General features: G+C 45.0%; 8 protein-coding genes across 14 annotated transcripts; 4 read left to right on the top strand and 4 right to left on the bottom strand.

Moving 5' to 3' along the window:
- Positions 1 to 15,404: 15,404 nt before the first annotated feature.
- On the bottom strand, positions 15,405 to 16,366 carry LOC120044743 (repetitive proline-rich cell wall protein 2-like). Its single transcript, XM_038989423.1, has 2 exons — positions 16,357 to 16,366; positions 15,405 to 16,051 (listed from the first exon to the last, which is right to left on the bottom strand). The coding sequence occupies exons 1-2, from the start codon at positions 16,364 to 16,366 to the stop codon at positions 15,405 to 15,407; spliced, it is 657 nt and encodes a 218-aa protein (XP_038845351.1).
- Positions 16,367 to 43,532: 27,166 nt separating this feature from the next.
- Positions 43,533 to 112,646, bottom strand: LOC120044168 (coronin-7-like). Its single transcript, XM_038988753.1, has 9 exons — positions 112,289 to 112,646; positions 108,304 to 108,400; positions 107,757 to 107,837; positions 106,182 to 106,252; positions 102,536 to 102,722; positions 100,230 to 100,306; positions 88,843 to 88,893; positions 43,771 to 43,857; positions 43,533 to 43,627 (listed from the first exon to the last, which is right to left on the bottom strand). Exons 1-9 carry the CDS (start codon positions 112,346 to 112,348, stop codon positions 43,541 to 43,543), a joined length of 798 nt encoding a protein of 265 aa, XP_038844681.1. The 5' UTR covers positions 112,349 to 112,646; the 3' UTR covers positions 43,533 to 43,540.
- Positions 112,647 to 112,772: 126 nt separating this feature from the next.
- On the top strand, positions 112,773 to 121,028 carry LOC120044831 (dnaJ homolog subfamily A member 3, mitochondrial-like). 5 transcript variants are annotated; one of them, XM_038989504.1, is made up of 11 exons: positions 112,773 to 112,998; positions 113,637 to 113,773; positions 113,878 to 113,961; positions 114,233 to 114,445; positions 114,702 to 114,854; positions 114,935 to 115,082; positions 117,153 to 117,346; positions 117,450 to 117,565; positions 118,164 to 118,261; positions 118,422 to 118,554; positions 120,054 to 121,028. In XM_038989504.1, the coding sequence occupies exons 1-10, from the start codon at positions 112,791 to 112,793 to the stop codon at positions 118,538 to 118,540; spliced, it is 1,470 nt and encodes a 489-aa protein (XP_038845432.1). In that variant the 5' UTR covers positions 112,773 to 112,790; the 3' UTR covers positions 118,541 to 118,554; positions 120,054 to 121,028. The 5 variants fall into 5 exon arrangements, with proteins under 5 accessions (XP_038845432.1, XP_038845433.1, XP_038845431.1 ...); XM_038989505.1 differs by having other exon boundaries at positions 113,631 to 113,773; positions 118,422 to 118,474; XM_038989503.1 differs by having other exon boundaries at positions 113,631 to 113,773.
- Positions 121,029 to 122,024: 996 nt separating this feature from the next.
- LOC120044830 (heme oxygenase 2-like) lies at positions 122,025 to 132,370 on the bottom strand. 2 transcript variants are annotated; one of them, XM_038989501.1, is made up of 8 exons: positions 132,253 to 132,370; positions 131,385 to 131,476; positions 128,645 to 128,779; positions 128,128 to 128,245; positions 127,470 to 127,682; positions 126,898 to 127,173; positions 125,166 to 125,295; positions 122,025 to 124,850 (listed from the first exon to the last, which is right to left on the bottom strand). In XM_038989501.1, exons 3-8 carry the CDS (start codon positions 128,725 to 128,727, stop codon positions 124,723 to 124,725), a joined length of 948 nt encoding a protein of 315 aa, XP_038845429.1. In that variant the 5' UTR covers positions 128,728 to 128,779; positions 131,385 to 131,476; positions 132,253 to 132,370; the 3' UTR covers positions 122,025 to 124,722. The 2 variants fall into 2 exon arrangements, with proteins under 2 accessions (XP_038845429.1, XP_038845430.1); XM_038989502.1 differs by lacking the exon at positions 131,385 to 131,476 and having other exon boundaries at positions 132,253 to 132,318.
- A 5,042-nt stretch (positions 132,371 to 137,412) lies between these two features.
- LOC120044828 (cilia- and flagella-associated protein 70-like) lies at positions 137,413 to 153,207 on the bottom strand. 2 transcript variants are annotated; one of them, XM_038989498.1, is made up of 27 exons: positions 153,081 to 153,179; positions 152,428 to 152,500; positions 151,896 to 152,079; positions 151,612 to 151,710; positions 151,402 to 151,487; positions 150,904 to 151,089; positions 150,372 to 150,554; positions 150,054 to 150,148; positions 149,692 to 149,794; positions 149,438 to 149,572; positions 147,720 to 147,881; positions 146,536 to 146,628; positions 146,135 to 146,226; positions 145,831 to 145,891; positions 145,208 to 145,402; positions 143,268 to 143,399; positions 142,508 to 142,633; positions 142,077 to 142,210; positions 141,687 to 141,802; positions 141,106 to 141,291; positions 140,713 to 140,906; positions 140,106 to 140,258; positions 139,055 to 139,216; positions 138,663 to 138,752; positions 138,355 to 138,456; positions 137,935 to 137,982; positions 137,413 to 137,852 (listed from the first exon to the last, which is right to left on the bottom strand). In XM_038989498.1, exons 2-27 carry the CDS (start codon positions 152,497 to 152,499, stop codon positions 137,772 to 137,774), a joined length of 3,270 nt encoding a protein of 1,089 aa, XP_038845426.1. In that variant the 5' UTR covers position 152,500; positions 153,081 to 153,179; the 3' UTR covers positions 137,413 to 137,771. The 2 variants fall into 2 exon arrangements, with proteins under 2 accessions (XP_038845426.1, XP_038845427.1); XM_038989499.1 differs by lacking the exon at positions 152,428 to 152,500 and having other exon boundaries at positions 153,081 to 153,207.
- Positions 152,644 to 163,045, top strand: LOC120044829. The gene is made up of 10 exons (XM_038989500.1): positions 152,644 to 152,686; positions 153,228 to 153,349; positions 153,475 to 153,530; positions 153,650 to 154,268; positions 154,514 to 154,567; positions 155,181 to 155,259; positions 155,658 to 155,865; positions 157,851 to 157,949; positions 160,863 to 161,071; positions 161,935 to 163,045. Exons 2-10 carry the CDS (start codon positions 153,246 to 153,248, stop codon positions 162,067 to 162,069), a joined length of 1,563 nt encoding a protein of 520 aa, XP_038845428.1. The 5' UTR covers positions 152,644 to 152,686; positions 153,228 to 153,245; the 3' UTR covers positions 162,070 to 163,045.
- Positions 163,046 to 174,392: 11,347 nt separating this feature from the next.
- LOC120044742 (transmembrane protein 100-like) lies at positions 174,393 to 174,818 on the top strand. The gene has a single exon (XM_038989422.1). It carries the CDS (start codon positions 174,393 to 174,395, stop codon positions 174,816 to 174,818), a length of 426 nt encoding a protein of 141 aa, XP_038845350.1.
- Positions 174,819 to 202,304: 27,486 nt separating this feature from the next.
- Positions 202,305 to 222,492, top strand: LOC120044826 (cyclin-F-like). Its single transcript, XM_038989496.1, has 17 exons — positions 202,305 to 202,507; positions 203,489 to 203,643; positions 204,122 to 204,228; positions 206,134 to 206,201; positions 206,328 to 206,524; positions 207,368 to 207,421; positions 209,498 to 209,602; positions 209,770 to 209,847; positions 213,131 to 213,285; positions 213,642 to 213,806; positions 214,216 to 214,339; positions 214,563 to 214,743; positions 215,363 to 215,450; positions 217,926 to 218,025; positions 218,567 to 218,700; positions 219,617 to 219,798; positions 220,772 to 222,492. The coding sequence occupies exons 1-17, from the start codon at positions 202,495 to 202,497 to the stop codon at positions 221,254 to 221,256; spliced, it is 2,391 nt and encodes a 796-aa protein (XP_038845424.1). The 5' UTR covers positions 202,305 to 202,494; the 3' UTR covers positions 221,257 to 222,492.
- Positions 222,493 to 222,500: the final 8 nt, after the last annotated feature.

The raw sequence follows: 222,500 nt of genomic DNA, 5'->3' as shown, positions 1-222,500 counted from the left end.
GTTAACCTTCAACATGGTAATGGCAGCTCTGCAGTCGCATGCTGGAGCACAAACAGAAACACCTCTTCTCTTCTCTTCTCTTCTCTTCTCTTCTCTTCTCTTCTCTTCTCTTCCCTTCCCTTCCCTCCCTCCCTCCCTCCCTCCCTCCCTCCTCCTCTCCCTCCCTCCTCCTCTCCGCTCCCTCCTTCTTCCCTCCCTCCCTCCCTCCCTCCCTCCTTCCTTCCCTCACTCTCTCCCTCTCTCTTTCAACCTTTTCTCCCTCCCTCTCTCCCAGCCGCTGAACATAGGGGCTGCAATAACCCCTCTACCTCTCTCTCTCTCCTTCCTTCCTTCCCTCACTCTCTCCCTCCCTCTCTCTTTCAACCTTTTCTCCCTCCCAGCTGATGAACATGGGGGCTGCCATAAACCCTCCACCTCCCTCACTCTTTCTACCATCCTTTTCTTTTAAATTGTTAACCTTCAACATGGTAATGGCAGCTCTGCAGTCGCATGCTGGAGCACAAACAGAAACACACATCACCGTAACCTCTGTCTGTACCCTCCTTCTCTTCTCTTCTCTTCTCTTCTCTTCTCTTCTCTTCTCTTCTCTTCTCTTCTCTTCTCTTCTCTCCTCTCCCTCCCTCCTCTCCCTCCCTCCTCCTCTCCGCTCCCTCCTTCTTCCCTCCCTCCCTCCCTCCCTCCCTCCCTCCCTCTTAAAAATGTTCATATTCAACATAGCAACAGCAGTAACTCTCCAGTCACACCATACAGCACAAACAGAAAAACATGGCCGGCACAGCTTCCATAACTCTCCGGCAGCACGCCGCCCTGGGGTCAAGCTGCGAGGGCCCTGATTCGTCCCCCCGAGACGACGGTCGCCATCTATCACGCAGCGCTGTATACACAGTCTGAACAGGCTTTCAAGCTAGCAGTGCATCATGAACGCCGGTTCTGTATACCCATCTGTAGATTCCACAGCAGAGAACAGCTTTGATGCTGTGCTGAGATTTGCTGGGCCTGTTCTCGGCTGTGGCGCTCTGTGAGTGATACTATGAACTGGTACCTGTCTGAGATGTAGGCCTAGTGGTTCAGCTGTTCCCTGCATGGTTTGGGGCTGATATTACAAACATATAGCTTAACTCAGGTGTAAAGCTGTTAAGTTAGCTCTGTAGTGTGTGCAGCAAGACTGGGTTGAAATAGTATTGTTTTCCTTCAAATACATGGAGCGTCTGATCAAACCTGCCTGGAGCGATAGGTGGCAGATGGGAGCGGTTTGCACTTTTGTGACAACTCTATTGGGTTCATTGCACCCGGCAAGCGCAATCGAGCACAGTTAAATTATTTGGAAAGAAAACAAATACTATTTAAACCCATGTCTATGGTAGTGTGGGTGCTCAGAGCAGAGCTGGGTTTGTGAGGGTGTGTGTTTACTTATATTTACACTGAGCAGAGGGTGGTGACAGGCACGGATTAGTACCCATAATCCTTTTTATCACAATACTGCTCTCACGATGTGTCGAGGCTGGCCAGCTGGTTTTATGGCCAACAGTGGACATGGCATACCTCTGAAAATGGACGTGTGTCTGCAAATAGTGATGCTAAAACCAATGGATAAGTAATATAGAATGAGTGATCTTACTCTTAACCTGTCTAAGATGTAGATGTGGGATGTTTCTGTGTGTGTCTGTGTGTAGTCCAGTGTGTCAATGTGTGTGTGTGTCAGTGTGTGTGTGTGTGTCAGTGTGTGTGTGTGTGTCAGTGTGTGTGTGTGTGTGTGTCAGTGTGTGTGTGTGTGTGTGTGTGTGTGTGTGTGTGTGTGTGTGTGTGTGTGTCAGTGTGTGTGTGTGTGTGTCAGTGTGTGTGTGTGTGTGTGTGTGTGTGTGTGTGTGTCAGTGTGTGTGTGTGTGTCAGTGTGTGTGTGTGTCAGTGTGTGTGTGTGTGTGTGTCAGTGTGTGTGTGTGTGTGTGTGTGTCAGTGTGTGTGTGTGCTGCGCCTTTCCAAAGAGGCCTGGCTGGCACACAGCTTGCTTAGGAATGGACCTTGATCACAGATCAGACTTACATCCCTCTACCCTCATTAGTCATTTTAACTCCAAACACACACGTCTACTCACACACTACCCTAATCTCAGAGAATAAAGAGTTTCAAACATCCTGTTGCTATGGGGCTCATTCCCCCTGACCTCTGACCCCTGGCTGTGAACCCTGACCCTGCAGGAATGAGACGACCGCCTCGTCCAACAAACACCTGTTTATTCCCTCCTTCAATTTACCAAACAGAGAAAAGAGGAGGTTGGACGGGGTAACAAGGAGAGCAAGTAATTAACATGGAGTTAGCCTTACACACGTGTGTGTTTGAAGGCAGGCACACAGGCAGACAAAGCTGGCACACACACGAGCGCATACGTGAACTCAAAGCCACACACACTTCAATCCTCTAATCCAGGCCCACAGGAAAAGCCTGGCAATCCACACACGTCTGCAGCGTGATTACTTCTGAGCTTCTGAAAGAGTGGCAGATTTAGGATGTGTGTGTGTGTGGGGGGGGGGGGGGGGGGCAGACTCAGGATGTGGGTAATTTCTATGGCTTGTCGTCAGGCCAATTAGGGCCGGTTTACACGTCCTGACCAGTCAGCCCAGAGAGAGAGAGATTGTTTGTTTTTAGTAGTGTGGAGGGACTGGGGAGGGGAGTTGGAGGCCTGTATAATTCTCATGGTGGTCTAATCTAGGATAGAATGACTCAACCATTTATTTCAATCAGAATTCATTTCAACAAAACTATCATTTGAGAACATTCACATCCATCTTTCATCGGGTCACAAAAATGTTGATGACGCTGACTAAAATACCGCAGCAATGCACTTTTCACACTGCTGAGCTGACCTGAGCCCAACTGTGATGGCTCTGATAGTTGGTTCCAACAACTATGGTGGATGTGTGACCAAATTCATGTAAAAACCCTATATAGTGTCCCTTCAGTGGGCAATGATGCTGCTTTGACCAGAGTCCTGGTTCTTCTTACCAGAACATGGAACCAACCACACAGTGGGACGGCAGCTGGAAATTAGAGTGCAGGATGAATCTGGCACATTTACAGACATGTTGATTGAACAATTCCACTGTCAAATACATTTTAAATAAGAAAGTGAGTAAGTGTGATATGAGCAGACTGGACAGGGCTCTTGGTCAGGGCTCTCTCTCTGCCCAGTGACAAGACGCTGACTCCTCTGTACTGGACTGGTTTATCTAAACTAGTCTGGTCTGACTGGAGGCTCCAAACTGCCCATGTAGGGTGGCGCTCTACTGAGCTACAGGGCACAGCCAGGCATGGCCAGGCCGGCTCTCAACATCACCGCACAACACAAACAAAAACAATGCCCGCTGGGGCCGCTTGACGCCACGTGTGTGTGTGTGCCCGCCTGCCGCCATCCTTTCTGAGCTGTGGCTGTGGCCAGGACTGCTGATGCTCAGCTGAGCTCCAGGGACAGTTATGGTCCAGCCCAGTGGAAAGTGAACATCAGCCCGATTTGGGCTCACTGCGGCTGGGGAAGGTAGGAGCCAGGCCCCTCCTCCCTCCCTCTCATGACTTCCCCCATCAACCACAGACCTAGGATAAATGCATCCACCATCCACCAACAGCAGAGAGCACAGCACAGAACAGCACGCTGGGCTGAGGGGAGAGAGGATTGATACAGAGATAGAGGGAGAAGACAAAGACTAGGGGAGATAGAGGGAAGCATAAATGATGAATAGAATAGAAAGGATAATGGGGGGGGGGAAAGAGAGAGAGAGAGAGAGAGAGAGAGAGAGAAAAAGAGAGAGAAAAAGAGAGAGAGAGAGAGAGAAAAAGAGAGAGAGAGAGAGAGAGAGAGAGAGAGAGAGAGAGAGAGAGAGAGAGAGAGAGAGAGAGAGAGAGAGAGAGAGAGAGAGAGGTGGGGGTCTCCAACTCTGAGCTCAGCTCAACCACCACATATTTTCCCCCATGAGAGATATAATTTAGAGCAAACCACTAAAGGGCAGGAGGCGAGCAACCGATGCCAACTCCTAACTCCAGCCTCCAACGCTCTCTCTCCTCCCCTCCCTGACAACGGTAGAGCTATTTATTTATTCAGGGACGTCTCCAAAAAGGTGGTTAGTTGAGACGTATGGTTTGAGATACTTGTGTGTGTGTGTGTGTGTGTGTGTGTGTGTGTGTGTGTGTGTGTGTGTGTGTGTGTGTGTGTGTGTGTGTGTGTGTGTGTGTGTGTGTGTGTGTGTGTTTTTCGAGGGCTTGGATCCGTCTTTTAAAGGAGAGTGTTTTTTGTTGCCACGTGTGGTTGGGGAAGCAGTGGGGTTCCGTGCCACAGCGGTTCCAGCTTCCAGCTTCAGGCTGGTTTCCTTTTCTCTCCCTCCATCTCCGGAGCAGAGCAGAGTGGAGGGATAATTTTAGATGAAAAAAGGCAGGCAGGCAGAGGGAGCAGCATGGTCTGTGGATGACCCCTGTGGATGACCCCTGTGGATGACCCCTGTGGATGACCCCTGTGGATGACCCCTGGTAGATCCTTGGCTCAGCAGAAAGCTGAATACTGCTGTTTCAGGAGGAGGAACAAAGACCAGCAGACAGACCAGGACTGGAACTTAACAAACTTCCATGGAATTACAATAGACTTCAAGAGCATCCTCACTCTCTCAGAGTCCAGTGAGTCGGACAGTGAGGTCAGTGTGTCCACCCACACATGATCAAACCCTGTGAGGCAGGCAGGCAGCGTACAGTAGACCATGACTACAACTGACTTCCAGGAAACTGGAATAGCCTCCTCACTATCTCAGAGATTGACAGTGAGGTCAGTGTGTCCACCCACACACTGGACCCAGTTAACACAAACTCTGAGGTGGAGTACTAACCACAGAGCCTGTAGAGATTCCTACAGGACACTCACACAAGAGAAGTGTGTGTTTGTATTTGCTGCTACTGTGTGTCTGCATGTCTATGTGTGTGTTTGAGCGTAAACAGTCTGTATGTATGTGAGAGGGAGGGAGCAGGTAAAGAGGCTGAACAGGTCCTCCTCTCCCCTGGATATCCCTGACCCCTCGAGCCCGTCAGCGGTCCAGACACTCTGGCCCAGTAGCTATGGTCCAGTACAGGGTTTCCGTTATGTCCTCTCCCACTCTGTTCTGGCCTCAGCCTCTCTCCCACTCTGATCTGGCCTCAGCCTCTCTCCCACTCTGTTCTGGCCTCAGCCTCTCTCCCACTCTGTTCTGGCCTCAGCCTCTCTCCCACTCTGTTCTGGCCTCAGCCTCTCTCCCACTCTGTTCTGGCCTCAGCCTCTCTCCCACTCTGTTCTGGCCTCAGCCTCTCTCCCACTCTGTTCTGGCCTCAGCCTCTCTCCCACTCTGTTCTGGCCTCAGCCTCTCTCCCACTCTGTTCTGGCCTCAGCCTCTCTCCCACTCTGATCTGGCCTCAGCCTCTCTCCCACTCTGATCTGGCCTCAGCCTCTCTCCCACTCTGATCTGGCCTCAGCCTCTCTCCCACTCTGATCTGGCCTCAGCCTCTCTCCCACTCTGTTCTGGCCTCAGCCTCTCTCCCACTCTGTTCTGGCCTCAGCCTCTCTCCCACTCTGTTCTGGCCTCAGCCTCTCTCCCACTCTGTTCTGGACTCAGCCTCTCTCCCACTCCGTTCTGGACTCAGCCTCTCTCCCACTCTGTTCTGGCCTCAGCCTCTCTCCCACTCTGTTCTGGCCTCACCCTCTCTCTGTCTCTGTGGCCCACTACTCAAACACCAGCTCTGTGAGCTCACAACTTTTAACCAGGCAGCACTGCTCAGCTGAAGTCTGTGTGTCCTCCACCATCCGTTAATTAATTGTGGTTTCACTCCAGTGCTACTAAAAGACAACCCCCCTCTTCTCCCCCACCCCCCCTCCCTTCCCCTCTTCTCCCCCTTCCCCCCCTTCCCCTCTCGCCCCTCTTCTCCCCCTCTCCCTTCCCCTCTTCTCCCCTCCCTCCTCCCTTCCCCTCTTCTCCCCCGTCACACCACCCAAGACTGTCTGGCTGAAAGACCCAACAGCACACCAGCTTTGTCCCTATGCCCTCTGAGAACAAACTGGCCCCTCAAATATGTTCCTGAACCGGGGCCCCTTTCTTTTCTCTCTAGCTGTTCCTCTGGTCAAACATGTCTGTCTAAGTCTCTTTGTCTAAGCTGTTGGTCTTTTCATGCTGTCTGCCCTCTATGTTGTTAAGGTCCCATTCACATAGAGGATGGAGAGAGACAGGAGAATGGAGATGAGAGAGGACGGTTCAGGTACATGCATTGGAATAGAAGGGAATTGATTGGAAGAGGAGTTTTATTCAAGTATTTCTCCTTTATTTAACTAATGAAGTCACAATAAGTGAGCCATGAAAACAATAGAATAGCACTGAGCATGTTTTCCTACGACTGAGAAACACACAGAGAAACCACTATTATAAGCATCAAGCGGTGAGCCACACCATAGAAATACAACCAGACTGTTGAATACGGGCCATGACAACGTCAGCATTAAGAAGACAGAGCCTTAAGAAGGTAATCAAATAAATCAGCCACGCTGGGAGAAGCAATGGATGAGAAAACGTCCTACCTATAGAGACACATACCTCACTGGCTGACTGATATAGTGATCCCTGGCCCCGGCAGAGCCCGCCAGATGAAAGAGAAGAAGAGAGGGAGAGGGGGATTACAGAGAGATGTCCTGTTTGGCTGTATGAATTATGGTAAAAGAGACACTTGTAAAACCTGTGAGACTATTCCAGTGGGGTGACACCCTGTCAAAAACACCCTGTCCAATACAGCCTGTCTATATAGTCAAATAGAGCCTGTCCATACTGTCAAATACAGCCTGTCAATACTGTCAAATACAGCCTGTCAAAAACACCCTGTCCAATACAGCCTGTCTATATAGTCAAATAGAGCCTGTCCATACTGTCAAATACAGCCTGTCCATACTGTCAAATACAGCCTGTCAAATACAAATACAACCTGTCCATACTGTCAAATACAACCTGTCCATACTGTCAAATACAGCATGTCAAAAACAAATACAGCCTGTCAAATACAACCTGTCTATATTGTCAAACACAGCCTGTCATTACTGTCAAATACAGCCTGTCAAAAACAAATACAGCCTGTCCATACTGTCAAATACAACCTGTCTATATTGTCAAACACAGCCTGTCCATACTGTCAAATACAGCCTGTCAAATACAGCCTGTCAAAAGCAAATACAGCCTGTCCATACTGTCAAATACAGCCTGTCAAATACAAATAGGGCCTGTCCATACTGTCAAATACAGCCTGTCTATACTGTCAAATACAGCCTGTCTATACCGTATTTTTTTTTATTTGACAGTGTGGACAGGCTGCATTTGACAGGCTGCATTTGACAGTATAGACAGGCTGTATTTGACCGTATGGAAAGGCTGTATTTGACAGGATGGACAGGCTGTATTTGACAATATAGACAGGCTGTATTTGACAATATAGACAGGCTGTATTTGACAATATAGACAGGCTGTATTTGACAATATAATAAAAAATAAAATAAAAAATAATAATAATGCAGGCGAGTGCACAAACACACCATAACACACTATGCCATTATGAGTAAAACCGTGGTAAAATGGACATTCTTGTTAGCTCATCTCATACAAGAACACATACAGTAGTGTACACACACACACACACACACGAACCACACTCACACACACACATGAACCACACTCACACACACACATGAACCACACTCACGTACACACACACACGAACCACACTCACGCACATACACATACACACACACGAACCACACTCACGCACACATGAACCACACTCACGCACACACACACACACGAGCCACACTCACGCACATACACACACACACACACACACACACACACGAACCACACTCACGCACATACACACACGAACCACACACACACACGAACACAAACACAAAAAAATGATGAACCTTTCTGTGAACTTTCAATAAATTCCCTGGTTTTCCAGAAATCCTGGTTGGAAAATACCGGATTTACAGCTAATTCCCTCCTGATTCCGGGAATCCTCCAACCGGGATTTCAGGAAAACCAGGGAATTATTTGAAAATTCCTGAAATGTTGCAACTCCTAGCCCTGTAACCGGTCCTTCTACTGTTATATGATGATGTATGTTGTTGTGACATGGTCTGTGTGTTCTGAATGTGTGTTCTGAAACACTGACAGATGATAGACCGGTTGAGACACGGTCACATTGTTAGTGTGTCTGTGAGTACACTGTTTGATGAGTTCGTGTGTGTGCATGACAGCAATATGTGTATTTCAGGAAGAAGCATAGCACAATTACAGCAGCCATGAAGGTTTTCAATGATATCACTGAAGCCCTTGACAAAAAACAGCACTGTGTCTCACTTTTTATTGATCTCTCTAAGGCTTTTGATACAGTTGATCATGCTATACTAAGGCAGAGATTGTCGAGTGTAGGTCTTTCAGAGCATGCAGTTGCATGGTTTGCTAACTATCTGTCTGATAGAACTCAGTGCACTCAATTTGATGGGCTTATGTCTGTTAAATTGTCTGTCTTTAATGGTGTGCCCCAAGGCTCTGTACTTGGTCCTCTCTTATTCACTATTTATATAAATTATTTAGACAAAAATGTCCAAAATGCGCAACTTCATTTTTATGCTGATGATACTGTTATTTACTGTTGTGCCTCATCTCTTACAAAAGCTTTCCAGAACTTGCAAACTGCTTTTTATACTGTACAACATACCTTGTGTCAATTGAAGCTTATCCTCAATACTGACAAAACTAAACTAATGGTGTTTTCTAAAGCAAGAAATAGACCTTTGAACCTTTCACCTATTACTACCTGTCAGGGCAAGGAGATTGAGACTGTAACCTCATATAAATATCTTGGAATTTTAATTGATGACGGCCTCTCTTTTAAATTGCATATTCAACAACTTACAAAAAAATTGAAGCTGAAATTGAGATTTTATTTTAGGAATAAGGCCTGTTTTTCTTTTGAAGCCAGAAGGAGGCTAGTATCAGCTACATTTATGCCTTTACTAGACTATGGGGATATTTTATATATGAATGCTTCCGCTCAGTGTTTGAGATCAATTGACACCCTTTACCATGGCACTTTGAGATTTATTTTAAACTGCAAAACCCTTACGCACCACTGCACTTTGTATACCAGGGTTGGCTGGCCTTCTCTAGTCACTCGTAGGCTCAGTCACTGGTATACTTTTATTTACAAAGCCATTTTGGGTTTACTACCTTTTTATTTAGGCATTTTTATTGTTCAGAAATGTGGTGGGTACTCTCTTCGTTCACTGGACTTTATCCTGCTAACTGTTCCAAATGTCCGAACTGAATTTGGTAAATGGGCTTTTATGTACTCTGCGCCATCGTCTTGGAACACCTTACAAAATACTTTTAAACTGGAAGAACTTGTCCCGATTGGTGTTTTTAAATCACTGATGAATGATCTTGAGACTGATTCCCTGACCTGTCAATGTTTTTCATTTGCTGTTTTTGATTTTTGTTATACTCTTGTGAATTCTATGGTTTTTACTAGATTACTTGTAGTTTTTCATGTTGTTTGTCTGTAATTTTTGTAATGACTTGGTGCTGCCTATCTTGGCCAGGACGCTCTTGAAAAAGAGATTTTAAATCTCAATGAGTCCTTCCTGGTTAAATAAAGGTAAAAAAATGTTTAATTTTTTAAATAAATGTGTGTGTATGCTGGTCGCTCTACCAGTTTGTGTGACAGTGAGTGAACCATCATAGCTTGCCTGCAGGAATGCAGACCCCTCCAGCTGAGCCACGCTTGGGCTGCTGTGTGAGGGACACCTGTGCCCTATGATAGAGAGGTCTCAGCCTTGGCTACACAGACAACGTACTGGAAGAGTGACCCCAGTTAGTGTGGAGGGCTGAGAAAGGAGGACGAGATGAGCTGGGAGGTAAGGGTCTAGTACACAGGCTACATGGGAGAGAAAGGAGAACGAGATGAGCTGGGAGGTAAGGGTCTAGTACACAGGCTACATGGGAGAGAAAGGAGAACGAGATGAGCTGGGAGGTAAGGGTCTAGTACACAGGCTACATGGGAGAGAAAGGAGAACGGGATGAGATGAGCTGGGAGGTAAGGGTCTAGTACACAGGCTACATGGGAGAGAATAAACCACCCCCGCAGGTCTGTTGGACAGCAGTCAAGCTGGTCACTCTTCCAGCGTGTGTGTATGTGTGTGCGTGTGTGGACAGTGAGTGAACCATCATAGCTTGCCTGCAGGAATGCGGCCCCCCAGCTGAGCCACGCTCGGGCTGCTGTGTGAGGGACACCTGTGCCCTATGCGCCCTCTGGGTCTGTTTACCATAGGTCTGTGCCATGTCAAAGTGGATGCTAATTTGGGTGGTAATTAGCTCCCCACATTTAGTTTTAAAGGGTAGGAAGCATACGTTTTCACTCAAAGTAACAACAAAGTGTGGCCAAAGACTTAGTAACTTAGTTGTACGATCTGGTTAACTTTAAGTACAAACATAAATATGTAATAACCCAAAACATAACTATTAACTTATTTCCGGATATCTTCTAAACTACCGATATTTCTGCCTCTCTCTCGCTTTGGTAGCTAACTCAGCCTGCACTCTTAAAAGTTTAACCATCGGCTGGGCCCCAGTCATACATCTGGAAGTCTCTGATGTCTTTGATCTGCAGTTATGTTTTAGTTGTGTTCTAACCGTGGTGGTTGGCTTTCTAGGATAATAGCTAGCTGGCTAAATAGCTAATGTTAGCTGGCTGGCTAGCTCACTGGCTAAGATAACTGCATATAGCTAGCTAAGCTAGCTAAAATGATTTGATAACTGGTGAGATGGCGTTATGTATTTCCAAAACTTTGGTTGACTTTAATGTAGCTGTAAGCTAGGTGTTCATAGGAACTGGCAGACTCGTGCTTAATGTTAGCCGGCTAGTAGGGATAACATTAGCATGCTAGTTCCTTAGCAACCTTGCAAGTTGATTTGTAACAATAAATAAATTCATAAAATATATTAGCTTTTAAGTTGGCAAAAAGGTTTTTAGCCAGTAGTCATCAGTGCAAGCGATTTGGTTTTATTTGAAGTTAAACATTTGAAGTTATTTCTGTTAGAGGTTACATTATAGTGAATGGGCTGGCTGCTGGGTCCTCCATATTACATCACACCCAGTAAAACATTTTCAGACGTGACTTTGGCGTTCTTCAGAATTCTGATCGGTTTTATGCAATAACTCGAAAAATAGAAAAGTGAGGTGTAACTTTGCATTGGGACTTTGATGCGTATACTAACCATATGTTACATGTGGTTATGTTTATGTTACCTACTTTTAAAGTTATTTAAAATGGTAAATTACTTTTCTAAATGTGTTTAGTGTGCTTTGTGTTGAAAATAACAAGTCACGTGCTAAAATGAACATGTTTTACTCTGAATCAACAAGCATTACTGTTTCCATTCTGCTTTCCTCATCCTCTTGTTATTCACCTTGGGTAATGTCTCACACGTAATGACATCTGGAGGTTAAACGGGACCACAGAGCATACCACTGACTGACTGACTGCTGTAATAACCTGACTCGTGCTGTAATAAGGGTTGACTGAGGCGTGTTCAACCCCCAGACTGACACAGCGACCCTAACAACAACACTGACTATCCTGAATGCAAACAGCCATGCAGGGACTTCATTTCAATCCATCTGAAGCAACAGGAAAGCCCCTGGAGATCTTCAAGCTGCCTCTAGTGCAGGCCAGACCCAAAGCAGCTGCTGGTTGTTCCTCTACCTTTTCTTCCCTTTTCATTCTCTTCCTTTCATCCCACAATGAGGGAGTTATTTCCTGTCCCCATCCAGCTCCTGCCAAAAACATTTTGATGAACTTTTTCATCCTGGTCCAAGCCAACCTGTGACCCCCTCCATGGCTGCAGTGCAATAAGGAGTCAAAGCAGGTGCAGAGCTACTATGTTGTCATGACATTTCCATGGAGACCAGCCAGATAGTAACTGTTGTCTTACTATTGCCTTTCTCTTATATACCATCACACCCCCGCTCGTTAATGAACAGTTTCCCCTATTGCACATCGAGCAACGAATAGATGGAGAGACCAGCTCTGGGTCAATAGTTTGGAAAAGATGAAGAGGGGAACAAAAGAGAGAAACAGAGGGATGAGGCAGTCGGTCTATCTGTGTGTCTGTGCTCTTTATTAGAAGAGCCAGTCGGAAAACTGTGCTCAGCCTCTTCACTTAGAAAGAGGGGAAAGTTGGGCCGTTCACACAGAGCTGGAGGAAACCTGATGTGGATGAGTGCTCTGGACGTTACACAGACCGTGGATGCGTCCCAAATTATCCCTAGTAAAAAAGTGTTGTGCACTTCATAGGGAATAGGGTTCCATTTGGGACAGCCACCGATTATACAAATAGGAGAAAAGCAGACCTTGGAACGGTTATAGTAATAATAGCAGGGCACCACTATTGGTTGGATCTAAAGGACAGAGGGTGGTTACCACATTATCAAATGTCTTATCAAGCTGGATCTAAAGGACAGAGGATGGTTACTACATTATCAAATGTCTATCAAGCTGGATCTAAAGGACAGAGGGTGGTTACCACATTATCAAATGTCTTATCAAGCTGGATCTAAAGGACAGAGGGTGGTTACCACATTATCAAATGTCTTATCAAGCTGGATCTAAAGGACAGAGGGTGGTTACCACATTATCAAATGTCTTATCAAGCTGGATCTAAAGGACAGAGGGTGGTTACTACATTATCAAAAGTCTTATCAAGCTGGATCTAAAGGACAGAGGATGGTTACTACATTATCAAATGTCTATCAAGCTGGATCTAAAGGACAGAGGGTGGTTACCACATTATCAAATGTCCTATCAAGCTGGATCTAAAGGACAGAGGGTGGTTACCACATTATCAAATGTCTTATCAAGCTGGATCTAAAGGACAGATGGAGGTTACTACATTATCAAATGTCCTATCAAGCTGGATCTAAAGGACAGAGGGTGGTTACCACATTATCAAATGTCTTATCAAGCTGGATCTAAAGGACAGATGGAGGTTACTACATTATCAAATGTCTTATCAAGCTGGATCTAAAGGACAGATGGAGGTTACTACATTATCAAATGTCTTATCAAGCTGGATCTAAAGGACAGAGGGTGGTTACTACATTATCAAATGTCTTATCAAGCTGGATCTAAAGGACAGAGGGTGGTTACTACATTATCAAATGTCTTATCAAGCTGGATCTAAAGGACAGAGGGTGGTTACCACATTATCAAATGTCTTATCAAGCTGGATCTAAAGGACAGAGGGTGGTTACTACATTATCAAATGTCTTATCAAGCTGGATCTAAAGGACAGAGGGTGGTTACTACATTATCAAATGTCTTATCAAGCTGGATCTAAAGGACAGAGGGTGGTTACTACATTATCAAATGTCTTATCAAGCTGGATCTAAAGGACAGAGGGTGGTTACTAGAGGGCGACCGACTAATCGGAATGGCCGATTAATTAGGGCCGATTTCAAGTTTTCATAACAATCGGTAAACAATGGACACAAATTTGCCAATTTTTTAAATATTTTTTTTACACCTTTATTTAACTAGGCAAGTCAGTTAAGAACACATTCTTATTTTCAATGACGGCCTAGGAACGGTGGGTTAACTGCCTAGTTCAGGGGCAGAACGACAGATTTTTACCTTGTTAGCTCGGGGATTCGTTTTTGCAACCTTCCGGTTACTAGTCCAACGCTCTAACCACCTGCCTTACATTGCACTCCACAAGGAGTCTGCGTGGCAGGCTGACTACCTGTTACGCGAGGGCAGCAAGAAGCCAAGGTAAGTTGCTAGCTAGCATTAAACTCATCTTATAAAAAACAATCAATCTTAACATAATCACTAGTTAACAACACATGGTTGATGATATTACTAGTTTATCTAGCGTGTCCTGCGTTGCATATAATCGATGCGCCTACTTCGACAAACGGTGATGATTTAACAAGCGCATTCGCGAAAAAGGACTGTCGTTGCACCAATGTACCTAACCATAAACATCAATGCCTTTCTTTAAAATCAATACACAAGTATATATTTTGAAACCTGCATATTTAGTTAATATTGCCTGCTAACATGAATTTCTTATAATTAGGGAAATTGTGACACTTCTCTTGCGTTCCGTGCAAGCAGAGTCAGGGTATATGCAGCAGTTTGGGCCGCCTGGCTCATTTCGAACTGTGTGAAGTCCATTTATCCCTAACAAAGACTGTAATTAATTTGCCAGAATTGTACATAATTATGACATAACATTGAAGGTTGAACAGCAATATTTAGACTACGGAACGGTTCCGTATTTCACTGAAAGAATAAACATTTTGTTTTCAAAATGATAGTTTCCGGATTCAACCATTATAATGACCTAAGGCTCGTATTTCTGTGTGTTATAATTAAGTCTATGATTTGATAGAGCAGTCTGACTGAGCGATGGTAGGCAGCAGCAGGCTCGTAGGCATTCATTCAAACAGCACTTTCGTGGGTTTGCCAGCAGCTCGTCGCTGTGCTTCAAGCATCGCACTGTTTATAACTTCAAGCCTATCATCTCCCGAGATTAGACTGGTGTAACCGATGTGAAATGGCTAGCTAGTTAGCGGGGTGCGCGCTAATAGCGTTTCAAACGTCACTCACTCAGACTTGGAGTAGTTGTTCTCCTTGCTATGCATGGGTAACGCTGCTTCGAGGGTGGCTGTTGTCGATGTGTTCCTGGTTCGAGCCCAGGTAGCGGCGAGGAGAGGGATGGAAGCTATACTGTTACACTGGCAATACTAAAGTGCCTATAAGAACATCCAATAGTCAAAGGTATATGAAATACAAATCGTATAGAAAGAAATAGTCCTATAATTCCTATAATAACTACAACCTAAAACTTCTTACCTGGGAATATTGAAGACTCATGTTAAAAGGAACCACCAGCTTTCATATGTCCTCATGTTCTGAGCAAGGAACTTAAACATTAGCTTTTTTTACATGGCACATATTGCACTTTTACTTTCTTCTCCAACATTTTGTTTTTGCATTATTTAAACCAAATTGAACCTGTTTCATTATTTATTTGAATCTAAATTGATTTTATTGATGTATTATATTAAGTTAAAATAAGTGTTCATTCAGTATTGTTGTAATTGTCATTATTACAAATAAATTTTTATTTTTATTTTTTTTAAATCGTCCGATTAATCGGTATCGGCTTTTTTGGTCCTCCAATAATCAGCATCGGTATCGGCGTTGAAAAATCATAATCGGTCGACCTCTAGTGGTTACCACATTATCAAATGTCTGGCTAGTCTCTTGTTGAAAGGGGGCTTGGTGAAGCACGAGCGGTTGGCTAGTCTCTTGTTGAAAGGGGCTTGGTGAAGCACGAGCGGTTGGCTAGTCTCTTGTTGAAAGGGGGCTTGGTGAAGCACGAGCGGTTGGCTAGTCTCTTGTTGAAAGGGGGCTTGGTGAAGCACGAGCGGTTGGCTAGTCTCTTGTTGAAAGGGGGCTTGGTGAAGCACGAGCGGTTGGCTAGTCTCTTGTTGAAAGGGGGCTTGGTGAAGCACGAGCGGTTGGCTAGTCTCTTGTTGAAAGGGGGCTTGGTGAAGCACGAGCGGTTGGCTAGTCTCTTGTTGAAAGGGGGCTTGGTGAAGCACGAGCGGTTGGCTAGTCTCTTGTTGAAAGGGGGCTTGGTGAAGCACGAGCGGTTGGCTAGTCTCTTGTTGAAAGGGGGCTTGGTGAAGCACGAGCGGTTGGCTAGTCTCTTGTTGAAAGGGGGCTTGGTGAAGCACGAGCGGTTGGCTAGTCTCTTGTTGAAAGGGGGCTTGGTGAAGCACGAGCGGTTGGCTAGTCTCTTGTTGAAAGGGGGCTTGGTGAAGCACGAGCGGTTGGCTAGTCTCTTGTTGAAAGGGGGCTTGGTGAAGCACGAGCGGTTGGCTAGTCTCTTGTTGAAAGGGGGCTTGGTGAAGCACGAGCGGTTGGTTGGATTTGGTTTGTTGTCTTAATACAGAGCAGCATCCATGTAAGTCAGTACAGCTGCTCTGTATTCTCAGTGTCCCACCAACCCTATAACCCTCAAACACACTGTGCCTGTCTCTCTCTCGCCCTGCCTGTGTGTATCTGTGTGTGCATTTGAATTCCTTACTTATGTGTGTGAGTGTTTGCGTGAGTCTGTATTATTGCAGATGAGTCTATGAAGTTCACACTGACAACCTGTCACTCAGCATCAGCTCCAGACTGCAGTATGGCCCAAGCTGCAGGGGAGCAGGGCAGAAGAGGAAACCCTATGGTAATGGGAAACACACGTCCCTCCATTCCCTTTTTACAGAGACCGCAGAGAGAGTGTCCATTCAACAGGCGACTGGCGTCCAAAAGGCATCATTTATAACAGGAGCTCTTCGCCACCACAGTTCCACACGCACAGACACCACGGTTGCAGCCAGTTATGACTACAACACAGTGAGGCATTGAGAAGTAAGAAAGGGGGAGGGGGGAAGAGCGGGAAGGAGGTGTATAGACAGAAAGAAGGGAAAGGGAGGAGTGAAAGAGAACCTAATTTGGTACAGATTATACTTTGGACTTCTAAAACTAGGGTTTAATGCTTTAGCAACATTTACCCAATCTACCTGTTGCTGTCTTCCATACACAGTACCTACGTTGAATGAACTGACTAAGTCACTCTGGATAAGACTGTCTGATAAATGACTAAAATGTAAAACATGTCCAAGTAAATTCAATAGAGAGAGAGTAGATAGAGTATGGAGAGAGGGAGTATAGAGAGAGGGGGTATATAGAGTATATATATATATATACACACAGTGGGGAGAACAAGTATTTGATACACTGCCGATTTTGCAGGTCTTCCTACTTACAAAGCATGTAGAGGTCTGTCATTTTTATCATAGGTACACTTCAACTGTGAGAGACGGAATCTAAAACAAAAATCCAGAAAATCACATTGTATGATTTTTAAGTAATTAATTTGCATGACATAAGTATTTGATCACCTACCAACCAGTAAGAATTCCGGCTCTCACAGACCTGTTAGTTTTTCTTTAAGAAGCCCTCCTGTTCTCCACTCATTACCTGTATTAACTGCACCTGTTTGAACTCGTTACCTGTATAAAAGACACCTGTCCACACACTCAATCAAACAGACTCCAACCTCTCCACAATGGCCAAGACCAGAGAGCTGTGTAAGGACATCAGGGATAAAATTGTAGACCTGCACAAGGCTGGGATGGGCTACAGGACAATAAGCAAGCAGCTTGGTGAGAAGGCAACAACTGTTGGCGCAATTATTAGAAAATGGAAGAAGTTCAAGATGACGGTCAATCACCCTTGGTCTGGGGCTCCATGCAAGATCTCACCTCGTGGGGCATCAATGATCATGAGGAAGGTGAGGGATCAGCCCAGAACTACACGGCAGGACCTGGTCAATAACCTGAAGAGAGCTGGGACCACAGTCTCAAAGAAAACCATTAGTAACACACTACGCCGTCATGGCGTTGTGTGGTTAGCGGTTTGCTGATGTCAACATTGTGAACAGAGTGCCCCATGGTGGCGGTGGGGTAAAGGTATGGGCAGACATAAGTTAGGGACAACAAACATCAATTGCATTTTATCGATGGCATTTTGGGAATGCATATCTGTCTTCCCAATCATGTGAAATCCATAGAATAGGACCTAATTCATTTATTCCAATTGACTGTAAAATCAATAAAATTGTTGCATGTTGCATTTATATTTTTGTTCAGTATATACAGAGAGAGAGAGAGAGGGAAAGAGAGACACACATCGACAGAGAGGGAAGGAAAAAGAGACTGAATGATAAGGCAGGGAAAGAAAAAGAGACCGAATGACGATAAGGCAGGGAAAGAAAAAGAGACCGAATGAGGATAAGGCAGGGAAAGAAAAAGAGACTGAATGATGATAAGGCAGGAAGGAAAAAGAGACTGAATGATGATAAGGCAGGGAAGGAAAAAAGAGACTGAATGATGATAAGGCAGGGAAGGAAAAAAGAGACTGAATGATGATAAGGCAGGGAAAGAAAAAGAGACAACGATGATAAGGCAGGGAAAGAAAAAGAGACTGAATGATGATAAGGCAGGAAGGAAAAAGAGACTGAATGATGATAAGGCAGAGAAAGAAAAAGAGACTGAACGATGATAAGGCAGGAAGGAAAAAGCTACAGGCCTACACACACTCTCTTTGCACTGATACATCATTGGGCTGGCCTGTTTGCCTGTTTAATGGTATCGCCTTGCATTGCCTCCATGTGTTGTGAATAAGTGTGTGTGTGTCGTGACCATGTGTTGTGAATAAGTGTGTGTGTGTCTGTGTGTGTGTGTGTGTGTGTGTGTGTGTGTGTGTCGTGACCATGTGATGTGAATAAGTGTGTGTGTTTGTGTGTGTGTGTGTGTGCGTATATATATATATAAGGACCTGGTGCTGATTTCACTTCAGAACTTCTCTGCCAACCCTCCTATTCACACCTATCTCACAGATCAGCTACTAAATACACACTCAGGGGAGAGAATAGGAGAGAGCGAGGAAAGAGGAGAGAGAGAGGGAGGAAAGAGGAGAGAGAGAGGGAGGAAAGAGGAGAGAGAGAGGGAGGAAAGAGGAGAGAGAGAGGGAGGAAAGAGGAGAGAGAGAGGGAGGAAAGAGGAGAGAGAGAGGAAAGAGGAGAGAGAGAGGAAAGAGGAGAGAGGGAGGAGAGAGGGAGGAGAGAGGGAGAGTGCTGAAAGGGACTAGGGATGGAGCAGAGGAGAGGATAGAAAATACCTATTCCATAAGTATGGCACGGTGCGTGAAAGTGATTGTGAGTTTAAAGGTTAATTTATATTGGAGAGACGTGGGATGACTAAGTACAATCGCTTATATGTGAATTAGAGTATGGAGCAGTCTGACTGCTTTTATCCTATTCCCCTGGTGAAGTGTTGCGCGTCACGGTGACCATCAATAATTACGTCAGCCATGTTGGGGAAAGTCTGAGGAGTCGGCAGCTAGAAATACAATCACTAGATAAGAAAGAAACAGACCTACCAGGAGAGCCCAGAGCAGCCTCCCAGATCCAGACAGTAAGAGACAGACACAGACCTACTAGGAGAGCCCAGAGCAGCCTCCCAGATCCAGACAGTAAGAGACAGACACAGACCTACTAGGAGAGCCCAGAGCAGCCTCCCAGATCCAGACAGTAAGAAACAGATACAGACCTACTAGGAGAGCCCAGAGCAGCCTCCCAGATCCAGACAGTAAGAAACAGACACAGACCTGCTAGGAGAGCCCAGAGCAGCCTCCCAGATCCAGACAGTAAGAAACAGACACAGACCTGCTAGGAGAGCCCAGAGCAGCCTCCCAGATCCAGACAGTAAAAAAGACACAGACCTGCTAGGAGAGCCCAGAGCAGCCTTCCAGATACAGACAGTAAGAAACAGACACAGACCTGCTAGGAGAGCCCAGAGCAGCCTCCCAGATCCAGACAGTAAGAAACAGACACAGACCTGCTAGGAGAGCCCAGAGCAGCCTTCCAGATACAGACAGTAAGAAACAGACACAGACCTGCTAGGAGAGCCCAGAGCAGCCTCCCAGATCCAGACAGTAAGAAACAGACACAGACCTGCTAGGAGAGCCCAGAGCAGCCTCCCAGATCCAGGCAGTAAGAAACAGACACAGACCTACTAGGAGAGCCCAGAGCAGCCTCCCAGATCCAGCCAGTAAGAGAGACACAGACCTGCTAGGAGAGCCCAGAGCAGCCTTCCAGATCCAGACAGTAAGAAACAGACACAGACCTACTAGGAGAGCCCAGAGCAGCCTCCCAGATCCAGACAGTAAGAAACAGACACAGACCTGCTAGGAGAGCCCAGAGCAGCCTTCCAGATCCAGACAGTAAGAAACAGACACAGACCTGCTAGGAGAGCCCAGAGCAGCCTTCCAGATCCAGCCAGTGTGTGAGTCATTTATAACCAATTACCTTCACAGCATTAAGCCATTTTAACCTGCCACGTCAGGATAATAGCTGCCATGAGACCAATGCTTCCAACTGCACCATCTGTGAGGAATCATCATCCAAACCATCAAATACAATATAGCCTCAAAGGTAAAGGAGGGAGGGAGGGAGGGAGGGAGGGAGGGAGGGAGGGAGGGAGGGAGGGATGTGGGGAGGAGGGACTTTTTCTTATTTTTCCTTCTGTGGCAAGTTCACACAAAAGAGCTCCTTCTTTATCCTAGGGACGCTGCGCAAATACCTGCGGGATAAAATCAAACCCCTGGGAGAATTATATTAGCGATTTAACCCTGCCAGCCGCCCGGTCGCATATTTCCCCTTTATTTTTATAACGGCGGTGAAAGACTCCATTACACTGTTTCTCTAAAAGAGACTTGATTTAAATCCCAGACAGAAGCTGAATTCAGGAGGAGGGAGAGAGGGAGTTAGGGAGGAAGAGATGGCCAGGTAAAAGAGAAGGGGGGCATTTTTGAAGGCTTACTCATGCTCTGGAATAATAATGGGACTTTTCACTCTCCTGCTCCAGCACATGGGGAGAGGAGGAAGGCCGAGGGGGGAGGACACTGCAGGGGGAGGTTGGGGTAGTTTGGGGATCGGCACACGAGTTTCCACTGAAAAGCCCATAAACCCACACCGAGTCGACGTCTCTATTCCTGTCCTAAACCCCCACCCATCCAGCCGACCGTATGCTAAAATCCCAAATGACTACCATACTTCACGGACCGCATTTCAACTGTCAGAACGCCTGGACCACGTTCCAAGTTCAGGTTCCTCTGACCGAGCGCGTGGTTCCCCCCCCTACCGCAACCCCCCCACCTGGGATTTATTAAACCTAACCTTGAGCTCACCGGCTCCGATCTGCTCACCAACCTTTTGACCACAACCGTGAGTTTCTGAGTAAACCACTCTCCACCAAACAGTGGAGCCCCACCAAACAGTGGAGCTCCACCAGTCAGAAACTAGCTAACAGAAGAAGAAAATAACTCCTTCAACAACTCCAGAAAAGATCTAACTACTGTTGGGCCAAAACAGACCAAACAATAACACAACCTTTTCTCCTTTTTCTGCCTTGTTCCATAACTGCTCTTGTTTGGAGCATCTGTCCCTGATCCTCAGAGTAGCACTTCATCTGTGTTTGATTTTATCATTCGAGCAGCAGGTAGCCTAGTGGTTAGAGAGAGGTAGCCTAGTGGTTAGAGAGAGGTAGCCTAGTGGTTAGAGAGAGGTAGCCTAGTGGTTAGAGGCAGGTAGCCTAGTGGTTAGAGGCAGGTAGCCTAGTGGTTAGAGGCAGGTAGCCTAGTGGTTAGAGGCATGTAGCCTAGTGGTTAGAGGCATAGTGGTTAGAGGCATGTAGCCTAGTGGTTAGAGCAGACATGGGCAAACTACGGCCCGCGGGCCACATACGGCCCGTTAGGCTTTTTAATCCGGCCCGCCGAACTTGTCCAAATTATAGTAAAAACCTCCTTTTTTTCCCCTTTCCCTGCAATGCCCACGTTTCCCCAATAGATGGCGCACTCAAAACACATTGACCGTTGTTGGAGTGGCGCGTATTTCTCTTTATTTCACTTTAATTTTCACTTCGTTTCACGTCACCATTAAGCCCTTCTGTGAAAATGAGCGGACCAAAGAGAAGGAAAGTGGACAGCGAATGCCGAGTGTTTAATAAGGAGTGGACAACAAAATACTTCTTCACTGAAGTCCGATCAACGGCTGTATGTCTGATATGCCAAGAAGCTGTTGCGGTTTTCAAAGAGTACAATATCAGCCGTCACTTTGCCACGAAGCATGCAAACTATGCTAGCAAGCAGTCAACACAAGAACGGGCGGCGAAATAGTATGTAAATGCCATATCTTGCATATTCCTTGAGACAAATTTATTAACTGATAAGGGCTATTTTTCACATTTGAAAGACAGTTAATAAATTGGGTTGTAGTGTTCTTACTGTGCTATGAGGTTTGCACACACTACATTTAATGCTTTAGTATATCCGGCCCAAACACTCCCTCCAAATGCTCCTGGCCCGGCCCCTCTGTCAAATTTTAGAACCCATTGTGGCCCGCGAGTCAAAAAGTTTGCCCACCCCTGGGTTAGAGGCAGGTAGCCTAGTGGTTAGAGGCAGGTAGCCTAGTGGTTAGAGGCAGGTAGCCTAGTGGTTAGAGGCAGGTAGCCTAGTGGTTAGAGGCAGGTAGCCTAGTGGTTAGAGACAGGTAGCCTAGTGGTTAGAGGCAGGTAGCCTAGTGGTTAGATGCAGGTAGCCTATTTTTGTTAGAGGCAGGTAGCCTAGTGGTTAGAGGCAGGTAGCCTAGTGGTTAGAGGCAGGTAGCCTAGTGGTTAGAGCGTTGGGCCAGTAACTGAAAGGTTGCTGGATTGAATCCCTGAGCTGACAAGGTAAAAATCTGTTGTTCTGTCCCTGAACCCACTGTTCCTAGGCCGTCATTGAAAATAAGAATTTGTTCTTAACTGACTTGCCTAGTTAAATAAAAGTTAAATAAAAAGCAGAGGGGGAAGAAGGGAGGACTGTTCTCTCCTTTATGGAAGACTGTTCTCTCCTTTATGTCAAAGGGAGGACTGTTCTCTCCTTTATAGAGGACTGTTCTCTCCTTTATGTCAAAGGGAGGACTGTTCTCTCCTTTATGTCAAAGGGAGGACTGTTCTCTCCTTTATAGAGGACTGTTCTCTCCTTTATGTCAGAGGGAGGACTGTTCTCTCCTTTATAGAGGACTGTTCTCTCCTTTATGTCAAAGGGAGGACTGTTCTCTCCTTTATAGAGGACTGTTCTCTCCTTTATGTCAGAGGGAGGACTGTTCTCTCCTTTATGGAAGAGAGAGAGGGTCTACTTTATTGTAGAGAGGGTCTCTGCCTCAATCCAGACTGATTAATGGGAGTTTGGATCGATTATACCGGGTGCCCGACCCCAGTTAACACACAAGGCGCACACAAACGCAATGTCGACAGAGTCACACAGTCTCAGGCACGACACCGCCCAGCATACATTAGACACACAGTCTCAGGCACGACACCGGACAACATACATTAGACCAGAGTATATGAGAGGAGCGGAGAGTGCCCAGTTTGACTGGAGCGAGGAGTGAGATTCCCAAAGGCTGGAGCGTTGGCCTTCTCGGCCACTCCAATTTGACTCCAGTACCACTCACTTCACAAGCTCAGTGCATGCCCGGCCCAGCATGCATCTGTAGGCTACTTCTGTGCTGCTATAACCCCCTGCTATAACCCCTTCTGTGCTGCTATAATCCCTTAACCCCCCTCATAGAGTTCACTAAATATTTTCATAAATAAACTGATAAAACACACAGGTGCTAAATCAAGGTGACTTACAAAGATGAGGACCAATAGCAAGAGAGGGATTGTGGTGATGTAGTGTCCACAACTAAAGAAGAGAGGGAGTGTGGTGATGTAGTGTCCACTACTAAAGAAGAGAGGGAGTGTGGTGATGTAGTGTCCACAACTAAAGAAGAGAGGGAGTGTGGTGATGTAGTGTCCACTACTAAAGAAGAGAGGGATTGTGGTGATGTAGTGTCCACGACTAAAGAAGAGAGGGAGCGTGGTGATGTAGTGTCCACAACTAAAGAAGAGAGGGAGTGTGGTGATGTAGTGTCCACAACTAAAGAAGAGAGGGAGTGTGGTGATGTAGTGTCCACTACTAAAGAAGAGAGGGAGTGCGGTGATGTAGTGTCCACAACTAAAGAAGAGAGGGAGTGCGGTGATGTAGTGTCCACAACTAAAGAAGAGAGGGAGTGCGGTGATGTAGTGTCCACAACTAAAGAAGAGAGGGAGTGCGGTGATGTAGTGTCCACAACTAAAGAAGAGAGGGAGTGCGGTGATGTAGTGTCCACTACTAAAGAAGAGAGGGAGTGTGGTGATGTAGTGTCCACTACTAAAGAAGAGAGAGAGTGCGGTGATGTAGTGTGCACAACTAAAGAAGAGAGGGAGCGTGGTGATGTAGTGTCCACAACTAAAGAAGAGAGGGAGTGTGGTGATGTAGTGTCCACGACTAAAGAAGAGAGGGAGTGTGGCGATGTAGTGTCCACTACTAAAGAAGAGAGGGAGTGTGGTGATGTAGTGTCCACAACTAAAGAAGAGAGGGAGTGTGGTGATGTAGTGTCCACGACTAAAGAAGAGAGGGAGTGCGGTGATGTAGTGTCCACAACTAAAGAAGAGAGGGAGTGTGGTGATGTAGTGTCCACAACTAAAGAAGAGAGGGAGTGTGGTGATGTAGTGTCCACAACTAAAGAATCATTGTGGAATCTGAAAAGACACATATCCCTAAAGCATGATGGTGTACTTACTACCTGCACATGCTAACAGAAAGGAACAAGGTGGTAGATAACTAAGTGTGTCATTCTAGCAAAATATTGACAAACTAAAAATAAAAGTTCTTAAAAGTTTTGTTCATTTTTGTTCTATTTTCTATACAATAGGCCATAATTGATTTGGGCCCAACAGGCCTGGCATATTCCCAATTCCAAGGAGCTTTCCCTTTTATATGGGTTATTTTGCCTAAAAACCTTTAGGCCTACCAATAGAAAATGTAATAAAAACAACTCTGCATCTCTGCCCAGCCTGGCAAGAGTGTACCGAAGGTGTTTAGCATCCCCAGTGGCTCTGCAAGGTCTGAGAGGATGTTCTCTGCTGCTGACCGGCTCTCCAGACACCATCACATGAGCCTGAAGCAACAGACTGGCCAAACTCATGTTTCTAAAAAAGAATTCAAAGGCACTGAGCCTAATAAGGCATTTTTAATTGAATTTGTATTTAATTCTAAGTAAGTAAGAGACTGTATGCTCAATTTATAGACTATAATGACTTAATACAACATAATGTTGTTTAAATGCTGAGAGCTTTATGTCCCTACCAGCCAGTGTCACACTCCCAAATGCTTCACAATGTATTTCTTTGTAGCTGTAGCCTTGAAATAATTGATATAATACAGCCTAAATAATTCATTTTGGTTCCTTCTTAGGCTCCCTGTCTGGCTCCTGACCTATTTAGAGTGTTTATATGCTGTTTAATATGACATGTAGTCTATTTGAAATGATAAGAGCTTCTTACATTCACCTTTTCATGTTTATTAAATAACTTTTCATTAAAATCATATGGTTTGGTTTCAATAATTCAAAACCAATTGGTAGGTCCAGGTAATCACCAAGATAGATGGGTGTTGCTTAAATTGTGATCTTAATGGATGGAGCGAATTGGGAGCGGCAGTTTTTATCCTGTGAGCACAGAACAGTTTTCATCCTGTGAGCACAGAACAGTTTTTATCCTGTGAGCACGGAACAGTTTTTATCCTGTGAGCACAGAACAGTTTTTATCCTGTGAGCACGGAACCGTTTTTATCCTGTGAGCACGGAACCGTTTTCATCCTGTGAGCACGGAACAGTTTTCATCCTGTGAGCACAGAACAGTTTTCATCCTGTGAGCACGGAACAGTTTTTATCCTGTGAGCACAGAACAGTTTTTATCCTGTGAGCACGGAACCGTTTTTATCCTGTGAGCACGGAACCGTTTTTATCCTGTGAGCACGGAACAGTTTTTATCCTGTGAGCACGGAACAGTTTTTATCCTGTGAGCACGGAACAGTTTTTATCCTGTGAGCACAGAACAGTTTTTATCCTGTGAGCACAGAACAGTTTTTATCCTGTGAGCACAGAACAGTTTTTATCCTGTGAGCACAGAACAGTTTTCATCCTGTGAGCACAGAACAGTTTTCATCCTGTGAGCACGGAACAGTTTTTATCCTGTGAGCACGGAACAGTTTTTATCCTGTGAGCACGGAACCGTTTTTATCCTGTGAGCACGGAACCGTTTTTATCCTGTGAGCACGGAACAGTTTTTATCCTGTGAGCACGGAACAGTTTTTATCCTGTGAGCACGGAACAGTTTTTATCCTGTGAGCACGGAACAGTTTTTATCCTGTGAGCACGGAACAGTTTTTATCCTGTGAGCACGGAACAGTTTTTATCCTGTGAGCACAGAACAGTTTTTATCCTGTGAGCACAGAACAGTTTTTATCCTGTGAGCACGGAACAGTTTTTATCCTGTGAGCACAGAACAGTTTTTATCCTGTGAGCACAGAACAGTTTTTATCCTGCGAGCACAGAACAGTTTTTATCCTGTGAGCACGGAACAGTTTTTATCCTGCGAGCACAGAACAGTTTTTATCCTGCGAGCACAGAACAGTTTTTATCCTGCGAGCACGGAACAGTTTTCATCCTGTGAGCACGGAACAGTTTTTATCCTGTGAGCACGGAACAGTTTTTATCCTGTGAGCACGGAAAAGTTTTTATCCTGTGAGCACGGAACAGTTTTTATCCTGTGAGCACGGAACCGTTTTTATCCTGTGAGCACGGAACAGTCTTTATCCTGTGAGCACAGAACAGTTTTTATCCTGTGAGCACAGAACAGTTTTTATCCTGTGAGCACGGAACCGTTTTTATCCTGTGAGCACGGAACCGTTTTTATCCTGTGAGCACGGAACAGTTTTTATCCTGTGAGCACGGAACCGTTTTTATCCTGTGAGCACGGAACCGTTTTTATCCTGTGAGCACGGAACCGTTTTTATCCTGTGAGCACGGAACAGTTTTTATCCTGTGAGCACGGAACCGTTTTTATCCTGTGAGCACGGAACCGTTTTTATCCTGTGAGCACGGAACAGTCTTTATCCTGTGAGCACAGAACAGTTTTTATCCTGTGAGCACAGAACAGTTTTTATCCTGTGAGCACGGAACCGTTTTTATCCTGTGAGCACGGAACCGTTTTTATCCTGTGAGCACGGAACCGTTTTTATCCTGTGAGCACGGAACAGTTTTTATCCTGTGAGCACGGAACAGTTTTTATCCTGTGAGCACGGAACCGTTTTTATCCTGTGAGCACGGAACCGTTTTTATCCTGTGAGCACGGAACAGTTTTTATCCTGTGAGCACGGAACAGTTTTTATCCTGTGAGCACAGAACAGTTTTTATCCTGTGAGCACAGAACAGTTTTTATCCTGTGAGCACAGAACAGTTTTTATCCTGTGAGCACAGAACAGTTTTTATCCTGTGAGCACAGAACAGTTTTTATCCTGCGAGCACAGAACAGTTTTTATCCTGCGAGCACAGAACAGTTTTTATCCTGTGAGCACAGAACAGTTTTTATCCTGTGAGCACAGAACAGTTTTTATCCTGTGAGCACGGAACCGTTTTTATCCTGTGAGCACGGAACAGTTTTTATCCTGTGAGCACGGAACCGTTTTTATCCTGTGAGCACGGAACCGTTTTTATCCTGTGAGCACGGAACAGTCTTTATCCTGTGAGCACAGAACAGTTTTTATCCTGTGAGCACAGAACAGTTTTTATCCTGTGAGCACGGAACCGTTTTTATCCTGTGAGCACGGAACCGTTTTTATCCTGTGAGCACGGAACAGTTTTTATCCTGTGAGCACGGAACAGTTTTTATCCTGTGAGCACGGAACCGTTTTTATCCTGTGAGCACGGAACAGTTTTTATCCTGTGAGCACAGAACAGTTTTTATCCTGCGAGCACAGAACAGTTTTTATCCTGTGAGCACGGAACAGTTTTTATCCTGTGAGCACGGAACAGTTTTTATCCTGTGAGCACAGAACAGTTTTTATCCTGTGAGCACGGAACAGTTTTTATCCTGTGAGCACAGAACAGTTTTTATCCTGCGAGCACAGAACAGTTTTTATCCTGTGAGCACGGAACAGTTTTTATGGAACACCGACCAGCATACATTAATTACACACACAGTCTCAACCACGACACCGGTCAGCATACATTAATTACACACACAGTCTCAGCCACAACACCGACCAGCATACATTAATTACACCCACGACACCAACCAGCATACATTAATTACACCCACAGTCTCAGCCACGACACCTACCAGCATACATTAATTACACCCACAGTCTCAACCACGACACCGGTCAGCATACATTAATTACACACACAGTCTCAGCCACAACACCGACCAGCATACATTAATTACACCCACGACACCAACCAGCATACATTAATTACACCCACAGTCTCAACCACGACACCGGCCAGCATACATTAATTACACCCACAGTCTCAACCACGACACCGGTCAGCATACATTAATTACACCCACAGTCTCAACCACGACACCGGTCAGCATACATTAATTACACACACAGTCTCAGCCACGACACCGGTCAGCATACATTAATTACACCCACGACACCAACCAGCATACATTAATTACACCCACAGTCTCAGCCACGACACCGGTCAGCATACATTAATTACACACACAGTCTCAGCCCCGACACCTACCAGCATACATTAATTACACCCACAGTCTCAACCACGACACCGACCAGCATACATTAATTACACCCACAGTCTCAGCCACAACACCGGCCAGCATACATTAATTACACCCACAGTCTCAACCACGACACCGGCCAGCATACATTAATTACACCCACAGTCTCAACCACGACACCGACTAGCATACATTAATTACACACACAGTCTCAGCCACGACACCTACCAGCATACATTAATTACACACACAGTCTCAACCACAACACCTACCAGCATACATTAATTACACACACAGTCTCAGCCACGACACCGACTAGCATACATTAATTACACACACAGTCTCAACCACAACACCGACCAGCATACATTAATTACACACACAGTCTCAGCCACGACACCTACCAGCATACATTAATTACACCCACAGTCTCAGCCACGACACCTACCAGCATACATTAATTACACACACAGTCTCAACCACAACACCGACCAGCATACATTAATTACACCCACAGTCTCAGCCACGACACCGACCAGCATACATTAATTACACCCACAGTCTCAACCACGACACCGGCCAGCATACATTAATTACACACACAGTCTCAGCCACAACACCTACCAGCATACATTAATTACACCCACAGTCTCAACCACGACACCTACCAGCATACATTAATTACACACACAGTCTCAGCCACGACACCTACCAGCATACATTAATTACACCCACAGTCTCAGCCACGACACCTACCAGCATACATTAATTACACCCACAGTCTCAACCACGACACCGGCCAGCATACATTAATTACACCCACAGTCTCAGCCACGACACCTACCAGCATACATTAATTACACCCACAGTCTCAACCACGACACCGGCCAGCGTACATTAATTACACACAGTCTCAGCCACGACACCGACCAGCATACATTAATTACACCCACAGTCTCAACCACGACACCGACCAGCATACATTAATTACACACACAGTCTCAGCCACGACACCGACCAGCATACATTAATTACACCCACGACACCGACCAGCATACATTAATTACACCCACAGTCTCAACCACGACACCGACCAGCATACATTAATTACACCCACAGTCTCAGCCACAACACCGACCAGCATACATTAATTACACCCACAGTCTCAGCCACAACACCGACCAGCATACATTAATTACACCCACGACACCGAGCAGCATACATTAATTACACCCACAGTCTCAGCCACAACACCAGCCAGCATACATTAGACACACAGTGACTAAGGCCAGAGGGCTAGTCCCATAGTCCCACCTCAAAGCTGGCCAGGAGAGGTCTGGAATCCCCGCCCAAAATACCCCCACTCCAACTTCCCCCAACCCCAACCATGACTTCTATAAGACCCCTTAATTCAAGACACAACTTGGCCCATAATCAAACCCAAACCTTCAACCAACCACCGGCCCTCACTTCTATAAGACCTTTTCATCTATCACACTTAGACCCAACTAAACCCAAACCCAAACCCAAACCCAAACCACAACCTGAGACCCCCACCCCCAAACCCCAGACTTAACCCCCCCACCACACACACACACAGCTCTGACAGAGAAGTCTCTCAGCACTGCTGCCTCTGAGGAAGAGTGTGTGTCCAGACTAGTCCAACCAGCAGCAGAGGTCGGTCTAGTCAAACACTCTATTTTCATCATCAGTCAGTCCAGACTGGAGGCACATAATAGTACTGAGGTTAGAATGATGATATGGTGATGTGTGGTGGTGCCGCTCGTGTGTGTGTCTGTGCCCCTGTCGCCATCTGGTTGTGTGTCTCTGTGCCCCTGTCTCCGTCCGTCCGTCCGTCCGTCCGTCCGTCCGTGTGTGTGTGTGTGTAAGACAAGTGTGTTTGTGCTGAGAGGAGCGGAACATTCCAGTGACTGCAGACAATTAAGAGGGTGAAATCCAGAAGCCTGGCTGAGTTTAGTCAGTTCAGTCATGCTGCATCCAAACCAGATGACCCTCTCTGATCCCCCTGTCAGCTGAATGGCACATTTACCAGCTAATATATAGTGCAGGCACTACGCATCACCACTAGCACCTCCCTAGTTAACCCTGTACCAACAATCCCCTCACCCAGCGCGTGTGTGTGTGTAACAGGAAGCTGACAGGAAACACAGCTAGCCCAGGTAATCGCCATGATGTCGCCATGCAGTTTTTACTGAACAAGCTGGTTGTAATTGAGTCCAATTTTAAAATTGACTGATTACAACCAGACCAGAAGGTCCTATTAAAGTCCTTATAATTACCTTTATGGAGAAAGAGAGGGGGACGGAGCGAGAGAGAGGGGGGGAACGGAGAGAGAGAGAGAGGGGGGGAGAGAGAGGGGGGGGGGGGGGGAGGACAAAGAAAGAAAGAGACAAACATTTTTCACCATCATTCCAAGTTCTATTCCCCAAAAGCTTAACTGGAGCAGAGAGAGAAAGAACGAGAGAAAGAAAGAACGAGAGAAAGAAAGAAAGAAAGAACGAGAGAAAGAAAGAACGAGAGAAAGAAAGAAAGAACGAGAGAAAGAAAGAACGAGAGAAAGAAAGAAAGAAAGAAAGAAAGAAAGAAAGAGAGAGAGAGAAAGAAAGAGAGTCCACACCATGATGTTCCAAAGCAAACAGTCATTCCAAACTGTGACACAACACGGCCAACCTGAGAGGAGCCAGCGTGATGCTTGGATTACACCCATTAAGCACAGTCCATTAAATGAAAAGCAGTCGTGGTAAAAATAAATAAAGGACAAATCCCTCTTTATCTCAATCTCAGGCCCAATAAATACACTGCTAGGATATTTGACTCTGGTTTCCAGGATTGGTTTCAGAATCAACACAGTAGTGTGGTTTGTTTGAGTACGTTCATTATCCTACTGACTCAGGGCTGTCTTCATTAAGGCAAATGTAGCAAATCGTTTTGCAACGTGGGAAAAGAAATGCATTTCTTATTGGACATGCTCAGATAGTACCTCCCCTTATCACTCTGTTTTGTACCATTTTCTTCTATTTGGTACCTACTGAACATGACCCAGAGGTGCGCCCTTAAGTGCCATGTTGAGGAGTTTGACCTGAAGTGATGCCATGTTGAGGAGTTAGACCTGAAGTGATGCCATGTTGAGGAGTTTGACCTGAAGTGATGCCATGTTGAGGAGTTAGACCTGAAGGGATGCCATGTTGAGGAGTTAGACCTGAAGTGATGCCATGTTGAGGAGTTAGACCTGAAGTGATGCCATGTTGAGGAGTTAGACCTGAAGTGATGCCATGTTGAGGAGTTAGACCTGAAGTGATGCCATGTTGAGGAGTTTGACCTGAAGTGATGCCATGTTGGGGAGTTAGACCTGAAGTGATGCCATGTTGAGGAGTTAGACCTGAAGTGATGCCATGTTGAGGAGTTAGACCTGAAGTGATGCCATGTTGAGGAGTTAGACCTGAAGTGATGCCATGTTGAGGAGTTAGACCTGAAGGGATGCCATGTTGAGGAGTTAGACCTGAAGGGATGCCATGTTGAGGAGTTAGACCTGAAGTGATGCCATGTTGAGGAGTTAGACCTGAAGTGATGCCATGTTGAGGAGTTAGACCTGAAGTGATGCCATGTTGAGGAGTTAGACCTGAAGTGATGCCATGTAGAGGAGTTAGACCTGAAGTGATGCCATGTTGAGGAGTTAGACCTGAAGTGATGCCATGTTGAGGAGTTAGACCTGAAGTGATGCCATGTTGAGGAGTTAGACCTGAAGTGATGCCATGTTGAGGAGTTAGACCTGAAGTGATGCCATGTTGAGGAGTTAGACCTGAAGGGATGCCATGTTGAGGAGTTAGACCTGAAGGGATGCCATGTTGAGGAGTTAGACCTGAAGTGATGCCATGTTGAGGAGATAGACCTGAAGTGATGCCATGTTGAGGAGTTAGACCTGAAGTGATGCCATGTTGAGGAGTTAGACCTGAAGTGATGCCATGTTGAGGAGTTAGACCTGAAGTGATGCCATGTTGGGGAGTTAGACCTGAAGTGATGCCATGTTGAGGAGTTAGACCTGAAGTGATGCCATGTTGAGGAGTTAGACCTGAAGTGATGCCATGTTGAGGAGTTAGACCTGAAGTGATGCCATGTTGAGGAGTTAGACCTGAAGTGATGCCATGTTGAGGAGTTAGACCTGAAGTGATGCCATGTTGAGGAGTTAGACCTGAAGTGATGCCATGTTGAGGAGTTAGACCTGAAGTGATGCCATGTTGAGGAGTTAGACCCAGAAAACGATACACCATGAGAACAGAAGAGAGAGAGAACTGCGATCAAGCTACAACTCATTTAAACAGTCATGAAGGCCATAGGGCAGGGCTATTCAACTCCTACCCTACGAGGTCCAGAGCCTGCTGGTTCTCTGTTCTACCTGATCATTAATTACACCCACCTGGTGTCCCAGGTCTAAATCTGTCCCTGGTTAGAGGGGAACAATGAAAACACACAGTGGAACTGGTATCCAGGTCTAAATCTGTCCCTGGTTAGAGGGGAACAATGAAAACACACAGTGGAACTGGTATCCAGGTCTAAATCTGTCCCTGGTTAGAGGGGAACAATGAAAACACACAGTGGAACTGGTATCCAGGTCTAAATCTGTCCCTGGTTAGAGGGGAACAATGAAAACACACAGTGGAACTGGTATCCAGGTCTAAATCTGTCCCTGGTTAGAGGGGAACAATGAAAACACACAGTGGAACTGGTATCCAGGTCTAAATCTGTCCCTGGTTAGAGGGGAACAATGAAAACACACAGTGGAACTGGTATCCAGGTCTAAATCTGTCCCTGGTTAGAGGTGAACAATGAAAACACACAGTGGAACTGGCATCCAGGTCTAAATATGTCCCTGGTTAGAGGGGAACAATGAAAACACACAGTGGAACTGGTATCCAGGTCTAAATCTGTCCCTGGTTAGAGGTGAACAATGAAAACACACAGTGGAACTGGCATCCAGGTCTAAATATGTCCCTGGTTAGAGGGGAACAATGAAAACACACAGTGGAACTGGTATCCAGGTCTAAATCTGTCCCTGGTTAGAGGGGAACAATGAAAACACACAGTGGAACTGGTATCCAGGTCTAAATCTGTCCCTGGTTAGAGGGGAACAATAAACACACAGTGGAACTGGTATCCAGGTCTAAATCTGTCCCTGGTTAGAGGGGAACAATGAAAACACACAGTGGAACTGGCATCCAGGTCTAAATCTGTCCCTGGTTAGAGGGGAACAATGAAAACAAACAGTGGAACTGGTATCCAGGTCTAAATCTGTCCCTGGTTAGAGAGGAACAATGAAAACACACAGTGGAACTGGCATCCAGGTCCAGAGAGGAGTTTGAGAGTCATAGGGGATGTTTGTGCATGTGTGTGTCTCATCATGCCCCACACTAGGTTTCCCCTCTCGCTAGGGGTATATATCACAACCAACAACAGCCTGCATGGAGATTCATAATAACAGAGAAACAATGAAAATACATGGTAGAGTAACGAGACATTCTCCCCCACAGCCCTGTTATCAACCATCTAGAAACAGATCATAACAATCAATGAATAACAATGAATATGATGACGCACTCAATGTGTTGCGCTTGGAGCCAAACCAGACTGAAGTCACCACATACACCATGGTTGTATTCATTAGTGCACACTGTAGTGAAACCTTGTGCAACGGAAAACTAAAACAAGTGTGTCATTGAACAAGTTCAGATAGTACCTTCCCGTTTTGGCCCGTTTTCTTCCATTTGGTGCCAAATGAACACAACCCAGGAGCATTACTGTACCTCTGTTTTCTTTTTTTTTTGAATATTTTATTTTTGCATTTTCCAATTAACAACATTCAAGACAAACGTGAAAAGATATTAGACAACAATAGGACAAAGTGACAATAACAGATGAGCGTAACAAAGAAAGAAAAAATTAAACAAATTATAATTATATATACAGACATACAATAAAAAAAAAATTATAATGAGACATTGGATCATATGGTCACCTGCCGTAGGCTACATTTTATACGTTACGTGTGAAACATTATATAAGGATAATATAGAGATTCATTCAATGTGATGTGGGGGGAGATTCTCCATATAGTCAATAAAAGGTTGCCAAATTCTGTAAAATGTATTTAACTTATTCCTCAAGCGGTAAGTAATTTTCTCCAGTGGGATACAACTATTAACTTCTGATAGCCACATTGCAACTGGCAGGGGGGAATCCAATTTCCATTTCAAGGCGATACATTTCTTGGCAATCGCTAGCAATATTTCTGTTAGCTTTATAGTATGGCTTTGCCTGAGATTGGTGTTAGTAAAGTTGCCCAGTAGACAGACCTCCGGGTCTAAAGGGAATGCAACCCCATGAATTGAGGATATGGTATCGCATACCCCCTGCCAGAAACCGTGTAGTTTTGAACACTGCCAAGTGGAATGGAGGAATGTTCCTTCATCTGAGCCTCATCTAAAACATAGGGAGGAGATATCAGGGTTGAACTTGTGCAGTCTAGATGGGGTGATATAGAGCTGATGGAGGAAATTAAACTGGATCAGTCTGTATCTGGAGTTCAATGTGGATGTAACACCATCCCTGCATAGGTCACTCCATAGACCCTCATCTAGATCAATACCCAGATATTTTTCCCATCTAAGTCGGGGTTTATCTAGCCCAGGCAGTGTTAGTCCTGACATAAGAGCATCGTAAACACGGGAAATGGTCTTGAACTGTGGTTGGTCTGCGTGGCAGAGTTGTTCAATAGGTGACATCTTAGGTAGGTTCCATTGTCCCTTGAGAGACACCCTAATAAAGTTTCGTAGTTGTAGGTAGCTAAAGAAGTCCCTGTTAGGCAAGTGGTATTTCTGTTTCAGCTGATCAAAAGACATAAGAACTCCCTCCTCGTAACAATGTTCCAGAAGAGTGATCCCCTTATCAGACCATGGTCTAAAGTTACTATTCTGGAAAAACATAGGAATCAATCTATTGTTCCATAAAGGGGTTTTAGGGGAAAGGAATCCCCCTCGTCCGAACAGCTCATGCAGTTTGCACCATGCCAGGACAGAATGTATGATTAAAGGGTTGTCTGTGATGGTTTTTATAGATTTTCTGTCCCATTTGTAAAACAATTCTGCCCCAGTGTCATCATTTACCTCAAGCTTTTCAATGTTCAACCATGAGGGAGAGGGACCCTTGTCAAACCTCTGAGCCAGAAACCTAGACTGTGCTGCCCAGTAGTACATTCTAAAATTGGGGAGGTTTAAGCCCCCTTGACTGTAATCCAGGGTCAGTTTATCCAGGCCAACCCTAGGGGTTTTGCCGTGCCAGATAAACCGTCTGGTCATCTTGTCGAGAGAGGAAAAGAATGCTGCGGGAACAGGGATAGGGAGAGATTGAAACAGATAAAGAAATCTGGGCAGGACATTCATTTTAATTACATTGATTCTACCCAGTAGAGTGAGAGGTAAGTCCATCCATTTACAAAGGTCACCCTCCACCTTTTGCAACAAATTGGCCAGATTGAGTTTATAGAGGTTGTTCAGGTTACCATCCACCATTATGCCCAAATATGTGAAGCCCATAGGCGACCATCTAAAAGGAAACTTGTGCTTGATGGTATGATGGTCAAAGACAGACAACGGTAAGATTTCGCTTTTATCTAAATTGACCTTATATCCAGAGAAAGAACTATAACACTGTAGTAGGATCTGCAAGTGAGAGAGGGAGTGTTCTGGGTTTGTTAGAAATAAGATAAGGTCGTCCGCAAAGAGTGATAATTTATGGGTATGGGGGCCCACCTCAAAGCCATGTATGTCAGGGCACGTTCTAATAGCCTCAGCCAACGGTTCGATGGCGAGGGCAAAGAGGTGGGGGCTAATTGGGCAACCTTGTCTGTTCCCCCTATGGAGAGGGAAAGAGGAGGAAGTAATCCCGTTGGTAGCAATCCTAGCTTTAGGAGATTTGTAGAGTGATTTTATCAAATTTACAAACCCGGTACCTAAACCAAACTTTTCCAAGACGCGAAAGAGGTATGGCCATTCAACCCTATCAAAGGCCTTTTCAACGTCGAGGGAGACTGCGACACTAGGTATTTTGTTTTTGTTAGCAAGGTGAATTATATCAAAGAACCTTCTGAGATTATTGGAGGACAATCTATTAATTATGAAGCCAGTCTGATCTGGGTTGACCAACAGGGGAAGACATGACTCCAGTCTCTTAGATAGCATCTTGGTGACCAGTTTACAATCTGTGTTAAGGAGAGAGATTGGTCTATATGAGGCGCACTTTCGTGGATTTTTCCCTTTCTTGTGGATTACAGTAATCACTGCTTGAGAGAAAGACTCTGGAAAGCAGTTGTCTTCCCTGGCTTTTTTAAGTACCTCCATAAGGTAGGGGACCAACAGCTCCCTAAATTCTTTATAGAACTCTGGAGGGAAGCCATCCTCCCCAGGAGATTTATTAGAAGGTAAGGATTTAATGGCCTCCAACAATTCAGGAACTGAGAAGTGTTCACTCAGGCGCTCGCTGTCTTCCCCTGACAGGCATGGGAGGTTGAGAGAGGAGAGAAAGGAGTCGATCTCTGATAGATCATCGCTTGATTGGGAAGTGTAGAGGTCTTCATAGTATTTCTTAAAAGTATTATTAATTTCAGTAGGGTCGAAAGATATCTCATTAGTAAGAGTTTCTATAGCATTAATTGTCCTCTTACTTTCCTCTGCTTTCAGTTGCCATGCCAATACTTTGTGTGCTTTCTCTCCAAGCTCGTAATAACGCTGTTTTGATTTAGTGATGGCCCTCTCAGCTTGATATGTGTTCAGAATATTATATTTCAGTTTTTTATTTACCAAAAGCCTGTATAGATCTTTAGTTGGGCCTCTTTGGTAGGTTTTCTCTAGCTCTGAGATTTCAGATTCAAGGGCACTCAGTTCCGCACCGTGTTTTCTCTTCAGCCCTTTAGTATAGGAAATGATCTGTCCCCTCAGATAGGCCTTCAATGTGTCCCAAAGAATGAAACTGTCAGGAGCGGAGGGTTTGTTTGTCAAAGTGAAAATATTGATCTGCTCTTTGATGAATGCACAAAATTCAGGTTGCTTTAGGAGTGTAGAATTGAGTCTCCATCTATATGCTCCATTTACCTTGGTAGGAATGGAGATTGATAATACCAGGGGAGAATGGTCACTAAGCAATCTGGGGAGATACTCGACATCTAACACTCTATGAAACAGTTGTGTCGATATTAAAAAGTTATCTATGCGTGTGTGTGTCTTGTGTGGGTGTGAATAAAAAGAGTAGTCCCTATCCTGTGGGTGCAACTGTCTCCAGATGTCTAGTAAATTGAGATCTTTCATGAATGACATGGTGAGCTTGCTGGCTTTGGTAAGAAGTGAGGGTTTATCAGAGGACCTATCAAGAACTGTATCTAAACAAAAATTAAAATCTCCTCCAACCAGTAACCATCCTGGTGGTGCTTGAGCGACCTGAAGGAAGACATTCTGAATAAACATATGGTCATCGAAGTTAGGAGCATAGATATTCAATAGGGTCCAAGACTCTGAAAACATATGCCCCTGCACCAAAACAAACCTGCCAGATGGATCAGAGATGGTGTTGCTGACGCAGAAGGGGATGTGTCTACTTATCAAAATTGCAGTTCCTCTTGCTTTGGAGTTAAAAGAGGACGCAAAAACTTGTCCTACCCATTCCCTCTTCAATTTCTTGTGTTCACTGGCTGTAAGCTGTGTTTCTTGTAAAAACACAATGTCAGCCTTTAATTTCTTAAGGTATGTATAGACTCTCTTCCTTTTAATCGGGCTGTTAAGACCTTTTACGTTGAGTGTGACATTTTAGTGGATTAAGCATAGTAGGGTTTCAAATATGTAACTGAATGGAAATCTATCATATGTGGATAGTTAGGAAATGTTTCAACTTTGGTTTGAACACAGAAGTGACCTATGTCTCTCTTTAGGAAGGAAACAATAAACATAGAAAAAAGGGGGAAAAAATAAAGAATCCCACCCACCCCGATTGTTAGACTAAAACCACAATCCCAACAATCAAACATGAATACACTTGTAGAGATACGTTGCTGCTCGCTTTCCATCTTGCTCTTACTAGCTAAACCTTGGCGTAAACTAAAACCTGCGAGCTCTCTAAATTGAAAACAAACGTTGTGAATAGATATTTATGGCTGAATATTTACTGCCCACGGTAAGGGCTGCTTGAGTCTCTTTTCGAAAGATTAACATAAATGAGGGGGAAAGCAGTGGGCCTAAACCCACTTATTTGCTTCGCCCAGTGATATGTACTAAACCAAAATATACTCTCCTGTAAATGTAATAGAACTCACCCCGGAAAGATACGGTTAGTTGAAAATGTACAAATCAATTATAGCGACCGGAGGATATCAGCGGTTCAGTCCGGATAAGAGAAAACAAACAAACTGCATCTTATCCCCCAAAGAGACCGTCCTGGCTCAGACGTTGCTCAGTTCTTTGAGAAAAGTGTACACTTCTCCCGGCGTGTTGAAGAGATGGCTTCGGCCTTTGTACTGAACTTTCATCCGCGCAGGGTGGATGAGGTAGCCGATGATGTTCTTCTCCTTCAGTGCTTTGGCGGCAGGTCTGAACTGCTTGCGACGTCTTGCGAGATCCGCGCTCATATCCGGGAAAAGGCTGACCCTCTTGCCATCAATGGTTATGTCCCCTTTGGCTCTTGCGAGTTGCAGTACCTTCTCTCTGTCTTGGAAACGGAGGAACCTGATCAGGACGGCCCGTGGGGGCTCATCTGGCCGGGGTTTCGGCGCTGATGTTCTGTGGGCGCGTTCGATTTCCAGTGACTTGGTGAAGTTGATTGTGCCTAGGACATCCGGGATCCATTGAGTGAAGAAACGGACCGGGTCACGGCCCTCGCTGTCCTCTTTCAATCCCACCACACGGATATTACTACGTCTGCTCTGGTTCTCCATCTGATCTACCTTGTTTTTGAGGTAGGCATTGTCCTTTTGCAGTTGTATCAAGACCTGGTCATGTCGAGCGATGGTGTCTTCAACTGTGCTAATGCGCAACTCTGCCTCAGTCGTTCTCAAAAGGAGATCATTCATGGAGGATTTCAGGTCGTCAATGGAAGAATGGAGTTCAGCCGTTCTCTTATCGATTTTCATAGAAAGACCTTTGTTACCATCCTGAATTTCCCGGAGGAGGGTAGCCAGCATGTCGGCAGGCTCGCAAGAGGCCGAGAGCAACAGTCTGGAACTGTCGTTTGAGTTATGAGGGCTAATGCTAATCTTGCTAGCGTTATCGTTATCTTGGGAATCAACGACGTTTTGGTCGTCCTTCTTGCCTCTCTTTCGGCGGTCCATGGCTCTTTGGGAAGGTAAGTACTTGACAATTTATCAGCCGATGTTAGAATATTGTTTCAACGTTGTTATTTAGGTAATAATAGAATAACTTTGAAGAGCTCGGTTTGTCAACGTCTGCTCAGCTCCGCGGCATCACGTGTACCTCTGTTTTCTGATTACAAAATAAGAGCTCAGACTATTTATCTAAATAAAACCCGGGCTGACCTGTGGGATGATTGTGATTTAATAGGAAGTAGTGATTACATTTTACCCCCAATTAAACTCCCAATTCCCAGTTTATTCTGGATGGAAACCAGGAAGGAGATTAGCTTGGGTCTGAAAGAGAAGTTTGGACAGGGAGCACAGAGAGGCTTGGAATAGGAGGATGGAGGGTGAGATGTATGGAGAAAGGGAAGGGGGTAGAGAGAGGAAAAGAGTGGGAGGGGGAGCTAGAGAACAAGAAAGAGAGGGAGAAGGCAGAGGGAGAGGGAAAGAGAGACAAAGAGAAAGAAGGAGACAGAACGAGAGCAAGACAAACAGACCGACAGACAGAAAGAGAAACAAGACATCTAAGCCAGTCTGTCCAGTCTACTGATTGGCTATATGGGTATCTGTTTTCTATCAGGTGTGGGCTAGTAGCATCTGGAGGGGAAGTGACCTTGGGAATGACAGCCAACTGACTGAGACAGCAACTGGACCCCTGCCACAAACGAGAGCACTCCACCATGACCATCAGTCAAATCACGGGGAAGCTATTGGGCTAGCTGCTAGGCTATACATGGACATGTTGAAGCAATAAGTGTGGCTGTTCCAAGATGGCAGGTCAGTTGAGCTAAAGTTCAAGGGTCAAGGGATGCTACAATTATGTCCATTCCAAATGTCTGACTTAAGTACATTAGGTTCAATCAAAAGTACTAGCAACAGTTAAACACGTTTTTCCTTTGGAGAAAAAGAAAGAGATGGTGTTTCTGATGTCTGTCAGATAGACAGTGAGAATGTTTCTCTCCTAGTCTCCTAGGCCCATCACACCCACATAGCCAGTTAACAGAGGCTGAGCAAACAGACATTCCTCGCCCTAAAGAAGAGACTAGGACACAAACACATAAACCTCATAACAAGCTGCCAGATAATGATTGTGTGTGATACCTCTGGAAACAGTGTTTCAGAGAAACTACACATTCCTAACTCTTCTTCAAACAGGTTGTTTCCACCTCAATAAAGACAAATGTGCTCATACCAAAATAACTTATGAAACAGTATTTGATAGTGATATTTTAGAAGCCCAGGAAAATGACTAAAAGAGCTGACGTCCACTACTTGTGGTCACTGTAGGCTACGACTTAAAACACTATAGTGCTGTTCAGAGCCCTCTAAACATCTTGGGGGGAAAAAGGGATACATTTCACTTACCAAAACATATTTTGCATACTACTTTATGAAATCTGAGTGTTCACTATTGAGCTGATTTGGAGAGCTGAAAATATATTTGATTTCTACAGTGAATAGCTGAGGAGAGCATCAGACACCACAAGGAGGAGATTCCAGAGACATCCAGAGGCTTACAGGCAGCCTGATATCTTCCACAGTCAAACTGACAGGAAATGGAGATGAGTTGTTCATTGGGAATGGCAGGAGGAGGGAGGGAGGTGGATGGAAGAAGGGATGGAGGGAGAAATGGAGAGAGGAAAGGAGGGAGGGAGGGAAAGAGACGGAAAGAGAGGGGCCGGATAGATGGATATGCAGGCCTCTTGCTGTGTAAACTCCCAAACGACTCTCACACAAACACAGATTCCCAAAGCAGGAACATTCCTATCAGTGGCATTCTGAGGAGAATGTCTCTCTGTCTTGTGTGCTAGTCCTGCACCAGTAAAAGAACTGGAACTATGTCACACTTAGCTATAACTGTCCCTGTAAAGTTCTTCACAGATCACACATCTCAAACTCACCCCATGCCTATACAAACACACACACCCCTCATCCACCTCCACAGTACAGTTACTGGGTGACAGGTTGGGCCTGGGGCACCAGCCAAACACCTGTCCTGAAGAACTGAAGCAAGGACCAGAACCACTGATGATCAGAACCAAGGACCAGAACCACTGATCAGAACCAATACCCCTGCTACCATAGAAGTGGCACAACAGAGCAACTAAGCAGCACAAACACATCATCCCATGTCTCTCTCTCTGACCGCCAGCCAGCACTCACTCACTCACTCACTCACTCACTCACTCACTCACTCACTCACTCAACTCACTCAACTCACTCAACTCACTCAACTCACTCAACTCACTCAACTCACTCAACTCACTCAACTCACTCAACTCACTCAACTCACTCAACTCACTCACTCACATGCAGAAGGAAACGCTTGTCGCCTGGCCAGGGTTGGTCGTTGGCTCCTGCAAACCTGTTTACAGTAACAAAGAGATGCATGGTTCACGCCCACAGAGGGACTCCAGCACCATTTCTCCCTCATTCCCTCCCTCCCTCTGGAGCCCGGCCACGCTCCCTCTCTCCTCCGCTCCTCAGCAGACGCGTTTGGAAAAATAAACGCAGGGAGTGGAGGATTGGGAGAGGTCAGAGGAGAGATTGGGAGAGGTCAGAGGAGAGATTGAGAGAGGTCAGAGGAGAGATTGAGAGAGGTCAGAGGAGAGATTGAGAGAGGTCAGAGGAGAGATTGAGAGAGGTCAGAGGAGAGATTGAGAGAGGTCAGAGGAGAGATTGAGAGAGGTCAGAGGAGAGATTGAGAGAGGTCAGAGGAGAGATTGAGAGAGGTCAGAGGAGAGATTGAGAGAGGTCAGAGGAGAGATTGAGAGAGGTCAGAGGAGAGATTGAGAGAGGCCAGAGGAGAGATTGAGAGAGGTCAGAGGAGAGATTGAGAGAGGTCAGAGGAGAGATTGAGAGAGGTCAGAGGAGAGATTGGGAGAGGTCAGAGGAGAGATTGGGAGAGGTCAGAGGAGAGATTGAGAGAGGCCAGAGGAGAGATTGGGAGAGGTCAGAGGAGAGATTGAGAGAGGTCAGAGGAGAGATTGAGAGAGGTCAGAGGAGAGATTGAGAGAGGCTGGTGGCCAATGTGAGTGTGTTTATCGCACCATGGGGAACAGTCCATTCCTATTCAGGCTTCCTCCAGCGAGTAACGTAGCATAGTAGTGTGTGTGTGTGTGTGTGTGTGCCTGCTTTCTTGCAGACATGTGAGCACGCACTGCTACAATGACCTATAACCCCTCACCCCGTCCCCTGCCCAGACAGACAGACTTGTCTTTGAGAGGACGGAGGAAGGAAGAGGGGCTCCTCTGTTTGGGACAGGACCCAGGAAATGCTCGGAATGTAAAGAGGTACTGTCATAAGTCTGGGGGGTCCGAAATCTCAGCATTCTGAGGCTGTGTCCTAAATGGAACGCTATTCCCTATAGAGTGTGCTACTTTGGACCAGAGCCCTATGGGCCACACTCAACAGTAGTGTACTACATAGGGAATATAAGGTGCCATTTGGGACACAGACTAGAACATGTAGGGGCCTAGACACAAGCCACACACATATCAAACATAGGCTTATGTGCAGTTTGTACTCATACCACAACAGGCTGCAGAGTAAATGTACACTGAACATAAAGACACACTGCATATCATAGATATCCAGCTCTCATCCGTGGCAAACTGGGTGGGGGGCCGGCTCCTGGACACTCCAACACACACACACACACACACACACACACACAAGAGTAGGCCTATGGCAAGGCCCACACACACACACACTCCTAACACATACAGACAGACTAACAGCATGGTCAATGTGTACTCACCCATTGGAGGTGCCCAGGTTGGCAGAGCCCAGAGAGGATCCCAACTTCCTGCTGTCCCACAGTCTCACCTCCCGACCCCGCATCTGTACACATAATCATGTAGTTTAATAAATACACTTTATAACACACAGACACACGACCATGCATCTGAACATAAAATCATGTCACACACAAACAAACAAAGTCATACACACACTTAAAAATGTGTGTGTAGTAATGTCGTCACCTGATCGAAGCCAGTGGTCAGTATGTGGTCAGAGTCCTTGACCCAAAGGATTCGAGAGTCCTTGTTACTCTGAAGTCCCTGGGCACTCTGTAGAGACACACAGGAGAACACAGAGTTTGATTGAATACCTGGGTTAGGTTAAGGTCACAGACAGAGAGGCAATGAGGGAGAGACACATTGAGCAACTTGTTATGGCTAAGAGTCATGATGTTTTACAGCAAATATGACTCAAACAACATGGACGTTACAGTTACAGTAGTAGAGGTGAAGACGTCACAGGTACAGTAGTAGAGGTGAAGACGTCACAGTTACAGTAGTAGAGGTGAAGACGTCACAGATACAGTAGTAGAGGTGAAGACGTCACAGATACAGTAGTAGAGGTGAAGACGTCACAGATACAGTAGTAGAGGTGAAGACGTCACAGTTACAGTAGTAGAGGTGAAGACTATACTACTACTAGGCGTCTTGCTGATAAACGTGTTGTTGACAGCGAAGGACGGTGTGTGAGATCAACATTAAGATAATGACAAACAATGAGAGATCGTCTCAAAAGAGGACAGCCTGGAGAGGACAGCCTGGAGAGGACAGCCTGGAGAGGACAGTGACGACAGAGTGATTGACAGACTGACTCATCCAAAGTGGAGGGGAAACAAGAGACTGTTCTCTAGTGCTGCTTGTGAGAGATCCACAGAGGACAAACCAGGACTTGTCCAAATGAAATAATGAATGAAAGGCTTGTTATTGTTGTTGAACCAGACTAGGTGACTTCTGCCCCCGACACCAGGTTCTATTACTGCTATGACAGAGTCTCTATGTTACTGAAACACTGCTACCATGGAAATTGGTGTCAAAACAACATTGTTAGAACAACATTGTTGCACCATAAGATACTGTTAGACAGGGCTGCCCTGAAACTGACACAGGGTCAGGGAAGAGGAAGGATGTAACAACTGAGCTTAGCTTTTGCGTAACGGCACGGTAGCTTAGGTGTCATAACAATGTTGTGAGAATGTTAGACATGGTTCCTGCTCCCTTGACACTGATACAGGGAAGAGGAAGAGTGACTAACAGCTGAAGTTAGTTTAACGGTACAGTAGTTGTCACAACATGCCTAAAGATCTTCAGTGGAAACTGATGTCAAAACAACGTTGTTGGAATGTTCCTCGGGGCTGCTGCTCCCCTGACATTGATATGAGGTCAGGGAACTGGAAGGGTGACGAACAACAGAGGTTAGGTTGGCCTAATGACACAGATCTTTAAGTCTGAAAAACACAGACAAGCCCCCTGTGCATCTGTCTCTCTGTGTGTCTCTGTCTGTGTCTGTGTCTGTGTCTCTGTCTGTGTGTCTCTCTGCCTGCCTGCCTGCCTGCCTGTCTGCCTGTCTGCCTGTCTGCCTGTCTGCCTGTCTGCCTGTCTGCCTGTCTGCCTGTCTGTCCTCATCCATGTGTGTGTCTTCCCATGTCTGCCTGCATTTCTGTGTGTGTGTGTGTGTGTGTGTACAGTACTCCAGTTACGCTGAGAGCCTCCTCTGGGCTTTGAGTTAACAGGCTCAGTGGAAGTTTCCACAGAGCAAGCCGCTGGGCTTGTCCCCCCCCAAATTACTGTTGTCGTTTTTTACCACCCGTCTGTCGCCGTGCCAACCCTTGGAGGAGCGTGACACCACAGCTGTGCAACAACAAGGAGAGGGTTGACACGTGTGTGTGCTGTGTGTGGTGACATCTCTAAAGAGGGCAGTCGTCGCCCGGGCGCTCGCACAGCGACACTAATCACCTCGTTGCAAGGCAGAGGAAAAACAAACACGTGGAATACCCGAGCTGCCGTGTAGTTAGAGTGACAAGGCCTCTCACTGTCAACTGTGGGAACCCCTCATTCAAGAAAATGGTTGAATCCCAAGGCTTTTTGTCATGTATGGGACTGAACCAACAGGTTTATGAAAACAGGGGGTGCAAGTGGAGGAAAGAAAAAACAAACCTGGGGTAAAATCTGAGCTGCCGTGTAGTGCAGAGCTTCTAGATTAAAGTTTGAGTGTCAGGCCAGGACTCACTGTGGGAAGATCCCCGTTTTAGAATGTGTGGCAGTCCCCAAGGTCATCCATCACATATGAGACTGAACCAACAGGTTGAAGAAAACAGCGGTGAAAATGAGACATAAACCTCTGCTCAAAGAGCTCTCCACATGTGCAGGGTGGGACCCATCACACATATGGGCCCTATCAGGTCTAATTAAAAGCCCACTTCCCCTCCTCCCTGCTCTCCCCCCTCCCTGACGTCTCCCTCACCACACTCCCAGCCTTGTGGTTTGGGGATCAACTGCTGAGGGGGATAGAAACATGGTCTGGTTCATCTTTACTTCTTCATTTAAAAGCTTCATTGCGTTTTTCTCTCCATGGCTCTTCTCCACTGGTTACATACGGAGGACAAATGACACACACAAGTAGAGAAGTACACACGTGTACACACACACACACACAATCAAATAGACAAAACACACTAATGTGCACTCACAAACACACAATCCTTCAGCCATTTATAGATCTGGTTGGTTGCACAGTAATTCAGCCTGTAAAGAAATGTGAGAATTGACAGATTGTAGAAGCTCAAGGCCTTGCGGGAGGATAGGTCGGTACAGGGAGGTGGACGTTAGTTACACTTTGGAAATGTGTTCTCTATTGATTTCAATGGAAAGGAATCCCAGTCGGTCCTCTCCCTCTCCCCTGGGCCATCACACCACACATGGCCCAACCAAAACAAAAGGGCTTGAGCCAGTTCAATACACCAGGCCAAGGCTGTGTGTGTGTGTGTGTGTGTGTGTGTGTGTGTGTGTGTGTGTGTGTGTGTGTGTGTGTGTGTGTGTGTGTGTGTGTGTAGCTGCTCTGCTCCTACCATGGTCCTGTCCATATCAATGTAGCATGAAATGCATATATCATTATCATCAAGGTTACAGGCTTGATTGTGTGTTTGGGCCACACTCAAGGTTAAAGTTAGATGTATTACACCTGACTGTGAAGCGTGTAGAATTTGCCACACACACACACACACTTCAATAGAGCGGTCTTTAAAGGAAATCCTCAGATGTACTGTCTCTTGGAGCAGCATACCAGGCCTCGTATCCAACATCATCTGTGAGGTATATGGAGAACTCAGCAGAAGTGTTGGGGTCTCGTATCCAACACCATCTGTGAGGTATATGGAGAACTCAGCAGAAGTGTTGGGGTCTTGTATCCAACACCATCTGAGGTATATGGAGAACTCAGCAGAAGTGTTGGGGTCTCGTATCCAACACCATCTGTGAGGTATATGGAGAACTCAGCAGAGGTGTTGGGGCCTCGTATCCAACACCATCTGTGAGGTATATGGAGAACTCAGCAGAAGTGTTGGGGTCTCGTATCCAACACCATCTGTGAGGTATATGGAGAACTCAGCAGAAGTGTTGGGGCCTCGTATCCAACACCATCTGTGAGGTATATGGAGAACTCAGCAGAAGTGTTGGGGCCTCGTATCCAACACCATCTGTGAGGTATATGGAGAACTCAGCAGAAGTGTTGGGGTCTTGTATCCAACACCATCTGAGGTATTTGGAGAACTCAGCAGAAGTGTTGGGGCCTCGTATCCAACACCATCTGTGAGGTATATGGAGAACTCAGCAGAAGTGTTGGGGTCTCGTATCCAACACCATCTGTGAGGTATATGGAGAACTCAGCAGAAGTGTTGGGGTCTCGTATCCAACACCATCTGAGGTATATGGAGAACTCAGCAGAAGTGTTGGGGTCTCGTATCCAACACCATCTGTGAGGTATATGGAGAACTCAGCAGAAGTGTTGGGGTCTTGTATCCAACACCAGCTGTGAGGTATATGGAGAACTCAGCAGAAGTGTTGGGGCCTCGTATCCAACACCATCTGTGAGGTATATGGAGAACTCAGCAGAAGTGTTGGGGTCTTGTATCCAACACCATCTGTGAGGTATATGGAGAACTCAGCAGAAGTGTTGGGGTCTCGTATCCAACACCATCTGTGAGGTATATGGAGAACTCAGCAGAAGTGTTGGGGTCTCGTATCCAACACCATCTGTGTGGTATATGGAGAACTCAGCAGAAGTGTTGGGGTCTCGTATCCAACACCATCTGTGAGGTATATGGAGAACTCAGCAGAAGTGTTGGGGTCTCGTATCCAACACCATCTGTGAGGTATATGGAGAACTCAGCAGAAGTGTTGGGGTCTCGTATCCAACACCATCTGTGAGGTATATGGAGAACTCAGCAGAAGTGTTGGGGTCTCGTATCCAACACCATCTGTGAGGTATATGGAGAACTCAGCAGAAGTGTTGGGGTCTCGTATCCAACACCATCTGTGAGGTATATGGAGAACTCAGCAGAAGTGTTGGGGTCTCGTATCCAACACCAGCTGTGAGGTATATGGAGAACTCAGCAGAAGTGTTGGGGTCTTGTATCCAACACCAGCTGTGAGGTATATGGAGAACTCAGCAGAAGTGTTGGGGTCTTGTATCCAACACCATCTGTGAGGTATATGGAGAACTCAGCAGAAGTGTTGGGGTCTCGTATCCAACACCATCTGTGAGGTATATGGAGAACTCAGCAGAAGTGTTGGGGTCTCGTATCCAACACCATCTGTGAGGTATATGGAGAACTCAGCAGAAGTGTTGGGGTCTTGTATCCAACACCATCTGTGAGGTATATGGAGAACTCAGCAGAAGTGTTGGGGTCTTGTATCCAACACCATCTGTGAGGTATATGGAGAACTCAGCAGAAGTGTTGGGGTCTCGTATCCAACACCAGCTGTGAGGTATATGGAGAACTCAGCAGAAGTGTTGGGGTCTTGTATCCAACACCATCTGTGAGGTATATGGAGAACTCAGCAGAAGTGTTGGGGTCTTGTATCCAACACCATCTGTGAGGTATATGGAGAACTCAGCAGAAGTGTTGGGGCCTCGTATCCAACACCATCTGTGAGGTATATGGAGAACTCAGCAGAAGTGTTGGGGTCTTGTATCCAACACCAGCTGTGAGGTATATGGAGAACTCAGCAGAAGTGTTGGGGTCTCGTATCCAACACCATCTGAGGTATATGGAGAACTCAGCAGAAGTGTTGGGGTCTCGTATCCAACACCAGCTGTGAGGTATATGGAGAACTCAGCAGAAGTGTTGGGGTCTCGTATCCAACACCATCTGTGAGGTATATGGAGAACTCAGCAGAAGTGTTGGGGTCTCGTATCCAACACCATCTGTGAGGTATATGGAGAACTCAGCAGAAGTGTTGGGGTCTTGGACTATTAAACACATACCAAGCCAGATATTTCTTAAGCAACGTGGACACTAAACAAAGACAGAGATGATAACTCCTTAGTAAGATACACAACACAGCCACAATGAAAGGGGGATGTTTCAAATTGTACAGTACCTTGGCAATGCCTTATACTATTGTACAGTACCTTCTCTTGGTTGGTGTTGAATGTTGCGATAACGTTAGGACAGTGTTGTCTGAAAGCAGCAGTGTTGGCCCTCAATCTTACTGGCAGCCACTGTGTACCAGTGTATGATACAAGCTGTTTTAATACAGGAGAACCGTCAACACAACTGTCTCATTGTGTTTAACGTACCATCTATCAGCTCTATCTGTTGTTGTAATAACGGACATGTCCCACAGCAACTAAATGACTTAGTAATAACTGACAGACAGCCACTCCATGTCAAAGTCCCACAGCAACTAAATGACTTCGTAATAACTGACAGATAGCCACTCCATGTCAAAGTCCCACAGTAACTAAATGACTTCGTAATAACTGACAGACAGCCACTCCATGTCAAAGTCCCACAGCAACTAAATGACTTCGTAATAACTGACAGACAGCCACTCCATGTCAAAGTCCCACAGCAACTAAATGACTTAGTAATAACTGACAGACACTCCATGTCAAAGTCCCACAGCAACTAAATTACTTAATAAACGAAATGCCTTGTTTTTGGCTCAGTGTAGTTAGGATACTCTCAGGCCTGAGCTGGGGAAGATGCCCAATGGCGCAGGCCGGACAATGATGCCAAGATGCACTAGCATGCACACACACACACACACACACACACACACACACACACAGGGCACTGTCGTGATCTCTTCTCTCATTTTCCTCAGTTAAAGTCACATACTGCTAAAAAGAGAACAGGCCTAAAGATATAGCCTTGGAAACATATGCCTTACATCAAATCTAAAAAGACGTGCCTTGACCTAAATGACAGAGTAGAGTAGAGGGCAGTCTCAGCCAGATGTCACCCTGTGTCTAGGCTCTTGTGACAGAGTTACGTACACGCAAGATTCCATTCTGGGTGCAGAGATTACCCTCTGTCTGACCTGTAGAGTATACCTGCATCCCAAATGGCACCCTATTCCCTACGTAGTGCACTACTTTTGACCAGAGCACTATGGGCCCTTGGGATCGGATCAAAAGCAGTGCAGAGAAGTGTGCAATTTGAGACAGAGACAATGTGATTTACCATGACAGCAGCTTTCAACAGACAGCTCCAGGATTGAAGGCAAATAAACGGCAGTAATATCAAACAGAACACTGTGCACACACACACACACACACACACACACACACACACACACACACACACACACACACACACACACACACACACACACGCTAGCCCTACATCTAACAGTCTGACGGTGATGATGTCACTGTGTCCATTGTCCATACTAGATCTGATGGCACGCGTGCCTGACAGAGTCTCAGACACATGGTGATGTCATAATTCAGCAGCGCTCGCTGACAGCAGCGGCAGTGGTTGTGCAGGTGTGTATGTGTGTGTGGGAGGGACACTGAGGCCAGGGGTGCCCTGGGCTATCCATCAGGCTATGGAGCTCCCCCTTTCTTCCCAGTCTCCCTCCTGTCTCCCCAAAAATGGTGTTTCAGATTTAGGGTAGGGGTTCTTGCCTGTCGGCCACTCAGCCTACAGAGAGCAGGGCTGTTGCTGACACCACAGGGCCCACAGAGAGCAGGGCTGCTGCTGACACCACAGGGCCCACAGAGAGCAGAGCTTCTACTGACACCACAGGGCCCACAGAGAGCAGAGCTGCTGCTGACACCACAGGGCCCACAGAGAGCAGGGCTGCTGCTGACACCACAGGGCCCACAGAGAGCAGGGCTGCTGCTGACACCACAGGGCCCACAGAGAGCAGGGCTGCTGCTGACACCACAGGGCCCACAGAGAGCAGGGCTGCTGCTGACACCACAGGGCCCACAGAGAGCAGAGCTGCTGCTGACACCACAGGGCCTACATAGAGCAGGGCTGCAGGTGACACCACAGGAACCACAGAGAGCAGGGTTGCGGCTGAGCTGCTGCTGACACCACAGGGCCCACAGAGGACACAGCATCTGGACATCAGGCTGTCCAGAGGAACGAGTGGTATGTTTTCCTTAGCAGCAGAACAAAGAGAAACACAGAGCTCTGAGTTTTAGGAATCCACTCTCAGGAAGAGAGGGAGTGAAGAAGGAGGGAGAGAGTGATGGTGCGTGACTTGGAGGGTCTGAAGGGGGACGTAGAGAGGAAGAGAGGAGGACAGGGCTCACCTGCTTCAACGATGGGGTCATTTGGGGTCACAGACGGACCAATTCAACGGGAGAGGTACTTTGGAAGTGACGGGAAATGACATCATTAAATTGTGAGGCGAATAATAATACAGGTGTTGATGACAAAACGTAGAATTATGAAAAGAGAGGAAAGACTGGTCTCTACATGTGAGGAAACAGTCACAACTCTGTCGGAGTGAGTGAGTGTGTAGCCTACTTCTCTCTAAGTGAGGGAGGGGAAGTGGAGATCACCCCCCAAAGAAGGATGATCCTGTAATAACAAGGCAGGTATAAAAATGTGAGGTGATTTACAATGAAAGGTGGTAGTCCTATTAGACACTCTGAGACAGACAGAAGACGTCTCCAAAAAAGACCCAGTCAGCATCTACCTCAAAATATGATGGATTTATGAATCTATTTAATGTCCCTCTCCCAATAAAAACACAGGAGCCTTCTCACTCCCATTCTCCTTACGTATTAGCGAGCGGAGCTTAACCAGACAGAGAGCACATCTGTGTCACTCAGAGAGAATGTTGTTTCACCCACCAGGACTGTGTATCAGGTGTCAATGAGCACATATGGGAACAATTGCGCTCTCCCTTCCTCCCTCCCTCCCTCTCCCCCGTTCCCTCTCAAATTCCATGTGCTCACTGGGGCCATAAGTATGTTATGATGAGTACCAGTCCTGTAGAAATTGTTTAAACTGGCTTTCTCCCGCTGCTTATTTTTCCTATAGATCACATGACTTTGATATAGATGATTGATAGATGATATAACTTTAATGTCACATTGCCGTGATGGTTGTAGTACTAATGGATAACAAGGGTCATCGATCAGTGGTAGAAATCTCCCCTTCATTCATCACTATTAAAATAAATGTATTTGTTCTTGGTTTTCATTATCCTCTCTACACGTAATACAGGTTCAATAAAACACTTTCTTTATCCAGGAAATACAATTACAGTTTTAAAAACTCTCTCGAAAACCTCATGTCTAAAATGTCACTTCTTAAAACCTAACCCTAACCTTATACCTAACCTTAACCACACTTCTAACCTTATGCCTAACCTTAACCACACTGCTAACCTTATGCCTAACCTTAACCACACTTCTAACCTTATGTCTAACCTTAACCACACTTCTAACCTTATGCCTAACCTTAAATTAAGTAAACAAACAGCATGCATTTTTACGATATAGACAATTTTGACTTTGTGGCTGTGGTAACAAGTGACAACCGTTAATAATGCCTCCTGCAGTGCTGACAGACCAGGCATCCGTTCCAGACCTAGCTAATCAAACTGCCCAGTGTTCTGATTAAAGGGACTGTGTCCCCCTGCCTGGTCTGCTCTGCTGCACAGAGCTGCTGTGGTGGAATTGGAACCTGATTACTGCCTCCGCCTCCGGACAGACCAGCGACCAGAAATACTGTATTCCAGACCTGGGTTCAAATACTACAGAGCATTTTATTGAGCTACGTGGAGTTGGACAGGGTTTGCAGATGGGTGGGGTTTGCTCCTTTGTGACTTTTCCCATTGCTTCCCTTGTGCCAGGCAAGCTCAATCAAGCACAGCCAAAGTATTTGAAAGAAAGCAAATACTACTTGAGCCCAGGTCAGCTGTACTGTCAAGAATCAGACATACCCTACCCCAGCTGCACTCCTTCAACCCTCAACCAGCTCCTCATTTCCCCTCTCTTCCACTCCTCTAATGGAGCCATCCCTCTTTCCCTTCATTCACCCTCTCCTTTAATCAATAACCCTCACCCCATTTCCTTTGCATCATCTATCCTTAAAACAGACTGATTCCACTTTATTCTTTTCATGTACAGGCAATTTGTTCTTTCACTAACTATTTGACTTTCATGTACCACCATTTTCTTTTTCATGCCCCATTTGCGCCATTATTCAGACTCAGAATAGGGCTGGCCTATTCACTGTCTCCAATTTGATTCCCTCTTTTCACAGAAGCCAGTAGACCGGCCGCAAATAGGACAGGGGGGACAGAGCGAGGGACAGAGCGAGGGAAACTGGGGAAAACGGGAGGAAGAAAAAAACATACAAATCAAACCAGCCAATTTATTCTTTCATTTCCTCTCCCGCTGACCACCACTTTTTCAACCATTAATTGGAAACATCTTCCAGTTCCCGCCCTCACTTTGTCTCTCCTCAAACTCTGAACCCACAGATCTTTCTTTATTTTTCTCTACCTCTCATTCCCTTCTTCTCTCCACCTTTCGTTCCTCTACTGAAAATAAAATCAGAGGTAAGCGTCAGAACAACGATTCATATCTATTAGAAGGCTAAAGCCTAGATGATGGGGGGGGGGGGGGGGGGCAGCTGAAACAGCAGTGACTTGAGTTTTGGCCTCGTCGTACACCGTTGGGTCAAACCCCCCTGACACACTAATACACATGGGAGGGTTTAGTTACTTAAACTTGAGCTTAACATCTCAGCTTCAAATCTTTGAAGAAATTTACCTCAGAAAAATACACTTATCTTACTGCTTGAGATATCTAGACAGTGTTTCCACTATATGCATTTTAAATCATTGCAAAATATATCTTTTTTTTTTGTTGAGGGGGGGGTAGTTTTCATAATGATAAAAGGTTTTCAGTGTAAACTTAAATGACTAAAACCAGATGTAAAGTACGTAGAGAAGATAATTGACCTACACATTTTTAAATAAGATCACCTTCAAGAACTAAAAAACACCAAAATAAAAACTAAAAAGTCTGGGAGACCTCTAATTCCAAAATGGCATGGCATGGGGCCCCCATTGATTTGATAAAATGTTTGAGACACTCAGATGGCATAAGAACAAGGCATAAACCATGGGAAAATGTGTATAACTGCAGAAAATTTGCTTTAAAAAAAGCTAAATGTTGTTTCTCAGCCAGAGACCCCCACCTTTTATTCACTAAATTTGTCTGCTGTTGTCTTCATGCCATTCTCTCCACCTCTCTCTCCCCTGTCTTTCTAGGAGTGAAAGTTACAAATACTAAAGAGATGGGAAAAAATATGATATGAACCATAGAGACAGTAGGAGGGCTGTGGGCCATGGCTGTAGGCTGCCATCACGGGAATAGTGATATGGCCCTCAATGATGCTCTGTGTGTGTGTGTGTGTGTGTGTGTGTGTGTGTGTGTGTGTGTGTGTGTGTGTGTGTTGCCAGGATAAATATAGTATACAGCGTGAATGGGATATCCAGAAGGGTTTTCCCTCCCAGCTGTTTGTTTCCCCCAGACTGCATTCCCACAGCCTTCCTGGGAAAAAGTGTGAAGTGGAGGAGAGGAAGAGAAGATAGATGGAACACAGAGAGGGGGATTGGAGAGAAGAGGAATGCTAGTGATAGAAAGTCCTTGGTGGCCAACTCATGATGTAAACAGAGGATATCCCAGTGTCATCCCACACACACACGGTACCAGTCAAAAGTTTGGACACACCTACTCATTCAAGGGTTTTTCTTTATCTTGACTATTTTCTACATTGTAGAATAATAGTGAAGACATCAAAACTATAAAATGACACCTATGGAATCATGTAGTAACCAAAAAAGTGTGCAAAGCTGTCATCAAGGCAAAGGGTGGCTACTTTGAAGAATCTAAAATATATTTTGATTTGTTTAACACTTTTTTGGTTACTACATGATTCCATATGTGTTATTTCATAGTTTTGATGTCTTCACTATTATTTTACAATGTAGACAATAGTAAAAATAAAGAAAAACCATTGAATAAGTAAGTGTGACCAAACTTTTGACTGGTACTGTCCATACACACACACACTTTATATCTGCCATTTAAAAAGAGTTGTGATCCTGAAAGAAGAAAACCTTCTATTATATAACACCTTTATACCGGCCCATGGGACGCAAGTGCAGATGTGCCCCAGATATTACCACACATTCACACCAGTGCCAAGCCACTGACTAAATAAAACGCTGCGTTGGTCAGGCTCCATTATGCACACACATACTACTCTACTCTGAGTGTGTTTTAGAATTAGCAAGGAAAGATTTCCATCTTCAATTACAGGTCTCTTCAGAGAATGATTGGCAGCCGGGTTAGTTTCCATTTCGCTAGGGGACTTTGAGAGATTGACGGCCACTACACCGCCTGCCGCAAAGACGTCACTCACTGTTTGGTTTCAGAATGGGCAAGAAACAACACTAGCCTTCAGGATCCTTCAACCTGGTGGTAAAATAAAACAGGAACAACACTGGCCTTCAGGATCCTTCAACCTGGTGGTAAAATAAAACAGGAACAACACTAGCCTTCAGGATCCTTCAACCTGGTGGTAAAATAAAACAGGAACAACACTGGCCTTCAGGTTCCTTCAACCTGGTGGTAAAATAAAACAGGAACAACACTGGCCTTCAGGTTCCTTCAACCTGGTGGTAAAATAAAACAGGAACAACACTGGCCTTCAGGTTCCTTCAACCTGGTGGTAAAATAAAACAGGAACAACACTGGCCTTCAGGGTCCTTCAACCTGGTGGTAAAATAAAACAGGAACAACACTGGCCTTCAGGTTCCTTCAACCTGGTGGTAAAATAAAACAGGAACAACACTGGCCTTCAGGTTCCTTCAACCTGGTGGTAAAATAAAACAGGAACAACACTGGCCTTCAGGTTCCTTCAACCTGGTGGTAAAATAAAACAGGAACAACACTGGCCTTCAGGTTCCTTCAACCTGGTGGTAAAATAAAACAGGAACAACACTGGCCTTCAGAATCCTTCAACCTGGTGGTAAAATAAAACAGGAACAACACTGGCCTTCAGGGTCCTTCAACCTGGTGGTAAAATAAAACAGGAACAACACTGGCCTTCAGGTTCCTTCAACCTGGTGGTAAAATAAAACAGGAACAACACTGGCCTTCAGGTTCCTTCAACCTGGTGGTAAAATAAAACAGGAACAACACTGGCCTTCAGGGTCCTTCAACCTGGTGGTAAAATAAAACAGACAGGAAGAGAGGATGAAGAAAAAAAGCTGAGTTCTGAAAAGAGATCATCTATCCTTCAATAAAGAGGGTGGAGGGGGTCATAAGGAGAGATCCAGGGCAGGTCATAAGGTCTGTTTTTTATTTAACCTTTATTTAACTAGCCAAGTCAGTTCAGAACAAATTCTTATTTACAATGCCGGCCTACAAAAGGCCTCCTGCAGGGACGGGGGCTGGGATTAAAAAATACATGTATTTTTTAAATCATCAAATCAAATCAAGTTTATTTTATATAGCCCTTCGTACATCAGCTAATATCTCGAAGTGCTGTACAGAAACCCAGCCTAAAACCCCAAACAGCAAGCAATGCAGGTGTAGAAGCACGGCGGCTAGGAAAAACTCCCTAGAAAGGCCAAAACCTAGGAAGAAACCTAGAGAGGAACCAGGCTATGAGGGGTGGCCAGTCCTCTTCTGGCTGTGTCGGGTGGAGATTATAACAGAACATGGCCAAGATGTTCAAATGTTCATAAATGACCAGCATGGTCAAATAATAATCAGGAGTAAATGTCAGTTGGCTTTTCATAGCCGATCATTAAGAGTATCTCTACCGCTCCTGCGGTCTCTAGAGAGTTGAAAACAGCAACAAATATAGGACAAAACACACATCACGACAAGAGACACCACAACACTACATAAAGAGAGACCTAAGACAACAACATAGCATGGCAGCAACACAGCATGGTAGCAACACAACATGACAACAACATGGTAGCAACACAACATGGCAGCAGCACAAAACATGGTACAAACATTATTGGGCACAGACAACAGCACCTTGGAAAGAAAGTAGAGGCCACAATACATCACACAAAGCAGCCACAACTGTCAGTAAGACTGTCCATGACTGAGTCTTTGAATTAAGTGTGAGATAAAACTGTCCAGTTTGAGTGTTGCTTGCAGCTTGTTCCAGTTGCTAGCTGCAGGGAACTGAAAAGAGGAGCGACCCAGGGATGTGTGCACTTTGGGGACCTTTATCAGAATGTGACTGACAGAACGGGCGTTGTATGTGGAGAATGAGGGCTGCAGTAGATATCTCAGATGGGGGGTGTGAGGCCTAAGAGTGTTTAATGAATAAGCATCAACCAGTGGGTCTTGCAACGGGTATACAGAGATGACCAGTTTACAGGAGTATAGAGTGCAGTGATGTGTCCTACAAGAAGCATTGGTGGCAAATCTGAGTGCCGATTGGTAAAGAACATCTAGCCGCTCGAGATCACCCTTACCTGCGGATCTATAAATTACATCTCCGTAATCTAGCATGGGTAGGATGGGCATCTGAATCAGGGTTAGTTTGGCAGCTGGGGTGAAAGAGGAGCGATTACGATAGAGGAAACCAAGTCTAGATTTAACTTTAGCCTGCAGCTTTGATATGTGCTGAGAGAAGGACAGTGTACCGTCTAGTCATACTCCCAAGTACTTGTATGAGGTGACTACCTCAAGCTCTAAACCCTCAGAGGTAGTAATCACACAGGTGTGGGAGGGGCATTCTTCTTACCAAACCACATGACCTTTGTTTTGGAGGTGTTCAGAACAAGGTTAAGGGTAGAGAAAGCTTGTTGGACACAAAGAAAGCTTTGTTGTAGGGTGTTTAACACAAAATCCAGGGAGGGGCCAGCTGAGTATAACACTGTTCAATAAGGAGAGATTCAGGGCAGGTCATAAGGTCTGCTGAATGTGTAGTGTGCAGGCTGGGGCTGTATTGGCCCTGTAGTTTGTCCACAAACCTGTGGCTAAAAATACAGACAGGAAAATGGAGGACAGGTGGTCCAACTACCTCCGTGCTGAACGTAACGGCAGCAGGCGCTCTGAGCTCCGGCTTTCCCACAGGTGTAGGCTTTCAGTAGCTGGCACTCGTCTTCAAAACCCTCCTCCGCTACTCTCTTTTATTTCCTGGAGGATATCATCCACCTCTTCCTCATCTGTTTACCCAGGATTGTTAAAGAACGTAAATAAACAATGAAGTCCTATGTGAGTTCCCTAAAATGCCAAGTATTGGCGATTCCAAATCAGGACTTTAGTTTATTGCCTACAAGTCCAAGTTACTGTGAGTAAATTCTTGCCATTCAGTACATGCATCCTCCCAGATACACAAACCAAAACACCCCCTCCTCCCAGATAACCTATACTGGTGGGATAGGGTGCTTAACGTGTTACCCCCCTCTTTCAATCGGTGCCACGTGATTTTTCTTGACGCAGACGAGGCAACTTTCAGAAATAGTCTCAGAGGCCAGGTCCCTCCATCAGACACCGTCATACAGCCACGTCTAGAAATCCTGGCTAAAGGGCAGCCAATTTGGGTTTTTGCCGACGTCCTTTTATGGTCAACTGGCCTTTCGGTTTTAACCATGGGTTTCCGGGACAAGCGTCAGGTGACAATGGCCCGCACACGACCACTGCCAAGAAGAACATATCGTCCCAGTCAATGCTAGGAAAGGAGCGTCCGGTCGGGGTGTGCTGATAAAGTCTGACGGTGCAGAGGGTAATCTAATACGGTACGAGATGTTTGCTGAGGAAATCACACAGGGTGCAAAAACCATTAGTGAGCCTGATAGACAGGCCTTTCTGAGTTCTGTTCTGATGACTCATGGTGAGTCAGGAATAAAAGACTTTGACAGACTCAGAGACAGAGAACTTGTTTTTATTTGCTTATTTTGGGCAGCTACATTAGGAGGGGTTGTTACAGTCAGCACATCTGCTAAGCAGATATAAATGCCTTTGAGAAAGATTAGGAACAACACATTTTCATATACTCAAATCATCCTGCACCTGTGAGATGAAGCCAAGCGAAGCCAAGAGGTCACAAGGGGAATGGTGGGAAACGGACAAACCACCAATCTCACAGGTTATATTATGATTCTGGCAGGAGATATGAAACCCACTTTTAGACTTTCTCCACTCCATTCCACTGGAGGTCCAAACTCTAGTGCTGTTCCTTCCAACTCCCCTGGGCTCTTTCCAACTTCCTTTTTCCTCACCTTCTTCTCAAAACACATTGGAGGAGAAGATCCAAGGTCCCTTCCCTCTAACCTTTTCCTCCAATAACTTTTGAGAAAAAGTCTAGAGGAGAGAATGTGAGGAATCGAGGAAAGACTAATGAGAAGTCTAGGACTAACGGACCCGTGTGGTAGAGCATGGTTGGTAGAGCATGGTGCTTGCAATACCAGGGTTGTGGGTTTGATTCCCACAGGGGACCAGTACGTAAAAGTATGAAGTCACTACAGTAACTGGTACTGGATAAGAGCTTCTGCTAAATGACTAAAATGCAACAGCTTTGCCCCAGTGGAGCTGGCGAGATCAACGTCTCTGTGATATTTGCCCAGGCCTACAAATCACTTTAACTGCAGTGTGAAGTGATATAAAACACACAGAAGTGGGGAGGAAGGCTGTGATTATTTTGCCACGGTGCTAATTGGGCCTGAGTGCCCACAGCAGTTGGCAAACCATCCAGTCAGCTAGGAGTCTGGCCTGAGACCAGGAATTACTGTGATGTGGTCACCCTGGGGCCTGGGGACACAGCATGGCTCACTACACCCCCAGCTGGCTGGCTTCTCCCGCTGGGACAGTTCTCCAGGGAACACTGGACATAAGAGCCCAGCAACAGAAAATCACCTAACACCAAGACAGAGCCCACTGGAGAGAGATATCACCTAACACCAAGACAGATCCCACTGGAGAGAGATATCACCTAACACCAAGACAGAGCCCCCTGGAGAGCGATATCACCTAACACCAAGACAGAGCCCACTGGAGAGATATCAAAACTATGAAATAACACATATGGAATCATGTAATAACCAAAAACAAATGTTATATTGGAGATTCTTCAAAGTAGTCACCCTTTGCCTTGATGACAGCTTTGCACCCTCTTGGCATTCTCTCAACCACCTTAATGAGGTAGTCACCTGGAATGCATTTCAACTAACAGGTGTTCCTTGTTAAAAGTTTCCTTCTTATTAATGCGTTTGAGCCAAATCAGTTGTGTTGTGACATGGTAGGGGTGGTATACAAAAGATAACCCTATTTGGTAAAAGACCAAGTCCATATTATGGCAAGAACAGCTCAGATAAGCACAGAGAAAGGACAATCCATTATTACTTTAAGACATGAAGGTCAGTCAATACGGAACATTTAGAGAAGCTTTACATTTTCTTCAAGTGCAGTCGCAAAAACCATGAAGCGCTATGACGAAACTGGCTCTCATGAGGACTGCCACAGGAAAGGAAGACCCAGAGTTACCTCTGCTGCAGAGGATACATTCATTAGAGTTACCAACCTCAGAAATTGCAGCCCAAATAAATGTTTCACAGAGTTCAAGTAACAGACACATGTGAACATCAACATCTCAACATCAAGTGTTCAGAGGAGACTGCGTGAATCAGGCCTTCATGGTCGAATTTCTGCAAAGAAACCACTACTAAAGGACACCAATAAGAAGAGACTTGCTTGGGCCAAGAAACACGAGCAATGGACATTAGACCATTGGAAATCTGTCCTTTGGATTGATGAGTCCAAATGTGAGATTTTTGGTTCCAACGGCTGTGTCATTGTGAGACACAGAGTAGATGAACAGATGATTTCTGCATGTGTGGTTCCCACCGTGAAGCATGGAGGAGGAGGTGTGATGGTGCTTTGCTGGTGACCCTGTCTGTGATTTATTTAGAATTCAAGGTACACTTAAACAGCATGGCTACCACAGCATTCTGCAGCGATACGCCATCCCATCTGGTTTGCGCTTAGTGGGACTATCATTTGTTTTTCAACAGGACAATGACCCAACACACCTCCAGGCTGTTTAAGGGCTATCTGCGTGCTCAGCATATGTGGGAACTGTTGGAAAAGCATTCCAGGTGAAGCTGGTTGAGAAAATGCCAAGAGTGTGCAAAGCTGTCATCAAGGCAAAGGGTGGCTACTTTGAAGAATCTAAAATATATTTTGATTTGTTTAACACTTTTTGTTTACGACATGATTCCACATGTGTTATTTCATAGTTTTGTTGTCTTCACTATAATTCTATAATGTAGAAAATAATAAAAAATAAAGAAAAACCCTTGAATGAGTAGGTGGGCAATCACACAGCCCTCCGTGGAATGAGTTTGACACCTGTGATATAGTGTGTCACGTATAAATATAGAGGGTAATGCTTTATTCTACAGTACCACTTCAACTGATATTTGACTGGTGTTTACAGGATGAACATTATGTAGTAACAATGGGTACTTTCTAAAGTCTATTATTTAATTAGACAAACTGGTTGAATCACTGTTTCCACGTAATTTCAACAACAAAAAATCTACGTGGAAAACTGATTGGATTTGCAAAACTGAAGTTAATTTCTTACTTTTTTCACTCAACTTTTAACCTAAATCCAATGTCATGGTGAAATGTTTTGTTGATTTCACGTTGAATTCATGTTAGTTGACAACTCAAGCAAATGTAAATAAAAAATAGACTTTGAACTGACGTCTGTGCCTAGTGGGATATGTGTTAATTCACTCCTCAAGCAGGCCCTACACTACACTGAGATGTGTCCACTCCTCTACTGTAATACACTGGTGTCACGATCCCTCCCCAAGCAGGCCCTACACTACACTGAGATGTGTCCACTCCTCTACTGTAATACACTGGTGTCACGATCCCTCCCCAAGCAGGCCCTACACTACACTGAGATGTGTCCACTCCTCTACTGTAATACACTGGTGTCACGATCCCTCCCCAAGCAGGCCCTACACTACAGTGAGATGTGTCCACTCCTCTACTGTAATACACTGGTGTCACGATCCCTCCCCAAGCAGGCCCTACACTACACTGAGATGTGTCCACTCCTCTACTGTAATACACTGGTGTCACGATCCCTCCCCAAGCAGGCCCTACACTACACTGAGATGTGTCCACTCCTCTACTGTAATACACTGGTGTCACGATCCCTCCCCAAGCAGGCCCTACACTACACTGAGATGTGTCCACTCCTCTACTGTAATACACTGGTGTCACGATCCCTCCCCAAGCAGGCCCTACACTACACTGAGATGTGTCCACTCCTCTACTGTAATACACTGGTGTCACGATCACTCCCCGGACCCCACAGTGGTGACCCATGGCAGGCGTTCACCACATCCCTGACAGACACAGTGATTAATAGCCTGAATCCAACTACACCAACAAACAGCTGAATCTCCAGCATGGAAACCACACGACCAGGCTCCAGGACACCATCAGGGCGTCAACTATGACGGAATCCTTTGAACGCGAAATTACCCCAACTCTCAACTTGAGAGGGAAAGTGAGAAGGGACTTTTCCACCGCTCTAGGAGTGATGAACCGTAAACTGTCACAGGGCTCCTCGTCTTCAGAAACTCAATTAGCGTGAGATGATGTAATTTGGCGTTGGATTGAGGGAATTAGCGGTGTTGTTGACCTTCCCGCCATGTGTCAGCCAGATTTCACAATCCACCCTCCTCCGTTCCAATCTCTTCCTCCATTCCTGTACATAGGAATAAAGCATTCTGGGATTCTTGTCTTCGCTTTAACTCTTTACACTTGTACATGGGTTCAAAATAGCAGATATGGACACTGATAAGTGCCTAAATTGGAACGCAGTGGCTGTACAGTAAAATGCTATACATGAGGTCAGAGGTCAAGGTCTCTACTTCACAGCGCAGTACTTGTTTTGACTGACAGCAGTTCTGAACTTGAACACAGCGCGCAACAAGAAGTTGCCCCATTCCTCCCACTGGGAAACAAATGTTTTGTTGTCTGAGTGAGGGAAATCCTGCAAATAAAGAGGACTCAACGTATTTTGAAAGATGAGACACTGAGGATTATAATAAATACCACTTTGATGTCATACAAGCAAGCCAAGCACCCATTAATCCAGATGTGTACTTTTCCTTATCATAAAACTCATGTCATACACAGTGTCAACGTTTATGATCACTATGCTTGATGTACAGTTAGAAGATGACATGACGTCATACCCTGGGTTGTTCTGAACAGAATGCGCCTGTTTGTATAATTGACAAGAAATGTGGTGAGGAACACTATTCGGAATGCACTCGTAACTCTATTCTACACGCACCAAAATTACAATCTGCTTCGCCTTGTGAAAGACTAACATTGTTTTGTGAAAGACTAACATTGTTTTTAGTAACTTAGCTAGCCATGTTGGCAATAAAACATGCTTTCAAATGATGCCCACCTGACCAGATTCTGATTTATAAATGGACTGATTTTTGGAATGGGGAAACAACAACAGTAATTGTCTAAAGGCGGGGATGCAGGGCTGTGTTCCAAACAAAACAACTACAAGTCTGCTTGCTGTAGTTCCTCAACGGCACACCTAGGAGAGCTCAAAATAGCACCTTACAGTTGAAGACTCTTCTTTGAGTTATAAAAGTGCATTGAAATTACGTAGGAACTGTGCACACTTTGGAGAGGTGTGGAGGCAGTTTGCCTGGCGGGTGGGAGCGGTGGGCCAGTAACCGGAAAGTTGCTTGATCGAATCCCTGAGCCAACAAGGCATAAATCTGTTGTTCTGCCCTTGAGCAAGACAGTTAACCAACAACAACTGCTCCCCAGAGCGCCGATGTCGATTAAGGCAGGTCCCCGCACCTTTCATTCAGATCTGGAAAGTATTCAGACCCCTTTACTTTTTCCACATTATTACAGTTCGGCCTTATTCCAAAATTTCTTAAATAAGTTTTTTCCTCATCAATCTGCACACAATATCCCATAATGACAAAGCGAAAACAGATTTTTAGAAATACCTTATTTACATAAGTATTCAGACCCTTTGCTATGAGACTCGAAATTAATCTCAGGTGCATCCTGTTTCTATTGATCATCCTTGAGATGTTTCTACAACTTGATTGGAGCACCTGTGGTAAATTCAATTGATTGGACATGATTTGGAAGGGCACACACCTGTCTATATAAAAGGTCCCACAGTTGACAGTGCATGTCAGAGCAAAAACCAAGTCATGAGGTCGAAGGAATTGTCCGTAGACCTCCGAGACAGGATTGTGTCGATGCACAGATCTGGGGAAGGGTACAAAAACATTTCTGCAGCATTGAAGGTCCTCAAGAACACAGTGGCCTCCATTATTGTTCCTAGAGCTGGCCGCCCAGCCACACTGAGCAATCGGGGGAGAAAGGCCTTGGTCAGGGAGGTGACCAAGAACCCGATGGTCACTGACAGAGCTCCAGAGTTCCTCTGTGGAGATGGGAGAACCTTCCAGAAGGACAACCATCACTGCAGCACTCCACCAATCAGGCCTTTATGGTAGAGTGGCCAGACGAAAGCCACTCCTCAGTAAAAGGCACATGACAGCCTGCTTGGAGTTGGCCAAAAGGCGCCCAAAGACTCTCAAACCATGAGAAACAAGATTCTGAATGCCAAGCGTCACATCTGAAGAAAACCGGGCACCATCCCTACGGTGTGGGGATGGTGATGTTGATGTTGATGATGTTTTTCAGCGGCAGGGACTGGGAGACTAGTCAGGATCGAGGGAAAGATGAACGAGGCAAAGATCAGAGAGATCCTTGATGAAAAGCTACTCAAGAGTGCTCAGGACCTTCAGATTGGGGCGAAGGTTCACCTTCCAACAGGAAAACAACCCTAAGCACACAGCCAAGACAACGCAGGAGTGGCTTCGGGACAAGTCTCTGAGTGTCCTTGAGTGGCCCAGCCAGAGCCCGGACTTGAACCCGATCGAACATCTCTGGAGAGACCTGGAAATAGCTGTGTAGCAACACTCCCATCCAACCTGACAGAGCTTGAGGATCTGCAGAGAATGGGAGAAAATCCCCAAATACAGGTGTGCCAAGCTTGTAGTGTCACACCCAAGAAGACCCGAGGCTGTAATAGCTGCCAAAGGAGCTTCAACAAAGTACTGAGAAGGGTCTGAATGCTTATGTAAATGTGATATTTTTACTTTATAAATTTATTATACATTTGAAAAAAATTATAAAAACCTGTTTTTGCTTTGTCATTATGGCGTAGATTGATGAGGGGAAAAACGATTTAATACATTTTACTGCACTGTAGGTAGGTCTACTGTCTGCATACACCTTACACACCTACGTCCAACTCCAGAAACAGCAATGTAATATCTACTGTACCAGCTGCATCACATTCATCTAAAATGGCCAATAATAGCCACTACATCAACCGTTATTTAGATAAGGCTGAGGGAAACAGACCTTTGGATCTGGGAGCTCTGCGGCACTCACCACAGTTATTTAGATAAGGCTGAGGGAAACAGACCTTTGGATCTGGGAGCTCTGCGGTACTCACCACAGTTATTTAGATAAGGCTGAGGGAAACAGACCTTTGGATCTGGGAGCTCTGCGGCACTCACCACAGTTATTTAGATAAGGCTGAGGGAAACAGACCTTTGGATCTGGGAGCTCTGCGGCACTCACCACAGTTATTTAGATAAGGCTGAGGGAAACAGACCTTTGGATCTGGGAGCTCTGCGGCACTCACCACAGTTATTTAGATAAGGCTGAGGGAAACAGACCTTTGGATCTGGGAGCTCTGCGGCACTCACCACAGTTATTTAGATAAGGCTGAGGGAAACAGACCTTTGGATCTGGGAGCTCTGCGGCACTCACCACAGTTATTTAGATAAGGCTGAGGGAAACAGACCTTTGCATCTGGGAGCTCTGCGGCACTCACCACAGTTATTTAGATAAGGCTGAGGGAAACAGACCTTTGGATCTGGGAGCTCTGCGGCACTCACCACAGTTATTTAGATAAGGCTGAGGGAAACAGACCTTTGGATCTGGGAGCTCTGCGGCACTCACCACAGTTATTTAGATAAGGCTGAGGGAAACAGACCTTTGCATCTGGGAGCTCTGCGGTACTCACCACAGTTATTTAGATAAGGCTGAGGGAAACAGACCTTTGGATCTGGGAGCTCTGCGGCACTCACAACAGTTATTTAGATAAGGCTGAGGGAAACAGACCTTTGGATCTGGGAGCTCTGCGGCACTCACCACAGTTATTTAGATAAGGCTGAGGGAAACAGACCTTTGGATCTGGGAGCTCTGCGGCACTCACCACAGTTATTTAGATAAGGCTGAGGGAAACAGACCTTTGGATCTGGGAGCTCTGCGGTACTCACCGCAGTTATTTAGATAAGGCTGAGGGAAACAGACCTTTGGATCTGGGAGCTCTGCGGCACTCACCGCAGTTATTTAGATAAGGCTGAGGGAAACAGACCTTTGGATCTGGGAGCTCTGCGGCACTCACCGCAGTTATTTAGATAAGGCTGAGGGAAACAGACCTTTGGATCTGGGAGCTCTGCGGCACTCACCGCAGTTATTTAGATAAGGCTGAGGGAAACAGACCTTTGGATCTGGGAGCTCTGCGGCACTCACCACAGTTATTTAGATAAGGCTGAGGGAAACAGACCTTTGGATCTGGGAGCTCTGCGGCACTCACCACAGTTATTTAGATAAGGCTGAGGGAAACAGACCTTTGCATCTGGGAGCTCTGCGGCACTCACCACAGTTATTTAGATAAGGCTGAGGGAAACAGACCTTTGGATCTGGGAGCTCTGCGGCACTCACCACAGTTATTTAGATAAGGCTGAGGGAAACAGACCTTTGGATCTGGGAGCTCTGCGGCACTCACCACAGTTATTTAGATAAGGCTGAGGGAAACAGACCTTTGGATCTGGGAGCTCTGCGGCACTCACCACAGTTATTTAGATAAGGCTGAGGGAAACAGACCTTTGGATCTGGGAGCTCTGCGGCACTCACCACAGTTATTTAGATAAGGCTGAGGGAAACAGACCTTTGGATCTGGGAGCTCTGCGGCACTCACCACAGTTATTTAGATAAGGCTGAGGGAAACAGACCTTTGGATCTGGGAGCTCCGCGGCACTCACCACAGTTATTTAGATAAGGCTGAGGGAAACAGACCTTTGGATCTGGGAGCTCTGCGGTACTCACCACAGTTATTTAGATAAGGCTGAGGGAAACAGACCTTTGGATCTGGGAGCTCTGCGGCACTCACCACAGTTATTTAGATAAGGCTGAGGGAAACAGACCTTTGGATCTGGGAGCTCTGCGGCACTCACCACAGTTATTTAGATAAGGCTGAGGGAAACAGACCTTTGGATCTGGGAGCTCTGCGGCACTCACCACAGTTATTTAGATAAGGCTGAGGGAAACAGACCTTTGGATCTGGGAGCTCTGCGGCACTCACCACAGTTATTTAGATAAGGCTGAGGGAAACAGACCTTTGGATCTGGGAGCTCTGCGGTACTCACCGCAGTTATTTAGATAAGGCTGAGGGAAACAGACCTTTGGATCTGGGAGCTCTGCGGCACTCACCACAGTTATTTAGATAAGGCTGAGGGAAACAGACCTTTGGATCTGGGAGCTCTGCGGCACTCACCACAGTTACGTGATGAGTGGCGCTGAAACTAAACCCCCAAACAGCGATACACACACAGATGGAAGAAGGAAAATAAATCATTATAGTGTGTGTATGTGAGAGAGTCTGGACAACTCGCCACTTCAGACACACACACATACACACTTCCCCCCCCTCACGTAGGGGAGAACTGATGCTCAATTTTTATTTTTATTTAACTAGGCCAGTCAGTATCCAATACAAAGGGTCAGCATTGTGTTGGCTGGAGGCTGTTGTGGCTGGAGGCTGCAGGCTGCTGTGGTGCTCTGAATTTCACAGGCCTGTCTGAGAAGTTCCACATGTGCGGCAGGCCTGTCCTGGCCATGTTGGTAGGTAGTTAACTTCTTATGGCTGCATGGGAAAGTGTTGAGTAGCCAGTGAAATCGCGCACATTTCATACGGCCTCGTATTCAATTCTTGCTCGTACAATATGGATATTATTGTTACTATTGGATAGAAAACAGTCTCTAGTTTCTAAAAGCGTTGGAATTATTTCTCTGAGTGACACAGATCTCCTTTGGCAGCACTTTCCCTGACCAGGAAGTAGAATGTCAGAAATATATGCTCTCTTCAACAGGATGCCTATAAATGGTGGTGACACGTGGGAGTGTATTTAGACTCCATACGCCTGCCTCTGGGTGTCAAGATGATGTGAGAGGAGAAATTTTCTGTTCATCTTGGTCCTGGGTGTAGGGGGACCTATTTCTTTGGCGTGACCATCCACTTCCGGTTCTTCTAAGCGCGAGACAAGCAAGTCGCATTTGCTGCTGTGTGAGGCGACGACACTCCCCGGCTCGGATTTTTTTGGATACATCTGAACATATCATCGTAATGTATGTTTTTTCAATATAGTTTAATCAGATTATTGAAATTTTTTCGGGAGTTTGACCGTGTTCCGTCGCCTGACTGTGTTTACGTCTGAGAGATTTGGGACACTCGGATACTGGAAATGGTAAATGAATAGGGATATTTCTCATTCTGAATCGAAACAACGACTCATCTGGACAGAGGACCCCCTTTTCAACATTCTGATGAAAGATCAGCCAAAGTAAGACTCATTTTATGATGTTATTTCATATATCTGTCGTGCATGTGAACGTGCCGTGGGCGCCCAAGTGTTTCCCTCTTTTGTGGCTACGCTAATATAGCGATACATTTTGTTTTCGCTGTAAAACATTTAATAAATCGGAAATATTGTTGGGAATCACAAGTTGCCTATCTTTCAATTGCTGCAAACTATATATTTTTCGGAAATGTTTTATGATGAGTAATTAGCTATTTGACGTTGGTGTCTGTAAATATTATGGCTGATTTCCGTGCACTTTCTGATTGTAGCTGAAATGTAAAATATGATTTATACCTGAAATATGCACATTTTTCGAAAAAAAATATGCTATACAATAAATATGTTATCAGACTGTCATCTGATGAATTTGTTTCTTGGTTAGTGGCTATTTATATCTTTATTTGGTCGAATTTGTGATAGCACCTGATGGAGTAAGAAACTGATGGAGTTAGAAAAGTGGTGTCATTTGCTAACGTGGTTAGCTAATAGATTTACATATTTTGTCTTCCCTGTAAAACATTTTAAAAATCGGACATGTAGGTTTGATTCACAAGAAGTTTATCTTTCATCTGGTGTCTTGGACTTGTTAATGTGTGAAAGTTAAATATTTTTAAAAACTAGCTTTTGAATTTCGCGCCCTGCACTTGAGCTGGATGTTGTCATAAGTGTACCGGTGTCGGGCTGCCCCCGTAAAAGGTTAACCAACAGGACTGTTATTATTACAGTCGTGGCCAAAAGTTTTGAGAATGACACAAAGGTATTTTTGTCAGATGTTACTATGGAATACTGAAGTATAATTACAAGCATTTCATAAGTGTCAAAGGCTTTTATTGACAATTACATGAAGTTGATGCAAAGAGTCAATATTTGCAGTGTTGACCCTTCTTTTTCAAGACCAATTCAATCCACTCTGGCATGCTGTCAATTAACTTCTGGCCCACATCCTGACTGATGGCAGCCCATTCTTGCATAATCAATGCTTGGAGTTTGTCAGAATTTGTGGGGTTTTGTTTGTCCACCCGCCTCTTGAGGATTGACCACAAGTTCTCAATGGGATGAAGGTCTGGGGAGTTTCCTGGCAATGGACCCAAAATATTGATGTTTTGTTCCCCGAGCCACCTAGTTATCACTTTTGCCTTATGGCAAGGTGCTCCATCATGGTGGAAAAGGCATTGTTCGTCACCAAACTGTTCCTGGATGGTTGGGAGAAGTTGCTCTCGGAGGATGTGTTGGTACCATTCTTTATTCATGGCTGTGTTCTTAGGAAAAATTGTGAGTGAGCCCATTCCCTTGGCTGAGAAGCAACCCCACACATGAATGGTCTCAGGATGCTTTACTGTTGGCATAACACAGGAGTGATGGTAGCGCTCACCTTGTCTTCTCCGGACAAGCTTTTTTCCGGATGCCCCAAACAATCGGAAAGGAGATTCATCAGAGAAAATTACTTTACCCCAGTCCTCAGCAGTCCAATCCCTGTACCTTTTGCAGAATATCAGTCTGTCCCTGATGTTTTTCCTGGAGAGAAGTGGCTTCTTTGCTGCCCTTCTTGACACCAGGCCATCCTCCAAAAGTCTTCGCCTCACTGTGCGTGCAGATGCACTCACTCCTGCCATTCCTGAGCAAGCTCTGTACTGGTGGTGCCCCGATCCCGCAGCTGAATCAACTTTAGGAGACGGTCCTGGCGCTTGCTGGACTTTCTTGGGCGCCCTGAAGCCTTCTTCACAACAATTGAACCGCTCTCCTTGAAGTTCTTGATGATCCGATAAATGGTTGATTTAGGTGCAATCTTACTGGCAGCAATATCCTTGCCTGCGAAGCCCTTTTTGTGCAAAGCAATGATGACGGCACGTGTTTCCTTGCAGGTAGCCGTGGTTGACAGAGGAAGAACAATGATTCCAAGCACCATCCTCCTTTTGAAGCTTCCAGTCTGTTATTCAAACTCAAACATACAGAGTAATCTCCAGCCTTGTCCTCGTCAACACTCACACCTGTGTTAATGAGAGAATCACTGACATGATGTCAGCTGGTCCTTTTGTGGCAGTGCTGAAATGCAGTGGAAATGTTTTGGGGGGATTCAGTTCATTTGCATGGAAAAGAGGGACTTTGCAATTAATTGCAATTCATCTGATCACTCTTCATAACATTCTGGAGTATATGCAAATTGCCATCATGCAAACTGAGGCAGCAGACTTTATGAAAATTCATATTTGTCTTTCTCAAAACTTTTGGCCATTACTGTACACTAGCACATGTTATACGCTCACTGACTAGTGTGTGTTATGTAGAAAACAGCAGGCTGATGAGGAAGGAATACAGGCTAGCTTCATTGAAACACCACCATTGGTTGGCCCATAGAAGGTCAAGGGCATATTCATTACGACATATTGTAGCACAACTAAAATAATAGCACTTGTCATGACGTGGCCCTCTTTGGGTATAGCATGCCTTCCCCCTCTCTCTCTCGCCTACACCCAGGCTGCTGTTATCTAAGGTCGTAAATTCCTGGAGGAGACTCTCTTCCTCATGGCCAGACAGTATAGAGAGAGAAAAGTTTTCACAGGAGAACAAAGGAACCTCTTCTCCAGCATAGAACTTGAGAACGGAACCATGTACATGTTTTGGAGAAGGTGTATACGCTCGGGGAAGAATCCAGCTACGACCGGTCCATTTCGTTTAATGTTTGTGAAACTCATGAGAGACAAGACAGCCACATTACCATAACCCTGTTTATACAAGAGTCTCAGTTATGAGGCTTGCATCTAATTGTTGTATAAAATGAATGAATAAAGATGAAACTATGTGAAATTATGTCATGTGATTTTAAAATGTTTAATGAAGGAAACTCCAATTCCCTTTGGAGTTTAACTAAATCATTGGCCCGCCCCATGAGCACAGACATTGATATGGCGTCATGGGACAGCCCCTTTCTGCTCTTCCGAATATAACCCCCACCTTGGGAATTTATCTTGAGACCCTGCTTCTCTCAATTACGAGAGGGCTAAGGTTTGAGTAGAGACCAGTACCTCATCACAGAGGGAGTTAAGGTTGGAGTAGATTGCTCAATCTTTTAACCATACCACGTGGTTAAACTGAGACTATCGATCCGACAGAATAAGAGCTACTCTTCTATACTAATTACTAGTCTGCAGCTAGGAAATCTGTACCCGTGAATGCGATAACCGACAACCGCCGAAACATCTATTCTATAACAACATTGCTGAATGTTACTCTGAACGATCCATTCTAACCACGGCAGAGAAAGTGAGGGCGGACAAACTCTCCAACAAAAACAAACTTTCCAACAGAGATCACGACGACACACTGAGCGTAAATATATATTATTGATTGCAATTATTCCCGAATGAGTGAGCGTTCATGTGCAAAGGAGTAGCATTTCAATTGTTATTATTATCAACCATGTAGTATCTTTTGTCTTTCGCGGCCTTCTCAGTCCCTTTGTCTAACAAGCCGCCATGCCGGTTGAGCCCACTAGGGCACATTCCCCTATCATTTCCTTGTAACCATATCTACTTGTTTGTGTGCATTTCTGTGATTATTTAGTTAGTTAATAAATAAATTAGAGACAATTGATGTATGGATGACTCAGTGAAGACTGGGTTCGTGCAGATAACCAACAATTTAGCACGTTTGGAATGAGACTAACGTGAGGTAAAGAATAATTCATTCATTAGAAGACTAATTGATCAGATATTAAAATAGCTGAAAGTTATGAGGAAAATTATAACTTTGTAATCTGAATATGTTCCTTGATGCCCCGACTTCCTAGTTAATTACATCTACCTGATTAGTTAATCACGTAATAATAATTACAGAGAATTGATTTGATAAACTAAACAGTCTTCAGTTTAATGATGCCAAAGACACGACACACTTATTAAACGGACAAATTCAGGTAGTCCCTTCCTCTTTCAGTCCGTTTTCTTCCATTTGGCGCCTAATGAATACGACTCAGCTCGCTAACATACTCGGTGAGTATTGAGCAACATTACTTCACGGTTCATTTTCTTAAGGTCCACTAAGGTCGATCTCAGCTGTGTCCTGGGGCCTGCTCTTAGATCGCATTGGGGCCCTGCTCCCAGCTCCACCGCGGGGCCCTGTGCCCAGCTCCACCGCGGGGTCTGCTCCCAGCTCTGCTCTGAGGCCCAGTGACATAGATCTCTTATGACAGTTTAAGTCTCTGAGGTGCTCAGTATTCCACCTGCCTGTCAGTATCAGTTTACCATCACCGTGATTTAGATCAAATTCCAATCCCAAGAAAAGCAAGGGTCACCAATGGGTGTGTGCGTGTGCGCCTGGGTGCTCGCATGTTAGAGTGTGTTTAACTTCGCAATGAGCTAAAATGTTGACACAAGAGGAAAAACACCTAAACCACAAAAGCCACAACTCACAAACACACATCAGTTCACACACACACACACACACACACACACACACACACACACACACACACACATTCCCCAAACCCACACACTTCACAAATAAACTACCAGTGTAATACCTCATTACCAACACAACACAGGGGAGAGAAGATCAACAGGGAACACCAGTCACAGACACACCTAGTCCAACCCAGTACACACAACCCTGGTCTGATCTCACTGTTGATGGAAAGACTGACAGAGGCTAAATGGTTTCTGGGCCCATATTCATACAGCGTCTCAAGAGTAGGAGCGCTGACCTAGGATCAGGTTCTCCCTGTCCACATGATGGTATTCATTATGATCTAAAAAAGGCAAAACCGATTCTAGATCAGCACTAATAGGTCTCTCTGTGTCGTCTCAACAGCTCCAGTAACAACAGGGTCAATATACACTGCTCAAAAAAATAAAGGGAACACTTAAACAACACAATGTAACTCCAAGTCAATCGCACTTCTGTGAAATCAAACTGTCCACTTAGGAAGCAACACTGATTGACAATAAATTTCACATGCTGTTGTGCAAATGGAATAGACAAAAAGGTGGAAATTATAGGCAATTAGCAAGACACCCCCAAAAAAGGAGTGATTCTGCAGGTGGTGACCACAGACCACTTCTCAGTTCCTATGCTTCCTGGCTGATGTTTTGGTCACTTTTGAATGCTGGCGGTGCTCTCACTCTAGTGGTAGCATGAGACGGAGTCTACAACCCACACAAGTGGCTCAGGTAGTGCAGTTCATCCAGGATGGCACATCAATGCGAGCTGTGGCAAAAAGGTTTGCTGTGTCTGTCAGCGTAGTGTCCAGAGCATGGAGGCGCTACCAGGAGACAGGCCAGTACATCAGGAGACGTGGAGGAGGCCGTAGGAGGGCAACAACCCAGCAGCAGGACCGCTACCTCCGCCTTTGTGCAAGGAGGTGCACTGCCAGAGCCCTGCAAAATGACCTCCAGCAGGCCACAAATGTGCATGTGTCAGCATATGGTCTCACAAGGGGTCTGAGGATCTCATCTCGGTACCTAATGGCAGTCAGGCTACCTCTGGCGAGCACATGGAGGGCTGTGCGGCCCCACAAAGAAATGCCACCCCACACCATGACTGACCCATCGCCAAACCGGTCATGCTGGAGGATGTTGCAGGCAGCAGAACGTTCTCCACGGCGTCTCCAGACTCTGTCACGTCTGTCACATGTGCTCATGTGCTCAGTGTGAACCTGCTTTCATCTGTGAAGAGCACAGGGCGCCAGTGGCGAATTTGCCAATCTTGGTGTTCTCTGGCAAATGCCAAACGTCCTGCACGGTGTTGGGCTGTAAGCACAACCCCCACCTGTGGACGTCGGGCCCTCATACCACCCTCATGGAGTCTGTTTCTGACCGTTTGAGCAGACACATGCACATTTGTTGGGCTGCTGGAGGTCATTTTGCAGGGCTCTGGCAGTGCACCTCCTTGCACAAAGGCGGAGGTAGCGGTCCTGCTGCTGGGTTGTTGCCCTCCTACGGCCTCCTCCACGTCTCCTGATGTACTGGCCTGTCTCCTGGTAGCGCCTCCATGCTCTGGACACTACGCTGACAGACACAGCAAACCTTTTTGCCACAGCTCGCATTGATGTGCCATCCTGGATGAACTGCACTACCTGAGCCACTTGTGTGGGTTGTAGACTCCGTCTCATGCTACCACTAGAGTGAGAGCACCGCCAGCATTCAAAAGTGACCAAAACATCAGCCAGGAAGCATAGGAACTGAGAAGTGGTCTGTGGTCACCACCTGCAGAATCACTCCTTTTTTGGGGGTGTCTTGCTAATTGCCTTTAATTTCCACCTTTTGTCTATTCCATTTGCACAACAGCATGTGAAATTTATTGTCAATCAGTGTTGCTTCCTAAGTGGACAGTTTGATTTCACAGAAGTGTGATTGACTTGGAGTTACATTGTGTTGTTTAAGTGTTCCCTTTATTTTTTTGAGCAGTGTAGTAGAACAGCATCATGATCTGTAGTTTGGATATGAAGGATGAAGCAATGACTTTAAAAAGGTAATACATATGTATCAAGAACACATTCAGGGAGACAAATTATGTAGAATGTGGTTAAATCACAGAAACGGAGGATAATGTTGACGTGAGGTGATCTTCAACACACACAATACCACATTATTAAGACATAATGACAAGAAACAAATTCCCTCCAAAACAACAACAGCCCAAGTGAGCTGAGCTCTTACTACAGAAGAATCACACCCATCCACCTCATCCCCCCTAAACGGCAACCTATTCCCCATCCAGGAAAAGGGCTCTAATTTCAGACCCAACCCAGGAAAGCATGGCTCAGTGTGGCTCTGCCATCTTGGCTCCAGGTGTCGCCCACGTGTTGTGCGCTAGGCTTAATTAGCTGGAAACTGACGGTCCCGAGGCTGCAAGCGCATTAATGAGCCCTCCGCTCCCAAACAACACACACATGTTGCAGTCAGAATCGAGCTGCGAGAGCTCTCTCCGTCTTTCTGTGCCAGCTGGCTCACACACACACACACACACACACACACACACACACACACACACACACACACACACACACACACACACACACACACACACACACACACCCTTGCCTCACTCCTCAAAAAGAACACTTCACCAGCATAAGCTCACTGAAACACACACACACACACCTCTGTTCATTAGCTTAACCAGCTGGAACCTCTTCAACCCTCTCCTGAAGCCCGAGCCAGACTCCCATCCTGGAGCCAACCCACTGCACTCCATTCTGTCACCTTCCCCTCTAACAGAGCTCCTCTCTGTTGGGACCAGGATCCTTCCATAATCATTAGCTGATTAGCTCACCTCCCTGCAAATACACTGACACACAAACACAATCTCATAGAAACACACCCACACGTCATGATCTCATAGAAACAAACAAACAAAAACAACTCTCTCAGAAAATGAACAAGCCTAACTTCCCAAACTCTCCAAAATGTCCTGCACACAAAGCACAGTAGTGAACATTCTCTATTTAATTCCACATAAGAAATGCACTCCAACAGACTGGAGGGGAAGGACCCTGTCATAGAATCTAGATGAATTAACACTTGAATAATAACCGGCTTCAGCACAGGGATGAATGGAATAACCATATGATGTTATTATATGACTCTGTGCAGGAAATATTTAGGACAGTAAAACCAGAACTGACACTGGAGGAGAGGCAGTAGGCAAGACTGTCCCAAATGGCACCCTATTCCCTATATAGTGCACTACTTTTCACCAGAGTACGGGCCTCGGTCAAAAGCAGTGCACTATATAGGGAATAGGGTGCTGTTTGTATTACTGCCAGCCCAGGCAGTAATACAGGGAGCTACAGTAGGCAGGCTAAAAGGGATGGAGGGAGAATGAATGGGGCAACATCTGGGTAGAGTTAGCCGGTAGCCATTAGCAGGCCCTGCTCACACTTACAGGCCTGAGGCCAAACCACACGACCAACAACATTGGACACTTTATGGAACACAAAGCCTTCACTATCTCATCCTGGAATATCCACGGCCTGAGGTCATCTGCCTTCGGCCTAAAGAGCAGGAACCTGGACTTCAAAGAAATTGGAAATACAGACATTGTCATCCTACAAGAAACATGGCATAAAGGAGACGGAACCACTGGTTGCCCTCTCGGTTACAGAGAGCTGGTAGTCCCATCCACCAAACTGCCAGGTGTGAAACAGGGAAGGGACTCAGGGGGTATGCTAATTTGGTACAGAGCAGACCTAACTCACTCTATTAAATTAATCAAAACAGGAACATTTTACATTTGGCTAGAAATTCAAAAGGAAATGATCTTAACAGAGACAAATGTCCTCCTGTGTGCTACCTATACCTCCCTACTTGAATGAAGACAGCTTCTCCATCCTGGAGGGGGAAATCAATCATTTCCAGGCCCAGGGACATGTACTAGCCTGTGCCAACCTAAATGCCAGAACCGGACACCCTCAGCACACATGGGAACAAACACCTGCCTGGAGGTGACAGCATTCCCTCCCCCATATGCCCCCCTAGGCACAAGTATGACAACATAACCAACAAAAACAGGTCACAACTCCTGCAGCTCTGTCGCACGCTAGGTATGTACATAGTCAATGGTAGGCTTCGAGGGGACTCCTATGGTAGGTACACCTATAACCCATTGCTCTTTATGGTTGTGAGATCTGGGGTCCGCTCACCAACCAAGAATTCACAAAATGGGACAAACACCAAACTCTGCATGCAGAATTCTGCAAAAATATCCTCAGTGTACAACGTAAAACACCAAATGCATGCAGAGCAGAATTAGGCCGATATCCGCTAATTATCAAAATCCAGAAAAGAGACGTTAAATTCTACAACCACCTAATAGGAAGCGATTGCCAAACCTTCCATTTCAAAGCCATCACCTACAAAGAGATTAACCTGGAGAAGAGTCCCCTAAGCAAGCTGGTCCTGGCTCTGTTCACAAACAAACAGACCCCCAGGATAGAAACACTATTAGACCCAACCAAAACACATTGGAAAGAATTAACAAAAAAAACTGAGCAAACTAGAATACTATTTGGCCCTGAACAGAGAGTACACAGTGGCAGAATACCTGACCACTGTGACCCACCCAAACTTAAGGAAAGCTTTTACTATGTAGACTCAGTGAGCATAGCCTTGCTATTGAGAAAGCCCACCGTAGGCAGACCTGGCTCTCAAGAGAAGACAGGCTAAGTGCACACTGCCTACAAAGTGAGGTGGAAACTGAGCTGCACTTCCTAACCTCCTGCCAAATGTATGACCATATTAGAGACACATATTTCCCTCAGATTACACAGATCCACAAAGAATTAGAAAACAAACCCGATTTTGATAAACTCCCATATCTACTGGGTGAAATACCACAGTGTGCCATCACAGCAGCAATATTTGTGACCTGTTGTCACAAGAAAAGGGCAACCAGTAAAGAACAAACACCATTGTAAATATAACCCATATTTATGTTAATTTATTTTCCCTTTTGTACTTTCACTATTTGCACATCGTTACAACACTGTATATAGACATAATATGACTTTGAAATGTCTTTACTCCTTTGGAACTTTTGTGAGTGTAATGTTTACTGTTTACTTTTATTGTATATTTCACTTTTGTATATTATCTACTTCACTTGCTTTGGCAATGTTAAAATATGTTTCCCATGCCAATAAAGCCCCTTGAATTGAATTGAGTGAGTGAGTGGCAAGGGGGCAACAATGGGCATGGAAAGAGAGAGAGAGAGACAGGGCAGAGGGGGACAGCTAGTTATGAGTTATGACTGCACACGCATTAAAACTAAATGCTCCAAACGCTCAAACGGTGACCTCACAAAATAAGATGTGCTTTTTGGTCCAAAATTTTTAAAACGTCAGTATAAACCATGTCATATAGGAGGGAAGAGGAAGGTGAGGTGCAGGGTCGGGAGCATCAATCATAAAGGTCACAGGTACTAGTTCAGATTGTTTAAAACGTCAGTATAAACCATGTCATATAGGATTACACGGAGGGAAGAGGAAGGTGAGGTGCAGGGTCGGGAGCATCAATCATAAAGGTCACAGGTACTAGTTCAGATTGCAGATGTGCATCTCTTTAGATTTCACTCTTCAGGACGAGCGCGGTAGCCTGGTCCCAGATCTGTTAGTGCAGCACAAGCCAACTCCCATGGCAGCATAAACAGATCTGAGTCCAGGTTATGAGTGCAATAAAACAATGGTACACACACGCACGCACGCAAATGCGCACACACACTCATCCATGTTAATTTGAATAGCATTATAATTGTTATAGTTCAGGTTCTTTAGAGGTTTCTGATTCCTTAAAAGGTCTAAATTACTTAACAGGTTTTCCCTTTTTTCTTCATCCAAATAATGTATTCTCACACAAACCGTCTTTCAGCGCTGCCAAAGAATGAGATGTTGATACTTCCTTGAGAATAAAAAGTGTTTGGGGTCAGAGAACGTCTAACAGCAGCACATCATGTGGCATCACGTCAACATTGTGAAATACAACCTCCATAAAGTACAGAATGTGAACTATCCAAGAAACTGTCAACGTACTCAGAGCTGACACACATTCCCCATTACACAAGGAATCAATCTAACCAGGTTTCTAACCGTGGTTTTTAATACACCCAGTCACGCTGTCCACTGGACTTGGGCCATCGCTGTTACATTTCAATTCAGAACTGGCTAGATGGTTACTATAGCAACCGTGTTAACTGTGAACTTTGTCTGAAAACAAACAGGTTTTAATAAGTGGACTGTGTGTCCAAGACTGATTCCTCTTCTCCCGTTGTAAACGTGTGGGTGCGTTTCCAACAGCAAGTCCTCTTCCATCCCTGTTGTAAACATGTCATGGCTGAACTATCACAGTCTACCTACCCAGATATGGGCTTCTCCTCAACAACAAGTCCTCTTCCATCCCTGTTGTAAACATGTCATGGCTGAACTATCACAGTCTACCTACCCAGATATGGGCTTCTCCTCAACAACAAGTCCTCTTCCATCCCTGTTGTAAACATGTCATGGCTGAACTATCACAGTCTACCTACTCCCTGTTGTAAACATGTCCTGGCTGAACTATCACAGTCTACCTACCCAGATATGGGCTTCTCCTCAACAACAAGTCCTCTTCCATCCCTGTTGTAAACATGTCATGGCTGAACTATCACAGTCTACCTACCCAGATATGGGCTTCTCCTCAACAACAAGTCCTCTTCCATCCCTGTTGTAAACATGTCATGGCTGAACTATCACAGTCTACCTACCCAGATATGGGCTTCTCCTCAACAACAAGTCCTCTTCCATCCCTGTTGTAAACATGTCCTGGCTGAACTATCACAGTCTACCTACCCAGATATGGGCTTCTCCTCAACAACAAGTCCTCTTCCATCCCTGTTGTAAACATGTCCTGGCTGAACTATCACAGTCTACCTACCCAGATATGGGCTTCTCCTCAACAACAACTTTGACCTCAGTTTTTTCCTTTCTGGATTATAGGCTCATAGATAATAATTGAAAAAAAAAAAAAGAATTGGAAAAATGATAGTTATTGATCAATAATGACAAGCTACTGAGGATGGTAGCTGACTCTATAGCCACTCCTATCTGTCATATCTTTAATCTGAGCCTAAAGGAAATTATTTGTCCTCAGGCCTGGAAGGAAGCCAAAGTCATTCCGCTACCCAAGAGAAGTAAAGTGGTGTTTACTGGTTCTAACAGCAGACCTATCAGCTTGTTGCTAGCTCTTAGCAAACTGTTGGGAAAAAATTGTGTTTGACCAAATACAATGCTAGTTCTCGGTAAACAAATTAACAACAGATTTTCAGTATACTTATAGAAAAGGGCACTCAACATGTACTGCACTGACACAAAATACTGATGATTGGTTGAAATAAATTGATAATAAGAAGACTGTGGGAACTGTATTGTTAGATCCTAGTGCAGCCTTTGATATTATTCACCATAACCTCTTGTTGAGAAAACTGATGTTTTATGGCTTTTCAACCTGTGCCATATCATGGATTCAGAGCTATATAACTCATAGAAATCAGAGGGTTTTCTTTAATGTCAAACATGTAAAGTGTGGTGTACCACACGGCAGCTCTCTAGGCCCTTTACTAGTTCTATTTTTACCAATGACCTACCATAAGCATTAAACAAAGCCGGTGTGTCCATGTATGCTGATGATTCAACCATATACATATCAGCAACCACAGCTAATGAAGTCACTGAAACCCTTAACAAGAGAGTTGCAGTGAGTATTGGAATGGGTGGCCAGTAATAAACTGGTCCTGAACATCTCTAAAACGAAGAGCATTGTATTTGGTACAAATCATTCCCTGAGCTCTAGACCTCAGCTGAATTAGGTAATGAATGGTGTGGCTGTTGAACAAGTTGAGGAGACTAAATGACTTGGTGTTACCCTAGATTGTAAACTTTCATGGTCAAAACATATAGATTCATATAGACACCACACTCCCAAAAGCAAGTCCAGCAGGCTCTAGTTTCGTCTTATCTTGAATATTGTCCAGTCATATGGTCAAGTGCTGCAAAGAAGGACCTAGTTAACCTGCAGCTGGCCCAGAACAGAGCGGCACGTCTTGCTCTTCATTGTAATTAGAGAGCTAATATAAATACTATGCATGCCAGTCTCGCTTGCTAAGAGTGGAGGAGAGACTGACTGCATCACTTCTTATTTTATAAGAAACAAATGTGTTGAAAATCCCAAATTGTTTGCATAGTCAACTTACACACAGCTCTGACACACACACTTACCCCACCAGACATGCCACCAGGGGTATTTTCACAGTCCCCAAATCCAGAACAAATTCAAGAAAGCTTAGAGTATTATACAGAGACATTATTGCATGGAACTCCATTCCATCTCATACTGTTCAAATGAACAGCAAACCAGGTTTCAACAAACAGATAAAGCAACACCTCTCCCCTGTTTGACCTAGATAGTTTGTGTGTATGTATTAAAATGTAGGCTATGTAGTTCTGTCATGGAGCTGTTCTTGTCTATGAATGTTCTGTATGTTCATGTCTCATGTTTTGTGTTGACCCCAGGAAGAGTAGCTGCTGCTTTCGAGGATGGTCAGGGATGGACAGCTAATGGGGATCCTAATAAAATACCAAATACCAAAATACATCATAATCAAGTGACAACAACAACGGAAGGAGGACAAAACCAGTGGTGAAATCTGTTGGTTAGCCTCTAGGTCTCTCTGCCTCTCTGTTTTTGCTCTCGTCCTTCCCTCCCTCCCTCCCTCCCTCTACCCCACCTCTTCTATTTCACAGCTCTTCCCTCTGGCCCAAAACAATAATACTGTATAAGTTACTCTTGCAGCAGTCAGCCACAGAGCCTCATTGTCATGGCTGCCAGAGTCCACACTGCCTGGAAGCTAGCCCAACGTGCCCACTGCTAGTTTGGACATCCTGTAACGACAAATGTGAGTCTGAATGACCATGAGATCCACATGCGCACACACACACCTCTCCTATAATGAAAAATAAGATTCTGAGCAGTCACACACACACACACACACACACACACACACACACACACACACACACACACACACACACACACACACACACACACACACACACACACACACACACACACACACACACACACACACACACACACACACACACACACACACACACACACAGCCTGTATGTTTAAAGTAACAGGGGAGAGAGGGTAGAGATTGGGGAGTGTCCGGTCTCAGTAATGCAGTTGGCTGGTGTGTTTTCACACCTTTGCCCTGCCCTCTCCTCCAAAACCCATTCCAGGCCCTCTCTAATTTCACCAAAAGCAGCAGAAGCCCAAATGGAGGAATCTGGCCTCCAAGAATCCAGAGAAACCATTCCCTTTCCTGTCTCCCTCTCTCCTCTTCCCTGCCAGGGACCACAGCCTCCGAATCTGCAGCCAGCTCTGGCCCAAAAGTATGAGGAGTATTTTCAGCTCTGTAATTCCAACACACACACGGATGGGACAAACACAGGCACGTGCACCACACCAAACCTTGTAACTAAGTATGGGCAGGGAAGAGGCCTCGCTAGGGAGGTCAGTAGATGCCTGTAGGAAGGGAGACTAGACGGACATTTTGGGGATGATTAGGGAAAGTACAGAGCCGTGGGGAGAGACAGATACATATCAGGTGTTTCTATAAGAAAACCAGAAAAAAGGGACAGTAACAAGCACTGAAAGGTAGTCAAATGTAAAATAAGCGTGTTTTCACATAGAATCCTCTTTAAAAGAACCAATCTCAGTCCTCTTTAAAGTGACTCAGTCCTCTTTGGATTCACATTGCTATGTGTAGAAGGGAACCAAGATCAATTTCCAACATTCACTCAATACACTTTTTTTACAAACTGCAGGACAAGCCATTTAAATCAGAACATGTTATCGGACTTACATTTTGGAAGCTAATAGATTACAATTATTATGTCTCATGAATGCAATCAGACGATACAATTAACATGAAAATATTATCGGTAACAGAATTAATAGCAGAAGAATAACTGCAGATTAAATCATGCTGTAATTGTAAATTGTACACCCAATGCAGGCTACTGCCCCTTAAATAATAGCTAGAATTGATTTAGGTGATTCTCACCAAATATGTTGTGGTCTTCTCACACCATTCAAACCCCCACAATCAAATACACAGCTTATGATCTCTGTTAGCCTACAGGAGCGAGTTTGGGAAGCCCTGATCTAGTGTGTGGTGCGAGAATAATGACAACTCAGACCACGTCTCGAGATGGTCTCAGTTCGGTTCTCTTCGAGGCTCTTTGAGGGGTCTGAGTTCCTTTGGAGTCTTCACACTGCACAAAAAAATTATCAAACCGCACTGAGTTCACAAATATTGTCTGAAAGGGACTAAGTGGAAAACATCCTAAGATCAAAACGACACGTTTCAGCTGTGAGAGATTCTGAGAACGACAACACACACACACACACACACACACACACACACACACACACACACACACACACACACACACACACACACACACACACACACACACACACACACAACCTGTGCCAGCTATCTAAATGTACACTATGTGTGCATGCTTGCGCGTGTGGAATACGGCTCTTCCTGTCCAAAGCCTAAATTACCCAGCAAGCTCTCTTTCCCCGTAAATAAAGCAAAAAAATCACAGCTACAATTACTGTCTATATATTTACTCCACCTGCCTATAAGGGAACATAATCATGTCCATCCTAACCTTAACCAGAACCTTATGCCTAAACCTACCCCTAAATTAAGAGCAAAACACACATTCTCGATTTCATACATTTTCCCGATAAAGCACATTTTGACTTGGCAGCTTGGCCATAGTGGGAACCAGAGAGATGGTGGTATACTGTAGCTACAAGCTGGGTGGAAGCTACATGTAGCATGGTTGCCCCATATGGTTATGCTTTAGCAAACCAACTGCCGTAACGAAGGTTAAGGCTATAGAAAGAGTAGGCTAAAGCACACCCAAGTTTGGCATCTCGGCTACGGTGGAACTAGCCTGGTCCCAGATCTGTTTGTGCCATCTTGCAAACTCATATGGTCATTGTCATGCCAAATGAACATAGCAACAGGTTTGGCGTCCAGGCTAGGCTTGAACAGGACACGTCAAAAATGTGCTCCATATGTCCCTGGATGGTACTGTACTGAATGAAAGCTAGCCCGGTCAACAGTGCTTTAGCAAGCAAACTCCTCTAACAACCACTTCACCCAGGTTTGGCTGGGGGTGGAATCAGGACACGCTCCAAGATATCGCCCTGGATGGTACTGCTGCACTGAACGCCTGCTGAACGATGACATGATTTGTTTAGTGAAGTCAAAACACTTCATCACTTCTCACCTCCTTTAGAGGAGATACTCCCTCTAATAGTTACCAGCTTTCCTCCAGACCTGGGTTCAAATACTACTGGAAATCATTTCAAATACTAGATTATGTGCTAGGTTGAGCTTGTCTGGCTTAATGGGCCAATAGACTAGTCCCAAAAGTATAAACCAAACCCATTTTGCACTCCAGGCGGACTAGAGCAAATATTTGTATAAAGCCTCGTTATTGTTATTTGTGTTTGAAAATTAGCAAATGGAAAACACTTTTTTTACTTTGCATTGTTGGGAAAGGGCTCTTAAGTAAGCATCTCATGGTAAAGTCTACATCTGTTGTATTCGCCGCATATGACAATTTGATTTGAAAGCGTTTGAACCAGGGCGGCTTTCCTCCGAAAGAGGATTGTGGTGCAGTGTTCTGTGGCCTCGGTTGATGAGGAAACAATGGCTCAGTCTCACATGAAGAAAAAAAACATAGTTATCTATGAGGTTAGCAACATACCCTGAGGAAAAGTTGAGACCGTTTTGAGACCGGTACTGTTTATATTGTGGCCTCGCCGGCAATTCGCTTCCATCAAATCATGATAGAACAAACAGAGTTGTTACAATGCATTGTGGGGGCAGACACCAGATACCCTAATGGAATGCATCTTAAAGACCCACTCAATCATTTAAAAACAACAAAACAGGAGCCCCACCACTTGATTTGATAAAAACCTCAGAGATGGGTCTGGAGAAATGTTACCACTTAAAATCATAGATGGAGCTATGGACAGCATTCATAAGGGATATCCTTCAATAACCAATGAGTATCATTCATTTAAAATATCAAAACTGTTAATATCAGTGCCCCTTTAAGTTTGACATAAACAAACAATCAATCTGGGGGCATCACAAAGACATCACAAAGACATCTGGGGGCATCACAAAGACATCTGGGGGCATCACAAAGACATCTGGGGGCATCACAGAGACATCATAAAGACATCTGGGGGCATCACAAAGACATCTGGGGGCATCAAAGATATCACAAAGACATCTGGGGGCATCACAAAGACATCTGGGGGCATCACAAAGACATCTGGGGGCATCACAAAGACATCTGGGGGCATCAAAGATATCACAAAGACATCTGGGGGCATCAAAGATATCACAAAGACATCTGGGGGCATCAAAGATATCACAAAGACATCTGGGGGCATCAAAGATATCACAAAGACATCTGGGGGCATCATAAAGACATCTGGGGGCATCACAAAGACATCATAAAGACATCTGGGGGCATCATAAAGACATCTGGGGGCATCACAAAGACATCATAAAGACATCTGGGGGCATCACAAAGACATCATAAAGACATCTGGGGGCATCACAAAGACATCATAAAGACATCTGGGGGCATCACAAAGACATCATAAAGACATCTAAAACCAAACCGCCGTTGGTTTCCCCCAGATGTCATTGTGATGCAGCGAATGTCTGTCAGATCCCCAGTGTTAACCGAAATGTAATGCTGTGTGTAATGCTGTGTTTAACAGTACTCTGAGACCCATGTATACACCCTCGATCCGGTCCAATTACCAGCCTCATTGTGTTTGTCTGTCCCAAATGGCCCCCTCTTTCTCCTACATATTGCACTACTTTTGACCTGAGCACTATGGGCCCTGGTCAGAAGTAGTGCACTATAAAGAGAATAGGGTGCCATTTGGAACAGCAGCTGTGTGTTAGGATGTTAGGATGAACCACTGCTCTGCTCGTTAATGTCTACTCTACCACCCAGCATGGTGTTATTGGGAGTGGCACTCCTTCTCACGTTCTCCAGAGAGACATCTGAAACCTGTCAAGGGGGCTGAGATGATGGTGCTGGGGCTTTCTGGTTTAACTATAGTACACTTAGCAGGTCCTCTTGATGAATATGAGTGTGTAAGTGTGTGTGTGTGTGTGTGTGTGTGTGTGTGTGTGTGTGTGTGTGTGTGTGTGTGTGTGTGTGTGTGTGTGTGTGTGTGTGTGTCCGAAGCTCTGGGTCCTGAGTTCCAGACATGTGGACCCTTCACAAAGTCTTACTCCGATCCAAGCTAATGAGCAAGAACCCTTAAATGAGCAAACTGAAAACATTCCAGCAGGTTTTACTTCGGTTTCACAATGTTCTTTATCCAAACGCATCGAGAGACCTAAATAATTGTGAGTCATTTGAGTAGCAGTTCATTTCTAACAATGGTCCCATTGCCAAACACATCCACATACTGAAGTAATAGTCCATGGGGGTGCTGTCCTGTTGTTGAAGAGCTGGAGGTGTAGTCAGAAAGGTTCTCCAGTGTCTGACAGATTGACACACCTGAGGTAAATATTGTACTGGAGGGTTCAAACACCTGGACTGGAGCCAGTTATCCTCTCTCACATTGATTCAGCAAACACGCTCACAGTAAAAATGACACACACACACACACACAGAGAGACTCATGTACACAAAGCCCAAGGCCACGTACAGAATAATCCATATGTATCTTTTCTCAACTTCTTTTCTGACAGGGCACCTGACATCAGTCGGCACAGAGGCCTCTGAAACAGTAATCCTTTTACAAAGGTGTCACACCCCCCCCCCCCCACCCCCCACACACACACACACACACACACACCCTCTATGGCAGTGAGCCGTCCTCCAGGTATTTACACCTGAGCGGTGGGCGCTGAGCGGTGTGTAATATTTAATCTGCTGGCTAGAGCACGTATTGTTTTTCTGGCCGGTCTCTGTTTACAGATGACAGAGGGAGACTAACACAGGGACTATATCACTAATGAAATCTCTCTGTTTACAGATGACAGAGGGAGACTAACACAGGGACTATATCACTAACGAAATCTCTCTGTTTACAGATGACAGAGGGAGACTAACACAGGGACTATATCACTAATGAAATCTCTCTGTTTACAGATGACAGAGGGAGACTAACACAGGGACTATAACACTAATGACATCTCTCTGGGACGTCCTCTTGATGTATGCTGCCAAAATGTGAGAGAATAATTTCTCAATGTTGCAAACCCTCCTGTGTGTGTGTGTGTGTGTGTGTGTGTGTGTGTGTGTGTGTGTGTGTGCCCCCTCCTCAATTCCACTCAAGTCCTCATTCCTGCCTCAAGTCCTCATTCCTTCCTCCTCATTCCTGCTGGTTGTGATGAAGTACCATTGGAAAGCAAAGGAAAGGGGGATACCTAGTCAGTAGTACAACTGAATGCTTTCAACTGAAATGTGTCTTCCACATAACTCAACCCTTCTGAATCAGAGGTGCGAGGGGGCTGCCTTAATCGACATCCACGTCTCCCGCGCCCGGGGAACAGTGGGTTAACTGCCTTGCTCAGGGTTGATTGGCCAAAAGCTGGGACTGGGTTGCCATCGTCAACAACTCCGATAAATCCCAGTAAGGAAGTAACCAGTGGTCACAGAGGTTCAAGGTCACACCAACTCCTACAACACCATTCATGATGTTTCCCTTGGTTCCCACGGGTAACCAGCTTGTGTACAGTTCTAATGAATCAATACTTAGATAAATCAGGGAGAACGGACAGGGGTGAGAGCTTTGGGCCAAAGCCACCATGTTTTTCAGTGGGACTAGGACATCTCACCCCTCTCTGCGGTGAAGTTTCCCCTAGGTACAGATCTGGGATCAACTTCCCCTCAACCAATCCTAATCTTAACCATAAGTGGGGAAAATGCACAACTGACCAAAGACCAGCATGTAGGGGCAAGTTCACCCTACACCATCCCACCACAGCGTGGGGCTAGGCCTACAGACTGACAGGGCAGCTTCCAGAGGGAAGGGTAAGGAGGTCGGCCATTATAAATCAACACAGAGAAGGAGAACTGACCGTGCCGGAGGTTCTCCATCTAGTGAAGTGTTAGACAGAGACACACAGAGTAACACGCTTTAACCCTCTGATACCTGGTCCGGCAGGCTGACCTCCGCTGACCTCCAGGACAAAGTCACAGAGAGCCAGGTCCTACTCCAACTGCAGGTCACAGTCATACAGAATGTATCACCCCTGTTCACTGTTAATCTACCCATTCATTCTATGAGCTCTGTCAAGCAGCATACATTCACTGGATGGATGGCAATGAATGCTGGTTCTGGTTAGTTCTTGTGGGTTAGGGGAGATGTGGAGTCCAGTAGAGTGACTTACCTGAACAGGTGTCAGCTGGGCTCTTGGGTCAAAGACTCGCAGCTTTTTGTCCTAGAAAACAGAGGAGAGGAAAGATGCGTATTGGCGTTACTTGGAAAATGACACAGAAGTACTTTAATCAACGCCACAAAACAATATTGACAGATCTTTAGATTTGAATCAGAAGCCCACACTGATTGGTCCCTTTCTTACTCTTCTAAATCATGACAGGCATATGGAACTGAACAACACCAGAAAATGTTAGCATGGTCTTAACCAGTGCAACACAGCATTCTCCTGGTATTTGTAGTAGCCAATCATGATTACAGTGAACACCTATAAAATATTGAAATAACTTCCCATAGTCCATGAAATGAATGACGATTTCATTTCAGCAGACACCAATACTCACTGGACAGTTTATTAGGTATAACACTCCGTTCACAAAAAGGGTTCGCTCCTACAGCCAATGAGTCACGTGGCCGTGGCTTGCTGTATAAAACAGGCAGACATCAAGGCATTCAGTGGGCAAAACCAGTGGCCTAAGCGACTTTGAGCGTGGTATGATCATCGGTGCAAGGCGCGCACCAGTTCCAGTATCTCAGAAACGTCCGGCCTCCTGGGCTTTTCACTGCGCAGTACAATAATAACGGCAGTACAACTCATCGGTCCTTGTCACGGATGGGCTATTGCAGCAGACATCCACACCGGGTTCCACTCCTATCAGCTGAAAACAAGAAGAAGCAGCTCCAGTGGGGACGTGATCACCAATACTGGACAATTGAGGAGTGGAAAAACATGGCCTGGCCAACAAACCCTGGTTCCTGTTGCGTCATGCTGATGGCAGAGTCAGGAGTTTGCGTAAGCAGCATGAGTCCATGGCCCCACCCTGCCTGGTGTCAACGGTACAGGCTGGTGGCGGGGATGTAATGGTGTGGGGAATGTTTTCCTGGCACATGTTAAGTCCCTTGATACCAATTGAGCAATGTTCACATTCCCCAAAGAATTCAGGCTGTTCTGGAGGCAAAGGGAGTTCCGACCCGGTACTAGATGGGTGTACCTAATAAACTTTCCTTGGAGTGTATTAAAAACCAAAAAAATGTTTTAAGTGAGAAGTAGGGGGATTGGTTTGAAGCCAAAAAAGATAGGAAATTCACATGAGCACCACAATGCCTACTCCATCCATGCTCTACCAAGGTGTTCCAGCACACAGCTTTGACCTACTACAGTAGCCATGTTGGTCTATTGTACTTCAAACAATGTGTATGCAGGTTGCTTAGGATTCAAACTTTCTCTGACTATATCACAGGAGCCAAGAGTTACAGCAGACTATGTAACTGGAGCCAGAAGGTGTTCCTGACCATGTGGTCTGAACTGGTAAAACTCTGGGCCCTGTATATGTGGTCTGAACCGGTAAAACTCTGGGCCCTGTATATGTATCAGATCTGACTGATCCTCTGAGCCCTTTTCCATAGAACATCTCAGAGTAGGAGATCTGAGGCCCTACCTGTCCATATTTACCCTACCCCCCCTTCACTTCATCCCCACTGGCCCTCAGCATACGGCAGTAATCAGGCCAACCAATCAGAGGGGATCCTCTGTGATTGAGAGGAAATGGGGTGTAATGGGAAACGGCTGTGGCCGGGGACACTCCTGGTGTGTGTGTGTGTGTGTGTGTGTGTGTGTGTGTGTGTGTGTGTGTGTGTGTGTGTGTGTGTGTGTGTGTGTGTGTGTGTGTGTGTGCGTGCCACTCAATATGACACAGGGCTCAGATGTCACAGTGAAACACTGACAGAAACACACAGCGTAATAACAGGAAACAACTGTAATAACCCTCAGACCAAACACAACCCCCACCGAGACATCAACACGTAATAACAGGTAACAACTGTAATAACCCTCAGACCAAACACAACCCCCACCAAGACATCAACACGTAATAACAGGTAACAACACAACCCCTACCGAGACATCAACACATAATAACAGGTAACAACTGTAGTAACCCTCAGACCAAACACAACCCCCACCAAGACATCAACACGTAATAACAGGTAACAACACAACCCCCACCAAGACATCAACACATAATAACAGGTAACAACTGTAGTAACCCTCAGACCAAACACAACCCCCACCAAGACATCAACACGTAATAACAGGTAACAACACAACCCCCACCAAGACATCAACACATAATAACAGGTAACAACTGTAGTAACCCTCAGACCAAACACAACCCCCACCAAGACATCAACACGTAATAACAGGTAACAACTGTAATAACCCTCAGACCAAACACAACCCCCACCAAGACATCAACACGTAATAACAGGTAACAACTGTAATAACCCTCAGACCAAACACAACCCCCACCAAGACATCAACACGTAATAACAGGTAACAACACAACCCCCACCAAGACATCAACACATAATAACAGGTAACAACTGTAATAACCCTCAGACCAAACACAACCCCCACCAAGACATCAACACGTAATAACAGGTAACAACTGTAATAACCCTCAGACCAAACACAACCCCCACCAAGACATCAACACGTAATAACAGGTAACACAACCCCCACCGAGACATCAACACGTAATAACAGGTAACAACTGTAATAACCCTCAGACCAAACACAACCCCCACCAAGACATCAACACGTAATAACAGGTAACAACACAACCCCCACCAAGACATCAACACGTAATAACAGGTAACAACACAACCCCCACCGAGACATCAACACGTAATAACAGGTAACAACACAACCCCCACCAAGACATCAACACATAATAACAGGTAACAACACAACCCCCACCGAGACATCAACACGTAATAACAGGTAACAACTGTAGTAACCCTCAGACCAAACACAACCCCCACCAAGACATCAACACGTAATAACAGGTAACAACACAACCCCCACCAAGACATCAACACGTAATAACAGGTAACAACTGTAGTAACCCTCAGACCAAACACAACCCCCACCAAGACATCAACACGTAATAACAGGTAACAACTGTAATAACCCTCAGACCAAACACAACCCCCACCAAGACATCAACACGTAATAACAGGTAACAACTGTAATAACCCTCAGACCAAACACAACCCCCACCAAGACATCAACACGTAATAACAGGTAACAACACAACCCCCACCAAGACATCAACACATAATAACAGGTAACAACTGTAATAACCCTCAGACCAAACACAACCCCCACCAAGACATCAACACATGTCAGAAAGAATCAGGGCAATGACACTGACTGATACAAGGACTCAGGTTCTTGTGCACTTACACAGTGAAAGCACAAACACACACACAGCCAACAGACACACACAACCAGGAAACAGACAGGCAGACCGGCATGAACCTTTCTGTGACACACACACACACCCCAGCTGAAATCAAAGTTGAAGAAAGTGATTGTTGAGAGGAAGGGGTTCCCCTGGCCTTGCCTTCAAAGACCCAGTTCAAAGTGTGTGTGTGTGTGTGTGTGTGTGCGCGCGTGCGTGCGTGCGTGCGTGCGTGCGTGCGTGCGTGCGTGCGTGCGTGCGTGTTTTCCCCCAGCAGTCCCCACTTTGGATGATGGATTTATTTGCTGTTTACTGCTTGGAATAACAAACAGGGGTTTTCCTAATTCTAAAGCGCTGTGTGTGTGTGTGTGTGTGTGTGTGTGTGGGTGGTGACAGCCCACCCACAGGTTAGTGTAGCCTAAGGCTGTGGCATTGGGCCTCTGTGACCCAGGCTTAAGCCAGGGCTCAGAGACCACAGTGCCAGGCCCAGTCCCAGCAACACACACACAGCAGGGAAAACACAGCAGACAAGGCAGGGTGGACAGATCATCAACCATCGCCTCTAGAGACTGGCTGCCCTTACTGACCTTAACACACTACACACACACACACTACACACACACCACCCTTGCCAAAAGAGAACTATTCAGTGTTCTAACAACAAACAAAGTCATCTGCCGGAGGGGAAACTATCTGGCTGCAAACAGCTAGATGATGTCAGTCCCATGCAGATGTGCCCACTAGTATAAATAGACACACTCAAACAATCAAACAGACCCTCATAACCTCCTGACAATAACCTATTGGCTTTAAACACACACATGATCCACCCTCTCATAAACACACAGATGGGGTGGCCACACTCTCCCTAACACAAACACAAGTGTGTGTGTGTGTGTGTGTGTGTGCGCAGAAACTGCAGCTGTTTAATCAAAGCGGCATAGAACTAAAATCATTCTCAAGCTGTTGTTAATGAGTTCTACCCTGCTGTAGAGCTTTCACACACACACAGCCAACCTCCCCTTTCCAGTTGTCCATGGCAACTCCCCACAAAAAACAGTGTCAATCCCCAGTGACTGACAGCCCAGACTGTGTGACATCAGGAGGAGTTGGCTCACACACTGATAATAACTAATAATATTTCTTTATCATGGGAATGTGTGTGTGTGTGTGTGTGTGTGTGTGTGTGTGTGTGTGTGTGTGTGTGTCTATTAAACGGAGCTGGATAAAAAGTATATCCAATATGAAGAGAAAGGGGAAAATCTGTTCACCGTTTTGAACCCATAATGTGAAAAACCCACATTAACAGTAGCTACAAGACTCCATAGAGAGGTCATACCTGCTGCTGCAGAAGCTATAAGACTCCATAGAGAGGTCATACTTGTTGCTGCAGAAGCTATAAGACTCCGTAGGGAGGTCATACTTGTTGCTGCAGAAGCTATAAGACTCCATAGAGAGGTCATACTTGTTGCTGCAGAAGCTATAAGACTCCATAGAGAGGTCATACTTGTTGCTTCAGAAGCTATAAGACTCCGTAGAGGTCATACTTGTTGCTGCAGAAGCTATAAGACTCCATAGAGAGGTCATACTTGTTGCTTCAGAAGCTATAAGACTCCGTATAGAGGTCATACTTGTTGCTGCAGAAGCTATAAGACTCCGTAGAGAGGTCATACTTGTTGCTGCAGAAGCTATAAGACTCCATAGAGAGGTCATACTTGTTGCTGCAGAAGCTATAAGACTCCATAGAGAGGTCATACTTGTTGCTTCAGAAGCTATAAGACTCCGTTGAGAGGTCATACTTGTTGCTGCAGAAGCTATAAGACTCCGTAGAGAGGTCATACTTGTTGCTGCAGAAGCTATAAGACTCCAGAGAGAGGTCATACCTGCTGCTGCAGAAGCTATAAGACTCCATAGAGAGGTCATACCTGCTGCAGACAACAGCATGGGGAGAAAGTGAAAGAAGACAAACAGAGGTGAGAGTGAGAGAGGAATGGGTTAGGAACTGTTTCTCTTTTTGGTGTAGGATTGATGGAACAGGTTAGGGAAGGTGAACTGCAGTGTTTAGAATCTGTCTGTTACAGCCCTTGATGGAATTATGCATCTCTAGGCCCCTAAATCTGGGTAGTATGTATTAGAGCACGCCATAGCAAAACGTTTTGCAACAGAAAACAAAAATGAGCGTCTCTTATTGGTAGTTTCCAGTCGCTCCCTTTTCTTCCATTTAGTGCCTAATGAACACACCCCAGGACTGTTATGATGAGTGCTGCTCGCTGGGTGACGGATGGATGGCCACGGTCTCCCTTCATCTGACGTAGTGCACCCCCATGTTCACCCATTTGGGTGAGCCCGGCCTCAATTGAACACACGTTGGCAGGGCCTATTTGCTTAAATAAAGGGTATCGGAGAGATTGAAGGGCCCATTGAGTTAAATTACACCCCAGGTCTCAATCAACACAGAGAAGTCGGAACCCCCAGACGCTCTCATCTAGTGTCACATTTCTCCTCCACTCTGTTTTTCCCTTCTTTTTCTGTCTTTCGCTTTTTCTCTTTCTTCTCTGTCCATCTCTCGGCCTCACTCACTCGCTCACTCTCCCCCCCTCTCTCTCTCTCTCCCTCTTTCTCCACCCCTCCGCTCTCTCTCCACCCCTGCGCTCTCTCTCTCTCCCTCTCTCCACGCCTCCACTCTCTCTCCACCCCTCCACTCTCTCTCCACCCCTCCACTCTCTCTCCACCCCTCCACTCTCTCTCCACCCCTCCACTCTCTCTCCACCCCTCCACTCTCTCTCCACCCCTCCACTCTCTCTCCACCCCTCCACTCTCAGGCCAGCAGCAGCCTTCCTAAGGACCATCATCATGTTAAGAGTAATTCTGGTCTGAGCACGGGCCCTCACTGACTGACTGATGGCTGAAATCCTTTCTGGTCACTGGGAAATGACCCCCACTCTGACACACACAATTGTCAAGCACACAGAGTCATACGACATACGACAGGGTTTTGATCTTGCTTGGTCTACTAAAAGGTTCCTTATGGAAACTTTTTTAAATGTTTTGCAACAGAAACCTACAATTAGCATTTCTTATTGCACAAGTTCAGGTAGTCCTTCCCTGTTTTAATCAAAAAAATATATTTTTTATGTTTGGCAACAAATGAACACAAAGCACCCAGGGCTCTTGCTCTGTCTCAGAGAACCCAACCAGATTTTTTATTTTTTATTTATTTTACCTTTATTTAACCAGGTAGGCTAGCTGAGAACAAGTTCTCATTTACAACTGCGACCTGGCCAAGATAAAGCAAAGCGACACAAACAACAACACAAAGTTACACATGGGATAAACAAACGTACAGTCAATGACACAATAGAAAAAAAAGAAAGTCTATATACAGTGTGTGCAAATGGCGTGAGGAGGTAAGGCAATAAATAGGCCATAGTAGCAAAGTAATTACAATTTAGCAAATTAACACTGGAGTGATAGATGAGCAGATGATGATGTGCAAGTAGAGATACTGGTGTGCAAAAGAGCAGAAAATTAAATAAAAACAATATGGGGATGAGGTAGGTATATTGGGTGGGCTATTTACAGATGGACTATTTACAGTTGCAGCGATCGGTTAGCTGCTCAGATAGCTGATGTTAAAGTTAGAGAGGGAAATATAAGTCTCCAGCTTCAGCGATTTTTGCAATTCGTTCCAGTCACTGGCAGCAGAGAACTAGAAGGCGGCCAAAGGAGGTGTTGGCTTTGGGGATGACCAGTGAAATATACCTGCTGGAGCGCGTGCTACGGGTGGGTGTTGTTATCGTGACCAGTGAGCTGAGATAAGGCAGAGCTTTACCTAGCATAGACGTATAGATGACCTGGAGCCAGGGGGTCTGGCGACGAATATGTAGCGAAGGCCGGCCAACGAGAGCATACAGGTCGCAGTGGTGTGTGGTATAAGGGCCTTTAGGAAACAAAACGGATGGCACTGTGATAGACTGCGTCCAGTTTGCTGAGTAGAGTATTGGAAGCTATTTTGTAGATGACATCACCGACGTCAAGGATCAGTAGGATAGTCAGTTTTATGAGGGTATGTTTGGCAGCGTGAGTGAAGGAGGCTTTGTTGCGAAATAGAAAGCCGATTCTAGATCTGTATGTGACAGAGAAAGTGTCCAAGAGAGCAGGAGAGGACAAGGGAAGTACACCAACATTTGCCACAGCACATACTGTACCTCAAAGGCAGGAAGTGTTAAAAAATGAGTTATGTTAACCCCCGCTGATGAAAAGGCCCCTGCCTAGTGTCCAAGTTCAACTACAACTACACATGAAACCATTCTACTCATAAACTCCCCTCTCTCTCCCTCTGCCCCCCTTTCCATAAACCCAGAGCTCCCTCCACTCTGGCACCCCCTACTCAACCGTGCATACGCACGCGCACACACGAACGCACACACGAACGCACACACGATGGAAATACCTTCCAGCACAGTTATTATTTCCTTTACGACAGGAGGGGGCACCGCACATGCCTCCATGCTTAGGTCCTTTCTCTTGGGGCGCTAAATCACCCGCTCTTGGGGCCTTGCGACGGGCCTCTGTGGCCAGGTGAGGATTGAGGTCCCCTCCTGCGTGTGTTTTTCACCTCTGCTCTTTACTTTGCTTTAAAAAGGCAGTAACTTGCAGAACCTGTCAGGGAGCAGGCAGTGGAGATAGGACCCTTACTATAGCTCCCTTCTCCCCAGGAGAGGCAGGGGTCGGGCGGGGCAGTTGGGGAGAAGAGGCTTGGGTTGTATTCATCTGACAAGTCTTCCTATTAACATTAGTTAGTGTGTTAGTTATCAGCCAAGTCTTCCTATTAACATTAGTTAGTGTGTTAGTTATCAGCCTTCCTATTAACATTAGTTAGTGTGTTAGTTATCAGCCTTCCTATTAACATTAGTTAGTGTGTTAGTTATCAGCCAAGCCTTCCTATTAACATTAGTTAGTGTGTTAGTTATCAGCCTTCCTATTAACATTAGTTAGTGTGTTAGTTATCAGCCTTCCTATTAACATTAGTTAGTGTGTTAGTTATTAGGGAAGAAAATAGCTAAACATTTTGTAATGGAAAACTAAAACAAGGGTTTCTTACTGGACAAGTCCAGGTAGTCCCTGCCTGTTTCAGCCCATTTGGTGCCTAATGAAAATTATCCTGGACGTGTGCAGGGCTTGGGGTCAGAGGTCACTGGGGTTTTCTGCATGCGGGGGCCTGATGGATGCCGTCCTACACTAAACAGTTATGTACCCTGCCTCCAGCGCCTCGTTAAGGCCTAACTAATGACACATCCAATGTTCCCTTCTGTTTTCTGTTTGAGAGAGAAAGAAAAAAATAGGCAACTTGCCAGATAACTAACACACTAACTAATGTTAATAGGAAGACTTGGCTGATAACTAACACACTAACTAATGTTAATAGGAAGGCTTGGCTGCTCAGTGAGGATCACACACCCTTGCATTAATTCATGTCAACACGATCAAACTATTACAACACTAAAACAATTAGACAAACTGGCTGTTACAGTACATCAGTGATCTCAGACTCATCCCTCCTTCTCAATCCCTGAGTTGTGTTCATTTCCACTTTAGAACCCAAGGGAAAGTTGAGGTTGAGGTTTTATGGAGAACTCTGTATCCAGTATAAAAAGTGGGACACAGTCAGTCAGAGTATAAGATCTACACCCGGGTTAATGAGTGTCACCCCTGTTGACTCGTTGACGGAATGTTCCGCTCAAAAACAGATGCTGATTAATGTCGGGTAGCGCCAATCAGGCAAACAGGGGGATATGGTGTACCGTTGGCGGCATCTACTGGTGAGACGCGGCTACTACAGTTACTACAGTATTCCATCCCAGGTTGACAAATTAGGCCCTCATCTATGGATTTCACATGACTGGGCAGGGGCGCAGCTATGGGTGGGCCTGTGAGGGCATAGGCCTACCCTCTTGGGAGCAATAATGCTAATTACATGTCCATAGGGGCACGGACAACAACCTTAGGGGTTTTTAATTATGTTTACATACTGTTTTACCCACTTCATATGTGTTCTAGTCAAGGCTCATCCTAAATAACTACTGCTGTACATATATTTTCTATTCATATACTGTCCATAATGTCAATACACACCATTATATACACATATTGTATATTTATAATGCGGACTCTGACATTGCTCGTTCTGATATTTCTTAATTTCTTTTCATTTAGGGGATTTGTGTGTATTGTTTTGTATTTTTCGGTATTACTGCAATGTTTGAGCTAGGAACATAAGCATCTCACTGCACCTGCGATAAAATCAGCAAAATATACAGTATGTAAATGAGCAATAACATGTCATTTAACTTGTAGATCAGTGATTCTGCACAGTACAACCGCAATGTACTAGATGTCAAACACACATTATGTGAACCTCTACTGCTATTGTTTGCCACTAGAGAGTTGGGAAGTATTAAGACACAACACATAAGATAGAGAGGTTGCTATGTGACAAACCTTTATCGTAGGATCCCATTGAAAAGTAGATCACAATATGTGGACATGCACTTTCTGCCATCTTTTCTATCCAGCCCCTGTCTTTCAAAGATAATTCATAAAAATCCAAATAACTTCACAGATCTTCATTGTAAAGAGTTTAAACACCGTTTCCCATGCTTGTTCAATGAACCATAAACAATTATTGAACATGCACCTGTGGAACGGTCATTAAGACACTAACAGCTTACAGACGGTAGGCAATTAAGGTCACAGTTAAGAAAACGTAGGACACTAAAGAGGCCTTTCTACTGACTTTGAAAAACACCAAACGAAAGATGCCAGGGTCCCTGCTCATCTGCGTGAACGTGCCTTAGGCATGTTGCCAGGAGGCATGAGGACTGCAGATGTGGCCAGGGCAATAAATTGCAATGTCCGTACTGTGAGACGCCTAAGACAGCGCTACAGGGAGACAGGACGGACAGCTGATCGTCCTCACAGTGGCAGACCACGTGTAACAACACCTGCACAGGATCAGTACATCCGAACATCACACCTGCGGGACAGGTACAGGATGGCAACAACAACTGCCCGAGCTACACCAGGAACGCACAATCCCTCCATCAGTGCTCAGACTGTCCGCAATAGGCTGAGAGAGGCTGGACTGAGGGCTTGTAGGCCTGTTGTAAAGCAGGTCATCACCGGCAACAATGTCGCTTATGGGCACAAACCCACCATTGCTGGACCAGACAGGACTGGCAAAAAGTGCTCTTCACTAACGAGTCGCAGTTTTGTCTCACCAGGGGTGATGGTCGGATTCGCGTTTATCGTTAAAGGAATGAGCGTTACACCAAGGCCTGTACTCTGGAGCGGGATCGATTTGGAGGTGGAGGGTCCGTCATGGTCTGGGGCGGTGTCACAGCATCATCGGACTGAGCTTGTTGTCATTGCAGGCAATCTCAACGCTGTGCATTACAAGGAAGACATCCTCCTCCCTCATGTGGCACCCTGCCTGCAGGCTCATCCTGACATGACCCTCCAGCATGACAATGCCACCAGCCATACTGCTCGTTCTGTGTGTGATTTCCTGCAAGACAGGAATGTCAGTGTTCTGCCATGGCCAGCGAAGAGCCTGGATCTCAATCCCATTGAGCACGTCTGGGACCTGTTGGATCGGAGGGTGAGGGCTAGGGCCATTCCCCCCACAAATGTCAGAGAACTTGCAGGTGCTTGGTGGAAGAGTGGGGTAACATCTCACAGCAATAACTTGCAAATCTGGTGCAGTCCATGAGAAGGAGATGCACTGCAGTACTTAATGCAGCTGGTGGCCACACCAGATACTGACTGTTACTTTTGATTTTGAACCCCCCTTTGTTCAGGGACACATTATTCCATTTCTGTTAGTCACATGTCTGTGGAACTTGTTCAGTTTATGTCTCAGTTGTTGAATCTTGTTATGTTCATACAAATATTTACACATGTTAAGTTTGCTGAAAATAAACGCAGTTGACAGTGAGAGGACGTTTCTTTTTTTGCTGAGTTTATATTTAGATGTACTGTACATGATAATAATAGTTCCTGTCTGGTCTCAGTATGTACTGTAGGACTGACTCACCTTGCAGGAGGAAGCCAGCAGGGAGCCGTCCTGTTTCCAGCTAAGACTCTGCAGCTGATCACCGTGCGGCTCCAGAACTGCAGACAAACACAGGTCAGAGGTCAAGAGACTGGTCAGCTCAGCCAGCAGGTTATCACAGGGGAGGTCAAGGAAAGGTCACAGAGGTCAACAGCACAGGTTAACACAAGACCGGGAACAACAAAGTACATAAAGAACAGATTCAGGATGAAGAGACAGAAAGAAAAGAAAGCACAGGTAGAAACACAGGACAGGTGAGGCCCACAGGACAGGTGGGGGCCAAGACACGGGACAGGTGGGGGCCAAGACACGGGACAGGTGGGGGCCAAGACACAGGACAGGTGGGGGCCAAGACACGGGACAGGTGGGGGCCAAGACACGGGACAGGTGGGAGCCAAGACACGGGACAGGTGGGGGGCAAGACACAGGACAGGTGGGGGCCAAGACACAGGACAGGTGGGGGCCAAGACACGGGACAGGTGGGGGCCAAGACACGGGACAGGTGGGGGCCAAGACACGGGACAGGTGGGGGCCAAGACACGGGACAGGTGGGGGCCAAGACACAAGACACAGAGGGAAACACAGGATGAAACAGTACAGAAAAGAAAGCACAGGTAGAAACACAGGACAGGTGAGGCCCACAAGACAGGTGGGGGCCAAGACACGGGACAGGTGGGGGCCAAGACACGGGACAGGTGGGGGCCAAGACACGGGACAGGTGGGGGCCAAGACACGGGACAGGTGGGGGCCAAGACACAGGACAGGTGGGGGCCAAGACACAGGACAGGTGGGGGCCAAGACACAGGACAGGTGGGGGCCAAGACACGGGACAGGTGGGGGCCAAGACACGGGACAGGTGGGGGCCAAGACACGGGACAGGTGGGGGCCAAGACACGGGACAGGTGGGGGCCAAGACACGGGACAGGTGGGGGCCAAGACACAAGACACAGAGGGAAACACAGGATGAAACAGTACATCAATTGTAGAAACTCCAAAGCAGACCCAGTTGACCCAGTTAAGACCACCTGGATCAATGGCACACAGAACATAATGAGGTTATGGTGCTATGGCTGGTTGGACACAGCATAGCACGTATGGGTTATGATGACACGACAGTAGATGGCATAGATGACAACAGCATTTGTTAAATGGTGAAGAAAGTCGTCACACGGGACACAGTCCCCCAGTGTTGAGGTTCACCCTCTAGGCCTCCCGAGTGGCGCAGTGGTCTAAGGCACTGCATCGCAGTACTAGCTGTGCCACTAGAGATCTTGGTTAGAGTCCAGGCTCTGCCTCCCGTTCGCCTGGGAGACACATGGGGCGGCTTTGTCCGGGTTAGGGGAGGGTTTGGCCGGCAGGGATGTTCTTGTCCCATCGCGCACTAGCGACTCCTGTGGCGGGCCTGGCGCAATGCACGCTGACACAGTCACCTGGTGTACAGTGTTTCCTCCAACACATTGGTGCGGCTGGCTTCGAGGTTAAGCGGGCATTGTGTCAAGAAGCAGTGCGGCTTGGTTGGGTTGTGTTTCGGAGGACGCACGGCTCTCGACCTTCGCCTCTCCCGAGTCCGTACGGGAGTTTCAGCGATGAGACAAGACTGTAACTACCAATTGGATACCACGAAATTGGAGAGAAAAATGGGGTAAAAAATAAATAAAAAGATTCCCCCTGATGAACCTAGACATCAGGGTCAGGGGTCAGAGAGGGGTGGTTAAGGAGTAATGGAAGGGCAGGGGGCAGCAGTGAGCAGCATCAGCCGTCATGGTGGGGCCTGTATGTCAGGCCTGGATGGAAGGCCAGTGGATAAGCAAACTGAGCCACACCACCCAGACCAGACCGCCACGGATACTGAGAAGAGGCAGACATTACCTCAACCTCTCTCCAGTAGCAGAGACAGCATAGAAGGCCTGTCTGTCAGTGAGACGGAGTCACCCTGAGGAAACCAAAGGCTACGAAGACAAAACCGCCTCGCAAGAGCCCAACATAGAGACGTGATACACCAATAACACAGAGACGTGTATAACACATTACTGTGACACAGAGCAGAAGGAAACTAAATCAATGTGAAAGGATCAAACTGACTGACAGATTGTGTGTATGGTCTGTTTGCTGGTATATTTGTGTGAAGAAGTGTGTTTGTACTGTATGGATCCATGTGAGTGAGTGATGAGTGTTTGTGTGCGTTCCTTCAATCCTTTGTGAGTGTCTAAGAGAGTGTGTGTTCATGCATTCACCATTCTTTCATGCCTGCACATAGTGTATAGCTCCTCTCCTCCAGTGTATCCTACCTGCTAGCGCTGATTGTTGGCGGCTGGTGTCCCAGAGCTGGACTGTCTTGGTGGAGCCCACAGCCAGCAGGCCAGAGGAGGTGGGGTGGAAGGCGACCAGCTCCAGACGACCCTCTCCGGGACACAGGGTCACCTCCGCCCCCCCAGGCTGCTCCTGTTCTGGTTCACACACACGCCACAGCTTCACCTGCATGGACACACACCAGGCCAAGAAAGAATGTTTTTAGTGACCTTGTTGTCCTGAGTAAAAGAGACACACACACAAACACACACAAACAAGAGTGTCAGGTGAATGGGCTCTCAATCAAACATGAAGACAGTGACATACACAATAATTACAAAAGTATGTGGACACCCCTTCAAATTCATGGATTTGGCTATTTCAGCCACACCCACTGCTGACAGGTGTATAAAATCAAGCATACACCCATGCAATCTGAATAGACAAACATTGGCAGTAGAATGGCCTTACTCAAGAGCATCGTCATAGGATGCCACCTTCCCAATAAGTCAGTTCGTCAAATTTCTGCCTTTCTAGAGCAGCCCCAATCAACTGTAAGTGCTGTTATTATGAAGTGGAAACGTCGAGGAGCAACAACGGCTCAGCCGCGAAGTGGTTGGCCACACAAGCTCACAGAACGGGACTGTGGCGTGCTAAAGTGCGTAAAATCGTCTGTTCACGGTTGCAACACTCACTACCCGAGTTCCAAACTGCCTCGAAACAACGTCAGCACAAGAACTGTTCATCGGGAGCTTCATGAACTGGGTTTCCATGGCCGAGCAGCCGCACACAAGCCTAAGATCACCATGCGTAATGCTAAGCGTCGGCTGGAGTGGTGTAAAGCCCGCCGCCATTGGACTCTGGAGCAGTGGAAACATGTTCTCTTGAGTGATGCTTCTGGCAGTCCGACCGACAAATCTGGGTTTGAGAACGCTCCCTGCCCGACTGCATAGTGCCCACTGTAAAGTCTGGTGGAGGAGGAATAATGGTCTGGGGCTGTTTTTCATGGTTCGGGCCCCTTAGTTCCAGTGAAGGGAAATCTTAGCTACAGCATTGAGGAAGGCCCTTTCCTGTTTCAGCATGACAATGCCCTGGTGCACAAACCGAGATCCATACAGAAATGGTTTGTCGAGATTGGTGTGGAAGAACTTCACTGGCCTACACAGAGCCATGACCTCAACCCCATTGAACACCTTAGGGATGAATGGGAACGCCGACTGCGAGTCTGGTCTAATCGCCCAACATCAGTGCCCGACCTCACTAATGCTCTTGTGGCTGAATGGAAGCAAGTGTATGTTACACATGCATATAAATACAGTATTATACACATGTAAATGTAACATATGCATATGTCTATCTTATGTTAGAGAGAAGGTTTTGAGATTAGCATCTTGCTCAGTGTCAGTAGGTCATCGAAGGCAAAGACTTAAACTGATCCCTTCACCCCAGCTACACTCGCTGAACGTTCAAACCCCAGCTACACTCGCTGAACGCTCAAACCCCAGCTACACTCGCTGAACGTTCAAACCCCAGCTACACTCGCTGAACGTTCAAACCCCAGCTACACTCGCTGAACGTTCAAACCCCAGCTACACTCGCTGAACGTTCAAACCCCAGCTACACTCGCTGAACGCTCAAACCCCAGCTACACTCGCTGAACGCTCAAACCCCAGCTACACTCGCTGAACGTTCAAACCCCAGCTACACTCGCTGAACGCTCAAACCCCAGCTACACTCGCTGAACGTTCAAACCCCAGCTACACTCGCTGAACGTTCAAACCCCAGCTACACTCGCTGAACGTTCAAACCCCAGCTACACTCGCTGAACGCTCAAACCCCAGCTACACTCGCTGAACGCTCAAACCCCAGCTACACTCGCTGAACGCTCAAACCCCAGCTACACTCGCTGAACAAGCTACACTCGCTGAATGCTAAAACCCCAGCTACACTCGCTGAACAAGCTACACTCGCTGAACATTCAAACCCCAGCTACACTCGCTCAAACCCCAGCTACACTCGCTGAACGCTCAAACCCCAGCTACACTCGCTGAACAAGCTACACTCGCTGAACGCTCAAACCCCAGCTACACTCGCTGAACGCTCAAACCCCAGCTACACTCGCTGAACGCTCAAACCCCAGCTACACTCGCTGAACGCTCAAACCCCAGCTACACTCGCTGAACGCTCAAACCCCAGCTACACTCGCTGAACGCTCAAACCCCAGCTACACTCGCTGAACGCTCAAACTCCAGCTACACTCGCTGAACGCTCAAACCCCAGCTACACTCGCTGAACGCTCAAACCCCAGCTACACTCTCTGAACGCTCAAACCCCAGCTACACTCGCTGAACATTGAAAGGCAGAGTATAGATATGCCATTAGGACTACTGACAGCTGGACCATGTTCTCCCTACTAGGACTACTGACACCTGGACCATGTTCTCCCTACTAGGACTACTGACACCTGGACCATGTTCTCCCTACTAGGACTACCGACACCTGGACCATGTTCTCCCTACTAGGACTACTGACACCTGGACCATGTTCTCCCTACTAGGACTACGGACACCTGGACCATGTTCTCCCTACTAGGACTACTGACACCTGGACCATGTTCTCCCTACTAGGACTACTGACACCTGGACCATGTTCTCCCTACTAGGACTACTGACACCTGGACCATGTTCTACCTACTAGGACTACTGACACCTGGACCATGTTCTCCCTACTAGGACTACTGACAACTGGACCATGTTCTACCTACCAGGACTACCGACACCTGGACCATGTTATCCCTACTAGGACTACTGACACCTGGACCATGTTCTCCCTACTAGGACTACTGACACCTGGACCATGTTCTACCTACTAGGACTACTGACACCTGGACCATGTTCTACCTACTAGGACTACTGACACCTGGACCATGTTCTCCCTACTAAGACTACTGACACCTGGACCATGTTTGTGTGTGTGTGTGTACATGTGTTTTTGTGGATGTGGACGTCTGTGTGTGTGTGTGTGTGTGTACATGTGTGTGTGGACGTTTTTGTGGGTGTGGACGTCTGTGTGTGTTACTCAGCACTTGGCAGCAGATGAAACTGGGAATATAAAGTATCCTAGCTGAGCTCAGGGCTCCTCTACATATGCTGGGTACTTTACTGTGTACTGAGGCTTCGGCTCAGTGTGGCTGTACATGTGTTTACTCAGCCCTCTGAGGCAGACCCTGCTGCTGAGTCTGCATACACACTCACACATGGACTCTGAGTGACTTCAAAGGTTTCTTTCCACATAATAACAGTCAATGCAATTCATTTTTTCATCCAGATGTGTCATAGCCCTCGTTCCCGGCCTAAAAATACAAACAACTGTTCATGAGTATGTGCATGTACCATGAAAAAATACAACAACCAGTCTGCAAGAGAGTGTATGACCATAACAAAATCCTCTTTCCTTCCTTCCTCTCTTAAAGCTATCACTCATCTTATAGTTAGGTGAAAGGTCAAGAGGAAGGAAGGAATGAAGGACGTTTAAAAAAAATTAAGACAGGACCATAGAGGAATGAGGACAGGGAGACAGGAGGGCCTTGGAGGAATGAGGACAGGGCCTTAGAGGAATGAGAACAGAGAGACAGGAGGGCCTCACCGTTTCATCTGCAGAACAGGTAGCCAGGAGATTATCATCAAACGGAGAGAAGTCCAAATCAGTTATCAGATCTGAGAGAGACAGACAAATCAGTTATCAGATGAGAGAGACAGACAAATCAGTTATCAGATGAGAGAGAGAGAGAGAGAGAGAGAGAGAGAGAGAGAGAGAGAGAGAGAGAGAGAGAGAGAGAGAGAGAGAGAGGGGAAGACAAATCAGTTATCAGATCTGAGAGAGAGAGACAGAGGAGGACAAACAAGATATTTAGGTCACAAGTTTAAGGGTTTATTTGAAAACAATGGCATTTGCATTCCTCTTGTGATCACTTGGGAACAAGGAGTATTATTCGTAAGTTAAAGGTCCAATGCAGCAGTTTTTGTCACAATATCAAATCATTTCTGGGGAACAATTAAGTACCTTACTGTGATTGGTTTCAATTAAAATGGTCAAAAAGAAACAACAAAAGAGAGGTTTGGAACCCTCTTTCTTATTGGTAAATTAACAAACTTCCCGCCTGATAATGTCACCAGGCAGGCCAAAACTCCAGGTTGAAAAAGGTTGAAACATCTTAACCCTGGTCTCTCACGTTAGAAACCACTTTAGACCAAGAGGAAATTCCCTTTGGGGACACTGATTTTTGAAGTCGCAGGCAGGGCTAGCTCATCACGAGACCATGAGCAACCATGTACCTGACCCATGTTCACTACACCTAGTTCCAGATCTGGTTGTACTGTCTAGCTAACTCCTTTGTTCGGTAGTCGTGACAATGACCATAGCAGTTGGCAAGACAGAGAAACAGTACAATCCCAGATAAATTATTGTGCTATGTAAAACGTACTCATGGTAAGAATATGAAATATTAAAGATGCACGATGCAGAAATTGCTCCGCCATTTCCTGGTTGCTAAAATTCTAAAAGTTCACTTAATTGCAGTTTATGTGACAAAACAAACAAGTGTAGTGTACAGAGTCATTGTACCATCTAAACCACTTTGAAACATATTTTACATAACTAAAAATATTGTATTTTCAGCTGTTTGAAGCAAAAGACGAAAACAAAACTTAACGGGAAGCATAGAAATAGCGCACATAGAACAGATCTACTTCTTATATTTCCTTTCAATTCTAATGACAGATCTTTGACACACATTTCTATATGAATTTGTTTATTGTTTAGGTCGCCCAAAATGTTACATATTGCAGCTTTAAGAAATGTAAAACAACAGAGAGAGAAATTAGAGAGTTGTGATGAGTGGATAGTGTCTGGCACATGTGAAGGAGGGATTTTTCAATGACGGCCTACCCCGGCCAAACCCTCCACTACCCCGGCCAAACCCTCCACTAACCCGGCCAAACCCTCCACTAGCCCGACCAAACCCTCCACTAGCCTGGACGACGCTGGGCAAATTGTGCACCGCCTTATGGGACTCCCCATCCCGGCAGGTTGTGATACAGCCCGGGATCGAACCGGGCTGTATAGTGATGCCTCTAGCACTGAGAGGCAGAGCCTTACACCGCTGCGACACTCAGGAGAAATTAATGAAAAGTGGATGAAAAGTGGATAGAGGGATCTTACCAGCATGACATGGGATCACAGTCACTGTCCACCTGCCATCAGACCCTGGTTCCACAGAGGTGAGGCCGAGCATTCCTCCACCTGGTGACAATTAAGACACACACACAAGAGACACAGACAGTGTGATCTATACAGTCTCTCTTTCATACTGATATGGCCTGCTCAAACAAAACAGATATCTGCTCTGATGGCAATACCTGCTCACACACGCTTCAACAGACAGGTGAACTTACCAGAGACAGACAGGTAAATATACCAGAGAAACAGACAGGTAAACTTACCAGAGACAGACAGGTAAATATACCAGAGAGACAGACAGGTAAATATACCAGAGAGACAGACAGCATGACTCATAACAGAGACCAGACAGAATATTCTTAGTTGAATCCTAACCGCATACCACTGTTGCCTGAATCACACTATAGTGCCAAAAGGATACCACATCCACCACAGCTGCTGGAATCATGCAGGAACTGACATTTTGAAAAGAAAGCACAGTATGGTTCTGGTCGGCCCTATAGTTGTCCTGACTCAGTCTTAACCTTACCGGCCTGGTCAGTGTTGAAGGCCACAAGCCTGGTGCTGGATTTGATGTGGTTCCCCTGAGAGGTGAAGGATCCTGCCCGGACATTATTGATCCAGCCCTGGACACAGGGGAAATTCACAGTGCATTAGGGGTAGGTGTGGTGGGACACTGGAGCTATCATTAGGAAGATGACTTAAGGAACTGGCCATCAGATAAAACAAAGGTGATCGCTGTGGCCTAAAAGATGACACTCTCTAACGGTCATTATGACTAGGCTATTTCTGACCTATGCTAATATAATAGAGTAGGGACGAACAGAATTGTTGTTATACTTGATAAGAAAACCATTAGAATGTTTCAGTTATTGTCTGTTCACTTAAATGCAAGTCTATCCAACTGAGTGGGATCCTAAGCATTCCCTTGACAAGTCCACACAAGAGAATAGCAGCTCACACTCTTTTAGATACACACTGCTGAAGTGCAATGCCGTTCATTGTCATCCCAAAATAAACTGTGGATAACTTAAATGCAGAGGCAGAGCACACACACACCGTTTCTCCAAACTTCCAAGATTCAAACTAACTGTCAAAATGAGGAAGATTCAGACTAACTGTCAAAATAAGGAAGATTCAGACTAACTGTCATAATAAGGACGATTCAGACTAACTGTCATAATAAGGAAGATTCAGACTAACTGTCATAATAAGGAAGATTCAGACTGTCATAATAAGGAAGATTCAGACTAACTGTCATAATAAGGAAGATTCAGACTAACTGTCATAATAAGGAAGATTCAGACTAACTGTCATAATAAGGAAGATTCAGACTAACTGTCATAATAAGGAAGATTCAGACTAACTGTCATAATAAGGAAGATTCAGACTAACTGTCATAATAAGGAAGATTCAGACTAACTGTCATAATAAGGAAGATTCAGACTAACTGTCATAATAAGGAAGATTCAGACTAACTGTCATAATAAGGAAGATTCAGACTAACTGTCATAATAAGGAAGATTCAGACTAACTGTCATAATAAGGAAGATTCAGACTAACTGTCATAATAAGGAAGATTCAGACTAACTGTCATAATAAGGAAGATTCAGACTAACTGTCATAATAAGGAAGATTCAGACTAACTGTCATAATAAGGAAGATTCAGACTAACTGTCATAATAAGGAAGATTCAGACTAACTGTCATAATAAGGAAGATTCAGACTAACTGTCATAATAAGGAAGATTCAGACTAACTGTCATAATAAGGAAGATTCAGACTAACTGTCATAATAAGGAAGATTCAGACTAACTGTCAAAATAAGGAAGATTCAGACTAACTGTCAAAATAAGGAAGATTCAGACTAACTGTCAAAATAAGGACGATTCAGACTAACTGTCATAATAAGGACGATTCAGACTAACTGTCATAATAAGGAAGATTCAGACTAACTGTCATAATAAGGAAGATTCAGACTAACTGTCAAAATAAGGACGATTCAGACTAACTGTCATAATAAGGAAGATTCAGACTAACTGTCATAATAAGGAAGATTCAGACTAACTGTCATAATAAGGAAGATTCAGACTAACTGTCATAATAAGGAAGATTCAGACTAACTGTCATAATAAGGAAGATTCAGACTAACTGTCATAATAAGGAAGATTCAGACTAACTGTCATAATAAGGAAGATTCAGACTAACTGTCAAAATAAGGAATATTCAGACTAACTGTCAAAATAAGGACGATTCAGACTAACTGTCATAATAAGGACGATTCAGACTAACTGTCATAATAAGGAAGATTCAGACTAACTGTCATAATAAGGAAGATTCAGACTAACTGTCATAATAAGGAAGATTCAGACTAACTGTCATAATAAGGAAGATTCAGACTAACTGTCATAATAAGGAAGATTCAGACTAACTGTCATAATAAGGAAGATTCAGACTAACTGTCATAATAAGGAAGATTCAGACTAACTGTCATAATAAGGAAGATTCAGACTAACTGTCATAATAAGGAAGTTTCAGACTAACTGTCATAATAAGGACGATTCAGACTAACTGTCAAAATAAGGACGATTCAGACTGTCAAAATAAGGAAGATTCAGACTAACTGTCATAATAAGGAAGATTCAGACTAACTGTCATAATAAGGAAGATTCAGACTAACTGTCATAATAAGGAAGATTCAGACTAACTGTCAAAATAAGGAAGATTCAGACTAACTGTCATAATAAGGAAGATTCAGACTAACTGTCATAATAAGGAAGATTCAGATTAACTGTCATAATAAGGAAGAGGGTATCAGAGGGCATGTTGTTACACACACACACACACACACACACACACCCTCTGCCGTCCATGTTGAATCAGCAGAATGTTAAGGAAGTGGGAGCCTCCTTTCACAACACGAACAACAGGGCAGAGGCAGGAGCGCTGTGTGTTTGAAAACACTGCTGCCAAAACCGTTATGGGCTAACCATGTCAGACAATAGGCCTGAACACTGTCGCGGGCTCCGGCAGGGAAGGTACAGAGAGCACTTAGCAGCCCAGACAGTGTCTGACAGCCCAGCAAAACAGCTAGTTTCTCTCTCTCAGGAAACACATATTACTGCTCCACAGGCAGCCAGGCATAAAGAGAACAAGGTGCCCATTCTCACTCACTCACTCCTTGGAGTTCTCCCTCTCCCTCCCGCCATCCCTCCCTCGCTCGCTCCTAACATTTGAGATGGTGCTTTGAGTGTTGCTTTTCTGAGGCAGTCCTCATAACAGGATCAGAGATCCGCTCTGCAGATGGAACTCACTCACACTGAGACTGTGTGGAGGTTTGCTACATGGAGAATAAGCATCCAAGTAATGGTATGTTTCATAACCGATTTATAAGAGCACCCTTTTAAAGCTTTATTTTGTCCAGGGAGGGGTCACTCATGACTTAGGCCTATTATAAAAAGGGAACTTAACTCTCATCAATGCCAAACCAGTTGTGAACTTCAGCTATTGCTCGACCGTGCAGCAGTGTACTGTGGTTGGTCATCATGCACATACAAATACAGCCCTTGGGTATTTCCTAAGGGCTGTATTGGTGGTAGACTATATCTGACAGCATGTACGAGGTGTCTGGCTGGCATCATGAGAAGTCTTCAAGGCACAACTATGTTTTTATCACGGGGCAAAGCTACAGCAAGTCCAGAGATCAACTCGCATCATCAGGATCTACCAGGTTGTACAATGACATTCTCCACAATACCTAAATCATCCACTTAATATAAAGAATGTCAGACATTTCCACTGTCTCAACCAGTCAACACAAGACAGCAGTGGGGGGGGGGGGGGGGGGGGTTACATAATCGCCCCCACAAGGAGTAGTGATGGCTGTCTGTGCAAATTGGTGCACAGCCCGAACGTGTGTAACGAGGCACTCCCAGGTATCTATCACCAGGACTGACGGCATGACACCACCACTGTGTATCTTACTCACAGCCTACAGTCATTGGTTGACAGAGAGAAGCTTTGTTAAATGGCGTAATGATACGCACTGTATGTACAGTGTACTTTAGAACTCAAATCTGAGCACTGCTGCTACATTGTAGAATGATGACCGGTTACAATGAGAGCAGGAATTCCGATACATTCGAAACAATGTGGCTATTCAGTGATGATGGGCATCACATCCTATCAGTAACATCTGACAATCCTGACCAATACGAACCGCTGTCAATTTCAAATGTGGAATTTGCATAGACTGCTGAAAGCTAGCTAGATAACAATAACCACATGGTTAACACTGTAACGTTAGCAGCCTTCGCGGTTTGCACTTGGTTTTCGTAGACTATTGTTTCTCTACCAACACACTCTTGCGATGCAGCAGCCTTCTGCAGATATGCAGGAAGTTCAATTTCCTCCAAACATTTTCAGATGTTCCCCAAAACACAACTCCATTCCGTCTTCTTCACGGTTGCTAAGAACCAATGCTGGCGAGGCTTTCTTGCAACGCTCATTACTTACATCTTTCTTGCCGATCTTCGGGGTGGTGTTTTTGAATTTGGAGGTCTTGAAACGATTCATTCTAGTCACCTAAATTAACTTTCGTGCCTTCCGGGTATCTCTGTCTTGTTGATACTATCCGAAAAGAGCGAGCACTCAGCAGCACACTCCTTTTCAGATGACAGTTCTCGAGTTCAGTACTGTGTGAGCGATTCTATCGACGATCGACTCAGACCCCTGTTTAGCTTCATCAATGATGATTGACCACGGTAAAATACCAAATGTTTCTGTTTTGAAACGTTTAATCGTAATTGCCGTGAGTAAGAAGCGGACTACATGGGATACAAATGTTTAAATACTCTTCCACAGTTTCTCAAGTACAGATGTTTCAACAGAGTGAAAGTTAGTTTGCGCTCATCTTGAAACAAAAATACCTTTATTGACAGTCAACTCTTCTGCGCATGTCCGTGACACCACTTTACTTGTACATGCGCAGTCCCAGCTGAGTAACAGCAGTAGAGTAATGATGGCGTCCTCAGCGGCTCGCTGCTCCACACGTTGGATAACAGTTGCCGTGTCCTCCGGTCACAGTCGTGCTTGTTGTGCTCTGGCCCCTTCTTCCAATGGAGGCTCAAGAAGTCTGTCGACTTTTGGAGCACAGAAAATCTGGTCGGGAAGCAATGCAATGCGTGGGGGCACGGGGAATGCGGTGACATTGAGAGGGCTGTCAGGTGGGTGCACAGGGACGGCCTAACTAACGTTAGCAAGCTAGGCTAGCTTGATGCTAGCGTTTCTCGTAGTTTCCATTCACATTTTTGGACACAACTGACGGTCTGCAACAAAAAATTTGACACCATGGTAACATTCCTAACGATACAACTGAAAGACAGACTAACCTTAGCTCCCATAGCTAGCTAGTAGTTAGCTAGTACGCATTCAAATTGCTGGGGGTGTTGTGTACTGTAGCTAGCCTGCAACTCCATAGCCATTGCATGGAAAGTCATGTCAGGTCACAGCACTGATGATCTTGAACGGACTGTCAGGAATAGCTACTGAACTGTACAGTCAAACACTGCGTTGAATTAGCAGTATATGCATGATCCCTGATTAGCTAGCTATATATGCCAACTGGCGTTTGCTAGAAACTTATTGGCCCAAGAGTTGATCATCACAGACAGCAGCTAACTTTATGTATTTGATTGAGTCCTCAGATATATCGATAGAGCCCTGCTTAGTGTTATAGATGAATTGTGAGTGTACAGGCCTGGAGCTACCTTGAAAATAGATAACTACAGAAGGACAACAATAATAATCCACAGTCATGTTGCCAGGTGTAATCTACTCACATGCCCTTTCTTGGTAGTTCCAGGTGTTAAATCTCCCCATGTCATCTGCACACTGTCCTTCCACACAAGTGCCCCAGCCTCCAACAAACAGGACTTCTACACGGTGTTGGAGGTACCACGCACTGCCACCCAGAAAGAGATCAAGAAAGCATATTACCAGGTGTGTGTGTGTGATCACTTTCTGTGTAGTGTTGACTTGCTGTATTGATCCTTAGCTGTCACCACAGTTGTTGAAAGATCATTTTTGTTGTTGTCCCTCTTCAGATGGCTAAGAAGTATCACCCTGACACCAACAAGGAAGACCCTAAGGCCAAGGAGAAATTTGCTCAGCTGGCTGAGGCTTATGAGGTTTAGCTGACCTTCTTGAAAATGGGCTTCCCTTTTAAGAAACTAAAATTAGATTAAAGGGATAGCAATATTTCTGTGACTTGTGTAGCTGTTGTGGAATCACTAGTTCGTTACTTTCCTAACAGGTTTCTTGGTACTATTTGATGTCACTCTTGAAGAAAGTGTCTGTTAATTAAGTAAACAAAACATCAGAACCACTTGACTTTATGAAGGCACTGCCTGGTCTTATTGGAGGATTGTGCATCTTACTTCCTGCTTTGTCCTTCCCCAGGTGCTGAGTGACGAGGTGAAGAGGAAGCAGTATGACACGTACGGGGTGGCAGGGTTCGACGCCAGCCAGGCGGGCGGTGGTGGACACCAGCAGTACTGGAGCGGACAGGCCAACAGCGTGGACCCAGAGGAACTGTTCCGCAAGATCTTTGGGGAGTTCTCCGGAAGCCGCGGCTTCGGCGACTTCAATGCCGTATTTGATCAGCCCCAGGAGGTATGTAGTTGGGATGCCATACTGCTTTTAGAACCAAGGGGTTTGGAGAAGGGGTTACGACTAGCCTAATCCCAGATCTGTTGGCTATACAGCACAAACAGAAGTTTTGACTGCTCATTCAAGTCAATGTTCAGGGAGGTCATATTGAGTGAGCCCATGCCAGGAAGTAAAAGCAGGAAGCAATTACTTTTTTAGGAGTGTAAACTTTTTGTTAAAGACATCCAATATGAATCTCTTGTCCCTCCTTTCCTCCCAGTTTATCATGGAGCTGACGTTCACCCAAGCTGCCAAGGGGGTCAACAAAGAGATGGCGTTCAACACTGAGGCCAGCTGCCAGCGATGTGATGGCAAAGGGAGCGAGCCTGGCACCAAGGTTGTGCACTGCCACTACTGCAACGGCTCTGGCATGGTAGGTGACATGATGTGTGGCGTGAAGTGTTCTGGTCACATGTGCTTGTCTCACATGCTTGTGTGTTTTGCCTTGTACAGGAGACGGTGAACACTGGCCCCTTTGTGATGCGGTCGACATGCCGTCGGTGTAATGGGAAAGGCACTGTGATCTCCACCCCATGTAACTCCTGTCACGGGACCGGACAGACCAGACAGAAAAAGACAGTAATGGTCCCTGTCCCAGCAGGTGAGACACACCTACACACTGACTGTCACTCGCTCCTATACCTACCCAGTCTTATCTGGAATCTTTCAAAACAATACTTGATCTAAACGTAGTATGCATTTTCTAATGCGCACACACAGAGAGACCCAGGAGCAGCCTTCTCATCCTGAATCTCCTCCTTTTCTCATTAAGATTACTGATCCTTTTTTATTCAACCTTTATTTAACTTGGCAAGTCAGTTAAGAACAAATTCTTATTTACAATGACGGCCTACCGGGGAACAGTGGGTTAACAAATCAAAGTTTATTTGTCACGTGAGCCGAATACAACAGGTGTAGTAGACCTTAGTGAAATGCTTACTTACAGGCTCTAACCAACAATGCAAAAAAGGTATTAGGTGAACAATGGATAAGTAAAGAAATAAAAACAGTGAAAAAATAACAGTAGCGAGGCTGTCAGACTGACAGATTTTTACCTTGTCAGCTTGGGGATTCGATCCAGCAAACTTTCAGTTACTGGCCCAAAGCTCTTACCACTAGGCTACCTGCCACCCCATAATGCTCTTATTAACTGTTTTAAATGTTTATAAAACTCTAATGCTGGATGAAGCAGTTCCTGTGTTTGAAACGTCTATAAAACGCGAGCGCGCGGGTCTAACGCGAGCGCGCGGGTCTAACGCGAGCGCGCGGGTCTAACGCGAGCGCGCGGGTCTAACGCGAGCGCGCGGGTCTAACGCGAGCGCGCGGGTCTAACGCGAGCGCGCGGGTCTAACGCGAGCGCGCGGGTCTAACGCGAGCGCGCGGGTCTAACGCGAGCGCGCGGGTCTAACGCGAGCGCGCGGGTCTAACGCGAGCGCGCGGGTCTAACGCGAGCGCGCGGGTCTAACGCGAGCGCGCGGGTCTAACGCGAGCGCGCGGGTCTAACGCGAGCGCGCGGGTCTAACGCGAGCGCGCGGGTCTAACGCGAGCGCGCGGGTCTAACGCGAGCGCGCGGGTCTAACGCGAGCGCGCGGGTCTAACGCGAGCGCGCGGGTCTAACGCGAGCGCGCGGGTCTAACGCGAGCGCGCGGGTCTAACGCGAGCGCGCGGGTCTAACGCGAGCGCGCGGGTCTAACGCGAGCGCGCGGGTCTAACGCGAGCGCGCGGGTCTAACGCGAGCGCGCGGGTCTAACGCGAGCGCGCGGGTCTAACGCGAGCGCGCGGGTCTAACGCGAGCGCGCGGGTCTAACGCGAGCGCGCGGGTCTAACGCGAGCGCGCGGGTCTAACGCGAGCGCGCGGGTCTAACGCGAGCGCGCGGGTCTAACGCGAGCGCGCGGGTCTAACGCGAGCGCGCGGGTCTAACGCGAGCGCGCGGGTCTAACGCGAGCGCGCGGGTCTAACGCGAGCGCGCGGGTCTAACGCGAGCGCGCGGGTCTAACGCGAGCGCGCGGGTCTAACGCGAGCGCGCGGGTCTAACGCGAGCGCGCGGGTCTAACGCGAGCGCGCGGGTCTAACGCGAGCGCGCGGGTCTAACGCGAGCGCGCGGGTCTAACGCGAGCGCGCGGGTCTAACGCGAGCGCGCGGGTCTAACGCGAGCGCGCGGGTCTAACGCGAGCGCGCGGGTCTAACGCGAGCGCGCGGGTCTAACGCGAGCGCGCGGGTCTAACGCGAGCGCGCGGGTCTAACGCGAGCGCGCGGGTCTAACGCGAGCGCGCGGGTCTAACGCGAGCGCGCGGGTCTAACGCGAGCGCGCGGGTCTAACGCGAGCGCGCGGGTCTAACGCGAGCGCGCGGGTCTAACGCGAGCGCGCGGGTCTAACGCGAGCGCGCGGGTCTAACGCGAGCGCGCGGGTCTAACGCGAGCGCGCGGGTCTAACGCGAGCGCGCGGGTCTAACGCGAGCGCGCGGGTCTAACGCGAGCGCGCGGGTCTAACGCGAGCGCGCGGGTCTAACGCGAGCGCGCGGGTCTAACGCGAGCGCGCCAGACGTCCTGATATTTTCAAACCTGTTTGATTTTATCGGCACAAAATCTGCAATGCTCTTCTAGTGTGTTAGGATTTTGAAAGTTGTGTAGTGTACACCCGGGTTAACTGGCTGTGTTGTCTCTTTGCAGGTGTTGAGGACGGTCAGACGGTCAGGATGCCTGTGGGGAAGAAGGAGGTGTTCATCACGTTCCGGGTCCAGAAGAGCCCAGTGTTCAGACGGGACGGAGCAGACATCCACTCTGACGTGCTGATCTCTGTGGCTCAGGCTGTACTGGGGGGCACGGCCCGGGCACAGGGCCTCTACGAGACAGTCAACCTCTCGGTGAGAGACACACGGACAGACCAACCTTTCTGTGACACCTACAAACATGAGAGTGATGGATCGATGGCCAGTAACTAACTGTGATTGGTGGATGCTCTTGTAGATCCCTGCTGGGGTCCAGACAGACCAGAGGATCCTCCTCTCTGGGAAGGGCATCGCACGGATCAGTGGCTATGGTTACGGAGATCACTACATCCACGTCAAAGTCCGAGTCCCCAAGTAAGCTACTCACACTACACCTTTAGATACCATCTCTGTAGTAAGTTACTGCACAATACACCTTTAGATACCATCTCTGTAGTAAGTTACTGCACAATACACCTTTATATACCATCTCTGTTGTAAGTTACTGCACAATACACCTTTATATACCATCTCTGTAGTAAGTTACTGCACAATACACCTTTATATATCATCTCTGTTGTAAGTTACTGCACAATACACCTTTAGATACCATCTCTGTTGTAAGTTACTGCACAATACACCTTTATATACCATCTCTGTAGTAAGTTACTGCACAATACACCTTTATATACCATCTCTGTAGTAAGTTACTGCACAATACACCTTTAGATACCATCTCTGTAGTAAGTTACTGCACAATACACCTTTAGATACCATCTCTGTAGTAAGTTACTGCACAATACACCTTTAGATACCATCTCTGTTGTAAGTTACTGCACAATACACCTGTAGATACCATCTCTGTTGTAAGTTACTGCACAATACACCTTTATATACCATCTCTGTAGTAAGTTACTGACAAATGTTAGATGCTCATTCCTCACGGTCTCCACTATTATGTGTGTGTGGGCAGGATCCTGACAGACAGACAGAAAGCTCTGCTCATGAGCTACGCAGAGGATGAGACTGAAGTGGAGGGGACAGTCAATGGTGTCACAAGCACCACTGCAGGTAGTGGCACACACACACTCTTTCTGCGCTAGGGTCCTGCACACTTACCTGCTCCTCTTCATTTGGTTTACAATTAGTTGAGGTCCCAGCTCTGCTCATGAAAGCTGATAATGCTTTTATTAGTAAAATCTTGGCTTACGCAGAACATGTTTCTGACCAGGTGGGGGCAGCAGTGGTAAGCAGTCTGAGGCAGGGCAGGACAGGCAAGAGGAGGTAGGAGAGAGCAAGCAGGAGCAGGGCTTCTTCACCAAGTTAAAACAATTGTTTAGCTCCACCTGACAGTTACAAACCAGGTAGGACACTCTAGTCATGATGTCTTTGCCTGCCAGTCACAAACCAGGTAGGACACTAGTCATGATGTTGCCTTTGCCACTTGTGCACATGCATATGTGGGATAAACTGTTTCTGGAACACACTGGTTTGTGGCACCATTTGTCAGTCAACTGGTTTCTGGCTGTCATCTGTATAAAGTTGCGTGCATACATACACTATACATACATACAAAAGTATGTGGACTTCCCTTCAAATTATTTGATTCGGCTATTTCAGACACATCCATCACTGACAGGTGTATAAAATCGAGCACACAGCCATGCAATCTTCATAGACAAACATTGGCAGTAGAATTACCTTACTGAAGAGCTCAGGGATTTAACGTGGCACTGTCATAGGATGCCACATTTCCAACAAGTCAGTTCATAAAATGTCTGCCCTGCTAGAGCTGCCCCGGCCAACTTTAAGTGCTGTTCTTGTGAAGTGGAAACGTCTAGGAGCAACAACGGCTCAGCCGCGAAGTGCTAGGCCACACAAGCTCGTCTGTCCTCGGCTGCAAAACTCACTACTGAGTTCCAAACTGCCTCTGGAAGCAACGTCAGCACAAGAACTGTTCATCGGGAGCTTCAGGAAATGGGTTTCCATGGCCGAGCAGACGCACACAAGCCTAAGATCACCATGCGCAATACAGAGGATTGGGTTTCCACTCTGGAGCAGTGGAAACGCGTTCTCTGGAGTGATGAATCACACTTCATCATCTGGCAGTCCAATGGACGAGTCTGGATTTGGCGGATGCCAGGAGAACGCTCCCTACCCGAATGCATGGTGCCAAATGTAAAGTCTAGTGGAGGAGGAATTATGGTCTGGGGCTGTTTTTCATGGTTCGGGCTAGGCCCCTTAGTTCCAGTGAAGGGAAATGTTAACGCTACTGTATACAATTACATTCTAGACCATTCTGTGCTTCCAACTTTGTGGCAACAGTTTGGGGAAGGCCCTTTCCTGTTTCAGCATGACAATGCCCCTATGCACAAAGCGAGGTCCATACAGAAATGGTTTGTTGAGATTGGTGTGGAAGAACTTGACTGGCCTGCATAGAGCCCTGACCTCAACTCCATCGAACACCTTCGGGATGAATTGGAAAGCTGACTGCGAGCCAGGCCTAATCGCCCAACAACATCAGTACCCGACCTTACTAATGCTCTTATGGCTGAAAGGAAGCAATTCCCTGCAGAAATGTTCCAAAATCTAATGGAAAGCCTTCCCAGACGGGTGGAGACTGTTATAGCAGCAAAGCGGAGACCAACTCCATATTAATGCCCGTGATTTTGGAATTAGGTTTTTCGACGAGCAGGAGTCCACATACTTTTGGTCATGTAGTGTACATGCATACACACAATTGTTTAACCATAGAAATATAATTACTAGAAAAGACATCCCAATTCAAATCAATGTTTTGCTGTCATATGCTGGTTTTGAAAACACATGCAGTAATTCTGTTTTCTTTTTTTTATACTGAAAGGTAAAAGGTCCACTGGGAACTGAGGCGAGTGTCCGAGGGTAGAGAGATGATGCCCTAAGAAGACAGCCACAGGGAGAGACCAGATATGGGGACAGGGGGTGGGGGAGTGTTGATGTCTACTGTATCCTACTCTAGCACTAGACAAGACTGGTTACCCCAGATCTACCTTCACAGATCTCCTTTCATCCTTGATCAGTTCCCTAGCAGTGGAAGACAATGGACTGAAACACAATGTGGTCCTAACTCATTCCTGCTGCCTAAAACCCAAATCCAAGAGGAAATACGCTCTGGAAGTACCAGGAAGTGACTGCCCCTTAGGCTTGGAGTTTTTTGGATGGTGTTCAATGTGCAAAAATGTTGCGCAATGGTCTTCAAGCGCAAACAAATCATAAGGCATCGATCGGGTGGAAGTAAATTCATCCACAAATGCAAATATAATTATACATCTTAAATGACCACATGTTCAAAAGATTAGGGTACGTGATCCGGAAGTAAAGCGAACGTGGCGGCAACTTTAACAGGGTATTCCATAGATTTTCCAATTGTTCCTGTCCATCAGATTCCTAACCGTGTGATAGCAGCGCAGTCAAACAGTCACTCATAAAGTATGGTCTGTCTGCTGTCTGAGGAATGTACTGTTGCCAGTGATAGCCAAAAAACCCATGGATATACAAAACATTAGGGACACCTCCATAATATTGAGTTGCACCCCCTTTTTCCCTCAGAACATCTTCAATTCATCAGGGAATGGACTGCAATGTGTCATGCATTCCACAGGAATGCTGGCCCATGTTGACTCCAATGCTTCCCACAGTGGTGTCAAGATGTCCTTTGGGTGGTGGACCATTCTCGATACACACAGGAACCTGTTGTGTGGAAAAACCCAGCAACACTGCATTTTTTGACACTCAAACTGGTGTGCCTGGTACATACTATCATACCCTGTTCAAAGGCACTTCAATCTTTTGTCTTGTCCATTCACCCTCTGAATGGTACACATACACAATCCATGTCTCAATTGTCTCAAGGCTTAAAAATCATTCTTTAACCTCTCCTACCCTTCATCTACACTGATTGTAGTGTCATTAATAAGGGATCATAGCTTTCATCTGGTCAGTCTTTCATGGAAAGAACAGTTATTCCTAATGTTTTGTACACTTAGTGTATAAAAATACTAAAGCATAGAAAATCATTATTTTATTTAAAAGGCCTCTGCTGCAATAAGGAACTTTGTTTTGGTTGAAATCCTCCTGATTTTTTAAATGTGTAGTAAGTTTGTTCTGTAAAGTGAACTCTGCTTCGTCTGATCTCTATGCTTCCTATCTAGCTAGCCACTGCAACGAGTTGTACCAACCTAGTAACAGCATTAGTACTGTCAAACAGCTACGGTGAGATAAAGAGGAAGTTGTCTGGCTGATATACTTTTCTGTTACATAAAAAAAAAAGGGGTGTAATGTGTGTGGAGATGCATTTGGGTCTAAGAACCCAGTCATCCAGGATAGGCATGACTCAACCAGTTGGATCAGATGTGGCTGGACATCTGCTCTGCTCCCCGTCAACCCCTTCTCTATTGATGAATCTGAGAATTCACTCAAAGCAGCACACTTTCATGTACCTCCATTCTGCCTCGTTATATTTGTAAATACACAGCTGTTGATATTGCAACTGTACCAATGTGTCATGTTAGAGAAATAAATAACATCTATAATTAAAGTGAAATCTAAATGGATTGTTAATGTCTTATTGCTGCCAGATGTGAACACAGAGTAGAAATACTAAACTACTGGAGAATGACCCTGGTCTAATACTTCAGATGTCTGTCCTTCAAGTAATAACAGAGCTTAATTGCAAGTGACATTACTAAGCACAGAACTGTTAGTAGTTGGATATGTGTATCTTAGGGACACAAGGAATGAAAGATGAAGTATTCAAACGGCAAATATCTCAACACATCAAATAACGACAAAAGTATACAGGAAATGCAATCATTTATTTTACTAGACAATGTATTCCTGTGATTTTCTTCTTTCACAAAATGAGACCAGTGACATTTGTAGTAAATCGTCAGTCACTGATAAAGCTTGAGTTAGATTGCAGTGTACTTACTGTACAAGACTAATGGGTTCGATAATAAGGTTACTGTTTGCTTTCTGTTACAGCAGACAAGGCAAGAAATAGTCACGCAATGTGTGCCTGTCAAGCACTCACTGAGATCCCTAGGCTTCCATTGCCAACAACACTCACACCTCAACACCTGAGATTATGGGTCGTGTTCATTAGGGCACACTTTTCAGAAGAGTTTAATTGGACAAGTCCAGTTAGTCCCTCCCTGTTTCAGTCTTGTGCCTAATGAACACAACCCAGGTCTGGTCATTCCAGAACTCCTTCAAAATGTTCTAAATACTGCAACAGTTCCATCCCCTGAAAACAAATACTAAAATGCATTTACATTGAACTAGAATATGACACGTCTTGCAATGTTTCTTATGTATATAATTTAATTAACCTGAGACCCAACACGTACATGACTAATGAGGCTCTGGACTGGTCTGGACAGCCATAATGACACCTGGGTCATGTTCATTAGGGCAAAATGTTTTACCACGGAAATCTAATATTTCTTATTGGACTAATCCAGACAATCCCCGTTTTGTTAATACCTCAGATGGAGGGCTACTGAACACATAATACGTCATCTAACTCCTGCAAAGAATTCAAGGACTACCAAATACACCAGAGATGGAGAGAACCACAGACCTGAACACACAGCATAGAACCTGTTTATAATGAACTGTGATGTCAGCAACTTGACCTTTGGTATTCAGCATTCTGACCTTTAACAACTTCTCCATCTTCAAGCGAAAGCATAGAATACAACACAAACTGCTGTCTTCAATGTTAAAACTACAAACAAATCAAGGAATGTAATGTTGATGTCAGTGTGAATCCTGAATAAGATCTGCTAAATACTGTATTGCCCTTATAATTCCTCAGATACAAACCTATGGTCACCTGCACAACACATTGTTCTCCTTCTCCACAACCAAACAACGATGGCTCAACCTCACCAGGTTGGTGCATAGCTTTCAAGTCTTAAATGTTATCCATTCAGACTGATGAGGTACCTTGTCTTCACCAATCTAACCTGTCCAACGCTATCTCCCAGACCATTACATTCGCTGCCTCTACCTGGTGTCCATAGGCCTAGAACAATACTGAAAATCAACACGTTTCCAGGACGGATGTGTCCGTTTTCAGACACTCTGCTCCTCTCTAGACTGCCTGAGTGCAAAGCAAAGGACAAGGGACTGGACAGCACTAAATAAGTCCAACATTTCAATATAGCATAAAACAAAAACCAAAAAATACACTTCAGAAATGATTAATAGTAATATTGCTCGTCCATCCTAAAACAAGAACTAAAGTGTCCACCCTGTCACTCACTCACTGTCTGTGTGCTTTTCACAGGAGGTTGGAATGTTCTGCCTGCATTCATTTGGAGAGAAGAGAAAAATAATACATTGTGATGTGTGACAACCGTTGGCAACATTTTAACGTCTAGACCTTTCTACAAAGTGTGCTCTTGCTGTCAGTTAGCCTGTGTTGTCCGTAACCGAATCTTGGGACTACTTCCAAGAGAGTATCACCCCCATAACCATTAATACAAACTTAAAAATATGTCGCTCAACCTACTCACGCAAAGAGATAGTAGTCTGCCCTGCAGAAATACTCCTACACTTTGCCAGATCTGCATATTAACATATGCATAGAACGTGTTACTTTGACTGTTTCTGGCTCAGTAGTGTTTGAGTTGGGCTGATGCTCACCGCTACAGAGTGCCAGCACCTCAAATGTTCTACTTGTTCAGTTCCACCACCTAAATAAAGAGGGGGGCGACCGTGGGGCGACGCACAATTGGCATAGCGTCGTCCGGGTTAGGGAGGGTTTGGCCGGTAGGGATATCCTTGTCTCAGTATGTAAAATGTAATATGTAATAAAATGTATGCACTCTACTGTAAGTCGCTCTGGATAAGAGCGTCTGCTAAATGACTAAAATTAAAAAATTAAAAAAAAGAGTACCGGCACCTAATTCAGTCCACTTCAAGCAAAGGCTCACTGCTCTAATATTTTCAAGATTACATTTTGGTTTGATGGACTGATTGTGGGGCCACCCAGGGGACAGCAGAATATAGTCCTTCAAATCCCCATGGCAACCTAAAAGTGTCAAAATCCACAAAGGCTTTTTTGTCATAGCAGGGTAGCTGTTTTTTCCCTCCAACTCTACTGCATCACTCCATAATACAATTGTTTGGGATTATTAAAGAGACTTCAACCTGACAACAAATCACACTATAATCTAATCAAGTAAGATCAATTGTTATCTCATGTCAACTCAAGAAGAAATAAATCCTATAACAGGTTTGAATTTGAAAAAAATGGCTCTAAACTGATTCTAAGAGCTACAAATATGACCAACCATTCTGGGAGGATACAGGATGGAGGGAGAGTGAGAGGGAGGTAGTAGAGAGAAAATTAGAGAGGAGGAGGGGGGAAGGTTACAAGGTCTGGGTACAGATGGGTTCTCATCCAAACGTTCAGAAAACAATTCTTCTTGTATTCCCTCCCTGTTTTTCCCTCCTCCTTTCCTGCAGGACAGCCAACGACTGGATCACATGAAGTACCACGCAGCCAATCCGGCGAGGGCGGCGACCCAAGCGGCGAATAGGACCTGGCCTGTGGGGTGTCTGAGGACGGCCATGGCCAGCTGACCGACGTACGCCGAGCCCCCACTGGCCGCTGAGATAGACAGAGGACAAAGAACACGGTCAGCAAACCTCCCACATTACCATGTGAAACACTCTTATACCATTTTTAACACCACTAAGCCAGGCCAAGCAGTACTGCACTGCACTGTAGTTGCTGGAGCCATGCTGGAAAAGGACAATGTGAAAAGCAAATATCCAAGCCAGCCAGACAGTGTGGTAAGGGTATTGTGGTTCTAAATGCCCACGTATTGCTAACATGGCACAACAACTCTTTCTTTCAGATGGTTTTCTGGATCAAATCACTTTGTTTCCAGACAGAGCCTACAGGAGTTGTGTGTCAGCGTACCCATTTGTGCGGCGTAGTAGGGGCATTTGTTGATGTCTCCTCCGGTCCCATGGGCCCCGTGAACAGGCATGCCCGCGTCCATGACCTCCTCCTGGATATCCTTACCCATCTCCTCTAGCTCATCAAATACCTGACACCAAACACACAAAACACAGGGGATTACACAACTGGTTCATGTTCACTCAACACAAAACAGAACAAAATGTCAAACAGGGAGGTACCATCTGAAAAGGTCCAATAAGGAAAGCTCATTTTTCTTTTTCACAACACTTTGGAACAGTTTGATATTGTGTGTCCTGATGAACACAATCTCTGAACTGAAACAGTAAGCTGAATTGTGTTGACCCAGAGTTTAGCACAAACAGTTTCACGTTGTGACTGGGTCGCTGGGCGAGTGAAAGGAGTGATATTTCACTTAAGGAGGTGCCACTGATCAAAGAAATGCAGAACCGATGTAGAACCGTAATAAGAATATGATCAAGTTCAACATCTGACATTCATGTAATGTAATCAGAAGCCAGATGTGAGGAAGTGAATTAATGATCATATCTGAGCACTCGAAATTGAAATATGAGCGATGGCACATTGTCTGACTACGCTCTCAGAACCAGTTGGCAGAGTGGTTACAGTGATAAGCACAAATCCAACCATCTGCTGTTGGCCAAAGACCCTAATTTTCCCTGGGCACAAGACTCTAATCTCCAAAGACAGGATCAATACAGTGGCTGGTTACTGAGATTAAATGATTAAAGAAATGATACAATACTGAGAAATGCAACTAAACTACCACAGCCTACCTCTGAAACCAAGCTACCGCGGGCCTACCTCTGAAACCAAACTAATGGGTCCTACCTCTGAAACCAAACTAATGGGTCCTACCTCTGAAACCAAACTACCACGGCCTACCTCTGAAACCAAACTAATGGGTCCTACCTCTGAAACCAAACTAATGGGTCCTACCTCTGAAAGCAAACTCATGGGTCCTACCTCTGAAAGCAAACTCATGGGTCCTACCTCTGAAACCAAACTCATGGGTCCTACCTCTGAAACCAAACTACCGCGGTCTACCTCTGAAACCAAACTCATGGGTCCTACCTCTGAAACTAAACTACTGTGGCCTACCTTTGACACTAAATTAACGTGGCCTGGCTTCCTCTGAAAACGAAACGTCTATTTTTATTTCACTAGGCAAGTCAGGCAATAACAAATTCTTATTTACAATGACGGTCTACCCCGGCCAAACCCTGCCCTAACCCGGACGACGCTGGGCCAATTGTGCACCGCCCTATGGGACTCACGATCACGACCGGTTGTGATACAGCCCGAGATCGAACCCGGATATGTAGTGACGCCTCTAACACTGCGATGCAGTGCCATAGACCGCTGCGCCACTCAAGGACCCACAGATATGAGATGGCAATATTTCCAGCCATCACCTAGAAGGAATTATTAGAAGACCCACCATTTACTGGGAGACCCACCACACCAGCAGGTACAGCAGTCTCCTTTTACTGGAAGACCCACCACACCAGTAGGTGCAGCAGTCTCCGTTTACTGGAAGACCCACCACACCAGCAGGTGCAGCAGTCTCCGTTTACTGGAAGACCCACCACACCAGTAGGTGCAGCAGTCTCCGTTTACTGGAAGACCCACCACACCAGCAGGTGCAGCAGTCTCACTCTTGAATCAACCCCAGCTCTATCTCTCTCTTCCCTTCCTTCCCCTTCCTCACCTCCATGTTGAACTGAAAGGCCAGCACGGCCTCCGCCACCAGCCTGTCCTTGGTGGCCATGTCCAGCTCCAGCTCATTCATCCGGCTCCGGTACAGCTGCTTGAAGGCCTTGGCGCTGTGGATGCCGTCAAACTGGTAGAAGTAGACGCCCTCGCCCGTCGATGGCAGCTTCAGCGCCCGCTGGGCCACCTTCTTCAGCACCTGGCCCCCGGACAGGTCGCCCATGTAACGGGTGTAGGCATGGGCCACCAGCAAGACCGGCTCTTCCTGACCCACCTAAATACAAATACAACTTCACTGGCTTCTGGTATTGTCAACCTCCCCTGGACTCCACACACACACACCAGAGGATTGAAGCAGCACAAGGAGTCACAGTCGAGCACCCATGGAGTAGTGTTAGGTCTGAAGTGCCTTGCATAAAGGCACAATGGTAGTGGATGGTGGTAATGTGAATCTGAAACCAGCAGCCCTCCAGTAGCCAATTCAGCCCCCACTTTTTTCATCGTCCGGCCTGGGACTGACCAGCGACCTTCTGGTTACCGGTCCAGCTCTCTAACCTCTGGGTTACTCACCTGGTGGATGCGTTCCACGTAGCGTTGCGTGGCTGGCGAGCAGCTGATCCGCTCCCGCCAGTCCTCACCATAGAAGTAGTCCAGGTCGCGGGACAGGGCGTCACGTCTATTCAGCTCTGGGAAGTAGAGCGGGGAGAAGTCAGGATGATCCTTGTTCCTCTCAATCTCCTCCTCCATGGCCTCGTAGGTGTAGTAGAGGGCCACATCGCCCAGCTGAGGGGGAGAGAGATGCACAATTTTACCCCAAAACAAACATTTTAGGTGCAAATATTTTTCATTTATCCATGTTTGACAGTCCCTCAAATACTGTGTGTGTGTCAACATTCACGTTTTCAAGATACATCCCCTCTGTATCCTGGCAAAGTCTCACAAAGTGAGGATGTCAAAGCACTTCATGTTCTTTAAAGCCTTACTGGATATTGTTGTTCAGTACAGTGGATGTTCATTACCAGTGGTGCTGAAAGACCCATCACGATTCTTGACAGTATTATCTTTCAAAGTGTTTGCAAAGTGAAGATGTCAAAGTTAGATCAAAAAGCCTACACCCTTAACTGACTGCTGTGGATAAATCAGATTATGCATAATGTTCAAGACAGTGAATGCAGCAGTACTAAGTCTCAGAAAAGACTTAAGTTGCTGCTCTATTCTCCAGACTGACCTTGAAAAGCTCCTTGCGGATGCGCCCCCTGAGGAAGTCCTTGACAAACTGGGTGTTCTCCGCCTTCTCGTGAACCTCTTTGGTCCCTGCAGCCAGCAGTTCAGAAAGGTCTGTGGGGCTGTGGGGAGGGCACACTGGCTGACACCGCATGGGAAACTAGAGGCACACACTAACTACATGACCCATAGGGCTGGCTTCCCAAACTCAGATTAATCCTAGTTCTGTAAAAAAATAAAAATAAAAACTTTCAATATAGCCTATTCTCCATTGAGCATGCTTTTTACTCCAGGAGAAGGTTTAATCTATGTCTGGGAAATGAGCCCATAGTGTTTTCAACTCTCCTCAGAAATAAAAGAGACAGACCAAATCTGACAGAACTGAAACATACCCTGCCCACACCCTGGCACTCAAACATACACATGAGAGAGGAGACCTCTCACTTCCAGAAACTGCCCAGCCCCCATCCATTTTCAGAAATAGCACTGAAGTGAAGTTAGACCATCCCAGATTTCTATACCTGAGAGTGTCTTCTGGCTCTTTCTCTGCATTCACCAGGCCTCCTCCATCGGCGGCACTCTCCGCCTTCACAGAGTCCTCCATCTTTTCTGCAGACAGCTTGGTCCTGTCACTCAGACACACTCTTTGCCAGTCTCTGCCAAAGACAGAACACCAAAACAAGACCCACACATTCAAAACGGACTCACTATTGAGTGGGTGGGGTAGCTTACATGAGAGCCACATAGCCTAGATACAGTATGTGCAGATAGATAGATACAGAAGTAGTGCTTTTGTAAAACAGATGTCCAAATGTCCATGACAATATAATCTTAAGGGATAGTTGGAGATTTTGACAACTAATCAATTGTTTCCATTTACCCAGTCAGATGAACTCATGGATGTCATTTGTATGTCTCTGCATGCAGTTTGAATGAAGTTGAAGGTAATTAGTGTTAATGGAGCAATTGCCAACTAGCGTGAGTGTAATGACTGAAAGTCTATGGGATCAGCCAGCATGCTCCTCTGACTATTCTGTCCTCACGGTGTTCTGGAGTAAAGTTTGACAGCTAGCATAAACAGTAGCCCAATAAATCCATAAGAGAGGGTCCTGCTTTTTTTTCTGAAACTGAAAATAGAGAAAGGAAATATTTCTTAACTCCAAACAATAACAAGGTAAACCTAACATTTAATAACAACAACACAGAAAAACACTTTACATAACATTAGCCAAGTTAGAAAGCAAAACCATAGAACAGTAGAACTTTAGCTAGCTAGCTAACGTAAATTAGCCCATAATAAGTGTACAAATAATGCCACCACCTTGAAACATTTCTCTCTCTGTATAATAGCTAACATTGTTATGATACTTACAATACTATGCTTGCAATGGGCATAAATGCAGATAACTGAAAATAAACAAATGTAATAATTGCTGTTTTGACAATGTAGCTCGCTAGCGATCGCTGTTTGACAGAGCTGTTTGATTATATTCATCGTCATGGTAACCACATGCCCCGAGTCTGCCCGCTAGCAAGGAATCTCTTTACATTCTAGATGGCATTTGCGTTCTATTTAAGCAATAAAACACGAGGGGGTGTGGTATATGGTCAATATACCATTGCTAAGTGCTGCTCTTATGCCCCAAGGTGCTTTATTGCTATTATAAACTGGTTACCAACATAATTAGAACAGTCAAGATGTTTTGTCATATCACACACGTGTTATACGGTCTGAATATATCATGGCTTTAAGCCAATCAGCATTCAGAGCTCGAACCACCCGGTTTATAATTGGGTCCGTGACAGTGCAAGTAGACAAAATTGCTTAATTGCCAAAATCTCAAACTATCCCTTTAATAGGAGCAGAAGTGCAGAAATTAGTGCAAACCCAGCACAACATATCATATCAGATACAAAATAGCAGACAGCGTATATATATTTTCTGATGAATCCTCGGCTCATGCCTGTATAAACTTAATATGGTAGGGTTTAGGCATAGTAGTAGGCATAGTGACAACCCAAACCATCATAATTAGCCAATTTCTTTGACTTATTATGACTATGTAATGAACTCAACTATTTGCTAAAGCTACATTCATTAAAACATCAAGAAGGGTCCATGAAATGAACATCTGGCCACACAAATCAGTACCCTTTGTTATTGCTGCCTGAAAATGTATCATGTGCCAAGATTGTGCAAGGTTTTCTTGGAAGAGGCAGAAGAGCACTTAGGCTAATGTGGGTGGGTCTACTACTCTATTCTGCTGCGGGCCAAAAGATTTTGTTCATTATTATTCTGCAAGTAAGACTATATTATTCTGCATGTAGCCTAAGACTACACCGTCTTCATGGTGTAAACAAAAGATTGGGTATATTATATAACGCGTTAATATCCTAGTGACAAGTAAAACCCAATTCAAACACATCTCTACATTTAGGAGAAGAGAGCCTAAACAGAACAACAGCATTTGATACAGAGATACTCCATCCAATGTCTTGTTGACACGTAGCCTAGTTATGACCAGCAGAACATCAGTCCACAACACAGGTTAGGCTAGATCTATAGAATAAGCTCTACATAAACACCTGAGATTTTTCAGATCAGTGTCACTTCAGTAACAGGAGCAGCCTACTACAATAAATATGACAATTATACGTAGCTTCTGTGCCTTATGATATCAAGTTCAATCCACTTCAAGTCCACATGAGAGACCTCCCGAGTGGCGCAGCGGTCTAATGCCCTGCATCGCTGTGCTTGAGACGTCACTACAGACCCGGGTTCGATCCAACTGCAACCGGGAGACCCATGAAGCGGCGCACAATTGGCCCAGCGTCGCCCGGGATAGGGCAGGGTTTGGCCGGCCGGGATGTCCTTGTCCCATCGCTCTCTAGCGACTCCTGTGGCGGGCCGGGCGCATGCATGCTGACATGGTCGCCAGTTGTACGGTGTTTCCTCCGATGCATTGGTGTGGCTAGCTTCCGGGTTAAGCGAGCAGTGTGTCAAGAAGCAGTACGGCTTGCCAGCATCGTGTTTTGGAGGACGCATGGCTCTTGACGTTCGCCTCTCCCATACGGGAGTTGCAGAGATGGGACAAGACTGTAACTACCAATTGGATATCACGAAATTGGGGAGAAAAAGGGGCTAAAAATAATAAATACAATCCACATGATTAACACATGTTCACCATGCCTACCAGATAAGTTAGGGAGATGCAGTCGTCAATGCAGGCAGGGGAAGCAGTGGCAATGCTCTTTTCTTACCAATTATGTGTTGTTGTTGTTGTCGTCGTCGTAGTCTTGGGGGGTTGGTGGTCACTGGTTAAACGTCCTCTGACAGTTGATTCAGCTGTGACCTTATTCACAGTGCCAGAGATAAGGGATAAGGGAATGTGTGTGTGACTTTGGCAACACTGACACACGAGTAACAACACAGTGAATAGCTGGCACAGCATAGCAGGGGCCTAGCATTAGGAGGCCCTAGTCGCTTCACATAGTAATGAGGGAAGTCAACAATGAAGAGGCCTGGAACTACACAGAGAGGCAGACAAAGGAGCTCATAGTACACACATTGCTAGATGTTCAGTTAATCTTGTGTTTACAAGCTAACTAACTGTAAACTGTATCAAATAGTAGTTCTGGTTGTATCCATGATATTGTTCCAACATTAACGTTAGTTACATGCATTTGATCAAATGCGTCTTACATTTGAGGATATGGCAAGGGAATATTGCAAGCTAACTAACTTAACATCAGAATGTCGATTGGTCTTGCTAACGTTGTAACAAAGACGCGAACTTAGCTAGCCACCACCAGCAGAGCAGTTAGCTAGTTCAACAATTTAGCCCATGACATCAAGGCACTGAACTGGCAGCTGTTAGACATGTTCCATGCTAGCGATCTATGTATAGTAGTTGCTCGTCTTTGGATGAAACAGTTTACAAGTGTTATAACCAGCGCCAGCTAATTAAACAGTTGATACGTGATTTACTTCAGGATGACAATGTGTCAATCATCTTAGAATAGCCTAATTTATTGTTTTGATGCTGTAGAAAGCTAAATAACTCACATAGGGTTATCTAGCATCCTACTCTGCCCCTATTGTATAGAGAATAAACATACAGTAGCTTACCTTCTCTGCGCACTCTGCGGAGCTCTTCTTCAGTGTTGCTCAAAACATAGGAAATGCAGTGTTGCTTATTCTTCTTCTTTGAGAGTGGGTTGGCTGACCGCATCCAACTTTTAGGTGCATACACCGTCATCTACTGTACTGGAGTTTGAGTTCAGTCACAGCCTACCTACATTAACCTCAGGTAATACAAAATTGGGGGAAAAGGAAAATTACCCTGGCAACTATTAGCCCTCACTAAAAAAAAACACCACCCCATTCCACTATTTAACCTTATCTAATTCTACTCCAGGCAAACGGTCTTGTAGGACAGAACACTACCACTCAACATCCCTGCAAGTCTTCTGCAGTAAAACCTCGCAATCCCAAGTACTTCTCTGCAGCTGCCACCACAACCTCTATTTTCTGTGACTTGTGTTCCATTTCTGCAGTACAGTTCACAACCATGGCTATAAATGCCAAGAAACCCACCTCACTGAAACACATATTATTCTCATCCCTCTTTATTGGTCTCTGCCTACTCACAGAAACCTCATCATGTACACATCTTCCTCTACCGCTCTCTAGACTTCTTCAGCATATGACACTTTCTGTACTAACGTTAATCACTGACCTCAACCTGCCTTTGTCTCACCAGACACCTCCAATCTCCAGCCCCATGGGCAACCAACAGTTTACACACACAACTTTCTCCACCGATACTACACATTCCTTCATCTCATGCCCTCCTGCACTTTCTCACATCTAGGAATCTCCCTCCTACACACTGCTGCAACCCCTAAAACACAGGTGCATTGCAGTCTTGGGAACAATGTGAAAAGAGAATACGAGATTTGGATGACTGAATTAGCCACGCTATGGAACGCCACATTAACTAAATGTCACAGTTACATTCACTTGTATAAATTAATGTGAGTCTGTTCGAATGAATTAATGGACTGAAGAGTCTCATTTTTGAATTAATCAATTGTCAGTGGATGCTCTTTAAAAAGACAATGTCAGATTATTTATTTCCTTGTTTTTATCATCACTACCAGAAAATCTGCAGGGTGCGCAATGGATCTGATTATCATGGTGGTGGGGATGGACTGATTTGTGATCAATACAATCATTGTAAGGGGCAGAGGAAGGGAAAGTAAGTATGATAGGCACTCCATTGAACAGCTTTTAATCACAAGTTAGAAACAGGAAAACCGGGAAAAATGTGTTACTATATGTAATGTGCTACTATGTGTAATATGTTACTATATGTAATATGTTACTATACTGTATGTAATGTGTTACCAAATGTTATTTGTTACTATACGAAATGTGCTACTGTTAGGATTTATGTTTATGCACTATAGCCTGTTAGCATATTGTTTGAAGATGAATATTGTTTTGTTACACACACACACAAACAATACAGAGGGGGGTGTGTGTGTAGGTGTAAGGACTGACCAACACAGGCCATAAAAGCTGTGGACAGTCTGGAGAGGGGAGGGGTGCATCTCTCTAGGCCAACCAGGAGGTTAGAATACTGGACAATACCATATTATGAACTGTTTCAGTGTAGAATCGACAGACACAAGACGGATGTAATCTACCCAGCAACCAGATGTGGACAAAAGGAACGCGCCAAGGGGCATGGACAAATCCGAGGGCCAGCAAAGGCGGGGGCAAAGTCTAAACCGCGCCCAGCCTCTACTGTGATAGGCCAACAGACACGTTGAAACTACGTCATCACGGTATAAGAACAGCTGTTTACGTACTTCCTGCAGTTCCCTGTTTACCCTGCGTGGTGATGCAGCGAACCCGTATATATGAAAATTGCATTTGCCATTCATTGTTTGCGGTAATTAAACATAATTAAAGAAAGTTAGCAGAACTTGCTTTTTATTTATCCTGACACCGGATGTGTTACACGCAGCGTTCACACTACTATATGTAATATGTTATATGTAATCGACTCTTAACCAACCATGCTATTATGTTTGTTTTTCGCGTTGTTTGTAACTTGTTTTGTACATAATGTTGCTGCTACCATCTCTTATGACCGAAAATAGCTTCTGGACATCAGAACTGCGATGGCTCACCTCAAACTCGACGAAGAGTTCTTCTTCAGTGAGTCGGACAGGAGGGATATATTACAGACACCCGACCAGGCCCAGATCCCCGTTATTCGCTGGAGAAGGAAACTGAGATTTTGCAGAAAGAGATCAAGGTGCCTTGTGAGGATCAGGCGACAAGTGGCTAACCTGCACTCCGTCCTGCTAGCTGACATTCAATCGCTGGAAAATAAATGGGACGAACTGAAAGCACGTTTATCCTACCAACGGGACATTAAAAACTGTAATATCTTATGTTTCACCGAGTCGTGGCTGAATGACAACATTAAGAACATACAGCTGGTGGGTTATACTTTCTATCAGCAGGACAGAATAGCAACCTCTGTTAAGACATGGGCCGGGGGCCTATGCATTTATATAAACAACAGCTGGTGCATGATATCTAAGGAAGTCTCTAGATTTTGCTCGCCTGAGGTAGAGTATCTCATGATAAGCTGTAGACCACATTATCTACCTAGAGTTTTCATCTGTATTTTTTGTAGCTGTCTACATACCACCACAGACCGATGCTGGCACTAAAACCGCACTCAATGAGCTGTATACCGCCATAAGCAAACAGGAAAACTCTCATCCAGAGGCTGTGCTCCTAGATGCCGGGGACTTTAATGCAGGGAAACTTAAAACAGTTCTATCAGCATGTTAAATGTGCAACCAGAGGGAAACAATTCTAGACCACCTTTACTCCACACACAAAGCTCTCCCTCACCCTCCATTTGGCAAATATGACCGTAATTCTATCCTCCTGCTTACAAGCAAAAATTAAAGCAGGAAGCACCAGTGACTCGGGTTATAAAAAAAAGTGGTCAGATGAAGCAGATGCTAAACTACAGGATTGTTTTGCTAGCACAGACTGGAATATGTTCCGGGATTCTTCCGATGGCATTGAGGAGTACATCACATCAGTCACTGGCTTTATCAATAAGTGCATCGAGGATGTCGTACCCACAGTGACTGTACGTACATACCCCAACCAGAAGCCATGGATTACAGGCAACATTTACACTGAGCTAAAGGGTAGAGCTGCCGCTTTCAAGGAGCGGGACTCTAACATGGAAGTTAATAAGAAATCCCACTATGTCCTCTGACGAACCATCAAACAGGCAAAGCGTCAATACAGGACTAAGATCGAATCGTATTACACCGGCTCCGACGCTCGTCAGATGTGGCAGGGCCTGCAAACTATTACAGACTACAAAGGGAAGCACAGCCGAGAGCTGCTCAGTGACACAATCCTACCAGAGGGGCTAAATCACTTCTACGCTAGCTTCGAGGCAAGTAACACTGAAACACGCATGAGAGCACCAGCTGTTCCGGACGACTATGTGATCACGCTCTCCGCAGCCAGAGACCACCATAGGCCATGTGCCCAAGAACACTAAGGTAACCTGCCTAAATGACTACCGACCCGTAGCACTCACGTCTGTAGCCATGGAATGCTTTGAAAGGCTGGTAATGGCTCACATCAACACCACTATCCTAGAAACCCTAGACCCACTCCAATTTGCATACCGCACCAACATATCCACAGATGATGCAATCTCAATTGCACTCCACACTGCCCTTTCACACCTGGACAAAAGGAACACCTATGTGAGAATGCTATTCATTGACTACAGCTCAGCTCAACACCATAGTGCCCTCAAAGCTCATCACTAAGCTATGGACCCTGGTACTAAACACCACCCTCTGCAACTGGATCTTGGACTTCCTGACGGTCCGCCCCCAGGTGATAAGGGTAGGTAACAACACATCTGCCACGCTGATCCTCAACACGGGGTCCGTGCTCAGTCCCCTCCTGTACTCCCTGTTCACTCATGACTGCACGGCCAGGCACGACTCCAACACCATCATTAAGTTTGCCGATGACACAACAGTGGTAGTAGGCCTGAAAACCGACAACGATGAGACAGCCTATAGGGAGGTCAGAGACTTGACCATGTGGTGCAAGGACAACAACCTCTCCCTCAACGTGATCAAGACAAAGGAGATGATTGTGGACTACAGAAAAAGGAGGACCGAGTACGCCCCCATTCTCATCGACGGGACTGTAGTGGAGCAGGTTGAGAGCTTCATGTTCCTTGGCGTCCACATCACCATCAAACTAACATGGTCCAAGCAGACCAATACAGTCGTGAAGAGGGCATGACAAAACCTAATCCCCCTCAGGAGACTGAAAAGATTTGGCATGGGTCCTCAGATCCTCAAAATGTTTTACAGCTGCACCATCGAGAGCATCCTGACGGGTTGCATTACTGCCTGGTATGGCAACTGCTCGGCCTCCGACCGCAAGGCACTACAGAGGGTAGTGCGTACGGCCCAGTACATCACCGGGTCCAGGCTTCCTGGACCTCTATACCAGGCGGTGTCAGAGGAAGGCCCAAAAAATTGTCAAAGACTCCAGCCACCCTAGTCATAGACTGTTCTCTCTGCTACCGCACGGCAAGCGGTACCGGAGCGCCAAGTCTAGGTCCAAGAGGCTCCTAAATAGCTTCTACCCCCAAGCCATAAGACTCCTGAACAGCTAATCAAATGGCTACCCAGACTATTTGCATTGCCCCCCCCCCCCTCCTCCTCTGGAACACTGCTGCTACTCTCTGTTATTATCTATGCATAGTCACTTTAATAACTCTACCAACATGTACATATTACCTCAATTACCTGGACACCGGTACCCCCTGTATATAGCAAATTGAGTAAATATTGTTATTTACTGCTGCTCTTTAATCATTTGTTATTCTTATCTCTTACTTTTTGTTGTATTTTCTTAAAACTGCATTGTTGGTTAAGGGCTTGTAAGTAAGCATCTCACAGTAAGGTCTACCTGTTGTATTCGGCACATTGGACAAATACAATATACTATATGCAGTAGGAAGTAGCTTATAAACTGTACATTACTCAAGCGTTATTGCGATTGTGGCGAATGGGGTCTGATTGTTGATGTGCCCCTGGCTGTCCTAAGAATTGTGCCATCTGGTTTGCTTAATATAAGGAATTAGATTTATAGCATTTACTTAAACTGTTGATACTTAAGTACATTTAAAACCAGATACTTGTAGACTTTTACTAAAGCAATATTTTACTGGGTGACTTTCACTTTAGTCATTATCATCAAGGTTTCTTTACTTTAATTCAAGTATGACAAATTAGTACTTTTTCCACCTTTGGACAGATACTCTCTCTGGATCTGCACATCTTTGTTGTGTCACAATATTATATCCTACATTATGCAAAAGTAACAACTTTTAATCAGATATAGCTGAAGATGGAGACAAGTGTCTCATTGATGTCATTGATGTGTAATTCCTTCCACAATTCAGTCACTTTGCGATGCCAACCATTAGGTATTTACCAACCAGAATTACAATTCATCTTTGTTTTTTAATCTAAATCCTTGATGGTGCCGGCAGTTGTTCTTCAGAAACATGGATTTCCAAAGCCAACATGATCTTGGAGTGCCTTGATCTCACGAAGAACTGCCTCTTTCTGGAAGTTCAACTGTGAAATAAAAGTCAATTACTTCATTAAATGCATATACATATCAATAACATTGTTTTGAAACAATTCAGAGAGGAACAACCTTCAGGGCGTATTTGTAGGACTGCTCTGCCTCAAGTCTTCGGCCCGTCTGAAACACACAACCACACACACACACTTGAGGGTTAATACACATGGATTTCACCTGAACTCTTTGTTTGTGTCAAAAACCCCAGTACACGGCCCTAAAGGAGCCAATTCTCTTCTGGCCCCCTTCTACACACACTATATACTGTACTGTGTATATACTATAGCACTCAGTCCCACATAACAAGATGTAACAACAGAGATCCTTTCATTCGATATGTAATTCTATGGTGGTGACATCATAAGGTTTGGATCATAGAAACACAATCCATAGAAAGGGTTTGAAATCTCAAACTCTGGCAATCTGGCTGGCCATCATTGACTTGAATTGGGAGAACCGTTTTATGGATTCTATTTCTATGGACTGGATGCTCACCTGCAAACAAACTAGAGACAGGTAACCCCACACCTCCGCGTTCCCGTTGTTCAGGATGTTGGCCTCTGTCAGTGCATCCTCTGCTTCAGTCAGCTCCCCTAGCTGTGTGTGGGCACACACACACACACACACACACACACACACACAGCAACTAAGAACGTATTCCTAATTCCTAACTAGCCTGGTTAAATAAAAGGTTAAATAAATAATAAAAATGCACATACACACAAATATATCCTTGATACATAATCAAAAAGAGCAGTATCATTTCTAGAGGAGCTTGGGAAGAGTAGAAATTGTATTTTTACCCGGTAACAGGCGATCCCTAGTCCCAGCCAGGTGAGGCAGGAGGGGGAGCTCTTGCAGGCGCGCAGGTAAGTCGTTTTCGCCCTCTGAAACTTAAGTGTTAATACATAAAGTGTTAATTTCAATCATGTTGGCACACATCGGTAGGTAGGAGCTGGAGACATACACCTAATTGGTGGACGAGGTGCAGAGTCAAACTAACAGACCAAAAACAATGAATCTCACACACTCCTAGGGACTTAATTACAGGGAGTTAATTAGTGGGTAACTTTAATATTTTTAGAATAATGTATTGTTCAGTTTCCACCAAAACAACTACCAACTCCTGAATATTCCCCAGTAGTAAATACATTGTTCTCAGGTGTGTGTGACCCCCACCCCCTGTCCATCTCACCTCCCCTTCCTGCAGGTAGATGGATCCCAGGCGCAGGTAGATGGGATGTGTGTCTGTGGCATCCGTCACAAAGTCCAGGGTCCTCTCGTAACACTCCTGGGCCTTCCCAAACTCCCCAGTCAGGTGGTGTATGTGCCCAAACAACGCCCATACATCTGGGTCCTATACATGTCCAAAATACACACATCTGGGTCCTATACGTGTCCAGAATACACACATCTGGGTCCCATACATGTCCAGAATATACACATCTGGGTCCTATACGTGTCCAGAATACACACATCTGGACCCTATACGTGTCCAGAATACACACATCTGGACCCTATACGTGTCCAGAATACACACATCTGGACCCTATACGTGTCCAGAATATACACATCTGGGTCCTATACGTGTCCAGAATATACACATCTGGGTCCTATACGTGTCCAGAATACACACATCTGGACCCTATACGTGTCCAGAATACACACATCTGGACCCTATACGTGTCCAGAATACACACATCTGGACCCTATACGTGTCCAGAATACACACATCTGGACCCTATACGTGTCCAGAATATACACATCTGGGTCCTATACGTGTCCAGAATATACATCTGGGTCCTATACGTGTCCAGAATATACATCTGGGTCCTATACGTGTCCAGAATATACATCTGGGTCCTATACGTGCCCAGAATATACAATATAGCAATCAGGTCCTGTATAGATCACTTAGTTAGAGCATGGTTTTAATAACACCAAGGTTGTGGGTTCAATTCCTGCAGGGATCACACTAATGTGTTAGACATTTGATTCCTGTATGGAATAATATATAAACCATTTAGAAGCATCAGATTATCATCAAATTGCTGCAAAACCAATTTCCTTTGAAACAATAAAGTTGAAAGTTGAACTTGAAGGGCCAGCTTCTCAGACACAGATTCAGCCTAGTTCTGAACTAATAAGCTCTTTCAATTGAGAATCTCCATTGAGAATGCTTTTTACTCCTGGACCAGGCTTAATTTGTGTCTGGGAATTGGGCTGGAAACGTCTGTTGGCTCTACCTGAAAGCTGTCGTTGAGTGCCTCCTTCAGGCTGGACTCGGCGCTGCCGTACTCTGCCCTGAGCAGCCGCAGGCGGGCCAGGGCCAGGTGGTAGGAGCTGCTCAGACCCCCCTCTGGACACAAGAGCTCCTGGGCCAGCGCTCTCTGGGCCATCTGTGGACAAAGGGTCAGAATTGGACAAGATTAGAAACATACGCACAATAAACCACATGGATCACCGTGCAGAGTCTCTTTTTATCATCTACCATCTGTAGCAAACACAGAACACAGAGGGAAGGCTGACAAATATGTGTCTGGACTGATGCACAGATCTCATATCAGAATATTGGCCAAATTAAAGAGTGATAAGCATGAAGACAGTGTGAGAGAGATATTATTATACAGAGCTATAGTAGCTCACCAGTCTAACATACTGTATGTGTTTTTCACTCATTATCTTCTGTTGGATTGGGCCATGGTTTAGTGTATACACATCCATAGTCTTCTATACAGCATGTGTGTCTAGTAGCTGTGTGTGTGTGTGTGTGTGTGTGTGTGTGTGTGTGTGTGTGTGTGTGTGTGTGTGTGTGTGTGTGTGTGTGTGTGTGTGTGTGTTCATGTTGCTGACCTGTAGTGCATTGTTCTGCAGCAGGAACTGCACTGTCTCCATATAGATGGTGGTGTTTAGTCTGGTGGGGGTTGCTAAGTGTCGCATGGCACTAGGTTCAGCCTCAGCACCTCCCTTGTATCCCTCCCCAGGCATGCTGCCCTGGCAGCTCTGAGACCCGGTCACCACACTGGCTTCTGTGTCTCCATCCACATCTACAGCCAAAAAAAGTAGATCACAGAAATTAGTTTGACCTCTTGCACAACAACACCTCACACTCACAAAGCATGGTCTTGGTTGAACAAGGCTGACAATACGTCTAGTCTCAAGCAGGGTGGCGCCACCGCACGATGCTCGATTTGTCGCTCGGCTAACCAGCTAGCGATACTGCATCTGCTACACTTCAGTGCTCACCTGGCTTGATGGTTAGCGACTCACAGTTAGCCACCTCCTGCTCCTCCTCCCCCAGGTCTGGTGACTCCACCCTTGTCTCCACCCTGCAGGGTGGGGTGACCACCAGGGCTGCCCTCTGCTGCTTGGTGGCCTCCAGGAAGGCCATCTCTGTCTGGATGGAGTTCTCCTGGCCCTCATAGAACAGGCCTGACCAGTGACCACAGATAATATGGTCACCACCATTGGATGGCAAATTTTTTGGAACTGACTCGCAATTGATTCAAAATTGAAGAATTAGAATCGACACCAATATTTCTAAAGTCAAACAGCTCTATTACAACACATTATTCCAGTATTGTAACACCGTATAAATGATTACTAAAGTATTATGGCGTGTCCTTGTTTCTTTGTATTGAATTCTTGGGATTAGATGATGTTCACTGACAAATTAAAGTAAGAGGTATCTGTTTGTGTTTGATAGAGGCGTTTCCAGCCTGGTCCTAGATCACTTTGTGCTGTAGAGCCAACCCTAGGGTTGTTGTTACAAACATACACTATCTGGGACCAGGCTAGCATCTCCCTCCCTGGCTCTCATCTCTTACCAAACAGAGTCCAGGCCACCACATTGGCCGGGTCCACACATGTGGCTCCTTCAAAGAATGTCTCTGCCTCCTCAAGGCGTCCATCCATCTCTGCCAGGATACCACACATAAGCAAACTGCAGACAGACAAAGAATATCATTCAGTTAGACTCTGTAATTCATTTATTTACTCATAAAAGAAAAATACATAAAATAATAAAATAAAATTGTGCAGGGGTGAAAACCCCCAGAAAGGGCTTGTAGGAGGGCCCTCATCCCATGAGAGGTATACATGCAAATGACAAGTTCCTGGTTCCACTGGATGTAAGTTTTAAGTATGGACCTCTATTCCCCTAGTCTGGTTAAACCAGACTGAATGCTGAACCAGGTTACTATCCCCTTCTTTATTACCTGGGCAGGTGTGTTTGCTCCATGGACACAGCGTAGTGGAAGCACTCCTCAGCCTTCTGGTAGTCAGCCGTCAGCATGTACAACACCCCGTAGTCAAACCAGTGGGCTGGGTCGCTACGGTCACGAGTCAGCTGCTGCAGGGGGAGAACCATCACAAACAAACCAAGCCCACTAACAGGGTTAGAACATCCCTTTCTGAACTAACTAAAACCATACTTAGAAATGTCCGTTGTTATGATATTTTATCCCTCCCGTCACAACTAAAGGTCCAATGGTTGAAAACATTCAATAGCTTTGTCACAGGCACTCTAGTGATTGCAGCACAAGGTGTGTGGTGCAGACAGACAGTGTGTAACTACTCAGAATGTGATTAAGATGAGTGCTTCAGCACTTTGCCTTGCCCAAAATGATCCCCTCCAACACTCTGTTACCTCCTGGTAGTACTGGGCAGCTAGCTGGTAGTCTCCGTTGAGCTGGGCCTCCTTGGCAAAGTGGACGAGCTGGGCACAGTCCACCAGGGGGCGAGGCTGAGTCTCCTGGGCATCCACTGACAACGTCTGGAGAGAGAAGAAGGGCAAGGCCGTTTGGTATTTTTTTGTAAATTTTTTGCACATTTCACCAAATATAGCATGTTACAAACAGGGCCCCATAAGGGAGAGTTATGAACACCCAACCCAGGCAACACAGTGACTAGGGGCTGGTTTCAATGATGGACTTTTTTGGTAGAGAGGAACTACGTCACTGCCTATGTGAAAAAAACAACACATCTGGGGACTCTCCCAACAAATCACAAGGCAGCCATGCCAGAACGTCGCCATTCAAAACCAAAGTTTACAGGCAAAACCTTTGCAGTGGTTTTAGTTAAGATAGATGATGCAAACTAGCCATTTGTCAAATGCACACAATAACCTCTGTCATCTCCATCCTGCTAGCTACTATTTAGTATTTTATTAAAGCAGATAAAGTAGTGGCAGTGACGTAGTTCCTCTATACCAAAAGAGTCCATCATTGAAACCAGATCCTAGTCACTGTTTTTGCCCGTGGTCGGGTTTACGAGACTACATAAGGGAAGGGAGAAGGGAAGAACGGAATAGGTTGAAATCCATGGAAAGAAAGAACTGGTCATGTAAATGTATGTATGGTGGGACTGGGAAGGGTGAGCAAGGATGTGTGTTTGTGTGTGTGTCTTGCCTTGTTGAGGGCGACGTGCATCTCGTCCACCAGGAACACATAGAGCTGGCTGAGGAAGGCCTGCAGCTGCTCAGGATCTGAGAAGGCCTCGGTCCGCAGCATCTTCTCCCTCACGATACGCACCACAGAGTACTGGCCATGACATAGTAGAAGGAACATCACCACAGAGTACTGGCTATGACATGGTAGCAGAAACATCACCACAGAGTACTGGCTATGACATGGCATCAGAAACATCAGCACAGAGTACTGGCCATGACATGGCAGCAGAAACATCAGCACAGAGTATTGACCCTGACATGGTAGCAGAAACATCAGCACAGAGTACTGGCCATGACATGGCAGCAGAAACATCAGCACAGAGTACTGGCTATGACATGGCAGCAGAAACATCCCCACAGAGTACTGGCTATGACATGGTAGCAGAAACATCCCCACAGAGTACTGGCTATGACATGGTAGCAGAAACATCACCACAGAGTACTGGCTATGACATGGCATCAGAAACATCAGCACAGAGTACTGGCCATGACATGGCAGCAGAAACATCAGCACAGAGTATTGACCCTGACATGGCAGCAGAAACATCACCACAGAGTACTGGCTATGACATGGTAGCAGAAACATCAGCACAGAGTACTGGCTATGACATGGCAGCAGAAACATCAGCACAGAGTATTGACCCTGACATGGCAGCAGAAACATCACCACAGAGTACTGGCTATGACATGGCAGCAGAAACATCAGCACAGAGTATTGACCCTGACATGGTAGCAGAAACATCAGCACAGAGTACTGGCCATGACATGGCAGCAGAAACATCCGCACAGAGTACTGGCTATGACATGGCATCAGAAACATCACCACAGAGTACTGACCCTAACATGGTAGAAAAAACATCACCACAGATTTACAGTTGAAATCGGAAGTTTAGATACACCTTAGCCAAATACATTTAAACTCAGTTTCACAATTCCTGACATTTAATCCTAGTAAAAATTCCCTGTCTTAGGTCAGTTAGGATCTCCACTATTTTAAGAATGTGAAATGTCAGAATAATAGTAGAGAGAATGATTTATTTCAGCTTTTATTTCTTTCATCACATTCACAGTTGGTCAGAAGTTTACATACACTCAATTAGTATTTGGTAGCATTGCCTTTAAATTGTTTAACTTGGGTCAAATGTCATGGGTAGCCTTCCACAAGCTTCCAACAATAAATTGGGTGAATTTTGCCCCATTCCTCCTGACAGAGCTGGTGTAACTGAGTCAGGTTTGTAAGCCTCCTTGCTCGCACACGCTTTTTCAGCTCTGCCCACAAATGTCCTATAGGATTGAGGTCAGGGCTTTGTGATGGCCACTCCAATACCTTGACTTTGTTGTCCTTAAGCCATTTTGCCACAACTTTGGAAGTATGCTTCGGGTCTATTCTATGAAAAACAGTTGTTTATGAATAACATACAAGGGGAAACATATGTATCAGACAGCATTGAATTGTCTTCTCAAAAAGACTTAAAAAGGGACGACAGAGCTACGCTGGTCAAACTTGGAAAGACTGCACAAACAGATCTGGCATCAGAATATTTGGGATCCAATTGATCTTTCACTAAATCTATAATACATTGTAAGGAACCGACCTCAGATGAGAAGAACAACAAGCAGACTGGCTTGTTAACCAGAATTTAGGAGATAAGCACCAGCTGGCTACTGGTTAGCCCTGACCCCGCTGTCCAAAAGCAGCTATTGAGCCCTCATGCAACTGTCATTCTCAACATTATCCTTTACCCACTCCCCTAACCAGGATCATACTCATAAGTGTACACCGTAGCAAAAGGTTTTGCAACAGAAAACAAAAACAACTGTTTCTTAAGTTCAGGTATTCTCTGCCTGTTTCAGTCATTTTTTTTGGTGCCCAATGAATGCGACCCAGCCCTTTCTCACCTTAATCTGCTCCTTGAAAGCAAAGTACTTCCCAGAATAGTTGAGTTCTCCCAGGAGCTTGGTCTTGCGCTGCTCCTGGCTGGTTGGGTCCAGAGGCTTCTCTCCGGGCAGGAAGGCAGGCCCGAACAGCTGCTGGTACTGCTCCAACACCTGGCCTGCCACACTGGCTATCTGGGCCTGGTACTCCTGCACAGCCTGGTACAGCAGGATAGAAGGAAGGAAGTAGGGAAGCAAAGCCGCAAGGAAGGAAGGGATAAGTAATGCTAAAAATAGACTTGTTTTCAAACAATTATGACATTTGGTAACGATTTGCATTTCCCAGAGCCCGTTATAAGGTTAAGTGTGACGTTGGTTTGAGATGTGCTGGACCGCAGGAGACAGCAGCTATCATCACCGGAAACCACTGGCATTTTATGCCTCTACTTACTTTAGCAGGCTACTACCTTTGACTGTGTTCACAAGTCTAGCATCAGACCATGTTACTTGAGAGAGGAGAGAGAGGAGAGAGAGGAGAGAGAGGAGAGAGGAGAGAGGAGTGTGTGTGTGTGTGTGTGTGTGTGTGTGTGTGTGTGTGTGTGTGTGTGTGTGTGTGTGTGTGTGTGTGTGTGTGTGTGGTAGTTTACTCTCTCTGCTCCAGCAGGTCTGCGAGGCAAAGGAGCTCTGGGAGGTATCAGCTCCATCACCCTTTCAACAGAAATGTAGAGAAAACGTAGTAAACCATAAAACAATGTTACAACAACATTACTAGGATATTGCTACAACGTTACTACAACTGCTACTACAACATCTATTCAAACAAACCATCCATTTTTCTTCCCATTCCAATCTATATTACTGCAGTACTTCCACTCAATTACTTCAGACTTACATGTTTATCTTTGAGGCCACTCCATATATTTAATTAAAGTTGAACAAACATTACGTTACCTTTTGGCTAACTCTTCCGGTGATCTCTTTGGCACCAGTGACTTCTCAAGAGCGATTTCAATGATGATGTAGGTTCTGGAATCTGCATACATCTAAGTTCAAGGTTCAAGTTCATTTGCCACATGCAATAGATACACTGGAAATGGTACACAGAGATGATAGGTACTACTTATAGAGGGTGGCAGGTAGCCTAGCAGTTAGGAGCGTTGGGCCAGTAACAGAAAGGTCGCTGGTTTGACTATGTGAAAAATCTGTGGATGTGCCCTTGAGCAAGGCACTTACTCTAATTGCTCCTGTCAGTCTCTCTGGATAAGAGAGAGTCTGCTAAATGACTACATTGTAAATGTATACATGACCCCTAGATTTGATCTTTTTGAATGGTTCACCGAACCCCAACTCACCTGACCCTCTGTGTTCACTTGTTGCTGCTGTTCAGTTTCAACCAGCGTCACACTATCAGAGCCAATGGGTGCTGACTTCCCCTGTGTCCCGGGCTGAAATTAAACACATCACCATGTCCTTCTCTCCCACCAATCAAGGCAAACAAGCACAGCATATTTCTCTTCTAGTTCACTCTTTACAAGTTAGAATATTGCCATGAGACATTGCAAAAAGACCAAGTTGGAAATATACACTAGCAAACCAACTGCATGGTTCAACCATGCTACAGTTCAGAACAGTTATTAAACAGTTATTTTCTGGTTGGATGTGGGCATGTGTAGGCAACACTTCTAGGCAACACTTGTGTATGAACCATGAATGAGAGGTTGTTGTTTGTGTGGATCAACTTATGTACCTGTGCATGCTTGCATGCTTGTGTGTGTGTATGTATGTGTACTTTGTGCACTTTGTGTGTGTGCATCCGTGGGCATGCATGTGTGTGTGTGAGCGTGTGTGTGCACACTTGTGGAGGCACATGTGTGTGTGGGTGCATGCCTGTGTGTAAGAGCCTGTTATTTGTCTGGCCATGACAGATGCTTAGTTGGTGGGGTGGCTGTGTATGTGTGTGTGTATGTTTACGTGTATGTATGTGTGCATATGCACATGAGTCGGTGTGTTTGTTCGTCGATCTTTCAGCTGCTGTGCCACGGGGGGTGGGGGGGGTGTAGCGAGGGGCCAGATGAGCTAACAGCTAACGAGATGATTCACCGCTCTGACGACGCTGGCAAGCTGCTGCCATTAAGGCTAATTGCTTTGGGAAGCGGTCCTGTTGCTGCCGACCCATAATTCAATCATAGAGGAAATCAGGGTCTCTGATCTAAGATGCTCTGTGGGAGACTGCAGCTGGCCTATCAACAGGATGTCACTGAATGCTATTGAGACCTTTTACAAAGAAGTCATATCCTAGCTCTATTGCAATTCGTTTTTCTTCGATTCCTTGCATCCTATCTCCTTGTCTCCTACTCAACCATATTGGAGGAGAAGGTCAAAGGTCCCTCCCATCTCACCTTGTTCTCCAATGTGTTCTGAAAAAGAGGCAAGGAGAGAGGGTGCTAGGCATCAAGGAATGATGAATTGAGAAAGAGCCACTGTCTGAGACACAGAGCCCCATCATGGTCAAAAAGGCAGTAAGTCAGTCGCTCACCCTTTTGGGCGATTCCTTGGTGTCCTTCCCGCCCTTGTGACCGCCGTCAAACAGCTTACTAGGGATCGCCTTGCAGGAGCCTATGGAGGAGGGGGCCCTACCTCGGCCCTGGGTGGCCGGAGCCCTGATACTCTCTCTCAGAACACTGATGTTTCTCTTAGCCTGTCAAACACAATACAAGGGTCGTGTTCATTAGGGCACACCGTAACAAAACATTTTGCAACAGTAAACGAAAATGACGGAACTTATTGGACCAAGTCCATAGTCGTCCCTCCTGTTTCAGTCCGCTTGTCACCTTATGAACATGACCCGGGTCACACATAATAACACCAGATAATCACTCAGCAGGGGATGGTTTGGTTCTATGTTGCCAAGGTAATGCAAAAACTCAAGTTCAGCACCTCAGGGGTAGCGTGACAGCATTAGAGCACATCACATGTGTTTGATGCCATTCCATTTGCTCCGTTCCAGCCATTATTATGAGCCGTCCTCCCCTCAGCAGACCCCATTAACAATCCAAACTATGACACAACAAGCCAATTGGCAATGAGTAAAAACCATCCCCGCAGAGATACAGTGCTGCACAGCTGTGAAATACTAAAAGATGTGTCAAAGGTGTGTTGTGGTTAACGGATGTATCTCATATTTCCACATTTGTTCATGTACAAGCTAAGAGCCCTTAGAAACCTAATGGTTATGAGATGTACTGCGCTAACACAAACAATTTGTTTTAAGATTGTAATAACATGGACCATCAAGTGTTTTGATTCTCTATTTTAGGACACCTGAGGGTATCATATAATTTTTTTTAAAGGGCAATAAAGGGTTATCTAGCTACATAGGAAATGTACAAAAACAAACCAAAACAACTAACCAAATGTCCTCAGCAGAATGATACTTTAAACAAAACTCCAATAGACAGAGAGAGAGCAACAAGGACACGAAACCTGGCACAGAATAGAATGGATGATAATCTGGACAACTGCTGTGTCTCAGAATGAATTAGTCAACATGGCTGCCTCTGTTCTGGTAGTCTGTTCTGCAAGTCTGTTTCATTTCTCCACTCATATCACAGTCTCTCTCACACACACAGACACACACCTAAAGCAGTTCTGTAATAATCACGAGTGACAAATTAGTATTGACCGTTCCTCCACACCTGCCACTGCAAGACCATCTCACCTTAGTCTTGCGATACCAAACCTGTCAACACCATATTCTTATTCCCCCCCCCCCCCCCCATTTTTTCTCCCCAATTTCGTGATTACGATCTTGTCTCATAACGGCAACTCCCCAACGGGCTCCGGAGAGGCGAAGGTCGAGTCATGCGTCTTCCGAAAACATGATCCGCCAAACTGCGCTTAATACCTGCTCGCTTAACCCGGAAGCCAGCTGCACCAATGTGTCGGTGGAAACACCGTTCAACTGACAACCGCAGTCAGCCTGCAGAAGCCCGGCTCGCCACAAGGTGTCGCTAGAGCGCGATGAGCAAAAGTAAAGCCCCCCCGGCCAAACCCTCCCCTAATCCGGACGGTGCTGGGCCAATTGTTCGCCGTCCTATTGTACTCCCGGTCACGGCCGGTAATGAGATGGAACCCCAGGCTGTAGTGACACCGCAACACTGGGATGCAGTGCCTTAGACCGCTGCCACTTGGGAGGCCCCAACTACACCATATTCTAAAGAAACCTTGAATGGCTGTAGTCGAAGCTACTTTCACCTTGACCAGTAGGTCAGAGTCGTAGAAGGGGTAGAGCCGGTATGCCCCACGGACACGCCTCGCCCCGGGGTACAACAGGGGCGCCATGTCCACGTATGCCACACCATGGAAGGAGAGTTGGGTCTCATCCTCACCCTGTTGAACAGACACACACACACACAAAGGCAGTTCAAACAAACATTAGTAAGGATATTAACAATAATGGCCAAGAGTGATTTAATCAGATCCTGTATAGGAGAAATTCAGTGTCTTACTCCCTTGTCTTTGCCAGCCTTCCCTCCCTTAGTGGCTCCAACCTGTGGTGACCTCATGACCTCTACTGGCCACAGTCTGCTTTCTGCTATCCTATGGGTCAGACTGAGAGAGGAGGATAGAACATGGTTAGAGAATTCAATTCAATTCAATAAAACGTTATTGTTCCCAAAGGGAAATTTGGTAGCAGTGCATTATATAGGCCAACTTATTTCAATTCAATTTTGAAAAACTTTATTGAGGATACTGTAGCTTCATAGCCTCTCTATTTATATTTGTTACAGATAAAATCCAAGATTTGTGTGTTTAAAGCAAGGCTCAATAGAAGCAGATTGTTGGCAGTGAGGTGGTGTATCTGTCTCACCAGGCTGCACCATCTGCATCCAGAAAGCAACGACGCTCTGTGTCCCAGCTCACTCTCTTCTTATTGGTCTCCGCTTCTTTCCGGAAATCCCTGTCCTGGAAAACACAGGAAGAGATGAGGGGAAGAGATCCATACATTACACAGAATGTATTGGTCAAACCACTGAGAGTGCAAACAACGATGACTCAATGACAATAATTGAAAAAACGACAGAACAATAAAAACATTTGATTCATTTGGTATTAAGGTGAGATTGTGCGGCAGTACTAGAGATGGTTATACCAACCATAATACTAGAGTACAAGTAGGCTAGAGTACCTCTATGCTGGTGAGATCCCCATCCTCCATCTCAATGGGCTCTCCCTCCATGGAGACACCTGGTATGAATTGAGCTCCAGGAGCCAACAGGGGACCCAGGGGCCACTTTCTGGGTCTTCCCATGGGTTCACTCTCCCCGCCCACCTTCAGCAGCCCATTGGAGAACATCAGCACCTGCTCTTTCTGGGGGGAAACAAGAAATGTGTCAGGAACAAGTTACAGTTAAATGTCATATGACATTAGGGATTGTGGGTTCATCTGTGTGTCTGCATTGTATCCTTGAATTACTGTCAATAGTTCAAAGTTGACAACATTTCCACAGTAAAAATGCTTTAGTGCATTAGTATGGGAATTGGTCTGTACTATTCCAGTGTGATTGTGAACTAACCTATAGAGTTGTCATTCTATTCAATAGCAAATATTTGCCAAATGGCATGAAAAGAAGAGGAATTTCACTTTACTTCCTGTATTGACTGAATTTAAATGGAATTGGCCCCAACCCTGATGGCAACATAGGTCTCTTATCGCTCACCTCTGCAGTGAGGGGAACCTGCAGGGCAGCCACGTAGCTGGAGGGAGGACCAGACCCAGAGACAGGGTTCCACACCTCCGGGACAGAGTAAGCTGTCTCCACAGTAACCTTCAGCAGGTTGGAGTCAGACAGCTGGACGCCGGATAACAGAGGCTCAGGAACACAGACGGTCACATCTAGAGATGGCTGGGTGCCAGGCAGAGGAGGGATGTCAATTACAAACAAACAGAGCACGCACGCACGCACGCACGCACGCACGCACGCACGCACGCACGCACAGTCACACACACAGTCACACACACAGTCACACACACAGTCACACACACAGTCACACACACAGTCACACACACAGTCACACACACACACAAAGTCACACACACACACACAAAGTCACACACACACAAAGTCACACACACACAAAGTCACACACACACAAAGTCACACACACACAAAGTCACACACACATAGTTTCTTGTGCTGGTTGGTTTTTACTCCTACTTTACAGCTGCCCTCCTGTGAGGCTGCCTCCGCAGGTGAGCCAGGAGTTGGATGAAGAAGCACAGTGGAGAAGAAGCTGACCTGACCTATTGAGGGTGAGAGAGAGAGGAATACATTTACATTTCAAACATGAGTGAGTTTTTTGGGGGGACCCTGGAAGGTATTAAGTTAGATGGATACTTGATTGGATCTAATGTGTTGGTCTCTCACCATGCAAGAGAGGTAGCAAGTCCACTATAGCTTGCCCTATAACTGCAGTCTTCTCCTCCTTCTGCTTCTTCTCCTTGGGAAGGACCTCAATCACTGTCACTAAATGACAATGACACAATAGAGAGGATTAATTTGGTAAGCAACCGTGGATTGGTGAACAACTGGCTGAACGAGGGAGACACGGTACAATGAGGATATGGATCAATCGTCAAGATAAATAGTGGCTTGAACATCTGAAACAAGCAGCACACATCATAATAATGGATTAGTTAGTAGTAACTCACATATGACAGGTTTGTGTGCCATGTCATCTAATGTGTGGGCAGCATCTGAGCACTCAAAGCTGCAGGTGAAGTTGTAGTCCACGCCCTGATCCACAGCAGCATCCAGCTTCTGGGAATCTCCCAGGACGATGCCATTGAACTCAGCCCTCACATAGTTCAGGATGCACTCAGCCTTGTTGCCCCTCTGGAAGTGAAAAACAGCGACACCATTTTGTTAGGGGTGTGTTTATTATAATACTAACGTTAGCAGAACGTTAGCAGAATTTGATCAATAGAGCTCAGTCACAGCCGGGAGTGCACATTTTTGTCATAGCCAAACACACCTGATCCATTAAGTTAGTCATCAAACTCTTGATTAACTGAATCAGTTGTACTTCCTGAGCTAGGACAAAAAAAGTGCACAACTGTGGATCCCCAGAATCCAAGAATGTAAAACACCAAGTTAGCCATATATGCAAGTTGCTACAACTGACCGTTCTTATTCTACCAGTGCTACTAACGTACTGGAAACCAGATAGGGATGCAGGCTTACCAGGTTATTTCCACGAAGTACTGTTATTTTCACGAGTGTTACTTTGTCTCTCGCACCACGAAATTGTTCCATTCTGGTTTTGTAAATCAGAGTGAGTAGAAGTCAAATGTTTGTTAATTGTTCTGGATAAACAACCCCCTGCACTGCAGCAGGTGAATACATCAGTGTCCCCGTTTCCATAGTAGCGAGTCTGAATATCGCGAGAAGTTGGAGTTATTGTTGTTGGAGTTGGTGGAGTGGCTTGCTAACTTATTTGCTCGTAAGTCGCGTGTGCTATTTTTTTTACGTGAGTAATATGTATGTTGTCCAGTATTTAGAGGACTACATAGTAGACGTTGTGTATAAACGCCAGACAATTTTGAATGGGTTTTGTCACAGTCGGTTGGACTTTGCAAATCTATTCTGTTTTGCCAGTTAGCTAACGTTAGCTAGCGTAACTTCCGAGTTTTATTTTCGCGGGTCAGTACAACAACAGACATATGACAGCTTGCTAAAGTTGCATGCAGATGTTTGGCAAGTGTCACACTTTCTCAAGATGCTGCATTCAAATGTGTATGTGATGCATTTACGTTTGCAGTGTGCCTATGCTTTCATTTACCTAACAAGCTAGAGCAGGGGTCTATTCACTAGGAACGAAACTGAGAGGGTCCTACCTGAATACGTCCAATATAACATAATGTTTTCGCTGTAAAAAGTTGTCCGATGCAAAACGTTTTGGACTAATGATTACACCCCAGATATAGTAGCGCTGTTTTGTTTGCGCATGGTCACTGTGAACTTTAATCTATTGTGCATGACAGTGCCAGGCTGCCTGCATCATGTCACTGCTTAGCCTTGTGGATGAAGCCATCAAGTTGTGCAAAGTAGAGGAGACCAAGATAAACGAGCACATCCTTCAATACAGGGAGATACTGCGTTCTTTGTAAGTACAGTAAAACTTCCACGTTCATTGCTATCTATTAAGCTAATGTTCTACAGTTGTTCTATATGAGTAGGTAACTCGATAGGCCTATGTTATAACATGATGGCCATCTGATCATTCACCAGGAGACCACAGCAGGAAGACTGCAAGGAAATAGAACTGACAGATGATGTTGAAAAGGGTATTATGATGATCCACAATCTGTTATTTTCTCTGAAGCCCAGTACCAGTTACTAGTAGTAACTGGATATGGTAATGTTTTTAATATCTATGTTGTCAGCATATTTTTTCTCTGTTTAGACCCAGATGTCCAACTGGAGGAGAGACGGGAGATGGAACTGCTGAATCGATTGCTGGAGAGGGCCCTCAGAGTTCGCGTTGGCACAGCACCCCAAAAAGACCCTCAGAACTGTACAGGACCAAAGAAAGAACCAATGGACACTACACAGGGAAAGGGAAGGGCTCTGACCCCAGGTGGCACCAAAGGGAATAAAAATGGCATTAAAACTACCTCCAAACCCATCACGATGGACAAAAAAGAGTCCAGAAAGTATTCTGCGTCCCATCTCTACAGGGGTGGAAGGGGGAGGATGGGTCATCCGGTAGGTCATTCAGGACAAGGCAGGGCAAGCATGATCAGAAGCTCTGTCCAGATCCAGAAACGATCTGTCGTGTCATCAAAGGAGTTTCCACCCCAGTCCTCTGGGAAGGCAGTGAAGCAGGCTGGTCCTCCAGGTCCTGTGTCACATAATCAGGGTCAATCACCGCAGGCCTCATCAGCACATCATCAGGTTGAGGTGTCCCACAGGTGGTTGTCAGCTGCAGCCACTTCCTTCCAGCCCCCTAACGGGGACACGGTGTCTGTTTCACACATGGAGGGGATGCCAAAAGCACATGTAATTTCACCTCCACAGAATGGGTAGGCTGCAAGACAACACTAGACCACTGCTTAGTGAACAAAGTATGTGACGGTGTCAAATTCCTATTCCAGAAGCAACATAGCCAATTAAAATGGAACGTCAAAGTACAGTTCTGATATCGTTAAGAAGTTGGCTAGAAGCAACTCAACGTTTTATGATATAATATGACTAGTCTGTTGTGACAATAAGTAGTTTGAGTGTGGTTTAATGACACTGTACATGTTTGATTGTGTTTTTGTGGCAGAGCTCCCACACAGTGGTTAACTAAATGGATCAGTCTAAGGACCAAACAAAGCAGGTCAGCCAGATTCTAACTAATGTCTGAGTCTAAAGGAAATTAAGTTAATGTATATATAATTTGATATACAGAAGAATGTACTTAACTGTCTTATGATTTATATTATCTTGTTTGATATTGTACATTTAATTGTATCTTTTGTGGAGGAAATGTCTGACCTATATCATCCTCCATGTAACATTTTCCATGCAGTGTTCTGTATTGCATACAGAATTTTCTCTAATGTATTATGTGTTAAAAGGGTAAATTCCTATGATTCTGTCAGGAACAGCTAGCTAGATATCCACAACAAATGTCCAAAAAGTGATAGTTTTTTTTCTTCTATATGTCTTTTGCATACTCATTGATGTTGAGCTGTGTTTGTTTGGGGACCAAGAAGTAGGCTATACATGTATACAACAGGAGGTTGGTGGCACCTTAATTGGGGAGGACTGGCTTGTGGTAATGGAATCAGTGGAATGGTATCAAATACATCAAACACATGGTTTGATTCCATTCGCTCTGTTCCAGCCATTATTATGAGCTGTCCTCCCCTCTGCAGCCTCCACTGATGTATACTTGTATGGTGGCTGGGACATTCATTTGACCCTTTCAGTTTTTTTTCTTCCCTCAGGTTATGGGACAAAGTCCTGGCTCTACAATCCAAACCTGTGGCGGAGAGGAGTCACTTCACGGAGAGAGTGAAAGCCACTGTATCCTTCCTCAGATGAACTGAACATTTAACACCCACATATAGCTAAACCTGATTTCATGCACCCTCATGCTTACGTCTAGGCATTAATGAGTAGTTAAATAGTGTTTTAATAGTATATCTTATTTGTGACATGGGACCTGTAGAGATATCAATTGTTCATTTCAACGAGTATAAACTCGTTACTAATTCTCTCACTCCCACTCGTTCACACAGCCTACGAGAGAGAAATTAGCACGGCATCAAATTCAGTGTCTACCAGCGTTTCTCAAAATATCACACCAGATTTTTAGAATTCACACACAGAAAATTAAATGTGTGCATACACGTGTGTCTTCTAATATTATCTCACAGAGTCTTGTCTGCTTGTTCTCCTTGACCCATCCCCTTATGGGTCAGTTCCCCAGAGAGTGTCCAACCAGTGGCAGACCGGCCGACACCGGGGCTCAGGTGGACAGACTGACACAGCTTTGCACGGATCTGAGTCATTGCTACCAGAGCGAGCGGCTGCTGCTGCTGACTGGCCAGACCTTCAGAACCTCTGGCACTGAGCCAGGTACCAGCCCAGCCAGAGGAGATGCAGAAGGGGGGATGGAAGGAGGGATAAGTAAGAAATAGGAAATTACAGAAGTGGAGGGATGGAGAACTGGTAGGAGATGACAGAAGTATGGGCGATGAGAAAACAAGAGTCTGGAAGGAAAAGCAATAGGGGGTGGAGAAGGGGTCCATTTATCCAAGAACTAAGGATTTAATTAGCTTAGAAATAAGAACGTTCAGTGTTATTTTTCAGCTCATCACCCCTTAGTCCTCTGACCTCATTAACTGCTGAGCTTATTAATTCTGAAGCCATTAGCAATCATTTGACAGAGCTGTTTTTATGCTACAGATAACAATTAATTACAGTAACTTCTGAGTAATGTAAAGCAATTAGATACGGCAAAACCTTTTCATTTTTTTATAGCACCATTACCAATACATTTGAGATTGATTTGCATTGCGCTTTATCACTGCATTTGTTTAATTTCATGTCCAAATACTGAAGAGTAATTATTTGTCAATGTGTAATAATGTAGTAATAATAATGCTTCGCTCATGTCTGTAATACATACAGTGCATTCGGAAAGTATTCAGACCCCTTAACTTTTCCCACATTTTGTTACGTTACAGCCTTATTCTAAAATGGATTCAATTATTTTTTTTCCCCTCATCAATCTATACACAATACCCTATAATGACAAGGCAAAAACAGGTTTTTAGAATGTTTTAGCAAATTTATAAAAGAAATATGAAATAACATTTACATAAGTATTCACACCCTTTACTCAGTACTTTGTTGAAGGACCTTTGGCAGCGATTACAGCCTCGAGTCTTCTTGGGTATGACGCTACAAGCTTGGCACACCTGTATTTTGGGAGATTCTCCCATTCTTCTCTGCAGCTCTGCCAGGTTGGATAGGGAGTGTCGCTGCACAGCTATTTTCAGGTCTCTCCAGAGATGTTCGATTGGGTTAATTGTTTCTCATGGTCTGAGTCCTTCAGGTGCCTTTTGGCAAACTCCTAGCGGGCTGTCATGTGCCTTTTACTGAGGAGTGGCTTTCATCTGGCCACTCTACCATAAAGGCCTGAATGGTGGAGTGCTGCAGAGATGGTTGTCCTTCTGGAAGGTTCTCCCATCTCCACAGAGGAACTCTGGAGCTCTGTCAGTGACCATCGGGTTCTTGGTCACCTCCCTGACCAAGGCCCTTCTCCCCCGATGGCTCAGTTTGGCTGGGCGGCCAGCTCTAGGAAGAGTCTTGGTGGTTCCAAACTTCCATTTAAAAATGATGGAGGCCACTGTGTTCTTGGGGACCTTCAATGCTGCAGTAATTCTTTGGTACCCTTTCCCAGATGTGTGCCTCAACACAATCCTGTCTCGGAGCTCTACGGACAATTCCTTTGACCTCATGACTTGGTTTTTGCTCTGATATGTACTGTCAACTGTGGGACCTTTATATAGACAGGTGTGTGCTTTTCCAAACCATGTCCTATCAATTCAATTTAAACTATCAAATTAAAGTCGCACACTCCATGTGTATTCTCCCAGCAATTTAATGGGTATTTACCAATGTTTCGGCATCACTGTGCCTTCCACCCTGAGGAGATTACACATGGAGTGTGCAACTCTCTTTATTTTGATAGTTTGTAGTTTATTCACTGTTAGTCAGCACCTCCACACAAACTATTATTCTGGGTGTGTGCCAGCTCGTGTTTTTTATCATTCAATTGAATTTACCACAGGTAGACTCCAATCAAGTTGTAGAAATATCTCAAGGATGATCAATGGGAACAGGATGCACCTGAACTCAATTTAGAGTCTGATAGCAAAGAGTCTGAATTCTTATGTAAAGATAATTTGCCAAACATGTCTGAAAACTGTTTTTCGCTTTGTCATTATGGGGTATTGTGTGTAGATTGATGAGGAAAACATTTATTTAATCAATTAGAGAATAAGACTGTAACGTAACAAAATGTGGAAAAAGTTAAGGGGTCTGAATACTTTCCGAATGCACTGTACATTTATATTTATGAATATTTTTTCCGTTATTATGTGAAGCAACATGCCAGAAGAGGGAACATGAGACCTTGCTGATGCTGGAAGGCCTGGACAAGATGGTGGCAGACCTCCGTAAACATGCTGGACAGCTGAGAAAAGGTACTACATCTTGCTTCACTCTATACACTCACGCACACACACATCTCCACTCTCAATGTTTTAATCAAATGTTGAGAATTAGTTCACATTTTAAAAAATCAGTCTTGGAAAGTAGGCATATTACCCTCCAATACTCCCTTTACTGACTTTTCCAGGGACTTCACTTGTGGTGAAATTGTGACCCTTTGCAATTGATTCACGCAGCAGAATGAGCCTGTATAGCATCTCACAGTATAATGCAACATATTCTCCACGACCTTGAACCAATACAATTATAAGCTGAGCTCTTTTCCCCCTCTCACCAATCTCACTGTGACAGTGTGGTGCTGATGTGGGGGACTTTTATTTAGAACTGACAGTTTTTAGTGCTCCCAAAGCCTCCAAGGTGACTGGCTAGGGGCCAGATTGTGACAGAATGTTCCAGAACACACACACACTATCCAGAGTCAAAGCCAGAGTCCCCACTTAAAATTGAGAGGCTCAACTGGCTGCATGGCTGGCCCCGGCCTTCTCTGACACTCACAAAGAAATATCTAATTTGCATGTACTTAAGTATTCACATCCCTGAGTACCAATACTTTGTAGAAGCACCTTTGGCACAGATTTGTCGTGAAATATTTCTAATCAATGGAGAGAGACTTAGATTTCCTCAAAACAATCAAACTTTATTATTCATTATTACAATAATGGAGCTGGTCAACAATAAACCCAGAGGTGATCACTGAGAACCCACCAGCAGATTTGGGTTACAGCTCTTTATAGCAAAGTACATCCTCCTGAATGTTCATGACAAACAGATGTGTAGAATTATACAAAGATACATTATGTAATCAAGCAACAGACACAAATGTACATTGCGCAAGGTTTCTGTCTCTAGGTAATTTACTGCTTGTTTATACAGAGTTATCTTCTCAGTTTCACACACCTTAACACACAGATACTAATGCAACATGGAACACTGGGTACTCATCACAATTTCTGAAGTCCGGTGTTCATCTGCGTGTGGGAGAGAAACTGGAGGGAGGGTTTACCTGGTCCTGGCAGACAGGCCAGCATTTCACAGACACTAATCATTCAATGGAATGCAGGCTGTAGGTTTTATCACCAAGACATTTTAAATCAATTGCCAGTGTTAAGCCCCAGAGGCCCAACTCAATCACACAAACACAGATGAGAGAGTACTAATCAAAGCTATTCGATGCATAAACAGTATTAAAACATAATCTTGTAATTTTCTACCATAGATTACAGCTATGAGTCTTTCTGGGTAAGTCTCTAAGAGCTTTCCACATCTGGATTGTGCAACATTTTCCCATTTTTATTTTTTCAAAATTCTTCAAGCTCTGTGATATTGGTTGTTGATCATTACTAGATAAATCTACTTGGCAAGACCTGAAATGGTTAAGTCAAAACTAACTCGGCCACTCAAGAACATTTACTGTCTTCTTGGTAAGCAACTCCAGATTTGGCCTTGTGTTTTAGGTTATTGTCCTGCTGAAATGTGAATGAATCTCTGTGTCTAGTGGAAAGCAAAACTGAAGCAGGTTTTCCTCTAGGATTTTGCCTGTGCTTAGCTCCATTCTGTTTCTTTTTTCCCTGAAAACTCCCCCGTCCTTAAAAATTAAATGCATAACCATAACATGATGCAGCCACCACTATGCTTGAAAATGTACTCAGTAATATGTTTGGGGCAAATACAATACTTTGTATTCAGGACAAAAAAGTGAATTGCTTTGCCACATTCTTTTCAGTATTACTTTAGTGCCTTGTTGCAAACAGAATGCATGTTTTGGAATATTTTATTAGGCACAGGCTTTCTTATTTTCACTGTCAATTAGGTTAGTATTGTGGACTAACTACATTTTATTGTTGATCCATCCTCAGTTTTCTCCTATCAAAGCCATTAAACTCTGTAACTGTTTTAAAGTCACCATTCGCCTCATGGTGAAATCCCTGAGCAGTTTCCTTCCTCTCCAGCAATCATGTTAAACACTATTATTGCACACATAGTGAGTCCATGCAACGTATTATGTGACTTGTTCAGCAAAAGTTTACTCCAGAACATATTTGGGCTTGCCATAACAAAGGATTTGAATCTTGCCATAACAAAGGATTTGAATACTTATTGACTCAAAAGACATTTCCGATTTTAAAAAATTACATTATGGGGTATTGTGTATATAGGCCAGTGACAAATCTAAATTTCATCCATTTTAAATGCAGGCTGTAACACAACAAAATGTGGAAGAAGTCAAGGGGTGTGAATACTTTCTGTAGAACAATTATACAGTTCCTATTTTATCTCTAATCTACATTCTGGTATTCGTTCTGAAGGAACTGTATCATTCTCATAATTGATCTCTAATCTATATTCTGGTAGTCTGATTATTATGCAGCATTTTATTTTGGGACAATTCAATTCAGTGTAAATGTCCAACAATAGAATGGTACAGTGACGCTTTTGTTGCAGCATTGTCATGAGTCAACTGACAACAGTATGATGAGCAGATTAATTCTCAGGTCACGATCCCCCAATGGAGAAATGTGCTCCCTGAGAGTCAATCTTCACGCGGACACACACTAACGAGCTAATTGAACCCCTCACTGTCTTGACTTATGGATAATGAAAATAGAAACCGTCAGAGTAACACCGGATTTATTCTTGTTTCCTTGGGCTCCTTTTGAGATCTTCGTGTGTGTGACGGTGAGGCTCCTTCTCAGGTCCCCCTGTGTGAATGTGACGGTGAGGTTTTAAAGCCGTCAGTCAGTCCATCCTTGACGGCGCGCAATGCTTGGCTTGTCCCTGCTATTTAAAGCTGAGGGAGCAGCAAGCACACAGGAGGCGCTAACGTTTTCGGCTTCGGTTGCTCACGCTCCTCTCACTCTAAAAATAATCAAAATTTTTCCGACCAGAGCGGGAGGCATGGGATCGATGGAGGAGGCCGAAGGGGGAAGGAGCGGGCGCGTTCTGCCCCGTCAGAAGTAAGGGCGAGTGGGGTGACCTGAGTGGGGTGACCCCCTTGCCCCCCACCCTGACCTACACCAGCCAGGCAGAGCTCCAGGAGGTGGAGAGGCTGAGGTTGCGAGTGGAGCTGCTACAGCAGGAGGTGCACCTGCATCAGGTAAGAGACACATCTGTCTCATATACACACCTGTATCAGGTAAGAGACACATCTGTCTCATATACACACACCTGTATCAGGTAAGAGACACATCTGTCTCATATACACACACCTGTATCAGGTAAGAGACACATCTGTCTCATATACACACACCTGTATCAGGTAAGAGACACATCTGTCTCATATACACACACCTGTATCAGGTAAGAGGCACATCTGTCTCATATACACACACCTGTATCAGGTAAGAGGCACATCTGTCTCATACACACACACACCTGTATCAGGTAAGAGGCACATCTGTCTCATACACACACACCTGTATCAGGTAAGAGGCACACCTGTCTCATATACACACACACCATCTGTCTCATATACACATACCTGTATCAGGTAAGAGGCACATCTGTCTCATATATATATACACACACACACACACCTGCATCAGGTAAGAGGCACATCTGTCTCATATACACACACCTGTATCAGGTAAGAGACATCTGTCTCATATACACACACCTGTATCAGGTAAGAGGCACGTCTGTCTCATATACACACACACACACACACACACACACACACACACACACACACACACACACACACACACACACACACACACACACACACACACCTGCATCAGGTAAGAGGCACATCTGTCTCATACACACACACCTGTATCAGGTAGCTAATAACACACCCTTTGCATATTTCTACCAAAAGCCATGCCATTACACACCTGTGCTATGTTAAAAGGAAAAAGTTGATTTCTCCACAAAGGTCAGTATGGAGACAGTGATTTTGGGTCTGTGTGTATGTATGCATTAGTCACTCTTTTGGTGTGTGTTCTGTTTCTCTGACAGGCTCTCTCTGACACCATGGTCATGCCCTCCGCTCCTGGACTTCCCAACCCCGCCGCGCTCCGTGACATTTACTCCCTGCTTGGAGAGGGAGGGGTGATGTTTCCTACTCTGGTTCTGGACACAGAACCTGACTAAAGGAACAGGTCAAATCAACTGAACAGGCCAAATCACCTGGGTCATGTTTATTAGGGCACACAATGCAGCAGAAAACAAAAATGAAAGTTTCTAATTGGACAAGTCCCCTCCCTGTTTCATTCGGTGTTCTTCCATTTGGTGCCTAATGAACACGACCAAGAAATACTATTGAAGAATAGACCAATGAGTGTCTTAGGAAGGGACACCGAGAACAGAGGAAGAAGGATGGAGAATCTTCTGAAAAGATAGATTTTTGTGTTTTGGGAATGTCAATCTGTGTATTTATTTGGAGTGATTGAGCATTTTGGTTTTACATTGTTCCTTTTTGTATATTGTAAGACTCTTATAATTAGATTAAATTATTCAAATTGATGGATATTGAAAAAGTTTCCCATTCGGTAGTCTACATCTACAAATGTGTAATACTTTTTGTTTAATAATTAAATTAAGTAAAAATGTTGTAGGTCAACTAAGTTGGGGTCACTGACATGCTGTGATTTTATATTTGTCAGCAGGTGGCGCTATACCCATGACGCGCCTTTCAAATCAAAAACAGCCTACATGCAGTACATTAGTACTTGTTATACAGACTACATACAGTACATTAGTACTTGTTATACAGACTACATACAGTACATTAGTACTTGTTATATAGACTACAAACAGTACATTAGTACTCGTTATACAGACTACATACAGTACATTAGTACTTGTTGTACAGACTTCATACAGTACATTAGTACTTGTTGTACAGACTTCATACAGTACATTAGTACTTGTTGTACAGACTTCATACAGTACATTAGTACTTGTTATACAGACTACATACAGTACATTAGTACTTGTTATACAGACTACATACAGTACTTGTTATGCAGACTACATTCCCTCTTATCTATCTAATGCATGTTAAGTTTTAATTTTAAATATGAAGTACACCATTCTTCCCCCCTAAATGAATACTGTGGTTAATACAACGGGGGAAGCACTGTGGTTAATACAACGGGAAGCACTGTGGTTAATACAACGGGAAGCACTGTGGCTAATACAACGGGAAGCACTGTGGTTAATACAACGGGAAGCACTGTGGTTAATACAACGGGAAGCACTGTGGTTAATACAACGGGAAGCACTGTGGTTAATACAACGGGAAGCACTGTGGTTAATACAACGGGAAGCACTGTGGCTAATACAACGGGAAGCACTGTGGCTAATACAACGGGAAGCACTGTGGTTAATACAACGGGGAGCACTATGGCTAATACAACGGGAAGCACTGTGGTTAATACAACGGGAAGCACTGTGGCTAATACAACGGGAAGCACTGTGGCTAATACAACGGGAAGCACTGTGGTTAATACAACGGGAAGCACTGTGGTTAATACAACGGGAAGCACTGTGGTTAATACAACGGGAAGCACTGTGGTTAATACAACGGGAAGCACTGTGGCTAATACAACGGGAAGCACTGTGGCTAATACAACGGGAAGCGCTGTGGCTAATACAACGGGAAGCGCTGTGGCTAATACAACGGGAAGCGCTGTGGTTAATACAACGGGAAGCGCTGTGGTTAATACAACGGGAAGCGCTGTGGTTAATACAACGGGAAGCGCTGTGGCTAATACAACGGGAAGCGCTGTGGTTAATACAACGAGAAGCGCTGTGGTTAATACAACGAGAAGCGCTGTGGTTAATACAACGGGAAGCGCTGTGGTTAATACAACGGGAAGCGCTGTGGTTAATACAACGGGAAGCGCTGTGGTTAATACAACGGGAAGCACTGTGGCTAATACAACGGGAAGCACTGTGGTTAATACAACGGGAAGCACTGTGGTTAATACAACGGGAAGCACTGTGGTTAATACAACGGGAAGCACTGTGGTTAATACAACGGGAAGCACTGTGGCTAATACAACGGGAAGCACTGTGGCTAATACAACGGGAAGCACTGTGGTTAATACAACGGGAAGCACTGTGGTTAATACAACGGGAAGCACTGTGGCTAATACAACGGGAAGCACTGTGGCTAATACAACGGGAAGCACTGTGGCTAATACAACGGGAAGCACTGTGGTTAATACAACGGGAAGCACTGTGGTTAATACAACGGGAAGCACTGTGGTTAATACAACGGGAAGCACTGTGGTTAATACAACGGGAAGCACTGTGGTTAATACAACGGGAAGCACTGTGGCTAATACAACGGGAAGCACTGTGGTTAATACAACGGGAAGCACTGTGGCTAATACAACGGGAAGCACTGTGGTTAATACAACGGGAAGCACTGTGGCTAATACAACGGGAAGCACTGTGGCTAATACAACGGGAAGCACTGTGGCTAATACAACGGGAAGCACTGTGGCTAATACAACGGGAAGCACTGTGGCTAATACAACGGGAAGCACTGTGGTTAATACAACGAGAAGCACTGTGGTTAATACAACGAGAAGCACTGTGGTTAATACAACGGAAGCACTGTGGTTAATACAACGGGAAGCACTGTGGTTAATACAACGGGAAGCACTGTGGTTAATACAACGGGAAGCACTGTGGTTAATACAACGGGAAGCACTGTGGTTAATACAACGGGAAGCACTGTGGTTAATACAACGGGAAGCACTGTGGTTAATACAACGGGAAGCACTGTGGCTAATACAACGGGAAGCACTGTGGCTAATACAACGGGAAGCACTGTGGCTAATACAACGGGAAGCACTGTGGCTAATACAACGGGAAGCACTGTGGCTAATACAACGGGAAGCACTGTGGCTAATACAACGGGAAGCACTGTGGCTAATACAACGGGAAGCACTGTGGCTAATACAATGGGAAGCACTGTGAGTAATAAAACGGGAAGCACTGTGGCTAATACAACGGGAAGCACTGTGGCTAATACAACGGGAAGCACTGTGGCTAATACAACGGGAAGCACTGTGGCTAATACAACGGGAAGCACTGTGGCTAATACAACGGGAAGCACTGTGGCTAATACAACGGGAAGCACTGTGGCTAATACAACGGGAAGCACTGTGGTTAATACAACGGGAAGCACTGTGGTTAATACAACGGGAAGCACTGTGGTTAATACAACGGGAAGCACTGTGGCTAATACAACGGGAAGCACTGTGGCTAATACAACGGGAAGCACTGTGGCTAATACAACGGGAAGCACTGTGGCTAATACAACGGGAAGCACTGTGGCTAATACAACGGGAAGCACTGTGGCTAATACAACGGGAAGCACTGTGGTTAATACAACGGGAAGCACTGTGGCTAATACAACGGGAAGCACTGTGGCTAATACAACGGGAAGCACTGTGGCTAATACAACGGGAAGCACTGTGGCTAATACAACGGGAAGCACTGTGGCTAATACAACGGGAAGCACTGTGGCTAATACAACGGGAAGCACTGTGGCTAATACAACGGGAAGCACTGTGGCTAATACAACGGGAAGCACTGTGGCTAATACAACGGGAAGCACTGTGGTTAATACAACGGGAAGCACTGTGGTTAATACAACGGGAAGCACTGTGGTTAATACAACGGGAAGCACTATGGTTAATACAACAGAGTTTGCTCTTATAAGGCAGCAAATAAGGAGGCAGGTGACTCATTTGGGTAAAGAAGGCCTAAACTAACTCTGTCCTTCTGGTCTGTGGGGTGGTGTGGAAGGAGAACAATGTAGGAGCTTCACTATTATCCATCTTGGCCCTGGGCTGCATTCAAAACACGCCAGGGGTACTGTGAATGGAAAAACTTGGCAAAACAGTTTAATGACGACTGGGGAGGGCTGAAGAGGTAGATCAACAGCATGAGCCTCACCTGCCCGGGCAACACGCCACCGGTCGACAGGTGGTGTAGGTACGAACCAGTGGAGGCTGCTGAGGGGAGGACGGATCATAATGATGACTGGAACGGAGAAAATGGAATGGCACCATGGAAACCATGTGTTTGATGTATTTGATACCGTTCCGCTCCAGCCATTACTATGAGCCTATCCTCCCAAATTATGGTACCACCAACCTCCTGTGGCACGCACCAAGTGCCAGTCCCAATTCACTCCCTCCTCTTCCCCCTGGCCCTAACCTAATCCTTTGATGTTTGCAGATGTTTAAAGTGTAAGCAATATGGTGGATGCACCACCGCTTCACTTCCTATCGAGACCCTTCAGATCAGCCAACATTGAAGGGTAAGGCCTACGGGACCAGCTGTCTGTGTTCATCTCCATAGTCATAGACACAAACTTGATCTGTGTCTTGGACTGGCCAGAATCCATGGCTAATCTAAGAGGAATAGCCTCTGTCTGCTGTTTCATACATTTTGACTGACGTTCCCATCCTGTCTGATTCTGTCTCAGATTTCTACATCATGTATGGGTCTGGTATGACCACATCTAATATTCTATCTATCTGATCCTAGGATCTGTTGGGATACAATATGAAGTGATGGGTCTGTCAAACAAATTGTATTTGTCACATGCACTGAATACAACAACTGTGGGGACCTTACATTGAAATGCTTACTTACAACCCCTTTACCAACAGTGCAGTTAAAAAAAAGAGTTAAGAAAATATTTACCAAATAAACTAAAGTAAAAAATTATAAAAAAGTAACACAATAAAATAACAATAACGAGGCTATACACAGGGGGTACCGGTACCGAGTCAATGTGTGGGGGTACAGGTTAGCCAAAGTAGTTTGTACATGTAGGTAGGGGTGAAGTGACTATGCATAGATAATAAACAGCGAGTAGCAGCAGTGTACATTTTATGAATTGTTCAGCAGTCTTATGGCTTGGAAGTAGAAGCTGAGCCTTTTGGTCCAAGACGACGCTCCGGTACCGCTTGTTGTTCGGTAGCAGAGAAAACAGTTTATGACTTGGGTGACGGAGTCTCTGACAATTTTTTGGGTTTTCCTCTGATGCGAAATGAGAGATTATGAGGGTGGGTGTGAGAGGTAGCGGGGGCCTAGAGAGGATGAAAAGGGCCAGTTCAATGCGTGCCCAGTCTACCCACAGTCAAATGACGTGAGGATGGCACAAGCTGGTCCAGACTGGGCGACAGGTGGCGCCGGGTTTACACAGCGGGTCGTGGGTGAGTATGCTCTGCTGCACCAGACCTCACACACACACACACACACACACACCTCCAGGGTGACTGAGTCACCAGGGGAACAGGTTCCATGGAAAGCTACTCAGATGGATGTCAGCTGGGGTGAGCAGGTTTCTCACCAGAAAGAGACAAAGAGACATAATAGCATACAGCAGGATAGTAGTCATGGTGACACAAGTGTAGTGTTCAGTAGGCACAAAATTGAATAAAATGGGGATCTTCTGTTTTCCATTAGATAGCACAGCCACAAAGTCAAAATTGGCTAACACAAATTTGCTTTTTGGTCTTAACTTAGTAGGATTGTGGTTAATGTTAGGGTTAGGTTTAAAATCAGATTTTAATTAGAGAAATTGTACAAATAGGCTGGGTTTATGACTTTGTGGCTGTGGTAGTTAGTGACTACTGGCTCTTCCTTACCAACAGCTCTACTCCGATAAACGGGTCATTTTCCTCTGCTACAGTAAAGTGATGAGGGCACTGATCATTATTCATTTAGAAATGATTCTATCAAGTGCTAGCTCTGTCACAACCTTCTGTTTCTGCTATGGTACCGGTATTCATCAGAGCTCTTTTACTACCACACACATTCTCTGTCAGAGTGCTTTTATGGGTCCGTTTGCCATCCCTAACAGAACATATTGTTATTATTTATTTAATCATGATGCTACCGTAGTCAATCCATTATTGAATGGAAAACGCTCCCAACCATTTTCTCAAAGCATCCACTGTGATTTATAACTATGCCTTTCTTAATTGCCCCTGAGGGGATAAATACCGTTTTATTGAGTAAAAGTTAACTATGTGTCTGTATAATTGCGGTTGCCAGTCCCTGTGCGGGAAGGGCTGGAATCCCAGCAAAAGGGAGGATTCTGTCTTGATAAGAGCTTGTCTCAGTTTAGGCCAGGGCATGTGAAGAGGGGAGACAGGAAAGTACTAAGCGGCAGGCATTAATAATGTCAACATAAATTTGCAACACACAGAGGTCCTGGTGAGCTCACGCAACTCAGCCTTCCTGTGTTCCCGTTTGCCTGACACAAGTCCCGCCCAGGTGACATACGTATGTATGCTTCAGACAACTGAACCATTTTCAGCAATGTCCTAGTCTTTGCGTAAAGGGCAATTCTGCAACTTTTCAACCTCAAATTCATTCTTTTCAGCACCATACCAGTGTCAACATGCATTTCTGTGATTAAAAAGATAAAAGTTCTTAAAAAATGCTTCTCTGTGACTTCACAGGGTAGGATTAAATGTAAGAAAAACAACTAGTTTCTGGCCAGTTCAGGGTATTTTCTTGCTCCCCACGTCACTGCCAATCTCATAGTGTTTGAAAATCACTGTTTCTTTTGTTGCCATCGGGTAGAACTGTTACACTTTACTGTATATTTTCACTACAAAACTTAGAAACTGGTATTGTGCTGGAGATAATGAAAATGAGGTTGAAAAGTGGTGGAATTAAATTGTATTAGTCACATTGCTTACTTGCTCTTAACCAACAAACAAATGTAGCTTAAATTTGAAGGAAAAATAGTAACAAAATGAATAAACGTTTAAGTTTTCTGTGTAACTGTTCTATATTCCTCTTACTCAACTGTTATCTTTCTCTCACTCCCTCTTGCTTTTCCTTTTAGTAATTTTAGCAAGGGGACAACTGAAGTTGTTTGAATTTAATTCTCCTCTACTCTATTCTTTCTCCGCCTGGTCCTTTAATCTGTCCATCCTCTCTGTAATTTGAATGAGGGGGGGGGGGGGGGCAGATGTACAAAACCTATAGTGCTTTATAAGCTGCCGTGTCCAAGTACACAACCACAGAAACCATGCTGCGTTACCAAGAATCCACCTCGCTTTTCATTGAGCCTTCTTTCTCCTCTCCCTCCCACTCTTCTCTGACGCCCCCGGCCCTTCTCTCCCCCCATCCATCCCCCTCCTCTCCTCCTAAATCTCCTGTATTTCTTTCTCTGTTGGTATTCAGTTACAGCAGGCAGCTAGTGTTGAGTCACGCTGTTTCATCAATTACCCCTCCAGCAATGTTTATTATTTGATTTCCTCCCTGACCACCCTGCCTGTGTGTGTCAGTTTACTCCGTCACAGAGAGCTTTTCAATGGAGGGCAGGAGGAACATCTTAATAACGGTTCAGTCATTGTGTGTGTGTGTGTGTGTGTGTGTGTGTGTGTGTGTGTGTGTGTGTGTGTGTGTGTGTGTGGAGGGGGGGGATCTATTCCCATGTCCTCTTATTTCCTTTCAGACTATGGAGGAAAATATATTCCACAACTCTCTTTGTTTATGTTGAAACCAAGGAGTTTTGGTAAATAAATAATACTAATAGGTCTTTGACGGTCCCCTGATCCCTCAGTAAACCCCCTTCAGGTTGTTGTGACCAGTGGAGGCTGCTGAGTGGAGGACGCCTCAGAATAATGGCTGTAACAGAGCAAATGAAATGGCATCAGACACATGAAAACCATGTGTTTGATGTATTTGATACCATCCCACCCATTGCACTCCAGCCGCTACCACAAGACCGTCCCCCCCAATTAAGGAGCCACCAACCTCCTGTGATTGTGACCATAGAATTAGTTTTATTTCTATGGTTTTGGGTGACGCCCTCCGCCTCTGGTAGTCTGGTAGGATATTTTGTTAATCTGCCGCCAGACATGAGAGAGACATGATGACAGGTAAAGAATGTAGCTGGACTTCTATTCAATGGCTGACATCAATAATCAGTTATCCCCCTGTCTATGAACTGGTTCTCATCAATGGCTGACATCAAACACTAGTTATCCCCGAGTCTATGAACTGGCCCTCTTCAATGGCTGACATCAATAACTAGTTATCCCCCTGTCTATGACCTGGTTCTCATCAATGGCTGACATCAATAACTAGTTATCCCCCTGTCTATGAACTGGTTCTCATAAACAATAATCAACAGATTATTTCACTTATAATTCACTGTATCACAATTCCAGTGGGTCAGAAGTTTACAAACACTAAGTTGACTGTGCCTTCAAACAGCTTGGAAAATTCCAGCTTCTGATAGGCTAATTGACATAAGTTGAGTCAATTGGAGGTGTACCTGTGGATGTATTTCAAGGCCTACCTTCAAACTCAGTGCCTCTTTGCTTGACATCAATGGAAATCATAAGAAATCAGCCAAGACCTCAGAAAAAAAATTGTAGACCTCCACAAGTCTGGTTCATCCTTGGGAGCAATTTCCAAATGCCTGAAGGTTTGAAAATAAAGGAGAGCCGCACACTCTAGGAGCTCAGATGCAAAAATATTTAATTTACCAACGTTTCGACAGGCAAGCTGTCTTCATCAGGGTATAATCGCAGACACTGCGGGATGACTCGTTTATATATAGTGTCAAGACACACAGGTGTCTGTAATCATGGCCAAGAGTGGCCTAATATCATTGGTTAATTTCTCAAATATTAAAATGGCATAGAAATAGCAACATACAATAAATACAAATGGATACCATACGATCATAGACTCACTTAAGACCACACAAGCCTACAAACAACAAACAACAGCCTACAAACAACAAGCCTATAAAGACCCTTGCTCCCTTCGGTCTTAACGTGGACTTTGATCTGAAGCCATTCTTGTGATTGTTGTGACTTTGCCATTGTGGTTGTTTGTAGGCTTGTGTGGTCTTAAGTGAGTCTATGATCGTATGTTATCCATTTGTATTTATTGTATGTTGCTCTTTCTATGCCATTTTAATATTTGAGAAATTAACCAATGATATTAGGCCACTCTTGGCCATGATTACAGACACCTGTGTGTCTTGACACTATATATAAACGAGTCATCCCGCAGTGTCTGCGATTGTACCCTGATGAAGACAGCTTGCCTGTCGAAACGTTGGTAAATTAAATATTTTTGCATCTGAGCTCCTAGAGTGTGCGGCTCTCCTTTATTTTCAAGTTTTCTACTCCGCTAGCCAGCACCTCGCCTAAATAGGTGTGCGTTTCTTTTTCTTCTCAAACGCCTGAAGGTACCACGTTCATCTGTACAAACAATAGTACGCAAGTATAAACACCATGGGACCCCGCAGCCGTCATACCGCTCAGGAAGGAGACGCGTTCTGTCTCCTAGAGATGAACTTACTTTGGTGTGAAAAGTGCAAATCAATCCCAGAACAACAGCAAAGGACCTTGTGAAGATGCTGGAGGAAACAGGTACAAAAGTATCTATATCCACAGTAAAACGAGTCCTATATCGACATAACCTGAAAGGCCGCTCAGCAAGGACGAAGCCACCGCTCCAAAACCGCCATAAAAAAGCCAGACTGTGGTTTGCAACTGCACATGGGGACAAAGATCATACTTTTTGGAGACATGTCCACTGGTCTGATGAAGCAACAATAGAACTGTTTGGCCATAATGACCATTGTTATGTTTGGAGGAAAAAGGGGAAGGCTTGCAAGCCGAAGAACACCATCCCAACCGTGAAGCACAGGGGTGGCAGCATCATGTTGTGGGGGTGCTTTGCTGCAGGAGGGACTGGTGCACTTCACAAAATAGATGGCATCATGAGGAAGGGAAATTATGTGGATATATTGAAGAAACATCAGTCAGGAAGTTAAAGCTTGGTTGCAAATGTGTCTTCCAAATGGACAATGACCCCAAGCATACTTCCAAAGTTGTGGCAAAATGGCTTAAGGACAATAAAGTCAAGGTATTGGAGTGGCCGTCACAAAGCCCTGACCTTAATCCTATAGAAAATTTGTGGGCAGAACTGAAAAGCATGTGCGAGCAAGGAGGCCTACAAACCCGACTCAGTTACACCAGCTCTATCAGGAGGAATGGGCCAAAATTCACCCTACTTATTGTGGGAAGCTTGTGGAAGGCTACCCGAAACGTTTGACCCAAGTTAAACAATTTAAAGGCAATGCTACCAAATACTAATTGAGTGTATGTAAACTAATGACCCACTGGGAATATGATGAAAGAAATAAAAGCTGAAATAAATCATTCTCTCTACTATTATTCTGACATTTCACATTCTTAAAATAAAGTGGTGATCCAAACTGATGTAAGACAGGGAATTTTTACTAGGATTAAATGTCAGGAATTGTGAAAAACTGAGTTTAAATGTATTTGGCTAAGGTGTATGTAAACTTCCAACTTCAACTGTACACACACACACACACACACACACACACACACACACACACACACACACACACACACTGTGCACAAATAAGCATGTTCACAATGGAGGAGGCGTCTGGGACCATATGGCGTGGCTCTTTGTAGACGAGACATTCCTGATTAGCATGGCATGGTTCATTCCTCCTGCATATCAAGGAGCACACACACACACACAAAACTACTATCTGTGCTAATCATTCATTAAAATCATGCTTACAATATTCATAGTTGAATGAATATATACCATCCCATAGAGTTCAATGTATTATTCCAATCAGTCTTCTAGTCATCCCATGAGCGTGCATTCTAAATGAAACAACATTCAAACTGGTTAGAATGTCATCCCAGTAGAGCCTTACCCACCAGTAGTCCCTAGTGAAGCATCTTTCTGTAACTGGGTTTAGGTGAGCTGGGAGAGGACTTAGGGAGGCAGAGCTGTCTGGGTTGATTTAATTTGAAGAGAGGCTGAAGGCTCCGGAGGCTGGTCCTGGTGGTATAGAGGGGATTAGCCTCTCTGTCATCCATACGTAGCCTTTATCCCATTTAGCCATTTGGCAGGAGGCTTTGTGTACGTGTGTGTGGAGGAGGAGGAATGGGTGCTGCGTCGTGTGTGTGGGCGGAGGAGGAGGAGGAATGGGCGCTGAGTGTGTTTGCTATTACGTGCATCTGTGTATAAATCAGAAGGATCACTCCAGATCCAAGGCGAAATTAAACGTTTGTGCAGGTCCACTGGATGTCGGGAGACACTGTCAAAACCAGCCCAAGAGCCCTGCACTGGGATTGAACTCACAGTCTACAGACCAGGAGCTCATCGCCACTCCACCATCCGTCCACAACAATACACCAAGCCCAGTCAGAGTTGTCTCTGTTTCATCCCAAACCTTCACCTCTAATTAACCCAGTCAGAATGAATACCTACATTTCACACTAGAGTTGTTTCTGTGTGCCTAAATTGAACACATTTGTCATAGAACGTGTGGAGATGAAGGTAGTTTACTTGTCAAAAATAGACGTTTTGTCCAAGGACGTCGGTACATGAAGTCATACTGTGTGATATCTTGTTGGTATAAATATAGGTTTTCATATGGACTGTATGTGTCTGTGAATGTGTTTCTAAATGATTCTGTGTGTGTGTGTGTGAGGTGCCTCTGTGTTGTGGCAGGGTGCAGTGGGAATGCCGTTGTTGTATAATTAGTATGTCGAACGTGATACAGCTGTGCCGTTGCGGCGAGGTGTGTGTGAGAGAGAGAGGTGGCAGACGCTCCAAACACTCCCCTTCCTCTCTCTACTCTGATCAAACAGAATCGCTATCACTACCTCATTCTGCCTGTATCTTTTCTATAGTTGAATCCTGGCAGAATCGTGCTCCCCTCGCTGCAGAAAACGTAGCAGTAGGGGTTTCTTCTATTCTCCAGGGGATACTTTAACTCTCTACCGCGTGGAGATAAAAAAGAGAATAAAGGAGAGGAAGGATGGAGAGAAACGAGGCGGAGAGGGAGCAGTTAAACTGTTCTTCTCCCTTCCCCCTTCCCCCTTCCTCTTCTCTCCTCCCGCTTCCTGTTCTCCCACCACTCCCCATTCCTCCCTGCCCCGCTCTTTGACATCACATGTGCTGCGGCCAATCGGAGGCTTTGTTCCGCCCACTTTCCTCTCCCTGGATCCACCCCCTCCACTGGCCCCTTATATATCCCCCTACAGTCCCGGCAGCAGAGTGTACAATGTGCTGCCAGAGAATCAGCAGCAAGCAGGGCACACGCAGCAGAGAGACAGAGAGAGAGGGAGGAAGAGACAGGGAGAGTGTGAGTAGGATTTCTGCGCTTTATGACCAAAACCTCACAATACCTCCCACTCTAGCTATTCCTCCCTTTCTCCTCTGTGCTCTGAGACAGAGAAACCTCCTCTGGTTGTCTCTATTTCTTGCTCCAGGCCAGTGCTGACTACTACTGAGGAGAAGATAGCTGAGGCAGAGGCAGTTCCATGAAGATCTGCTGCCTGGTCTGCACCTCCAGCCTCCACCTCCTCTCCCCCTGCCGAAGGCCGGGTTAGTCCGACAGGATGGGCTGCACCACTGGCAAACTGGCCTCCCAGCCCCCAGGAGCCCCGGCCCCTGGACAAGACAATCAGGCCCTGAGCCAGCTGGAAGCCCATGGGCCCAAAGTCCCGGAGGTCCTATCCAGTCTGGAGCGCCTTTCCCAAGCCACGGGCGGCATGGAGAAGTCCTGGTATCGCTGCATCTTCCCCTTTGGCATCATCTCGTTGGTGATCGGTGTGTCGGGCACGGCTGTTACTTACACATACAATGACCTGCCCCTGACCAAAGTGGTGACGGTAGTGTTGCTTATAGCCGGCCTGGTGCTCACACTGACCGCCGCCGCCTGCTGGACGGTCCACAAGAGAAAGAAGAGGAAAAAGAAAGAGAGGGCCTCAGGAGCCGGAGGAGGAGGAGGGAGCTCCTTTACCTCAGAGCAGTGCCCCTTGTGAGGAACACCTGGAGCCTGGGATATTCTGACCACACAGGGACATGAGAGAGGTGAGAAGCCCCAGGAATGGAGCACCACCGGGGGGGGTGGGCTAGCCACCACCACCAGCCCTCCCTAGTCTTTATGGAGCCTGGCTGCTCTTGGCTCAGCTCATAGCTCGGGAAGAGGTGTGGAGAGGAGGAGGACAAGGACTCAGGAAGAGGTGTGGAGAGCAGGAGGACAAGGACTCAGGAAGAGGTGTGGAGAGGAGGACAAGGACTGAGGAAGAGGTGTGGAGAGGAGGAGGATGAGGACTCAGGAAGAGGTGTGGCAAGAAGGAGGGTGAGGACTCAGGAAGAGATGTGGAGAGGACGAGGACTCAGGAAGAGGTGTGGAGAGGAGGAGGACGAGGACACAGGAAGAGGTGTGGAGAGGGGGAGGATGAGGACACAGGAAGAGGTGTGGAGAGTAGGAGGACGAGGACACAGGAAGTGGTGTGGAGAGGAGGAGGACGAGGACACAGGAAATGGTGTGGAGAGGAGGAGGATGAGGACTCAGGAAGAGGTGTGGCGAGGATGAGGGCTCAGGGTTCACGGACAGACGGGCGGAGGAAGTACCTGTGGAACTCTGAGGAGAGAGAGACAGAGGGAGAGAGAGACGGATGGGTCTGGCATGCGGGTTCACCACCACCTCACAAACACGCGCTTTTACAGTCGGACAGCAGGTGTCCAGTGTCAAAACAACCTCTCGGGAGACACGCACACACACACCCTGAGACCCCCTCACACACATTGACACACGCAGCGGGAGCCTCACACAGACACTTAATCCGCTATGCCGAGCTGCTGCCGGAGTCAGTGCTGCCGTCACCAGCCGCGTCAGTCGCGGCATTCCTCCCAGCCAGGACAGGTGACAGGCCGTCCGACCGGTGAAAAGTGGGCCAGCGACGGCAACTCGACACCGGGCCGAAAGAGGAGTGCACCCGCGTCAGTGCCCCGCGTCATTCACTCTTCCTGTGACACTGCAGCAATGTGTTGGGGCTTTTTTTACGCAACGGGAGAGTGGAACCGGAGTCCGCCAGGATCTTACTGGCAGCTGGTGGTAGAGGGACGAGGAGAGGAGCAGGAGAGGGCAGGAAAATTGTGTGTTTATTTGTGTGAGTGTATTTGTGTGTGTGTGTGTGTGTGTGTGTGTGTGTGTGTGTGTGTGTGTGTGTGTGTGTGTGTGTGTGTGTGTGTGTGTGTGTGTGCGCAAGAAAGACATTCTGCCGGACCGAAAGAGTATGTACAGAACCTGTGAACTTTTTCCAGTGTAAGAACACAAGAACTAATGTATGGAACAAAGAAATCACACATCTACACTATTACACTAGACCAGAGTGACCAGTCCCTTCAGTATTACAGTAGTAGGTCAATGGCTGTGCCTTTGTGCTTTTCTGAGGCACAGAAAAGACTACTATTCTAGACTGTGGAATACAGACCAAGGAGGAGAATATTCCACATGGAGTCAGAAAGGCCATAAATGCCCAAAGGAAACAATGTCTCTCTGCCTCAGCCATTGGTAACACAAAAGTCCAAGTTTTTAGGTCCAGCACCGGTGTTAATCCTCGCAGTGGAAAAGGGACATAAAGGCATTTTACCCCATGTTTTTCTCCATGCAGCCATTCTGAGAGTGGAGAGTGGAGTGGAGAGAGCTGAGTAAGTGACTGCACTGCACACCTGATACACTGTAGTGTGACTATGAGCATTGACCTCTGTCAGTTTCTCTGCAGTCGTAGGACCTCAGCTCCTCTCTCACAGAGAGAGAGAGAGAGCAAGAGAGAGCGAGCAGGGGACAGGACAGGATAAATGAAGGACATTACTGCTGAGGGGACATTCCACCGAGGGACACTTTGACTTGGTGACACTCCACTCTGAGGGACCCCTCCCGTCCCCTTTTCAGTGCCTTGAGCGAGTGGAGCAGAGAACTGGAGAGCTGGATCATGAAAAAAAGGCTCTGACTTGTGTGTTACCAGTTTCCATCTGCTCTTCTGCTCTTTGGAGAATTCCCCTCTCTCTCTCCTCCCTCTCTCTCCTCTTCTCCCTCTCCTCCCCTCCATCTCCTTCCTCTCTCTCTCTCTTTCATCCCTCTCTCTCCTCCTCTCCCTCTCCTCCCTCTCTCTCCTCTTCTTCCTCTCCATCTCCCTCTCCTCTCTCTTTCCTCCCTCTCTCTCCTCCTCTCCCTCTCCTCCCTCTCTCTCTCTCCTCCTCTCCCTCTCCTTCCTCGACCCTGACAGACAGACAGACAGCTATCTCAGAGGGAGACAACCCTCCCTCCCTCACATTACTATTACCATTAAAATATTTCCCACTCCCCCTCACCATTTTTCTCATCTCTCGTGGAATACCCCGTTGTGACTGACCACTGGAGGAGACTGGGACTACTGCAGCACGACAAACACGCAAACACACACACAAACACACACACATATGCAAACACACACCAAGACCAGTTTTCCATCCTTTCCTCTCTTTCCTCAATGTTCCTGAAAAATGAGGAAACTGCTCAATGATCTGGGAAACCCCTCTCTTGCGGTGGTGAGGATTTATTAATGGCATTGATTTGATTGGACCATCCTCATTTTGTACTGATGAATCAGTGTTTTAAAAGGATTTGTACAGGTTTGTGTCATTAAGGAATAGAGGCAGTGTACTCATCTAGTTTCTCTCAATAGATGTTCTGAGAATGAGTAGGCTAGGCTACACAGTGTTACTAAGGTAACCACTTGGGCTGATTGTCTTGATGATAGAAATAACATATTGATGATTATCTTGATAATAGAACTAACATATTGATGGTTGTCTTGACGATAGAACTAACATATTGATGGTTGTCTTGATAATATAACTAACATATTGATGATTATCTTGATAATAGAACTAACATTGATTGGTGTCTTGATAATAGAACTAACATTGATGGTTGTCTTGACGATAGAACTAACATTGATGGTTGTCTTGACGATAGAACTAGCATATTGATGGTTGTCTTGATAATAGAACTAACATATTGATGGTTGTCTTGATAATAGAAATAACATATTGATGGTTGTCTTGACGATAGAACTAACATATTGATGATTATCTTGATGATAGAACTAACATATTGATGTATGTCTTGACGATAGAACTAACATTGATGGTTGTCTTGACGATAGAACTAACATTGATGGTTGTCTTGATAATAGAACTAACATTGATGGTTGTCTTGACGATAGAACTAACATTGATGGTTGTCTTGACGATAGAACTAACATTGATGATTATCTTGATAATAGAACTAACATTGATGGTTGTCTTGATAATAGAACTAACATTGATGGTTGTCTTGACGATAGAACTAACATTGATGGTTGTCTTGACGATAGAACTAACATTGATGATTATCTTGATAATAGAACTAACATTGATGGTTGTCTTGATAATAGAACTAACATTGATGGTTGTCTTGACGATAGAACTAACATATTGATGGTTGTCTTGACGATAGAACTAACATATTGATGGTTGTCTTGATGATAGAACTAACATTTTGATGGTTGTCTTGACGATAGAACTAACATATTGATGGTTGTCTTGATAATAGAACTAACATTGATGGTTGTCTTGACGATAGAACTAACATATTGATGGTTGTCTTGACGATAGAACTAACATATTGATGGTTGTCTTGACGATAGAACTAACATATTGATGGTTGTCTTGATAATAGAACTAACATTGATGATTATCTTGATGATAGAACTAACATTGATGGTTGTCTTGACGATAGAACTAACATTGATGATTATCTTGACGATAGAACTAACATATTGATGGTTGTCTTGATAATAGAACTAACATATTGATGGTTGTCTTGATAATAGAACTAACATTGATGATTATCTTGATAATAGAACTAACAGATTGATGGTTGTCTTGATGTTTTGAACGGGCTCTCCCCTTGAGAAAGTGGCATTGATTAGCCAAGTATTGACCAAGTCCCATAGAACACTAATGGCGTCTAGCAAGGTGTTAAAAGTGTCTATGCATAAAGAGAAATCAGATACATAACCTTTCAGTGCCAAAGACTCGGTCTGCATCCCAAATGGCACCCTATTCCATATATAGTGCACTACTTTTGACCAGAACCCCGGTCATATGTAGTGCACTATATAGGGAAAAGGGTGCCAATAAAGACGCAGCCTCTCTCCACTCACAGGTCAGCCTCAGCTCTATGGTTACATGTCTAGTGTAGTAGGACATGTAGTAGTATGGATCAGCCCTTTCTCCTCCTTTTGCCTTTGTCCTGAATATGTTGCAGCTTATTGTGTGCGAATGTACTGTAACTATGCCCTCTATTGAATGTGTTAGTCAGTACAGCTTTGTCTTATATCCTCTATTCTACTGAACCCAGCCAAACTGAGGTGAGCTCTACTGCGTTGGCCTACTGGAATTATGCTGGAAACTTTTGATGAACTAGCGCAGTATGGTTCAGATTGGCACGCGAGATAACTGTGTGTGTGTGTGTGTGTGTGTGTGTGTGTGTGTGTGTGTGTGTGTGTGTGTGTGTGTGTGTGTGTGTGTGAGAGAGAGAAACCAGCCAGTCGAGGCTCTCAATTTTAAGTGGGGACTCTGACTCTGGACAGATTTAGGTCACTCATGCTCAATGTTGGAAAAACTACCCAATTGTCATACTTGAGTAAAAGTATAGATATAGAAAGTTACTCGAGTAAAAGTGAAAGTCACCCAGTAAAATACTACTTGAGTAAAAGTCTTAAAGTATTTTACTTAAGTATCAAAAGTAAATGTAATTGCTAAAATATACTTAAGTATCAAAAGTATAAATCATTTCAAATTCCTTATATAAATCAAGAACAGACGGCACTATTTTCTTGTTTTTAAAATGTACGGTTAGCCAGGGGTGCACATTAATACTAAGACATCATTTACAAACGATGCATATGTGTTTAGTGAGTCAGCCAGATCAGAGGCAGTAGGGATGACCAGGGATGTTCTCTTGATAAGTGTGTGAATTGGACCATATTCCTGTCCTGCTAAGCACTCAACATGCAAAGAGTACTTTTGGGTGTCAGGGAAAATGTATGGAGTAAAAAGTACATTATTTTCTTTAGGAATGTAGTGAAGTAAAAGTTGTCAAAAATATGAATAGTAAAGCAAAGTACAGATACCCCCAAAAAACTACTTAAGTAGTACTTTAAAGTATTTTTACTTCAGTACTTTACACCACTGGTCATGCTAAACGGAATACGATTATTATTCGGAGTTAGAATGCTTTACTGGAAACGGCACTGAAAATGTCTCTAAACTCTGGCTGCTCTGGCGCAGGATAAAGGCAGTGGTCCGGGCGTTAAGCCACAGAATAGGAATGCTGCCTTCTTGTCCTTTTTGTTACTGGACAGAATAACAAGTGGCTTTACTAGCTTGGTGGCGTTTCTTAGTGAAAACCATTTCTGGCTTTACTGGCTGAAGTAGCTGGGTTCTCCAGTACTCTCACTGGGCACAGACGTCAGTTTTAACGTCTATTCCGCGTTGGTTCAACGTAATTTCATTGAAATGACATGCAAACAGCGTTGATACAACCAGTGTGGCCACAGTGGGATGTGTATACTATTCTATGTGCTTTACAGCCAGCTCTACTGGCTTGCGTCGTCACGGCATGCCATACATTGTTAGTCGAGTTTGGCATGACAACGGACACGACCAAGGAGTCAGGCTGAAGCTCAAACAGGTCTGCTACCAGCAGGCTAGCTTCAAAAGGCCTTTTCACATTGCGTGTGGTTATCCCAAGTCTACACTTAACCCCAGACGCTCTTAGTCCTGGGCTAGAAACCCTAGAGCAGGGGTTCTCAAAGTGGGGTCTGCAGAACCCTGGGAAGGGGAAAACTGAAAACTAGCTGTTATTGGCAGAGAGGTTTGGAACTCTCTTTCTTATTGGTCTATTAACTAATTTACTGCTAGGCAGAACAAAACTCCATACCATCAAAACATGCTGAAATTTTAGGAGGACTTTTCAAACAGCTCTTACAGCATTATCATAATTTTCACAATTTCACAGTACTATTCCAACCTCATAGTGTGGAAATATATAAATATAATGTTTGACTGCACTGGGCCTTTAAAACGGCAAAGTTGTATCTGCCTCATGACAAAATGTGTAGAATTGCAGGAAATGTGCTTGAAAACTGCAACATTTTCTCTCTGATGCCAAGAGGCGAACTTTAAAATGTTCCTTTCCCTGGCCAGAGACTTGGTTCATCCAGCCATGCACTGCTGAAGTCATGGTAAAACTGGAGTTGTTCTGATTAAGTTGAATTTCCTTTTTTTTTTTTCTCTTGCACTAGTTGAACATTTCTGTGGAGTATTTTCCACAAATAGTAACATAACATAGTTTTAAATTGAAAGGAAGCCAAGTCTGAATATCAAAAGAAGCAGGGTGGGATATATATATATATATATATATATATATATATATATATATATATAAATAAGAGAGAGAGAGAGAGAGAGAGAGAGAGAGAGAGAGAGAGAGAGAGAGAGAGAGAGAGAGAGAGAGAGAGAGAGAGAGAGAGAGAGAGAGAGAGAGAGAGAGAGAGAGAGAGAGAGAGAGAGAGAGAGAGAGAGAGAGAGAGAGAGAGAGAGAGAGAGAGAGAGAGAGAGAGAGAGAGAGAGAGAGAGAGAGAGAGTGAGTGTTGTGCAAATTCATTGAGAGAAATGGACCGCAAAGTGCTACTTGCAGGGAATACAGTCACAAGCAGTTAGGCTGTCATTCTAACCACACACACACATGGACACACACACGGACACCCACATGCGCACGCACACGAATAGCACTTAGGTCGTATTCATTAGGGCACACTGTAGCAAAAGATTTTACAACGGAATATGAAAACTAACATTTCTCATTGGATAAGTTCAGGTACTTCCACACTACTTTGGTCTGTTTTCTTCCGTTCGGTGCCTAATGAACACGTCCCTGGTATGAGGTGATGTAAAGATGGAATGATGATTATGCTGCAAAAGAGAAGAGAGAAAAAGAGGGACATCTACCTCTACTCCGGGTGAGGGATGTCTTTAACAAATAGTATGAATATTCTGTGGTGAATATAACTGTATTTCTATTTGTATATTTATACTCTATGTCTGAACGTGTATATTTTAATTGTAATTGTTGTACTACCCCTTTCCTGCAGTCAAATGACCTAGTGGCCTCATGGGTGGAATGTTATTCATATTTTTCATAATTTCATAATTAATAAACATTATTTTTTTAAACCCACCGAAAATCTGGTGTTTCTATGTCAAACAGTTTTGTTATAGTTCACTCTTCTGTGATGTATATGAAGTGTAATGTTGGGATTCAAACTCAAAATGAAATACATTTCCTATCTGGCATCTTCTTTTTTTGTTGTTGCCCATAACCATGTGTGTGAGGTGTATACTTTTGTTTCAAAGTACCAAGACTACCAAGAACCACTCTGTGTGACCCTGACTTAGCCCACTGCAGTTAAAGGTTATTTAAAGCAGTGATGTGAAAATCCTCTCTTTCTGTCATCTCTTGGTATAAGGTTTTGATCGAAGAAAGGATAACTCTGTTTGGCTAAGAAGTTTAAAGGGATAGACTGCCTTCAAAGTAAGGAAACACATATCTAAATGTGTCATTTAGCTGAACTGTCCCTTTAATTTGACCATAACAAAATTAGTGCTTGTGCATTGTGAGGTGTTTACAGAGCTGTTGAGTCTTCATTGATGCTCAGGTTAACCTGGACTCCAGGTTTATCCCTATAGATCTGTCACGATTTCTGATTCGCAGGACTGGGCTAAAAATAGAGGAAGAGTCGGGGGAGGGAAGGAGTGGGTGGAGAGAGAGAGAGAGACGGGGCGGGGGGAAGAGAGAGAGCGAGAGGGGGGGAGCGAGAACGAGAAAGACAGTGTGCTATTTGCTATTTTTCTTGGAAAGCCTGGAGCATGTTTGTGTGTGTGTGAATGGTTGTTATGTCTTATTGAGTCATTTTGGCAAATTGTTTTTCCAAAGAATGATCTGTTTATTTAAGGGACAATAGAATAGAATAGAAACCTCTTCGTCATAACTAGATCATAACAACATTTTACCAACAGTGTTAAGAGAGAGTGCTTCCATTTATAAACATGTTTCCCTTCATCATTGCATCACCTCTCAGTGCCAGAGTCATCATCCCAGTCATTAAACCAGCTATGTGCTGTCTTGATTCATATTACCTGTTGTGTGAATTGTAACTGTCATTTCAAAACAGGAAACCTGTCTCATCACAGAACATTGTAGTGAAGAAACTCAGGGAATAAATATGCTATCACTAAGGCCCAGAGATGTTCCTTGTCAAGTCACATGGTCAAGGAAAAACGGAGGGCCCGGGTAGTTGTCTCAACGAAAGGCACCACCTACTGGTAAAATAGAAAATCATATTTTCAGAAAATCATATTCACAACAAAAGCCAGTATCCTCATTTATTTCTCTCTCTCTCGCTCTCTCTCTCGCTCCCTTTCATCAGTCATATTATTATGACTTAATTGAAGTTGAGAAAGACAGGCCAAATACTGCTCAATACTGCTCTCTGGAAAGATCAATTAAACCATTGTTGTTGTGTGCATGTGTCTATCTCGCACTGTAATATCCATTAACCATCCTGCCCTGCCTCTGACACACACGCACACACAAACCTTGCACGCATGCACACTATGCATGCACACTACGCATGCACACACACACAATCACTCTCATTATCATTCTGTTCCATTCTCCTCCTGTCTCTTTCCCTTTGTTTTTTCCTCCCATCTCTCCTGCTCTCTTTCACTATCTCTTCTTTCCCTTTCTCTTATTTTACTATCTCTTCCTTCACTATCTCTTCTTTCACTATCTCCTCTTTCACTATCTCCTCTTTTCCTTTCTCTCATTTTCCTTTCTCTATCTCTTCCACTATCTCTTCTTTCCATTACTATCTCTTCTTTCTATTTCTTCACTATGTCTTCCTTCACTATCTCTTCTTTCTATTTATATTCCTTCACTATGTCTTCCTTCACTATCTCTTCTTTCTATTTCTATTCCTTCACTATGTCTTCCTTCACTATCTCTTCCTTCACTATCTGTTCTTTCACTATCTGTTCTTTCTATCTGTCTTCTCATCACATTGCCAAATAGAGATCCAGCCATAACTATGACAACACATTACCTCCAAATGTAGCATAAATTGTTGTTGTCAATTATCACCACACATGCCGTATAATGCATATATTGTTTGTCGCTCTGGATAAGACTACATGACTAACGTGAAATAGGCTATAGATGTCAGGTGGCATTCACATCAACCTTAAGCACTGTACCAAATAGATGCAATATAATGCTCTTATTGTAAGTTACTTTGGACAAGACTATAGCCTATGTGACGGTAATGTGAAATATATGTATTGATGTAGCATTCCATGAACTGAAAGCCCTGTACAAATTACAGATGACCTAGTAGTCAATGGTGATGGGAAACAGGTGTGGATGTAGGGACTGAGGCGAGTGTGTTTGGGGTTGGGTGGAGGGAGGTGGAGTGGAGGGGTGGAGAAGGGTGAAGAGGTCAGTAGGGCCAGAGTGCAGATGGAGGGGAAGTAGTTACCTGGATGTTCGAGGTCAGTACAAATACAAATGACAGGAATTTGGCTGGTGCCCCCTGCACCCTCACCCATCCACAGACACTTACTGTCAGTGTTCCATTCTGATACACTGTCAGTGTTCCATTCTGACATACTGTCAGTGTTCCATTCTGACATACTGTCAGTGTTCTATTCTGACATACTGTCAGTGTTCTATTCTGACATACTGTCAGTGTTCTATTCTGACATAATGTCAGTGTTCTATTCTGACATACTGTATTGTTCTATTCTGACGCACTGTCAGTGTTCTATTCTGACGCACTGTCAGTGTTCTATTCTGACATACTGTCAGTGTTCTATTCTGACATACTGTCAGTGTTCTATTCTGACATACTGTCAGTGTTCTATTCTGACATACTGTCAGTGTTCTATTCTGACGCACTGTCAGTGTTCTATTCTGACGCACTGTCAGTGTTCTATTCTGACGCACTGTCAGTGTTCTACTCTGACGCACTGTCAGTGTTCTACTCTGACGCACTGTCAGTGTTCTACTCTGACGCACTGTCAGTGTTCTACTCTGACGCACTGTCAGTGTTCTACTCTGACGCACTGTCAGTGTTCTACTCTGACGCACTGTCAGTGTTCTACTCTGACGCACTGTCAGTGTTCTACTCTGACGCACTGTCAGTGTTCTACTCTGACGCACTGTCAGTGTTCTACTCTGACGCACTGTCAGTGTTCTACTCTGACGCACTGTCAGTGTTCTACTCTGACGCACTGTCAGTGTTCTACTCTGACGCACTGTCAGTGTTCTACTCTGACGCACTGTCAGTGTTCTACTCTGACGCACTGTCAGTGTTCTATTCTGACGCACTGTCAGTGTTCTATTCTGACGCACTGTCAGTGTTCTATTCTGACGCACTGTCAGTGTTCTATTCTGACGCACTGTCAGTGTTCTATTCTGACGCACTGTCAGTGTTCTATTCTGACGCACTGTCAGTGTTCTATTCTGACGCACTGTCAGTGTTCTATTCTGACGCACTGTCAGTGTTCTGTTCTGACGCACTGTCAGTGTTCTGTTCTGACACACTGTCAGTGTTCTATTCTGACATACTCTCAGTGTTCTATTCTGACATACTCTCAGTGTTCTATTCTGACATACTGTCAGTGTTCTATTCTGACATACTGTCAGTGTTCTATTCTGACATACTGTCAGTGTTCTATTCTGACATACTGTCAGTGTTCTATTCTGACATACTGTCAGTGTTCTATTCTGACATACTGTCAGTGTTCTATTCTGACATACTGTCAGTGTTCTATTCTGACATACTGTCAGTGTTCTATTCTGCCAAACACTCTCTGAGACATCAGGTCCCATATTCATAAGGCGTCTCAGAATAGGATTGCTGATCTGGGATCAGTCTTGCATTTTAGATCATCATGAATATGATTACATGGACAGTGAGGACCTGATCCTAGATCAGAATTTCTACTCTGAAGCTTCATGATTTTTGGCCCTGAATGAATAATAGTTATTTCAGAATCAGCGCTGTGCGGGATAGTGCACTCCAGACCATAGAATTAGGAATACAGCAGTGTTGAGTGTAAATTACTACGGTCATCTGTCTCTTTGTTTGGGAGATATCCAACAATGCCTAGTAGTGGAAATTAAAAAAGGACAATTATTTCTCAGTGCTGATGACTCACTGCCTCTGCTGCTTTGTTCATACTGTATGTTGATGGTGGTGGTGGTGGTGGTGATGAAGATGATGAAGAAGGAGCAGAATGGAGCAGGTCAGAAATCAAGTATTAAACAAACAGCATAGGCCTGGGACGTTTGGATGAACATCACAGATGACAAAAAAGTTGCAACATTAATCACAGTCCACTTACTTTATCTTGGTGCAATCAATCAAATGTATTTATATAGCCCTTCTTACATCAGCTGATGTCACAAAGTGCTGTACAGAAACCCAGCCTAAAACCCCAAACAGCAAGCAATGCAGGTGAAGGAGCACGTTGGCTAGGAAAAACTCCCTAGAAAGGCCAGAACCTAGGAAGGAACCTAGAGAGGAACCAGGCTATGAGGGGTGGCCAGTCCTCTTCTGGCTGTGCCGGGTGGAGATTATAACAGAACATGCCCCCCCCCACCACCACCACCACTACACTCTCGTTGGTACATCCAGTATGTCCTACTCTCTCCTGAAAGCTTTTAGTCAGGGAAACCTGAGTAGATCACACACTCTACTGAATACCTGGCTACATCTGAATTGGCTGAGAGAGCCTGTGTGTGCTAAATTGCTCTTCCATCTGTAGTAATTTCTCTGAACAGGTAGAACTACAGCTTCTGATAGTGTGCATGCCTCACTCATCTCTTCCACCAACCATGGCTTTTATACAAATGACATGACACCTTTCGAGAGCAAATTGATGTTTGTAAGGCAACCTGAAATGACAGTCTGTTGAATTGTATTAACAAAAGAACAAAGCTAAATATTACATGCAGATTCTCCAGAGAGAGAATGTAGTAATTCCCACTAAGCAACAATGTCTGTTCTCCCTCCAGAATGCAATTAAATGCAGATGTAACGTCAGTGGAATAACTACTGAACATACTAAAGTATGAACACAGTCGTACTTTTAGAACTAAGCCTTGTCTGGGGACAATAGAACTGTTCTTTTGCAGTAAACACCACAAATGTATGCTTTGGACTGCACAGGAGAACCCACCTTATTTAAAGCCTGAGGAGTTGCTTTGGAAACAGTAAACAGGTTATAATACAGGTGAAATCTCATTGGTCACTCACCCACAACAAAAATCTGTTTACAATTTCACACAAACATGCCTGTGTAGAATACACAAACACCAAGACGGGTTAACTTTCTCTTACCATGAAGAGTGGTACTGTTGTAATATGTACCGGGAAATATACATGCAATGTACATTACATTCAAATCAAATTTTCAAATCAAATACAACAGGTGTAGACCTTACAGTGAAATGTTTATTACAAGCCCTTAACCAACAATGCAGTTTTAAGAAAATACAACAAAAAGTAAGCGATAAGAAGAGCAGCAGTAAATAACAATAGCGGGGCTGTACAGGTAATGGTAATGGTACAGATAACGGTACCCCCGTTACAGGGGGTAACGGTACAGAGTCAATGTGCGGGGGCACCGGTGTCGAGGTAATTGAGGTAATATGTACATGTAGTTCGAGTTATTAAAGTGTCTATGCATAGATAATAACAGAGAGTTGCAGCAGCGTTCCAAAGAAAATAGTCTGGGTAGCCATTTGACTAGATGTTCAGGAGTCTTATGGCTTGGGGATAGAAGTTATTTAGGAGCCTCTTGGACCTAGACTTGGCGCTCCGGTACCAATTGCCGTGCGGTAGCAGAGAGAACAGTCGATGACTAGGGTGGCTGGAGTCTTTGACAATTTTTAGGGCCATCCTCTGACACCGCCTGGTATAGAGGTCCAGAATGGCAGGAAGCTTGGACCTGGTGATGTACTGTGCTATACATACTACCCTATGTAGTGCCTTGCGGTCGGAGGCCGAGCAGTTGCCATACCAGGGAATAGGTTTTGTCGTGCCCTCTTCACGACTGTCTTGGTGTGCTTGGACCATGTTAGTTTGTTGGTGATATGGACGCCAAGGAACTTGAAGCTCTCAACCTGCTCCACTGCAGCCCCGTCGATGAGAATGGGGGCGTACTCGGTCCTCCTTTTCCTGTAGTCCACAATCATCTCCTTTGTCTTGATCACATTGAGGGAGAGGTTGTTGTCCTTGCACCACACAGTCAGGTCTCTGACCTCCTCTCTATAGTCTGTCTCATCGTTGTCGGTGATCAGGCCTACCAGTGTTGTGTCATCAGCAAACTTAATGATGGTGTTGGAGTCGTGCCTGTCCATGCAGTCATGAGTGAACAGGGAGTACAGGAGGGCCCCTGTGTTGATCCGCGTGGCGGATGTGTTGTTACCTACCCTTACCACCTGGGGGAACCCGTCAGGAAGACCAGGATCCAGTTGCAGAGGGAAGTGTTTAGTACCAGGGTCCTTAACTTATTGATGAGCTTTGAGGGCATTATGGTGTTGTACGCTGAGCTGTAGTCAATGAATACCATTCTCACATAGGTGTTCCTTTTGTTCAGGTGTGAAAGGGCAGTGTGGAGTGCAATAGAGATTGCATCATCTGTAGATCTGTTGGTGCGGTATGCAAATTGGAGTGGGTCTTGGGTTTCTGGGATAATGGTGTTGATGTGAGCCATGACCAGTCTTTCGCATTCCATGGCTACAGACGTGAGTTCTACAGGTCGGTAGTCATTTAGGCAGGGTACCTTAGTGTTCTTGGGAACAGGGACTATGGTGGTCTGCTTGAAACATGTTAGTATTACAGACTCAGACAGGGAGAGGTTGAAAATGTCAGTATAGACACTTGCCAGTTGGTCAGCACATGCTTGGAGTACACGTCCTGGTAATCCGTCTGGCATTGCGGCCTTGTGAATGTTGACCTGTTTAAAGGTCTTACGCACATCGGCTGTGGAGAGCGTGATCACACAGTCATCTGGAACAGCTGATGCTCTCATGCGTGTTTCAGTGTTACTTGCCTCAAAGCGAGCATAGGAGTTATTTAGCTCGTCTGGTAGGCTCGTGTCACTGGACAGCTCTCAGCTGTGCTTCCCTTTGTAGTTTGCAGGCCCTGCCACATCCGTCGAGTTTCGGAGCCGGCGTAGTACGATTCAATCTTAGTCCTGTATTGACTCTTTGCCTGTTTGATGGTTCGTCGGACGGCATAGTGGGATTTCTTATTAACTTCCATGTTAGAGTCCCGCTCCTTGAAAGCGGCAGCTCTAACCTTTAGCTCAGTGCAAATGTTGCCTGTAATCCATGGCTTCTGGTTGGGGTATGTACGTACAGTCACTGTGGGGACGACGTCCTTGATGCACTTATTGATAAAGCCCGTGACTGATGTGATGTACTCCTCAATGCCATCGGAAGAATCCCGGAACATATTCTAGTCTGTGCTAGCAAAGCAGTCCTGTAGTTTAGCATCTGCTTCACCTGACCACTTTTTTATAGACCGAGTCACTGGTGCTTCCTGCTTAAATTTTTGCTTGTAAGCAGGAATCAGGAGGATAGAATTATGGTCAGATTTGGAGGTCGAGGGAGAGCCTTGTAGCTCTGTGTGTGGAGTAAAGTTGGTCTAGAATTTCTTTCCCTCTGGTTGCACATTTAACATGCTGTTAGAAATGAGGTAAAACTGATTTAAGATTCCCTGCATTAAAGTCCCCGGCCACTAGGAGCGCAGCCTCTGGATGAGCGTTTTCTTGTTAGCTTATGGCGGTATACAGCTCATTGAGTGCGGTTTTAGTGCCAGCATTGGTCATTACAACCCCCTTTACATTACATAGTGTCACGATCGTCTTGCTGAGAGAGAGTGGACCAAGGCGCAGCGTGTGCAAAATACATTCTCTTTTATTTTAGAGAAAGGAAAAACACGCAACGAACACTTTAACAAACTGAAACAAAACAACAAACGATCGTGAAGCTATAAACTTAAGTGCACACACAAGCTACAAACGTACAACATAGACAATTACCCACATTAACCTAGTGCCTATGGCTGTCTTAAATATGGCTCCCAATCAGAGACAATTAATGACATCTGTCTCTGATTGAGAACCATTCAGGCAACCATAGACACAGCTAGACACCTACACTAAACACAAACCCATCTACTCTACTTAACCCCCTAAACCATACAACCACCCTAGACAATACAAAAACACATACCTTCCCCATGTCACAACCTGACCTAACTAAAATAATAAAGGAAACAAAGAATACTAAGGCCAGGGCGTGACAGTACCCCCCCCCCCCCAAAGGTGCGGACTCCGGCCGCAGAACCTGAAACAGAAGGGGAGGGTCCGGGGTGGCCCCCATCATGGCGGCGGCTCGGGCGCGGGACGAGGCCCCCACTCCACCATTGTCAATACCCGCTTTGGTGGCGCCTCTGGAGCGGCGACCCTTGTAGCAAGTCCCGGACTGAAGACCATCCCAGAGGGCGCCACCGGACGGATGGGTAGCTCCGGACTGAGGGGTAGCTCCGGACGGATGGGTAGCTCCGGACTGAGGGGTAGCTCATGACTGGAGGGCAGCTCATGACTGGAGGGCAGCTCATGACTGGACGGCAGCTCCGGACTGAGGGACGGCAGCTCCGGACTGAGGGACGGCAGCTCCGGACTGAGGGACGGCAGCTCCGGACTGAGGGACGGCAGCTCATGGCTGGCTGACGGATCTGGCTGCTCATGGCTGGCTGACGGATCTGGCTGCTCATGGCTGGCTGGCGGATCTGGCTGCTCATGGCTGGCTGGCGGATCTGGCTGCTCATGGCTGGCTGGCGGATCTGGCTGCTCATGGCTGGCTGACAGATCTGGCTGCTCATGGCTGGCTGCTCATGGCTGCTCATGGCTGCTCATGGCTGCTCATGGCTGGCTGGCTGCTCATGGCTGCTCATGGCTGGCTGGCTGCTCATGGCTGGCTGGCTGCTCATGGCTGCTCATGGCTGGCTGGCTGCTCATGGCTGGCTGGCTGCTCATGGCTGCTCATGGCTGCTCATGGCTGGCTGGCTGCTCATGGCTGGCTGCTCATGGCTGGCGGGCGACTCTGGCTGCTCTGGCTGCTCATGGCTGGCGGGCGGCTCTGGCTGCTCATGGCTGGCGGGCGGCTCTGGCTGCTCATGGCTGGCGGGCGGCTCTGGCTGCTCATGGCTGGCGGGCGGCTCTGGCTGCCGGCTCTGGCTGCTCATGGCTGGCGGGCGGCTCTGGCTGCTCATGGCTGGCGGGCGGCTCTGGCTGCTCATGGCTGGCGGGCGGCTCTGGCTGCTCATGGCTGGCGGGCGGCTCTGGCTGCTCATGGCTGGCGGGCGGCTCTGGCTGCTCATGGCTGGCGGGCGGCTCTGGCTGCTCATGGCTGGCGGGCGGCTCTGGCTGCTCATGGCTGGCGGGCGGCTCTGGCTGCTCATGGCTGGCGGGCGGCTCTGGCTGCTCATGGCTGGCGGGCGGCTCGGGCTGATCCTGTCTGGCGGGCGGCTCGGGCTGATCCTGTCTGGCGGGCGGCTCGGGCTGATCCTGTCTGGCGGGCGGCTCGGGCTGATCCTGTCTGGCGGACGGCTCGGGCTGATCCTGTCTGGCGGACGGCTCGGGCTGATCCTGTCTGGCGGACGGCTCGGGCTGATCCTGTCTGGCGGACGGCTCGGGACAGACGGGCGGCTCAGACGGTGCTTGGCAGACGGGCGGCTCAGACGGTGCTTGGCAGACGGGCGGCTCAGACGGTGCTTGGCAGACGGGCAGCTCAGACGGCGCTTGGCAGACGGGCGGCTCTGGCCGGCTGAGGCACACTGTATGCCTGGTGCGTGGTGCCGGAACTGGAGGTACCGGGCTAAGGACACGCACCTTAAGGCTAGTGCGGGGAGCAGGAACAGGGCACACTGAGTTCTCGAGGCGCACTATAGGCCTGGTGCGTGGTACCGGGACTGGTGGTACCGGGCTGAGGGCACGCACCTCAGGGCGAGTGCGGGGAGAAGGATCAGTGCGTACAGGGCTCTGGAGACGCACATTAGGCCTAGTGCGTGGTGCCGGAACTGGTGGTACCGGGCTGGGGACACGCATCTCAGGGCTAGTGCGGGGAGCAGCAACAGGACGCACAGGACTCTGGAGGCGCACAGGAGGCTTGGTGCGTGGTGCCGGAACTGGTGGTACCGGGCTGGAGACACGCACCATAGGGCGAGTGCGTGGAGGAGGAACAGGGCTCTGGAGACACACTGGAAGCCTGGTGCGTGGTGTAGGCACTGGTGGTACTGGGCTGGGGCGGGGAGGTGGCGCCGGAAATACCGGACCGTGCAGGCGTACTGGCTCCCTTGAGCACTGAGCCTGCCCAACCTTACCTGGTTGTATGCTCCCCGTCAACCGACCAGTGCGGGGAGGTGGAATAACCCGCACCGGGCTATGTAGGCGAACCGGGGACACCATGCGTAAGGCTGGTGCCATGTAAGCCGGCCCGAGGAGACGCACTGGTGGCCAGATGCGTTGGGCCGGCTTCATGACATCCGGCTCAATCCTCAATCTAGCCCTGCCAGTGCGGGGAGGTGGAATAACCCGCACCGGGCTATGAACACGTACAGGAGACACCATGCGCTCTACTGCGTAACACGGTGTCTGCCCGTACTCTCGCTCTCCACGGTAAGTACAGGGAGTATGCGCAGGTCTCCTACCTGACTTCGCCACACTCCCTTTTAGCCCACCCCCCCCCAAGAAATTTTTGGGTTGTACTCGCGGGCTTCCAGCCTTGCCTCCGTGCTGCCTCCTCATATCGCCTCCTCTCGGCTTTAGCTGCCTCCAGCTCTTCACGAGGGAGGCGATATTCTCCCGGTTGTGCCCAAGGACCCTTTCCATCCAGTATCTCCTCCCATGTCCATGAATCCTTTGTGTATTGCTCCTGTTGCTGCTTTACACGCCGCTTGGTCCGATTCTGGTGGGTAATTTTGTCACGATCGTCTTGCTGAGAGAGAGTGGACCAAGGCGCAGCGTGTGCAAAATACATTCTCTTTTATTTTAGAGAAAGGAAAAACACGCAACGAACACTTTAACAAACTGAAACAAAACAACAAACGATCGTGAAGCTATAAACTTAAGTGCACACACACGCTACAAACGTACAACATAGACAATTACCCACATTAACCTAGTGCCTATGGCTGTCTTAAATATGGCTCCCAATCAGAGACAATTAATGACATCTGTCTCTGATTGAGAACCATTCAGGCAACCATAGACACAGCTAGACACCTACACTAAACACAAACCCATCTACTCTATTTAACCCCCTAAACCATACAACCACCCTAGACAATACAAAAACACATACCTTCCCCATGTCACACCCTGACCTAATTAAAATAATAAAGGAAACAAAGAATACTAAGGCCAGGGCGTGACACATAGGTAATTCCCCTTTACATTACATTACAACCCCCTTTACATTACATAGGTAATTGCACTTTACATTACAACTCCCTTTACATTACATTACAACCCCCTTTACATTACATAGGTAATTCCTCTTTTCCAGGGGAATGACAGATAAATTGTGTGGCAGAGAAACAATGACATACCACCAAGCATTGATCTGATATTACTGATGATGTCTCTCATACTTAGTCTGAACCTTTCTAGCACTCTACCACTCTCAGAGGACCAGCCCTAACTCTCATATATCACAGCCGCACGAACGCGTGCACGCACACACACACACACACACACACACACGGTGGCAGGTTTATGGCGATGCAGTGTGGCGTTATACCGTGAGCCACCTAGAGCCAAAATTGAGCTTTTCAGTCACAGTTTCCATGTTTTACCTGGGATTACACCGCCTAATATATCTGCTGTAAGAGTCTGCCGACAGATTTCTATAGTAGGAGTCTTCTGTTGTATGGTTGGTAGTGGTGGTGCTGGGTGTTGTGGGGGTGGTGGCAGGATCAGGATGAGAAGGGGATGAATGGAGGACAGACAGAGCGCTAGGGAGAAAGGAAGAATTACTCTACTATCTATGGTGGCTCTAGCTGTTTATCCCACCGTAGTTCAAGTTATCCTTACTCATTGTGTATTTATTCCTTATTGTTCCATTTTTTCTACTATTTCTCTTTTTTTATCCCTCTGCATTGTTGGAAAGGGTCCATAAGTAAACATTTCACTGTTAGTCTACACCTGTTGTTTACGAAGTAATTAACAAATACAATTTGATTTGATTTATTTGATTTGTAATATACACTGTAGTAGGATTCTTCTGATGTATGGGTTGGTCGTGGTGGTGTTGTGGGGGTGGTGGAAGGATGAGAGGTGATTTTGGGACAGGTACTGAAGATTAAATGATGAACTCGGGAGGAAATAAGGATTAGGCTTCTGTCTGTGGCTGTCCTATATTTTAATAATATAATCACAGTGAGATTCTTCTTCTGATGTTTGGGTTGGTGGTGGTGGTGGTGGTGAGTATTGTGTGGCAGGATGTTTTACCTTTATTTTACCCAGACAGGTTAACAAATTCTTATTTACAATGATGGCAAATGTTGGTTCAGGAACTGAAGATGAATGGAGGAAAAATATAAGATTCATATAGAGAGACGACTAGGGAGAAAGGAAAGGGTGAGGTAGGATGAATTCGGAAAGAGTGGGACATCATGTAAACTGGGACAGCTTAATCCTGACACATTTATTTATTGGTCTGACAAGAGAAAATCAAAGATATTGTTACTAAGCCTTTGCAAACCACATGATCAAAATCACATCACTTCATTGGTGTTACATCATAGAGGGGGACAGAGCAAGCTTCAAACAGGAAGCTCACACCACAAAGCACACGGTAAGATTAATTTATTTATTTTGATGGTAAGGTTATAAAACTGTCATAAATAATGCACTGTGCCACATTGTGATGTAAATGTGCATACTATGAACTGGTGCATCAAAATACATTAATAAGTTGCCAATATTATGTTTCAATTTTGTAATTCTGTGATTTTTTTGTTTGCCAACCATAGCTAGCTAAAGTAGTACAGAATTGAGAAGCTAAAGTGGGACAGTCTTATAGGCTTTACCAATGGAGGAAAGAGATCCCGTTAACATTGGGGACCCCCGGTACTTAGGTTAGGCTGGGCTCTGGTTCTTGTAGTACTATATCCTGTAAATGTTTTCTTGTAGTACTGTTTTTAGTTCTGTTATTTGTACTGTTATTAGTTCTGTTATTTGTACTGTTATTAGTTCTGTTATTTGAGTGAATTCAGAATACGTGGGACACTTTTTGCATTTCTGTCCCCTGTAACCTCTTCAGACATCTATCCCACATATTAGCCCAACACATGATACATTTCTGAAATTCTCTGATGTTTCCTAACCACACAAAATTTCATTTAATTGTCATCGGGGTACAATTAGGACTATAATAAGGGTGTCCCAGTTGATGTATTCTGCTGTCCCAGTCTCCCAAATGCGAACTGAAAATATGATTTTGACTCAGTGTACACAAATGGGTGTGTCATGCCTCCTGTGTATATGATATCAATATGGTTTGGGTTGTGTGATTAGGAAACATCTTGAGGATTTCAGAAATGTATCATGTGTTGGGCTAACATGTTGGATAGATGTCGAAAGAGGTTACAGACGGAAGTGCAAAAAGTGTCCCACTTATTCCGAATTCACCTTACAGAAGATGGAGGTGAGGTCACTATAGAGAAAGCCAGGAAGAAAACAAGGATCACATTGTCTGTGGTGGTTCAGCTGCACTGTGCTCGCTTTGATGACAATCAAGTGGTCAGCGATCAAAGGGAGCTACTATTATTGGAAATACCATTGCCCTCTTTATTCCCATGGGGAGCAGAGTAGACCTAACCATCACATCCTGTCCACAGACACAGCAGCTGCTATCTCTCTTAGGGTAAACATCCAATCTCTGCCTCTGCCAACTACCTGTCTGCATCATCACCCCTGATTATGATTCATGTTTGTGTGTGTGTGTGTGTGATGGAGAAGGGTCTGGAATGTATGTGTGTGTGTGCTTGAGGATGAAAATGACTTCATACGATGCCTGTATTGATTCTTTATTCTGGTGTTTGACAATATGGAGGACAAATGAATGACGCTGATGCATGGCTGCTCATCCATAATACAACGCTCTACATTTCCCTCTACGTCATGGTATTTCTCATTTGCTAATTCTTTGTCTAGCGTCTTATTACAGTGTCTTTGACCACCGTGGTGCTACATTTTCGGCATCCGTTCCATGATAACTAATGGATTTGTCCTTGCCTCCCCGTCTCCTGTCTCTATGATGAGAAGCTGTCTGCAAAGGTTAATCTATGCATCCCATTTCATTCAAGTCCACCATTTAGTATTCAGGTTCATCACTTCCTGTCTCCGCTAAGATAGATCAGGAGATATTTTGGATTTTCTGAGAATGTGAGATTGCAATGTGAGGGGAAATTCTGACTGCATTGATTTCAAATGGTAAGCACGGCTTATATTTTTAGTAATGAAGTTCTGACAAGGAGGAGAAAATGCAGAATATTAATATAATATTAACATTACTCACACATTGTCACTTGAGACATAAGTCATTATAAAAACTATATGGTATGGTGGGGAAATTGTGAAGGAAACCATTATTCAGATAAAAAAATCACTGTTGCTTGTAGACTTTTCAGAGGAACTCCAACCCAGTCATGTTCCTTGGGATTTAAATGATACGTGGGCCTGTTCTTCAATGTGGAATGATTTAAAAACTTCACTTAGATTTGATTTGACCTATCAATCACACATAGGCCTACCGGTAATCAAACGCCAAGCCAATCAACTTCTAAATAAGTTTTGCCGGAGAAGATGAAACAAAAACAAACAATCGGCAATCATCTTTCCATCTTCCTCCTCAGAGCCAGTTTCTCTCCTTTTTGTCTGTGATTGACTGGGGTTATTCAAGTTTGAAGCTCATCAATTTGGAAAAGATTGCAAGAGCTCATATTTGAAAAGATTGGTTTGAGTCAGTCACAGTTTATCTGGCTTACCCCCCCTGTTTTTTCTGGTTATTTCCTACCCCTCCTTTCCTGCCCCATAAGACCCATTTAATAAACATCCTGTCTGAAGCGTCAAGCCCCATGAAAGCAAACTGTCAGCGTTATCCCATGACTCTTGGAACTCAAATGGGTTTCTGAAAAGATTTTTAACAGAGACGTAGGCCTATCTGTAAACATTGCTTCACAAAATTTCTCCTGGGATAAAACTGTCAGACGTGCCTTCAATAGATCTGTCCTGGTGGTTTGGATGATTGGAGTGACAGACATGTTGTGACAGACATTTTTTTGAGATTGAACTGCACTGAAGAGAACAGAACAGAACTGGGTCAGAGCAATGCGTTTTCCTTTACGGTCCTTGCTGGCCAGGACTGTCACGTCTACTCCTGCTCTCCAATGATGGTTGCTAGGTGTGCGCAATGTGGGTTGCCAGGAACGGTGGTTAGTAGACCGGGAGGCCTCCTGCGCTCAACGTCGCCGGTCTACTAACCACCGTTCCTGGCAACCCACATTGCGCACACCTGGCAACCATCATTGGGCACACCTGCTCCTCATCATTAAGCACACCTAGACTTCATCAGCACCCTAATTACTCTCCCTCAATATAGCCCTCAGTAGCCTCAGTCATCAGGCAGTGTTGGTTTTGGTTACGTTCAGTACGCTTCTCCTGTTTTGTTGTTTCTACATGTTTATTATTAAACTCCTCTTCTGCACCTGCTTCCTAACTTCCTGCATATACGTTACAGGGACGTCCTTACCCCATTGAAGTTTAAATGTAAAATGGTTAAGGTAAAGGTTAATGTTAGGGTTTGGGTTAGGGTTAGGTAAGGGTTATGGTTATGATTAAGTTTAGGGTAGTGTCGTGTCTTTGGCATCATTAAAGTGAAGACTGTTATTTCATCAAATCAATTCTCGGTAATTATTATTACGTGATTAAACTAATCATGTAAATGTAATTAACTAGGAAGTCAGGGCACCAAGGAAAATCTTCAGATTACAACGTTATAATTTTTCTAATATAACTCTTCAGACATTTTGATATCTGATCAATTAGTCTTCTAATTAATTAATTATCCTTTACCTCATGTTAGTCTCATTCCAAACGTCATAAATTGTTGGTTATCTACACGAACCCAGACTTTACTATGAATCATTCATACACCAATTGTCTTAATCATTTATTTACTAACTAACTAAATAATCACAGAAATGCATAAACACACAAACAGCAGATATGGTTACAAGGAAATGATAGGGGAGGTTCCCTAGTGGGCTAAGCCGATATGACGGCTTGGTGGACAAAAGGGAAGTGGGTGTGTACTGAAAAGGGCGGGAAAGACAAAAGGAGTCACTACACAGTTGATAATTATATGAATTGAAATGCTAATCCTGTGCACATGAACGCTCACTCATTCGGGAATAACTGCAATCAATATATATTTACGCCCAGTGTGTCGTCGTGATCTCTGTTGGAATCGTCAGTCCTTCTGTTGGAGAGTCAGCTCATCATCGTCTCTCTCTCTGCTTCCCTGAAGATCAAAGTCTTTCGCGGTTAGAATGGATACTTCAGAGTACCATTCAGAAATGCTCTCATAGCATAGCTGTTTCGGCGGTTGTCGGTCTTCACATCCCAGGTTGACATAATTTCTAGCTGCAGACTAGTAATTATTATCTAAGATTTGCTCTTATTCTGTAGGGATCGATAGTCTCAGAGTTTAACCATTTCCAGCTGCGTAGCCAATGCTCAACGTGGTATGGTTAGGAATTCAACAACCATTTCAACCTTAGCTTATACTGAGGTTTTTGTGGTCTGAAGAGGATTTCCTCAGGAGAGGTTTTATTCGTAACAGTAGAAAAGGGCTGTTCCATGACGCCAGATCATGTCTGTGCTCACGGGGGCGGGCCAATGACTTAGTTCAACTTTAAAAGGAATAGAATTCTCTTTCATTAAAGGTTTAACATCACATTACATAATTTCATAAATAGTTTAATCCTTACTCATTCATTTTATACAAGAATTAGATGCAAACCCCATAATTGATAGATGTACATATTCAGAGATATGTGTGTTTCCTGTCCTCTCTGAGGTCACCAAATGAAACATACGCATCATACCCGTCCCTTAAGTGTCCAAGGACCATTCCCACCTTCTCACAAGTGGACATTTTGTATCAAATTCCCATTTTGGGGATTTAGGAGTTTGCCATGTGAAATCCTTTGTTCTCTCTGTGTCTCTCTTTCTGCGTGGCCAGAGGGAGAGAGTCTCCGCCAGGAATTTACGACCTGAGATTACAGAACCTGGGTGTAGGAGAGAGAGAGGGGGGGGGGGGGGGGGGGGGGGGAGCCACTAGCTATACCTAAAAAGGACCACGTCATGACACTAGGGACGTCCCAAGGATTCAGGATAGCACTAACCTTGCCTTTACCCTGCTGCAAATCACATGCCGGCTCTATCAGTTCGAGTAATACTCTTCCACACTAAGTTAGACTATAGACTATCCTCTGAGTAACTAAGGTCTGATAGGCCACAAATTGGAAAGAGAAACCTTTCCCCAAACTGTTGTGAGCCTATTATTCGAGCTCATCATGGGGAACTTTGTAGGCTGTATTGACACTTGTATTAGAGACTGTATGTTATTTATAATGAGGGATACTTGGGGAAAATCTAGCCTCTCTGAAATGAAAATGGATGGCACTCCCTTCAGTAAAACATATTTTTATCCTCCCCTCCCTGAACGCTTAAAAAAAAGTGACCCTCCCCATACCCAAAATAATAATCAAAACATAAAGTGGATAGCAGAGAACATGCCTACCGTTTACCCTCACAGACCAGAGCCTTAGATATGCAGTTTTAGAAACTGTTATTCGTTTTGTAAGCATTACATGGCAAGTAGCCAGAAGGTTGTGGATTTGCAGACCACTGCGACAAGGGTAGGTGTGAAAAGATCTCAATTATACTAAAAGCACTGCATGAATCTATCATCTTATTTGCAGTTTGAGAAAAAATATCCTTTTATAAATGCATTTCATGCAATTCTACGTCATTTTACATGACTGGAGACAAGCAGAGTGTTTTTTAATACCACAACAAAGCACGACAACGAATGAGCGCATGCTGCAGCCCTGAGACGTTGTAATATCTGTACAGGCTATTGTTAAGAAAGAGGAGAGTCTAAGTTTGGAAAAGTGCTAAGGTTGTCTATAACTGTAAAAATGTTGCTCAACAGAACCAGTTACGACTGTAGTGTCTGATCATCAATGAATTTGAGAAAAATACATACATCTTTTAACACAGCAGCCGCATATCAACTGGTAGACCTATATGCACTTGTAACTTTTCTTCATTTGGGATACTATAATTTTCTAATTGATTCTATTTCATTCCATGATATTGTTGTTATAAAATAGATGTGTGTTGACTGTGATTAGGGCATGGGAATATAAGAGCACTGCTAGGTTAAATGAACAAACTAGCCATGCACAGCTCAGTGCATGATCCTCAAACCAAAGACTGGCCAGACTCGTGTTTCTAAAAGTGAATTCAAAGGCAGTGTATAATTACTGTATAGCCTAATAAGGCATTTTTTGTTTCATTATTATTAAATTCTAAGTAATTAATTTCATTTTATACAGCCTAAAAGCAAATTTTATAGGCATGTTGTTAGGTTCTGTTGATGTGTTGAAATGCTGAGCGCTCCTGCCAGCGTGTCACAAATGCTTCACAATTGATTTCTTAAATGGTAGGCTCAAGCCTTGAAATTATAATAATATAGCCTAAATAATTAATTTTCCTTCCTTCTTAGGCTAGCTGGCTTGCTCCTGACTGATTTGGAGTTAGTATGTTGTTTAATAGCCTGTTGAAATGTTGAACGTCAATTGATAGTGACAGAATCACACATTACTTCCCAAGCAAAGTACATTTTTTGTCTCCTCGGCTATAGAAGGTTGTAGCGCAGGCTCTGAATGTCATAGAGACAAACGAAATATATCCCATATGCATCAAAGTCACGTCTTTCCCCAGAAAGACATGACGAAAGCGTCATTATAGATCTCTTTATATAATCAGATCGATCATTTTGTAGATTTTTTTATTTTACGCTAAAATTTTCTGTTTTTTAAAGCCACAGTACCCTCACATTCTCTCACATAACACCTCAATTCGAGCCCTGGTTTTACCATAACACACCAAGCCCTTCACTGAGACATTTGAGGAGTGCATGGTGACTGAAAAAATTGGCTGACACAATCTATGGATAGTCGACTATAATTTAGTCTGTCAATAGGAATATGAATAAATAGGCTTCGACACAAAGCCCTCTTGTTGTTAGTAGCCTAAAGTCAAATTAAAATGAAGACTGTTTAAATCAATTAGGCCTTCTCAAATTAGCCTACTTAAGGCACCCATGCGCTGTCCAGTTATGCAAATTACTCAAATATGGCTTATTGTGAGATCAATAACTCTGATAAATAGCTTCATTATGGGCAATGAAACATATTGTTTTTATTCAATAATATATTAGAGCAGTAGCGAGCTTAGCTCTGGTCCTCCTTTTCATCTTCAGGCTCTCCCTCTCAAACTGAACAGGACATCAGTAGGCCTAGTCCGTGCAAACAAATATGACATTTTTTTTAAACAAATACTAAACCCTCTCTTTTACTGGAATTGAAAAAGCATGACCCTCCCCCTTTTCCTCCAGGTAACAATTCTTTAAATTGCAACCGCTCCCATAGCTATGTAAAATTGTAATTAATAACAATTATACCATTAACACATTTAAGAAATATGTTTTTATTAAATTAATTATCTTGAATGATACTGTATTTTCATCTTAATGTCTCTTTAAATATGGTACGTTTAAAACGTAAATTATGACTACTACATATCCCAAGGTTCAATCCAAGAGGCGGGCGCTGGCCTACGTCATCGTGTTTGGTAACCCCTTTGACCAATCAAATGCATCTATTTGGAAGCGCGTACTTCGAAAATTGTTTCATATTATCCAATCAGTGGTCTTTATTTAATTATTTGTAACGACAAACCAATCGAAGTTGTCGCTCTTCTCCTAGACGAATCGGAAGCTCGTTAGATAATAGCTGAACGTACTCGGTTTCCGCCAATTAAATCGAAGTTGATGTTTAAACTCTGCGCGCGGGCGGTGCTTAGCCAATTTTGGGAGGATCTCAAAAGTTGAGAGGGATGCATGCATGGATTTGAAATCAAGCTATCAATTTCACAATATCCCATCAAGCTAGACAGCGCTCTCAAGCTGTGTTTTTGAATTAGACAAATTGATAATTCATTGGAATTACGATAGTTTATAACACAAGTTATATTTACTCGTATTTTGTTCACTGTCAGCTTTGTGGTTGCACAACTGTAACGCTAGGGAGCTTACCATCATAATTAAGGTGATCTCTCCACGAAATGAAAGCGGGCGGTAAGTATCTCTGACTCAATTAGCTACGGTGTAAATGTGCCATCTAACATTTAAACGTTTTAGTCAGAAACCTGTTTCAGCTTATACAATTTAGGTTAGAGAACTTGAACTGTGTGAGAATGAATAGCATAAACATTTTATAGCTACAGATAACGTTAGCTGACTTGATAACGTTAGCTGCTAACTAGCCTGCTAGCTATCTGTTATGGTTTGCTGTTGTAATGATGGCTAGTTAGTTAGTTGGCTAGCTAGCTACTGGTACATAGCTTGGTGCCAGTACTCGAGCCAGTCGTTAGTTAAGTGGCTAACGTTATAAATGTGCCTTATTTGAAACTAAAGCATTCGTAACATTTATATCATAGTTAACTACGTTGTAAAGTCATTACATTTCTGTGGTTTTGAAAGCGCCGCAAATAGATCATTCACTTTTTTGGATTTCAATCTAAGAAGCGTTACAGTAGCTTGTTAAAAGTTTACCTAGGTTTGAGGAGGGAAATTTGGGCGCTGAGTTAAACTGAATTCAAACATTGAGTTCAGTTTAACTTGGCCAGCTAATTAGTCAAAATAGATTCCATTGGTTATAACTACCGATATATCATAGATATAATTAATATATTATTTATTGTAACTGGGTCACTTTTGCCTAATTTGAATTAGTTTGAGCCAGCAAGCTGTAGCAAACAAAGCAAACGTAAACTGACATTCAGGTTGGAATTACTGTCTTTAGAGGAGCATATAGATGAGAACTGTAAACAAATACTATTGAATAAACATTGTCTGAAACATTGTCAGCAGTAAACTGTGTCCCACAGTTAGGATGGAGACTAAATGTATGGGGGCACTGTGTGAGTAAGAGTTCGTTTATTTGGAGTGTTGAGTTGGAAAGAGTTTTTTGTTTTTTTGCGTTTGATGGTTATCTGTATCTAAAATGGCAAGAGTGATTCAAGATAAAAGTATACTTCTCTCTCCTTTCTTCTTTAGTGCTACATTGTCGTTGTTCCAAATGCTTCACGGTTCCAGCACGGAAGCGGGTCCGTAAGCGTGTTACAGCCCTAACACTGCTGTCTCTACCTGAAGAGGTGCTTCTGTGTGTGCTCCAATGCCTCTCTGCTGAGGACCTGCTGGCTGTCAGAGCTGTGAGTCTCACAAACACACACACGGTCTTGTTTAACTAACGTTGTGGCGATATACAATACAGTCCCATTCAAAATCCAATTTTCCCTAACATTAACCTGAACCAAATTTTGGTTTGTTTTCTATTCTTGTGGGGACTTCTGGTCCCCACAAGTTCAAGTTAAACACATGTACACACACACACACACACACACACACACACACACACACACACACACACACACACACATCTAAAGCACACACACAAACAATTGAACAGCCTCTGGGGTAAACATCATTTGAAGGAGTCTCTTCTGAACATCTTGTCACCACCTGAATTGGTGAGTCATAATGTGTATCAGTCTCCTCCTATATACACCTCCTTTAGCATGTCTAAGGAATGTTATGTTTACTCAGTTATTGAAAGGAAGAAGAATATTTTGAACATGCATGAAGGATTGCCATGTTGGAGGCTAACTGAGGTATTTGGTTATCTCCCAGGTACACTCTCAGCTCCGTGACATCATTGATAACCACTCTAGTGTTTGGGCCCGGGTCAGTTTCAGGGATACCTGGCCATCCCCCAACACAGTCTGGCTCTTTGAGAGGTAGGATCGACTCCTCCCACACCCAAACCCTGCCCTCGACTCTGTACATCTTCCAATGTCAGTTTCACATGAGGGAGACTGAAAGTGAGCATACATACTAGAGGTCGACCGATTATGATTTTTCAACGCCGATACCGATTATTGGAGGACCAAAAAAGCCGATACCGATCAATCGGCCGATTTTTATTTTATTTGTAATAATGACCATTACAACAATGCTGAATGAACACTTATTTTAACTTAATATAATACATCAATAAAGTCAATTTAGCCTCAAATAAATAATGAAACATGTTCAATTTGGTTTACATAATGCAAAAACAAAGTGTTGGAGAAGAAAGTAAAAGTGCAATATGTGCCATGTAAGAAAGCTAACGTTTAAGTTCCTTGCTCAGAACATGAGAACATATGAAAGCTGGTGGTTCCTTTTAACATGAGTCTTCAATATTCCCAGGTAAGAAGTTTTAGGTTGTAGTTATAGGAATTATAGGACTATTTCTCTCTCTACGATTTGTATTTCATATACCTTTGACTATTGGATGTTCTTATAGGCACTTTAGTATTGCCAATGTAACAGTATAGCTTCCATCCCTCTCCTCGCTCCTGCCTGGGCTCGAACCAGGAACACATCGACAACAGCCACCCTCGAAGCAGCGTTGCCCATGCAGAGCTAGGAGAACAACTACTCCAAGTCTCAGAGCGAGTGACGTTTGAAACGCTATTAGCGCGCACCCCACTAACTAGCTAGCCATTTCACATCGGTTACACCAGCCTAATCTCAGGAGGTGATAGGCTTGAAGTCATAAACAGCGCAATGCTTGAAGCATTGCGAAGAGCTGCTGACAAAACGCACGAAAGTGCTGTTTGAATGAATGCTTACGAGCCTGCTGGTGCCTACCATCGCTCAGTCAGACTGCTCTATCAAATCATAGACTTAATTATAACATAATAACACACAGAAATACGAGCCTTAGGTCATTAATATGGTCGAATCCGTAAACTATCATCTCGAAAACAAAACGTTTATTCTTTCAGTGAAATACGGAACCGTTACGTATTTTATCTAACGGGTGGCATCCATAAGTCTAAATATTCCTGTTACATTGAAGGTTGTGCAATGTTATGTCATAATTACGTAAAATTCTGGCAAATTAGTTCGCAATGAGCCAGGCGGCCCAAACTGTTGCATATACCCTGACTCTACGTGCAATGAACGCAAGAGAAGTGACACAATTTCACCTGGTTAATATTGCCTGCTAACCTGGATTTCTTTTAGCTAAATATGCAGGTTTAAAAATATAGACTTCTGTGTATTGATTTTAAGAAAGGCATTGATGTTTATGGTTAGGTACACGTTGGAGCAACGACAGTCCTTTTTCGCGAATGCGCACCGCATCAATTAAATGCAATGCAGGACACGCTAGATAAACTAGTAATATCATCAACCATGTGTAGTTATAACTAGTGATTATAATTGATTGATTGTTTTTTATAAGATAAGTTTAATGCTAGCTAGCAACTTACCATGGCTTCTTACTGCATTCGCGTAACAGGCAGGCTCCTCGTGAGGCAGGTGGTTAGAGCGTTGGACTAGTTAACAGTAAGGTTGCAAGATTGAATCCCCGAGCTGACAAGGTAAAAATTTGTCGTTCTGCCCCTGAATAAGGCAGTTAACCCACCGTTCCTAGGCCGTCATTGAAAATAAGAATGTGTTCTTAACTGACTTGCCTAGCTAAATAAAGGTGTAAAAAATAAAATTGGGGGGCAAAATTGGCGTCCAAAAATACAGATTTCTGATTGTTAAGAAAATTTGAAATCGGCCCTAATTAATCGGCCATTCCGATTAATCGGTCGACCTCTAATACATACCCTAATATGTTTCTCGGTTTCTGTCTCCTCTTTCAGGGCCGCAGAGAAGGGGAACTTTGAGGCAGCGTTGAAACTAGGGATTGCATATTTGTACAATGAAGGACGTAAGTCTCACTGCACTTGTCATCCATTGTTTCTCATTGAATTGGTCATGAGGTTGATCAGTGATTGACATTGACCAAATCACTGAATTAATTCCTGTATAATAATCACCCTCTTCTCTGTCCCAGCGTTGCTGAGTGACGAAGGGCGTGCCGACGTGTGCGGCCGGAAGGCGTCCCAGTTCTTCAGCCTGGCGGAGAGCCTGCGTTCCCCTACCGCCGACCCCTTCATCTGGGTGTTCATCCGCCCGCCCTGGTCCCCCACTGGGAGCTGCTGCAAGGCTGTGGTGTTTGACAGGCTCAAGGCTGAGTGTGAAACCAATGTGGTAAGTGTTTACCAGGCTAGGCCTGGTTGAGCTTGGCTGGGGGAGATGGGCAGCCATAGACACAGCCAACCTCAGCAACCATCACTGTCCTCTCCCTTGGTTCCTATTGGAAAAACCCAAGTTTAGTATAATACCCTGGATACAAATTAGAGGGCTGTTTCACCCATAGAAATATTATGAGTAATGTTGAATCTGTTTCTATGGTTGTGCCTTCCTGGTTTATTCACTCAGAGCTGTCCATCCATTATCAACACTGATTAAGATGTGTAAAGGCGGCAGGTAGCCTAGGGGTTTAAGAGCGTTGTGCCAGTAACCGAAAGGTCGCTGGTTCGAATCCCCGAGCCGACTAGGCACTTAACCCTAATTGCTTCTGTAAGTCGCTCTGGGTAAGAGTGTCTGCTAAATTACTAAAATGTAGGCATCATACTGCATGGGAAGAAAGGAGAGGTGGATTCAGAAACATGTTGTTACCAAAAAGTCTGCCGAAGGCCTACAGGACCGTGGTAATGAAGACAAATGGGGAGAGACTTATGCTGCTTTGTGCAACGGTGTGTCTCGCCCCCCATTTATTTCTGACCAACAGACCCCGCCAGAAAGTTCCATCCCTTATAGCCTGTTTTTTCCTGTCCTCTCTTGTGGTGCGCTGCATGTATCACCTCTGTTTTGTCCAGCGATTTTTATAAATAGATGAGCCTGTCTTTGCTCAATGGAACTAATGGACTTTAATGAAAAATCCAATGTTTCTATAATAATAGTTACATGTTTTGTAGACTATACGGTTGTGTTCTAACAATGCTTTCATTAGGCTACATTTTTACTTTTGCTGTTTTTTATTTTTTGTAGGAGAGGAGGGGACCGTTGCTGCACTGTCTGGCCAGAGTCCTCCAGCTTTTTGATGTAAGTGTACACACACTCACCGCTGCAAGTCTTCCAGAAAGGCAGAGGCGTTAGTGTGGGGATTTTTGTAGTGATAGCCGTCTTCCATTTCTATGGTAACCAAATCACAACACAGTTCCAGTTAGTTTCTGATGAGGCTGTGAAGACAGTCACATTCTAGGCAGCCCTGCTAGTCATCAGCCCAGTTAGGATAAATGTTTTCTCCCTCTTCTTCACTTAATGATTGCTCGCTACGCACCTCATTGTTTCTGCTCTCCCATGAACCCACACGGATCTTTTAAAGCAGCTTTGTTTCAGTAATAATTTTACAAACCAACAATCCTTGATGACTCTCTGACATTCATTCAGGGGTTGTTATGTGTATGTGTACAGTTGAAGTCGGAACTTTACGTACACTTAGTTTGGAGTCAGTAAAACTAGTTTTTCAACCACTACACACATTTCTTGTTCACAAACTATAGTTTTGGCGATTTGGTTAGGACATCTACTTTTTGCATAACACAAGTAATTTTTCCAATAATTGTTTACAGACAGATTATTTTAATTACAATTCAGTGTATTGCAATTCTAGTGGGTCTGAAGATTACATACACTAAGTTGACTGTGCCTTTAAACAGCTTGGAAAATTCCAGAAAATGATGTCATGGCTTTAGAAGCTTCTGATGGCCTAATTGACATCATTTGAGTCAATTGGAGGTGTACCTGTGGATGTATTTCAAGGCCTACCTTTGAACTCAGTGCTTCTTTGCTTGACATCATGGGAAAATCAAAAGATATCAATCAAGACCTCAGGATGTTTTCCTGAGCAATTTCCAAACGCCTGAAGGTACCACGTTCATCTGTACAAACAATAGTACGCAAGTAAAACACCATGGGACCACGCAGCTGTCATACCGCTCAGGAAGGAGACGCGTTCTTTCTCCTAGAGATTAACGTACTTTGGTGCGAAAAGTGCAAATCAATCACAGAACAACAGCAAAGGACCTTGTGAAGATGCTGGAGGAAACGGGTACAAAAGTATCTATATCCACAGTAAAACGAGTCCTATATCGACATAACCTGAAAGGCCGCTCAGCAAGGAAGAAGCCATTGCTCCAAAACCACAATAAAAAAGCCAGACTACGGTTTGCAACTGCACATGGGGACAAAGATCGTACTTTTTGGAGAAATGCCCTCTGATCTGATGAAACAAAAATAGAAATGTTTGGCCATAATGACCGTCGTTATGTTTGGAGGAAAAAGGGAGGCCTGCAAGTCGAAGAACACCATCCCAACCGTGAAGCACGGGGGTGGCAGCATCATGTTGTAGGGGTGTTTTGCTGCAGGAGGGACTGGTGCACTTCACAAAATAGATGGCATCATGAGGCAGGGAAATGTTATTGATATATTGAAGCAACATCTCAAGACATCAGTCAGGAAGTTAAAGCTTGGTCGTCCAAATGGACAATGACCTGAAGCATACTTCCAAAATTGTGTCAAAATGGCTTAAGGACAACAAAGTCAAGGTATTGGAGTGGTCATCACAAAGCCCTGACCTCAATCCTATAGAAAATTTGTGGGCAGAACTGAAAAAGTGTACAAACCTGACGCAGTTACACCAGCTCTGTCAGGAGGAATGGGCCAAAATTCACCCAACTTTCTGTTGGAAGCTTGTGGAACTCTACCAGAAAAGTTTGACCCAAGTTAAACAATTTCAAGGCAATGCTACCAAATACTAATTGAGTGTATGTAAACTTCTGACCCACTGAGAATGTGATGAAAGAAATAAAAGCTGAAATAAATAATTTTCTCTACTATTATTCTGACATTTCACTTTCTTAAAATAAAGTGGTGGTCCTAACTGACCTACGACAGGGAATTTTTACTAGGATTAAATCTCAGGAATTGTGAAACTGAGTTTAAATGTGTTTGGCTAAGGTGTATGTACATTTCTGGGCTGGTCTTGACTAACATACTGCATACTCAGAACCCTGTTACATATTCAGTAGGCCTTGTTGTGCTGGATAGAGAGGAGGATTTAATGTGCTGTTTGAAACATTGACTATTGAAACATGGTTTAATCTGTGTGTGTTTCAGGAGGATGACAAGCGCGCCGAGGCCCTGACACTACTTGAAGAGTCGTCTCAGTCGGGCTGTCTACAGAGCGCTTACCTGCTTTGGGAACATAACCGTAAATCCGCAGTGAGTTTCCCTTCTCTCTGATTCTCCATGTCTCAAAAGGCTTTGTTTATGTTACAATGTATGTTGTGTAGTTAAAGGGTGTAAAATGTGTTATAAAACCCCTGTTGTGTTGATGTTAGTCAAAAACCGACCTCATAACTTACTGTGGTTCTGTGCTGTCTTCTCAGATGGCGGACCCAGGCAGGTACCTCCAGTTCATACGCACGCTCAGGGACTACGCAGCCAAAGGATGCTGGGAAGCACAGGTGTGTGTCTAGAAACGTCCTCTCACTGTCAACTGCGTTTTATTTTCTGCAAACTTAACGTGTAAATATTTGTATGAACATAAGATTTAACAACTGAGACATAAACTGAACAAGTTCCACAGACATGACTAACAGACATGAATAATGTGTCCCTGAACAAGGGGGGGGGGGTCAAAATCAACAGTCAGTATCTGGTGTGGCCACCAGCTGCATTAAGTACTGCAGTGCATCTCCTACTCATGGACTGCACCAGATTGGCCAGTTATTGCTGTGAGATGTTACCCCACTCTTCCACCAAGGCACCTGCAAGTTCCCGGACATTTCTGGGGGGAATGGCCCTAGCCCTTACTCTCTGATCCAACAGGTCCCAGGCGTGCTCAGTGGGATTGAGATCCGGGCTCTTTCTTTGCTGGCAAGGCAGAACACTGACATTCCTGTCTTGCAGGAAATCACGCACAGAACGAGCAGTATGGCTGGTGGCATTGTCATGCTGGAGGGTCATGTCAGGATGAGCCTGCAGGCAGGGTGCCACATGAGAGAGGAGGATGTCTTCCCTGTAACGCACAGCGTTGAGATTGCCTTCATTGACAACAAGCTCAGTCCGATGATGCTGTGACACACCGCCCCCAGACCATGACGGACCCTCCACCTCCAAATCGATCCCGCTCCAGAGTACAGGCCTTGGTGTAATGCTCATTCCTTCGACTATAATCGCAAATCCCACCATCACCCCTGGTGAGACAAAACCGCGACTCGTCAGTGAAGAGCACTTTTTGCCAGTCCTGTCTGGTCCAGTGACGGTGGGTTTATGCCCATTGGTGACGTTGTTGCCGGTGATGTCTGGTGAGGACCTGCCTTACAACAGGCCTACAAGGTCTCAGTCCAGCCTCTCTCAGCCTATTGCGGACAGTCTGAGCACTGATGGCGGGATTGTGCGTTCCTGGTGTAACTCGGGCAGTTGTTGTTGCCATCCTGTACCTGTCCCGCAGGTGTGATGTCCGGATGTACCGATCCTGTGCAGGTGTTGTTACACGTGGTCTGCCACTGCGGGGACAATCAGCTGTTCGTCCTGTCTCCCTGTAGCGCTGTCTTAGGTTTCTCACAGTATGGACATTGCAATTTATTGCCTGGCCACATCTGCAGTCCTCATGCCTCCTTGCAGCATGCCTAAGGCACGTTCACGCAGATGTGCAGAGACCCTGGGCATCTTTCTTTTGGTGTTTTTCAGAGTCAGTAGAAAGGCCTCTTTAGTGTCCTAAGTTTTCATAACTGTGACCTTATTTGCCTACCGTCTGTAAGCTGTTAGTGTCCTAACCACTGTTCCACAGGTGCATGTTCATGAATTGTTTATGGTTCATTGAACAAGCATGGGAGACAGTGTTTAAACCCTTTACAATGAAGAACTGTGAAGTTAATTGGATTTTACGAATTATCTTTAAAAAAACAAGCTCCTGAAAAAGGGACTCTTCTTTTTTTTTTTGCTGAGTGTGATATCTATATACACACACTACCATTCAAAGTTGGTCATTTAGATATTCCTTGTTTTTGAAAGAAAAGCAAAAAAGGTTTGTCCATTAAAATCAAATCGATCAGAAATACAGTGTAGACATTGTTAATGTTGTAAATGACTACTGTTGCTGGAAATTGCGTCTTTTTTTTTTTACTATTATATGGAATATCTACGTAGGTGTACAGAGGCCCATTATCAGCAACCATCACTCCTGTGTTACAATGCCACGTTGTGTTAGCTAATCCAAGTTTATCATTTTAAAAGGGTAATTGATCATGATAAAACCTTTTTGCAATAATGTTAGGACAGCTGAAAACTGTTGTTCTGATTAAAGAAGCAACTAGTTGAGTATCTGGAGCATCAGCATTTGGGTTCAATTACAGGCTCAAAATGGCCAGAAACAAAACTTTCTTCTGAAACTCGTCAGTCTGTACTTGTTCTGAGAAATGAAGGCTATTCCATGCGAGAAATTACCAAGAAACTGAACGTCTCGTACATGACTGTGTACTACTCCCTTCACAGAGTAGCGCAAACTGGCCCCAACCAGAGTAGAATGAGTGGGAGGCCCCGGTGCACAACTGCGCAAGAGGACAAATACATTAGTTTCTAGTTTGAAAAACAGATGCCTCACAAGTCCTCACCTGGCAGTTTCATTAAATAGTACCCGCAAAACACCAGTCTCGACGTCAACCGTGAGGAGGCGACTCTGGGATGCTGGCCTTCTAGGCAGAGTTGCAAAGAAAAAGCCATATCTGACTGGCCAATTTAAAAAATAAATGATTACGATGGGCAAAAGAACAAAGACACTGGACAGAGGAAGATTGGAAAAAAGTGTTATGGACAAACTAATCTAAATTTGAGGTTTTTTAATCACAAAAAACATTTGTGAGATACAGAAAAGAGGATGGAGTGCTTGACGCCATCTGTCAAGCATGGTGGAGGCAATGTGATGGTCTGGGGGTGGTGATAGTGGGAGATTTGTTCAGGGTAAAAGGGATCTTGAAGAAGGAAGGCTGTCACTCCGTTTTGCAACGCCATACCCTGTGGACGGTGCTTAATTGGAGACAATTTCCTCCTCCAACAGGACAATGACCCAAAGCACAGCTCCACACAATGCCATAACTATTTTAGGGAAGAAGCAGTCAGCTGGTATTCTGTCTATAATGGAGTGGCCAGCGCAGTCACTGGATCTCAACCCTATTGAGCTGTTGTGGGAGCAGCTTGACCGTGAGAAGTGCCCATCAAGCCAATCCAACTTGTGGGAGGTGCTTCAGGAAGCATGGGGTGAAACCGCTTCAGATTACCTCAACAAATTGTCAACTAGAATGCCAAAGGTCTGCAAGGCTGAAATATCTGCAAATGGATGATTCTTTGACAAAAGCCAAGTTTGAAGGACACTATTTCAATTACAAATCATTATTTATAACCTCTTGACTATATTTCCTATTCATTTCTCATGGATAACAAGGACATTTCTGAGTGACCCCCCCCCCAAACTTTTGAGCGGTTGTGTGTGTATATCTCTCCAATGGCATAGACATGATAATGTAGCCATTCACTATAACAAGCAGCCCAAATCCACACAAACAAAGTCTATGGTTTTGTTTATTCTCCCAACCAATTAAAGTGGATTAATCATTGAGGTTGTTACTGAGCACAGGTGGTGTTTTTTTTAACATTCGCCCTCCTGTCGAGCTTGCTTGGCAAGCCTGGTATGACTTTTGACCTGTGCACTTTGCCCCTTTCTCTCTCTGTGTGTGTGCATGTGTCCAGCTGTCCCTGGCCAAGGTGTGCAGCAGTGACAACCCGCTGGGTCTGGAGCAGAGGGCCTGTGCCGACCTTGTGGCCCAGCTGTTTCGCTCCTGTCCCCCTGTGCCCCGACGCAGGGCGGAGGAGGTGCTCCGACAGGGCATCAACGACACCATGAGGTAACATACCGGTTTGGTCTGGAACTGACTGTACCCACACTGAAGATCACTTGACTTTGTACCAATTGAGTTGTTTTATCAATTTTGGTTAATGGCTCGCGTTAAGGGCAAAGATTCTTTGTCTGAGGGGTCTGTCAAAATTCTAAGCACTCTTAATGACTTGCCTAGTAAAATATAGGTGAAAAAATAATATAAAAAAATATGCTATTTACTATCATAATCACATGTTTCTAGGTACATAACAGTATTAATCTCTCTCTCCTGTGCCTCTCCTCTCCCCTCACTAGGTACATTAGTGTTTCTCTCTCGTGTGTCCCCCCTTCTCTAGGTAAATAACAGTATTCATCTCTCTCTAGATACATCCTGGTGGACTGGTTGGTGGAGGTAACCACCATGAAGGACTTCTCCAGCCTGACCCTCCACGTGACGGTGGGCTGCGTGGACCGCTACCTGGCCCTGCGCTCCGTGCCCAAGGCACGCCTGCAGCTGCTGGGCATCGCCTGCATGGTCGTCTGCACGCGGTACGAGACAGAAAAACGTTGGAGGTGGATGTAGCATGATTAGGGTTGGAACGTTCCTGTAATTTTCCCAAAATGCCCAGGTTTTCCACAAATCCTGGTTGGGAATTTTGGATTTCCTGCTTATTCCTTCCTGATTTTGGGAAAGTAGCTGGATTTTTACCACCCTAAGCATGATACAAACTAGTCAGTATTTTATCCTCTATGTAATCTGCCCCGATGTACAGTACTTCTGTATTCACTTGATTAGCTTTAGCTAAAGGCAGGTGCTCAAGTGCAACAAAACATCTTTCTGAGGGGTTTTCAATATTCAGAATTCTGTGACTGTACGGAAACAAGCGTTATATTTATTGTACTGGTTCAGGTAGTCTGTTTTCTGCCTAATGAATATGACCCACGTCTCCTTCTCTAGGTACATCAGTAAGGATATCCTGACCATCCGGGAGGCGGTGTGGCTCACAGACAACACCTACAAGTATGAGGACCTGGTCCGCATGATGGGGGAGGTCATCTCTGTGCTGGAGGGCAAGATCCGGGTGAGCGGAGTGAACACACGCAGTCTATACCCATCTTATGTCAACATGTTTAATCTGCCCCGATGATGGCATCTGTATTCGTTTCATCAGCTTGGGCTAAAGGCATCTGTTGAAGTGAAAATCTTTTGTCTGGGGGGGGGGTTCAAAATTCTCAGCTGTCTTGTAGTCCTGTCTCGTCATTTTTATTTCTATGAGTTCAACTCATTTGGTGTTGTCTCAGCAGACTCCCACTCTGCTGGACTACGGCCAGGTGCTGCTGTCTCTGTTACCCCTAGAGCGGCTCAGTGTCCACCTGTTCAGCTACTTGTGTGAGCTCACCTTGCTCTACTCAGCCCTCACTACATACTCCTCAGCCCACCTGGCCAACGCCATCCTGCTGCTCACACGGGCACTGCACCACTACGGTAAGGCGGGCCAACAGGCAGTCTACGGGTTGCGTCCCAAATGGCACATCGAGCTGTAGTGCACTATATAGGGAATAGGATGCCATTTGGGACGCAAGCCATTTTGTTTTCTAAACTCTGTCTACAAACTGATATGTAATCTACCCCGATGATGTACTTCTGTATTCACTTGATCAGCTTCGAGCTGAAGTGTAACAAAAAACTCTTTCTGAGGGGTGTCTTCAAAATTGAGTTATTTAAGTGCTGTATCCCCAGTTCCAAGGGAGTTGCTCAGTAACCATATATGTCACACACACACACTGTTGACCTAGGTTTTCAAACACCCCTAGAGCAGTGGTATTCAAACCTTTTCAGCGGGGACCCCATTTTTCTTCCCAGCAGAATTTCTGGGGATCCCATTTTTTTCAAAATAATTTCATGCAACCCCAATTTTTGGGGGGGCCGACAACACTGTAGTTCCCTGTTACCCGCCCTTTGAATACCTAGTCTAGTTGTAGTTCATCAGCTTCTCATTAACTTCTGAGGCGTTATTTTATTATTTGTTGGACGTCATATCAGTCTTGATGCTCTAGTGTGTCGCCTTGACCCCTGCTCTTCCTCTCCTCTCTCTGCATTGCAGTTCCCATCTGGCCCATCCAGCTGGCTGAGTATACAGGCTTCTCCAAGCAGGACCTGGTCCCCTGCGCTGTACTACTCTATGTCAAGTGGTAAGTTATAATACATGCCACGGACATCCTAGAAATCACTATTACAGGTTATTAAACTGTTATATATGGAATTGCTATATGCATACTAGATACAAGGGCTAATGTTAGTCTGGGTTAGAAAGTCTCTGTCCTCTCGTACTGTTCTTTCACCAATATTTGTTCCCTCTATTTCTCTCCCTTGTAATCCAATGCCTGACAAACAAGGGGTGCTCGCTGGCTTGCCTTTGTTCTCATGAGGGTTACCAAGGTGATAGAGGCATATTGGCGGAGGAGGGTGGGTGTATAGCTGTGAAAGCAAAACACACAACCCTCATACTCCATTGCTACAAATACACTATAAAAGTTGATTGGCTAGAGAGATTTGACCTCAGGTGTCAAATCTGTGTCAAGCTGATAGTTTGAAGATGTTAGCAATTACATACTAGAGAAAATAAAATCCTCCATACTGCAATTGCAAGTATGGCTTGTTTTATGAAGTTTACACATCGTCCAGCCTTACTCCTGAGAGCTTTTGTGGCTATTCATTGTTGACTGAAACCAAGCTGTTTCTATTTAAGCTTGCCTGCTGGTTGTGCTAGTAAACAACCTTGTTAGCATGCAGGCTAGCTGTGGTGAGTATCAATAGCCCCTCTTCCTGGAGATCCCCATTGTCCCTCAGCAGGCCCATTCTGCTATCAATTAGTATTCTAGCAATTAGCATTTCTCCCCGTTTTTCGTGTCGTTACTAGTTAACACAGCCACAAAGTCATAAACCCTGCCTATTATAAAAATAAAAAAATGTAATCAGATTTTAAGAATATAAACCTAACCTTAAACCGCACTGCTAACTTTGTGCCCAATCCTAACCTTAAATTATTTTGTACGTTATAGCTAATTTTGACTTTGGGGCTGTGTTATCTAGTGGAAGAAAAACAATTCTGGGAAGCAGCAATGGGGGAATGACAGACTGCGGTTAGTTGTGCTAATTAACTAGTCGCTAATTAGCGCTGTCAGCTTAACCTCTAACCATCCACAGCCTCGCCTGGAGGTTCCCTTTGACAGCAAATCACCTGCTGCTCTGGGTTTGATTAGCCGGGCCTGTTGGATAGGAGTAACAGGCAGGTGGGACGGCAACATGGCATTTAGCTCATATTGAGTAATTAGCCAATTAGAACGAATCATTAGCTTGATTTCTATTTTTTTTTTTTACTTGAAATCTTCATTAGGGGGAATAAGGCAACATTAGCGTATATGCAGGTGTGTTATTTAGAATGTGTTTGTGAGAAGATATATATATCTTTATATAACTTACTGAGATGTTTTTTTTCATTCCTCGGTTCATCATCCACACAGTAGTCAATGTGAAGTGCTATTTTAAAGGACTGCTCCAGTATTATTACAGTCCTGAAGTGTTCTCTGGGCACCATTACTGTAGAACCCCCTGCAGGTCAGAAAGGTAGCAGTTCTGATGAATGCCTTGCTTCTTTTCAATATGAGTGGGATTTCCAGCAGCTGAGGAATGCCAATCTCTATAGTGATTTTAGTTGAAGAGGTGAAAGGTTGTGTTTTGGTCCTCTTAGCCCTTTTGATCAGTCTGGGTTTTCTCTCGGTGTGTGTGGTAGGTGGTTTTTACCACATGGGTGGTTGTTAAGACTCCGCCCACTCACAACCTCCCTCACCCCTCCCTCTCATGTCCCCGGCAGGAGGGCTGTCCGTTGCTGTCTCATTATAAAGCCAGTAAAATGCACCGACCGCATGTCGTTCACCGCACACGTACAGAGGCCAGTTCCTGCTGTTCTACGTTTTCCCTCCTGCAGTTCTTTGAGCACTCGTTGTATTTCCAGCCGCTGTAGAAAATCACATGAAGTCACATACTTATAAAGACAAATGAACAAAGTAGTGTGGTGATGTCTTAGACTGTTGCTAGCCAGCGCTGCAGACAGACAAATTGGACAATGGTATTGATTACAAGATCAGGTTGTTTGTTTGTGGCTATGTCCTAAATGGTCTCCTATTCCCTAGTGCACATGTTTTCCAAGGTAGTGCAATGTGTAGGGAGTGGGGTGCCATTTGGGACGCAGACTATCTGCTCGTGTTAATCACGACGTAGATCATCATTAGCGAAGGGCCACAGTGACCCGGATGCAGAGGGCCGTAGGGGTGGGGTGTTGGCTGGGATCGAAAGGTGAGGGAGCTGGACCTAGGGTGTGTGTGTGTGGCAGGGAGGGAGGGGGTGTGTGTGTGGCAGGGAGGGAGGGGGTGTGTTTGCGGGATGACTCACCCTGCACCATACTTGTGAGTCAGACTAGTGAGAGGCACTGCACTTTATTGACAACGTCCAATTTTCAAACAAAGTAATATCATATACTGATATGATTTCCCATTGGATATAACACAGTTGGAGAACACAGACTGGATGATTAATCATGCTCCTCCCTTCTCTTTCATGTCTCTTTCTTCTCTCTCCTCTCTCTTTCTCCTCTCTCTCTCTGACAGCTTCAGTAAGGATGTACCCAAAGACTACAGGCAAATGTCTCTGACAGGTGTCAAGCAGAGGTTTGAGGATGAGGCCTATCAACACATCAGCAAAGAAAAGGTGAGCTTGTCATCTCCTCCTGACATGGACCGTTGCCTTTTTCAAACTAGTATGTCAAGGCAAAGTGCACAGTGCTGGGCTGCTGGCCCGGATATTCTGCTTTTGGCTGTACTGGTGGTGTGTACACCATAGCAAAACTAGGGATGGGAATTGCCAGGGACCTCGCAATATGATATTATCATGATACTTAGGTGTTGATATATGTATTGTGATTTGATGTTCCAAACATTGGTCACTATATGTCTGCTACAGAGCACAAGTTTTGATTGGCAAAAAAAAAAAAAAGCTATAGGATGAAAAATAGTGAGTTTTTGTACAGGTACAGCCGACTAGTGCTAGCTAACGTTACCTAGTGTTCTTTGTCTTCTTTCTTTTTTACAAATCGATATTTGGAGTCAGAATATCAAAATAATATTGTCCCCCCATCACTAAGCAAAGAAAAACAAGATGTTCTTATTGGACAAGTTGAGATAGTACCTCTCAGTTGAAGAGCTTTGTCTTCCATTTCGTGCCTACTTAACACTACTGTGTTCTCTCCCAGGTGATTGACTTCAAGGAGCTGTGTCAGGTCCTGGAGGTCTTGGAGGTGGAACCCTACATGGTGCTGCCCAGCCCCACGGGCCAGCCTGCTGACATCCACACCTTCCTCTCCTCCCCCTCCAGCAACAGCAAGAGGTGGGTTACTACCGTTAAGCCACTCAAATGTGAGAGCAATATAATGATTGGCTCCACCTTGTTCTCTTATAGGCCAGGGAGGATTTTCCTCTGTCCGATCCTTGCCAAGTGTCTAGGCAGATTGTAAAAGCTTGGGGTTAATTTGGGATTGGGCAAGTGTGACCACTCTCACGTAGCCTTTTATGGTAGTTGTCCAGCGCTGGTCTCATCCAAAAAAGGGCTTTCAAACCAAAGTTGTTTGTTTATGCTGTACTGAGTAATTGCCATCTGCCCACTAGATGACCACAATGGAAATAAATATTACACTTTTGTTTCATCCTTTATGACTTTAGTAACAATAAAAAAATAAAAACATTGATTAATAAACTAAACTAAGAAGACTCAGTAGCTAGGTTTCATCAAATAGGTTACATATTTTTATGCAAAAAAAAAAAGAATGCACAAAGAAAATCTGCTAGTTTTTCCACCAGTGGTGTTTCCACCAAACGGCCTGTGTGATGCTGTAGTCACACAATGTACTTTTTGGCTAAACTTTTCATGTACTGAATAAAAATCTAAAGTTCAGTGCGTTTCCATGGCATTTTCCACTTTACTGATTTTAGTTTTGTCAAAAAAGCTGTGTTAAACAGAAACTATTCCTACCTGCAGGACAGGCTAATCTAATGAGATTATTATGGAGAAGACTGGGAGTATTTCTATTTGTCAAGCATCGATCATCATGTCAACAGAATAACACCCTCTATTTCTTGGGAAGGAGCATCTAGCTCATCACTGTGCACTTCTGTGACATTCTTCATAACTTCCATCTGTAGCCTAATAAACTGCATGGTTTCCCCAGTCCTAGTGAGAAGACCACACACACCATATCGCGTGACTCCAAGCTTACTTGGATAAATATGCTGTTTCTCTCCCCCAGGAGACGGGAGGAGTCCTTGCCTGTGCACCGAGGCAGCTTTGTTGCCACACCCACGGCTGAGCTGTCCACTCCGGAAGAGACCCTGGTGGGGGACATGCTGGACTGGAGCCTGGACACCTCCTGCTCCGGATACGAGGGGGACCAGGAGAGCGAAGGAGAGAAGGAGGCCAAGGAGGGAGAGAGTGAGTGGAGGGAATCAACTATATGAGTGATCATTTCTGATCAGCTCTATACCAGGGGTGTATTCACTAGGAGCCAAACAGGGAGGGACCTACCTGAATGTGTCCAATAAGAAACGCCTATTTTTTGTTTTCCATTGCAAAGCTTGCACTAATGAATACACCCAGCCCTATCTAGAGATGGGGGTTATGGAAGACGAGGGTTGTCACGCTGGCCATTCTAACTGGTTGAACTAGATGTAGTGACATCACTATGTACTGGAAGACTTAGTCAGACATTATTCTCCTTATGTGGGGTACAGACCAGACTGCTCAGCAGGCAGACACGCATGCAAAACGCAGCATCATATGATGCAAAATGCATCGTACCGGCGGCTGTATTTTCTGTATTTTGAATGTTGTATATCTTAAATCTATTGCCACAACTGTTTTTTTGACTACATCAGCAATGGACTAATGAAAACAAATACAAAGAGTTTGTGGTTGGACGTTTTCATTTTAAGGCATCCATAATTGTATAGTGATGGGAGGAAATCGATAGTTGCGTATATCAATATTCAGGATGATTATTATATTGATATTTGACTCCGAAGTATGGATTTGTAAATAAATAAAAAAGTAATAATAATTGACTGTAGCTAGTCGGCTGTACTTGCAGCAAAACGCTGGTATTTTTCTTCCTATAGTTTGTTTCCATCTTTTAAAAAATGGATCAATATATTTTTGCACTTTTTTTAAAATTTCTGTGACTGATCAAACATCGTTTTCTCATGTTCTCTTATCTGCAGCAGACATAGTGAGCAATATGTTGGCAACATCAAATCGCAATACATATAGAATCGTAATAAAATATACAATCTTGTATCATGATATCGTGAGGTCCTAATAATTGACATGGGTTGGATTTTTGTTCCACATGAGGTCACTACACTCTCTGTGAAATGCTGCCAAGCTAACAGTATCTTCTTCTGTGCAGCCTCTGTTCTGGCCATGACACTGGAGCTAGCAACAGAGCCCCAGGACTCCAAACTGCACTGCCGAGCCCTCTCCAGCGACGATGACAGTTTCTGTAAGGGGGACAAAGAGGAAGAGGATTATGAGGAGGAAGGGGAGGGGAGCACCAGGAGCCGACAGCGAGAGCCCCTCTCCTCATTCATCACACCCGACTTCCACAGCTCAGGCTACTCCTCTGTCCAGAGTGCCAGCCCTTCCTCCAATTCCTCTTCACTCCTGATGCCCTGCACCTTCACGCCGCTGCCCCCGGACCCCACTCCAGGCTCCGCCTCCAGCACCACGGTGGCTCTGCCCGGGTTCCGCCTCCTGGTGCCGGTGCAAAGACCCCGGGCTGCAGCTCGCAAACAGGTAAAGAGGAAGAACGCAGCAGCTCACAGCGGAGGGGAGAGGGAAGGGGAGGATGAAGAGGTGGTATATGCCTCAAGTGTAGGTTTCCTAAGCCTGTAAGCACTGACTTGAATCACCGTTGAAAGGATTCAGATGTTTTTCTACCACCCTGCCTCAACTTTTCCCTGCCTCTCCTTCACCCTCTTTTGCCATGGTTGTTCATTAGGCACCAAACTGAAGACAAACAGACCCAAAAGTAAAAGGACTACCTGGACTTGTCCAATAAGAAATTATAATTTCTGTCTCCTGTTGAAAAACATTTTTAAATGTTCCTGCCCTAATGAACACGACCCAGGAGCACTGTCCTGTCATTGACAATACTCTTCTTCGTTCCATGAAGGCCTGAAATCTGCACTAATTCCTGGAATGCCATAAGATCACAAATACCTGTTGTAAGCTTTACAGACAAACCCAAACGGTCATACCAGAATCCAGACCTTTTCTTTAATTCGTTACATTTCACACAAGTAAACACAGTCTCCTGCTTGAGAAAGATAAGATGGCTCCCTCTCATATTTCACTGACTTCTTTTGTATCCCAAATGACACCATATTCCCTATGTAGTGCACTACTTTGACCAGATTCCTGTTCAAAAGTAGTGCACTGCATAGGGAAGAGGGTGTCATTTGTGACTACCTTCATCAGCCTAAAAACCACTGGAACAACTCTTCACTCTCCACCTCATGACTTTGTTACATTGCATTGATCCAGATTGTGTTCTGCGCTGGTCTCACGCATTGACTTTTGCAACAACAACAACATCTCAGATGTCAAAGGATTGCAGCTACCACCTAAAAAAGACACTTCGTGGACCATTTTGAAATATGTCTGTATGAAGACTTTCACAAGTGAAAAGAACCTCAACCTGCATTGTTGACTGTATTGACTGTAATTGATTACAAGTATTAATCAATGCAACAGTTTTGTTTTGCTCTCTGCAACTCTTCTAATGTTGGGAGTTTCATGAATCACCGTTTATACCAGTGAAGAGATTCTGATATGCACTGCCTGTACAGAATGGTCAGGAGTTGGCTGCTCTGTACTAGCCTGGGATCCAAACTGAGTAGTGAAACAAAGCCATGTTCAGTTTGGATTCCAGGCTCAATTTGTACTTTAGATATCTACTATTGTGAAGTCTTAAGCCTTATTTTGAGTCTGAATTTTCTCTGATCCATTTTTGTCATTCCTCTGTTCACATACCAAAGGTACTTTAAAACTTAATTGAGGTGACTATCGGTGGGTAAATAGCTTTTACCTGTAAAGACTGATATGATAGTAATTCAAGCATATGGAAATACATTCTT

The sequence above is a fragment of the Salvelinus namaycush genome, chromosome 3, assembly GCF_016432855.1.
Source record: "Salvelinus namaycush isolate Seneca chromosome 3, SaNama_1.0, whole genome shotgun sequence".
In the NCBI taxonomy this organism is placed as follows: domain Eukaryota; kingdom Metazoa; phylum Chordata; class Actinopteri; order Salmoniformes; family Salmonidae; genus Salvelinus; species Salvelinus namaycush.
Note: the sequence above shows the minus strand (reverse complement) of the source record. Positions and strands in the feature narration are given on the sequence as shown.

Excerpts from the sequence above, each read along its gene's own strand:
- LOC120044168 (XM_038988753.1), bottom strand. The coding sequence starts at position 112,348 with ATGAATCGTTTCAAGACCTCCAAATTCAAAAACACCACCCCGAAGATC. Across the intron at positions 108,401-112,288 it reads CGAAGATCGGCAAGAAAGAT|GGCTGGATCAATAATGTCCG; the intron begins GTAAGTAATGAG and ends CCCTGTGTCCAG. Across the intron at positions 88,894-100,229 it reads TGCTGGCTTCCTCCTGCAAG|GACAAAAAGCTGCGAGTCTT; the intron begins GTGAGTCAGTCC and ends TCTGTTTTCTAG.
- LOC120044831 (XM_038989503.1), top strand. The coding sequence starts at position 112,791 with ATGATGGCGTCCTCAGCGGCTCGCTGCTCCACACGTTGGATAACAGTT. Across the intron at positions 112,999-113,630 it reads GACATTGAGAGGGCTGTCAG|TTCCAGGTGTTAAATCTCCC; the intron begins GTGGGTGCACAG and ends CTTTCTTGGTAG. Across the intron at positions 117,347-117,449 it reads ACGAGACAGTCAACCTCTCG|ATCCCTGCTGGGGTCCAGAC; the intron begins GTGAGAGACACA and ends ATGCTCTTGTAG.
- LOC120044830 (XM_038989501.1), bottom strand. The coding sequence starts at position 128,727 with ATGGAGGACTCTGTGAAGGCGGAGAGTGCCGCCGATGGAGGAGGCCTG. Across the intron at positions 128,246-128,644 it reads GAGCCAGAAGACACTCTCAG|CCCCACAGACCTTTCTGAAC; the intron begins GTATAGAAATCT and ends CCCTCCCCACAG. Across the intron at positions 127,683-128,127 it reads TCCGCAAGGAGCTTTTCAAG|CTGGGCGATGTGGCCCTCTA; the intron begins GTCAGTCTGGAG and ends TCTCCCCCTCAG.
- LOC120044828 (XM_038989498.1), bottom strand. The coding sequence starts at position 152,499 with ATGGAACAATTTCGTGGTGCGAGAGACAAAGTAACACTCGTGAAAATA. Across the intron at positions 139,217-140,105 it reads CACTCAACGACAGCTTTCAG|GACCCAGATGTATGGGCGTT; the intron begins GTAGAGCCAACA and ends GGACATGTATAG. Across the intron at positions 138,457-138,662 it reads TAGGGATCGCCTGTTACCGG|CTAGGGGAGCTGACTGAAGC; the intron begins GTAAAAATACAA and ends GCCCACACACAG.
- LOC120044829 (XM_038989500.1), top strand. The coding sequence starts at position 153,246 with ATGTCACTGCTTAGCCTTGTGGATGAAGCCATCAAGTTGTGCAAAGTA. Across the intron at positions 154,269-154,513 it reads ATTTCACCTCCACAGAATGG|AGCTCCCACACAGTGGTTAA; the intron begins GTAGGCTGCAAG and ends TTTTTGTGGCAG. Across the intron at positions 161,072-161,934 it reads AGGAGGTGCACCTGCATCAG|GCTCTCTCTGACACCATGGT; the intron begins GTAAGAGACACA and ends TTTCTCTGACAG.
- LOC120044742 (XM_038989422.1), top strand. The coding sequence starts at position 174,393 with ATGGGCTGCACCACTGGCAAACTGGCCTCCCAGCCCCCAGGAGCCCCG.
- LOC120044826 (XM_038989496.1), top strand. Across the intron at positions 206,202-206,327 it reads ATATTTGTACAATGAAGGAC|CGTTGCTGAGTGACGAAGGG; the intron begins GTAAGTCTCACT and ends TCTCTGTCCCAG. Across the intron at positions 213,807-214,215 it reads TGCATGGTCGTCTGCACGCG|GTACATCAGTAAGGATATCC; the intron begins GTACGAGACAGA and ends CTCCTTCTCTAG.